This window comes from Podarcis cretensis (genome assembly GCF_951804945.1).
Source record: "Podarcis cretensis genome assembly, chromosome: 17".
Classification (NCBI taxonomy): domain Eukaryota; kingdom Metazoa; phylum Chordata; class Lepidosauria; order Squamata; family Lacertidae; genus Podarcis; species Podarcis cretensis.
The window spans coordinates 29,744,630-30,024,866 of NC_137187.1; the positions used below are offsets into that span (position 1 = coordinate 29,744,630).

Genomic DNA, 280,237 nt, shown 5'->3' on the forward strand with positions numbered 1-280,237 from the left:
TGTCACAGGTGCTGAGAGTTGTTAAGAGACCCCTGTTCCTCTCACAGAGGGGCATTTTTGTAAACTGCTTGGATGCTCCCCCTCCCCCACAATCAAACATTGTAAAAATGTTGTCAAATAAATGAATAAAGTGCTGTGAATTGTGGGGGAAACCATTTTCCCCTCACAGGTCTACATTTCCCAGAGTTCCCTGGGAAGAGGTATTGATTATTAAATCACTCTGAGAAGGGGAGCTCTGTGAGGGAAATAGGGGTCTCCCAAGCGCTCTCAGTACCACCCCTAATAAACCACAATTTCCAGGATTTGTGGAAGACCTGACTTCCTAAAGTGGTACGGTACTGCTTTGAACGTTTCATACAGATGTGATCTGCCACAGCTCCATCAATTAGAACCTTTCTTTCGGAACAATTTTATTTTCAGCCAGTTGATGGCAGTGTCTTCTAGCCCTAATTTAATAGGTTTTCTTGGGGGAAATGCCATATGAGACTAGGTCAGAACCCGTACGGTCTAGTTATATCAAAGCATAGGTCTTGTTGAATGCACTTATTTGATCCCTACTTCTATCTTTGTAAAACGTTGATCAGTTAATGCAGGGCTGGATTTAGGTTTGATGAGGCCCTCAGCTACTGAAGGTAATGGGGCCCTTTCTATGTCCAGCTGTCCTTTGTCCACAACAAATTGTCGCTGTTTTTTGTGATGAATACATGCTATATGGTAATTTATGGACCTCGTAGGTATCTCAAGCCATTTGAACATAACAAAATAGGAGCCTACACAACACAAAACACTGTTGCTGTATGTAGGTTTTATTTTATTTGTTTTTTATCTTATATTTTGGAAATGTACATCCGGTTGTTTTTTCTTTTAATTTTTTGGGCGCCCCAAGAGAGTGGGGCCCTAAGCTAGAGCTTGTTTAGCTTATATGTAAATCCGGCATTGATTTAATGCTAGTCCCTCCGGCCTCACTAGAATGGCAGGATGACTGTCAATACAGAGCCAGAATGACTCCGTTTTTGCACCTTCACAGACACCACTTTTCTTCATTTTCCGAGACCAGGCAGAGAGGAAAAAGGGAAAGTGGGACTTTCCAGGATCAAATCAGACACTGGGATAGCTGCTGTAGTTCTGGGACCGTCCCTGGAAAATCAGGACACATAGAGGGCATGCAGGGGGAGTATCTAAAATGTGTCCTGACTTGGCTCTTTCTCTCCAAACCATGTGCATTCCCACAGTGGGATAGCCTTGGTTAACTATGTTAACCACGGGTGCCTAGCGCTGACAGACTAATGACAATATATGGCAAAAAGGCATCACCGGAATGCCCTTAGAGGACGCAGCCATTTTTTCCTCCAAAGTGGAACTGTTTTAGAAACGGTTTGTGCCTCATTAGGCCGCCTCCGTCTCTGCAAACGAGAAATTTGCTTTAATGGCATTGTTTTGAATTGCTGAGGGAAGAATCTATCAACCGCAAGGTGCCCTACTGCTGAACTCAGCCAAAAGGCTGTTAATAACTCCAGCAGATGTTTCGGCATTTTAGGCCAGGAGAGTTCCTCCCTTCCCTTTTTGGAGAATCATTTGCCAGCGTGACACAAATACAGGAACTCGCGGCTGCTAAAGCAGAAAGAGGGATCAGCAGCCAATGGCTGGCAGCAGATGGCAGGACAACAACAGTTCCTAAAAAATATTGTTTGTGCTCAAGGGATTCGTGTTTTAGGTGCAAAAACAATATAAAAGGGGGGGGGGAAGCGCCAGTCTCTCAAGGTATGCTTTTCATACCTACAATGTGGTATCCTTGAACGAGAAGCATTCACGCAGAATGTCACTCCTTTAAAATCCTGCTTCTAGCCGTTTCCTAACCCTCCAACATTTTGTTACCTTCAGCACCTCTCTCAAAACGCCTCGTCTTCTACAGATGCTTCTATGCACGCAAGAATTTCCTTGGCACATGGCACTGAATGTGGCTGAGAGATGGAGAGCTGGCTGCATGTCAGCCCCACGGAAATCAATTCATTTCCGTGGGACATAAACGCACCTCCGTTTTTCAGGATTATTATCCACCCCCTTTGAAACTCGAGTTACTTGTGAGACTGGATTGCCGGGTAAGACGAACTCTCATTATCAATGTAGTTTGGCAAAGTAAAATTTGCTTTTACCAGCTGAACAAGTAGGAGGCTGATAGCAAAAATTGCTGTCCTAAAGTACTATTTTCTTTCCATTGTTCCGCAATTGGTTATTCACTCGTCTGATGCGGAATGGGCTCCGCTAGATTCCCAGTATAATGCTGCTCTTCTCTTTTATTCCTCCGTGGTTCTGAGTGACCTGACCTCCCCAGCTCTGCATATAAGAAGTTTTATAAATGTACGTTATAAATACTACGGTATGGTTGTTCTGTGCCTACAGTACCCCGGAAGCCTTGACTTTACAGCACCTGAATAGCTTTCTGCCGTCATCTTTATATTGCCATGAACTTGAAATCTTAAATTACATCAATGTATGGAGCATTTCCTAAAGAGAAGTGCATAAAAACCTATAATAAAAGTGCCCTGCCCCCTTGAAGGAGAGAGCTTAAAAGACCCTTGAATGAGCAAGAAATGCCCGGGTGTCACATTTACCGTGCCCAGAGCAGAAGCTCAGACAACAGCGAAGTTCTAATGAAGTTGAAACACTTTTAAGACTAGCAGGATGAGATCTCAGAAATCTATAAGCAACTTTCCTCTGCAGTTTCTCTTTCTGAGGCTCCTCTCTGTCTTTCTGTTCTTCTTTCAAACACATATGATTTCTAAACCCCCCCCCTCCACTCTTGCCAGAGATCTGTACAGATTACTTGCAGAGCCTTTCTGAAATTAGGCTGAACGCCTCACGTTGTCCGTCCCTAATCAATGATGCAAAGCCAGATTTTCACACACACACCCAAAACCCCCTACCTGATATGAGGGGAAAGCCAAGTAAGAGAACTGAGGCCCCATCTCCTGTGTGATGGCCTGGGATTCGGACTCGGATGCTGAGCCTGAGGGATCCCAGCCTGCACAGGATTCCCCGCCTCCAGAACCAGCTGAGCCGGGGCTGGGGCTTGAGCCTGAAGGGTCCTCACCTGTGCTGGATCCTCAGGTGCAGGCATCAGCTGAGTCTGCTCTGGCTCCTGAGGTGATGGAGGACCCATTGCCTGCAGGTTCTCCACTCTCAGCCCCGTCAGAGGAAGCTGAGGTTGCCTCTGGGTTCGGTAACCCTCCAGCCTCTCCTGAGCTGCAGAGGCTCAGGGCAGAGAGGCGGAGGGAACTAAGTTCCTGCAGGAGGAGTGCTTGCCTCCAGGCCAGGAGAGGCGAGTCACCAGAGGATTGGGGCCGCCCTATGCCTCGGGGCAGATAAAAGCCAGCCAGCCCCAGTCCCAAGTTGTGGGAGCAACATTGTTGGTTGCTAGTTCCTGCCTGAACCCTGTCCTGCTTTTCTGCCAGAGCTCCTGACCCGCCCTGGCTCCCTGCTCGCAAGCCTGTTCCTGATTTCACCTGACTCCCTGCCCTGCACCCAGCTTCAGCTACTACGGACTGCCTCCACAATGCATCTTTGACCACGGAGTGGACTTGGACCTTGCCTCTCGAGTAACCTACGGGACCAACACACCCTGCTTAATGGCCTGACTTGGAAGACCAAGTTGGTTTTACTTGTGACCTTGCTTGACATGAGCTGTAATAACATACCCTCCAAGTGTCCTGATTTTCCGGGACTGGTCCCAAAATGCAAAAGCCATCGCAGCTTCTGATTTGATCCCAGAATGTCCCTATTCCCTGCCCCAGTGCTGAAGTGGGGCAGGAGGATGGGCCAACACTTGTCCTGAGAGATGGCGGGGGCAGCGGGGGTGACCGCAAGGGGCATCCTGTGGCCTCTCCACGGCTGCTTCTGCCAGCCTCCTCCCTTGGGCAGCTCATGGTGGCTGCTGGAGAGCAGGCCAGGAGGAGAAGGGGCCACCACCACCAAGGCCCAGCCCCACAGGATGCAGTGGTTCCGAGGGGCAGGCAGAGAGCAGGGCTGCCCTGGGCAGTGAAAAAGGGGGAGCACAACAGAGTGCAAGCAGTCTGGATTCTTTTTATTAAAAAAAAATGCTTTGTGCACCTGCATCCACTCTTTCCCCTTTCTAAAATTTATTTATTGGTTTGTGCTTTCCTTTCTTGGGGAAATCTACCCAAGAATAAAATGAAATTGGGATGAAGGGGTGTTTTCGGGACACTGGAGGCGATTTGTGCTGTGTCCCATCAGAGAGGTTGTAGGAGGTGCAGTGGCAAAGAAAGGGCATGATCCTGTTTCTCCTCAAAATGGGACCCGCTGCCCTGGGGGGGTCTGTATGTGGCCTGATTTAAGTTTCTCTTATCAACATTTCGCATGAAAATGGATCGGGAATCAAAGCACAGAGACAAAAAGGGGCAGCTTTCTCTTTCCAAGAAATACGGTATTGTCTCAGAAAGCTTGCAATTGTGGCACAAGAGGTAAGGAGCCAGAGCGTGACTTCTGTTTTCACACACACACACACACAGCCCCCCACTGCCATGACTTAAGATTTTACATTCATTAGTTTTGATCACTTCAGAGAGATTGTATTTAAGAAGATAGCTTGAGCAAGATAATTAGAATAATGAAGTCTTGCTTGGTCTCCTATGGGTTGGTCCTTTCAAGCCAAGTGCAAAACGAGATATTATAGGAAGAATGAAAAACCAGGATTTGTATTTTATCAGACAGATTCATCCAGAGGACGCTACAGAATGTAACGTTCCCTTCCGTCTTTGTGCTTGCTGGTATATTTATTTTGAATGTCAAGCCCTTCTGAAAGGGGTAATTATCGATGGTTAGACCTGGAGAGCATGATGGGTCTTAATAGTGCCATCTAAATACTCTGTCTCAGCTTTCATATTATAAACAGACTCAGACTACAATTATAAAGTCGGGAGCTGAACTGTTGCTACCGCACAAAATATGACCTTGGTTCTGATAAGCTATTTTTCTTCTTAGGAACGTATAAAAGGATTCATTCCTAGAGATGCATTAGTTTCCAAAGAAATAAACAACAACGGCCTACTTCCCTCCACACGGCATCCTGTGCTTAAATAGCACAGAATTGTTTGGGTCGTATAATCGCAAGCTAATTTCTACTTAACTCTCTAAAACAGTTGCCAAGGCAAACAAAGAAGAAGGGAGCAGGAGCTACAAATTATAAGCTGAACGACCACGGTCAGTTTAGTTTTGAACATGCATCCATAAATCTCCAACATGGAGAGGGCCTGAAAACACATACAAAGTTATATATTACATATGTCCAGAACTCTATATGACACTCCGTCAAGGATGAATTCCACAGACAAAGTATTTATGCCTGCTAACAAACCAGGATACAGACACAGATGTCCTTCTGAGACCTTCAGTAAAAACTGGCCAACTTCACATTATGTAAGACATCCAAATAACAGAGTTAGAATCACAGAATCATAGAGTTGGAAGAGACCACAAGGGCCATCGAGTCCAACCCCCTGCCAAGCAGGAAACACCATCAGAGCACTCCTGACATATGGTTGTCAAGCCTCTGCTTAAAGACCTCCAAAGAAGGAGACTCCACCACACTCCTTGGCAGCAAATTCCACTGTCGAACAGCTCTTACTGTCAGGAAGTTCTTCCTAATGTTTAGGTGGAATCTTCTTTCTTGTAGTTTGGAACCATTGCTCCGTGTCCGCTTCTCTGGAGCAGCAGAAAACAACCTTTCTCCCTCCTCTATGTGACATCCTTTTATATATTTGAACATGGCTATCATATCACCCCTTAACCTCCTCTTCTCCAGGCTAAACATGCCCAGCTCCCTTAGCTGTTCCTCATAAGGCATTGTTTCCAGGCCTTTGACCATTTTGGTTGCCCTCCTCTGGACACGTTCCAGTTTGTCAGTGTCCTTCTTGAACTGTGGTGCCCAGAACTGGACACAGTACTCCAGGTGAGGTCTGACCAGAGCAGAATACAGTGGCACTATTACTTCCCTTGATCTTGATGCTATACTCCTATTGATGCAGCCCAGAATTGCATTGGCTTTTTTAGCTGCCGGGTCACACTGTTGGCTCATGTCAAGTTTGTGGTCAACCAAGACTCCTAGATCCTTTTCACAGGTACTGCTCTCAAGCCAGGTGTCACCCATCTTGCATTTGTGCCTCTCATTTTTTTTGCCCAAGTGCAATACTTTACATTTCTTCCTGTTAAAATTCATCTTGTTTGTTTTGGCCCAGTTCTCTAATCCGTCAAGGCCGTTTTGAAGTGTGATCCTGTCCTCTGGGGTGTTAGCCAGCCCTCCCAGTATGGTGTCATCTGCAAATTTGATCAGGATGCCCTTGAGTCCATCATCCAAGTCGTTGATAAAGATGTTGAATAAGACTGGGCCCAAGACAGAACCCTGTGGCACCTCACTAGTCACTCTTCTCCAGGATGAAGAGGAACCATTGATGAGCACCCTTTGGGTTCGGTCAGTCAGCCAGTTACAAATCCACTGAGTGGTAGCATAGTCAAGACCGCATTTTACCAGCTTCTTTACAAGAATATCATGGGGCACCTTGTCAAATGCCTTGCTGAAATCAAGGTAGGCTACATCCACCATTGATGAGCACCCTTTGAGTTGGATAAAAAATCCTTCTTTGAACTGCAGGCAGAACCAAGTCTCTTGATTTTACCGATCACCAAGAACTAGGGTCTCCCTGCTGTCTACTTTCCTACCTATTTAGAAATAGGTAGCATTCAGAGACATCACCTTGCCAACAAAGGTCTGTATAGTTAAAGCTATGGTTTTCCCAGTAGTGATTTATGGATGTGAGAGCTGAATCATAAAGAAGGCTGATCGCTGAAGAATTGATGCTTTTGAATTATGGAGCTGGAGGAGACTCTTGAGAGTCCCATAGACTGCAAGAAGATCAAACCTCACCATTCTGAAGGAAATCAGCCCTGAGTGCTCACTAGAAGGACAGATCGCGAAGCTGAGGCTCCAAGACTTTGGCCACCTCATGAGAAGAGAAGACTCCCTGGAAAAGACCCTGATGTTGGGAAAGATGGAGGGCACAAGGAGAAGGAGACGACAGAGGATGAGATGGTTGGACAGTGTTCTCGAAGCTACCAGCATGAGTTTGACCAAACTGCGGGAGGCAGTGGAAGACAGGAGTGCCTGGCGTGCTCTGGTCCATGGGGTCACGAAGAGTCGGACACGAGTAAACGACTAAACAACAACAAAGCATTCAGAGGCACCTATTAGACTGACAAAACTTTGTCATGGGCAAGGCTGTTGATCTGCATTGTGGTAGAAGAGCTGCTTGTCTAGTTATGAGGCTCCAAGTATCTGAGTTTCCATTTTGAACCACAGGCTCCATCTTGGAAGAGAAGTGCAACTGGGTCTTGAAGGTGGAAGGAGTGATTCTCCCTCTTCCCTGCACCTCACCCCCTGCTTGAATGCAGCATTTGTCAAACAGTGGACCTTGGGGTGTTTTCAGGTGGGTCTCCATACTGCAGCCTCTCCCACCCAGTTCCTGCTCCGTCTGCTAGCCATGCTAGAGCATTTTGGTTGGGCCAATGCAGGACCATCAACTTTTTGAGCAAACTTGTATTGGAGAGAAAGAAATTTGGTGGTAAGGTAAAAAGGTAAAGGACCCCTGGACGATTAAGTACAGTCAAAGGCGACTCTGGGGTTGTGGCGCTAATCTCGCTTTCAGGCCGAGGGAGCCGGCGTTTGTCCACAGACAGCTTTCCGGGTCATGTGGCCAGCATGACTAAACCGCTTCTAGCACAACGGAACACCATGATGGAAACCAGAGCGCACGGAAACACCATTTACCTTCCCGCCACAGCGGTACATATTTATCTACTTGCGCTGGTATACTTTCAAACTGCTGGGTTGGCAGGAGCTGGGACAGAGCAACAGGAGCTCACCCCGTCGTGGGGATTCGAACCGTTGATCAGCAAGCCCAAGAGGCTCAGCGAAGGGAAGGAAGGGAGGTGTCTACCTCTGAGGGGCTGCTGAGGGAAATCAGAAAGTGGTAGAAAAGGTTAATATTTACTAATAGCTGTGAAGCTCTGTTTATCTGAGTTAAGTTTCAATGGGCACTTCCTCTTTGACATCTGGTGGAAGGGCGTTCCAAAGGCGGGGGCTACTACCGAGAAGGCCCTCTGCCTGGTTCCCTGTAACTTGGCTTCTTGCAGCGAGGGAACCACCAGAAGGCTCTCGGAGCTGGACCTCAGTGTCCGGGCAGAACAATGGGGGTGGAGACGCTCCTTCAGTGTGGGAAGTTTTCTATCTGGTCCAGTGGCAGTTCACTTCACCTTCCCTTGGGGTTTAGCTGACCGCTGTGTGGAAGGGCCAGTGTGAGAGTTATCCGGAGTTGGCGGCTTGATGTTCATGGATTCAGCCAGGAGAAGACGATGGCAGAGGAAGAGGGTGAGGGAAGAAGGAAGATGTGAGAGGCAGGTGAAGGGGCTGGGGGGCTGCAAACTAAAAGAGACTAGGGAAGACCCTGCCTGCAGTGCTAAGGGAGGGGAGGGATATGCAGCTGGGACTGCTGGGCTGTGTCCACATTACCTGCAAGGTCATTTATTCTTTTTCTCAATTTGGATTGAAGCCGCTTTGTGGATGGGAGCTGATCAAAAGGCACAGCTTTTTGCAAGAAGGAAAGTGACTGTACAATGTACTGGAAAGTACGGGTTGATGCTTGCTTTGACACAACGTCATCTAACCTCCCCACAAACAAATCAGGACGCAGGAGTGTTAAATAGCCAACGTGGTTTAATCTCCCTGAAAACAAATCAAGACGAATGCTCCATAAACATATATTCTGGAAGCATGTGGTGCAGCTGCAATGGAGTGCAGAAAGAGTTAGGTCTAATTCACCGCTTGGAAAGGGCCCTCAGGGTTTCCTCTGTCATTTTCCTTGTGATGCTAGATTTCTTCCAAAAGGGATGGGACATGCCAGAAATACTATTGCTAAGGTTAAAGAAAGGGCCATTAAGATTTCATTTGAGAGTTGTGACACACCAGTTGTATAGTTAAATTCTGATTAGCAGTTCTGAATTTTAACATTAAAATCTCTTATTAAGGAAATTTCTGATGATCCCTGGCAGTGGAACAGAAATGCATCTTTTTCCTGTTACTTGAAGAGGTCGTGATTTCTATTGGTATTAGAATTATCTCAAGCATTCCCTTTTTAATTTGTTTATTGAAAGGCTTTCCATGACAGCTACTGCTCTGTTATGAAGTACACAATTATTCCCAGACAATGCATTGTCACTATAGATGCTTTCAAATTGAATTTGACGGTATTGTCCTATAGCTTAAATTAGTCAATATTAAAATAAAAAAAATTAAAGAAATCTTATTTTCCTGTTGGCTGTTTCCTGAAAAAGAACAATCTGAATATAATGAGAAAATGAAGCAGACACTCTGATTGGCCTTCCATGCAATCCCATTCCCAACAGTTTTTAGTTCCAAAATCCTCTGGTTATCAGAATGTGCTGTTATGTTAATTTTACCCACATCTAATCAATACCAGTCATCCTGAAAGATGAATGTTTTAAAAAATGGCAGAAAGAGATTTCAGAATTTATCGGGGGGGGGGGGGGGCAAATAGCCAAGGATAAAACATGAAATACTTACAGACGTAAAAGATAGAGGCGGGTTTGCCCTCCCAGACCTTAAATTGTATTATGAATCTGCTTGTTTGGTATGGATCAGGGACTGGATGAGATTGGATAAGCAAGAGGCATTAGAACTAGAAGGACATGACAACAGATTTGGCTGGCATGCATATCTATGGTACAGGAAAGGGAAGATTCATAGAAGTTTTTACAACCATATAATCAGGAAATCACTAATGAGAATATGGGAGAGATACAAAGACTTATTGAATCAAAAGACCCCATGGTGGCTTTCACCACATGAAGCATTACTGCTCAAACCACTTGGAAAGAAAGGAAAATGGCTCACATATGTTGATTTATTAAAGGACCATGATGGGGGGGGGGACCACCCACATCTAAGTTGATGATGCCAGCCGTGTTAAGAAAGATCTCTGTCCTGGACACTCAGTGTCAAAGAGACATACGTTATGTACCTTCAGAAGAAGATAAGAAGAGCTCTGCTAGGAGTTGTGGAGGGAGAGCAATAGAAAGAGTGCATACCCTCCAAGTGTCCCGATTTTTTGATCCCGGAATGTCCCTGCTTGTTGCCCCCTCCCCCCCCCCCCCCCCGCTGCCGAGCTCAGGGAGGAAGATGGGCCGGCTTTTGTCCTTCAACGTGCTGCCATCTGCCTTATTGCTTTTTTTATAATAATTTTTATTGATTTTAACATATAAATTATAAACTGTACCACAAAACTTATCACTTATACAATCTTTTTAGACTTCCATCAGCACCTCTGATAATCCACCGTTTTAACCACTTCTTATACATTTCTTAACTTTATATTGCCTTTAAGTCTCTTAACAAATTATCCTTCCCCTTATCTGTTTTTGCAATACTTCCAACAATACTCCTCACAGAACTTCTTGCAAACCTACAAACATTGTCTGATCTTCACAAATACTTTTCAAATAGTCTGTAAATTTACTCCAGTCTTCCGTGAATTTCTGGTCCCGCCGGTTTCGAATTCTTCCCGTTTAGTTTATCCAGTTCTGCATAGTCCATTAACTTCATCCCCCATTCTTCAATTGTCGGTAATTCTTCTTGCTTCCATTTTTGGGCCAATAATATTCTTGCTGCTGTTATTGCATATAAAAAGAGCTTACATTCTTTTCTGTTTATATCACTCCCAACCATACCCAGTAAAAATGCTTCTGGCTTCTTTATAAATGCATATTTCAACATTTTTTTCAACTCATTATATATCATCTCCCAGAAGCATTTCACCTTTTTACATTCCCACCACATGTGATAAAATGTTCCCTCTTTTTCTTTACATTTCCAACATTTATTACTGACTTTGCCTTATTGCAGGGCAGAATTGAGGGTAAATCATACGCGGAACGAGTCTGCCCCTGCAGCTTGATAGAAGTAGAAATTGTCTCTCATTATGTTGCTGTTTCTACGGGGATATAAGCTCGGTATTTATCACTCCTGTTATACAAAAATCTCCAAATGGGTCCAAACTTCAATTTCTAAAACTCCTGGTAGAGGACAAGGATCTAGAGATCACACTAAGGGTGGCCAAATTCTGTGCAACTGCCAGAAAACTTAGGGAACAAGCTGTACTACTAAAATGATTAAGGTTTTAAATGACAATTTTAGGTTATATTTTAGTGATCAAGTCCCAGAATGGACCATAAGCTTTCCTCAGGCAATTTTGCTGACCAGGATAGCTGGCAGGCTCAGAACCATTCGAAAAACATCAGCATTAAAAAATATTATGAGACTTATTACAAGTTAAAAGAAAAAAGTGGGGGTTTTATGGGGGGATGCCCATTATATTGCAGCAAATAATGCAGATCAACAGCCTTGCCCATGACAAAGTTTTGTCAGTCTAATAGGTGCCTCTGAATGCTTTGTTGTTGTTTAGTCGTTTAGTCATGTCCGACTCTTCGTGACCCCATGGACCAGAGCACGCCAGGCACTCCTGTCTTCCACTGGCTCCCACAGTTTGGTCAAACTCATGCTGGTAACTTCGAGAACACTGTCCAACCATCTCGTCCTCTGTCGTCCCCTTCTCCTTGTGCCCTCCATCTTTCCCAACATCAGGGTCTTTTCCAGGGAGTCTTCTCTTCTCATGAGGTGGCCAAAGTCTTGGAGCCTCAGCTTCAGGATCTGTCCTTTTAGTGAGCACTCAGGGCTGATTTCCTTCAGGATGGAGAGGTTTGATATTCTTGCAGTCCATGGGACTCTCAAGAGTCTCCTCCAGCACCATAATTCAAAAGCATCAATTCTTGGGGGCCACTAGGGGTGCATCAGAAGATGGCAGACAATAACATCTCTCTGACCCACACGAGGTAATTTGGAGGCTGTGATGGGAGTAATAGCCTCCCTACCCCCCCCCCGGATTGTGGGGTGGGGGGGCTGCCCTTGCCTGCTGTGCCCTATACCACCCCCGAATTTGAGGGGATGGGGGCACTAGGCAGAATGCCCTTCTGTGGATATCGGCACTCCTGGACGCTGCCTCTGATTCGCGCCTCTAGCTGCAAGAACTTCAAAAGAAACGATTAGGATGAAGCGAATGCACAGATTTCAAGGAAGGAGGGGGAGTAAAGACTGCTAACAGAAGAGATCTCTGATAAACGAAACGAGTCGGAAGAACAAGAATTAACCAGATGAAGACACACCAAGACTCGGTATGGCAAAAGGACTGGATGGGGGAGTGAAAAAAACTTTCCTTTCTTTCCTCTATGTGATTAAACAAGAATCCCCCCCCTCACAAGTCAGAAATGTCGTTTGAAGGACTTAAGCTGTGGATTTATGTCTGTGTGGAGATAAACTTTCTAACCAAAGCATGTTTTAAGAAGAGCGTGGAATGTATAAGGGCTTTGGAATGATGCAGTTAAAAATACCGTCGCCATATTGGGAAGTTCTGTCAGAGGACTTAAGTCTGGGAGGAGAAATAGAGAAATAGAACTGTTTTTATATTGTGGGTGAAACTTCTCAGAGGGACTTAAGAACGACAGTTATGTGATTAAGGATGGAAAGAGCGATGTTATCTATGAATGCGAGGATATATGGAAACCATCTCAATTTGAGGATTGGATGAACGGAAAATTCACACAGGATTATTATTGGTGTTTATCGGCTTAAGGAGATTATCAGAAGAGATGATAAAGAAAAAAGAGAAAATATACGAACAAGATGAGATGCGGAAACAGCAAGATAAGACTAGATAGAATTATGAACTTTGTTTGGACTGATTCGGACATTAACGCAGTAGCCAGAAGATGATCAGAATCCCCCTTCGGATCTTGAAATATGGGTCCCCTCAACAAAATTTAAAATTCGGCTTCGTAATTCGGAATTTATGTGATGTGATTTGATTTGATTGGTCGGTTAATAAAAATTATTTATATTAAAAAAAAACAAAAGCATCAATTCTTCGGCGATCAGCAAATAAATACCCTTCCCTATTTTTACCCCACTTCCATCACTCCATGCAGTGTCTGTACTGCTGCCACTGTTGGGACACAAAAAGTGGGACTCCATTTAACACATAAAAAATATGTTGACATCGATGTCTCACAGAAAAGGGTGAATATTGTTTGGAAAAGGACAAGAGATCATGGTAGGCATTGTGGACTAGATGTAAGCCAGGACTTCTCAACCCCAGGTAAGGCGTTTGTCTTCCTTGTGAGAGATCAGCACTAGGACGCACAAAGCAGAACTGATTAGGGAATGACCTTGCAGAATGCTTTTCCATTAGGGCTCTTTACATCGTAAAAGGTGGGCCTCTGCTACAGCAATGTGCTTCCTCTGGGTTTTGCACTTTTTTTTTTTTTTTTTTAGAAAAAGAAGAAATGCCGTTTTTGCCCTAGAAAAGAATAATTTTCCTTCGGGGGAAAAAATAAAATCTATTTTTACAACAGTTAGCTCGGAATGCATGTGTGTGTTTTAAAGAAGTCTTTTAAAGCATTAAAACAAAGACAAATATTTTATTTTTTCAAGTACTCCTTCGAGACCTTGATCTTCAGCAGAGACATAAAATGTGCATGAGCTATTCCTGCTGCAAGTTAGAAGAATGAACTTTATATTTTCAGACAACAAATTAGCTGGGGAGCTAATTTGTATTTTCTAACCAGAACAAAGCCTACTGCCTTTCGACTAGAATAGGCTTAAAGGAAAAACTGCAGTAATTAGTCACTTCGTGCCCATAATACTGCACTTAAGTAAATATCCACTATTGGGGGGAGCCTTATACAAAGTCCTCCAAGGCCAGGGGGAAGCCTGGAAGTTCTCATCATAGGAGTTTGACACGTGTGTGTGTGTGTGTGTGTGTAAGTAAAATCTGTGCACATTTGTTTGAGGGGAAAAGTCAAGTAACAGCTTTAGGTTTCTGGCACCTTAGGCAAAACATTAAAACACTCAAATGTCCTGGAAGCAGGCAAACGACCAACTAGGTGTGTCATTCTCATCCTCTGCAGGCTGCCTTATCCTCCCATCATTTCCCATGATACCTAACTTGTTGGATTTTTTGTTCATTATTTATTATTATTATTATTATTATTATTATTATTATTATTTCAATTTATACACTGCCTTTTATCAAAAGATCCCAGGGCAGGATCCAACATTAAAAACACATTACACACATCAATGATAAAAACATAATAAAAAGCATCCTGGAAGAAAGCCTAATAATGATAATAAAAGTCATCAGAATAACAGTCTGCATGGTTAAGGTTGCCTGATTCCCTCCTTATCGAAACATTTCGATGTGTTCAGGGAGCAGTTCTTAATCCCCCCTCTTGGACCACCTAAAGGGTCTCAGAAGACCACTTAATAGACATCTTCCTTCATTGCCACCACCGTTGTCAAAAACAGGGCCATGCTATGCAAATCACAGACCCCGGGCCAAATTACTGAAGAGGAAGGACCCTTTTAGGTAGGAGATGTCCAGGAAGAATTAGCAGGAGTGCACCAGCATTGCACTAGGAAAGTCATCGGCCCTTGGCTTTGTCAGCCTGTTTGAGGCAGTCCTGACCAGGGGAAGATCTATCAACTTCCACTGTCGGGGGGCAGGGTCAAAACCAGATTCTCAGTTGTTCCACCCCCTTTTTGCAAAGCAACTGAGTGGTGCTTGTGGGATACAAATGGCCCGTGTCTCATGGCTCGAGAACTTCTGTGTTAAGGCATTAGAAATCACATGGAGATGCGGTGGGGACATCCTGAAGGAGGAGCCTTTGGTACAAGCTTCAAGGCATGTGTATTAATTAAAAAAGGTACGTCGGACCCTTGTGAAGCCCAGTTTAAATTAAGCTATGGCAGACATTGTTATATTTCACTATTAATTTCTTCCATCATGGAACCCAAGGTGGCAAGCACATGACTCCCAAGACAGTCACCCATCCAGGCGTTGACCAGACTCAGACTTGCTTAAGATACAGCCTCATGTGCTCCCAGACAATACTCTTGAGATGATCTGCATATGCAGGAACCTCAGCTAAAGCATCCATGACAGATGGCCATCCAACCTCTACTTGAAGACCTCCAAGGAAGGAGATCCTACCATCTTCCATCCCAATGTTGAACAGCTCTTACTGTCAGAAAGCTCTTCCTGATGTTGAGTCAGAACCTCCTTTCTTGGAACATGAAGCCACTGGTTTGAGACCTACCCTCCAGAGCAGGAGAAGGCAAGCTTGTTCTTGCCTCCATGTGACGGTCCTTGAGCTATTTGAAGATGGCTCTCATACCTCCTTTCAGTCTCCTCTTTCCCAGGCTAAACACACCCAGCTCCTTCAACCACTCCTCCTAAGGCTTGGCTTCCAGTCCCTCGATCATCTTGGTCATCATCCTCCTCTGCACATGTTCCAGCTTCTCAACATCCTCCTTAAATCGTGGCACAGAGAACTGGGTGCCAGAAGAGCAGCCAGGCGATGCTCTTACGATGTGGGTATGTGCCTACGTATCAAAGATATCGGAGATATTATAAGCGCAGCATCTTTAGTCTTCCATTGGGAGATGATTACTTTTGCATTTTCCTCTGCAGAGTCATCAAGCCTGTAGTAGGAACATGATTAATTATGTCTCTTCTCTCATTCTTTGACGTTTCTGCTTGACGTTGTTTTCACCTTCTCGTCTGACCTGCCTCTTTTCTTCTCTTCTCCCCTCCTCAGCACTCTTTGGGCCAGATTATGATCTCAGCATCATGCTGTCACTTAGATTAGAAACTGGCGAGGTGCCTCAACTTTTCTTTCCTCCGCTTGATGATCTGCCTCTCTCTTTTTTAAAAAAACGGTCTTCATTGTCGGCTCCCCCAGTGGGAGGTAAACGTCTCAGGTATCCTTGACTACAGCTCAACCACACATTCCCCAATTGCTGGCCAGCTGGAGCCATTCCTAGGGCGATGCTACCTTGGAAATGGAAGGGGGTGGCCTCTCATTGCCATCAACAGAGGGACATGTTGGCACATCAGAGATAAACATGCTCTCTCTGGCCACTTTGGGGAGGGGGCTTCTACCAGGCCTGACGTTGCTGCAATTGGTTGAGGACACGGGTAGCATGGAGAACAGTCCAAGGATAGAATGAAAAATACAGTGAAAAACAGGGACCAGATTTATCTTCTCGGCAATGCCACTTCTGTGCCAAATGGGCTTGAGCCGATATTGCAGTCACAGCTAGCTTGGAGGTGGGCCCAGGAGAACTTCTCAATGCAAAAATGGGTACAGCGTGAGCAGTCTGCAGCAACAGCTCTGCTGTTAAAAAGGAAACGAGTCTATTGGCTTGCCTTCGAATTTGCTCTTGCACTTTAGCGTAAAAACCAACTATTGCATGTAAGCAGTCACATTTCAATATCAGCTCTGTCTGAATGCCACGAGTGCCACGAGTGTATGTTAAGTATGGAAACAATGGGTTAACGTAGGCCTTTTCAGAAATCAGACACTGCATATTTGGTGGGGATTGGCAAAGAGCTGGTGTATTTGTTCAGGAAATGCATGTGGTGGAACATTGAGGGGCACTATTCCATTTCAGATGGGCAATTATGAGCTTGAATCGATTCCCTCATCAAAGCATGTTGCATGTGGAAAGGGAACGTGGCATAGAGAAGGCTGTTTGGGCTCAACTTTGGGCCAAAGACGAGTCTGAAAAGAGTGGAGAAACTGCAGAAAATTTGACAAAAATAGTATTCCCTTTTGTTGGAGAGGTGGGCATTTCTACAACATGCCCTGAGTGTTTGGGACAGGGTGGGCTATAAAACTAAATGAGTGGGTAATGATTGGCTGTGGTCTCCCACAACTGGTGTACACACAGTAATAAAGCTATCTGTCATATCCTCACGAGTGAAGATACATACCTGGACTTATGTTAATAACCTACACATAGATGTGCAAGGATGCTGCAATGTATGGAGGAAACCATGCGTCCGAACAAGATGATCCATGCAGGTAAATGTCACATTCTCTTGGTGGATGGATGGAGAGGTGCATAAGACAACCTGGGAGGCCATGATTAGGAGAAAGGGAATAGTGGTGAAGGTGTTCTTAACTCTCCCCCAACCATTGTCAATCAAAATTGTCTCCTGAGGGAGCAGAAAAGTGTGGGAAAGTTTATATAATTTAGCAGAGTTTAAATGATCCCCCGTTTGAGTTTATGCAGCAACCAGCTCGTTTGAGTCCTTTTTAAAAAAAATTTCATATTTATTAAGATTTTTGAATACAAATGCATAAATAAAAATTACTTATATCATAACATAATTTCGTCTCTTCTTTGGACTCCCTCTCATCTCCCGCTCCCACTTACATCGTTGCAAAAGATTTTTTCCAAGCAAATTACCCACTTGTTTACAATATTTATCACCGCTCATTTAGGTAAAATCTAACAATTCTCCAAAATAAATTTATATTTTCCTTATTTCTCACTTATCATCAAAATCAAATCTAATTCAATGGTAGGCAATTATTTATGATCTAGCATCCTTCTTAGCATTCAACCAAATTGCAGTATTTCTGTAAATAAGTCTTAAATTTCCCCCAGTCCTCCTCAACCCTCTCTTCTCCCAGGTCTCGGATCCTGCCAGTCATCTCGGCCAGTTGCATATAGTCTATCAGCTGCATCTGCCACTCTTCCAGTGTGGGTAGATCTTGAGTTTTCCAATTCTTAGCGATGAGTATCCTTGCTGCCGTTGTTGCATACATAAAAAATGTTCGGTCCTTCTTTAACACCTTCTGGCCGACAATACCCAGAAGGAAGGCCTCTGGTTTCTTAGTAAAGGTATACCTAAATACCTTCTTCAGCTCATTATATATCATTTCCCAGAAGGCCTTCACTTTAGGGCAGGTCCACCAGAGGTGAAAGAATGTTCCTTCATGTTCTTTACATTTCCAACATTTATTATCAGACAAATGGTATATTTTGGCAAGTTTAACTGGGGTCATGTACCATCTATATATCATTTTCATTACATTTTCCTTCAGAGCATTACATGCAGTGAAGTTCAACCCGGTGGTCCACAACCTTTCCCAGTCCTCAAACATAATATTATACCCAATGTCCTGAGCCCACTTTATCATGACCGATTTAACCATTTCATCTTGTGTATTCCATTTTAACAGCAAGTTATACATTCTTGAGAGTACCTTAGTCTTAGGCTCTAGCAATTCTGTTTCCAACTTCGATTTCTCCACCTGGAACCCTACCTTTTTATCATTTTTAAAGACTTCTTTAATCTGAGCGTAATGTAACCAGTCTCGCACTTTATCCTTCATTTTCTCCAAACTCTGCAACTTCCAATTGTCTCCATCTTTTTCTAATATTTCCCAATATTTTGGCCATTTGGCCTCCATATTGGGTTTTTTTCGGGCCTTAGCTTCCAGAGGTGAAAGCCACCTCGGAGTTTTGTTTTCCAATAAGTCTTTGTATTTTGTCCAGACATTAAATACTGCTTTCCTGACAATATGGTTCTTGAAGACCCTATTTATCTTAACCTTGTCATACCATAAGTATGCATGCCAACCAAAAGCGTTGTTAAAACCTTCCAGATCCAGTACATCAGTGTCTTCGAGAAGTAGCCAGTCTTTTAGCCAGCAGAAAGCTGCGGCTTCATAGTACAGCTTTAAGTCTGGCAGGGCAAAGCCCCCTCTTTCTTTTGCGTCAGTTAGTATCTTAAACTTAATTCTGGGCTTTTTGCCCTGCCAGACAAATTTAGAAATATCTCTCTGCCACTTCCGGAAACACTCCGTCTTGTCCACAATCTGCAATGTTTGAAACAGAAACAACATTCTTGGCAATACATTCATCTTAACAGCGGCAATTCGGCCTAACAAGGAAAGCTTCAATTTTGTCCAGCTATCCAAGTCTCTCTTAATTTCCAACCAGCATTTTTCATAGTTATCCTTAAATAGACTCAGATTCTTTGGTGTTATATTTACCCCTAGGTACTTTACTTTTTTAACCACAGTTAATTCTGTTTCTCTCTGAAACCGTTCCGACTCTGTATCTGTCAAATTTTTCCCCAGCACCTTAGTTTTCTGTTTATTTAGCTTAAATCCCGCCACCCGACCAAAATCTTGAATCAATTGTAATACTCTTATTGTACTAGATTCTGGCTCCTGCAGGGTCAGAACCAGGTCATCTGCAAAGGCTTTTAGTTTATATTGTTTCGCTCCGACCTGGATCCCTTCCACCAACCGGTCCCCTCTAATCATATTCAGGAGCACCTCCAGAACTGATATAAATAACAAAGGGGAAATCGGGCAGCCTTGTCGTGTTCCTTTTTCAATTTTAAACTCTTCTGTGACCACATTATTTACTATCAATTTAGCCTTTTGTTCTGAATATATTGCATCAATCCCATTCTCAAAACCCCGACCCACTCCCATTTCTTTTAAATTTCCCTTCATAAATTTCCAAGAGATATTATCAAAGGCTTTCTCCGCATCTATGAAAATTAGCACTGCTTTAGTGTTTATGTCTGTTTGCAAAAGTTCCAAAATGTCAATAATGTTCCTTGTATTAGCAAACATATGTCTACCTGGGAGAAAGCCTGCCTGGTCTTTGTGAATTACTTCATTTAAAACTTTTTTAAGTCTACTTGCCAGGACATCTGCAAATATTTTGTAATCCACATTTAACAGGGAGATGGGACGGTAGTTCTTAAGTTGTGTCTTTTTAGCTTCCGATTTTGGTATCAATGTGATAAAAGCTTCTTTCCACGATTCCGGCGCCTTCTTCCCCTCCATAATTTCATTGCTGACCTCCATCAGTGGTTGTATCAAATAGTCTTTTAGTGTCTTATAATACTTGGAGGTTAGCCCATCAGGCCCTGGAGATTTGCCCAATTTCATGTTCTGAATGGCATTTTCAATCTCTTGGCGTGTTATTTTGCTGTTCAGGAGTAATCTATTTTCTTGTGACAACTTTTTCAGTCCATTTTTCTCCAAAAATTGTTTAATCTCAGCCTCATCAGCCTGAGGTTTGAGTCCTATCAATATTTATACCTTCCTGGTTGATAATCCCTTTCAGTCCCTCTTAAAGAAAACACACATGAATCTGAATCATATTAACATAAACTAATTTACTTTCAGATTCATTCAGGTTGACAGAGTTGTTCCTGAAGGCAGGCTTAGGTTACATAACAGATAAACTATATACTAGATAGTAGTGAGTCATGCAAAGACTGAATCCCAGGAGTTGCCAGTTAACACTCCTTGCAGCAACCGACCAACCTGCCTGCCACACAGAAGCAGTTAGTCCTCTCTCGTAATGTTGGACTTGACTGACAGCTTTATATCCCACAAAAAGACTATCTATGTATGCGACCACGGCTGCGTTGCTGTTATTGGCCCAGAGATGGAAAGAAGATAAAGTCCCTACCAGAAAAGAATGGCAGATTAAGTTGATAGTTTGCCAAAATGGCCAAAATGACCAGAAGAATCAGAAATCAGGAAGACCAAAATTTTAATAAGGAATGGGGGTGGTGGATTTATAACTTACCTTAAAGACCATTGTAAGCAGTTGAAATCATTAGTAGCATTGGAATATCACTTGTAGTTTAATGGTGAATTTAGTGGATATTAAAGGTAAAGGTAAAGGTACCCCTGCCCATACGGGCCAGTCTTGACAGACTCTGGGGTTGTGCGCCCATCTCACTTAAGAGGCCAAGGGCCAGCGCTGTCCGGAGACACTTCCGGGTCACGTGGCCAGCGTGACATCGCTGCATCTGGCGAGCCAGAGCCGCACACGGAAACGCCGTTTACCTTCCCGCTGGTAAGCGGTCCCTATTTATCTACTTGCACCCGGGGGTGCTTTCGAACTGCTAGGTTGGCAGGCGCTGGGACCGAGCAATGGGAGCGCACCCCGCCGCAGGGATTCGAACCACCGACCTTTCGATCGGCAAGCCCTAGGCGCTGAGGCTTTTACCCACAGCGCCACCCGTGTCCCTTTAGTGGATATTACGGAGAGATAAAAGATTTGGATTATTATAAAAGATGCAGGAGGAAATGATTAACAGTAGGACCCACAAAGGGGAGGAGGGAAGTCTTGAGAGATTTCTTGGAATCTTGTTTTAATGTTGTATGTTGGACTGTAAAATTTTAATCTGAAAAACCAAATAAATACATTTCTTTTAAAAATTGCCAAAAAAACACCACCACCAGAATTGTCTCCCACGCGCTGCTCTTCCTTCCATGGGAAGGAAAATACATTATCTTTCCTCCACTGGAAGAAAAGCTGCTGCTGGAACAGGTTTTGAATGAGAGAATCAGCCAAGGGGTTGAGGTTCAGTACCACTCCAAATACATACCAGTCTTCCCCTTCCAACCACAACCTTGTATTAAAACAAACGAAGGCTATAAACAATGGTGTTTAGCCTTTCTTTGGGCCTGCTGTGATGCTCAGAAACTGTACTAATGGGAATAGTGCATTGTGGAGCCGCTTCACTTGCAGGAAGAAGCTCAGGAGTGCAAATGCCTTTCCGAGGAGTCAGCCCTGAAGCACCATGCAACAAATACGCGGCGCTGTGGGTTTTGCCAGATCTAATCTTCCATTCCTTTACCCACCGGTGCAATTTACTTTGAAGTTGCAGAGGCCAGGCTTAAGCTCCGGTGATATCAGGAGATGACATCAACATTGTTCTTCCATGTAAATTGCGAAAGGTCCCGAAAATGCCAGAGGATTGCCTAATGCCTTACAACCTTCCTGGCAGCCAAAAGTGTCTCCGATTCCAGAAAGATAAGGAGCTGCTGGGCTAACAACTCAAGCTCTCAGATGTTCCAAGTCCAGCCTTGTGACCACACTGCCTTTTTCCAGCATCCTAACTGAGGCTTTCTGGAGGCGAAGATATGAGCTACATTGAGGGATGCTGCCTGAGATCCTGTACTTGTCCTTGCCTGGTTTCCTGCCTTGGCCCCATTGGACTGATTCCTTGTGGAATCCTTGGATTCGGGATCACACCTGGACCACGTTGCTCGGGTTAACCCCCAGGCCCAGCACACAACATGGCATTTCTCATGCTGATTTCTGATGGCTGCAACTAGCTATAAAATAAGCATAGCTGCAATGGTTTTGCTCAGGAAAAAGCAGGACTCCGTACAGCTAAGAATACAACTGAGAATGTTCATTACACTGCAATGGTTCAGAAATCACAAATTTGGTTTGGATTTGTTTGTTTGGCTTTTGCTGATAAAAACAATCTTTTCTTATAAGTCAATTTTGAGCATATATTTGTCTGCACTGTAAGTCTGAGATAAAGATATTAGTTTAAAAACCACCCGTGTCCATGCAAAGTGGGTGCAATCACTAATTTCTGGATGGATTTCTGCTGTTAGTCAAACTCCCTTTTGTAGTCAAATCACAACTTTTGATGCTGAATTAGTGCAGGGAAGCACATCAGTGGCCCATAGCAATGGGCAACATGGGTCTCATTTTGTGGGGCTTACAGGACACCCCCGGGCACAGCGCACCCCTTCTGACTTGCTGCACCAAAAAGAATAATCATAATAATAATAAAAAAATAAAAAAATAAAATTTATTTACACCCCGCCCTCCCTGGCCAGGGCAAGGCTCAGGGCAGCTAACACCAGTAAATTACAGTAAAAACATAATAGGGGGGGAAACCAACCAATTTAAAATACAGGTTAAAATGCAATTTAAAAAGCAGCCTCATTTTAAAAGTTGCCCATAAATCAAAACCGTAAGGGGAGGGAAGACATAAGGGTCAGACTGAGTCCAAACCAAAGGCCAGGCGGAACAGCTCTGTCTTGCAGGCCCTGCGGAAAGATGTCAAGACCCGCAGGGCCCTAGTCTCTTGTGACAGAGCATTCCACCAAGTCGGGGCCAGTACTGAAAAGGCCCTGGCCCTAGCTGAGACAAATCTAACCACCTTGCAATCTCCAAAGTGTTGTCATTTGTGGACCTTAAGGTCCTCTGCTGGGCATACCAGGAGAGGCGGTCCTGTAGGTATGCCAACAGTGGAGAAACAAAGCTAGCACTGTTCTTTTGCTATTGTGTTCTCCATCTCCACTGGGTACCAAGAACCAGGGCTAGGAACTCGGTTCCAGCATCTCTCAGGTGGGCCCCATTGTCATCATGAGAGAACAAGAGAAGCGTTCAGGGAGAGTCCTGGCACCTCTTTTTCTAGAAAAAATAGCACTGCCAAGGAGTGGCCCCCTTCTTGGCATCTAATTTAGAAAACGGTCCTCAAGGCTATTTGAGTTGTGTGTCTCTGCATTAGTATAGGGTATACACCAAGTATCCAATGTGGTGACAGTAATAATAATACAACAATCACCACCACCACAAACATACTAGTGGATAAACATGGAGTGGATAAATGTACAACTCTATGTTAACAAGTTACATATGCAGTAAGCGTTCATTTATCCAGTTTACTGCACATGTAACTTGTTAAGATAGAGTTGTACATTTATCCACTCCATGTTTACAGTATCTCCAGGCTTTGTCTTGCACATGGCACCTTAGTATGTTTGTTGTTTGAATGGTTACAAGTCTATCTCTATTCTATTATTCTAGTAAATTTGGTTTTATACTTATAAGCCAGTTTGTGGTGTCTCTGCATTAGTACATCCACAGAACACTTTTGGTCCACCTTGACAAAATCTGGTTGTCCCCCCCCCCCAAAGCTTCATTTAACAACATGAAGAATTCCTTCTGTTAAGTGAGTAATCTTTACATATACCATGATCAACCTGCACAGCAGTATTTTATCCCTTCAATTTTACTTTATGATTTTACATATTTAATTTATCTCTTCCGAGGGATTGTGCCTTGCCACTCTCATTTTACGGCCAGAATACTTATGGCTGACATCTATTCCTCCGCAATATTTTATGCAAGAGGAAGGTCTCTGCGCAGACACTAAACCAATGGTCCCCAACCTTTGGTCCTCACCTCTGGAGAGAATGAAACAAGCCACTTATGAGTCAAACCCAGACTCCTTCCTGTGGCTTCAGCTGAGTTTAGCGCAACCATTCAAGATCCAACAGGCCTCTAACCCTCAAACGACATCAGCTCACAGTACGATTTGTAGTAATCAGTGCTTTGACTCTCAAAGTTTTATTTTGCCCAAGAGATTAGTTTCATGTCTCCCCTTCCTGTATCCTTCTGACTGAAAGAAATGGTCATTCAGTTCAATTTCTGCTGAGTTCAAGGCCAGCCTAGGCAAGATGCTGTGGAGGGAAGATCCCCTCTTAGGTCTGTTCTGTTTACTCCCCAGCAGATATGAATGGCAGAAGGACTGCGGATTCATCTTGAATATTGGGGAAAGGGTGCAACTGGACAAAGGTGTCCAAAACAGAAACTGGAGGGGAGAAAATCTCTGCTGTTTGTGCTCCCTTTCCAGCTGTGTTCTTTTGACTCCACAGAATCCTGACCATGTTGAATCAGAAGACCTATTAGATTAAATAGGCTTACTCCCAGGTAAGCGTTGTTAGGGTTGCACCATAAATTGTGCCTGGAGATCGGGGGAAAACAAACTTCAGACAAACGTGTCCCACATTGCAGCCATAATCTCTGATCACGTTTCACCTCTGCCCTTGCTCACTTCACTTTTAACTGCCCTAGTTGTGAGTGCAATCAGGTTACTACTAGTAATAAAAATAAAACTTTATTATTTAAAAGTCTGGGGGTCAGCTTATTGAGTCTAGGAGAGAGACACACTGCAAGTTCACTGGGTCACAGTTCAGATCCTGTTCCTCTTAGGCGATTACTATAGCATGAAGCCAAACTCCAGTTTTGGTATATGTGCGCTTGCTTATATTCTTGCATGCTTTACAGAAGACCCCTTCACAACAAGATTCGGATGACCAAGTGTCAGGAGGGACAGGTGCAAAGCTGTCATGTGGCTTTTCTGCCTAGGGGACCCACATTTCCCGGGAATGCTCTGCTGTCCCCTTGCTGGACGGCCCATGGATGAGGCACAGCTATCCGTCTCCAGGGTCCATTTCTTATCTTGCATGAAAAGCTTTCTGCAATACCTGAATGTTGTCTCCAGAGATTGGCAGCATGTGCAGTATTTTCACCCTGTGGCAAAGGTCGGGAACGCTCAGACCGCCTTGCACTACTGGTGCCAAACACCCATTAAAGCATTGTCCCTTATTTTATCAAACCAAGCTTTTGCTACAACAGACATGGCTATGTCTCAGGAAATGTTTAATCATGCAATCCCTCTCTCTCCCCCCCCCCAGCATTTTCTTTCAAAAAAACAAAACAAACTCCCAACCGAAAATCTTAGAAGGCTGTGTGCCCCCTTGTCTGGGTGAAATCACCCTGCACAGTGATAGGAGGATCATTCCCATAAAGTGGTCCTGGTGTACAGATTCTAGCCAGAGAGGATTCTCTCTAAATCCTAGGCTTCTGGAAGTGATTGACAGGGATATAATTTTATGAGTGGACGAAACGCTTGTGGAAAACACCTTATTGACGCTGAACTCAGGGCAGAATTTACCGCTGAACACGATGCTAAGTTTTACAGACTTCTAATTAAAAATGGGGGTCCCCACTCTCACGTCCAAAAGGGGAGGTTTGCATCCATTAAAATAGCTCAGAGGGAAGGGAAAACTCAGCTCCCCAGCAGGAAAAAACCGATTCATGAGCACAGTCAGATCCAAAGCATCTCGTGAGTTTTAGGAAGCAGAGCTAGGAGGAAAGAAACACGGCTAATGACACCACTTACTTTCGCTAGCCCTAAGCGCCAGATTTAGTCCCAACTGCCCAGCCAGCACCGTAGCAGCCTTGTTAGCATACAGATGGCATTGCTCAGAGAGCTGCGAGGTGCCGTCTCTGCTGCCTGTTTTCTCCCGGGGAATGCTTAGTAAACAGCCGCGCTGCCGGACTTCCTCGAGGGGCACTTCAAAGTGGAAAGGGCAGCTGGATGGGGCCCTCCTCCCTCTTGTCCCCGAGGGAAGCTCCCCTTCCACAGATTGGGAAGCTCCCGCTTGAAACTGCAGCAGGCAGAACCAGGACCTGCAAAGCTCAGGTGGCGAGAGCCAAGGTTGCAGGTTCGATCCCCGTCGGGGGCAGATTGCAGGGGGTTGGACTGGATCATCCCGTGGTCCCTCCCAGCTCTGCAATTCACCCGATCTCCTGCCAAGCATGCAGACAAGGGGCCTGGGAAAAGAAGCCTTCAGCCCTAAGCCCGCTTCCTCTCGCCTTTCCTTCCGGCAAGCCCCGTCCAGGTTCCAGCACCTTCTTCCCCCGACCCTCCCGCGGCCAAATGCAGCCAGGCTCCTCTCCATCTCTGCGCCAGGAGAAGACTCTGCCAACACAGCGGTGCAAAAATGCAGAGGGGAGAAGGCGGGCGTGCATCTCTATCTATGGGCGTGCGGGTGTGAAATGAGCCCGTGCAAACATCGCGCATCGTCCCAGCTGATCCGCGCGCGCCTCGCACCCGCCCGCCCCGCCGGCCTCCCCCTCGGAGCGGGTCCCCGGCTCCGCCCGCCCCTTCCCGAGCAGCCTCGGGAGCGACTCCGCCTGCTGCTGGAGGGGGCGGGCGGGCGCCGTGAGTGGCAGCGGGGAGCCTCCAATCGGGGACCCCTCTCCGCCCTCGGGGCGGGCGCTCCGTCTCGGCGCCGTCCAGTCGGAGGCTCCCTTTGGGCGGCACGGGAGGGGGGCGCGTGGGAGGAGCCGGGGGCGGCGCGGGCGCGGAGGAAGAGGCGGGGATGGCCGCGCGCCGTGAAGTCATCGGCATAATCCGGTGGCTCGCGCTGGATCTACTCCGGGTGACTCAGAGAGAGAGAGAGAGGCAGGCAGGCAGAGGGATCTGGCGCGGCGCTCTCCCTCAGCAAGGTAAACGTCCCCCCGACGCCTCCCGGGCACATCCTCCGCCCTGCGCTGCGCCCCCTCCGCGGCTCGCCGGATCCTCCACTTCGCTCTTGACTCCCGCTTCCCCCAAATCGGAGACCCCCCCCCAAACAAGTCCCTTCCCCCTCCCCACGTAAACAAGTCTCCCCGGGGCCCCCCTCCGTAGAGTGCGGGCGACTTCTTCCCGGCGCCCTTGAAGAAGCCAAAGACCCCCAAGAAAGTTTTTTGGGGGGGTCGCGATCCCCCTTCCTTTTCCTATTCTCCCCCTCCCCGGAGGAAAGATCCTGCCGGATCGCGCCCTTGGCTCGCCGCTGACTTTGTGAGTCAGCTGCAGCTGGAGAAGGGAAGGTCGCGGGAGCGAGGAAAGGCTTCGCGGCGGCGGCCGAGAAGCCGGAGAGAGGCAGCAGCTGCTGCTGCTCGGATTGCTTTGCTTTCCAAAGCGGAGAGCGACCAAAATAGGCTGCGAGGGGCCGCCGGGTCGGGCTGCCCCGGCCCTCCAGCGCCTGATGGACAGAGCTGCGTTTGGGTGGCTATAAATAAGCAGCGGCGCGCCGAGGAAGAGGAGGATCCCCGCGCCGGATCTGCAGGAGGAATCTGTCCGGGAAAGCGAGGCAGGTGCCGGGGGCGGGGGCTGCAAGTTCGCGCGGCGTCCTGCCCCAAGGAAGGCAACGTCGGGGGGTGGGGTGGTTGCAGGGGTTCCCCGGTCCCTCCCCGGGGTGGAGCTGCCGCCGGGGGCAGGGCGATCCAAGATGGGGAGGGCGGCATTCGGCAGCCGAGCGCAGGAAGGCCACGATAATCTCCCCGCCCGACGGTCACAAACATTACGCACACAAGGCGCAGCAGTGTCTCCAGGGGCCGCTGTCTTCGCTGCCTCCTAGTTGGGCGTCTCAAAACTCAAAAGGAGATCTGGGAGGCTGCCCAGCGCCCCGTCGGGGCTCCTTTCCGCTGCTGCGAAGGTGTCGCCGTGCGCGTCCCAAAATAGCCTGGCTCCCGCCCCCCTCCCTCGGAGCAGGAAGGCGCTGTCTTCTCATCTTTAACCCCCTCCCCCCCCCCCGCAGTACATGCATTCATAATATTTCCGGCGAGGGGGCACAAATCGGCGAGCCGTTCTCCCTTTGGAGAGGGCTTTGCGCGCCCGGACGCAGTGGCGCGTTGGTGCGCCCTCCCCCGACGGGCGCCTGCCTGCTCCTCCCTCGCCCCGTTGGTGGCCTTTTCTCGGCCGGGAAGGAAGGGGCGAAAAGTTTTTTGGGGTGGGCTCTCAAGTGCGGGGAGGCGCTGGCGTCGGGGGCGTCGGGCGGAGCAGGCGGCCAGCTGGAGGCCGCGTCTCGGTGCGCCGAGCTGGCTGGCTGCGAGAGAGGAAGAGGCGAGGTCTCGGCGCGCAGGCTGGGCTGGCTTTGGCATCTCTCCTCCTCCTCCTCTGCTCTCCTTCCTTCCCTCCGTCTGCTCGGAGAACCAGGAAGTCCCCGCGGCCGACGAGGACGCGCCCTCCCGTCTGGCCCGGTGAGCGGGGCGCCGAACTAGGCCTGCCTGCGCCGGGGAAGCGCGTCCGGGGCTCGCCTTCGGGGCTCCCTTCGGAAAGGTAACGCGCCCTGCAACAGCAGCAGCAGCCGGGATCCGCCTCCCCTCCCCCCCCGACGGGGGCCGGGACCGAGTGCGCGTTCCGGGGCTGCTTTGCTCGGCTTTTCCGGCGCGCGCGCCCGCGCCCTGCAAACTGGAAGCGGAGGCCTCGGCAGCCTGCAAAAGTCCCGGAAGAGTCTCGGATCCGGAGCGAGGTGGCGCCCGCGTGGTGGGTGGGGAGGTCGGGGCGCCGCGACGGGGCGCCCCACGCGCTGAAGGCGAGGATCCCAAGTTGGGCAACTTTGCCGGGGCTCCCGGGAGAGGCCCCGAGTCTCTTATTCGTGGCCGGCGCCATAGCGCGCGCGCCCCGAGCCCGCGAGGGTTTCCTCAGCCATTTGCACGAGGCAAGAGGAGCCGAGGGACTCCTTTCTGGCGACGGGGCGGCCTTGCAGCTTCAAGGGACCGCGCCGGTTGCGTTGCAGCGCCTCGCGGAGTTGCAAAGTTTTGCAGAGCCCCGATTCGGGTTCATGTGCACCAAGAAATGGTGGAGCCGCCGCCGAACTTGGAGTTTGTTTGTTTTTTTGTGCGCCCTGGCCGTGAACGTGGCCTGTGACCCGACGGCCTTGGGGCGCCCTTGCCTCCTTCTCCGCCCTCGGCGGCTCCCTCGAGGTCCGGGCAATGAATGCAAAGGCCGCCTGGCCTTGCTGCCCTGCTATGCAGCGGCGTGTTAGGAGGTGGGGCAGCTTTTGCTGAGCGAATTGGCCCATTGTTATGCAAATTGCAGACACACTTTCTCTTTGTGGACCTAATTGCCCTGCTAGTTTCATTCTTGTCTCTCTCCTCCCTCCCTCCTCCTCCTCTCCAGTCCCTTTGTTACTGCAGGGAAGGGGGGGGGAGATATAGCTGCAGCAGGACAAAATTAGAGGCAGATTTTTTAAGTCCATCTGCAATTCATCAGATGCATAAAACAAAATTCCTTGTTGGTTGTGAGCATTTTGAAGCGCATTCAAAGTTAAGCGTATTGGGTAACAGATGTGGGTTTGACAGAGGTGAAGGCAATGCTTCATTAAGCAAGAATTTCTTCTGCGCTGTGTCTCTGCTTTAAGGACGGTGGGATTTCATGAAAAGTGTTCGCCACCAGAGCTTGTTCAAAGCAGCCTTGGATCTCGTCCTTTTGTTCATTTCTGCCGTGTCACATCTGAGGAGGGCTTTGACCAACACCTGAGGCTGCAGACTGACAAGGGAAAAAAGTCCTCCAGCTAAAAACGTTATATTGTTAGTGCTGGAATTCTATTTAATACATGCTTTTCAAAAGTTTAGCTGGAATTAATATCCACCCTGTTGCATGTGCCGACTTCTGCTTTGCTTTGAAGTGAAGATCACAAACTGCAGAGGGAGGTTTCCTCTGCAAATTTTATTTCTCTTTTAAACCGTTAAACTCCTGGTTATTATTGTTGTAACCTCCGTGATCCGGGCATGAAGACTTCTCAGCTGGCAGCAAATGGGCAGACGGACACAAATCCTTTGAAGTATTTCCAGTGTGTTCCCGTGGCCTCTGCTGTTTGGGAAGACAATTGTGTTTGAAGCTACCTGCTCCCCCAGTTTGCTCAGAGTTAACTTCAGCTGAGATTCTCTCAAGTGATTACCGGTATTACCTAAAAGCTAATCTGACATTCCTGCAAGGAAAGAAGATGATGTAGCCCTCGTTTTAACCACAGTTCTCAAACGTAATGTGGGGATAAAGTTTGCCACTGTTAGATTATGGTTCTTAGTGTGAGTTTTTGCATTTTGTAACTTTTCCCTGTGGGACAGCAGCATAGAACCCCTTGCGGCAACACCAACAGAAAGTCCTGTGGCATCTTGGAGACCTGACATATTTTCCACGGGACGGACTTTTTGAGGGTCAGTCCACAGAAGCAAATGGTATAAGACATTTGTTAGTCTTAATGGTGCCAGAAGAATCCCCAAAAGCTCTGGTATTTTGTCACGTTGCTCTGGCTTGTTAAGACATAGCTGTCAACTTTTCCCTTCTCTTGCGAGGAATCCTATTCGGAATAAGGGAATTTCCCTTTTTAAAAAAGGGAAACGTTGACAGCTATGTTGTTAAGAGCTTTGCACAGAGTGATTGATGCTACCATTTTCTCTTAAAGTTCCCAGCTAATGCCTTCTCCATTGGATGTTAGGAGACAGCGCTTGTCTTCTAAATTGGCTTGCCGGTCCCTCGTGGAGTGGAGCTGCCTGGGTCCTTTGCACGATGCAAAGCTCCTCTTCCGTGTTGCTGTTCCTTCTTGCCCACCTGTTGGCTCTTTGTTCTGCCTCTCAGGCCGTGTCTCCCTCCTGCTTCTGCAAAATACTTCCTATGCCAGCTGTACTAGGAGACTGTGGAGGGCAGGCCCCCCTCCCTCTTCCCATCCCCAGGGAGGCTTGTGGCTCATGCTTTCTGAAACCTGAGTCCCGGCTTGTTTATGAGTCTGTTCCGAGATTATTTGTCGTTCTTGGCGGTTTGTCGTTCTTCTGCTTCCTCTGGGGGCCCTGTCCTAGAGTTTGCACAATACCAGTTTTGCTCCCAAACAGTAATTATCCCCCCCCCCTTCTGTAAATTACATCGACACAACGGTTGGAGTTACGGGGGCTGTTATCTAGTCAATCTGCTTTCTAATAATGTGCAGACGATAATCCCTGACGAGCCTTGGAGGAAAACAGATAATGTCCAGCTTTTGTCTGCTTTGGACTTATCCATGTTTTGCAGGATAACTTGTGAAGAGGCTTGTTTGGCGCGAAGGAGTGACGAAATTCAAGGCTGTTCCAGTGTTTTTGCAGCTTTGAGCTGCTCTGTGAAGCTGAGCCTTTGCCAGTTTGAATCAGCTTCTTAGAATGGACTGCCCGGCGCTGTTGGAAGTTTGCCAGGCGTGTTTTGCAACTGACGGGGGTCTGCTTGCAGCCCCTTGAAGATCTCGGGGGGGGCAGGTTGGTGGGTTTGCCCGACTATCCCTTTCCAGTGAAGCCTTGGCCTCCCAGAAGCGACGGGGCTTCACGTCAGTGTCAAATCTAGATAGTCCAAAGATTGGTGACCTTCTGATCTGGCCATCCTTGATCTAGAGCCAGAGTAAGGAGGTGCTTTGTCCTTGCTCCCTATTTTGGCGCAGTGGGTGATGTTATGATTGCTTTGGGGAACGTGCCCCATGGGATTTTAAAGTTCCAGAGGAAAAATTGGGGTCCCCCCCTGCTCTGTTTGTCAGTGTGCCATCCCTGGAACGTAACTCTCATGTAAATTGCAAGTTAACCTGGACTAAGAAGGGACAGCGGTGGCTGTGTGACCTATTCTTCCTCTCTGCAAAGGTGCTGAATCTAACGCATATTTTTGCCGCTTGTCTTGCGCAGTTCGGCTTCGACCTGCACTGGTCAAGGAAGAGATGCTGGTCCCATGCTCTCAACCAGATGTCAGCAAACCTTTTCAGCAGGGGGCCGGTCCACTGTCCCTCAGACCTTGTGGGGGGCCGGACTATATTTTTTTGGGAAAATATGAATGAATTCCTATGCCCCACAAATAACCCAGAGATGCGTTTTAAATAAAAACACACATTCTACTCATGTAAAAACACACTGATTCTCGGACCATCCGCAGGCTGGATTGAGAAGGCGATTGGGCTGGATCCGGCCCCCGGGCCTCAGTTTGCCTACCCATGCTCTCAACCCTTGTGCAGGAAAAAAGAAGTCCTTATTGTAAATATGCAGGGGTGGCAATCCGACGAATGAGTTCTTGTAACTACATCGGTCTCTTCATATTTTTTCCCCATTTGTATTTGCTGTTATTGCTTAGCGAATTTATTGGTTGGAACTCGATAGTCTCTGTGAATGATGGGAGCAAACAGAAAATAAACAGGACTGTACAAGGGGGTTCTGAGATTGCATTCATACTGTGGGCTTTTGCAGCCACTGAATATACTTCCCAGTGTCTTTTCTAGCTGTTAACATATTATTTCTATAATACAGTGGTCCCTTGGTTCTCAAACGCCTTGGTATTCAGACAACGTGGAACCCAAACACTGCAAATTTGGAAGTGTTCCAGTTAGCGAACTTTTTTTGGAAGCTGAACGTGCTCTGTTTTGAGTGTTACGCTTCCATTTGGAGTGATACACTTCTGTTTTGAGTGTTACGCTGAGGTCTGTCTGTTTCTGCTATTTATTTTGCGTTTTTGTTTTGGCGGCTCTTTTGATTTTGTGACTGTATGGAACCCGGATCAGCCACGGATTGATTGATTGTGTGACTGCAATACATCGTTTGTTGCTTTTATTTTATGGATCAGTGGTCTCGTTAGATAGTAAAATTCATGTTAAATTGCTGTGTTAGGGGTTGTTTTTAGAAGTCTGGAACGGATTAATCTGTTTTGCATGACTTTCTATGGGAAAGCGCGCCTTGGCTTTGGAATGGACTTCCGGAACGTATTAGGTTTGAGAACCGAGGGACCACTGTAATGCACTCTTAATGCAAAAACCAAGAGTGCCTTTTTTTGGCTGAATAATATTTATTTGTTTTCTGTTTTGAACAGATCAATGCCAAATTACATCAAAATTAATGCAATTTTTCCAAAGAGTTGACTTCCCGCTCTTGGTCCTAGATGCATTCCTGCTTTCCCCCATTGCTGGTTAAAACGTAACGTGTGATCAGCCCCATGGGGTTGGGGTCCAGTCCCCACTCGGCCATGAAGCTGCTGCTGGGGAGCCCCTCCCTCTCAGCCTTACCTACCTCTCAAGTTTGTTGTGAGGATATAGTGGGGAGAACAACAATATACTCTACCTTGGAGGAAAGGTGAGAGAGAAACGCCCTAGGAAATAAACTTCGTGTGGAAATAGCCTCAGTCCTAAATGGTGCCATTGTCAAAGCAACCATAAATTAAGTTTCTAATACATCAGAGATGTTGCTTCTGGTACATAACTCTGGCTAAATCTTAAAGAACATGCTGCACCCATTGCAGGGGTGTGAAGATAACTATTTCTTCTTTCGCACTGGCTAGATAGCAGTTTCTGTTTAAATTTAGCCTTTCTGATAGCAGTTCTGCATTTTCAGGCAGTGCTAGGAGGCTCCACCACATTGGACTGGCAGTCCCTTGTCTCTTGCAAAACACCTTCCAAAGCCACCTTTCCCTGGAAAAAAACCCACAAGATGCAGTTTTGTGCGTTTAAAACACTTCCTTTTGTGATGGCGGTTAGTGGGGGGGGGAACGACTGATGAGCCCCCGGGGACTCTGCAGGTATGGTTTGTTTTGCACAGTCTGGCTTTGGAGGTATTTGCATGTCTCGCCCTGCAAGCAGTGGGGGTCCCCAGGTAGATGACTTTAATCCAGCCCAGTGACTCTTGTTCCAATTGCTGGTGGCTTAATCAGAGGAAGGACGAGGCGATTAAAACACAAGAAGGTAATGTTTGCACAAATATAAAAAACGCACTGGAGTAATGAAATATTGCTGAGTATTTAGCGCTGGACTATAAAAGGATGGAATTGGAAGAAAGAGGTCTTAGGCTGTGTTTGTTTTTTTAATAATTTGATTTTAAATAATATAAACAAATTAGAAGCAACAATTCCAAGTCCAAATATCGAGATTACTCTGAATCTCTGGACTCCACCCCCCCCCAACCCTTCCATTGGTCCCATTGATAATATTTACAGCTGCATATCAACTTTTATCCAAATTTTTATCCTTCTAAATCATCCATACTTTCTGTTACTTTACAAGTGTGGTGGTTAAAATCCTGCCAATGTTTTAACTTGCTTGCAGCGGTCTTGTAAGTGAATCACAAACTTTCCCCATTCTTTTTTTAAAGTTCTGGTCTTCTTGATTCCTGAGCTTCCCAGATAACTTTGCTGTTTCGGCGTAGTCCGTCAACTTGGTTTGCCGTTTGTTTCTAGGAAACCCAGCTAGATGGGTGGGATATAAATACTAAATTGTTATTATTATTAGTCAGGGTTGTTTCTTCCTTCCATCTCTGGCGTCTTAGACTGTGTTTCTAAGGCGCCCGTGTTGTTGTTTTGTAGGATGAAATGGATGATGTAGCAGCAGACGACGGGCACCTGTTTGAACCCTTTTCATACTAGGTGTGCTTGTTCCAATTCAGGGATGCTTCACACACCGTGTAACACTGTGCAATGGCCAGCGCCACTCGCCAACTGTTGTCCTTCTGTTTTCTGGTCATTTTGTTCAGCCCCTTGCGATGCAGGAATCTCAGACATGACAGATGACCACCCAACCTCTTCTTAAATACATTCGAGGAAGGAGAGTCCCATCACCTCCTGAGGGAGACAGTTCTGCTGTCGGAAAGTTCTTCCTGACGTTGGGTCGGAATCTCCTCTCTCGGAACTTGAAGCCATTGGTGTACCCAAAGTGCAAAAGCAAAGCCTTCCATGCGCTTCAAACGCTGTAGGTTCTTGGTTCCGGTGTCAAACAAGGTGGCTTCTTGCAAGAACCTCGCGTTGCCCTCTCTTCTCCCCAGGGTGCTTTCCGCAGTTGCTGAATTTCTTTTCTTTTCTTTTTTTTTTTAAGAATAATTTTTATTAACCGACCAATCACATCAAATCAAACCAAATTACATAGATTCCAAATTACAAAGCCGAATTTTAAATTTTTGTTGGGGGTACCCATATTTCAAGTTCCGAAGGGGATCCAATCATCATCTTGCTTCTTATTACTGCTTTAACGTCCACAAATCTGACCATATGATGTTCACAGTACTATTCAGTCCTTTCTTATTGTTTTTCCACATCTCTTCTTGTTATTTTCATATATTTTTTCCTTTCTCTTTGTGACCTCTGATAGTCTCCACAAGCGGGTTACAACAGTTTGTAATCCTGTGTGGATATTTTTTTTTAATCCAAGAGCCATATCCAGACGTTTTCCGTATAACATCACTTCCATAAATCAAAACAGTCTTAGCATCGTTAATCTTCACAAATCTGTCGCCTTTCTCAAGCTCTGAGGAGATTCACCAGGAATGCAGTCTGATAACAAATCCATTCCTCCTCCCGGTTATAAATCCTTCGGCAAAACCTGCCAAGATGGCGACTCTGTATTTGTTGCTGCGCCATTCCAAAAGCTCTTGTTCTTTACTCAGTCTCCATAAAGCATACTTTTGGTTAAAGTTCATTTCCACACAGTCCTTAATCATCCTGCTTGGATCAGTTAACCGACGGTTCTAATGAGGAGGGGTTCTTTGTTAATCACATAGAAGAAAAGAAAAAAAGGTTTTCCCTCCCCATCCAGTCCCGTTGCCGGCATACCCAGCCTTTGATGTATCTTCTTCGTAAAATATTCCTGTTGCTCCAACCCATCGTCTTTATTTTACAGAGGTCCCTTCTGTTAGCAGTCTTCACTCCCCTTCTTCACTTGAAATATGTGCATTTGCTTCTTTTGTAATTAATTATTCCAAATTGCTGTAGCTAGTGCGCGATCAGAGACAGCGTCTAGGAGAGCCAGAGTCCACACGGGGGCATTCTGCCTAGTGGCCTCACCCCCTTCTTTCGAATTCAGGGGTGATTTATGGGCACAGCAGGCAAGGGCAGTGTTCCCCATTCCCTTGGGGCAACAAGGGAGGCTGCCTACTCCCATAACAGCCTCTTAGTTACCCCGTGTGGTCCGGAGAGATGGTATTGTTGGCCATCTTCCAATGCGCCCCTAGTGGCCCCCCGCAGTTGCTGAATTTCTGTCTTGGGAGACCCATCCCTCTGTTTGGGGATCTGTGGGGTTTGGGACCCCAAAGGGGTCTGGCCATAGCTGTCAACCATCCCTTATTTTGCAGGAAACTCCCTTATCCCAGCGCCGTGTCCCGCTGCTATCCCTTATTGATGATGTCCCTTAAATTTCCCGGGTTTCAAAGGAAGCAGCTCCTCTCCCTCCCTCCCTGCCGGCCAGGGAGGAGGGAGGCTCCAACAGTGTTGCCTGGCTGTGTTGCTCACCCAATAAGGAGTCTAAGAACGACTGGGGGGTGGAGCTTGCATGCCTTGTGCCGATCAAATCGACCGCATTGCCTGGGGACTCGCCTTTGCTCAGCGCTTCCCAGCAGAGAGGTGACGGTGGTTTTCCTTGCTGCATCCCCTTTGCTGGGTTGTTGCAATGTGGGAGCCACCGCTTGAGGCTTTGTTTGGCTGCTGGCTGGGCTTTCTGCCTTTGGCTCGGAGGGGCTCAGAAGTTGAACATACCTGCGCCTGGAAAATCCCTTATTTTGGCTGCTGATCCCTTATTTTTGAGGCCGCTGGTCCCTTATTTTCAAATCTGTAAGTTGACAGCTATGGGTCTGGCAGGTAGTGTGAACTGAGGCAACAGAAGCCAAGATAGGCAGAAGTTGGGAAGGGAGAGCTTGGTCTGGCAAGGTGCCCTTCGAGGGGAGGCTTTGCCAACACCTGGTGGAGCTAGGTTGGTTCTTGAGCTCACCTGCGTCGATGCTGAGCCAGGTGACTGGTGCGGTCGTGTCACAGCTGAGATGGTGGTATTGATCGGTCTAACTCTGGCAGCAAACTTTGTGGTGGATGCACGGTCCAGGTGGGAAGATGCAGTGGGAAGTCCTAGTAAGACTCTTCTTTCTCTCCTCCAACATCACCCTACAACTCTCTTAGGACGATGCCCCTGTCCGCCCGCTTTAGGTGGCTGTCTTGGAGAGGAGTGGACTGTTAGGGGTCTCGGTTGAGTGGCACATGCCACTCAAGACGCAGCATGCTTGGAAGAATGCAGTAGTACCTCTAGTTATGGATTTAATTCGTTTCGGGGTACTGTGTGCATCCCCAAAAAATTGTAACTAGAGGCGCCGTTTCTGTCCATGCAATAGAGCGCTTCTGCACATGCATGAGCGGGGAAACCTGGAAGTACAGTGGTACCTCTGGTTACATACGCTTCAGGTTACATACGCTTTAGGTTACAGACTCCGCTAACCCAGAAATAGTACCTCAGGTTAAGAACTTTGCTTCAGGTACCTCAGGTTAAGAACTTTGGAGAGCCAGTGTGGTGTAGTGGTTAAGAGCGGTAGTCTCGTAATCTGGGGAACCGGGTTCGCTTCCCCGCTCCTCCACATGCAGCTGCTGGGTGACCTTGGGCCAGTCACACTTCTCTGAAGTCTCTCAGCCCCACTCACCTCACAGAGTGTTTGTTGTGGGGGAGGAAGGGAAAGGAGAATGTTAGCTGCTTTGAGACTCCTTAAAGGGAGTGAAAGGCGGGATATCAAATCCAAAAACTCTCTCGGGATGAAAACAGAAATGGTGCTCCAGTGGCGCGGCAGCAGCAGGAGGCCCCATTAGCTAAAGTGGTGCTTCAGGTTAAGTACGGTTTCAGGGTAAGAACGGACCTCTGGAACGAATTAAGTACTTAACCTGAGGTACCACTGTATACACTTCCGGGTTTGCCGCAGCCGTAACCCAAAGATTCTTCAACCTGGAGGTTAGACTACACGAGGTACCACTGTACAGCTGTACTCAGCATGGCAGCATCCTGGTTGAGGGGAGAAAGATACCCACTTTCTAGGAAACTCTGCTCTGAGTCTTGTTCTTGTCATGCAGCCTATTGGACTGCAGTGTTTGGCATGTCTGGTTGTGCAACGGGTGCCGGCTGAAATTGTGATGTGTAACGTGGCATAAAGCGCAGGCCTCCATAGGTCCTTATTTTGTCTGTCCTCCCCCATCCCTCCAAGGTCTTCACACGTGGGCCTGCGTGACTCGATATCTCTCTAGATTCAGGGTCCTGGATTCCGTAGCAGGAATTTTCTGTTTATTCCTCTGTGGCTTCATTGCAGCAATCCAAATTTGCTCAGTCCTCTGTCATCACTCTTTGACATTTGGGGAGGGGCGATTTTTGAGTTCTTGTTTTTTTATTATGTACTGTATTCTGTGCTTCTATATTGTGATTTTATGTTGCGAGAGGCCCTGAGACCTTTGGGGTGTAGGGCGATATGCAAATCCAATAAATAATAATACATTTTAATATAATGGGTTGTATCTTACAGTAGGCCCACTGAAATCCATGTGGGCAGAAAAGGGAGAGACATGCTTTGGTGCTTCTGTGAGGAAGTGTTGGCTTGATGAATTTAGGAGACGTCTCCTTCATTGGTAGCAATATAAACAGATCAGATTCTTAACCCTCGTCAAAATCGGTATCTGTATTCCAAATGCAAGCAAAGCATTCTTGTAGCAGAGAACTCTTGTCTCAGAGATACTCCCATGGCCCTAATAAACTGTTGATGACCAGAAGTCCAAGAACCTGTGTCTTTTGTTCCCATTGAAATGAATGGACATTTGCTGAGGCCCATTCACTTCCGCTAGTTTACTCTGAGTAGCGCTTGGTTGGCTCAAGCTCAGCATCCTCAGAGTTTAGATTAGTTATTCTGTACCGTCAGAATGAGTTTTCAAAGCCAGGGTTAAGGATCTGTGCTGTCCTTCACAGATAGCGTCCGGTTCCTTTCTCTGGAATGCACATTTGTCTTTTATCATTTATATCAATTTATATAAAAGGTAAAGGTACCCCTGCCCGTACCGGCCAGTCTTGACAGACTCTAGGGTTGTGCGCTCATCTCACTCTATAGGCTGGGAGCCAGCGCTGTCCGCAGACACTTCCAGGTCACGTGGCCAGCGTGACAAGCTGCATCTGGCGAGCCAGCGCAGCACACGGAACGCCGTTTACCTTCCCGCTGGTAAGCGGTCCCTATTTATCTACTTGCACCCGGGGGTGCTTTCGAACTGCTAGGTTGGCAGGCACGGACTGAGCAACAGGAGCGCACCCCGCCGCGGGGATTCGAACCGCCGACCTGACGATTGGCAAGTCCTAGGCGCTGAGGTTTTACCCACAGCGCCACCCGCGTCCCTTCAATTTATATACTCTATCCTTAAACTGTCCTGCTGTGCAAAACTCCCGATTTAAAAGAAAACGTGCGATTTTTATCTTAACAAGTCCGGTTTGTTTGAAAGTTTCTGGCTGGAAACCCTATTATTATTATTATATTTTCACGGCCCTTTAGGAAGTGAGGCAATAACTGCAATTATTTCCATAAGTTCTGTTCTAATTTATGCTTTGCATCGTTACTTGGCTGTGGACAACTGACCTTCACATTGTGTTTCTCTCCCTGCAGCCGGACCGTGGACTGAAAGCGAGGCAGAGAGCAGATGGCTACTCCGACAGATCCCGGCGCCATGCCTCATCCCGGACCTTCCCCGGGGCCAGGGCTCTCTCCTGGACCCATACTGGGTCCCAGCCCAGGACCAGGTCCCTCACCCAGTTCAGTGCACAGCATGATGGGGCCGAGTCCTGGACCTCCAAGCGTTCCACATCCCATGCCCACTATGGGACCGAACGATTACCCACCAGAAGGAATGCACCCCATGCACAAAGTAAGCATTTTCAATTTTTTCCTATGTTGTGCACGTCTTTTTTTTCCCTTCAAATTTTTTTATTAGTTTTCACAATATTATAAACAAACACATAAGACAAACAAACATAAATCATAGCCTTATTGAAAATTACACTTACTAAATTTGTTAGGTGACTTCCTCGCTTCCCCTTGGTTGAATTTCATTGCATGTCCTTTTAACGGTTTTCCAAATCCCAGTTCTTATAAAATTTAACTTAGACATTAACATCCTTAAATCTTCACCTTATGGAAGTAAACATATTAATTCATCACTTAACATAAATAAAATCCTAAGCCAATTAAATATCTGCAAGCTGTTTTCAGTTAATTTGACTTAACAAATTTAGCTAGATAATCATTAAATTTAATCCACTCTTCCTGATACTCCTCCTCCTCCTGGTCACGGACTTTTCCGGTTAGGTCGGCTAGCTCCGAAAAGTCCATCATCTTCATCTGCCATTATCGTTGGTGATTCTTGGGTTTCCCAGTTTTTAGCTAACAAAATACGGGCAGTAGTTTTTGTGCACGTCTGACATCAGTAGGGTCGCTTGCACGGCAAACATTGGTGGCTGAAATCCCCTCTTTCGCACAGCTATTAAAAGTGCCAAAGCCCCAAGAGCCCAGGACCTGATGGTCTATCAGCAAAATATTATAAGACATTGTAAGACTGGCTCATCCAACCTCTGATAGAAGTATCTAACTCAATTTTGCGAGGGGGCAAAGCATCTGAAACCTGGAAGCAAGCTTATATTACTCTGATTCCTAAACAGGGTCAAGATAGATCCAATGTTAAAAGCTACAGACCGATCTCCCTACTCAATATGGATTACAAAATTTTTGCAAATATACTGGCCAACAGGCTAAAGAAGGTTTTATCTGAGTATATTCATAAAGACCAGGCAGGATTTCTGCCTGGAACACATATGAAAGACAACATTAGAAATGTTGTGGATATTTTGGAAAAGTTAGAAGCAAGAAAGAGCTGTAAAGCAATGTTAATGTTTATTGATGCAGAGAAAGCCTTTGACAATGTATCTTGGAGATTTATGTTACATAAAATAGATAACTTTATTAAAAGTGCCAAAGCCCTGCGCTCCTTTTGCATTTAGCTGCAGACTGGACAAGGCTAAAAAGCAGTGGCTGTGCCTTTGTGTTCCAGAATAATCATAAGCTTTATATTATCTAAGTAAAAGCAGAGACATCACCTTGCCAACAAAGGTCCGTATAGTTAAAGCTATGGTTTTCCCAGTAGTGATGTATGGAAGTGAGACCTAGACCATAAAGAAGGCTGATCGCCGAAGAATTGATGCTTTTGAATTGTGGTGCTGGAGGAGACGCTTGAGAGTCCCATGGACTGCAAGAAGATCAGACCTCTCCATTCTGAAGGAAATCAGCCCTGAGTGCTCACTGGAAGGACAGATCCTGAAGCCGAGACTCCAATACTTTGGCCACCTCATGAGAAGAGAAGACTCCCTGGAAAAGACCCTGATGTTGGGAAAGATTGAGGGCACAAGAAGAAGGGGACGACAGAGGACGAGATGGTTGGACAGTGTTCTCAAAGCTACAAACATGAGTCTGACCAAACTGTGGGAGGCAGTGGAAGACAGGAGTGCCTGGCATGCTCTGGTCCATGGGGTCACGAAGAGTCGGACATGACTAAACGACTGAACAACAAAAGGGCAGATGGTGATCCTGTGATACGGAAATGCATTTGACTCCTGCAACTGAGCGGCGCTTCTGTAGCGCATGAACTGAATGCTGCAGTTATGGCAAACAGTTTTGACTTAGGTTTCTGCTATCCTATATCCATTTACTCACCAGGGCGTTTAGTAGCATTGAAGACAATGGGACTTACCTCTGAGTAGCCATGTCTAAGGTGGTGCTGCCAGTTTCCTTTTGAAGAAGGATGGCAGTTTGGAAACCAAAGCAGTATATTTTGGATGCTGTCCTGAAGCTTGAACACCACCTATTGGGAATGGCGTTTTTATTGAAATCACTGGATCTGGGTAGTAAATACAGGATCCAGGCATTAGAAATCACGCTGTGTCCTTACTCAGGCTTGTAAATGGCTACTTGATCTTGGTGCGACTCTTGTAAGGCCACATCCGTGCAATAAAAGAGGGAAGCTTACAGGTGGAATATTTTCAACGTTTTCCCAAATGGAAATGCATCACAAATGGCGGATTCTGTTAAGGGTGGGATAGCATAACTTTTGAGGTTCTTAAATTTTGTAGACTCAGCTGGCAATGTTGAGCTAGCACCTTACACCCTGATCCTGAGTGAGTTACATGGAAGCAAGTTCCCCTGAAATTGCTGGGGCTTACTTCTGTGTAAGGGACGCGGGTGGCGCTGTGGGTTAAACCACAGAGCCTAGGACTTGCCAATCAGAAGGTCGGCGGTTCGAATCCCCGCGACGGGGTGAGCTCCCGATGCTTGGTCCCAGCTCCTGCCAACCTAGCAGTTCGAAAGCACGTCAGAGTGCAAGTAGATAAATAGGTACCGCTCCAGCGGGAAGGTAAGCGGTGTTTCCGTGCGCTGCTCTGGTTCGCCAGAAGTGGTTTAGTCCTGCTTGCCACAAGACCCGGAAGCTGTACGCCGGCTCCCTTGGCCAATAAAGCGAGATGAGCGCCGCAACCCCAGAGTTGGCCACGACTGGACCTAATGGTCGGGGGTCCCTTTACCTTTACTTCTGTGTAAACACGCCTGGGCAGAGCTCCTGGGCAGCTTTACTCTCATGCAAACAAGAGTTTATTTGCCTTGGGGCTCATGAATGATGGGAGGTTAGTGGTTTTCTCTTTCTTCATGACCACGATCCAAAAGTAAAGGATTTATACTTTAGAAGTGGCTCTTTGCAAGTTTTGTTTCTGAGCTAACCTCCTTTTGGTATAGGGGTTGCTGTTGCTTGGTCATGTTATTTGGAGTGCGTGTGATACAAACTGTGTTTAATTGGACTTGTATATTTTCAAGTTCCTACTCTGATTTGTATCCCTCCATTTCTTGTGAATTTGGCACAGCCCCGGGAACAAAAAGTACCCCAAGAATAATTGGGCTGCAGTATCACCTCCTGAAGGGGAAAGATCGTATTGCACCAAAGGCCACGTAGAGATCAGTTAACTTAGTTCTTCAGGTTAAGGTTTTGAGAACTTTAAAGCCCTACACGGCTCAGGACCTCAGTGCCTCAAGGATCGCCTCTTACCATGTGAACTGACCCAGACCCTCCATTTGTCTATGTCCCCCACTCCCAGAGAGGTTTGGAGGGTGGCAACAAGAGGGCGGGGCCTTTTCTGTGGTGGCTCCCCAGTTTTGAAACACTCTCCCCAGAGAGGTTTGCCTGGCGCCATCATTACATGCCTTTAGGTGCCAGGCAAAAACATTTCCCTTTACTTTTCATCCATTAAATAATCTGTGGCCTGTAAAAGTGTGGGGGAAATGACTATTATTATTAATGATTTGTCTGTCTGTCAGTATGCTTTTGACTATGTTTTTATCATTGATGTTCTGTAATGTGTTTTTAACGTAGTACACTGCCCTGGGAGCTTTTGATAAAGGGTGGTATATAAATTGATTGAAATAATGCGAATACTAATATAATAATGATGACACCTGGTTGGTTGGCAACAAATCTGCCTTAAGCTGTGCCCTGGGAGCATTTTGCCCGGTCTTCCTCTTCCTCCCTCACCTGCTTCCTGCTTTCCCATTCTTAACGGATCTGCCAACTGCCATGGAACATTCTGGACCCATAAATGCCATAGGGAGGAAACTCCCTTCTTGGACTTCAGCCCACCTGCTCTGAAGCATCTTCTGCCCACAGCAAAAAGGCCATTTTCGGTGTGACTCCAACTGCTTTTCCACGGTCCCGTGACTTCGAAACGCCTTGATCCACCTTGGCAAACATCTCCATCGTAAGAAAGGCTGCTTGTGCCAAGGGCATCGTTTTCAGGATAGCTCTGGTCCTTTTTCAACACTAACAAACTGCCCTTCCCAAAATCGAGAATTTCTAGCGCTGTAGGTTTAATTATGTGCTATTAGGGATAGCAGTGGCTGTTGTTGTTTTACTGGGAACGCTGTGCCTTCGAGAGAAAGGAAGAAATGGAGTTCCTCCTCTCGGGCAGATTAGTTCAAAAATGCCGTTGGGTATAAAGGAAAACTTCTGGCCGTGCAAAAACCTGTTGCGTTGTCTCGCAGCTCTTCCCACCTCCCCAAATCTGGAATCATTTATTATTTCCTTTTGTAGCAGAGTTCTGATTTTCCTCCCAGCTTCTCTCACTTTCTCTTCATCGCTCTCAGCACTTGGAGGCCTGGACATGGCCTTGGCTGGGCGGAGAGCAAGAGATGGGAGCGCGGCAGCTGTGTGTGTGTTTGTGTGTGTGTGCAAGGGGACGGGGAGTGTGTGTGTGTGTGCACACACATGCGCAAGTCTGTGCGCTGCCCCTTTTTCTCCGGAAAGCAGCTGCTGACTGCTCCTTTCCCTTTAAATAACGGCTCCCCAGTGCTCTGCATTTGCAGCTGGCAAGGGAAGTAAATCTTCTATTTCCTCCTGCGCTGATGTTTTTGCTGTTCTTTTTTTTTATTAAAAAAAAAAAAACCTCCAGGCTTGCAATTTCCAGGTTTCCTTTGCATGGACTTTGCTCTGTTTTCCCTCCCGTGTGGATCTCATCATGTCCCCGCATGGCGATCTCTTTCTCCCCTGGATGAATCCAGTTGCCTTCCATGAGTTTCATTCTCATTGCTCAGATACCTCCTCCCTCTCTCTCTCTTCCTCTCTTGGCTGAGTCTGAGTCTCTTTCTTGCTTCACAAATTCAGTTTTTTGCTGGTGTTGGGTGCTGCAAGAGCTCCGTGAGGTTTTTCTGCTTCTCCTTCCTCCTGCCCCATAGGAAGGGCTGGTTCCTACCATTGAATATTCACATTTAGATGGTCTTGGGGATGTTCTGCGGCGGCAGTTGCTGCTCAGAGCGCCCCAGACAACACATCTCCTCTTCTTCTGAGCTCCTTGCGTCTGTTTCCGGGTTATGGAGAGCAGAGGGCCTTCTTGGTGGTGGCACCCGCCCTGTGGAATGCCCTCCCACCAGATGTCAAGGAAATAAACAACTACCTGACTTTTAGAAGACATCTGAAGGCAGCCCTGTTTAGGGAAGTTTTTAATGTTTGATGATTTATTGTGCTTTTAATTCTGTTGGGAGCCGCCCAGAGCAGCTGGGGAAACCCAGCCGGATGGGTGGGGTATAATAATAATAATAATAATAATAATAATAATAATAATAATAGGAGTGGTCTTTGTGGTCCCTGCCATTTGCTTGGCTGCTGCCAAAGAACAGGAGATTATCGTAGAAGCACTTTTGGCCCAACACACCACGACAGGGCTCTCAAGAAGTCTTGGAGTTCAGCGAATGGCTTTTGAAGCTGCTCTAAGTTAGGTTCGGAATGAGAAAAGTCTAACAAGCTTGAATCGTAAAGGGACAGTTTCAGAAAAGATGGGTGCTGTATTGCGTACAACTCTCACCGTGTTCATTTGATGCCATCGGAGCTCCTTGAGTCTCCAGTTTTCTTGGTCTTTTTAGCATTGTGTTTTAGATGTTGACCTAGGGTTGCAATATTTCAAACAGTGAAAAAACATGGACAGTAAAGTTGTTGAGCTTCGGGGGCAAAATCGCTTTAAAAATGCCACTTTGGAGCTATTTTTATGGGAAAACTGCACTGCTGACATGGGCTGCTCTTTAAAAATGCCGCTTTTGAGCTATTTTTATGTGAAAACTGCACTGCTGACATGGGCTGCCATATGTCCGGATTTTCCCAATTCCCACCTGGACTCTGCTGCCCACCTCTGTTCCCGGTATGTCTGGGAAAATCCAGACATATGGCAGCCCCAGTTGACCTGATTTTAATGCTATTTTGTGTGTGTACGTCTAGAGACCCATTTTTATGAAATGATGGAGCACTCCAGAAACGTATGCATGTTTTTCATCTGTTTACAGCCCATTGATGGTTTGCACGAGAAAGGAATGGTGGAAGACCTGCACAACAGCGCCATGAAGACAGCAAGCATGAGGCCCCCTCACCCTGGCATGGGGCCGCCCCAGAGCCCAAGGGATCAGCACAGCCAAGGTGGGTTTTCTATAGGGCTGGCGATATATTTGAGGTCGCTCTTAAGATCTGTGAAGCTGCTCGCTAATTTGGACAGGGTGCCTTGTGCCCTTGGTTGTCAGATTCTTGCTGGTTATTTTGGTGGTGCTTGTCTTTCTGCCTTTATTTATTTATAAAAGGCTTTTGAAGCTGTAATAAAGAGCTAAATAAACTTTCCCCCGGAGAGGCACTCCTTCCTAAAGGTTTAGGCTCAAAAAGAATTGCAAGGAAAGCAAGTTTAAGGGTACGTTCGTAACTCCAATTACGTAAACTTCGGAACATGGAAGTGTATTTCTGGGTTTTTGCCATGTGGGCAGAAGTGCTGTACCGCGCCGTGTGTGTGCGCAGAACAGGCACCTCGGATTGCGGATCTGGTCGGAGCTCCGGAACGGATCCTGTCCGCAACCAAAACTACCACTGTATTTTTTGCTTTTATTGGGTGTGTTTTCGTGTTTTGGAGGATCTGTATTTATTAGAAAATCAAGAAATAATTCACACGGTGGAACAAAACCACGTGAGCACTCTTTGTGGAATGGAAACTTAATGCAGCGAGATGAACCGTCCTGTCCATCTGTTTTTCCAAGGATATCCCTATCTCTAAATATGAAATCGCCCTTGTCACCCAGTCCAACTCTGGCTCTGTCATTCTCTGGTAGCAGAAGCTTCTCTCCAACTTTCTTGCTAACCGGCCAAGTCTCTCCCTCTTTGCCTTTGGTAAAGGGTAAAGGGACCCCTGACCATTAGGTCCAATCGTGACTGACTCTGGGGTTGCGGCGCTCATCTCGCTTTATTGGCCGAGGGAGCCGGCATACAGCTTCCAGGTCATGTGGCCAGCATGACTAAGCCACTTCTGGCGAACCAGAGCAGCGCACGGAAACACAGTTTACCTTCCTGCCAGAGTGGTACCTATCTATCTACTTGCACTTTGATGTGCTTTCGAACTGCTAGGTTGGCAGGAGCAGGGACCGAGCAACGGGAGCTCACCCCGTCGCGGGGATTTGAACCGCCGACCTTCTGATCGGCAAGTCCTAGGCTCTGTGGTTTAACCCACAGCACCACCTGTGTCCCATCTTTGCCTTTGGAGCCTGTCCCAATTGCCACAAGAGGGCCTGGTAGCACTTTTCCTTGTGATTTTTCTGGATTCACGATGCCTCTTTAGTTGCAGCCTCAGCTGTTCCAACCAAAACATAGTCAACTAATTTCCCCCCATGCCTGTCCTGCCATGGTGAGCCCTGACAGGGGCTCCTATACCTTCCGCCTTTGTTTTGGGTTTGGATAAGATCCCAGAAGGGCAAATATCTGGGCTGGAGAACGAAGGCAGAGCCCCATGTTTGCATGCAGAGAAAGCAGACAGAAAGCATGGCTTGCCTGCAGAAGGTCGCAGGTTCAAATCCCAGCATATCTGGCTAGGGTTGGGAAAGACCATGTCTCAAGTCCTGGCCAGCTGCTGCCAGCCAGTGCAGACAATACTCAGCTGTAGGTGGGCCTGTGATCTGGACTGGAAAAGGCAGCTTTCTATATAATATCAGACTGATGACCTATCCAGACCAAAGCTTTGGCTGCCAGCATTTCTAGCCCTCCGGCAATGGCTTCCTAGGAAGGAACTCTCTGTTACGTCGATTAAATTCTTGCTTAGCTCATAGAATCAGAGGCTTGTAGAGCTGGAAAGGGACCACAGTGATCATCTAGTCCAGCCCCACCGCGATGCAGGGATTTTGGGTTGGATGAGTCTGTAGCATTGGAGTATGTTTGTGTTTATTCAGAGTTCATTGGAAAGGAACTATTATTATTATTATTAGAATTTATATACTGCCCTATACCCCGGGGGTCTCAGGGCGCTTCACAGAATAAAATCAAGATATAAAACCACAAAATACCTAATAAAAATAACAACGCCATAACCCCCTCCAAAAGAGCCACATTTTAAAATGGCGTTGGATGTCAGTCAGCCCAAGGCCTGGTTAAAAAGGAATGTTGTTGCCTGGTGCCTAAAGGTGTATAATGAAGGCGCCAGGCGAACTTCCCTGGGGAGAGCATTCCACAGATGGGGAGCCACTGCAGAGAAGGCCCCGTTTTTGTGTGGGCTTCTCCTTGCATTCCCTTGGCTGACACATCCAGCCGCTTTTTTCCCGCTGCTTACGGAGGACAGGGCAGGCCTCGGAAAGGTCAAACGTTCTTGTCACGGCATATGCTGCGCAGCTAAGCTCTGAGAACAGAAGGTAAGCATAAAATACGGTTAATCTCTGGCAGTTTCTGAAAACAAATGAGCAGCGGCAGAAGCACATCGTTTGGGGGTCCCTTCCCCGAGGAATTCACGGTTGAAACCGAGCGCTTGGGATGGTTTCGGTATTTAGATAAGGCTTGCAAACACTCTGCAATTTAAATAGTTGCCTGGCATTCCAGAAGCTCAGCTGAACAGAAAGGGAGTTACTTATTTCGGAACCCTATTATGCCGCCAAACTGCAGGCTGCTTCCCCATGTCCCCTTTTGAAAACACGAACATTGCAATCAGAGGGATATTTATATATCCTCCTCCTATTGATGCTGGGCTGCCTGCTTTTTGTTCTGTTCCTATTAAAAAGGAAAATGCGGCGGGCTTTAGAAGGAGTTGCATTCATTTGAGCGCCAAGCCCAGCACCCAGCTGCCTGAGTAAACAACGTGTATTCACGCTTCGAGACGGTTACAGCGTAAAACCTCGTTCTGGCCTGACATATCGTTGCATGCTTACGTTGCAAAAGCTTTCCCCCAGGTTGTGTCCTGGGCGGGGGCTCCTGTTACTTAGGGCCTGGAATAGTATTGTGAAAGTGGAGAACAGTGTGGCGCGATAGATACATAGATAGCCAGGCTAGCCCAGTAAATTTGGGGACATCTAAACATCCCCTTACGGGACGCGGGTGGCGCTGTGGGTTAAACCACAGAGCCTAGGACTTGCCGATCAGAAGGTTGGCGGTTCGAATCCCCGCGACGGGGTGAGCTCCCGTTGCTCGGTCCCTGCTCCTGCCAACCTAGCAGTTTGAAAGCACGTCAAAGTGCAAGTAGATAAATAGGTACCGCTCTGGCGGATAGGTAAACGGCATTTCCGTGCGCTGCTCTGGTGCGCCAGAAGTGGCTTAGTCATGCTGGCCACATGACCCGGAAGCTGTACACCGGCTCCCTCGGCCAGTAAAGCGAGATGAGCACCGCAACCCCAGAGACAGTCACGACTGGACCTAATGGTCAGCGGTCCCTTTACCTTTAAACATCCCCTTACATTTGGGGCAGGGGCTAAATGTGGCCGTCCAATCTTTTTTGTCTGGCCCCCAAGACACTCCCCAAACCGCACCTCTGCCAGACCATATACTGCACTATGTTTGAGTGTTTTTGCCTGTCTCCTTTGATTCTGATGGTGCACCTTGTTTCTCTGAACTGAGCATGGGACATGCGTTTGAGCATGTCTAGACAACAGCCCCGTTCCGGAAGTCTGTTCCAAAACCAAAGCGTTCCAAAACCAAGGCACGCCTTCCCATAGGAAGTCATGCAGAATGGATTAATCCGTTCCAGACTTCTGAAAACAACCCCAAAACAGCAATTCAACATGAATTTTACTCTCTAACGAGACCATTGATCCATAAAATGAAAGCAATAATCAAGGTACTGTTCTATAAAATAAATAAGACAGTATTGTAGATGACGAGAATTAACATTAATTTATTTTCTTACTTACTCTGATGATAGTCATTGTTTGGATGGGGGGCTTTTATCCATTTTTGCAGTCACACAGTCAGTCAGCTGAACTGGGTTCCTCACAGTCACAAAAACAAATGAACCAAAAAAGCATTAAAAAAAATCAAAATAAAAAAAGATAGCAAAACCAAAAGCGCCAAATACAGTGGTCCTCGAACTTAATCCGTTCCGGAAGTCCATTTGACTTCTGAAATGCTCGAAAACCAAGGCGCAGCTTCTGATTGGTGCAGGTGCCCCGGAAGCAATTGCTGACAGCCACATCGGACATTCGGCTTCCGAAAAACGTTTGAAAACCGAAACACTTACTTCTGGGTTTTTGGCCTTTGGGAACCAAGGCATTTGAGAACCAAGGTACCACTGTACTTTAAGAATACGGAAGCAAGCATAGGAGACTCCGAGACTCCTGGGGTTTAAAACCTAGGACCTTTAGGTTGATGAGACTAAAACACTCTGCATATTACATCTTATTTGTTTTGTTTTATGTTGGTATCTGTGACTTGAATCTGTTGGAAATCAAGAACCTTCTTTGTACTGTGTGCATGCCCTGTGAACCCACAGAGCTGTGGGAAAGTGGAAACTCTGTCCTAATTGGTTTGCACACCATAATCATAAGTTTGCTCAACGACGCAGGTGCAGCTGATTTAGGTAGTATATCATAAATGTCTTACAGGCTCTTAAAATGGGAATACCCAATTGGTTTTTATTTTATATGCTTTTTGGGAAAGCTGACTTGGCAAAATACATTCATTGAAAGGTGGGCTATGAATCCTATAAATAGATGAAATATTGAAGTTAAAAAAATGCATAAGATCATGTTTACAAACAAAATAAACCCAGAGGCTCTCCTTCGTGGGATACTGGGTTCTGATATCGCAAAACGTATAAGGGAATTATTCCTATATGCGACAGCGGCTGCGAGAATTTTAATAGCATCAAATTGGAAAGGAGAAAAAATACCCTCAAAATTGGAGTGGCAACAAAAACTAATGGCGTACGCAGAACTGGCTAAGCTATCGGGAGGAATAAGAGACCACGCAGATCAAGTATTTTCAATAAACGGGGTTTATTTAAAAGTTACATGAAAGACTGCAACACTATAAAATCTGTGGCAGCCTTTGAATAGCGTCTGTTATACACCGAACAGGTTTAAGAAAGTACAATATCTTGGCTAAGCAATTATTTTAAACAGACACAAACAGTGAGCTAGATAAATAGGCATTTAAAGCTAGATGGAGTTGGCGGGAAGTCCGTGGAACTAGAAGAAGACTGTGATAAAGTGTAATGGATATTGACAATTCTTTGGTGTTTATCTGTTACGGATAATTTTGATTTTGTGGTTTTTTAAAAGTTTAATAAAGTTTTTTTTTTTTTTTTAAGAATCGTATAAATAAATAAATCCAGCTAGTTTACCAAAATGCTAGAGGGAAATACTGTGGCTGTAAGTGGCAAGTTACTCTTTGGCTTATTGTCTCTCCCCCCCCCCCCCCCGGTGATCGTTGTTTCCTAATTAAGCTGAGCCACTCTGCCGCAAGGAAAGCCTCTTAAATTTTTCAGGAAATGACTGCGCTAATTTTTCTTTCGCTTCTTCCAGGCTACATGTCTCCCCACCCATCGCCCTTGGGACCGGCCCCCGAGCATGTCTCCAGCCCCATGTCCGGAGGGGGTCCCACCCCGCCCCAAATGCCGCCAAGCCAGCCGGGACCCACGATGCCGGGAGACCCGCAAGCTATGAGCCAGCCCAGCCGGGGACCTTCGCCCTTCAGCCCGGTTCAGCTGCACCAACTCCGGGCGCAGATTCTGGCCTACAAGATGCTGGCTAGGGGTCAGCCGCTGCCCGAAAACCTCCAGCTTGCCGTCCAGGGGAAGAGGACTCTGCCCGGGATTCAGCAGCAACAGACTCTTTACAAGCCAACGGGTAAAACTGCCGGGCTCGATCGGCTTCCTCTACAGTCACCCTTGTGCAAGTCACCGTATTTTTCGCTCTATAAGATGCACTTTTCCCCTCCTAAAAGGTAAGGGGAAATGTGTGTGCGTCTTATGGAGTGAATGCAGGCTGCGCAGCTATCCCAGAAACCAGAACAGGAAGAGGGATTGCTGCTTTCACTGCGCAGCGATCCCTCTTGCTGCTCTGGCTTCTGAGATTCAGAATATTTTTTCTCTCTTCTCCTCCAAAAACTAGGTGCATCTTATGGTCCGGTGCATCTTACAGAGCGAAAAATACTGCAATTGAAACCAACAATGAATTTAACACAGTAGTTTATTGCACAAAACTCACATACATGTACGTTAGTAACGGATATTACCTCTGCTATTTTTAAGCAGCGTTTGAACACGGTTTGGCATGGAGTCTACTAGTTTCGAACAGTCCCTGTTGATTTTCAGATCCCTGTACCACACTTGAATCAGCGCTTGATTGAGCTTCTCCATAGTCATACAGTCTACAGCACGGAGGCGACTTTTGCATATAGCCTACAAATTCTCCATGGGATTGACATCTGGGGAATTCCCTGGCCAATCAAGGATCTGTATTTGCTGCTCTATCCTGAATTTCTTCCCCGCTTTCGATGTGTGACAGGGGCTAGGTCCTGCTTCAATATCTCAGGACCGTAAGGATACCTCTTTTCCAAATCTGGAATAACTCCCTTTCATAGAACCTAAAATATTGAGTACAGTGGTACCTCAGGTTAAGTACTTAATTCGTTCCGGAGGTCCGTTCTTAACCTGAAACTGTTCTGAACCTGAACCTCTTGGCCATTATGTGGCTATTTCAGACCTGCATTTTATAGTGTGCCAGAGGCCTCTGTTTTCTTTCCCTCCAGCTTAGCCATCAGGCTGACCCCACAAAATCTAACTGTGTGAGCATTTCATACATGCTCTCTACGATGGGTTTTGAGCTCTGTGTGTGCCTGTTGGGGTGTGTGACGGAATTCACTGCACCTCCTGACGGAGGTGCAAAAGCTACTGGAACCTGCTTTGGTGTGGCCCATTCTAATGGAAGGAAAATCGTCTTTTTGCAGTTTTTGCAGCACATGCCAATGCCCCCCTCCCAGCTGGACCAGGAGCTGCCTCAGGAATGCCAGCGCACACGGCTGCCATGGCCCCCAAAACCTGGCCAGAAGGTAAAAAAGAAAGAAAGATGTCGGCAGCTCTTTTATATCTAGAACATTGACATAACAGAGAAGAGAGAGTTGAGAAAAAGAATAATGTTGGGTTAGTCAGTCCTTTTCTTAAAAACTCACACAACTCCTTTGCTATACAGTGGTCCCTTGGTTCTCAAACTTAATCCGTTCCGGAAGTCCGTTCCAAAACCAAGGCGCGCTTTCCCATAGAAAGTCATGCAAAACGGATCGATCCATTCCAGACTTCTAAAAACAACCCCTAAAACAGCTATTTAAGATGAATTTTACTAACGAGACCATGGATCCATTAAATGAAAGCAATAATCAATGTACTGCAATCAACCAATCAACCAGTACCTGAACTGGGTTCCACACAACCACGAAAACAAAACACAAAAAAAGAGCCTCAAAAACAAAAGCGCAAAATAAATAGCAGAAACAGACAGACCTCAGCGTAACACTCAAAATGGAAGTGTGTCACTCAAAACAGAGCACGTTTGGCTTCCGAAAAAAGTTTGCAAACTGGAACACTTACTTCCTGGTTTGCAGTGTTTGGGTTCCAAGTTGTTTGAGTACCAAGGCATTTGAGAACCAAGGTACCAGTGTACAGCAAATTAAATATTATTGGACTGTAATGATTTTTATTGACATTGGACTGTTGGGACAATTCCATTAAGTAGTTTGAAAAGCGCGATGTTTTCCTTGGTGAACGATAGAAATGAGAATGAAGATTGGTAATGTGAGGTAACTGATAAACATGAGAAATTGCGGCGAGTTTTGTTTTGACGTTTCCTGGAAAAGGCAATCTTTTATTGATAAAAGGATGGGAACAGGGATGGAATTTCATGGAGAGTTGAGGCATTCAATTAGCTTCTCAGGCATATTAGTAAACAGCAACATCATCTGGTCTTTACCCCTGACCTTATATGTTGAGAATTACTGGTAAATGCCAACATTTTCATTTATCATAACAGACACACCTGTACTACCCCAAATGCAACCAAGTTCACTGCTTTATTGATGCATTCTGTTTTTTTGTTTAGACGTAGCTTTGGTTTCTCTCATCTCTGCATACAGGGCTGTGTGCATATTGCAGCACTGGTGTCCATGCTCCTAATAGGAATTAACGTAGGATATCACAGGACCACAAAAGCAAACCCGTCCCGGTGGGCACATAACATGGACTTTTATAATTAATGAATGCAAAATAAAGCCCACAAACTATTTTAGAACTTTCAAACTCTAGAGATTAATCCTGATTTTTTTAAAAAAGCCAAATAAGTCTTAGGGCTGGTTTAGAGATTATCACCAAACCAGGATCTGGTATGAGGCTTCCTTCTCCTCACATACTTTGATTTCCTGAGTTGGGTAGACCACGGTGTGCTGTTGCATGTTCCAAAACCAAAGTGCTGTTCCAAACCAAAGTGCTGTTCCAAAAGAAAACCGCAAGTAACGCTTTAAAGCGGTTTACCAGTTCTGGTCTGCAATCATAGTTAGCCAGTTTGGATGCGATGGGGCTGCCCAGGGGGAGAAGAGAGTGTGCCAACCCAGGCCGGCGTTGGCCTGTTACATGTGAACCATCCCTCAGGGTTATGAAAAGAGGGTTACATATCATCTGCTCACATGACTGGGCAAAATTTGCTTTATAATGGAATATTTCATGTGTCAGGAATTGGATTGTGGTACACCTAGATTCAGCCAGTTGTTAATATCCGATGTTTCCTCCCTTTATGGTCCTGATTTATGGGCTGCTACTAAAATGAAGCTGTATTTTAATTAACTGTTTGTTTGTTGATGTTGTTTTTCTATTACGTTTTATTGTAATTTATATTACAATAAATTACCCCGTGGCCGGGGAGGGCGGGATATAAATAACATTTTATTATTATTATTATTAGTAGTAGTAGTAGTAGTAATAATGCTTCTGTTGGTATACATGGAAGCGAGTGTGGAGAAGTGTCATTGTTTGACATACAGTCATACCTTGAAAGTTGAATGGAATCCACTCCGGAAGTCCGTTCGACTTCCAAAACGTTCAGAAACCAAAGCACAGCTTCTCATTGGCTGCAGGAAGCTCCTGCAGCCAATCGGAAGCCCCGTCGGACATTCGGCTTCCAAAACAAAGTTCAAAAAGTGGAACAGTCACTTCCGGGTTTCGATCGATCTGGAGCCAAGGCGTTCAAGATCCAAGGTACGCCTGTATTTCATTCCTTCTCCTTACCAGGTGTATCTGACTGCTGAAGTGTCCTTGATCCTATTGTGTTGACCTTATCCAAAAGGATAGATAACATTTTGTTTAGCTCCTTTTGGTCCAGGTTTATGAATATCTGTGCCGAATTATTTTCCAGGGCAAGGGCCAGAGATGAACGTTCCCAGCACCCCTCAGAAGCTCCCTGTCCCGTCCCCCAGTGGAAGACCTTCTCCAGCGCCCGCCCCTGCCCAGCCAGCGGCCGTCATGCCAGGCCCTTCGGTTCCTCCGCCCGCGGCCAGCCAGCCTTCGCCCATCGTCCAGCTGCAGCAGAAACAGAACCGCATCAGCCCCATCCAAAAGCCCCAAGGGCTGGACCCTGTGGAAATCCTCCAAGAGCGGGAATATAGGTAAGAACCAGGCGGAGAGGCAGGTGTTTTCAGTACGTTTTGTGATTTATTTTTTAAAAAGAAATACTTAGCAATTGCTGTATGACAGGGTTGTCTTTGTCCATGGAGTTTTCTTGGCAGGGATACTGGAGTGGCTTGCCGGTTCCTGCTCCAGGTGGATCATGTTTGGTCTAAACTCTCCACTATGACCTGTCCATCTTGGATGGCCCTGCACGGCATAGCTCATAGCTTCTCTGAGTTATTCAAGCCCCTTCGCCACGGCAAGGCAGTGATCCATGAAGGATCATAAAAAGAGACATCACCTTGCCAACAAAGGTCCGTATAGTTCAAGCTATGGTTTTCCCAGTAGCGATGTATGGAAGGGAGAGCTGGACCATAAAGAAGGCTGATCGCCGAAGAATTGATGCTTTTGAATTCTGGTGCTGGAGGAGACTCTTGAGAGTCCCATGGACTGCAATTAGATCAAACCTATTTATTCTTAAGGAAATCAGCCCTGAGTGCTCACTGGAAGGACAGATCCTGAAGCTGAGACTCCAATACTTTGGCCACCTCATGAGAAGAGAAGACTCCCTGGAAAAGACCCTGATGTTGGGAAAGATGGAGGGCACAAGGAGAAGGAGACGACAGAGGATGAGATGACTGGACAGTGTTCTCGAAGCTACCAGCATGAATTTGACCAAACTGCGGGAGGCGGTGGAAGACAGGAGTGCCTGGCGTGCTCTGGTCCATGGGGTCACGAAGAGGCGGACACAAGTAAACGACGAAACAACAACAAGTATGACAGGGACGTCCAACTCCCAATAAAAAACTGGCAGTGATCTACCCATTGTTGTTGTATGGACGAAAGTTGTTGAGCTTTTTTGGGAAAGGCAAAGTGGTTGGGCTTTTTTAAGTAAGCCACAGTTGTTTTTCCCCCCTTTTTTTGGGGGGGGGGAGGACATCACTGAGGGACCGAAGATCTAGCAGGAACACCCCGTGATCTACCAGTAGATCACGATCTACCTGTTGGACATGTCTGCTGTATGAAAACAACATCACACTCATGGTGTGTAACTTTGGGGAAGGGTGGCGACTTGTCCCGGAAATTGTGTGGTGTCGCCCAAATAGGCACCAGCTGACTTGAGGGAGAGGATGACGAGGCTTGTGCGTTTTCCGAGAGTTGTGTAGAAGGTGTTTTTTCACCTCTGCAGAGCCATTTGCCAGAATTTCTACTGCACCCAGTGGACAGAGGGAAAACTACAAAGGAACATGTGTCTCCTTCTGGAAGATTCTTTGGACATAGAGGAAGGGCACCTCCGCTCCCTTGAGGCTGGTGGTGGTTCCAGTTGATGCAAATTTCCCTCATGAACTGCACTCCTAGCCCCAGGTTTGGTTCCAATACCTCGGGATGCGAATGGGATCCATTCCAGAGCCCCATTTGCATCCTGAATAGAATGTAAGACACAATGGCGCATCTGCGTGTGCACGGGTCGCGTTTTGCTGCTTCCGCGCATGCGCGTGATGCCATTTTGAGCTGTTTGCGCATGCATGAACGGCAAAACCCGGAAGTAACGCGCTCCGTTACTTCCGTGTTGCCGCGGAGTGCAACCCAAAAGTGCTCAACCTGAAGCACATTCAACTCGAGGTATGACTGTACCTCATTTGTTTCTGTCAGAGCCCTATAATACATCACCAAACCAAACCAAGCTCACCTACCAGCTGTGTCTTGTGTTCTGCTGGCTCGGGGCAGCTCTCCTTTCCTCCAGTCCAAGACAGATAAAAAGCCAAAACTATGCGTGAGGAGATAATCCTTGTCTGTGCTGTGAACCCGACCAGAAGTAGCGTCAGAAATCGAGATGTAAAATCTAGGAGCCAAACTGCACCTTAAATCTAGGCTCTGGTCACCTCGACAATATCACAAAGCAAATGGTCAGTGGGGCGCAGCGGGGCGCCAGAAGAGGCAGGTCTTTGGGTGCCCCGCAGATCAGCTGACTGGCGCGACATCGCAGCCACGCCAAACCTGGTCATACCCAGGATTGTGTTGCTGCAACACAGGTTCCTTGGCTCCCAGTATTATTTGGGATTTCATCAATCTCTGTTAAGAATTGGGGATCTCACATCACCACCTTCTCTGAGGCTACATCATGGCCTAGGACCCTCGTACCTACGGGACCGCCTCTCCTGTTATGCCCCACGGAGGACCTTAAGGTCTATAAATAGCAACACCCAAGAGGTCCCGGGCCCTAAGGAAGTTAGATTAGCCTCAACCAGAGCCAGGGCCTTCTCAACACTGGCTCCGGCCTGGTGGAACGCTCTGCCTCATGAGACCAGGGCCCTGCGGGATCTGATTTCTTTCCGCAGGGCCTGTAAGAGAGAGTTGTTCCACCTGGCCTTTGGCTTGGAATCAGTTTGATTCCCTCCCCCTCTTTCTTTTTCCTTTCTCCTCCTATGAAGAGATTGCACCTTAATGTTTTAATGTTGTATCTTAATCTTTTAAATTGTGTTTTAATCAACTTGTTTTTATTATTGGTTGTTATCCGCCCTGAGCCCGGTCTTGGCTGGGGAGGGCGGGGTATAAGTAAAAAAATATTATTATTATTACTACTACTACTACTACTACTACTACTTAAGAGAAACCTGCGTGTTCTGAGTGAAGGCAAAAGCCAGCTCCGGAAGCTGGCTGGAGAATGTTTTGTGCTAATGCTTTAAATTGTGAACCATCCTTAGATCTGCGAATGATGAAGAAGAAGTAGGGTCAGTGAAGTGCCATTGATGGTGCCTTCTGCCCTTAAAACTGTCTCTGAAAAGTTTCAGCTCATCCTGAAAAGAGTTTTTCTGATATTCGTCATAGTATGTCTATACTTGATGTCTCTCTTGAATTCTTTCTGCATAACAAGAGATTGCTCCAAAACACGATTATACCCTCCTTTGACCAACAAAGACAATAGTGAAACTCTTGTCTTTTGAAAAATCTCTACAAAACCTTTACATTTATGTCGAGAACAGCTCAGCTTATTTTGCTGTTTGAAACTGGGCCAGCGCAATAAATTCATGCCGTAATTCTTACAAAGCTCTCTTTAACACTTAGAAGAAAAATTAAGGGCTGCTTTAATCTTAATGAATAAGTCTTGTAAAACTAATAATGCACAGTGCAGTTTAGTGTCACTCCACTATGTGCAAAGCTTCTTTCCTTCTCAGAGCTCATAAAATTTTTTACGCTCGCTATTGTCCTGAAATTACGAGCACAGTGGATTATGTCGGGTGGATTCCTTTTATCATCTGACGAAAGTATCCCTGCCAGAAAGCTCTTTGCTACCCCAGAGTCCTCAGTCCTGCTGCATGGCCCCTGGTCCAAAAAAAACCTCACCGTCCTTCACGGCGACGCTTGTGACTGTTCTCCCTCGGTTCCAGGGGCTTCTGCCCTTTTGCAAGAAGATTGCATCTCCGGCTCCAGTTCGAAATTCGCTTTCTGCATGGATGAAGACAAATAACTGCACTGTGGAGTTTAATTAAACATATTTTGGACAGGGTTAGATTAAATCCCCTGAGCGTTTTGCAAATGGCAGCTTCAAGAAACTGCTTCCGTCTTTGGCCCTTCCTTATGATTGAATGACTTAAGAGCCTTCACTGTTTCCCTCTGAGTGCAAGGGCAGCCTTTTTAATCTGTTCCCAGGATTAGGCAGGGAGCATTATTTCAGCATTTGATGCATTGATTGTAGAATATGTGGCTGCCACAAAGCCTTTAAAAGTAGAGTGTTAATTACAATTCCTTACGCAGGGCATTCCTAATAGGAATTTATATTTTAAAAAACAGCCCCAAAAAGATTTTTCCTTTTAATTTATGTGAAAGCCATTTGGCTGTTGCATTGATTGATTGATTGATTGTTCAGTTATGAGACGTTTCGTTCAGTTTTAAGCAAAGCCAAGATAGATAGACGTGTGGGTTTCAGTTGATTTTCAGGTGTTGCTTTCTTCGTTTTACCTGCCAGGTAAGGCGGCCAGTCTTTATTAAGATAAAGGGGACAAAGTCACGGTGACATTCTTCCCTAGATCAAATTCCCCTCCTGCCCAAAATCTGTTGATCAGTTTGCCGGGGATCCCGTTTGTTCAGAATTTCTGGGGCCCGTCCTGCTTCCCTCCCCAGGTCCCCCTGGCTTCTGCTGGCGCTTGGCTCTGTTCCCTGGCCTGAAAGCAGGAGGAGGGTCCTCAGCAACGTTAAGACCCACTTGGCTCTCGGAAGCGCTGCCTCTTTCAGCCTCCCTGTCTGGTGCCAGACTAACACCGCTCTTAACGTTGCGCTTAGTTAACAACTTTTCATCCCTGGGCTGCCAACTCCTCTATTAACACCATTAGCATTAATTCTTCCCTCTTTGCACTGCGATAAAGAGATTTAACGACACACAAGGGGGTGAGTTTATTGGTATTTGAATGGCATGCCGGTGAATCGCCATGATTGGCAGCTGACATTCTTCTGACAAAAAATAAATTTAAAAGGGTGTGTATTTGTGTGTCCACACTGTGGGATGCTACCCACCCCCCTTCTTTCCACGTGGACTTAAAAACCATTGCAAAAATTTTCTGTGGGTGAAATTGAGGCTGCTTTGAAATGGAGCCCAGGTTGGCTGGAATCTAAATCCTTTTCTCTCTCGTTTTGAGCCCTGCTTATGCCTCAAATGTCTTCCTCAACAGTGTGAGGAAACTCTTGGCCTTTTGGAAAATTTCAGAGGATTTTCTCTGTTCATTTCTTACCTTAAGCCTAACAGACACATAATGTGCAGTTCAAAGGCTTTTCAGATAAATGGGTAATTCTCCAGTGATTCGTAGTCTAATTATTTTAGATATAAATAACAGCGTTTGAAAGTGCTGCGTCTTTCAAGAGTGTACGTACTTGCATTTCATTAGCGGTAACAACAGTGGAGCCCCCAATCCTACACGTGTTTGCAGAGAGTAAAGTCCCGCGAGATGCGGTTGGATTTATTCGCAAGTAACGGAGGATGGGATCGCAGATCTAGCAAGGTCAAGAGAATGTGAAATGCACCTGCAATGGGCAAATTAATCTCCTTCTCTTCTAATCCCCTGTCCTGTGTCCTTCCCTGTTTAGACTTCAGGCACGGATTGCTCACAGAATTCAGGAATTGGAAAACTTGCCTGGCTCTTTGCCCCCAGACCTGCGAACTAAAGCCACGGTGGAGCTGAAGGCACTCAGGCTGCTGAATTTCCAGCGCCAGGTAACAAATTTCCCTGAAAGGAAGCTTTTTTGGTTGTACAGTCGTACCTTCGATCCCAAACGCCTTGCGACTCAAACGTTTTGGCTCCAGAATGCTGCAGACCCGGAAGTGAGTGTTCTGCTTTGCGAACGTTCTTTGGAACCCAAATGTCTGACGTGTTCCTGCAGCCAATCGGAAGCCGCACCTCAGTTTCCGAATGCTTTGGAAGTCAAACGGACTTCCGGAATGGATTCCATTCAACTTCTGTGGTACCACTGTAGTTGACAAATACAGTAGTACCTTGGTTCTCAAACTTTTATCTGTTCCAGAAGTCCGTTCCAAAACCAAGGGGCACTTTCCCAATGCAAAATGGATTAATCTGTTCCAGACTTTTAAAGACAGCCCCTAAAACAGAAATTTAACATGAATTTCACTCTCTAACGAGACCATTGATCCATAAAATGAAAGCGATAAACAATGTACTGCAGTCACACAATCAGTAGCTGAACTGGGTTCCACACAGTCGCAAACACGCAAAATATATAGCAAAAACACTCAGTGTAACACTCAAAACGGAAGTGTGATGCTCAAGTCGGAAGTGTAACACTCAAAATGGAGCACAATCGGCTTCAGAAAAAAGTTCGCAAACCGGAACACTGACTTCCAGTTGAGAAGGGGATTGAGAACTTTAAGATTCCTTTCGGATGGATTGAGAAGGACGCTTTCAGGAAGGGGACAGTTGGCGGTGGGAGGTGCCTGCAAGAAAAGGAGGGTGGGAAGAATTTCTCAGGGGGGAAATGGGGGCACCCTGGTGAGAGCAAGGGGTCTGCCTTTCTATGTGTGGATAAATGAGAAGATAGGTAAAGGGACCCCTGACCGTTAGGTCCAGTCGTGACTGACTCTGGGGTTGCGGCGCTCATCTTGCTTTACTGTCCGAGGGAGCCAGCGTACAGCTTCCGGGTCATGTGGCCAGCATGACTAAGCCGCTTCTGGCAAACCAGAGCAGTGCACGGAAATGCCGTTTACCTTCTCGCCGGAGCGGTACCTATTTATCTACTTGCACTTGACATGCTTTTGAACTGCTAGGTTGGCAGGAGCAGGGACCGAGCAACGGGAGCTCACCCCGTCATGGGGATTCGAACTGCCGACCTACCGATCGGCAATCCCTAGGCTCTGTGGTTTAACCCACAGTGCCACCCGTGTCCCTAATGAGAAGATATATACAGCACAAATGTCTTTATAGTTACTGTTTTTCTGTTCTTTTCCCCTCTTTTTCTATTCTATAGTGTTTTGCATTTTCCTACCAATGAGTTTGAATGTAGATGTTTAACACGTCAAAAAACTTTTAATAAGATTGTTATGTTAGAGAAGGTGATGGAAAAATTAATAGTAGTCTGGAGCAGCACTGGGGGTGGGGAGGGTGGTGTCGATGAGGAGATCATGCTACTAGCCTCCCTGTGAGTACATGGGAATTAAGTTTAATTTGCCCCAAGTGCATTGTTATCAGTAATAATTAACCACCGTCAAGTTGTTATTGTGCTTTCTGTAGCACTCAAGATCCCTAATCTTAATTGCTATCTGATGCCCACCCAGCCCCAACTAGGCTAGTCTTTGGATGAATGACTTTTCCATCTTTAGATCATCGAATGAGCGATAGCTGAAAAGAGATTTGAACCTAGAAATTCTGCTTCCAAAATCAATCTTCTGCCTGCTGTGCTCTGCCGACATCCTGCTAGATTCTAGATGCTAACTCTTCTTTATAAGAATCATTTCAGTTGACTTTTCCTTCTTGCAGAACAGCATGACGACAACAGCATAGCAGTGCAATAATGAAAAAGTGAGAATAAAAGTCATATGTAAAGTCTTTGAAAGCAAAGTGTTTTCGGAGTGCGTTGCTATCTCGTATATAAATCCCGGAGCGGAGTGAATGATTCCTTTTTTAAATTAATTACTAGTCTGACAATTTCTCAGATTCTAACTATATTGGTGAACTTGACCAAGAAAACAGGGATCTGGCATTTGAGGAATCCAGCCAGATTTAGACGTACTACCAAAAAAAGCTTATAGGTGAAAGGAAATATGCAGAAATGGCAAAACTTGCCAGAAGAATAAGAAATCAAGATAACAAACTTTTAATAAAATAATGGAAAGGGTTTATTGAATATTTACAGATAAACTAAACAGATAAAAATGTTGGCAGGATTATTGTAATAACCTGCGGTTTCATAAGAGTGTATATTTAAATAAGATGAATAAATGAGCAAATTAAGCTAATTTGGATATGCAGAGGATATTAAAAACAAAGTCAAGGAACCGCAGAAAGAGGGGGAAGGAAGCTAAGTTTTGAAATGTCAGAATGGTGGTGAAATCAGTGAAATGTGTGAATCTGAAAAGTATGAATAAAATTTTTTTTTAAAAAAAGGGAAGGGAAGGAGACAGTTCTTTAAAAAACGAGTTTTACTGGTGAAGATGATTTGCTGCTAAGTCTGTCCTTCTGGCTCCCAGCTCAGGCAAGAGGTGGTGGCTTGCATGCGCCGCGACACGACGCTGGAGACGGCGCTGAACTCGAAGGCCTACAAACGCAGCAAGCGCCAAACCTTGCGGGAAGCGCGGATGACGGAGAAGCTGGAGAAGCAGCAGAAGATCGAACAGGAGCGGAAACGGAGGCAGAAGCACCAGGTATCTGCATGCTCCAGGACGGTTCTGCTTGTCTGTTGCAGGAATAGCCGCCAGCGCCCCCTCCAAATATAACTGGACTCCAACTCCCATCAACAGCACAGCCAAGGTCGGGGGTTTGGAGCTGTAATGCAGTGAGCTGCTTGTCTTGCTGCGTACACACTTGTGCAAATTAATTGAAACAAGCAATTAATAATAATAATAATAATAATTTTTATTTATACTCCGCCCTTCCAAGCCAAGTCCGGGCACAGGGCGGCTAACAAGCAATAATAAAAACAAATTGAATGAATACAACTTAAAAGCAAGATTAAAATATAACATTAAAATATTGAAACATTAAAATATTAAAATGCAGCCTCATCACAGGAGGAGAAGGAAAAAGAAAGAGGGGGAGGGAATCAAATTGGCTCCAAGCCAAAGGCCAGGCGGAACAACTCTGTCTTACAGGCCCTGCGGAAAGAAATCAGATCCTGCAGGGCCCTGGTCTCATGAGGCAGAGCGTTCCACCAGGCTGGAGCCAGTGTTGAAAAGGCCCTGGCTCTGGTTGAAGCTAATCTTAACTTCTTTAGGGCCCAGGACCACTAGGGTGTTGCTATTTATGGACCTTAAGGTCCTCCGTGGGCATACCGGGAGAGTCGGTCCCGTAGGTAGAAGGGTCCTAGGCCGTGAAGGGCTTTAAAGGTCAAAACCAGCACCTTCAATCTGATCCTGTACTCTACCGGGAGCCAGTGCAGCTGGAAAAGCACTGGGTGAATATGCTCCCATGGCAGAGACCCCGTGAGGAGCCTCGCTGCTGCATTCTGCACCTGTTGGAGTTTCTGGGACAGCTTCAAGGGAAGCCCCGCGTAGAGCGAATTACAGTAGTCAAGCCTGGAGGTGACCGTCGCATGGGTCACTGTGGCCAGGTCAGGGTGGGAAAGGTAAGGGACCAACTGCTTTATTGTACAAAACTCATGTATACATGTACAAAACTCATGTATATGTACGTTAGTAACAGGTACGCCCTCCGCTGTTTTTAAGCAGCGTTTGAACACGGTTTGGCATGGAGTCTACTAGTTTCGAACGGTCCCTGTTGATTTTCGGATCCCTGTACCACACTTGAATCAGCGTCTGATTGAGCTTCTCCATAGTCTTACAGTCTACAGCATGGAGGCGACTTTTGCATATAGCCTACAAATTCTCCATGGGACTGACATCTGGGGAATTCCCTGGCCAATCAAGTACAGTGGTACCTCAGGTTAAGTACTTAATTTGTTCCGGAGGTCCGTTCTTAACCTGAAACTGTTCTTAACCTGAAGCATCACTTTCGCTAATGGGGCCTCCCGCTGCCGTCGTGCCGCCGGAGCACGATTTCTGTTCTCATCCTGAAGCAAAGTTCTTAACCTGAAGCACTATTTCTGGGTTAGCGGAGTCTGTAACTTGAAGCGTATATAACCTGAGGTACCACTGTACCTGTATTTGCTGCTCTGTCCTGAATTTCTTCCCCGCTTTCGATGTGTGACAGGGGGCTAGGTCCTGCTACAATATCCCAGCACCGTCAGGATACCTCTTTTCCAACTCTGGAATAACTCCCTTTCATAGAACCTAAAATATTGAGTACAGTGGTACCTCGGGTTAAGTACTTAATTCATTCCGGAAGTCCGTTTTTAACCTGAAACTGTTCTTAACCTGAAGCACCACTTTCGCTAATGGGGCCTCCCGCTGCCGCCGTGCCCCCGGAGCACGATTTCTGTTCTCATCCTGAAGCAAAGTTCTGAACCTGAGGTAATATTTCTGGGTTGGCGGAGTCAGTAACCTGAAGCATATATAACCCGAGGTACCACTGTACAGGATTATGAGTAAGATAGAAAACATGCTTTGTTTCAGTTAATTTGCTCAAGGGTGTACAATTAATCTGGGAATTGATGTTGCTTCCAGGTTCCTTGCACAGCAGTAGGCACTGTCAAGGAAGGAGCACAGCTCCACATTATTGCTTGCAAGGCGTCTTGAATGTCTCTTTCCCAAAAGGCCTTCCCTCCTACTCCTACTCCCTCGGACATGACCGTTGGCCTCTGGTCCTTGCTCTCTTTGGAAATTTCAGTTTTCTGCACTTCTTGTTTTTACTGGATCTTCCATTTTGGGGTGTCTTAATTGGGAGGCAGGCAGCTATCCCAGGGCCCCCTCTGTCACGATGATTCCTCTTGGATGCTCAGGCAGTGAGCAGCCGGCCAGAAGCCCCTCGGCTTCCTTGCTCCTCACCCCATCTTGTGCTTGCTCAGTGGGATGGCATATTTATGCCCCTAAGCTTTTACTGTCTGAAGGACTATTGTATTTTAATATTTTGTTGGAAGCCGCCCAGAGTGGATGGGGAAACCCAGACAGATGGGCAGGGTATAAATTATTAATCAATCAATCAATTAATTAATTAATTAAGCACAGTGGGTTGAATGGTTCCTTCACTCCGCCCTACATGCAGATGTCCAGGATTGAACCTGAGACTTTTCCCCAAAACAAATGGGGACAGAAAGAAGCTGACACAGACTTTCTGTCTCCCTAGGAATCGCTCTCAGGCTTTAAGCCTTTTGAATTAATTGCTACCTGGTCCTTTTTCAAAACGGGGGTTGCCAGGAATCGGATCTGGAACCCGCCGCATGCCAGATACAGTGGTACCTCGGGTTACATACGCTTCAGGTTAAATACGCTTCAGGTTACAGACTCCGCTAACCCAGAAATAGTACCTCGGGTTAAGAACTTTGCTTCAGGATAAGAACAGAAATTGTGCTCCTGCGGCGTGGCAGCAGTAGGAGGCCCCATTAGCTAAAGTGGTGCTTCAGGTTAAGAACAGTTTCAGCTTAAGAACGGACCTCCGGAACGAGTTAAGTACTTAACCCGAGGTACCACTGTATGTAGCAAGCATGACCACGGATCTGTGATTTGTTCCAAAGGGGATCGGCCTACGGTTGATCTGCGGAGGACCTTGTGGTTTAGGAAGAGACCGCTGCCCGCTTGCTCTCATTAATAGGACTTGCAACATGCAGATTTTCTCTCCTGCTTTTTTAGATACGTTCCATTTTTATTGATGTTTGATGTCTTCCTGCAGAACCGCTAGGAACCCCCAGAGATTATGTGCCTCTGAGCCAAATAGCACGTGATGCTCAATATTGCATTAGAGAGCATGTCGGGTTGTTGGTTTTTTAATTAGCCGTGGTGGGCTCCCCTCCCCCCCCCCCCGGCCCTCAAGATGTTAATGCTCCCTCTGGCATTACAGAAGCTTCTTTCTAAGGCCAATGGCAGTGTAGAAGGGACTTTTATTTGCATCTTGGCTGGGGAGGGAAAATTAAACCTTTCTCCCTAGTCCACAGGACGAAAATCACAGCACACACCGCTCACGTTATTAAACAACATGCTTTCTAATGACATATTTAGGACTGGCTCTAAATAGCCTCCCTTACTTTGTTTTTAGCTCCATTATTCAGCAGCAAAAGACTGAATGCAAGGAAGCACTCAGTTAGTGGTTTAAATATGCACCACTTCAGGATGATGTAACAGCCTGGCTGTTTTCAGAGAGGCAACAGCAGCAAAAACAACCCAGAGGCTGATGGCGCATTGGAGAAGCATCACGTCCGTCCACTTGTGGGAGCCAGCGCAAGGGTTCCCAAGTTGGTGCTCTTCCCCCTCGCCTGCCATGGGCCCTGTGAGGTCGGGAGAACCCCCCCCCCCCCAGATCGGCCCAGAGAGAGAAAAGTGGGCATGCAAGTCTAGAATGATACACACATGCAGGAAAAGCAATTGTAAACAAGGGTTCGGATTGCCATGGCATACAAAAAGTACAGTTTGTGACAGTTCATTTAAGGCCTGAATGCATGCAAAGTAAGACCAACGGGCGTTCACAACAACAGATGCTTACTGTACGTTTCTGAGCACAATTCAAAGTGTTGGTGCTCACCTTGAAAGCCCTAAATGGCCTCAGCCCAGTAGACCTGAAGGAGCGTCTCCACCCCCATTGTCCAACCCGGACACTGAGGTCCAGCTCCGAGGACCTTCTGGCAGCTCCCTCCCTGTAAGAAGCGAGGTTACAGGGAACCAGGCAGAGGGCCTTCTCGGTGGTGGTGTCCACCCTGTGGAACGCCCCCCCCCCCAGCAGATGTCAAGGAAATAAGGAACTACAGTGGTGCCCCGCAAGACGAACGTCTCGCAAGACGGAAAACCCGCTAGACGAAAGAGTTTTCCGTTTTGGAGGTGCTTCGCAAAACAAATTTCCCTATGGGCTTGCTTCGCAAGACGAAAATGTCTTGCGAGTTCCTGTGGGTTTTTTCCCCTTTCCCCCCCCTTTTCCTAAGCCGCTTATCAGCTGATCCACTGATAAGCTGCTTAACAGCTGATCGCTAAAAGCCGCTAAACCGCTAATAGCGCTAATCCGCTAAGCTGTCAATGGGCTTGCTTCGCAAGACGAAAAAACCGCTATACGAAGAGCCTCACGGAACGGATTAATTTCGTCTTGCGAGGCACCACTGTATCTGACTTTTAGAAGACATCTGAAGGCAGCCCTGTTTAGAGAAGTTTTTAATATAATGTTTTGTCGTGTTTTTAGTACAGTCATGCCTCAGGTTACAGACGCTTCAGGTTGCGTTTTTTTGGGTTGCGGACCGCCAAAACCCGGAAGTACCGGAACGGGTTACGTCCAGGTTTCGGCGGTTGCGCATGCGCAGAAGCGCTAGATTGCGCATGCACAGAAGTGCCGAATTGCAACCCGCGTGTGTGCAAACGTGCATCCTGCACAGATCATGTTCGCAACCCGAGCATCCACTGTATTCTGTTCGGAGCTGCCCAGAGTGGCTGGGGAAACCCATTCAGATGGGTGGGGTATAAATAATAATAATAATAATAATAATAATAATAATAATAATAATTGGCAAAGGCATAATTTACTTTGTTTATTGACAGTTGGACAGGAAAGCATTGCCCATATTCAAGCCCAAACTAATAGAAATGGTCAAAACTGGTAGGGGCCTGGCTGCTGGGTCGATCAGGAGTGGAGGACCCAAGCGTATCCCTCCTGGCTTAGTTTAAGGGCGACTCTGCAGTTACCTTTCCATCTCAAGGATGAAGGAGGGGCCACAACCTCATCTTCCCAGCTGTGAGTCATAGCACTATATCAGCCAGAGGAAATACATTTAGATCCTTGATGCAGGTTGTGCTTGGAATCTGCGACCGTTGCTAGTGGGTCAGCTCCCTGGTTGATTTCCCCCCCCCCTTTTTTTTCTTTTTCGCAGGAGTATCTCAACAGCATCTTGCAGCACGCTAAGGACTTCAAAGAGTATCACCGGTCCGTGGCTGGGAAAATCCAGAAGCTTTCCAAAGCCGTGGCCACGTGGCACGCCAACACGGAGCGTGAGCAGAAGAAGGAAACGGAGCGGATTGAGAAAGAGCGAATGCGGCGGCTGATGGTGAGGCTCAAGGAGGCCGTTTCCGCAGGTGCAGTAGGGCTTCCCAAACGTGGGTCTCTTCCTGTTCTTGGACTACAGTTCTCATCATCCCTGACCACTGGTCCTGCTAGCTTAAGGGTGATGGGAGTTGTAGGCCAAAAACATCTGGAAACCCAAGTTTGGGAAACCCTTCTGTTGAAGGAAAGGTACGGCCGATGGGGCTCATCCACCTGGGAAGGGAGGCCATCCAAGAGACGGAAAACTGTGGTCCTAAACCTCTACTGCCTTGTGGGACATCTTCAGGAGAAGAGAAGGCTCAGGAGTAAACCCCACTACCCAAATCCATAGTGGAGTCCCCAAGATGTTTGCATGGCGCCTTGTCCGCCTCCTTCCGGCAACTCCTTCAGCCAAAGCTGGTACCCAACATCTTGTTCTGCTTTCCTTTGGACCCCATCAGCTGAGAGGGGGCAGCCCAGGAACCCCAGACATGCTGCCCAGGCTTGTACCCCAGGGAGCTCACTTAAGTGCTGCTAATGCAGTGATTTGACTTCACCCCCGGAGGTGTGCTCCATTGTCTGTCTCAAGAGCCGTAAGCCAACCGAAGGTGAAAATAAGGGAGCCTTTTCTATTTGTAAACCTTTTGTTGTCTTTTATGTGCGTCTTAATGGGGCGGGTATGATATTTATGGACTCTCTTTAATATAATGAACCAAACCACTTTCACCTTACATTGTGGTTTCCAATATTTTAATTGTCCTGCCCCCATTTATAGTTTGACCCCATTACTTATGAGAAACACCAGATGTTCTCTTATATGGTGGTTAATTTTCAAGGAACTATACTTTCTCTGTAGAAGCTTCTACCGCAGCACAGTGATTTCTTCCAAACACTTGTTAACATTCACGGCATCAAGACCATATCATTTTTTCTAACTCTTCGGTTATATTTAAACCACAGTGACACATTACCTTTCAATTATTTCCTGTGGCACCCCCACCTTGAGAATGATTTCCATGTCAAAGGCAAGAGGCAAGATTTCATCAATAGTTAAGCATCCTCTGAATCGTACTGATGTCAGAGGGAGGCGTTTAAGAATGTATTTTTCTGCTAAAACCAATGGGACATAAGAGTGTTTAAATTTGGTGGGAGTGAGACCACATTTTCCAACGTTGTTCCCTGTAATCCACAAAGTCAGAAGAGGGAAAGTTGTTGAGCTATTACATTCAGCAAATGTAACTCCTTTTGTTCTCTTGGGTGTTGACCTCAGTTCATCTTGGATTTTAATGCATCACTTTAATGCAGGCATCCTCAACCTCGGCCCTCCAGGTGTTTTTGGCCTACAACTCCCATGATCCCTAGCTAGCAGGACCAGTGATCAGGAATGATGGGAATTGTAGTCTCAAAACATCATTCCATAGGGAATTGATTTGGTAGAATTGTAGCCAGGTTGTTAATTTTTCTTTAAGTTCTTCATATGGTCTGAGTTTCCACCCTTTATCTGATTTTACCAGTAGATCCTCATAAGTCCATCTTTGACCCTCCATGTTAGCTTTTTTTATTGTCAAAATATCAACCGGTGATAGCCACCAGGGGGTGTCCTTTTCTAAAAGTTTCTTATTTCTATTCCATACCTCAAGTAGCGCACCTCTAATTATATGGTTATAGAATCCTTTATGGGCCCTCTCCTTATCTTGCCATAGGTACGCGTGCCAGCCAAATCTGGCGTCAAACCCCTCCAGGTCCAGCAGATCTACGTTCTTCAGGGTAATCCAATCCTTAATCCAACACAGACACGCGGCTTCATAATATAGTCTTAGGTTGGGAACAGCAAATCCTCCCCTATCGCTGCGGTCTGTGAGTAGTTTAAATTTAATTCTTGCTCTCTTGCCCTGCCAAATAAATCTGGACAGGGTTCTCTGCCAGTCTTTAAATGATGTCGTACCCCTGATCACCGGAATGTTCTGAAATAAGAACAGCAACCTTGGGAGAACATTCATTTTGATTGCGGCCATTCTACCCGACCACGAAAGTCTTAGCCTACTCCAGGTGTCCAGGTCTTTTTTAATCTCTTTCCAGGTCCTTGTATAATTATCTTCTACTAAATTTATATTTTTCGCGGAGACCCAAATGCCCAGATATTTCACCTTTTTCACCACCTTAATTCCAGTTTTTAACTCTAACAGGCTTCTTGACTCTTCAGTTAAGTTCTTTGTCAGCATTTTAGTTTTCGCTTTATTTAATTTAAAGCCGGACAGATTTCCAAACTCCTCAAGTAGTTCTAAGACTTTAGCAATACCCACTACCGGATCTCCTAGCGATATTACCAAATCGTCAGCGTAAGCTTTTAGTTTGTATTCTTTGGTTCCTAATCTGATTCCCTTTATTTCTGAGGTTTCCCTGATCTTATTTGTAATCACTTCTAATACCAAAATAAATAAGAGGGGGGATAGAGGGCATCCCTGTCTTGTACCCTTCGAGATCTGAAATGAGTTAGTTAAGTTATTATTAATAATCAATTTAGCCCTTTGTTCTAAATATATCGCTTTTATGCCTTCCAAGAAGGGCCCTTCTATACCTACCCTCTCCAGACCTTTTAGTAGAAACCTCCATGATACGTTATCGAATGCCTTTTCGGCATCAATAAAGATCAAGGCTGCGGGGATATCAATCTTAAGTTCCAAATACTCAATAATATTTATTATATGTCTCACGTTGTCCTTTAGATACCTATTAGGTAGAAAACCTGCTTGGTCTTTATGGATAGATTTCGATAAATATTTTTTGAGCCTATTTGCCATTATTTCTGCGAAGATCTTATAGTCATTATTGAGTAGTGATATCGGTCTGTAATTTCTTATGTCCAGCTTATCAGGTTCTGATTTGGGGATTAACGTGATGTGTGCCTCTTTCCAAGAGTCGGGCACCGAGCCTCCTTGTAGAATATTATTCATTACATTACCAAGGACCGGGGCCAGATATTCTTCTAGAACTTTGTAATACTTTTGGGATAGCCCATCTGGACCTGGTGCCTTTCCTGGTTTCATCCTCTTAATTACTTCCTTGATCTCCTCAACCGTTATTTGTTTGTTTAAATAAATTTTCTCTTCATCCGTCAGTTGCTCTCCTCTGTTCTTTTCCAAGTACTTATCTATCTCTTCCGTGCCTTCATCTTCCTTTTTATACAAATTTTCGTAAAATTGAAGAAATTTTTCCTCTATTTTACCGGGGTCCTCAATTATTTGTTCTTCTACTTTAATTTTATTAATCACATTCTGTTTTTTCCTTTTTCTAAGTTGCCACGCCAGTAGCCGTCCCGTTTTGTTCGCAGATTCAAAATATTTTTGTTTCATTGATCTAATTCTCCATTCAACCTCTTGACTTATTAATATCGAATACTGCGTCTGCAGCATTTTAGAGGTTTGTTTAATCCTTTCATCTTTAGGGTTTACTATTAGTTTTTTCTCACATTCTCTTAATTGTTTAACTATTTCTTCCTTCTTTGATTCTCTTATTTTCTTTCTATAATTATTTTGCTGAATAAAAAATCCTCTTAGGACCGCCTTACTGGCGTCCCAAACTATATCAATTTTTGTTTCTTTATTCAAATTCATATCAAAATACTCTTTAAGAGTAGTCTTAGCCTTTTCAGTTATCTCCTCGTTTTCGAGTAAATATTCGTTCAGTCTCCATCTATATGGGCCAGCTGATTTGCATTTTATTTCCAACACTATTGGGTTATGGTCAGAAAGGGTTCTGGGTTGTATTTCACATTTCCTTGCTCTTGTCGATAACTCACTTGAAACCCATATCTGATCGATTCTGCCCCAACTCTGATGCGGTTCTGAAAAGTATGTAAATTGTTTCATTATTGGGTTTTTGTACCTCCAAATGTCTATTAAGTCCAAGTTTTCTTGGAGGTTGTTAAATGATTTTGGGAGTTTCCCTTGATTCGATTTCCTTTTTTTCCCATTTCTATCTAGTTCTGGTGATGGTACTCCATTCAAATCTCCAAGCAGAATTAATTTGTGATTTTCTAGTTCTAATAACATCTGCTCCAATTTTTTAAAAAACTCTGCTTTCTTTGTATTGGGTGCATAGACAGTTACCACATTAAATTTTTCCCCTTGATAGTTAATTTGAACTCCCAAGATTCTTCCTTCGGAGTCTTTGCAAATCAGTACTGGTTCCCATTTTTCTTTAATATAAATTACCAACCCTCTTTTTTTTCCTACATCCGAGTTAATAAACTCCACTCCCAACCTTTTATTTATCAATATATGTTTGTGTTTTTGGGCTACGTGTGTCTCTTGCCAGCAAATCACATCATAGTTTTTATTCCTCACGATTTTTTCTAGTTTATTCCTTTTTGATTTTTCGTTCAAGCCGTTCACATTCCAGGTCAAAAGGTTCAGAGACATTCCTAACTATTTAGACTCTTTATTCACTCAGGGTTTTTAAACTTATGTTTTGGGGCTTCCGCTCCCAATATAGTCCTCCTCTTCTGCTTCCTCACCTCCCGCTGCACCCTCTTCCTCTTCTATTTCTTCTTCTCCAATTTCTCCTTCTTCCTGTCCCCCCCTCCTATCTTTCTTTTTCTTTTTCTCGTTTCTGGATCCTTCTCTGTCTTTTATCCTCTCCTCCCCCTTCCCGAACTCCCTCTCATACCTTCTTAGAAATTTTTCCACCTCTTGGATATCTGTCAGTTTAAATTTTTTGTCTTTAAAGAAAAAGGAGATCCCCTCAGGGAACTCCCATCTATATTGTATACCATTTCTCCTCAGGGCACCAACTATCTGTCCATACCTTTCCCTTTTACGCAAAAGCCTGAGTGGGATCACTTTAAGAACAATAATTGGTTTACCACCAATTATTAATTTTTTATGATAACTGGTTTTTAGTATTAAGTTCTTCATCTCAATTGAGTTTAAAATTACTAGACAGTCCTCAAGAGGTTTCTTTAACCTGTTTTGTTGAGATCTCAGTCTTATTCTAAAAGCATTCTCCACCGTACAGGCCACCTCTTCCTCTTTCAAACCCAACCACTTAGCCAACTCCTCAATCATTTTCTCTTTTATGTTCCCTTTCATTTCCTCTCCTATTCCTCTGAATTTTAATTGAAGATGTTTCTGTCGCATTTCTGTCATCGCTAAATTATCCCATATTTGCTCCTGCATTTTATTCACTTCTCTCACCTCTTCCTTTATCTTTTCTGTCTCTTTTTTCTGCTCTCTCAGCTCTTTTTGAATTTTTTTATTAGTTTCCTCATATATTTTTGACTTGATAGACAATTCTTTAATTTTAGTGGAGAGTTCTCCTACTGCTCCTTCTATCTTTCTATCTATGAGCTCTTGCATTTCTCCTAGTTTACTTTCTATGTGGGTTTCATTCTGTTTAAACTCCTCCTTAATCTTTAGCCAAAGGACGTCTAGGTCTTTAATTTCCTCCTGTCGGGATAACTTTCTTTCATTTGGGGTTGCCCCCCCTTTTTTTCCATCTTTTCCCCACATTGTATCCCAGTTTTCCGCGTTCTGTAACTTATAACCAAACTCTCCCTTAAAGGGCTCACAATCTTTGAACGTGTCCAAATAGTATAAATACTAGGGGCTTCAACTCCTTACAGAGTATTTAGCCAAAAATGGGCTATCCCTTAGGGTATTTTACCAATATTATTTAATCAGTCCAACTTCACTCTGTGTTCTTCAGCCACTTGGAGGCCTAATCCAACCCCGAGAGGTAAGCCTTGCAGTCTGCAAAGAGGGCTTTTTCAGAATTTTTCAGAGTTTCAGAGTTTCAAAATTTTAGAGTTTCAAAGTTTTAAAATTCAAAATTCGAAATTATTGTAGAGTTGCAGAGTTGACCAGCACAATTATTAACAATAAGCAGTAAGGGAGGAGAGGGGAGGGAGAGGGGGAGGGGAGGGAGGAGGGGGGAGGAAAAGATCGCTCTTAGTTATTAGAGGCACAAATCATAATGATAAGTCCGGTGTTCAAGTTTGCCTCAGACTTTTCCCCTCATTAACAACCCCTCATTGAAGAGGTTGCAGCATTCATCAAAATTCCCCAAAACAGTTATTAACAAATCATATAGCTTAATAGGATAATAGAGGGGAGGAGGGGGAAGTGGGGCCTCAAGAGGGAGATAAAGAAGAGAAGAGAAAAAAAAAAAGAAAAAAGAAAAACTTGCAGTGTCTTGCAACTTTCACAGTTTCCTAGTCCCTTATATTTTGCTTCTCAAGACGTCTGCAGTTGTAAGTCCACCTCCGTATGCCTCCGTCTGTTACCTTCTCTTTTGTCTTTTCACTCTATCTGCGTCACTCTTCTTCTCAGGCTTTCCCCATTTGCAGTCACTTTCACTACCCTCCCCGATTGCAGAGTTCCGATTGAAGTTTGTAACTGTATCTCTCCCCGGGGAGGTAAAGTACGCAGCAAGGAAATAAAGTAAAAGTAAAATTCAAGCAGGCAACCTCCTCGTTACTTTGTAGTTAATGGTTAGTTGCAGGTTTACTCAGGCAGAAGAGCCTTGGTGGTCCGTACTCACTCAGTCAGGCAATGATCCGGAAGACTGAATCCGTGCTTCCTTCTTTGTACGCCTGAGATTCCGTGACCCGCGCCATTTTTCTACTCTTAGCCGGATGAATTCCTCAGCGTAATCTTTATACATCCACGGCTCTCCTCGCTTAAATTCCAAATTTTGTTATCAATCTGACACCCCACACGTAGAAGAATCCGTTCTTATCTTGTGGAGGTTCGTCGCTTTCTCCTCGGCTGAAGCTAGAGGCATCTCAGCACGGAGTCGGTGTTTTCCCTTTCTTGCGCTCGCAGCCCCGTCCCGAGTCTCTTCCGAGAAAAAGGCTCGAAGACCACAAGCTGCTCCCACGCTGCCGGGAAACCTATCCCCCAGGGTCTCCCCCCAGGGATTTGGGGGGGGTGCAGTGCCCTTGCAACACCCCCAAGCCTCCGCGATGATCAGAAAGCCCTTAGAGTGACTTTCTGCGCTTCTTCACCGATCGCGACCCAAACCGGAAGTCCGGTGGTGGTTAATTTTCAAGGAACTATACTTTCTCTGTAGAAGCTTCTACCGCAGCACAGTGATTTCTTCCAAACACTTGTTAACATTCACGGCATCAAGACCATATCATTTTTTCTAACTCTTCGGTTATATTTAAACCACAGTGACACATTACCTTTCAATTATTTCCTGTGGCACCCCCACCTTGAGAATGATTTCCATGTCAAAGGCAAGAGGCAAGATTTCATCAATAGTTAAGCATCCTCTGAATCGTACTGATGTCAGAGGGAGGCGTTTAAGAATGTATTTTTCTGCTAAAACCAATGGGACATAAGAGTGTTTAAATTTGGTGGGAGTGAGACCACATTTTCCAACGTTGTTCCCTGTAATCCACAGTCAGAAGAGGGAAAGTTGTTGAGCTATTACATTCAGCAAATGTAACTCCTTTTGTTCTCTTGGGTGTTGACCTCAGTTCATCTTGGATTTTAATGCATCACTTTAATGCAGGCATCCTCAACCTCGGCCCTCCAGGTGTTTTTGGCCTACAACTCCCATGATCCCTAGCTAGCAGGACCAGTGATCAGGAATGATGGGAATTGTAGTCTCAAAACATCTGGCGGGCCGAGGTTGAGGAAGCCTGCTTTAATGTTTCTCCAAAGTTTCCCCTGATATTTAATTACTGTTTAAGGAATAATAGGGTATAGGTCCCCCTATTATTGCGGCTGGTGCTTTCAGTATCTAGAAATCAGGACTTCAACTCACAGTGGAAAACATCTGGGTGCAAAAGGTGTCGAGATTTTTCTGCAGAATCTCAAAATAATAATAATTTTTTTAAAAAATTCTCCAAAAAAATCAACATTCCTGATATTGGCTGCCATATACCCAGGTTCCTCCGGACATTTTAGCCAATTTTTGGAAATTCCGCCTGGACACCACTTTCGACGGAGGCATCCTGGACGTATGGCAGCTCTACCATTAGACTCTATTTTTTAAAACGGTGAACAAAATAGAGGCCCTTTTTTTTTGGGTACTTTAACATATTTGAGGTTTTGACTCAACATCATTTGGGAAGCGGTACGTAGCTAGGCTCACTGATACGGCGCAGTTGACAAATCATTGTCTCCCCAGCCCTGAAATGACCCCTGGAGCTTTGGAAGTGATGGAACTTGACCCCTGCGCCCGGATCCTGTGCGGAAAGTGTCCCCTTTTTCTTTGGGTCTGCTTGGCGACAGAGTCCCTTAATTTGCCTTTCCTTGCGCTGCCAGGCTGAAGATGAGGAAGGCTACCGCAAGCTGATTGATCAGAAGAAGGACCGGCGTCTGGCGTACCTGCTGCAGCAAACGGACGAATATGTGGCCAACCTGACGAATCTGGTTTGGGAGCACAAGCAAGCGCAGGCAGCCAAGGAGAAGAAGAGGAGGAGGAGGAGAAAGAAGGTAAGTACCTCTTTCAGCTGCCACTAACAGAGTTTTCTTTTCTTTTCTTTATTTGTTTGTTTGTTTGAAATTGTTTTCACTTGATTTTGCAAATACGAATTCATAACATTCCAAATGCATATTCATACACAGAGTTTTCTCTGAATCTCGAGACTTTCCCCATTCCCTCCCTGGATCCTATTGTCAACATCTACAACTCCATATTATTCCATATTTTATATCAATCCATATTGTCCAGAGTATTATAATAATAATAATTTATTATTTATACCCCGCCCATCTGGCTGGATTTCCCCAGCCACTCTGGGCAGCTTCCAACCGAATATGAAAAACACAATACATCATCAAAAGTTAAAAAACTTCCCTATTGCATTACAAGTGAGCTTCAAATCCTGCTCATGTTTCCATCTGCTTACAGTGGTCTCCTAAATAAGTTATAATTTCCCCCCATTCTTTTTTAAAGTTTTTGTCCTCTCGGTTCCTGAGTTTTCCATCCAGCTTTGCCCTTTCAGCGTAGTTTAACTTGCCATTCCTCTCTGGTAGGGGCTTCTTTCCATCTCTGGGCCAGTAGCATCCGAGCGGCTGTTGTCCTTACATTAAAAAGTCTTTGGAACTGGGTACTAGCACTAACAGAGTTTTCGATATCTCCCTCCCTCCATCCTTTCCTTTCCTCCCGCAGCAGAGGAAAGCAGCCCTCTTTGCGAAAGTGCCTCTCAGATCTTAAAAAAGTCTCAGACTCGTAACGTCTGACTTTGCTGGGTGTTGGCAAAGGGGGCAGCCGCTCCCCCCCCCCTCAATGCCACTGTGGGTGGGAAATGCTCCCTAGAGCGAGGGACCGCCAACCAGCTGGCTGGAGGGTGCGCAGTTTCCCCATGCCGCTGCAGAAACGCTCCCTAGAGCATGCACCTCCCGCAGCAGCATGGGGGGGGGGAATTGCGCGCCCCCCAACCAGCTGGCTGGACGTGCGCAGCTCCCCTCCCCATGCCACTGTCCGTGTATAGGACGACCCCAGTTTTTTTGACATGATTTTTGAGTCAAGAAACCTTGTCGAATACACGGAAAAATATGGTCATTCCCCAAATGTACACAAGCCTTGCCAGTTCACTCCCATCGCTACCACTTGGCGCTTGTCTTATCCATCCATTGTGCTGGCCCCGGGGGTAACCTGAGAAACACAGTCCAGAAGCAGTCCAGAATCTGAAGGTTCCGCTAGGAGTCAGTCCGACGGCCAAGGCAGGAACCAGGCAAGGACAGGCACAGGATCTCAGGCAGGATCTAGCACACAGCAATGTTGCTCCCACAACCTGAGGCGGGGTCCGGCAGCCTTTTATCTTTGTCGGGGTAACGGCCGGTCCTGATCCCCCGGCAACTCACCTCCCTGTTTCGCCCGGAGGCATGCACTCCTCCTGCGAGTACTCAGGTCTTTCCTTTTCTCAGACCTTAGTCTCTGTAGCTCGGGAGACGTCAGTGGGTTACTAGACCCAGAGGCCGCCTCAACCTCCCCTGACCCAACCGGTAGTGGAGCAGCTGTAAGTGATGGACCAGCTGAAGGCAATGAAAGTGCAATTAATCCAGAATGTGGCAGTTAGACTGGCCGCTGAGACCATATAACACCGCTCTTGAAAGACCTACATTGGCTCCCACTTTGAGCACAGTTCAAAGTGTTGGTGCTGACCTTGAAAGCCCTAAATGGCCTCGGTCCAGTAGACCTGAAGGAGTGTCTTCACCCCCATTGTCCAACCTGGGCACTGAGGTCCAGCGCCGAGGGCCTTCTGGCGGTTCCCTCACTACGAGAAGCCCAGTTACAGGGAACCAGGCAGAGGGCCTTCTCGGTGCTGGCGCCTGCCCTGTGGAACACCCTCCTACCATATGTCAAAGAGATAAACAACTACAGTGGTACCTCGGGTTACATACGCTTCAGGTTACATACACTTCAGGTTACAGACCCCGCTAACCCAGAAATAGTACCTCAGGTTAAGAACTTTGCTTCAGGATGAGAACAGAAATGTGCTCTGGCGGCACAGCGGCAGCGGGAGGCCCCATTAGCTAAAGTGGTGCTTCAGGTTAAGAACAGTTTCAGGTTAAGAGCGGACCTCCGGAACGAATTAAGTACTTAACCCGAGGTACCACTGTACCAGACTTTTAGAAGGCAAATGAAGACAGCCCTGTTTAGGGAAGCTTTTAATGTTTGTTGCATTACTGTATTTTAATATTTTGTTGATAGCTGCCCAGAGTGGCTGCGGAAGCCCAACCAGATGGGCGGGGTATGTATGTATGTATGTATGTATGTATGTATAAATAAATAAATAAATAAATAAATATTTTCTAAGGTGGGGTGAGCACTTTGAGTTGGGGTCAGAAGGTTGCAGGAGGAGGGATCTGTGAGGCCATGTGCTGCCAAGCAGACTTCTCAGAATAGTACCAAACTGAGGGTTAAGTCTTGAGATGGCGAATCATGAATCATGATTTCTTGCTTCCATTCAGAGACCATATTCTTAGTCTTAAGAGTGATATTTCACACTGTTTTGGAACGATCCTTCTTAACAGCATTCAACCTTGAGCCAGGCGAATGCAATGTGTTGAATTTTTGTTTGTGTTTCTGATCTTGGAGAAAAGACATTTAAATGGAAATGAAATATCCGGTGCCCTTCCGTTTATAGTCTTCCTCTTCGTTGGAAGTCTGGCCATGGCTCATTTCACAAGTGTCCTAGTTTTGAGCGTGCCGTTTGAAAGAGCATCCTCACGTCTGGCCATTTTTGGGTCCTTTTATTTGGGAGAAGGTGGCCCTTTTTGTATCACAAACCTGGATTTTTCAGCTCCCCGCAGAGGTTTCTGTGTCCTGTATTTAACATCATTTTGCCCTATGTGTTCTGGGTCCGTTTTGATTTGCTCAGCTCGGGGGCGAAAGAGACTCAGGCCCCTTGCCTTACAATAGAAAGGCAAAATACCTTTTTTTATGTGAGGTTCTGTCTTAACTTGCAGTTCTCACTGTACAGTGGTACCTCGGGTTAAGTACTTAATTCGTTCCGGAGGTCTGTTCTTAACCTGAAACTGTTCTTAACCTGAAGCACCACTTTAGCTAATCGGGCCTCCTGCTGCCGCCGCGCCGCAGGAGCACAATTTCTGTTCTCATCCTGAAGCAAAGTTCTTAACCCGAAGTACTATTTCTGGGTTAGCAGAGTCTGTAACCTGAAGCGTATTTAACCTGAAGCGTATGTAACCTGAGGTACCACTGTATGTGTGTGTCAGCGAGAGAGAGGAAAAAAATGTTCGTTTCCCCATGGGACGCAGTTTTTGTTGTTGCCTTATTCTGATCTACTGTCTTTACAAACAATAAATTCAAACTGCTTTTTGGTAATGGATTATATAATTACTTGTCGCTAAGCAGAGCGAGAGGAAGTGAAAGTGGGAAACGAGGGGAAACGAGAGGTGCTTCCCTTTGCATCTTATTTTATACCTGGCAGTTAAGAAGAGCCCATCTCTTTTAAAATGGCTTTGTTTCCATTCCTAAGGTGAGTCAGAGAGACCACCCCCTTCTGCTTTAGGGAAAGGGCCACATACAGACAGAATTCAGTTTGGAGGCTACAGATTTTCGCAATAATTCAATTGGAAGTTTGGGATTTATGAGGCATCTCTTTTCCCTGAAGGCTTTCCTCACTCCCCGTGGAATAGTGAAATGCATGCGATATTATTTTAGCCCATTTTCACAGAGTGTGGCCTGCAACCGTATCCCGGTTTTCTTAGCTGAAACGTAACTTCTTGCCGGTGTTCTTTGGTTTCAGAAAGCAGAAGACAGTACAGAAGGCATGGGATCTGGACTTGGTCCTGATGGAGAGGTAAGGAGTCCAGAAGGCGTTTCAATATATTGCCCTCCGTTCGTGATAAGCAAAATGCCACAGTTGCTTGCCCAATGTGCCAAGGGACTTCAGAGAGCAGGGCCAAGACACAGAGGTGGGGTTCTTTCACTTAGTATGGTTTGCCCATGAAAACCACGTCAGTCTGACCTATAACAACATTGCAAATAAACAAGGATTTTAGGCTTTTAAACAAGAGCAGCAAGGTGACTTTTACAGGTTATTTATTATTGCTTTTATTACTAGTATTATCAATTAATTAAAATTTGTATACCGTCCTATACCAGCAGGTCTTAGGGCGGTTCACAGGATAAAACCACAATATAAAGCACAAAATGCATAATAAAAACAAAAGCATGAGCCCCTCAACCCCACCCACCCCCCCATTTTAAAGGGGCATTGGATGTCAGGCAGCCCAAGGCCTGGTTAAAGAGGAACGTTTTCGCCTGGCACCTGAAGGTGTACAATGAAGGTACCCGCCGGACCTCCCTGGGGAGAGCAATTTCACAAGTGGGGGGCCACTACAGAAAAGGCCCTGTTGTGTTGCCACTTTCCAGACCTCTTGTGGCTTGGATTCCAAGTTGCCCTTTGATCAAAAGGAAACTCCTGCTGACAGAAATGGGTGGGTGTGATCCTTACGCTGTTCCAAAAGATCTCCCCATACTTTTATTTGGGGGGGGGGGGTTGCTGGGGGGGGCGCAAACCACCGCCTCCCTATCATCTGCAAGGATGCTCTGCAATCAGAGTTCTGTTCTCAGGATCTATTTATGTTTTTAAATCAGCTTTGTCCATAAGCCCACAAAAGTTACTCGCACAGACATTATTATTTTTAATTTAAAAAAACTCGCTTTTGAGGGTTTGTTAAGTGAGGAGGAAATTCAGAGTGTGGCTTTCCTCGCCTGCCAGCCGGCTCACTCGCCAGCGTGCCAGGCTATTCATTTGCCTGTGTGCCATTTAAATTGTATCCCTCCAGCACCACTGGTCCCATGGAAAATGGCTTGAACATAAAGGATTAGAACATAAATGATGCAGAGGCTGGTGATGAATTAAAACTATCTCCTGCTGCGTGAAATATCTCCATAATTTGCCACAACAACACGTTGATTGTAAACGACTGGTTTCCATGTCAGACTACCATCTCACATAGAACTAGTAAGAAATAAAATATTTCACATTGCTTTTTTGGAATTAAGTAATTTGAAGGCGCCCATTCTATAGCTGGGAAACATGTTTCATATGAACTTCCATGTGGTTGGCATTGCTTAAACAATGCACTCTAGAGTCAGTTGTACAATATTTTTGTTTTGTTATGGGAATTTATTTTAGCTTATACCCCCTTAAGTACCCTAGCTAATCAAGCAAACGGGCATCAGTGGTTTTAAAGTTTGCTGTGTTTTCTGGCATGCAGAAAAATGTGTAGCAAATTGGTTTAATGGAAGACACTGCCCAACACTTCTAATTGAAGTTTTTAATGAGTGCCCTTGCCGTTAATGAGCTATCTCACTAATGAGCATGCTGCAGTGCCCTATAAATGACTTCCGGAAGCTTCTGTCTGCGTGTCTGTTAGTATCTTTTACTGGAGACGTGACAGATATTATTATTTTTTGTTAGTGTAAAAGAAATAGGGGAGGCATAAGGCATGAGATTTCTAATCTAAAACCTCGTATCCTATCATTAAGAAAGGATAATACTGACAGTGCAATCATATAATATCTACTCGGAGGAAGTCCCTCTGATCTGTAAGATTGCAGCCTTAAAATCCATCATATTTATAATAATTTTCTTTATAAATAGTAAGAAGGCAGCAGAAATTAAAATGATCCGTTTGGAGAAGCTGATGAATTCTTGTGGCTTCACACCATATTTCCTCTAATGTCTTTAATGGTGCTTATATTCATAATCTGCATGTGAATAGTTTGGTTCGATGCTAACTGTCAAGCATATTCAAGTAATAATTTGCACTGAGAGTAAACTTTGTAGGTAGGTTTTTTTATTTTTTGGTAAAAGAAATCTCTTTCTGTGTTCTTGTTTGCACATCACATTAAACCATACCTAGGTTCAAACAAACCATGGTTTACTGGGAAAGAGTGGGTGACAAAGCTCAGAGACAGTTTTCGTGGCGGTCCTCTCCTCCCAGCCGCTGTGCTGCAGACGTAACAATCCAGAGGCTTGTAGTTTGTTTCCTCCCAATAAGCCATGAGTTGCAACCAAGGTTTATTCCGATCACACTTTGGAGGAAACAAAACGAGCAAGATACTAGCTTGTTTTATTCGTGCTGTGGCAGAAGTGGACGGAGATTGTTGCTATATTTTTTGAGCGACATGCTCCAGAACACAGTTCATACTAAACTATACACGGTTTAAAAAACTGATTTAATGTGACGTGAACTTGGCCAGTGTGTGGCTTAGCATTGCAGAACGATGCGCTCTGTGCTGCCTATTTTCTCTCAGCTGCAGTCTCGTTGTGACCCAAATTGTGGGAGTTGGGTGGAAGAGCCAGGCTTTGGGTAGGGAGAACTGCGCCCAAAGTCTCTTCCAACTATAGTCGTACCTTGGAAGTCGAACGGAATCCGTTCTGGAAGTCCGTTTGACTTCCAAAACATTCGGAAACGAAAGCGCGGCTTCTGATTGGCTGCAGGAAGCTCCTGCAGCCAATCAGAAGCCCTGTCGGGCATTTGGCTTCCAAAAATAGTTCGCAAACCGGAACACTAACTTCCGGGTTTGTGGCATTCGGCAGCCAAAACGTCCGAGAACTAAGCTGTTTGAAGACCAAGGTATGACTGTATATGACTCTGATGGGACCAGGGCCGGATTTAGGTTTGATGAGGCCCTCAGCTCCTGAAGGTAACAGGGCCCTTTCTATGTCCAGCTGTCCTTTGTCAACAACAAATGGTCACTGATTTTTGTGTTGAATATATGCTATAATGGTAATTTATGGACCTCATAGGTATCTCAAGCCATTTGCCTATGTTGCCATGCAACCAGTCCATGCAAAATGTAGGTACCCTATATATAGAAAGGAGCAAACCAGGGATATTTTAGGGAGCAGGCTAGCAGGTGGGGCCCACGACTTTCATCATAGGAGCCTACATAACACAAAACACTGTTGCTGGATGTAGGTTTTATTTTATTTGTTTTTTATCTTATATTTTGGAAATGTACATCGGGGGTTTTTTCCTTTAAATTTTTTGGGGGGCCCTCAAGATTAGTACGTTCTAGGCAATAGTAATCAAACAGTGCCTTACCCTTTTTCTGTGGGCACCCTATATATAGAAAGGAGCAAACCAGGGATATTTGAGGGAGCAGGCTAGCAGGCGGGGCCCATGACTTACATCATAGGAGCCTACACAACACAAAACACAGTTGCTGTATGTAGGTTTCATTTGTTTTTTATCTTATATTTTGGAAATGTACATCCAGTCTTTTTTTCCTTTAATTTTTTTTGGGGGGCCCCCCAAGAGAGTTTGGCCCTAAGCTAGAGCTTGTTTAGCTTATACGTAAACCCGACTCTCGCTTTATTGGCCGAGGGAGCTGGCGTACAACTTCCGGGTCAGGTGGCCAGCATGACTAAGCCGCTTCTGGCGAACCAGAGCAGCGCACAGAAACGCCGTTTACCTTCCCGCCAGAGCAGTACCTATTTATCTACTTGCACTTTGGCGTGCTTTCGAACTGCTAGGTTGGCAGGAGCAGGGACCGAGCAACGGGAGCTCACTCCATCGCGGGGATTCGAACCGCCGACCTTCTGATCGGCAAGTCCTAGGCTCTGTGGTTTAACCGACAGCGCCACCTGGTCAGGGGTCCCTTTACCTTTTTAAATCCGGCACCGGGTTGGAGCACCTAGTTGGCTTGGATTTCTGTTCAAGTGACGGCCATGTAGCTTGCAACTTTGGACTTGCCGTGACTAAGATTGCCGTTCCTCTCGCAAAGAGAGAAGCTTCCTTCCCCGCCTTAAACTTGACATTTGTCCTTCAATTCCAGCCCATTGATGAGAGCAGTCAGATGAGTGATCTCCCAGTCAAAGTAACTCACACTGAAACAGGCAAAGTTCTCCTTGGACCCGAGGCTCCTAAAGCAAGTCAGTTGGATGCTTGGTTAGAAATGAACCCTGGGTAAGTAATTCTGCGTACCCCCAAACCCGCCTTGCCTTGCCTTTAATTGTACCGCATTGCACTGCACTGCATAACCTTGATTGATTTTGTGCTGCCTTTCCGGGGGGAAACTTGCCCCGAAGCGGATTGCATCAAAATCATAGTATATCCTCTGCCTTTGAAATATTTTCAGATCCATATTCTGTAAAGCTTTCTGATACACACATTTATTATTTACTCCTCTGCCTGTTTCTTCCCCGCAGGTATGAAGTTGCACCCAGGTCAGACAGCGAAGAAAGTGGTTCTGAGTTTGAGGAAGATGTAAGTGACTGCTTCCTCTTCATACATGTATTTATCCAAAATATTATTTAATGCAGGGGTTCCCAAATTTTTATCAAAGAGGGCCAGATTTGATGAAGTGAACATGCGTGAGGGCTGACCAAAGCTTTATTTAGGATTGAAGTTGTTGATTGAAGTTGTTGATTGAAGTTGAGCTTTTTTTACAATTCTACCCCAAAGTTGTTGAGCTTTTTCTAGGATTTTACTCCAGGACATATACTGTCACGGGGGCCAGATTAAATCGACCGGCGGGCCAGATTAGGCCCTCGAAACAGACTTTGGACATGCCTGATTTAATGTAATTTCCATTCTAGGGACCAGAGAGTCAGATTAATCATATAGGAAGCTCACTATTACCATTAAAATACCGTATTTTTCGCTCTATAAGACGCACCAGACCACAAGACGCACCTAGTTTTTGGAGGAGGAAAACAAGAAAAAAAATATTATGAATCTCAGAAGCCAGAACAGCAACAGGGATCGCTGCGCAGTGAAAGCAGCAATCCCTCTTGCTGTTTTGGCTTCTGGGATAGCTGCGCAGCCTGCATTTGCTCCATAAGACGCACACACATTTCCCCTTACTTTTTAGGAGGGAAAAAGTGTGTCTTATAGAGCAAAAAATACTGTAATTATTGCTATAACGCTGCCAGATAAATAAGGGGAAAGTAACCTCCTTAGAATACATTTCAATGCTTTTTAGACCCTCCTCTTCTCTCGGCTTGCACTGTTAACTGGTAATGAGCTATTTGTGTGGCTTTTCTTGTCTAAACAAGAAGCTTCAATATGATGGGAGGGAAATTGCAATGCTATAATCCAATTAATTAACAGAGAAGATAGATGAGATGATATACCTCTTTAGGCCATGAAGGAATGCAGATTTCATTTTGATTTCCAGTGACTGTAAACAGTGGGCTTTGTTTTTCGTGAAATTGCTCTCCAAGAAAGCAGATATAGGTTGTTAGACCTTAGCATAGTTATAGTATCCCGTCTGCTTGCATCAACGTTACCTGCATACAAGACAACTTCTATTTCTCTGGAAAGTGTGATCTTTTTAATCAGACCCTCATTAAAATACAGTAATGCACCAGAGAGTGGGGAGAGAGAAATCTGAAATGCAGCTGTTGGTGTATTTTGCCACTTTAGCAATCAAGCGGGGATTCAGTAATATGCAAAATGGTGTTTAAAAGCATTGTAAGTAGAGATTTGGAAAATGTGCGCAGTTGAAGAACAGCAGGAAAAACTGAATATGCTTTGATTTCTCTCTAGCCTTTAGAATGCGGCACTTTTAGGTAGGAAAAAGTAAAAGGGAGTCTCTTAAATAAATAGGGCCTGTTCTGCCAAGGTTGCCTCTTCCTTCTTTGGCTTGGCACCCAGAGATCACCTAAGGGGTCCCTATCTGGTTCCTGCTGATTCCGGGAGCAGAGGTCCAGCCACCCAGCTTTGGAAATACAGTGGTATCTTGGTTGTCAAACTTAGTCCGTTCCTTCCAAAAGCAAAGCGTTCCAAAACCAAGGTGCGCTTTCCCATAGAAAGTAATGCAAAGTGGATTAATCCGTTCCAGACTTTAAAAACAACCCCTAAAACAGCAATTAAACATGATTTTTTTCTATCTCATGAGACCATTGATCCATAAAACGAAAGCAATAATCAAGGTAAGGGACCCCTGACCATTAGGTCCAGTCGTGACTGACTCTGGGGTTGCGGCGCTCATCTAGCTTTATTGGCCGAGGGAGCCAGCGTACAGCTTCCGGGTCATGTGGCCAGCATGACTAAGCCGCTTCTGGCGAACCAGAGCAGCACACGGAAATGCCGTTTACCTTCCCACCGGAGCGGTACCTATTTATCTACTTGCATTCTGACGTGCTTTCGAACTGCTAGGTTGGGAGGAGCAGGGACTGAGCAATGGGAGCTCACCCTGTCGCGGGGATTTGAACAGCCGACCTTCTGATCGGCAAGCCCTAGGCTCTGTGGTTTAACCCACAGCGCCACCCACGTCCCAATAATCAAGGTACTGTACTATAAAATAAATAAGACAGTATTGTAGATGATAAAAATTACTAGTTTTTTCTTACCTGCCCTGTTGATAGTCATTGTTTGGATGGGGGTCTTTTATCCATTTCCACAGTCGCACAATCAGTCAGTCAGTAGCTGAACTGGGTTCCTCACAGTCACAAAAACCAATGAACCGAAAAAGCCTCAAAAACAAAAATGCAAAATAAATAGCAAAAACTAAAGCGCCAAACTTAATCCATTCCAGAAGTCCGTTTGACTTCTGAAATGTTCAAAAACTGAGGCGCAGCTTCTGATTGGTGCAGGAGCCCCGGAAACAGTCGCTGACAGGCACAATGGACATTTGGCTTCCTAAAAACGTTTGAAAACCGGAACACTTCTGGGTTTTCAGCGTTTGGGACCCAAGGTACCACTGTATTTGCATCAGGATGCTCTAAGGCAGCCTTTTGCCTTGACCACATATCTGCTTATGGTCAAAACTGAACCATGATAACCGTTGGGCAGCTAAATTGCTTACCGATGAATTACTTGCAGGGAAGGTACAGTAAAAAGGCAGAAATCAGATGAACAGTCCTTAGTATCTGAACACGCTGAGAGGTGCCCTTTTTTTAAAACAGTGGAAAACGTTGCCTTGTGGAACAAAGTATTCTGAATAATTTCTGATTTTGAAAATACTAAGCAGCGGTTCATATAAGAAGACCCAGCGACATTTAAAGCTTCACTTCTTCTTCTTCTTAAATGATGGCCATCCTGCTATCACCATGAGGTGGAACTCTGAAACGGAGTTTGGGTATTGTAAAGGCAGGAAGAGTGGGGTGGGGGGAGCAACGACGACTGTAAATCTGGAAATACTTTACAAAATTGTAAAGCAAAATATCTATCAAAACCACGCTAAAACCTTATTCCTGTGACGGTGGGTAAACGTTAGCTGGGCTTTCTGTTGGGAAGGAGCCTTTGCGTTCAGTAAAACAAAAGCCAAGAGATGTGAAAATGGGGGAACTTTGCACTTAGAAGGTTCCGAGTGGCGGCAGAGTTTTTGCGCAAGTTTGACAGCTGGGCTGCCTGTTTTCTACAGGAAGATGATGAGGATTCAAGTAGGCAAGAAACAGACGAAAAGAGACACCTGGATCCAAACAGCGAAGACGTTCCAGAAAGAGACGCTAAGAAGATAATTGAGTGAGTCATTTGGGAAGCAAACCCTTTTGGGCACGGCTAGTTCTTCTTTCTTTCTTTTAAAATATTTTTTATTGAATTTTTATTGAATTTTATAATTTTATGTTCTACACAGTCATCACTATTGCAACCAACATGTATAAATCCCAACTCCCTCCCCTGATTTCCCTCAACTTCCCCTTCTGGTTCTTTAAATATTTGTTTCTCCTGCCTGTTTTATTCTATCTTAACTTTGCAATCTTTTACCTAAATGTCATTGCGTTAATTTTCCAGTTATCTTTGCTGAAGTGGCGAAGATAACTGAAAAATGAAGAGGCAAGGACAATAGAGACCTTAAAAAGGATGAGGGAACCGTTTATGTTGTATTTACAGAAGTATTGTAAAGGAGTGGACTCACTAGGAGGGTTTGAGTAAACCCTTCCAATTAATTAAATGAACATAAAAGATGACAACAACTGGGAAAATAATAAAATGCAAGATATGATTTGGGGGAAATGGTACAAAAATGATAAGAGTGCAATAACATTTGGGCACGGCTAGTTCTGTGTCCTTGTGCAAGAGCTAAAAAATCATGAAGGAATTGTGCAGCGTAAATAAAGTTCTTCCCTTTATCTCTTCACTTTGCAGGACGGCCAAACAAGATGTGGACGATGAGTATAGCATGCACGAATACAGCGCAGGAGAGTCCCAGTCGTACTACACTGTGGCGCACGCGATAGCCGAGAGGGTGGAGAAGCAGTCTTCCCTCCTGATTAATGGCACATTGAAACATTACCAGGTATGCACCCCTGGGGGAGATGATGATGATGATAAATTATTATTTATACCCCTCCCATCTGGCTGGGTTTCCCCAGCCACTCTGGACGGCTTCCAACAAAATATTAAAAACACGATAAAGCATTAAAAACTTCCCTAAACAGGGCTGCCTTCAGATGTCTTCTAAAAGTCAGGTAGTAGTTTATTTCCTTGACATCTGATGGAAGGGCGTTCCACAGGGCAGGTGCCACCACCGAGAAGGCCCTCTGCCTGGTTCCCTGTAACTTGGCTTCTTGCAGTGAGGGAACCACCAGAAGGCCATCGGAGCTGGACCTCAGTGTCCGGGCAGAACGATGGGAGTGGAGACGGCTCCTTCAGGTATACTGGGCCGAGGCCATTTAGGGCTTTAAAGGTCAGCACCAACACTTTGAATTATGCTCGGAAACATCCTGGGAGCCAATGTAGGTCTTTCAAGACCGGTGTTATGTGGTCCCGGCGGCCACTCCCCAGCTACTCTGTGCAACAAAAGAAAACACAATACGATCCTAAAAAGATCCCTGTACAGAACTACCTTCGAATGTCTTTTATAAGTCTATTTCCTTGACATCTGATCGGAGGGTCTTCTACAGGGTGTGCATGACTACCCTGCATGAATACTCCTTCCTTTTTCAGCATTAACTGTGGTTTTAATATTGCATCAGCACTCCTATGAATCATGGCTAATGCTAATCGGTTTCCCTCTTAACTATGGTTTGTAGGCCCTCTTCACTTCCGGTTTCGAACTTGGTTTACATAGGCACCCTGGTTAGCACAATCCATGGTTAACAATCTAACCATGCTAACCTTCAAACCATGGTTTTGTGGGCAACATTAGCTACAGCTGGCCAATTGGACACCACAGAAGACTGTGGTTGCATCAGCCTGGCAGTGGAGGACAGTGTGTGCAAGTTTCCAGTCCTACAAACCATGGTTTGAAGTATCATTTGAATTGAGTCTAAAACATGGGAAGGAGCACACGTGTCCAAGACTGGCTTCCACTTTGCAAACCATGGCTACATCTTCACTGGACTTTACTTTTTTAATCTCCTCAGTTTCTCCTAAAGGTAAAGGTAAAGGGACCCCTCACCATTAGGTTCAGTCGTGACCGACTCTGGGGTTGCGTCGCTCATCTTGCTTTACTGGCCGAGGGAGGCGGCGTACAGCTTCCGGGTCTTGTGGCCAGCATGACTAAGCCGCTTCTGGCGAGCCAGAGCAACACACGGAAACGCTGTTTACCTTCCTGCCGGAGCAGTACCTATTTATCTACTTGCACTTTGACGTGCTTTCGAACTGCTAGGTGGGCAGGAGCAGGGACCGAGCAACAGGAGCTCACCCCGTCGCGGGGATTCAAACCGCCGACCTTCTGATCGGCAAGTCCTAGGCTCTGTGGTTTATCCCACAGCGCCACCTGCGTCCCTTGATTAAACTCCTGATTAAAACTTAGCAGCTTTAGGAGGTGGGTTTTTTTTCATCATAATGCACCAATATTGAATTGATTCTGCACTCTTTATAATTTATTCCAAAAGATGAGTCAGGGTTGTTGGTTGTCACCTGCAAGTTGGAGAACAGAGATTGTTCTAAAAGTAAATCAAGAATGTGTGACCCTGGAAATAGACATTCAAGACACATGGGGACAGTTAAGAGCCTGCAGTGTGTTGCAGTGTGAGCGGCTTTCATCTCTAGCACTGTGCCCAAAGCATCTGTCAATAAAGGCTGTGGCATTCAGAGCTGCAGGGCATCATGCCCAGGTTGTAATATCTGCGGCTTATTTTTCATGAAAGCCGAGGCACGAGATCAAAACTTTGCTGTGCTCAGACTCCGGTTAATTGAGGCGATTCTCCTGCATTTCAGATCCAGGGCCTGGAATGGATGGTTTCTCTGTACAATAACAATCTGAATGGGATTTTGGCTGACGAAATGGGCCTCGGGAAGACCATACAGACCATTGCCCTCATCACTTACCTGATGGACCACAAACGGCTCAATGGCCCCTATCTCATCATCGTTCCCCTCTCGTAAGTAGATGAACTCCTCCTAATGATATTTTTCTACGCCGTGCAGATTGGCTCATTAACAACATGGAATATATATATATATATATATATATATGCACGCGCTTAGCAGTTAGACTAAGCATGCAGGAGGCTGTGCTGAGGGGGGTCTCTGGGCTCCCTCTCTGATTGTCTTCCCTTCTTCTCACATGTCATTGGGGACCAGATGGCTGATAAAAAGCATTTAGCATTATTGTGCTTTTTAGTCATTACAGCTTCTCCCTCCTGTGAGTCACAAGGGGGGAGCGAGAGAAATGCATGTGTTTCCTATTTTATGCGACATCCTTTTCCCTTCGTTTTTAAAGAATTTTATCACAGCTGCTAGATCTTTAAAGGGGGTGCTCTCAACTGGCACCCTTTGCGGCATTGCAGCACCCTTGGTTCATAATACAGTGGTACCTCGGGTTAAGTACTTAATTCGTTCCGCAGGTCCATTCTTAACCTGAAACTGTTCTTAACCTGAAGCACCACTTTAGCTAATGGGGCCTCCTGCTGCTACCGCTCTGCCAGAGCTTGATTTCTGTTCTTATCCTGAAGCAAAGTTGTTAACCTGAAGCACTATTTCTGGGTTAGCGGAGTCTGTAACCTGAAGCGTATGTAACCTGAAGCGTATGTAACCCAAGGCACCACTGTAGTCTTCCTTTTCCTCCTTTTGGTGTCGGTACCTACTAGCTGTGAATATTTTCACTCGGTGACTCACCAGCCACCTTTGCAGCCGCCCCAGGCTCTGTGTAACATTAGATTTGAAACAAACACAAAATTAACATCTCAGGGCCCAGATCCCCAGGAGGGAATTCTATTTTTGGAAACATTGAACTTTGGGGGTGGAAAAACACCCATATTGCTCTTACTAAGGTAGTGGTTTTAGTGAAAGCCAGTCGGCTGCATTATAAAGCGATCACGCCACCGAGTCAGACCTACCTTTGCGCAGGTGTGTCTGGCCTTGAGGAGCATCTGATTACCTTTCTCCAAGGATGTCTGGGGGCTCTTCCTTCCCACCCTTCAAAATCAAAAGTCTGTAATTGAAATAAATGACACCGTTGTCTTTGGTCCGGTTCCCTCGCTGCTTTAAGCCGCAGTTATGCAAAGCAGCGGTTGAAAGGTGAGCTCACGGCATCTGCTCCTCTTCTGCCGCCACGCTGCCAGGTGGATGTCAGGTGACGTTGGATGCCAAGCTCTCTCCACAAAAGGGGTGCCTGAACTTTTTTCAAAGAGGGCCGGATTTGATGAAGTGAACATGCGACCAGCATTATTGACCTTTTTTAAAGCTTTTCTTTACGATTTTACCCAAAGTTTATCGAGCTTTTGAAGTTGTTGAGCTTGTTTTAGGAATGATGTTGTTGAGCTGGTTTTACAATTTTACCCCAAAGTTGTTGGGCTTTTTTTAGGATTGAAGTTGTTGGGCTTTTTATTGACATTTTACCCCAGGAAATAAACTGCCGCAGGGGCTGGATTAAACCGACCGGCGGGTCGTATTAGGCCCCTGAAATGGACTTTGGACATATCTGCTTCAATCGTACGATGATGAGCTGTAATGCCAGCTGCTTCTTGGAATACAGTGGTACCTCGGGTTAAGTACTTAATTCGTTCCGGAGGTCCGTACTTAATTGAAACTGTTCTTAACCTGAAGCACCACTTTAGCTAATGGGGCCTCCTGCTGCTGTTGCGCCACCGGAGCATGATTTCTGTTCTCATCTTGAAGCAAAGTTCTTAACCTGAAGCACTATTTCTGGGTTAGCGGAGTCTGTAACCTGAAGTGTATGTAACCTGAAGCATATGTAACCTGAGGTGCCACTGTATACCCCCTGCGCTTTTTTGGAGAGAGCAAACGATGAGGCTTGGTTTGGGCAGGACACTAAGCCAAGCTTTGCTCCCAACAGCTCACCAGGAGCAAAGCAGACGCCGTTTTAGCTCCAGGGACTAGTAGGCTGAGCATTCATTCACGTTTAAACCATAGTTAAGCTTCACAGCGGTTTGCAGCCCAGTCAGCAACCTCATTGCAGCAGCAGCATCTGAACTTTTGAAAAAATTCACCATTTCAGCATATTCCATCAGTTTTCCTTGCCCTTCTTCATCACTTTTCCATCCTTGGGCCAGCAAAATCCTAGCCGCAGTTGTAGCGTACATGAAGAGTTTATTCATCTCTTTTGGCAAGTCTTGACCTGAGCACAGTGGTAGAATTCTCGCCTGCCACAGTCCCCTATTAACGTTTCCCCAAATTTTCACTTGCAAACTGAGAGGTTGGAAACCTGCTTGAAGGAAAACGAAACGAGCATCTGCCCAAATGTGCATTTGACCCTTTTCGTTGTACCTTCAGATCAGTTAGCGAGGAGCAATAAACGCACAACAGGATTTCCATTTTCAGGGGAAATCTTGTGTCTTCAGAAGAGGACTGGGAAGCAAAGACCTCTAAGTGCAAAAAAATAAATCACAGGGTTTGTAATTACAAGACTGCTGCACTGTCTTTCTGCAAACAGGTGCAGATTCTGCAAATCCCCTCCTCTTCAGCAAAGCACTAAAATATATTCAGGCAATACATTGGGCTCAAATTGGGCAAGTGTCTGCATGCATGTGAGAAAGGAGTCCCGAGCTGCAACCCAGGCAGCTTTTCCTCTTCTCTTGGGTGGTGTTTTTTTGTAACACTGTTTTTATTCTTTCTTATCTTTAAACTGCTGAATTGAGATATCTGTTTGTTTACATATGGCCAGCGACAATTACATATGGTAAAATTAAAAATAAATCAACAATAAAAACACTCGGGTAAACGTTTTTGAATGCATTAACAAAGTTGTGCCAAAGTGTGTATGCCAAAAATTATTACACTTATTCCACGTATGAAATGATGTATTTCATGTTTTGCTTAGATTGGGGACCAAAAGTAAAAGGTATTTTGTATCCATAGCAATTAGAATTTTTAGGAATTTTTGAGGAAAGAAAGAGGGAGGGAAGGTTAAAAAATTATGATACGTACTTCATGCACGCCAGATGGCTGTAAACTGTGACTACTGTTCTACCATATTATTCATGTAATCAATAGGGCCTTGTTTCTTTTGGCCTCTTTAAATTTTGTGTCCTTCTTCCCCAATAATGCTGTTGGACAGATTGCATTATACCATGGGGAGGCAAACTAAAGTCTGAGGCCTGGATCCGCCCCAATCGCCTTCTCAATCTGGCCTGCGGACGGTCCGGGAATCAGCGTGTTTTTACATGAGTAGAATGTGCCCTTTTATTTAAAATGAATCTCTGGGTTCTTTGTGGGGCATAGGAATTCGTTCACCCCCCCCCCCAAAAAAAATAAAGTCCAGCCCCCCACAAGGTCTGAGGGACAGTGGACCGGCCCTCTGCTGAAAAAGTTTGCTGACCCTTGCATTATACCATTGGTCCACAGTTAATAATTGTAATGATTTCCATGTCCTGGCAATAGTTGTCTTTGCGGCGGTTAATAGGTGTGTTAGGAGTTACCTGTTTCCAATTTTCAGCGTATCATGACTATGCTGTCAGGAGCCGCCCTACTCTCGAGTAGGTAAGCAGGGTCCGTTCTGGGGACTGCCTGCTCCTGGGAGCCTTTTCTGAGATGACGAGAAAAGCTTCTGCTCTCCTTTGGTCTCACACCTTGAAAATCAAAAACCAGACTTCATTATATCTTTTATTGTAAGACTGCAGAGTTCTAAGTCAATTTGTAGAACCATCGGTTTTGAGATGCTTTGTGTTCTTAATCTTTTACACAGGACTTTATCCAACTGGACTTACGAGTTTGACAAATGGGCTCCTTCTGTCGTGAAAATCTCCTACAAGGTTTGGATGTCCTTTATATCCAAATATAAAGTGGGCAGTATAAACACATAACCCCCCCCCCCAACTATTTAGTTGTGTGGTTTTTCCGTGCACTGAAAACAGCTCACTGTATTTTACCGTGCATTAGACACCCCCTATTTTGGGGGACTAAATTTAAAGAAAATGAGGGGAAATGGCCCAAAGTTGTTGAGCTTTCTAAAGGCGGGAAACACTCCCTAGAGCATGGACCGCCAACCAACTTCCCCCTATGCTGCTGCGAGAAACACTCCCTAGAGCGCGCATCTCCCGCAGCAGCATGGGGGGGAGTTGCGTGCCCCCCCCAACCAGCTGGCTGACTGTGCACAGCTCCCCCCCCCAAAAAAAAGCCACTATCCGTGTATAGGACGACCCCAGTTTTTTCACATGATTTTTGAGCCAAAAAACCCCTCGTCTAATACACAGGAAAGTACAGTAATCTGTACACTGGATCGAGGCTTGTTGCCATCAGCTGCCGGCCCCCTTAGGCACACGATGGCGCAGGGCATGCGCAGGGAGCCGAACCGCTTCCTGAGATCCCAGAAGGCGTTTCTCATTGGCTGCTGAAGCGCCGCGGTGATCCCAGCAGGCGGGGGAGGGGCTCAGCCTCGAACTTCACCTCTCTGGGTCACGCATGACCGGCAGTGGCCTCCCCTCCCCAGTTTGGAGCCCATTGTGCTTCTGCAAAGTCCCTCCCCAAATATACTCCTGCTATGGATACATTTAGTTCAGTGCCAGATTTACGTATGAACTAAACAAACTATAGCTTGGGGCCCCACTCTCTTGGGGGCCCCCAAAAAATGTAGAGGGGAAAAACTCTGGATACTTCTTCTTAATTGTATTTCAGTTTAACAATCACTTTGATAAAATACATATTTTGCTATGTGCAAATGGCTTGAGATACCTATGAGGTCCATAAATGAACATATAGCATACAGTGGTGCCTCGCAAGATGAAAAGAATCCGTTCCCCGAGTCTCTTCGTCTTGCGGTTTTTTCGTCTTGCGAAGCAAGCCCATTAGCGGATTAGCGCTATTAGCGGCTTAGGGGCTTAGCGGATCAGCTGATAAGCGGCTTAGCAGATCAGCTGTTAAGCGGCTTAGCGGATCAGCTGTTTAGCGGATCAGCTGATAAGCGGCTTAGCAGATCAGCTGTTAAGCGCTTAGCGGATCAGCTGATAAGCGGCTTGGCGGCTTAGAAAAAGGGGGGGGGAGGAAAAAAAACCCGCAGGAACTCGCAAGACATTTTCGTCTTGCGAAGCAAGCCCATAGGAAATTCGTTTTGTGAAGCGCCTCCAAAACGGAAAACCCTTTCGTCTAGCGGGTTTTCCGTCTTGCGAGGCATTCGTCTTGCGGGGCACCACTGTATATTCAACACAAAAAAACAGTGATCTTTTGTTGTTGACCAAGGACAGCTGGACATAGAAAGGGCCCCATTACCTTCAGGAGCTGAGAGCCTCATCAAACTTCAATCCGGCCCTGGTTCAGTTGCTGGTTAAAAGGGTCCCGAAATTATTTTGGGCTCTGCATAGTGGGCCTCCTTGTGTTGAGGTTTTGCCTTCCTCGTGGCATCAAGTCTTGGCTCAGTTCTTGTTGTCATCATAACTTTGGTCAAAGGTCAGCACCAATAACCATCTGTAGAGTTTTGGGTGGGGCTGCCCCAAAGGCCGTGGCCCCTGCTTGGGGGGTGGTGGTGCTGAGTCTGACCATCATCCCCCCTGGGGCTGGACCTTCTCGGGGGGGGGGGTCCCTACCCTGGGGTGGATCTCTGGTGCTTTGTGACGCCCTTGCGGCTCACCTGGCTGCAGGATGGCGGCAGGAGAATAAGCCTGCCTTGACCTGTGATCCTCGCCCCGTGTCGCGCCATCTCCTCTCATGGCCGTGACCAAGAGACCATTAAGTTGTTCCCAATCTATCTCTGGTATGCTATTGGCTCCTGGACACTCCCCTCATACTCATTCAGTGCAATTTATAACAAGTCACAGTTACTTTTGGATATTGAAATGCAGCAGGAAATCGTTAATGATCGTAAGCGTTTTGGCTGGAGCAAGACAGAGGATAAATTCTGTATGGTTGTACGTTCTGAAATATTTGTTGTAAATCATAGAATTGTAGAGTTGAGGGGGCCCTGAGGATCATCTCGCCCAGCCCCCAACGCAGGAATACGCAGCTGCCTCATACGGGGGTCGAACCTGCAGCCTTGACCTTGTCAGCACCACGCTCTAACCAACTGAGCTATCCAGGAGTATAATACAGTAGAACCTCAGCTTACGTTACCCTCAAGTAACATAAACTTCGGGTTCCGAAAGCAGCAAACCCAGAAGTATTTTTCCGGGTTTTGCCGCATGTGCAGAAGCGCTCTATCGCCCCATGCGCAGAACAGGCATCTCTGGCTGCGGAAACCTCGGGATCCGATCGGAGCTCCGGAATAGAAGCCGTCCGCAACCAGAGCTTACCACTGTATGTGAGCGTTCATGTCATGGCTTTTATTGGAGATTTCAGGTGGTTTACCAATACTGAATTAGTTCACTGATGGACTAATTCAGCCCCTGATATTCTTAGGAAGGCGCTTGTAAACAATACGGACCTTCAGCCTAACTTGCAACAGCAATAAGACCTATTATCTGAGTGGAGTTTTCTGTCCGGGAGCCATTGTCAGTGGCAAAGTAATTACAATTTACTTTTTCTCCAGTTTGTTCTGGAGAATTTGCTCATTGCAACAGGACCCTTGCAATTTGTTTTGCATTTCTGTACCCTCGTTTCAGGGGAAGCTTTTCTTTTCTCTTTCCAGGGCACACCTGCGATGCGCCGATCCCTTGTCCCTCAACTCCGTAGCGGGAAATTTAATGTTCTTTTGACGACTTACGAGTACATAATAAAGGACAAGCACATTCTTGCTAAGGTAAGGCTGCGTTTCTGGCTCCTCTTGGGGACGTGGTCTCTTGCCCTCGCCCCAAACAGCCAGGATTGCACCCGGCAAAGAGACTCCTGGCTCTGCACCCGCCATCGCTGTTGTCTTTAAAAGGCAGTTCTGCGTTTCTCTGCCTGAATGGAGGTGTTGGGCTTTTCTTCCAGCCCCTTCACCGTCTCCTCTCCTGCTGCGCCACTTTCAGGGCTGGGGACGAGAGAATGGCTTTGCTGCCTGTGGATCTCGTCAATGCCTCCCCGCCATCGCTCCTCGCAGGAGCATCGCCATCCTCCCAGCGACATTTATTGTGGGGTCCTGCTATTCCATTTTGATCCACTGTTCTTCTCTCGCTCTTTGTTTTCCAAGCAGAGACAAACACGGCCAGCAAAAGGACTCTGGCTGTGTAGCCGCTTTCTGGATGTGGGGAGATAATAAGGGGCCAGAATGAAACCTGCTATCTTCATTTTCATTTGTGCATTTAGACCCGATAGCTCAAAATCACCGCTTTTGATCTGAGTGTCTCCTGAATAGTTAATAGACTCTGAAAAGTGGGAGCTAATCTTTGGGAACCATGGTTTCTTCGGAAGTGGAGGCATTTAAGTAACGGAGCCCCAATTGTCATACATCAGAGCCTCTGAATTTCTTAATGAGCTTTCATGTGCTTGCCATAGTCACCTTTTCAACGGTAGTTTTCTGACCATCTCCCCCCTGGCCTAATATTCAACTGAGAACAAGCATTCCTGGGCACAAACACCTTCTTAAAGGCTTTTTGAGGATAGCTTATTTAATCTTTGCAAAGATTTCCATCCTTTTCATTTTTTTAAAAGCATACCTTAAACTTCTTTTTTGTGGTTTGAATCCAGCTTTCGCCCAATTCCTCCCTCTCCTTTCAAATCCCCCCCCATGGCTCTTTGAAGCATCTCCTGACGGGGACATAATTTTGGTTGCAAAGTGGCCCTCCTAAAACCAGAATTTGGAGCGCTTGGTTTCATTATTGCCTCGGAGAAACTGCCGACAGGCTCTGCACCAAGCGCACAGCCCCAGATTCACGGCTGGCCAGTTAGAATTTCTTTTTGGGCCACAGAACCAGCATGCGTTTGTAATTGCCTGTGGGGTGACAAGCCCATTCTCTTTATCAGCTTGGCTATCAGGCTCATATGGTGGCCGGTGACTTGGCGCAGCTGCAGTTGGGCAGATCGGGGTCTCATCTTACTTGGAAACTCTCTCTGACTATAGCGAGAGGTTTTCCTAGAATGGTAGAGTTGGAAGAGGGACCCCAAGGATCATCTAGTCCAACCCCTTGCAACGCAGGAATCTCAGCTCAATAGAAAACAGCGCTCCCATCCTTAGACGGCAAACCTGCACCCTCTTGCTTCAGAGCAATCCCCGTTAAATTCTCTGGGGCTTTCTTCCGAATGGACGAGTGTAGGAGACAACTTTTCTTAGTTAAGAGGAGAAAGTTTTGTCTCCCAAGTTAGATTAAAAAGAATTGGACAGGATAAATATTTCCGCCCCCCCCTACAAAATGTGAGAGGTATCAGGACATAATAGAATGGGGGGGGGGGGACATTTTCTCAGTTCAAAGAAGAAAAGGCAGATATGGTATGCTTGCAGGAGGCACGCTAAAGAGGGCGGAATAATTTACTTAAAACTTGAATACAGTCACACCTTGGATCTCGGGACACCTTGGCTCCTGAACGATTGAAACTCGGAAGTGACTGTTCTGGTTTCCGAAGGTTTTTTGGGAAGCCGAATGTCCGACGGGGCTTCCGATTGGCTGCAGGACCTTCCTGCAGCCAATTGGAAGCCACGCTTTGGTTTCTGAACCTTTTGGAAGTCGAACGGACTTCTGGAATGGATTCTGTTCAACATCCAATCTATATAACTGTACAGTGGTACCTCGGGTTACAGACACTTCAGGTTACAGACTCCACTAACCCAGAAATAGTACCTCTGGTTAAGAACTTTGCTTCAGGATGAGAACAGAAATCGGGCTCCGGTGCTTCAGGTTAAGAACAGTTTCAGGTTAAGAACAGACCTCCGGAACGAATTAAGTACTTAACCCAAGGTACCACTGTACTTTGAATAGAGCAGGGGGGGACAGAGCTGCCTTAAGCATATGTGGCACCAGGGTGCAAAGATCCACCTGGCGCCCCCCCTCCCCAGGTTGCCTAGTCCCAGGCGTGCAGGAGGGCAGAGCCAGCCGGCCACCTCAGCGTCTCGCTGGCTCAGTCTCCCCCGAACTTGCAGTGCAGAGCTGCCCGCTGCGGCACTCCGACCAATGGGCTTCCCTGGACTCTGGCCCTGGCGTCCCTGAGAGCCCGGCGCCCAGGTGCCCTGCGCCCCTAGCGCCTATGGGTAAGATGGCCCTGAGGGGGGGAGCAAGCTTGGCCCACAGGCCCCACGAAGCCCCTCCACTGCCAGGCCATTTTGGGGGAGCCACGCCGACCCTGCACCTGACATGGTTGCATTTTGGGTGTTCTGGTCCTGCTGAATCTTTTGGTTTTTTTATTTTTAAGCTGAAGGCCCGCAACTGTTTTAGGATTTGCACGCGTAGAACTAGGGGAAGAAAGTTTTGTCGTCTTGTCTTTTCATAGATTCGGTGGAAGTATATGATTGTCGACGAAGGCCATCGCATGAAGAACCACCACTGCAAGCTCACTCAGGTGCTGAACACGCACTACGTTGCCCCCAGAAGAATCCTCCTGACTGGGACACCCTTGCAGAACAAACTGCCAGAGCTTTGGGCTCTGCTGAATTTCCTCCTTCCCACCATTTTCAAGAGTTGCAGCACCTTTGAGCAGTGGTTCAATGCCCCTTTTGCCATGACCGGAGAAAGGGTATGATGATGATGATAATTATAATTATAATTACAATAATAATTTATTTTTATTCCCCGCCCACCTGGCTGGGTTTCCCCAGCCACTCTGGGCGGCTCCCAACAGAGTATTAAAAACACGATAAAAGATCAAACATTAAAAACTTCCCTAAACGGGGCTGCTTATGGGATTTTGCTTGCTTGTTTGTATCATGCTGTGGGATGCGGGTGGCGCTGTGGTCTAAACCACAGAGTCTAGGACTTGCTGATCAGAAGGTTGGTGGTTCATATCCCCGTAACAGGGTGAGCTCCCGTTGTTCGGTCCCTGCTCCTGCCAACCTAGCAGTTTGAAAGCACGTCAACGTGCAAGTAGATAAATAGGGCGGGAAGGTAAACAGCATCATTTTCTGTGCGCTGCTCTGGTTCGCCAGAAGCAGCTTAGTCATGCTGGCCACATGACCCGGAAGCTGTACGCCGGCTCCCTCGGCCAGTAAAGCGAGATGAGCACCGCAACCCCACCCCAGAGTTGGCCACGACTGGACCTTATGGTCAGGGGTGCCTTTACCTTTACCTTATACTTTTCAAGGGGCAAAGATAGCTCAGTTGGTTAGAGTGTGGTGCTGATAATGCCAGGGTTGCAGGTTTGATCCCTGTATGGCCTGGCTGCATATTCAGGTTGGATTAGATGAACCTAAGAGTCCCTTCCGATTCTATGATTTGCGGGACGCAGGTGGCGCTGTGGGTTAAAGCCTCAGCGCCTAGGGCTTGCCGATCGAAAGGTCGGCGGTTCGAATCCCTGCGGCGTGGTGCGCTCCCGCTGCTCGGTCCCAGCGCCTGCCAACCTAGCAGTTCGAAAGCACCTCCGGGTGCAAGTAGATAAATAGGGACCGCTTACCAGCGGGAAGGTAAACGGCATTTCCGTGTGCGGCTCTGGCTCTGGCTCTGGCCAGAGCAGCGATGTCACGCTGGCCACGTGACCCGGAAGTGTCTCCGGACAGCGCTGGCCCCTGGCCTCTTAAGTGAGATGGGCGCACAACCCCAGAGTCTGTCAAGACTGGCCCGTACGGGCAGGGGTACCTTTACATTTACCTTATACTTTTCAAGCATACTTTCCATGTTAGCATAATGATTCTAGCCTCTTTAAATTATGATTTTTTTAAAAAAACACCTCTAAATAATTTTTTCGGATTCTCAGTTTGCTAAACCATAAAGATGCGTGCTACAGATCAAGCAGTGCAATTTTGGTTCTTTTTTTTTTTTTTTAAACCCATACATGTTATTTTTTCATTGTGTTCTTTCCTGCAGGTGGATTTAAATGAGGAAGAGACTATTCTGATCATCCGGCGCCTCCACAAAGTTCTCCGCCCTTTCTTGTTACGGAGGCTGAAGAAAGAGGTCGAATCTCAGCTGCCAGAAAAGGTTTGCGGAAGAAGGAAGACCTTCTGAAGTTTTCTAATGTTCTGTATTAAATCCAAAATTCACAAAATGAGCAGCAAAAACATACCGTATTTTTCGGATGCACCGGACCATAGGACGCACCTTGTTTTAGCGGGGGATAACAAGAAAAAAAAAATTCTCCCCCTCTCTGCTCAGCGCCCCTTCAGCAAAGCGGCAGGAGAAACGGAGCCCCTTCCATTTCTCCTCCCGCTTGGCTGAAGGGGCGCTGCGCAGCTCTCCCTCTCTGCTGAAGCCAGGAGAGTCTTGCTCTCCAGGCTTCAGCGAAAGGAACCCGAAGCCGGCGGAGCGCAGCGGGAACCCGCACTGCCCTCCTAAGGCTTCAGGCGGCTATCCCTGAAGCCTGGAGAGCGAAAGCAACGCGAAGCCTCCATAGCGCGGAGGGAGCTCTCCCTCTGTGCTTCGGAGGCCTCACGTTGCTATCGCTGAAGCCAGGGAGCCTGCATTCGCTCCATAGGATGCACACACATTTCCCCTTAATTTTTGGAGGGGAAAATGCGTCTTATAGAGCGAAAAATACACTATCTCTGAAGACAAAGACTAATTGAGCTTGGTTGACTCTGAATCTTGCCTTGTTTCCCCCTTCTGTGTTGTGAGCACAGAGAACATTCGGGGCAGAAAAATGAGACTTTAGACACAATAAGTTCTGCATCGCCCAGTGTTCAGTAGTCATGGAATCTGTATCTACAGAATCACCTTTTCCTAAAATCACAATAATTTCTATTGGTTTCCATTGCTGTCTTTTGCTGTGTGCTCCCTTTGCACGTTTGCCTATTCTGTAACTCGCTTCATTAATAATGTAGAATAAGCCTACTTTTCACAGATTGCACCCAAGGCAAAACAACCTTCTGATCTCCCTAGGGCATCATCTAATGCTTTCACAACTCAGATTTCCCCCCAATGTCAAGACTTGTGAGATCGGCAGTGAAGAGGCTTCAGGCTTGTGGAATCTGCTGTGACCCTGACTTTAAACAACTGGAAATAGGTTCAAAAGAAATGCATCTGGAACTTTAGAATTCTTAAGTCAGGAGCCCACAGTCCCACAGAAAAACCCATTCCCAGTTGCCTCCTCTCTGCAGACTTCCTTTATTTCAGTGGTATGATTTAAGGGGGAAGACATTTGGTTGTTGGCGTTGTTATGGGATTAGGAGTCCTTGCTGATCTCCTGCAAATCACCCAGAAAATCTATATTTTGCCCACCCCTGCCTTAAAGCAGATCTGGGCAGAAGAATGCAAAAATGGATCTGCCGTTCAGTCGCTTGGTGATTTGCAGTGTACCTGCAAGGATTTCTGATGATGTAGTTGTTTAACGAGAGCAGCAACAAAACGGCTCCACCCTAAGCTAAATGACCGTATTTTTTGCTCTATAAGATTCACTTTTTCCCTCCTAAAAAGTAAGGGGAAATGTGTGTGTGTCTTATGGAGCGAATGCAGGCAGCTATCCCAGAAGCCAGAACAGCAAGAGGGATTGCTGCTTTCACTGTGTAGCGATCCCTCTTGCTGTTCTGGCTTCTGAGATTCAGAATTTTTTTTTTCTTGTTTTCCTCTTCCAAAAACTAGGTGCGTCTTGTGGTCTGGTGCGTCTTATAGAGCGAAAAATACGGTATGCTGCTAAAGTGAAAAAATCTCCAAGTAACCAAATTTGTCTGGTCAGTTCTGGTTCTCCTCTGCGCTGGGCTTTGGCAGATGAATCTTGGGTTTCTACTAGATCAAGTAGATCCCATAAGCTTGAAGTCTTTCCAACTCTGCTTTAGAAAATGTCTTGTGGCTTACGGTGCCATTGTAGTCAGACATTTAGAGATAGCGTGAGATTCTCGCCAGGGCATGAGGCGTTTCCATTACTCTGAATTTTTGAGAGTGACACATTATTTGCTCCTCTCAGGTGGAATATGTGATCAAGTGCGACATGTCGGCTCTCCAGAAGATCTTGTACCGCCACATGCAAGCCAAAGGGATCCTCCTCACAGACGGCTCTGAGAAGGACAAGAAGGTGAGCAGATTACAAGACGGATCCACTCTCTTTCCCAGAGCAGCCCTATCCTGATCAGCTGTGTGACCCGAAGAAGTCAATGAGAAGCCTTTGGGGGTTCTCCCCACCCCTGGCCAGTCAGGGCTTGGGAGAGGGGGTGGGAGAGTGATTTGTACATTTTCCTGCATCGTGATCTTTGCATAGCACGCGCACACACACACGCATCACAATTTGTGATATATTGCCAGGTCAAGAATTACAAATCCGACACAGTGGAGCCTCGGTTGTCTGATGTAATCGAACGGAAGACCGTTCGACTTCCAAAAAGTTCAGCAACCCGCCGGCAAATTCCTTTTTGAAAAATGGAGAAACGCACCGCAGAAGCCGTTCGACTTCCGAGACACATTCAAAAACGGAAGCATTCCCTTCCGGGTTGTCAGCGTTCGGGTTCCAAATTGTTTGGCTTCCGAAGCGTTCGACAGCCGAGGTTCCACTCTATCACAGTATGGACTTCAGACTGGTTTTGGATCATATATCAAGATATCGCCCAGCCCTAGCCAGTAGAAAGCCCCGAAATGCAGGACATGGCAGAATGGGATGCTGGGAAATTTGGATCCAGTAGATCTGATGCGTGGAGCCCTTAGCCAGCCAGCCTGGGGCTAATGTAGCTTTCTTTTTTAAAAATGCTTTCCTATCCTGGCTGAGGCAAGCCAGCAGGACTCACTATGTCCCACGTAGGATCAGTCTGGATAGCTGGCCTTGGTGAAGATTTGACATTTTCATCCCCAAAAAGTTTTTGATTTTGAGTTTTACTGAAATGAGGCTGCATTTTAATGTTGTATTTTAGTCTTGTTTTAAGTTTTATTTTGGTCAATTGTTTTTATACCTGGTGTTAGCTGCCCTGAGCCCGGTCTTGGGTGGGTGGGGTATAAATAAATTATTATTATTATTATTATTATTATTATTATTATTATTATTATTATTTATTAATATTATGATGTTCCTGTGCCTCAGTGCCTCCTAGTCACAGTTTGGACTTCTCCTGGCAGATTTCATTACACAGTGGTGCCTCGCAAGATGAAATTAATCCGTTCCGTGAGGCTCTTCGTATAGCGGTTTTTTCGTCTTGCGAAGCAAGCCCATTGACAGCTTAGCGGATTAGCGCTATTAGCGGTTTAGCGGCTTTTAGCGGATCAGCTGATAAGCGGCTTAGGGCTTAGGAAAAGGGGGAAAAAAGGGGAAAACCCCTGCAGGAACTCGCAAGACATTTTCGTCTTGCGAAGCAAGCCCATAGGGAAATTCGTTTTGCGAAGCGCCTCCAAAACGGAAAACCCTTTCGTCTAGCGGGTTTCCCGTCTTGCGAGGCGTTCGTCTTGTGGGGCACCACTGTATCCCAGGAGCAGGTTCTCATGAATAGCTGGAACATTGGAGTGCTTTGAAATCCCTCCAGCTCATGTTAACTAATATGAAATAGGAGTCTGGGATATTTAGGAGTAAGGTGTATTACTAGAGGCCTAAAGTGCGTCTCCTGTGTTGTATGGTCTGCCAAGTTTTGTGGGATCTTCCCCCATTTCCACTGGACTTTGTGACGTCTCATCTGTTCCTTCCTCAGGGAAAAGGAGGCGCCAAGACTCTAATGAACACCATCATGCAATTAAGAAAGATCTGCAATCACCCCTATATGTTTCAGCACATTGAGGTGAGTCAACGTTGCTTCTTTGTTATCTCAGGGGTTAATGGGATAGAGGAGATGTGGACTTTGTTCTTTCTGGTCTTAAATTATTCTGTGTAGGGCAGAGCCAAAGGGGGAAGCCCTTCCCAGGGTGTGCAAAAACAGCCTCTTTAGGGAACTTTAGGGGGGTGGGAAGAAATCTGTTTTTAAAAAACCAAAATGCCAGCAATAAAAGGAGGTGTTTGTCCCTCATATGAGGAGGAATTTTTCAGGCCCAGACACTGATCTTATGTTTTCTCACAGAGTAGTATTTCTCCCATTGGAATGTAATCCCCCCCCCCAACAGGGGTTGGCAAGGTTTACCTCACCTGGGCCGGATTACTCTGGTGGAGATTCCTCCGTAGGCCGGATCGCATGCATGCCCCCGCAATTTCTAGCACCCGCGTCTGCACAGACACGATTTCTGACCCCTGCGCCTGCGCAGATGCGATTTCCAGAGCCACGGAAGCAAGTCCCTGCGCTGCGCTGCACCGGTTTAGCGCAGCATGCGGGGACTCGCTGAGCGGGCAGCTCGGTTTGTGGATGGCTTGTGGGCCGGTTAAACTACCCCGTGGGCCGCTTTTGGCCCATGGGCCTTAGGTTGCTGACCCCCTGCTCTACAACCTTGCAGCGAGGTCTACTCAGAACAAGTCTCACTGATGATCCAACATGCATTGGAACCATGAAACAATGCGCAAAGCTTGTTTTTGAGGATTATCTAAGGAATCTGTTACCTGTAACTGCATTTGTGGATCTTTCCCATAACCTAGAGTCATGTGCCACCCTGAATGATACAAAATATATTTCATCTCCTTCTAGCTTTATTGTTTTTAAAAGGTTCATTTTTATACACCATTTGGAAAGGAATATTTAGGCAAGATTTAATCTTATTAGCGTGCTATTCTTTTATGTAAGGCATATACGTATTGGTACATACTGAAATTTTTCATACTTTATTAAGATGACATGCTGTGTGACAATGTAAGCTTTTTATTGGCTTTTATTTACCAATCCATCCATTTCAATAAGTTGCAAGTAGCTTGCCAGTTGATTGACATCAGAGAAGTATGTTTATTACAATGTGGTCTATGCACTAATAAGAGAATTACCATTTTAAAAATCGGTTATTTTAACTAGCACCACCAACCTAGGTTTATGAGTTTAGAAAGAGTTATGTTGGGTGTAGTTTAATCTAGTCGTATTAAGTAATTTGCTGTTCTCCGTTTGCAGGAATCCTTTGCTGAACATTTGGGCTATTCAAATGGTGTCATCAATGGGTAACTATTATTTTTTACTTCCTAGAACTTGTCATCACAGAATCTTTCAGAGTTTAAGTGTTTAGATAGTTGCTTGGCTTTAGGTTGGAGCTTTTCTCTTTCTGGGGTTTTTGTAGGTTTTGGGGAAGTAATCCCTGTGCACCCTAATATCTGAGAAGAAACCACACATAGTTTGTTTTCTGCAGTCCATACCAAACATTCTGCTTAACAGCCTATAGGCAAGAAGTAGGATGTGCATAGAAATCGATATGCCATCAGTGCTGCTAATTGCATGTGCAAATGTCGCCTTGTTAATATTTATTATCCAGCCTTTTCTCTTCACAGAGCTGAGCTTTATCGGGCTTCGGGGAAGTTTGAGCTGCTCGATCGAATTCTGCCAAAGCTGCGAGCCACCAACCACCGCGTCCTCCTCTTCTGTCAAATGACGTCCCTCATGACCATCATGGAAGACTATTTTGCTTTTCGGAATTTTGCTTACCTGCGACTTGACGGTAATGTTCCAAAGGGAAAGGAGCTCGGGAAATAAATGAGGGGCGTCTTGTGATCTTGGAGCCAGGGGCTCCCGCTCTCAAACCCCTGTTTCTCCCCACCTCCAGGGCATTGAGAAGGTGTTCCCTTCCTTCACATCCGTAGCAGTGCCAGCTGCCGGCCAGAAAGTTCCTTGTTTATATCTCGCCTCAGCCACAGTGTGGTTAAGACAAGCCGCTCTTGCAGCTCCCTTGCCTATAGGATGGGGAGAACTTCCCTGACTTACTTGAAATGCAACTCGGAGTCAAGGCATTTTCAAGCCCTTCCAGTACTGACTCCAGTCCTTTGCAGTCTTTGTCCAAGGTGGACAAAGCTCTCACCTTCAACTTTTTAGCTCTCCTCTTGGACCTTTTCCTCTTTTGTGCAGTGGTACCTCTAGTTACAAACTTAATTCATTCCGGAGGTCTGTTCTTAACCTGAAACTGTTGCGTTCTTTCACTAATGGGGCCTCTTGCTGCCACTGCACCGCCGGCACACGATTTCCATTCTCATCCTGGGGCAAAGTTCTCAACTCGAGGTAACTCTTCCAGGTTAGCGGAGTTTGTGACCTGAGGCGTTTGTAACTCGAGGTACCACTGTATTTGCTCTGTTTTTTCTTTATTGTTTTACGTTAAGATCGTACACAGTTTTCATCAAAATTGATTTATTTGTCTTGGCTGCTTCCCATCTTTACTTTTGAGAAGGTCTAATTTTGCAGCAAGTGCTGGTGCAGTTCTAGGTGACAGACCAGTCTGTAGTCCAAACCCAGTTTGAAGTCTATATCGATATATCAGTTTCATAATTTTTTGGCCTGGCAGTATATCACGAATCATGGTGTGTGTGTGTGATGCAAAAATCACGATGTGGGGAAAACTATGGAGCCAGCCAATGCCTCTGCATAGCTCCATCCTTATTTCAGACATTGTGATGTGATGTATCAGTACAGTGGTACCTTGGTTTATGAACTTAATCCATTCCGGAAGTCTGTTCTTAAACCAAAGCGTTCTTAAACCAAGGCGTGCTTTCCCATAGCAGTGGGGGACTCAATTTACAAATAGAACACACTCAACAGAAGTGAAACATGTTCTGCTTCCAAGGCAAAGTTCACAAACCAAATAAAAAAATTCCTCCCAGTAGCACCTTAGAGACCAACTAAGTTTGTTATTGGTATGAGCTTTCGTGTGCATGCATACTGTGTATCTGAAGACGTATTTGAAGAAGTGTGCATGCACACGAAAGCTCATATCAATAACAAGTTTAGTTGGTCTCTGTGATGGGACAATGAGCTACTTGTGCGTAAAAGGGTTAGTCCCTCGGAGTTTGCTTAACGTAGCAAAGCTCTGCCTTGAGCGGAGCCCTTGGACATGGCTCCGTCAGTCACTGGTAGAATCCGACAGTGGGCGCTTGCGGAAACGCTTCCAGCATAAAAGTTGCTTAACGGAAACGCGTCTCCTAGATTCCCTGCGTGACAGCTTCCGGCGAGGGGTGGGGGTCGCTAAAGGGGGCCTTGATACCTCCTCACTGTTCTCGCTGGAAGTGTCCCAGAGCCTCCCCTCCGACTTCCTGTCCCTTGAAGCTCCTGCTCCCCCCCTACTGGTTCCCTCTTCTGCTGCTGAGTCTCTTCTATCCAACTGGAGCCCTTCCACCACCTGTTCTTCCGATGGCAGTTTCCCGACAGTCTCTAAGGTGCTACTGGAAGGAATTTTTTTATTTGGTTTCGACTACGGTAGACATAACACCAGTCCTGAGAGATCTCCATTGGCTCCCAGTACGTTTTCGAGCACAATTCAAAGTGTTGGTGCTGACCTTTAAAGCCCTAAATGGCCTTGGTCCTGTATACCTGAAGGAGCGTCTCCACCCCCATCGTTCAGCCCGGACACTGAGATCCAGCGCCGAGGGCCTTCTGGCGGTTCCCTCATTGTGAGAAGTGAGGTTACAGGGAACCAGACAGAGGGCCTTCTCCTTCAGATGTGAAGGAAATAAGCAGCTATCTTCTTTTTAAAAGACATCTGAAGGCAGTCCTGTTTAGGGAAGTTTTTAATATTTAATGCTGTATTGTTTTTAACACTTGATTGGAAGCTGCCCAGAGTGGCTGGGGAAACTCAGCCAGATGGGCGGGGCATAAATAATAAATAATTATTATTATTATAACGTGGGATTCGAACCCATGACCCAGAGTTGAAGAGTCTCACGCTCTACCAGCTGAGCTGTCCCAGCGACGTTTAAGAAGCCATAGTTCTTAACACTAACCTCCCCTGAGATTTTTTTTTTAATTTGAAGTTAACTCGGAAGTTGGAGTAATTTGCTTCCAAAATCTATTTTAGCATTATTTTTACCTAAAATAATGGGAGAAGTAGAGCTCGTAAATGAATTCTTCTGCGGAAATGTGATACGTTAATGTGATTTTTAAAATTAATTGCACTCCAAATCGCATGCACGCTTGTTTTTCTCTTGGGATGAGTTACTTCACTAAAGAGACTTTTTTTACCCCCTAAGTATGCAGATATATAAATATTATCAGTGAATTTCAGAGCATTCTCCCTTTACCTTTAGCAGCAATCGCCTCTGTCTGTGACTGAAATTGAAATGTTCAGTCTTTATATATTATTAGAAGAACATAATTAGCAAAACAAAATACTTCTAGATAAGCAGCAGTTTGAACCTTCTAATTAAAAGGTAATCCAAGGCTTCAGTAATATTAAATGCTTTGATCCCAAATGTTTTTGCTTAGCAGTCAGCCTCATTTTTTCAGTAACATCACTTCAAAGTAAATGGCTCAGGATCACAGTCAAAGCTGGGTGGCTTTTTTTAAATAAAAAAATAGAATAGCAGATGATAGTTCATCAGTACTCTGCATTGACAAAATGCAGAATTCTGCAAAAGCACAAATTCTGCAACTAGAACAAAGTAAATAATTACACAAGCATTTATACATTATGTTTTCCTATCCCACCATTTGGCTTTATGAATTGAAAGACCCACAGCGGATCAGATCTCATATAACATAAAGGTAAAAAGGTAAAGGTACCCCTGCCCGTACGGGCCAGTCTTGACAGACTCTGGGGTTGTGCGCCCATCTCACTTAAGAGGCCAGGGGCCAGCGCTGTCCGGAGACACTTCCGGGTCACGTGGCCAGCGTGACATCGCTGCTCTGGCGAGCCAGAGCCGCACACGGAAACGCCGTTTACCTTCCCTCTGGTAAGCGGTCCCTATTTATCTACTTGCACCCGGAGGTGCTTTCGAACTGCTAGGATGGCAGGCGCTGGGACCGAGCAGCGGGAGCGCACCCTGCCGCAGGGATTCGAACCACCGACCTTTCGATCGGCAAGCCCTAGGCGCTGAGGCTTTAACCCACAGCGCCACCTGCTTCCCTCTCATATAACATACACACCATTAAATGGTCCTGAAGTTTTCCTTTTCTCAGAGCCTTATAGAAGTCAGTGTCTTTGCTCCTTCCAGTTCCCCTAAAATCAGCACCCTGATAACGCTGGAAATACAGTGGTGCCTCGCAAGACGAAAATAATCCGTTCTGCGAATCTCTTCGTCTAGCGGTTTTTTCGTCTTGCGAAGCATCCCTATTAGCGGATTAGCGCTATTAGCGGCTAAGCGGCTTAGCGGCTTAGAAAAAGGGAAAAGACTCGCAAGACGTTTTCGTCTTGCGAAGCAAGCCCATAGGGAAATTTGTCTTGCGAAGCGCCTCGAAAAACGGAAAACCCTTTCGTCTAGCTGGTTTTTCGTCTTGCGAGGCATTCGTCTTGCGGGGCACCACTGTAACAATAAACACCATCATTAAAGATTTAGGAGAATTAAAGAGGACATCATCACTTGGAGATGCTTTGCAATGACATGTGCTTTTTTGCCTGCTCCTCTTTTCAGGAACAACGAAATCGGAGGACCGGGCAGCCCTGCTGAAAAAGTTCAATGAACCCAATTCCCAGTATTTCATCTTTCTGTTGAGCACGAGGGCTGGAGGGCTGGGCTTGAACCTCCAGGCAGCGGATACCGTCATTATTTTTGACAGCGACTGGAATCCCCACCAGGTTATTTACAGACCACGATTTTGTATTAATTTAATGTATTAATTTTTATTTGTTCTTACACATATCTGTTATTTATTAGTTCTACACATATAAGGGACGTGGGTGGCGCTGTGGTCTAAACCACTGAGCCTCTTGGGCTTGCCGATCGGAAAGTCGGCGGTTCGAATCCCTGCAACGGGGTGAGCTCCCGTCGTTCGGTCCCAGCTCCTGCCCACCTAGCAGTTCGAAAGCACATCAGAGTGCAAGTAGATAAATAGGTACCACTCTGGCGGGAAGATAAACGGGGTTTCCGTGCGCTGCTCTGGTGCGCCAGAAGCAGCTTAGTCATGCTGGCCACATGACCCGGAAGCTGTACGCCGGCTCCCTCAGCCAGTAAAGCGAGATGAGCGGCACAACCCTAGAGTCATCCGCGACTGGACTTAACGGCCAGGGGTCCCTTTACCTTTACTTATATTTTCCAGCATAACATCCTTTTAAACATCATTTCAAAATTTTGGGCTATCACAGCCTAAGACAGGGGTCAGCAAACTTTTTCAGCAGGGGGCCAGTTCACTGTCCCTCAGACCATGTGGGGGGCCAGACTATATTCTGAAACAAAAATAAAAAATGAACGAATTCCTATGCCCCACTAATAACCCAGAGATGCATTTTAAATAAAAGCACACATTCTACTCATGTAAAAACACTGATTCCCGGACCATCCGTGGGCTGGATTTAGAAGGCGATGGGGCTGCATCCGTCCCCCAGGCCTTAGTTTGCCTACCCATGGCCTAAGATTTCCTTCAACCTCGAGTGATGGTTTTCTAAAGTCTTTTTAATTATGCATCTTGTTACTATAATTATTGCTATAAACCTAAATTTCCAATATATCTATTCTTAATTCTTTTCACAATAATTTATAAATTACTCCTTACAAAACTTCTTGTAACCCTACAAGTGATGTTAATTGGTTACAATTGCTTTCCAAATACATCGAAACTTCTTCCATTCCTTTAGGAAAGTCTGGTCCTGCTGGTTCTGAATTTTCCCTGTTAGTCTCGCCATCTCAGCATAGTTCATCAGTTTCTCTTGCCACTCTTCTTTAGCTTGTATTTCTTCTTGTTTCCATCTTTGGGCCTTCATTTGTTACACAAAGAAACCGTTCCCTTTGCCATTAAAATTATCACAGCCACTGTTGCATATAAGAACAATTCCCTTGCACAAATCCCTTTTTTGGATATCGGAGACCAGTATCCCAAGAAGGAAGGCCTCTGGTTGTTTTGTTTTTTTGTAAACAGGATCTTACGCATATTTTTTTTTTAGTTCCCTATATATTTCATCCCACAATTCCTTAACTTTTCTGCAAGTCCACCACATGTGCAGCATCAAATTGGAAAGGAGAAAAAGTGTCCTCAAAATTGAAGTGGCAACAAAAACTAATGGCGTACGCAGAACCGGCTAAGCTATCAGCAAGAATAAGAGACCATGCAAATCAAGTATTTTTCAGTAAATGGGGTTTATTTAAAAGTTACATAAAAGATTGCAACAATTTAAAATCTGTGGCAGCCTTTGAATAGCTTCTGTTATACACTGAACAGGTTAAAGAAAGTACAGTATCTTGGCTAAGCAATTATTTTAAACAGACACAAACAGTGAGCTAAATAAATACACATTTAAAGCTAGATGGAGCTGGCGGGAAGTCAATGGAACTAGAAGAAGACTGTAATAAAGTGTAATAGATAATGACAATTCTTTGATGTTTATCTGTTATGGATAAGTCTGAATTTGTGTTATTATTTTTAAGTTCAATAAAGTAACTTAAAAGCTAAAGAAAAAGAAACCATTCCCTTTGCCAATTGCATCTGTTAGTGAAGGGTTGTCTCTCATCTCTGACCTGTTAAGGGAAGTTTTTAATGACAGATGTTTTAATGTATTTTTAATCTTTTGTTGGAAGCCATCCAGAGTGGCTGGGGAAACCCAGCCAGATGGGCAGGGTAATTCATTATTATTATTATTATTATTATTATTATTATTATTATTATCTACTTTGAGATAGGATGCTCCTGCCTTTGGCCAACAGGGAGGTCTTGGGGGGTGAAAAGTTCCTGGGAATCCCTCCAAGCTGCTCCTGCAATCTCTTCTGCCAGAGGAAGATTTTTTGGCTCCCCTTTGAAAATGTCGCTGCCAACCTCTAGATAAGGAGGGTTTGGTATTAGCGCTGACAGTTGCCCAGAGTACAGTGCTGAAACGGATTGGCAGATGAGACAGGTGGGTCACTGTTGCTCCTGGGAGCAGGAAGGGCAGGGTAATGGGGACTTCAGTGGGGCGCAAATGCCCCCAGGAGCGTTGCCCTATTGGGACGTCAAAAAAACCCCAGAGCAGATGGGGGGGGCACAGGGAGAAGAGAAGAAGCCCTACTGCACACTGCCAGGTCGACTTCCGTGGATACAACCCCTGGTCTCGAAGTAAGTCATAATCAAAGGGCAAACTGGATATTTCTTACAAGAGCAAGAGCTCAAATGATTAATAATAACAATAATAATAAATTTGTATTTATGCCCCGCCCTCCCCAGCCAAGACCAGGCTCAGGGCGGCTAACAACCAATAATAATAAAGTTGATTAAAATACAATTTAAAAGATTAAGATACAACTTTAAAACATTAGGGTGCAGTCTCTTCATAGGAGGAGAAAGGAAAAAGAAAGAGGGGGAGGGAATCAAACTGATTCCAAGCCAAAGGCCAGGTGGAACAACTCTGTCTTACAGGCCCTGCGGAAAGAAATCAGATCCCAAAGGGCCCTGGTCTCATGAGGCAGAGCATTCCACCAGGCTGGAGCCAGTGTTGAGAAGGCCCTGGCTCTGGTTGAGGCTAATCTAACTTCCTTAGGGCCTGGGACCTCTAGGGTGTTGCTATATATGGACCTTAAGGTCCTCCGTGGGGCATACCAGGAGAGGCGGTCCCATAGGTACGAGGGTCCTAGGCCGTGAAGGGCTTTAAAGGTCAAAACCAGCACCTTAAATCTGACCCTGTACTCCACTGGGAGCCAGTGCAGCTGGAAAAGCACTGGGTGAATATGCTCCCATGGCAGAAACCCTGTGAGGAGCCTCACTGCAGCATTCTGCACCTGCTGGAGTTTCTGGGACAGCTTCAAGGGCAGCCCCATGTACAGCGAATTACAGTAGTCAAGCCTGAAGGTGACCATTGCATGGATCACTGTGGCCAGGTCAGGGCGGGAAAGATAAGGGACCAGAATTGGATTATTTGTTCACCCATCTTCGGAGAGGGCAGGTGCTGGCACCACACAGCCAGTGAAATGAACTCTTATCCCAAATGCACATTTCACTTAAATGCCAAAACTCATGAATTTCATGAAATATATTTTATTTGGGAGCCGCCCAGAGTGGCTGGGGAAACCCAACCAGATGGGCGGGGTATCAATAATAAATATTATAAATTATTATTGTATTTATTATTGTATTTATTTTGTTAAATAAGCCATGCTTCTCTCATATAATCCTGTGCACCGAAAGCTTAGAGTTTAAGCAGTTTCTGAATTTGGCACTGTGGCTTGTTATCTTTAGCCTTTGATCTTTATAGGTTTATGTATATGTAAAACTGTGGCTTCATTTTGCTCCAGCCAGCCCCCTCTCCCGGGACTAATCCGTTCCATGTAATGTGTTTTCCGCAGGACTTGCAGGCACAAGACAGAGCCCACCGCATTGGGCAGCAGAACGAAGTCCGGGTCCTGCGACTCTGCACCGTCAACAGCGTGGAAGAGAAGATCCTTGCCGCTGCCAAGTACAAGTTGAATGTGGATCAGAAGGTTATTCAAGCCGGCATGTTCGACCAGAAGTCCTCCAGCCACGAACGGAGGGCTTTTCTCCAGGCCATATTGGAGCACGAAGAAGAAAACGAGGTAGTATGCAAGCTTGTTTTAAGCCTTGAAAATTGCATTCCCCACTACCCCAACCTCCAGGATCGAATGCTCATGGTGTTATTGGCTATGTCTACTCTAAAACCAGGATGCGGGTGGTGCTGTGGGTTAAACCACAGAGCCTAGGACTTGCTGATCAGAAGGTTGGCGGTTCAAATCCCCGCGACGGGGTGAGCTCCCGTTGCTCGGGCCATCTCCTGCCAATCTAACAGTTCAAAAGCACGTCAAAGTGCAAGTAGATAAATAGGTACCGCTCCAACGGGAAGGTAAACGGCATTTCCGTGTGCTGCTCTGGTTCGCCAGAAGCGGCATAGTCATGCTGGCCACATGACCCGGAAGCTGTACGCCGGCTCCCTTGGCCAATAAAGCGAGATGAGCGTCGCAACCCCAGAGTCGGCCATGACTGGACCTAATGGTCAGGCGTCCCTTTACCTTTACCTTACTCTAAAACCATGTGCCCAGGCAGTATGAACTCTGTGGCCAGCATTAATTACCCAAGCCAAGCGAAATTGCATAGTTTGTCCTACTTTGCATATTTGGGCATGTTTGCTCTTTTGTATAATTGATGCCGGTCATAGGAAGGGAAAGGAGATACGCGTTGGAAATGACAGCTATCCCTCTGCCTTCTGAAATAGCAGCAGCAGGCATTGACCATGTGCTTTTGTGGCTACGTTTGCAGCTATAAATGCTACTAACTTGATGAAGATGTCATTTTGGGAGAAGGGAGGTGATGCTAGCAAAGATTCCTTGCATGGAAGCTGAATTCTGCACTGAATATGCATTCATATATAGATAAGACAGACAAATTAATTCTAGAGGCAAAATACATTTTTTCCCTTTCAGTAAGGTACCTGAGGGCTGAAATAAGCATGTTGCTTCCTAGCAGCTGATCAGATTATTTCTATATAAAATGAAATATTGTAAATTTGAATGTGTCTCCAAAATTGTTCAGATCCTCATATTTATAGAATCTTAAAATAGAAACCAAAAAAAACAGGCATACATATATGATTCAGAATCATGAGTTTACAAATGATAAGAACCAGGAATTGCTGGAAAACCCGGCTAAGTATTTTTAAAAACCTTGTTTTGAATCCAGTGGCTGCTCATGGGAACATTTTATGGAACCACTTACGTTGTTGAATTGTTGACTCTGAACTAAAGCCTGGCTTTCACATTGCAGAAATCCCTCTCTCTCCATTTTTCCCTTTCCCAAAGCATCCCCGTCTGATCACGAGTAGATTCCTTCTCTGTATCTCTTTCGTTTTTGTCATCCTACTGGCCCGATCCCCATGTGGTGCTTTTATAAGGTCCAGAAAGGGAGAGGCAATAATGGGAATTTCTGATAGGCTGTTGCGATGGGCATACGCATCATCCCTCAGGGGGTCTCCCTGGTCTTATTATGCCAGCCTTCGCCAACGAGGCGCCCTCCAGATGGGGTGAACAGCTGTTCCGAATGGGGCTGGTGGGAAACAGATGGGAGGCATCACACTGGCGGACGCTAATTGTGTTATCGGTGGGGGGGAGTGTTTTCTCCTTTTTAGCATCATCTCACTTTTTAAAAATATTACATTATTTAAATAATAAAATTTGGCTTCAGTTGAGATTCCGGCATTGCAGGGGTTGGACTACATGGCCCTTAGGAGTCCCTTTGTGTTTCAATCAGCTGATGAGCAGAAATGGAAGCCCTTTCCCTTCTCCTGGGAGTGGCCTTGGGCGGGGGGGGGGATAGAGATGGGAAACTCTTCCAGCCTCCCCTGCCAGCGCTGCCACCCACTCAGCTTAAAAGGCAGGGGGAGGCTGTTTTGAATGGCGTTTGGCTGCCTTAAAGCCCTTGGCTCCCTCCCTTCCCCGTGACGATCTTGGCGAGACTGAGAACTTGGAAGCAAGGAGGGAGACTCACAACGGCTTCCGTGAGCCTTTCTCACTTTCCTTTTAAGTCCCTGAGATTGGGAGCTTAAAAAGAATGGGGGGAGGGGGGCTTCCAGAAGCCTTTGGAAGTCTCCCCTCCCTCCTCCATCAACATGGGGGGGTTGACGGGGGGGAGGGTGGCCTTGTCCGCCTCTCAGATTGGGCCTGCCAGGCAGATACTAATAAGCAGAGACGCGGGTGGCGCTGTGGTCTAAACCACTGAGCTTCTTGGGCTTGCCGATCGGAAGGTCGGCAATTCGAATCCCTGCAACGGAGTGAGCTCCCGTTACTCTGTCCCAGCTCCTGCCAACCTAGCAGATAGAAAGCACACCAGCGCAAGTAGATAAATAGGTACCACTCCGGCAGGAAGGTAAACAGCATTTCTGTGCGCTGCGCTGGTTTCCATCAACGGTGTCCCATTGCGCCAGAAGCGGTTTAGTCCTGCTGGCCACATGACCCGGAAAGCTTTTTGCGGACAAACGCCAGCTCCCTCGGCCTGAAAGGAAGATGAGCGCCGTAACCCCATAGTCACCTTTGACCGGACTTAACCATCCAGGGGTCCTTTTCCTCCCCCCTTTTTTTCCTTTCTTTCTTTTTACTAATAAGCACTGGCTAATGGAGCCAGAAAGAATTCCCTTCCCTTGGCCTGCCGGGTTCTGCGGTTCTTTGGGTCCAAGCCAAAGGGGCTGCAATGAAGACTAATCCGCCCACATTTTTTTGCATGGCTTTGCCCCTTCCCCAAGCCCTCTCCTGTCCTTGCCGTTTTTTGCCGGATAGCCATTCCATGAGCGACAGTGCAGTCTTCCTGCTACACAGAAGTCTGTGCACTTGCTCGGGAGCAGTGGCGTTGTGCGTCTCGGAGCAGAGTTGTGGCGATGACCTCCTGGCCAGGGCATAGCAGCTGCCCAGGGGCAGGGTGGGTGTGCAATTGAAGGCAGGCAGGTGCACCTGCAGGAAGGCCACTGGCTCACCTGAATGGCTGCTGCCTCACCCTCCTTTTCCACCCAGGTAAGCAGCAGTGAGGGGTGGGCATCTCTGCCCCCCAACACATGCCACTGCTGCTTGGGAATAACTCCAGTTGAACTTGAACTTCCTTCTGAACAAACATGCAGGTTTTCAATATACTTCCTATGGAAGACCAGAAATGGTATTAAATTACCAATAAATAAATAAATATATCATTGTAAAATTCAGAACAATTTTCTTTCTACAGGCTTCCATTATTTCTTGCATATGGTTTGCGGTTGTTCAGACTGGGCAAATCAACAGAAGTTTTTCACACATGTTTCATTAATGTCTATGCATCTTGATGTGGGTGCATGCCTGTAAATTCTGTGATTTTGTCTCTTCACCTGCAGGAAGAGGATGAAGTTCCTGATGATGAGACTCTGAATCAGATGATTGCGCGGCGCGAAGAGGAATTCGATCTTTTCATGGTAATGATACCATACAATCCTACTTTAAATCTTCCTTCCTTTGATTCCCTTTACAGCTCACTCCCTAGCCTAGTGGTGGAGTTATGTTTCAGTACTTTTTGAAATTCTGAAGATGAGGAATGCTAGCAGTGTCCGGGCCAAAGACCTTTTGTCCTTTCTGGGGCTTCCTCTTCCATAAATGCGCCCTCCTCAATAATGGCCTTTTCAGGGGCCCGTGAAGATTTGCACAGTCCCCCTTGGTTCCCTTGAAATCATCATCATCATCATCATCATCATCATCATCATCATCATCATAATTTATTATTTATACTCCACCCATCTGGCTGGATTTCCCCAGCCACTCTGGGCAGCTTCCCAGCAAAATATTAAAATACAACAATGCATCAAATATTCAAAAGTTCCCTAAACAGGTCTGTCTTCAGCTGTCTTCTAAAAGTCAGATAGTTGTTTCTCTCTTTGACATCTGACGGGAGGGCATTCCACAGGGCAGGCGCCACCACCGAGAAGGCCCTCTGCCTGGTTCCCTGTAACCTTACTTCTCGCAATGAGGGAACCACCAGAAGGCCCTCGAAGCTGGACCTCAGTGTCCGGGCAGAACGATGGGGGTAGAGACGCTCCTTCAGGTATACTGGGCTGAGGCCATTTAGGGCTTTCAAGGTCAGCACCAACACTTTGAATTGAGCTTGGAAACATGGGAGCCAATGTAGTTCTTTCAAGACCCGTGTTATATGGTCTCGGTGGCCACTCCCAGTCCCCAGTCTAGCTGCCGCATTCTGGATTAGTTGTAGTTTCCAGGTCACCTTCAAAGGTAGCCCCACGTAGAGCACATGGCAGTAGTCCAAGCGGGAGATAATGGTGCAGCCATGGTTGAAAATACATCACATGAACTAGTAAAGTTGTAGATTCTGGTAGGTAGCAGTGTTGGTCTGACACAGTAGGCAGAAAGAAAGAAAGAAAGAAAGAAAGAAAGAAAGAAAGAAAGAAAGAAAAGAAAGATTGTCCAGTAGCACCTTAGAGACCAACTGTTTCTTCTTGGTATAAGCTTTTGTGTGCAACTGAAGAAGTGTGCATGCACACGAAAGCTTATACCAAGAACGAACTTAGTTGGTCTCTAAGGTGCTACCAACTTAGTTGGTCTCTAGGGACGCAGGTGGCGCTGTGGGTTAAAGCCTCAGCGCCTAGGGCTTGCCGATCGAAAGGTCGGCGGTTCGAATCCCTGTGGCGGGGTGCGCTCCCGCTGCTCGGTCCCAGCGCCTGCCAACCTAGCAGTTCGAAAGCACCTCCGGGTGCAAGTAGATAAATAGGGACCGCTTACCGGCGGGAAGGTAAACGGCGTTTCCGTGTGCGGCTCTGGCTCGCCAGAGCAGCGATGTCACGCTGGCCACGTGACCCGGAAGTGTCTCCGGACAGCGCTGGCCCCTGGCCTCTTAAGTGAGATGGGCGCACAACCCCAGAGTCTGTCAAGACTGGCCCGTACGGGCAGGGGTACCTTTACCTTTACCTTTTAAGGTGCTACTGGACAAATTTTTTTAGTAAAGTTCTGTTCCTGTTCTGAGAATTCAGCCCCTGTGTTGCCCAGTATGGAGGGAAATGAATGGATCTGAATCTGCCGCGATCTCCAAATTCTTTGCTGATGAACCAGATGAGTTGTTCTTTGTTCCTTCCTACAAAACCAGTATGAAACATGCTCAGTGGACTGACGGAAAGTCTTGGAGGGGCTGCCTTTTTCCTGATGTGCCACAAGAGGCTGCTGTTGCGCCTGCTCGGCCGATAATCCCAACTGGTCGCTCCTCTTCGCCTTTCCTGCCCCTGCCCTTTTCAATTGTTTCCCCGCCACGGATCTGGGAAAATGAAAGCAAGCAGCTGCTGCTGCGTCCAGAAAGAGTGTTTCGCTCCAAGAACAGCTATCGGTGGCTGTTAGTTTGCCGCCCTTATCTGGCAGCAGTCAAGGCAGCGTACAAATTAAGCTGCACAACAAAAATCACTAAATCAGAACAGTGGACACAGGACATTTTTAAAAGCCACCTTTTTCAGACAGCAAAAATGAAGGAAGGCTTTTGGGTTGTATCATTGTGCAGAACATTAGGAGGGGCTAAGAGAGGTGGATTTATGACAATGGATAAGAAACGGGGAATTGGCCATATTCACGAACCAAGGAAGGGAAGGGGTTGGGAGGCCAGTCAAAGAGCAGGAGCGCAAATCATTACAGTGGTACCTCAGGTTAAGTACTTAATTCGTTCTGGAGGTCCGTTCTTAACCTGAAACTGTTCTTAACCTGAAGCACCACTTTAGCTAATGGGGCCTCCTGCTGCCGCTGCACCGCTGGAGCACGATTTCTGTTCTCATCCTGAAGCAAAGTTCTTAACCTGAAGCACTATTTCTGGGTTAGCAGAGTCTGTAACCTGAAGCGTATGTAACCCGAGGTACCACTGTACAGTCAATCTCACAGCATGGGCATCTTAAAAGCGATATCTGGCACTTTGGGTACCTGCAAGCTCCCCATACCCTTGAGTGTAGCATCTCAAATTGCCTAACCTCTGTAGGGGCATCACTGTGCTCTTGGGGCTGAGGCAAATAAAATGGTCTTTCTCCCCAAAAACCATTGCAGGTACCACTTCTTTCCTGCCTCCCTTCCGTGAAACGAGCCTGCAAGCTCCTTTTAAAACAAAACAAAGCTAGCTCCCTCTGCCTTCCTTTTGAAGGGCCAACATTATGGTGACATTAAGCAGAGTTGTTGTTGTTTAATTGTGTCCGACTCTTCGTGACCCCATGGACCAGAGCATGCCAGGCACTCCTGTCTTCCACTGCCTCCTGCAGTTTGGTCAAACTCATGCTGGTAGCTTTGAAAACACTATCCAACCATCTTGTCCTCTGTCGTCCCCTTCTCCTTGTGCCCTCCATCTTTCCCAGCATCAGGGTCTTTTCCAGGGAGTCTTCTCTTCTCATGAGGTGGGCAAAGGATTGGAGCCTCAGCTTCAGGATCTGTCCTTCCAGTGAGCACTCAGGGCTGATTTCCTTCGGAATGGATAGGTTTGATCTTCTTGCAATCCATGGGACTCTCAAGAGTCTCCTCCAGCACCACAATTCAAAAGCATCAATTCTTCGGGGTTCAGCCTTCTTTATGGTCCAGCTCTCACTTTCATACATCACTACTGGGAAAAACATAGCTTGAACTATACGGGCCTTTGTCGGCAAGGTGATGTCTCTGCTTTTTAAGATGCTGTAAGCAGAGTTACAGGGCAGTAATACAGACCCACTGACATAAAAACATAGGTAATTAGAAGTACCCATGTTTAAAATCATAGAGATACCCAGCACCCACACATGTTTTGTGTGCCTCACCTTTCTCATGGGCTAAACTCATATTACCATAGCAGAGAACATGAGCCAAGAGCATCTTGCAAAAATAATTTTTACGCTGACCAGGATGCTTTCCCTTCTTCATTTGGATAAGTTAATGAAAGCTTCCAGGCTCTTGTTGATCAATTTGTGGGAGTTTGGTGACTCTCGTTGCCCTCAAATGCCCCTTCAGGAATGCACATAATTAAAAATATTTCAAAGTGCGTCTTCAACTCACGCCTTCCAAATGAATTAGGCCTCCTCTGGAAGAAGAATATTCTGCTTATTATTCATCTTACAGCACAGCCATTATCAGTGGTGTGCATTGCAAAATGGCTTGGGCTCTGTGTCGGCCTTTCTTTGGTGCGCAAGACCATAATTATTTCAAAGCTGCAAGGCATGATAGTTTCGAGACTATATGTCATGTCATGTCCAGTCCTATAGACATACAAGAGCTCAGGATGTTTCCCAAAGCTGCCCGATAAATGAGAATCCCTTCTCAAGCTTCATTCATCTTGGTATGGAAGTAGTTGGCTAGTTGGCTTATTAAACTGGAATAATCCATTGGAAAACACATCCACAATCCAAGTTTGTCTCTTGAGCTTGAAAAGTAGACTCACACCTTGGCATTTCTTGCACACCGTCACAGTTCCGCTGTTTTATTTTTATTTTTTTCAAATTATTTTTATTGAGATTTAAGAACACCAACACCAACCAACAAAAATATCAAGTCTTATTACATATATCCTACTTTATGCTCCATAGAGCCATTGACTTCCATCCTTCCCTTCCACAAGTTTTCCTATTCCAATCTATAATTCACAGTTTCATTAATTAAACATTACCCCGTGACATAAGATTTACTTTAATCTTGCCAACGTTTTCATATTTGTACAGTTCTCACTTATGGAGGTAGAAACCTTATCCAACCTTCCATTTTTTTTGCAGTGTGGCGTCTTTTTGGTCAGGTTGTTGACTCTCCGTGTGCCTTTTCCAAGAGCCTCCATTTCATTCCTCCTCCGCCATTCCCTTTGGCTTTCTGGTTTTCCTCAGCCAGCAATCCATGCCTCTGGAACCCTCTTAATCCTCACTGGGCTCTTTCTGCCCCCTTCCCAAGTGTTTCCCCCTTACTTTTTCTTACATGTGTTTTTCGTAGTCTGACGCAGCTTGAGGTTTCCCCGAACCTGTTGCCACCTCCTTTTTGTACGTAGATTGTTCTGTTTTGGCTACATAAGGATCCGCACACAGAGAATAAATTCACTGTTAGTATATAGGAGGAAACATTTCTTATTCTTAGACCCTAGTGTCAACCATGTTTATCCTTGGAATTTTTTTTTTTGCCTGCTCATATATTTGGAGCTGACCTTTCCCTATGCCTTGGGCAAATCACATTAGAAGTATTTTTGTCTCCTCCTATCACATTAGTTTGGGGAAAGGGGTGTTTAAAAATACTTCTTTGCCTGCACAAAAATTTCATTGTATGCTGTCTCCTCAAAGGAGGTGTCCTATTCAGAGTTCAAGCCAGCCGTTTCTTCCAAGGAGAGCATCCCATTCTTCCCCCAGCAGCCATGATCAAGTTGTTCTTTTCTGATTTTCCCTCTATTATCTGTGGCTTCTCAGAATTGTTAAATGTTTTTTGTACTTTTGCAAGACTCAAGGTTCCCCGCAAGTATGCAGATAACACCCTCTTGTTTGGGCTATGTCTCTGTTCGTGTTCACTATCTGAGTTGACATGCATACCAGCTACCATTGTCGTAAATTTCAGAGGTGCTGTTTGCTGTACTTTTCTTACGTTCCTGTTGTGTGGGGACAGTCGGCAGGAAAGCAAGGATTGAATAGCACGCATCCGGTGAAGTGAATTCTTCTCCACCGTAATAAAATTCGTTAGTCTTTGTTTCTGCTGCAAAAGACTAAAATAGCTACCCCTCTGAAACAGAACGGATTTCTGAGGTTTTGTAAGTTTGGAAGTGCTTGCTGGTTTATTTATCTGTTTTAAGTACCGTTTATCATCACCTCTGGAATTTATTTACTTGTTGGAAAAGCCATCCACATGTCTGAATATGTATCCGAGTGATGTTTACAGAAAATTTATTCAAATATAGTAAGGACTTTAAGGTCTTCGTACTGCTGTGTAATAGATGGCTGATATTTATCCTTCTAGGACTAGAGTGTAAGTCTCTGTAGTGACCATTAGGGTATGTAAAATTAATTTTCCATTACAAGTACTGCAAATGTTGGCATTTGCTGAGCATTAATGCACAGGCAAAACAGCCCCAACAAAATATGTTCTAGTTTGCGGAACCCTTGAAAGTGCCCCTTCCTCCTTTTTTCTTTCTTTCTTTTTTTCTCTTGGTAATTAAAAAAAAAAGAACCCACCCAATTTTCAGAAATTACCTGTCACGGTAATTTGCATTGTGTTGAGATTTATTCGAATAAATGTTAAGTCATTTGATAAAAAATAAATTGAAGGGAACTTTGTTGAGAGAAAAGAAATGGCCGAAAATTCTGCAAACGTCCAGCTAGTTCCAGCGTGCTAGAAATGTCTCAAGGGCGGCCTGTGTTGTCCCCGCAGCGAATGGACCTGGACCGGCGCAGAGAAGATGCTCGGAACCCGAAGCGGAAGCCACGCTTGATGGAGGAAGACGAGCTGCCGTCCTGGATAATCAAGGACGATGCCGAAGTGGAAAGGCTCACCTGCGAAGAGGAGGAGGAGAAGATATTTGGGAGAGGGTCCCGCCAGCGCAGGGATGTGGACTACAGTGATGCTCTGACGGAGAAACAGTGGCTGAGGGTATGTACCATCTTTTCCTTCCTTGGCGAGATTTCTTTGTCTATTGATGGGGCGTTAGAGCGATTTGGACGGCAAAATGGAACCACGCAGGGCAGGGGGCAGGCTGTGAAGGAACAACTGTGAAATCCCTTCTCTGTCCCAGTGTATGAAATGCAGAACCGTGGTTGCTGAGGCCAGGAGAGCATGGTCTTGCTTTTCCAGCTCTGGACCTGATGGGTGCGCCCATGGAGGGATACGGTTATCTTTCCCCTCCCACAGGGTACAGGGCAGTTTTTTGTGGGGGAGCGGGAAATATCGGAGTCCGGGGATGCGTGTGTCTCGGCGCACATCTGCAACCCCAAATTTCACCCTAATTAATCTGTCTGGGACTCTGCCCCATTAGCAACTAAAAATGTCATTGCAGGCGGGATGAATCAGGACTGGAGGATACAGTGGTACCTTTGTTCTCAAACTTAATCTGTTCTGGATGTTCCAAAACCAAAGTGTTCCAAAACCAAGGTGCGCGTTCCCATAGAAAGTAATGCAAATCGGATTACAGTAATCTGTTCCAGACTTTTAAAAACAACCCCTAAAGCAGCAATTTAACATGAATTTTACTATCTAAATCATTGATCCATAAAATGAAAGCAATAATGTACTGTACCATAAAATAAAACAATATTGTAGATGACAAAACAAGCACCGAATATAAGCTCCAAATATCACCTTAGAACACTGCTATCGGAAATGGAAGGTTTGAATTACAGTGGGGGGGCACAAATTAGCAGCGCAACAGGAAACATGGGGACTCAAAACGGAGCATGTTCGGGTTCCGAAGAAAGTTGGAAAACCAGAACACCTACTTCCGGTTTTGCAGCATTCGGGTTCCAAGTTGTTCGTGAACCAAGCTGTTCGAAAACCGAGGTACCACTGTACTGTTTTAGTTTCAAAGTGGTCAGAGCTCTTAAAAGCTTTTCTGACATCCTGGATAGCCAGGATTAGGGCTCCTGCCTTGCAAGTGCATCTCCTGATTCTGCCTCCCATCCTCGTTCAGGATACGGTAAGGGGCTTGATGAAGGCAGGGAAAGTTCCAGCTTTTGGCCCCCCTCCCTGCCTCCCTGTTTTCATGCCTAGGAGTCCCCTTAGTACACAGAATCCAAAACCCTTCTCTTGTCCATGGATGGTCCCATTTTGCTGCCCTGTTGATAGGCACGGCATCAATAAGTTTGCTATTAAAAGGAAATATTAGGCTGACAGAGAATAAAACTTGGTCCAACAAGATTTCCTACTCCAGTTAAAGGTCAACCTAATCTTTTCGTATTGCTCAGACGCCGTCTGCACTGCAAATGTCTCTCTGCCTGGCTCTTTCTCCATGTCACTCATATAATTGTAAGCACTTCTTAATTGGATGCAGGCAGTTTCTTGCCGTTTAGTAAATCGCTAATTACTATGTGTCACATGTCTGGTTGGGGAAATGATTAAAATCTTCCTTAGAAGTTTACAAAGGCATTCATTCTTTCTGTCTTCGTGGCCTTCTGCCTGCTAGACAAGGCTGAGATCCAAAAGCCTGCCTCAGAATGAGAAACGGAATAGGCCATTTAAGATTTAAATTCTTATCTGTCCAGATGTTTTGATTCTTCAGAGGATCCTCATTACAATATCCCCAAATGCTCTAGCCTGTCCGTTGCTTATGTTGATGAAACATCTGGCTCTTGCTTGCTTGGGACAGAGGGGCCACTCCAGAAAATTCAAATGCAGTTGCATCCCTGTCTAGAAAGGAAAATAAATTTCCATGCTGCAATTTCTGCATTGGGGGGATTAACAAGTAAATGGCAGCTATGAAAACCTTTAGTGCAGATGTGCAGAAGTGATACTGCCGTGGGTTTCCATTGGCCACTGAGGCAGAGGTGATCTACACGGCTCCTTTCCAGAAATAGGGGTTAGGCTTCAAAGACTTGTAAGTGGGAGATGCAGTTCTGGGCTGCATCAATAGGAGTATAGCATCTAGATCAAGGGAAGTAATAGTGCCACTGTATTCTGCTCTGGTCAGACCTCACCTGGAGTACTGTGTCCAGTTCTGGGCACCAAAGTTCAAGAAGAACACTGACAAACTGGAACGTGTCCAGAGGAGGGCAACCAAAATGGTCAAAGGCCTGGAAACGATGCCTTATGAGGAACAGCTAAGGGAGCTGGGCATGTTTAGCCTGGAGAAGAGGAGGTTAAGGGGTGATATGATAGCCATGTTCAAATATATAAAAGGATGTCATATAGAGGAGGGAGAAAGGTTGTTTTCTGCTGCTCCAGAGAAGCGGACACGGAGCAATGGTTCCAAACTACAAGAAAGAAGATTCCACCTAAACATTAGGAAGAACTTCCTGACAATAAGAGCTGTTCAACAGTGCAATTTGCTGCCAAGGAGTGTGGTGGAGTCTCCTTCTTTGGAGGTCTTTAAGCAGAGGCTTGACAACCATATGTCAGGAGTGCTCTGATGGTGTTTCCTGCTTGGCAGGGGGTTGGACTCGATGGCCCTTGTGGTCTCTTCCAACTCTATGATTCTATGATTCTAAGAAATTATTATTATTATTATTACTACTACTACTACTACTACTACTATTATTATTATTATTATTATTATTATTACATACAGTGGTGCCTCGCAAGACGAAAAGAACCCGTTCCGTGATTCTCTTCGTCTAGCGGTTTTTTTGTCTTGTGAAGCAAGCCCATTGACGGCTTAGTGGATTAGCTCTATTAGCGGTTTAGCGGCTTTTAGCGGCTTATCAGCTTAGCGGATAAGCGGCTTAGCGGCTTAGAAAAAGGGGGGGAAGGGGGGAAAAGTCGGAAAAACTCGCAAGACATTTCGTCTTGCGAAGCAAGCCCATAGGGAAATTCGTTTTGCGAAGCGCCTCCAAAACCCTTTCATCTAGCGGGTTTTTCGTCCTGCGAGGCATTCGTCTTGCGGGGCACCACTGTATATACATACATAAACCGCCCATCTGGCTGGGTTTCCCCAGCCACTCTGGGCAGCTTCCAACAAGAGATTAAAAATCCATTAAAACATCAGTCATTAAAAACTTCCCTATACAGGGCTGCCTTCAGATGTCTTCTAAATATCAGATAGTTGTTTATTTCTTTGACATCTGATGGGAGGGCGTTCCACAGGGCGGGCGCCACCACCAAGAAGGCCCTCTGCCTGGTTCCCTGCAAGCTCACTTCTCGCAGGGAGGGGAAATAGAGAGAGAGAGAAATAGTTGCTGGCACTGATCTGTTAATGTTTGTCCAAGATCTCAAACTTGGCCTCCTAGCCAGCTAGCAACTGTACCCTCCATACGGCACCAGCTGCAGCTGCCCCACGGGACGCCATCGCAAACTGCCCTGCTGCCAAATCAGACCATGGGTCTATCTACTCCAATATGGTCACTTCTGATTGACAGCTGTACTCCAGGTGTTCAGGCATGAGTCTTCCCAGTCCTTCCTGGGGATCCTCTGGATTGAAGTGCGCATCCTTTGCATGCAAGGCATCAATTGCACCACTGAGCTATGGCACATTCCCTTGCTAGCCTCTACCCCTGCTTTGTGCCTTTAAGTGAGGACATTGAGTTCCCAGCAGTGGTCCCCTTTTGGCTGTTACTTCCTAGTGCTCAACATCACCGGCGCACAATATGCGCCTTCTTACCAGGGGCTGCTCAGAAAACAGCCGCCACAAAATCCTTCCTAGTCCATTTCCCCTTCTGTAATTGGCCAGGAGTGACTGTTCTTAGGAAACATCAGCAGAATGCAGCAGGAGACAGAATCAGAATTCAAAATGACCTTACACATTGGAGACCAGGGCACAAGCTAACGAAACTAATTTCAATAGGGACAAACGTCAGGTTCTGCGCTTAGGCAGGAAGAACCAGGTGCACGAATATAGGATGGGGGACACCTGGCTTTCCAGTAGTACATTTGAAAAGGATCTAGGGGTCTTGGTAGACCACAAGCTGAAGATGATGCAGCTATTCTAGGCTGCATCAACAGAAGTCTAGGGCCCAGACCAAGGGAAGTCATAGTTCTGCCTTGGTCAGACCACACCTGGAATACTATGTCCAGTTCTGGGTGCCGCAATTTAAGAAGCATATTGACAAGCTGGAATGTGTGCAGAGGAGGGCGACCAAGATAATCAAGGGTTTGGAAACCAAGCCTTATAAGGAATGGTTGAAGGAGCTGGGCATGTTTATTCTGGAAAAGATACAGTGGTGCCTCGCAAGATGAAATTAATCCGTTCCGCGATTCTCTTCGTCTAGCGGTTTTTTCGTCTTGCGAAGCACGGCTATTAGCGGCTTAGCGGATTAGCGCTATTAGCGGCTTTTAGCGGCTTTGCAGATAAGTGGCTTAGCGGCTTAGAAAAAGGGGGGGAAAGGGAAAAAAACCCGCAGGAACTCGCAAGACATTCTCGTCTTGCGAAGCAAGCCCATAGGAAATTCGTTTTGCGAAGGACCTCCAAAACGGAAAACTCTTTCGTCTAGTGAGTTTTCCACCTTGCGAGGCATTCGTCTTGCGGGGCACCACTGTATGAGGAGAAATGAGTCATCTCAAGGGCTGTCACATGGAAGATGGAGCAATCTTGTTTTCTCCTCTGGAGGGTAGGACTTGAACCCATGACTTCACATTACAAGAAAGGAGATTCCGACTCAAGATTCGAAAGAACTTTCTGACAGCCAGAGCTGTTTGACGGTGAAATGATCTCCCATGGGAGGTTGTGGGCTCTCCTTTCATGGAGGTTTTGAAGCAGAGGTTGAATGGCCCTTGGTCAGGGATGCTTGAGCTGAGATTTCTGCATTGCAGGGGGTTGGACTAGATGACTGTTGGGTCCCTTCCAGCTCTCAGATTCTCTTGGCAGCCTGAAGGCATTGAGTAGAGATGGGAACAGGCGGCATTGTCCCACCGTTAAGCAATTTGTGAATATTGTACATGCAACAGGGTGGGGGCTGAGTGGCGCATACGATCCGTCTGTTGTGTTGCGTGCGCATCGTTTGAATTGCAATCCATGGATGTGGAAAATGACATTGCACACAGACTAAAACAAATTTACGCGCCTGCCTCTCAATTTTTTCCTTCATGCACCGTACTCCTTTGTGTGGTTGTCGTTCTTTTGAGATCAATAAGTTAGTTTCTGGTTTCTTTTAGAGTGTTGCCTTTGCCTAGGAAAAAGTGAGATTTCCAAGTATTTTATGCTCTTTGTAGAGCAAGGCTGGAGAATCTTCTTTCTCTGGTGAGTCACATTCCCTCAGAGATAGCAGTCGACCGAAAGTGTGCAGAGCTGGAGCCAAATATGGGGGGGGCACCCCTTCTCTCCCCCCCCTCTTTACCACTCCTTGTTTTCTCTCCCTCTTGCCTTGCAACTTTTTCCCTCCCAACCCCCCTTTTTTAACTTTCTGTCCACCCACATGGACTTAGGTGAAGGGCTGCACAAAATTACACCAAGGGACAGATCTCTTTTTGGAACGAAAGGCAGTTATAAATCTGTTTGATGATGGTGATGATGAAGAAGATGATGATGATGCTCTCCACTGCTGTAATTGCAGATCTAATTGTGAACCTGTCTCCCTTTCCCCTTCACCACTTTTTTCTTTCAAAACAACATTACCAAGCAAGGAAAAGCACTGCTTCATAAATACCCCTTCTGTCTCAAAACATCATAATCTTACAAGGCCAGTTTTATTTTACTTGGCCACTAAGCTGTCAGTCAGTTGAAAATTCAATAATGATTTACTGCTTGGGAGGTGAGTTACGGCCGCAAGTTGATATTTTCTCAATGGTGGAGTCTGTTTGCTCCTGTTCATAGGAGGGTACGAAAGAAGGCAAAGGCAGTTCTTCGTTGGTGACATTTTGAACACCCAGGCTGCTGTTTTAGAACAATTTCAGCTGGAATAAATTTTATTTGGAGTAACTTTTAAAAGGAAGAATGCTTCTGGTATTAACTAGTATGTTTCAGTAAAATTTAAAATTAAGACCAACAGTATGGCCTTATAAAAATTAGGAGCAAAAAATTATTGCAAGAATCCAGCAATCTGCCAGCATCTGTTAGGTTTGTTTTAGCCCTGGGTCAGCACACTGTATGGTCACATTAAAGGTAAAGGGACCCCTGACCATTAGGTCTAGTTGTGGCCAACTCTGGGGTTGCGGTGCTCATCTCGCTTTATTGGCTGAGGGAGCCGGCGTACAGCTTCCGGGTCATGTGGCCAGCATGACTAAGCCACTTCCGGCTAACCAGAGCAGCACACGGAAACACCGTTTACCTTCCCGCTGGAGCGGTACCTATTTATCTACTTGTACTTTGACATGCTTTCAAACTGCTAGGTTGGCAGGAGCAGGGACCGAGCAACGGGAGCTCACCCTGTCGCGGAGACTGAACCGCCAACCTTCTGATCGACAAGTCCTAAATTCTGTGGTTTAACCCACAGCACCACCTGCATCCCTTAACCATGGTTATCCCTTTGCAAAAAGGGCAGGGGGCAATTTCTGCTTGGCAGATGGGGGGGGGGCAAGGGATGCGATCCCGTAGGGAACCAGGAGTGTTATGGCCCTTTGAAAACTCCAATTGTTTCCATAACTATGTTCAAAGAACTATAATTTCTTATCTTTCCCTACTTTTTGACTTGCAAGCAGAATATGGCTGCTTTTACTTTTTCAGAAAACTCCGTTCTAAGAAGCTTATTTATCTAGTAGAAACATGCATATCCTATTTGGGCTTCTGCTATAGATTAAATACAAGCCGGTGAATAATTGCTACACCAGTCCTTTAAAAGTGCCCAAGACAGAATGCTAACTGGGGTGAGTTTTATTTTGAGAGCGTAATTTTAGGTATGCACTGAGGTGGCTTTCCATGCATTGCACTTCATACTCTCTTTGTGCCTTTTAGGAACCTCTGTGGGCAAACCCAAACTCCCCACGTCCCAGGCAATGACTCCTTGCTCCTGTCCGGTGATGAGTCTCTAGGCCAGGGCCAGCCCAATGCATTTTGCCACTTGGTGCAAACCACAGAATAGTGCCAACCCTAACCCTAACCCTGCTAGGGAATAAGCAGGGAGTGAATATCTGCATCAGAAACAGGGGGGAGGGGAGAAGGCCAGCAGCCCCTCCCGTTCACCAAGAGGCCGCTGCAGAGGCAGCGTGGCGAAGGGGTACCACTGAGGACGTGGCAGATCAGCCGCCAAGGAGAGTTCGGCAGATTTTGCTGCAGTGGCAGCAGTAGCAAGCAATGCATTCCTTGGAGGCCAGATCTGCTGCCCCTGTGGATCCTGCCACCTGAAGCAGTTGCCTCCCTTTGCCTCAGGTGTGTATTGCTAACCCTGGCTCAGTTGCCAGACAACCTCGGCTTAAGCTCACGGACGGAAGCCATTGCAATTTCTGCAACCGGTTGCAGTTACCCTGGTACAGCTGCACAACTGTGTTAGAGGTTGATGAAATAACACCCCAGAAAGGCTGAAAAGTTTATTTTATTTGTTGAATTTATATATCGCCCTATATCTGGAGGTTTCAGGGCGCTTCACAATTCCCTGCTGTCTGGCTTTTTCTATAATGTGGGAATGAGATGTGAAATCGCCCCGGCTTTCCATTGGTTGATTCTTTGCTGTTGGGATCTTCCCTTTGTTTCCTCCCGTCCATACAGATAACATGAAGGAGAACTCCCTGGACTTTTTCACGGTGCAGAGGTTGTCCTGGTCAGGACCACTGCTTTGGACGTGCCCGGGGAGAGATGTTCCTCCGAGGTGGGCAGCCTTTGGAAAATACTGCAAGAAGTAGTTCTTCTTCCTAGCACAGTGGTGGCGAACCTATGGCACGCGTGCCAATTTGAACTGTATTCGTTTCCCCCCGGTGCTGATTTTCTTGAGTCAAAATGAGAGTACCCTGGAAAAAAAAAAAGAATAAAAGCACTGGTTTATACCATAAAATTACTGTATTTTTTGCCCTATAGGACGCACCGTCCCATAAGGCGCACCTAGTTTTTTGGGGGGGAAATAAAGGGGAAAAAATTATTTCCCCCCAGGCGCGGGGCTGGGGCGGGGGAAGCCTGAGCTTCCCCCGACCCCAGTCCCCAAACAGACAGCTCTCTGCAAGCTGTGGGAGCCCAGCGCTGGCTCCCGCTGCTTGCTGAGAGGTACGCGAAGCCTGGACGCGCTGAGCTCAGCGCGCGCAGGCTTCGGCATGCAGGCAACTCTCCGCAAGCAGCGGGAGCGCTCCCGCTGCTTGCGGAGAGGTCCGCGAAGCCTGGAGAGCGAGAGGGGTCAGTGCGCACCGACCCCTCTCGCTCTCCAGGCTTCAGCGAAAGCCTGCATTCGTCCCATAGGACGCACACACATTTCCCCTTCATTTTTGGAGGGGAAAAAGTGCGTCCTATAGGGCGAAAAATACGGTATATATCAGTGGAAAAATAATTTAATGAAGAATATAATGTAATAACATTTATGAAGGATTATTTATTACAACAGCAGTCATAAAGAAGAAATGTGAAACACACAGAAAAAATGAGATATACAGGTTAAATTGCCGTGTTGGCACTTTGCGATAAATTCCGTATTTTTCTCTCCATAAGGCGCACCTGGCCATAAGGCGCACCTCCTTTTTTGGGGGGGGGGGGAGGAATTTCAAGAAAAAAATACGCGGCTCCTGGGGGCTTTTGCGGGAGGTGGGGGAAGTGAGAGAGCCTCGCTCTGTCCCTTCCCCCATCTCCTGCAAAAGCCAGGGATAGCTGCGCGAAGCCTCCGCAGGGCAGTGGGATGAAGGCTCCCTGCTGCCCTGCGGAGGCTTCGCGGGCTACCCCAGAGCTGCTCAGGAGCTTGTGGGGCTGGCGGTGGGGGGAAGCCCGGCTTTCCCCCAACGCCAGCCCCAAAAAGCAGGTCGGGGAGCAGCGGAAAGGCGTTGCGCAGCCTTCCCGTTGCTCCCAGAGCTTGTGGGGCTGACGGTGGGGGATGCCCGGGTTCCCTCCCCCCAGCCCTAGGGACCACACATTCGCTCCATAAGACGCACAGACATTTCCCCTTAGATTTTAAGAAGGGGAAAGTGCGTCTTATGGAGCGAAAAATACAGTAAGTGGGTTTGGGCTTGCAGTTTGGGCACGCGGTCTCTAAAAGGTTCGCCATCACTGTCCTAGAGCTCGAAACGTCCTTGGTCATCTTCCAAACACACTTGCCTTTACCCCCATCCTTTTAAATTCCACGACCTCCTTGGGTTAATTCTGGGCAAAATGTTCAGCTGGTAAGGAAATGCGGCTTAAGACGAGTGTCTTCGGAAGCTGAGATGAAAGCAAGCCTTTTGCTTCTCCCGCGGAAGCTCAAGTAGACCATTTAGCCCCAAACTAGGAAATTACTGTATTTTTTGCTCTATAAGACTCACTTTTCCCCTCCTAAAAAGTAAGGAGAAATGTGTGTGCATCTTATGGAGCGAATGCAGGCTGCGCAGCTATCCCAGAAACCAGAACAGCAAGAGGGATTGCTGCTTTCACTGCGCAGCGATCCCTCTTGCTGTTCTGGCTTCTGAGATTCAGAATTCCCCCCCCCTTGTTTTCCTCCTCCAAAAACTAGGTGCGTCTTGTGGTCTGGTGCATCTTATAGAGCAAAAAATATGGTATGCTTTTTCAGGATATTAAACCAACCTCAGAACCGTGTTTTAATGCTGTGGCTTGTTCCAAAGTTGGTTTCCCCAGTTTCCCATTTCAGACAACACAGAAAACAATGGCAAATTGGAGAATTCCCAGTTTGCTTGCATTTGTGGACTAAGGACCTGTTCATATCTTGTCCCCAAACTTCATCCCAACCCCCTTTTGCAACCAAATTTGTGCTGCTGGTATAAAATCTCCTCTTTTTTCCTTTTTTATTGTGGAGTAATAGTTGCTAAGTTGATTATTATAGGGTCGTATGAGCATTAAACTAGGCAATTTCAGTGTTTTCGGGTGTGGAAGTTATTGGTGGTTTTGAGTACTCAGACTGTGTTTTGTGTGGGTGTTTGTAAATAAAGATGTGTTTAAATTTGTTTGTGGACCAAAGCCAAGGTTTGTAGGGAATCAAAGCTAATCATGTTTTTGTATCCACCGTCTTTTGTGACCAGAGACACTCCCCCCCCCCCAGATGTTTCAGAGGCCAAAAATCAAAATGACCCTGAGGAATAAAATTAGACAAAGTTCTCGGGAGCCCTACTTGTTGAATAATCATTCTCTAAGCAACATAATATATGAAATTACCACGTGACTAAGAACGGTAATGCTCGGTTGTATTTTGGCTTTTTTAAAAAGTGAACTTCTGTAAGAAATATGCCATTAATAAATTCAAGTTAGGCTTGACCTGCTATAACTGGATTGTGTATCTGGTACTGAAAATCTTTGCTGATTAAAATAGTGTTAATTTCCATGGATTGTTAATAGAATGCAGAATACCAGCTTCTGGGATTAAGAGGTTAAATTTAAATTATTGGGAAGTCGTCACAAAAGAATGGTCAGTATCCATATGCTACCCACAAATTTATAGAACTCATAAATTCTAATATGCATATATCTGCTGGGTGAAAATGATATAATCTGCTGCAATATCATTTTTATTCAGATCCTTTTTGAAATCTTGCTAGCCATCAGCAAATCCAAGCAGCCTTTTAGGTGTGGCACCTGAGAGCATGAGAGGGTGGCAGTGGGATTTGGGTATGTTGTATTTTGCGGGATGTACATGCTAAAAACAGAAATATTTTGTTCCTTACGCTTTTGTCTCGAAGGCATGTTAAATCAGGAAGGTTTTCAAAGTGCTGCTGTTTTTAGCAATCCCTGCACCTCCAAATTTAAGAGAACAATGAAGCATCTTTGTGTGTGTGGTGCAGCTTTAAAACGCACGCCTCGCTGTTTTGCTTTTTTTTAAAAAAGCGTGTGTTTATATCTCTTGGATTTTTAAAAATATTAATGTACTGTAATTAAAAAGCTTCCGGGAAACTGCCCTCCCCCCCTCCAAATAAAATAATAATAATAATTCCTGATTTGAGTTTAATAAGGGGGAAATATGATAAGTACTTGTCAATATTAAATCAGGCTGGAGGAAGGAGGCTGCAGGCCTTGTGGAAGGTAGAATGAAACAGCAGAATTCAGCCCCTACAACCCTCTCAGGATTGCATTTTCCGTAAAATAAAATTACTTGTGTATGAAAACATAGCCTTTCCTGGGCTCTCTTTTCCCCCCTGATCAGCTGATGAAGAGACTAGCAGCTCGCTGCTTTGCTGGCTTGTTAATTTTATCCCCACTAACTGTGATTTCCGATAGCCGGCCTGCTGCTGATAGTGGTAAGGTAAATATCCTTTTTCCTTGCTGTCGTGGAGATTCAGTCGAGCGGCATCCCGGGCATGCCTAGGTGTGCGCCGCATCCCAGGCCGGTGTGTGTTGCTGCTGCGTTTTCCGTGCACAAACGAGGGATTAAGGGGAGCAATGGCATTAACTGTTGACAGCCTTGCATGCTGCATTTACGATGAGCCTCCGAGATTTGCAGAACAGTTTCCTTTGCTTAAATCTCCGCTAGCTGCTGGTATGTTTGCACCGGGGTGTCCTGCTTGAGCCAAATGAATATTCATGAATTTGTGTGCAGATAATTCTTTTTTTCCCTTCTTCTTCCTCTTCTTTTTCTGCTCCTTCCTTCCTTCTTCCTTCCTCCTCCTCCTCCTCCTCCTAACTCATCCGATCTCCAGCTCCTTCTCCGAACGCAGTGGAAGCAGGATGGAAATTGTCTTTTGATGATTCAGGCCTGGCTTCCAGGCACTCCCTCTGGATTGTGTGTGCATTCATGTTCGTCTGTGGATTTCCACATTGCAGGATGAATAGGAAGCAGGTTGTTTGGCGTCTCTCACATGCCCGCCTGCTTTGTGTGGTGCACCAGGTTTTGTGCACAAAACGTTTGGCGAGAGAGACGTTGCGCCCAAGTGAAAGAAATTGTGCCTGGGCTGCAATCACTCTTTGTGTATTGATTGTTGCACTCACATGTTCATAAATATTAGCCATGTTTGGTGCTGTGGAAAAATGAAGGTAATTGCCTGATGATTAGAGCTCTTTCAGCTCTGAGAAAAAGGATTGATTATCATGTGCATGTATTGCAGGGAGCACAGGAAAGCAACAGGGACAATGTCAACATTGGTGTTTTGAGAAAGCCTTCAGCACAAAAACGGAGGTGATTTATTTTTAAAAATCAGGATTTTTTTCCTTTCTTTCTTCCCTCTAATACCTTTGTCATTTTCATGTCCTGGAAGACTAAACCGTCCCACATCTCTGGGCTTTTTCTTCTGTTTTCTTAAACCAAAGAAAGTTCAGCTTCTGTGATTGTCACACATGGATTTCTTAGACAGTGTGGACAGATTTCCTTTAAAACAGGTTTGTTTTTGTAGCAATTTCCACCCTCTCACTGCATAGTGCTGCTGCCTGAGGTTCACAGCACACATTTGCAGGTAAATTTTGAACTAGTGAATGTTGTTTGATTTGTGTTTGCGTGGTGTCATTTTCCTCACCCCACAGTGCCAATATTCTTTGCTGCACAACAATGTGTTGTCCAACACTTCTGCATTGTCAGTGGTCAAGACCTTAGCTGAATATTGCATTCGTGGCGTTTTAGGTGTGTAATTTGAACTGATTTGAAAATTCTGTTTGAAAATTTCTAATTGAAAGAATCTGGTTTGTTACTTCTTTGTTCAGAAAGGGGAATTCATATAATGTATGCGGGTGAATGTGTTTTGAAGAGAATTCCCCGCCCTTTTTAATGATTGCTTTGTCTATAAATATGTATTGAAAATGATGTATGAATGGACATATTAAAATATATTGATCATTCATTGAGTGTGCATGGAGACAGTTGGAGCTTCAATGGCCTTTTTTGGGGTGTGGCCTTAACGCTCTACAGTTGAATGGATTACTCCGACAAAATTGTTACTGTGGTTTTACGTTTAGCGCCGCTGATTTCCCCTAATATTTATATTTGGACTTCTACTTCTGGATTGATTCATTTTATCCTTCAGAATTGTCTGCACCTTGCAGAGGTTATAATATATAGCATCCATTGGCGTCTTCGATTTTGCAAATAATTTTTTCTACTTTCCTAATTAAGGCAATCGAAGACGGCAACTTGGAGGAAATGGAAGAAGAAGTTCGGCTTAAGAAACGGAAAAGAAGGAGAAATGTAGACAAAGATTCGGGCAAAGAGGATGGAGAGAAGGCGAAAAAAAGGAGAGGAAGGCCGCCGGCGGAGAAATTGTCACCTAACCCTCCTAAGCTGACAAAGCAGATGAATGCCATCATTGATACTGTTATCAATTACAAAGACAGGTGAGCTCATATTTACCTACGTCAGTTCCTTGTTTTCTTTGTAAAGACTTACTTGCTCGAAAATAGGTGTATTTTATATGCACACATGTATTATTCTTATGTGTCAGTATTAAATGCATCATTTATGGAACTATTTCATGCTACTTTTCAGGGCAGAAAAGCTCTCCCATGGCAGCGAACCAAGAAAACCGCCATGTTTTAAAAGTAGGATATAAATGTAAAACGATAACATAAAAAAACACAATTCTTCCACACATCTATTCAGCGCTTTCACAGCATCCCAGGGACTAGGAGAGGAAATGAACAGCCTGTCATCTGATTCCACCTTGCCCAAACCTTCAAATTCTTTCTCAACAGCTTCATGTAGTTATTAAAAAGCACTGGGGCCAAGATGGAACCCAGAAGCCATGGAGCAGAACCGTTGTTCAAAACTTGCCTTCTTTCAGTCGCATTTTGCGGTGGAGAATTTCATTCAAAGTGAGCAGTTTCTGAGCTCTGGGCGCAATCCTGCACCTAAGATTTCAGATTAAAACTGCAAAGTGGAAGGAAAAGAGGAGCTTTTTCTGCCTCCCCACTTCCAGCTACTCTTTGAAGACTGGAGAAGAGACCCTCTTAAGAATATTACGGAGGTGGGCAGGGGAAGGACCAGACCGTGTGAAAAATGAACATGATATTTTAGCTGCAGTCCATTCATTTTCAGCTTTGTATTCTTGTTATAAAAAGTGTGCCTGGACATTTCGTTGTTGCACCCATAACCTGGTTTAAGGTGCCCTTGAGCTCCTAGGTTTCCTATCTCAGTTTCTAGCCCTGAGCTGTACAGGGGTGTCCCAGCATCGCCTTCTGGCTCCATCCCTCCCAAGAGGATGGCAGAATTAATATTATGTTTTCAGTAGAAACTAGGAGCAATATGGAATACTCTCCTTTCTTCTTGCACAGAGTGATTATTGATTGATTGATTGATTGACTGAATGAATGAATGAATGAATGAATGAATTTATATACCGCCCTATACCTGGAGGTCTCGGGGCGGTTCACTGAACAAAATCAAAATATAAAACCACAAAATATATACCGTGTTTTTCGCTCTATAAGACGCACCAGACCATAGGACGCACCTAGTTTTTGGAGGAGGAAAACAAGAAAAAAAACATTCCGAATCCCAGAAGCCAGAACAGCAAGAGGGATCTGGCTTCTGGGATAGCCGCGTGAAGCCTCTTCAGGGCAGCGGGATGAAGGCTCCCCCAAGAGCCGCGCTCCTTTTTATGAGCTCTTGGGGGCTTTTCCCTGAGGAGGGAGCCTCCCACCTGCATTTGCTCCATAAGACGCACACTCATTTCTCCTTACCTTTTAGGAGGGGAAAAGTGTGTCTTATAGAGCGAAAAATACGGTAATCAAAATAAAAACAACAACCCAATACCCACCCTCCCCCCCAAAACCCACATTTTAAAAGCGCATAGGATGTCAATCAAATCAACCAAAGGCCTGGTTAAAAAGGAACGTTTTTGCCTGGCGCCTAAAGGTTTATAATGAAGGCGCAAGGCGAACTTCCCTGGGGAGAGCATTCCACAGATAGGGAGCCACCACAGAGAAGGCCCTGTTCTGGTGTTGCCACCCTCCGCACCTCTCAAGGAGGAGGCACACAAAGGAGAGCCTCAGAAGATGATCTCAGGGTCCGGGTAGGTTCAGATGGAAAGAGGTGGTCCTTAAGGTATTGCGGTCCTGAGCCGTCATGGGAAAATGCATTAGGTAGTAAGGATAGGAGTTGGGTTTGACAGTTAGGGGTGCCATTCACAACATCTACAAGGGTCTTCAGTATCTTGGGGAAAGCTCCCATTCATTTGACAAACCATGTTATCTACTCCAGCAAAATATTTGAGTAGTGCATTTCAGAAAGACTTTTAAAAAGAGATATTGGCAGCGCTGAAGATGGCATCTCCAGTTTCTGTTATTCTGACATTACAATCCAATGCACGTTTAGCCAGAGTGGTTTATATCCAGGGAAGCGGATCTGATAAGTGCCACTTACAGGACAAAGGTTCCTCACAGCTTTGTTTGCAAAAGTATCAGTTTCTGGCTAAAATACATTCCTGGAGCATAACTATTCTTTAGTTCTCTGGGGCGGAGAGCAGTGTGACATTCAGTATCCGTTGCATCTAGTAAAAAGAAAGTGTTTTGAATATCCTTAAACGTGTTTGAGGTATTTAGTATTTATATTTAAAAAGTAAGTCATTGCTTTATCTACTTCTACCACTTCCAAAATACTTCTTCCTAGGAGTCTACACACTTCCTGTTCCTCTTCCTTTTCCTTATGCAGTGCAAATGACAAGGATAATGCCTTTTAAAGACATGAAGTTGTCTCTCTTCGACGTTAGTATCAAGGCAGAATTCGCTTCTGCATGGTGGCTGAAACTTACCAAATTTCATGAGGCTCACACACAGTTTAACGTTTCTAAAGATTGCCAATACTAAAACTAGGACCTTTTAAAAGCAGAAACCCAGCTTTCTCTTGTGTAGGACAATAATAATAATAATAATAATAATAATAATAATAATAATAATAATAATAATAATTTTTATTTATACCCCACCCTCCCCAGCCAAGGCCGGTCTCAGGGCGGCTAACAAGCAATAATAAAAGCAAGTTGAATGAATACAACTTAAAAACAAGATTAAAATACAACAATTAAAATATTGAAACATTAAAATATTAAAATGCAGCCTCATCACAGGAGGAGAAAGGAAAAAGGAAAAAGAAAGAGGGGGAGGGAATCAAATTGTCTCCAAGCCAAAGGCCAGGCGGAACAACTCTGTCTTACAGGTCCTGCAGAAAGAAATCAGATTCTGCAGGGCCCTGGTCTCAAGAGACAGAGCGTTCCACCAGGCTGGAGCCAGTGTTGAAAAGGCCCTGGCTCTGGTTGAAGCTAATCTAACTTCCTTAGGGCCCGGGACCACTAGGGTATTGCTATTTATGGACCTTGAGGCTCTCTGTGGGGCATACCGGGAGAGGCGGTCCCGTAGGTAGAAGGGTCCTAGGCCGTGAAGGGCTTTAAAGGTCAAAAGCAGCACCTTAAATCTGACCCTGTACTCCACCGGGAGCCAGTGCAGCTGGAAAAGCACTGGGTGAATATGCTCCCATGGCAGAGACCCCGTGAGGAGCCTCGCTGCAGCATTCTGCACCTGCTGGAGTTTCTGGGACAGCTTCAAGGGCAGCCCCGTGTAGAGCGAATTACAGTAGTCAAGCCTGGAGGTGACCGTCGCATGGATCACTGTGGCCAGGTTGGGGTGTGTTCCAGATTTGGTGTCCAGATCTTGGCTACATGGAGACGCCATGCTAAACTTCCCACAGGCTCAGCCATGGTGGCTGTGAGGCAGAGATGGGATGGTTTCAATGAATCGCAGCAGAGCTGGCCCAATACACTTTGTGGCTTGAGTCAAAACAAAAAATGGCGCTTCTCCAGCATCTCTCCATCGCCTGAGGGGACTGGGAACAGCTGAGGGAAGCCCTGGCACACTGAAGGGGGCAGTGGCAGCCCCACTCTTCCCAGGTAGCGGGGGGCAAGCATTCCGAGCTCCTGCGGGGGCTGGATCTGCTCCCCTCCCAGCCGTCGCCCAACTGCCTCCCCAAGCAAGATGGGCAGACGAGCCCTGGACCACTGTGTCAGGTGCTGTCCAAACCTTAAACTGTGGTTTATCTTTACTACAGCTTGTTGAAATGTTTAAGGTAGGCATGTCCAAAGTCCGTTTCGGGGGCCTAATCTGGCCCGCCGGTCAGTTTAATCCAGTCCCTATGGCAGTTTATTTCCTGGGGTAAAATCCTAAACTTCAATCCTTAAAAAAACCGCAAGAACTTCAGTCCTAAAAAAAAGGTTAATCACTTTGGTTGGCCGTTCGGTCGGCCCTCGCGGCCCTTCAGTTCATCAAATCTGACCCTCTTTGAAAAAGGTTTGGACACCACTGGTTTAAGGAAAATTGTACTGAAGAACAGCTCAGCTTTTTGGATTCAGATGGCATGTCAAGTTGTGGCTAATCAAAAATAGAAGCAAAGGCTTATCAGCTCTTTCTCATGGCCACAGCGCAGAGAAGAAGAGTTTGGATTTGATATCCCGCTTTATCACTACCCGAAGGAGTCTCAAAGCGACTAACAATCCCTTTTTCCCTTCCAACCCCACCACAAACACTCTGTGAGGTGAGCGAGGCTGAGAGACTTCAGAGAACTGTGACTAGCACAAGGTCACCCAGCAGCTGCATGTGGAGGAACAGGGAATCGAACCCGGGTCACCAGATTACACTGCTCTTAACCACTACACCACACTGACTCCCTGGGATGAGGCTAGGCTCATTTTCATCACGTTGGTTTATCGCAGGGTTTCCCAAACTTGGGTCTTCCCCTGTTTTGGGACTACAACTCCCATCATCCCTGACCGCTGGTCCTGCTAGCTAGGGATGGTGGGAGCTGTAGTTCAAAAACAGCTGGAGACCCAAGTTTGGGAAACCCTGGTTTACTGAGCCCACATACTGGTTCGGTGACATCTTGGAAGAACAGTTTGTTGCTTAAATATTTTCTTAAGCCTGCCTAGATAGCACATTTCTTTATATGGATGATATGGACTAGGTGTGTCTTGTGGTCTGGTGCGTCTTATAGAGCGAAAAATATGGTAAATCAGTTCAATTTAAATTACGATTTAAATCACTAGTCAGTAAGACTTGATTTAAATATTTTTTTTTAAGAGAAAGACTCATTCTTGCTTAATATTTACAATATCTTAATCTTTAATATCCTTAATATTTACAACCAGATGAAGGTTTCATTTTGGAATAATAAGTTTTCAGAGTAGATTTTAAAAAGGTACATAAAAAATTACTGATTTGGTTATACTATTAGAAATACATGGAGCGATAATTATGAAATCGTTGTGAGGTTTAATAAGTTAACTGTGTTTATATTTGGACACCTTTTCTGTTGTGCTTTATTGGAAGGAGGAAAATAATTATTTCCTTAATGACAATTTAAACAATTTACTTAACTAAAACAATAACGGTATAGCATATGTATCCATGTTTGTTAACTGATGTGACTAAACGATTTTTGAAATAAAAAACTTAGACTGAGTTTTAATACACATGAAAAACTTTTAAAAATTCTTATTAGAGCCTTTGGACTCTAATGTAACTTAAATAGAAAACTATCTTTAGAAAGATTATTCCCCCAAAAGCATTTTATTTTAAAAATCCAATTTAAATAAAAGAAATCTGATTTAAATTTCAAAAATCCATTAAAAAAATAATCATTGATTTTTATCCATCCTGTGGGTTAGGAAGCAAAGATTCTGACTTTGTCCATTTACGTGGCCCCTTCTCACAACCAGGGAGCCCCTAAGGCACTGTGGCTCCCCAGTTTGGATGACACAGAAAGCTGCTATCATTTAGAGCTTTTTCTAAATGACACATTTATTTTCCTAAATAATCACAGCGGTTTGGTGGGAAGGCCAACGGTTCCGTTCATGTCTGGACTGACTAAATGGAGATGGGCTTGTTCACCGTGACCAGCTTAGATTGCACAACGGACACATGAGTTTGCTATCTGTTTGCAAAACTCAAGTGAGCTCAGAAGTAGTCTTATTGCATTGATTCAGCGTTTGTAAAATTAAAAACACGGGCACTTCCTTCTCTTTTTATAGCAGCAGGTGTTTTCCTGAATGTCCTCCTTCCCGTTTGGCCCTTGGGAGTTGGGGACCCCACCCCCGGCCACATGTGCAGAGTGCTTTTGCCTGGCGGAAATGTTTCCTTGATCTTTTCTGCTGCCCCTTGCTCACCAATGGGGAAGGTGGAGAGGTCTGGGGGTGGAGAAATCTAGGGTTTCTGCATGGCTGGAACACAACCTGCCATGCAAGGGAAAGTGTCCCCACCACCAACACTTTTGCCCTTTGGACATCTGCCCCCCACCACTGTCACGAAGCCTCAGGAAGGTTGCCCAAGGAGGAATAAAGCCATGGAGCCAAAAGAGGTTCCCCAACCCATCCTGAGAGCTGAAGAGTTTTTTGTTTAGCTAGAAGTGGATTTTAAAAAGTAGGTGAGAGATTACTGACATGAGTCCAAAATGTGGCTTTGTAATTCTGCAGAAGCCTATTTTGCCCATTATAATGAAAACAAAATTAATGATGACTCAGGACAGGGACAAAACATGAAATGCCATCATCCTGAACCTGCCCTTTGAGGTGTGCTTCTGGATGTTGTATGAAACAGTCAGTGGTAAACTAATGTCAGTGTACTGGAAGAAGCAAAGATCACCAGTGTTGATTCTTCAGCCTCAACTTTGTTGGACTGGTCATGTTGTGCGGATGCCTGATTATCGTCCTCCAAAGCAACTCCTCTACTCCGAAATTATAAATGGAAAGTGTAATGCTGGTGGTCAACAAAAGAGCTTTGTCTCAAGGCAACTCTAAAAAATGTAGTATAAACACCAACAATTGGGAAACACTTGCCTGCGAGCGCTCCAATTGGAGAACAGCCTTTACCAAAAGTGTCATGGGCTTTGAAGACACTCGAACTCAGGACGCAAGGGAGAAACGTGCTAAGAGGAAGGCACGCTTGGCAAATCCACACTGTGATCAACTCCCGCCTGGAAACCTATTTCTCCACTGTGGAAGGACGTGTGGATCCAGAAGTGGCCTCCACAGTCACTTACGGACTCATTGTTAAAACTGTTTATGGAAGACAAACTTACTCAGCTACGAGGGATCGCCAAAGAAGAAGTCAGTAAGTTACTTTGCTTTGTTAAAAGCAAAAAGAGAGCAGGACCCCACGCTGGTTCTCCGTTTTCTCAACCTGATTGGTTCTAAATAAGGAGTACAGCGCACTAGCACCCTCATTCTTCCGGTTGTGTGCCCAGTGGCTGCACAAAGGGGCCCTGAGCATCTTGAGCATCTCTACCTTTGAGGGGATCCAGATCGGCCTGGGTTCTCCTGTCACTTGGGGGCCTTCAGTGCAGACAGCATGGTTTGAGGCCAGGGGTGTAGGGCTGGCCTCCCCGGCCAGCAATCCTGTAATTTGGGGGGGGGGGAATATCTCACGCCACATTTATTGGAGCTCAGTCTCTCCCTCCAATCTTTGGAAGACTGAAAGAAGCGAAAATGGGTGGAGATTGATTCACTTGTTGCTTTCCCCCCCCCCACAGTCAAGGGGGGTGGGGGTGGCGCACACTATTTTTTGTTCATTGAACGTGAGCTAATCCTTTTAGGAGACCCCCGAAGCAATGTTTTCATCTTCCGCGTCTCACTTCTGTTTCCCTACAAAGGCAAATGCTCTCACTAAGAAAACCGCCTTACTTAACTGAGGCCAGGATGGATTTTATTTCCTTCGTTCCTCAGGCCACTTTTGGTCACTTCCAACTAATTCTCTTCACTGGAGCTGGAGCCTGGATCATTTAAGTGGTGCGATGAATCAACGGGAGTGGCAAGGAGCGCTTTAAAGAGTTTGTTGGCCGTCGTTAGCCTCATGGCAACAAGTCCGTTATCCTCTGGGACGCAGCGCTTCCTGGTACCAGGCCGCTTGGTCATCCATGTTTCCTTTAATGCAAAGTCCCTTAGAACTGACCAGACCTGGGATGTTTTCAGGCTCGGATTTGGGCGTCCCTGTGAGATTTTCCTCCGCTTCCCAGCCAGGGCAGGAGCCTTTGGGGGCACTGCTTCTTAAGCGGGGGGGGGGGGGCAGTTTCCTCAGAGCAGACAGGCGACATTCTCAGTCTTCCCTGAGCATCTCCGGCCAGCTCCTGCCCAAGCAATGGAAAAATCACTTCCTTTCATAGCACCGAGCCATTCCCCCCCCTCCCCAAGCACCCAGCTTGTTTTTCCTCCCCACGTGGAATAAACTGCTGTTTCAGCCTTGGCCAGCTGAGATTAGGTCTGCCGCAGGATGGCTCCTCGATGGCAGAAGTTTGAGAATTTGCAGGTCCCGCTGGAACTCGAGCAAGAGCCTCGCTAGGGAAGCAGCTGTTGCTCAACACCCCCACCCCACCCCTCAATTTCTCTTTTCTGTCTGGGTCTCCAACTATCTTCGCCTCTTTTTTTTTAGGGGAGGGGGCTAGTAACCAGCATTAGCGGCTGCCCATGTCTTCCATAGCTCTTCCAAGGAAAATCTGCCCCAGGTGGGACATGAGGGGAGAAAACGGAAGCTTCTAAGTCTCAGTCTTGGAGCTGTAACAGAGTGGGTGGGGTGAAGAAAAGCTATTTATTAGGGTCCGGTTTCTTGGGACAGTGGTTTAAAAAAAGCCCAGGAAAAGAAAGAACCCCTTTCTGGGTTGAGTCTCCCTTTCAGCATGGTCTACCTCAGCTTCCCCTTGGAAACCTCCACTTTGGGGTCCCGTAGGCGGAGCTGGCGACACTCCTGACCTGATTCCCAAGGCTGCCTGGTGGGGCACCTGATTCCATTAAGACATTTCAGACCTGATCCAAGCAGCCCTTTCCACATCGTAGAATTGTAGAGTTGAAAGGGACCCCCGAAGGTCATCCATTCCAGCCCTCTGCAATGCAGGAGTCTCAGCTCAGGCACCCATGACAGATGACCACCCAACCTCTGCTTAAAACCCTCCAAGGAAGGAGAGTCCACCACCTCCCGAGAGAGACCGTTCCTCCCTCGAACAGCTCTTCCTGTCAGAAAGTTCTTCCTGATGTTGAATCTCCTTCTTGAAGCCACGGGTTCGAGTCTCCAGAGCAGGAGAAAACAAGCTTGCCAAGCGCTGCATTTCTTCAGTGTCAAAAAGTCCCTTCCAGAGATCCTTAAACAAGTCAAGGAAGAATGAACTAATGGTTAATGCATTTTGCCCTTTTTACTCCAGAAACAGTGGAAGGATTCCAGGTTCTCAAGCCCTTTGCAAACAGGTGCTCGGCACAAACACTCCCAGTTCTCAGCTTGTGTCTTGGTTTTCCAAGCTTCTGCATCAACTTAGCTTGAACCCATTGCTGGGATATTCCGTTCCACCTTAAGGAACAGGCATGGCTCTTGTGTGTCACATGCCTGTTTACACTCCTGCACAGCTTGCTGGGAACTTCCGTTTGTGAATTGCTTTTGCTTTTGCTGTCTTGCTTTGGACACAAAAGGGATCAGACATGTTTCCTTTTGTCCTGCTGTATACTGAATAAGGGACGTGGGTGGCACTGTGGGTTAAACCACAGAGGGTTATATCCACTGTGGGTTAAACCACAGAGCCTAGGACTTGCCGATCAGAAGGTCGGCAGTTCAAATCCCCTCGACAGGGTGAGCTCCCGTTGCTTTCTCCCAGCTCCTGCCCACCTAGCAGTTCGAAGCACATCAGAGTGCAAGTAGATAAATAGGTACCGCTCCGGCGGGAAGGTAAACGGCATTTCCGTGCACTGCTCTGGTTCGCCAGAAGCGGCTTAGTCATGCTGGCCACATGACCCTTGGCCAATAAAGCGAGATGAGCGCCGCAACCCCAGAGTCGGTCACGATTGGACCTAATGGTCAGGGGTACCTTTACCTTTATGCTGAATAAACTGCTTGTAAATATGCTCACACAACTTCTCCTGCCGCTTCTGTTGTGTAGCGTTTACTCTGTTGAGTTGTGTGCCCCAGCTTCTGAAGCTCGGGTCACTGAGGCTGCACGAAGGACTGGAGATCACCCGGCACACCGACCAGTGGGCAGGAGCCAGCTGGGGGCCTGCCAATTGCCCCCGTTTCCTTGGTTGCTTGCCAACACCCGTGTCTGTCTGCCATGGCACCCCAGCCTTGGTTCATGCTGTGGCATGAAGCCTCTGTTCATGGGGGTCACTGCACAGTCCAGCGCAAGCACTACTTCCTGGGGAAGATTGGTCATAAATCGGCCGGCTGTCTTTTGGGGAATCCTATGCATCATTGCTGATCTCGCCGCTGACGATACTTTTTCTGCAAACACACGCAAGGCTCTCAATCCGGCGTTACGCTGCAAATGCATATACAGAGCATCCTCGTGAGTAATGATTTGCAAGAGTGAAGCGACTTGAAGGATGCTCAGAATAGCTCATTCAGGATTCTCAGAAATCCCCCTTGTGGAGGTGCTATCATGCTAAAAATATACAACAGCATTTGAGGAGCTCTCTGTTCATGCTCTCTGCCATTTTTTGTTGCACCCTCTTGCAAATCATCTTCTAAAGGCTAATGCCTGCTGAGCTGTGTGGGGGTCCGGAGAAATTAGTTGTGAGTGAAATGACCCATTCCGTTGTGCTGACCGATCAATAGTAAGTAGCAAAGTCTCTGCTGATTTATGCCGGTTTCCATGAGAACAGAATTTTGCTCGCCGTGTCTCTTTAACTCTTGCATACCTGCTGCAAATCAGGGCGATGCCACAAATGGCAGCCTTGCACAGAAACGTCCGGTGATACTGAGCCTTGTGCGAGCCCGGCAGAATTACTTGCTGAAATGTGAACAGCGGCTGATGACATGATCTACGATTGCTGAATTAAAAATATTACACAGTGATGAGTTGAGCTCTAATTTTCATAGGCTAGAGGAGAGACCCAAGGGCTCTGAGTGAAATTTAACAATCCTAAACATTGTATGGAGTCGGGCTGGCTGATAATCTGGTTTTCAGCATCGCAATCTATCACCAGCTAAACATCACAATATACCGATACATCACAGTGTCTGAAATAAGGATGGCACTACTTGAGAGCCATTGGGTGAATTCCCTTTTTTTTTTTTTTTTGCATCATACACACACGATTCACAATACCATCCTGTACTACGTGTAAGACAAGGAATTGTCACTAAAATTTATGTTAAAAATTGGGGTTCATCTTAAATGGTGACGTGGGATTGGTTGCTGCCAGGAGCCAGAGTGTCAGTGGCTATTTTTTGTGTTATTGGTGGCTGCGTCAAGGGTGATTATCGATTGGCTGTTGGAGCGGCAATAGGGTGGGCGATTGGCAGTCCCTCCCCCCCAAAAAAGCTCAACAACTCTGGGAAATCTTCCCCCCATTTTCTTAATTCTGAGCCCCCCAAAATAGGGGGTGTCTTATACACAGGGGCATCTTATACACAGAAAAATGCAATATATTTCCAGGCCCGAAATGATGAGACCAATATCACAATATGGACTTTGGACTGGTTTGGGATGATATTTCAAGATATCGCCCAGCCGTAGTAGGGAGCGAGAGTCACAGAACTTGCCAGAACTTGCATGCGGTTAATAATGCTACGGATTGTGTTTCCTGTCAGCTGCATCCCTTGCTGTTGTCCCTGGATCCCCATCCTCTCATCACTTGCAGGGAGGCACCTGCAATAGACGATGTCGCCAGGAGAGAAGTGCCGTTTCTGAGCAGTTCCCTTTGCTTTTCCTACACTGCTTTGCCAACAGCAGCGGTTACAGAGTTCCTTGCATTTACAAAAATCAAAATAAAGGGGGGGAAATACCCCTGGCTACGATTTTAAATTTTAATTAGCTTCTTGATGACATTGCTTGCCCTTGACGAGAAGCACTTGAAGCTGCAGGTTCATGTTACAGATGAGTTGCCTTGCAATGAGGTTTGCAAAGGATGCTGGGAATTTTGTTTGGTTCGACTTAGTTTAAATGCTGAGTAAGTGCTAGTCTCATTAATTGTTTTGGAGGGTGGGGGCTCACTTTGGCAAAACGCTTCCAAGATCCAAGGAGGTAGGTTGTCTAGTAGATAAACAGAAATGGATTCCTTTAGGAAGAGAGCATTGATCAGGGGGGAAATAATAATACTTGTTTTCATTTCTGTGCTTTGCCTGACCTCTTTAATTAGGACTGTAGAACTGAAAGTCTTCTGGTTTGTACCAAATTAAATACACCTGCCAACCTTAAGCAAACAGGGGATCTGATAACTTTACATGCCTGATATGGAAGTTACTGCAGAAATGTAACATTATGGTCTGGGGCTCCAAACCAGTGGTGTCAATGTAGTGAATTAAGAAAATATTTCTGCGTGAATTGCCGGACAAACATGTTTTTATGATAGATGATACAGACAGCATTTTAGAAACGCAAGACGCTATTCTAGTTTAGTAGGTTATGTCTTTGACATAAAAATTGGTGGAGGTGATCAGCATTCTAGTCTTTCGCAAGACATCTCTGCAACCGCACTGTGTCAACAGGTATTGAAAACTGCGGCCGTCTCTTTCCTACCCTTTGGTCACGTGGATCGCACTTTCCATAATCCCAACTGTCCTTTTTCCATATGGCGGATGCACTGCAGTTTCCTCTGTGTACCTTCCAGTTTACGCTGGAGAAAATAAAAATGTGCAAATGAATGCCTAGGTGAAGTAGCCCTTTCCCAAGTCCCGTGTGTGTCAGTTCCTGGCAAATGTGGAACAGGGACAGGAGAGAAAGTCATTTTCTCCTGATGGCATCCACTTCCACCTAGCAAGGAAAATAACTCCCATGCCTCTACCTTGCTGTGTGAATATTTTCTGTGACTGAATTGTTGCAGAACAAAGAGTTTTGTGAAATGATGAAATCAGGATTGTGATTTGGATACCCAAAAAAACCCAATTTATGTGTTGTCCGTTGAGTGGGGATTTCAGATGACTGCGAGAACTCGAGGCATTTGCTGGTCATACTATTATACGTGGATGTTTTGTGTAACTTGTGTTTCAGTAATTGTTCAGGTGCAATAGTTATGTCCTACAGAAAATTTCATGGCCACTGGTCGCATCACCTCCTGGCAAATAGAAGGGGAAGAAATGGAGGCAGTGAATTGATGCTTTTGAATTATGGTGCTGGAGGAGACTCTTGAGAGTCCCATGGACTGCAAGAAGATCAAACCTATCCTGAGTTCTGAAGGAACTCAGCCCTGAGTGCTCACTGGAAGGACAGATCCTGAAGCTGAGACTCCAGTACTTTGGCCACCTCATGAGAAGAGAAGACTCCCTGGAAAAGACCCTGATGTTGGGAAAGATGGAGGGCACAAGGAGAAGGGGATGACAGAGGACGAGATGGTGGGACAGTGTTCTCGAAGCTACCAACATGAGTTTGACCAAACTGCGGGAGGCTGTGGAAGACAGGAGTGCCTGGCGTGCTCTGGTCCATGGGGTCATGAAGAGTCGGACACGACTAAACGACTAAACAACAACAATGATAATCGAATATGAAAAGAAACTGTTCCAACTAAAACTGAAACAAATTCCACACTGCTTTGAACAGAAACACCAGCTCAGTATTTTAATTCTTTTGACCATTTCTATTCTGATGTTTGCAGTTTAGCAGCGGCCCAAAACAAACCACTTCTTGAGTTTACGTTCCCTTGGGGATTGATGCTCTCAGACTCCCAAATAGCTGCCCCTCTTTGCGTGGCGGGTAGGAAGGTGGGTCAGGCTCCAGATGCTAAGCGTTCCTTTCCACCCTGGCACGTCTGCCGGAATTAACAGCACTTTCACACTCGGCTGCATTTGCTGCTTTGTTAAGCATGCATGAAGAACAAGGACCCGATCCAGCAAGGGGGCACTTTAGAAGTCACCTGTTGGAGAAAAGAGCGAGTTTCTGCCTAATCTGGCTTTCCCCTTCAGACGGAGCTCCAGACTTCGTCCTTGAGAACAATAACAGGGCGCTTGGCACAATTTCCAGAGGAGGAGGAGAAATGTTGACCTGTTGCAACAAAGAGCCCAGGGGCGTCTTGAAAGACAGCCATATTTATTAGGGTACCGGGCAGTCTGTCCCGGCTTGCATTGCCTAGCAACCCATCCATGAGTCCTCAACAACCCAGCGCACTCCTAAACCTCATGAAATGTATGCTGACCCATTAGACCAGGAGTGGAAAAGCCTTTTGGCTCCTGCCTCATGGGCCAACCTTGACCAGGTGAGCAGGACCAGGGCTGGATTTAGGTTTGATGAGGCCCTCAGCTCCTGAAGGTAACAGGGCCCTTGATATGTCCAGCTGTCCTTTGTCAACACTGTTTTTTGTGTTGAATATATGCTACATGATCATTTATGGACCTCATAGGTATCTCAAGCCATTTGCACACATTGCCCTGCAACCAGTCCATGTAGAATGTCGGCACCCTATATATAGAAAGAGGCAAACCAGTGATATTTTAGGGAGCAGGCAGGGCCCATGACTTATATCCTAGGAGCCTACACAACACAAAACACTGTTGCTGTATGTGGGTTTTATTTTATTTGTGTTTTATATTTTGGAAATGTACATCCAGGGTTTTTTTCCCTTTAAGTTTTTTTGGGGGCCCCAAGAGAGTGGGGCCCTAAGCTAGAGCTTGTTTAGCTTATACGTAAATCTGGCACTGAGCAGGATGGGACCCCCTGTCAAATCAGTAGGTGGGTTCCCTTACCCATCTGTCCAAATCCCAGCATCAGGGGTGGAAAGGGGGCATGGGAAGGGCATCAAAACATAGCCCATGCTGGTCCTTTCCGCCTTCTGCAATGCCCCACCTGCTTTCCCTTTCACCTCCCTCTTGCCCAAGCCCCCAATGCCGCCTACTCCTCATCGAGTCTCCCACCTCGCGAGGAGGAGGCAGCCGCCCAGCCCCAGAGGTGTTGCAGAGAAACACACCCCACAGGCCAGGGCCCTCTCTGTCCTCCTCTCCTGGCACCTCCATCCTCCTCCTCTCGCTCACAGAGCACTGAGGGTCTGCAGACGACAGTTTGGGAAGCCCTGATGTAGATAATCCTACTCAGATCTCAGAGGCACCAAATCCCTCCAAACAAAACGTACACTCTGCATGTGTGAAATGAGTGTGAAATTTGGGGGTTTCAATTGATAGCGGGGTTGAATTGCTCCAGTGATACTGCCCAGAGGGCTCACCTTGTAAAATGAATCTGCAGCTTGTTGTAGGAATTTATGTATAGGTTGGGGGTGGGGTTTGCCCCTCCAGCAAATATCATGCACATGCAGCCCACTACCAAAATCAGCACAATCACTTTTGTGATTTGTCCCCACAAAACACTTCATCACAGTTTCTTCCTATCTATTCAAATGGCCTCTGCTGCACGATACCAAATGTATGAATTGACTGATAAATGTATCTATGTACTGGCTCACTGGGAGAACTTCAGAAATTCATAGAGACATGTGAGCTCAGCTACTCAGCAGCCCCTCTGCCTGAGCGATAATCCCTGGCATCCTGATATATGAGTGCCAGACAGGTAGCCATTCCAGAAATAACAAACCCAGATGAAGGCAAAAGGGTGTGATTAACTTGGCTGGGAAACAGGGAAATGTAAATATCTCTTTTGTTACACTTGATTGGTGTTTGGTGGAGGGCAAGGAGAACCATGGGGCAGGGTCCAGGATGCTCAGATTACTGCCACCAGACCTCCCCTTTCATGATGTAACCTTGATGTATTAGTGATGTAGTTTGGGGGGTGTAACATGGGGATTAGCAGCTAATAAAAGTTTGGGAGCTCTTTTGTTTGGGGCTTCCATCTTGTTCCACCTTGAGGCAGGTGGGAGTCCTGTCGCAACAGTCCTCAGTACAGACCAAGCCTACTGGCTGCTGTTTTGCTCCGGTATTCCAGGCTGGTGTCCTTGTTTTTTGTCCAAGGGAGCCCTCAGATTTCTCCGTTAACAAGCTTACCATATTTTTCTGCGTATAAGACGAGGGTTTTTTTAAAAAAAAAAAAATGTAAAAAATTGGGGGTCGTCTTATACACGGGTCGTGCTTGGAGGGGGAGACAGGCGATTGTTGGCAGCCGTGAGTCTGAGATATACAGTGATGGGTGCATGCCGCAAGGACTGGTTGGGCTTGGCTGTTTATGTTGTGGGCGATTTGTGGCTTCTGGATGCGATTGGGGTGAGAATTGGTGGCTTCTGCGAGGCGTGCGCTTGTCACGCCCCCCCCCCCAAAATAAAGCTTAACAACTCTGGGGAATCTCCCCCCACTTTCTTAATTTGGAGTCCCCAAAAATAGGGGTTGTGTTATACACCGGGGGGGGGGGGTTATACACAGAGAAATACGGTACCTTAAAATTCACCGCCTGTTAATGCCGCTATATGCAGTGACAAACGATGCTTTTTCCCACCAGTCTGGAAGAATGTTGTGCAGCACACAAAACAGATTTAAAACAACACCATTATCTGTGTTTATTTGCTGAGATGCCTTGTTGGGGGGGGGCAGACAATGTGACCCAGTAGAGTCAGACTACAGAGATGCCACTCATCTTTCTGAAGATTTTCTTAATTTATGCAGGTCCTACTGCTCTTCAGCGTATAGCCTGGCGGTTGCTAGGCAACCGGAAAAGAAATAGTGTGCATGCTTTCTATGATTGTTAGATCTCTTATTTCTTTATTTATGTTCAAAAGGTGCATACAGAACTGGAAATTGAGATTGAAAACCAGGATAGCATATTCACAAGTAATCGTTTGCTTTTTTTAGCATAACCTCAGTTGCAACCGGTGGAAGCTTTCTGTTAGCAAATAAATGCTTTTTGGCTTTGGGTTTTGGTTGTTGTTTTAAGCCATATTCACTGACAAACACGCAAAGGGGACTAAGAAATCAAATCCTTCTGTGAAAAAGTAGCCAGGTATTTGGGTTTTAAAAGAAAAGAAGAAGAAGGTGAAATTCAGTACTGTGCTGCTGTTCTAGGAATGTGTGCAACGTAGTCTGTTCTGCAATTTGCGTATATTTCCAGAATATCCCTCGCTGGTGCATCTTTTATATTATTCTACATGGCTGCCCTTGTACTTTGATTCCTCACAGCACAGGATTTTATTAATGCTCCATTTCTTGAACTGGAACAAATTCTTAGGTGAAAAGCAAAACCATCTTCCTTTTTTCCTTCTCAAACATACTGGTCACTGCCATTTCTTGTCACAGCTAAGTAATAACGTTTTCTATTATTTTTGTCCTTTTTAACAGCTCGGGACGACAGTTAAGTGAAGTCTTCATTCAACTGCCTTCCAGAAAAGAATACCCAGAATACTATGAATTAATCAGAAAGCCAGTGGATTTCAAAAAAATTAAGGTGAGCCTGATTTCTGCTAAACGCAAATGCAGCTTCTTTTCTTTTTTACATATATTTTTAATTAATTTTTTCCAAATTAATTCTTTTTCACGGTAACCTTCAAATCAAAGACATTGTTTCAGGAGTTGACTCCCTCACCTCGGCAGTGTTTTTGACTCAAACCCTTTCTACTGCATTATACCTATCACAAAAAAATTCTCTATTCCAGATATTTTGTCATTTTTTCTTCCACTGCTTTTACCTAAAATCCTTCCCACCATTTCGTTTGACCTCGAATACAGCTTTCCAGCATCAGGCCAAGTTATCATGACTTGGCTTTTGCACTCGCGCACAAATAGCAGAAATTAAATACTGCTTGTTGTTATTCTTCCATGTCTGTGATGTACCTGTGGAATTGCTTCCTGTTCTCACAGTCGCCAGCCAGATTATTATTAATATTATTAGTAGTAGTAGTACCGCACCCATCTGGCTGGGTTTCCCCAGCCACTCTGGGCAGCTTCCAGCACGTATAAAAACAGAAAAGGTAAAGGTACCCCTGCCCGTACGGGCCAGTCTTGACAGACTCTGGGGTTGTGCGCCCATCTCACTTAAGAGGCCAGGGGCCAGCGCTGTCCGGAGACACTTCCGGGTCACGTGGCCAGCGTGACATCGCTGCTCTGGCGAGCCAGAGCCGCACACGGAAACGCCGTTTACCTTCCCGCTGGTAAGCGGTCCCTATTTATCTACTTGCACCCGGAGGTGCTTTCGAACTGCTAGGTTGGCAGGCGCTGGGACCGAGCAGCGGGAGCGCACCCCGCCGCAGGGATTCGAACCGCCGACCTTTCGATCGGCAAGTCCTAGGCGCTGAGGCTTTAACCCACAGCGCCACCTGCGTCCCTAGACGCCACTCTGGGCAGCTTCCAGCACGTATAAAAACATAGTAAACCATTAAACATTGAAAACTTCCTGATACAGAACTGCCTTCCGATGTCTTCCAGAAGTTGTGTAGTTCTTCATCCCCTTGGCATCTGAACAGAGGGGGGCCTGTGGGAAAGCTGAGCGCCAGTCCCCTCTCCAGTGCCTGGTGTGCAGAAGCATTGCAGTCTCTGCGCATGGAGGCAGAGCATAACATCCGCCATGTCTAGCAGCCATTGATAAACCAGCAGGGCCCATCCCATCTCCAGGTAACCGGCGTGAAACCAAGTTAGGCTGGTCAAACTCCCTTCTGGAGCAGGGCTGCTAAACCCAGCAGAGGGGAAACTAGCTTTTGTTTTTACAGTCATACCTCGGGTTGAAGAAGCTGCGGCGACGCGGAAGGAACGGAGCGTGTTACTTCCGGGTTTCGCCACTTGCGCATGCACAGACGGTCAAAATGACATCACACACATGCGCAGAAACGGCGAATCGCGACCTGCAGACGCGGGTTGTGGGTTCTGGACACAAACGGGGCTGTGTTTACAGAGGTACCACTGTATTATTATTTTTTAGATTTTTATTAAGTTTTGCACATATAACAGACTGATTTATAAAACGAAAAGAAAAGAAAAAACAATATCCCAGACTCCCTGTGACGCCCCACAACTTCCGCCTTTGGTTCCTTAAACATTTGCTATTTCTGCTTGATCTTTATTGCTTTTATACTCTTTTGCTTAACTCCTTTTGTACTCTTATCATTTTCAAATCAGACTGTGTTTCTTTCAAAATACATCTTATAATTGTAAGTGTTCATTCAAACCCTGCTAGTGAATCTATTTCATTACAATATTTCTGTAGATACAACATGAAGGGTTCCCAATCTTTTTTAAAATCTCTATTGTCCTTGTCTCTGAGTCTTCCTGTAAGTTTGGCCATTTCTGTGTATTCCGTGCGTTTAACTTGCCATTCTTCTTTCGTCGGTATCTTCTTGTCTTTCCATTTTTGGGCCGTGGGAAACTAGCTTTTATAGAGGGTTAGAGTCACATGGCCCTTTTTTACCAACTTAACCTGGTTTCCCCAGGTCACATGACTAAGCTGAGCAAGCTTAAGATCCCGTCTAAGCCCCTTCTCCAGTCCCCTCCCTGGAACACCCCCTTTCAGGGCTTAGCAAAGCTGGTGTAACAAATGAAATCCCCTGAGTTGCAAAAACAGGCAGACTTTAAACAATGGCAGGCAACACGTGGCTAATAATGTTCTAGCAAAATATGTGTAACATGTATTATTTTGCAATTCTTGAACAGAAAATATATGCTGGAGATGCAAATGCTAAAATAAATCAATGTTGCATGAACAAAATTAGAGGGGGTCGTCAGTCAGTATCACAGAGGCAATCAAGCCTTTCAGTAGTCCCGATCCTGTAATCATGCGATCATAGAAGCTCCCCGCATAGCAATTCTCAAACAGAAAATATGAAATAGAATCACAGAAAATAAAAGTCGGTCACTGTTGCGTGAACAAAATTAGACAATGTAGTCCATTGGTATTGAAAGAGGCAAACAAGCCTTTCAACAGTCGCAATCCTGTAACGGTGCGATAATGGATGATCCAAAACATCGAACAGTGACAACTGTTTCAAAAGTAACTCTTCATCAGCATATGAATAGTCCTAACAGATTATTATTATTATTATTATTATTATTATTATTATTTATTATTTTTTATTATTATTATTTATACCCCGCCCATCTGGCTGAGTTTCCCCAGCCGCTCTGGGCGGCTCCCAATCAAGTGGTTAAAAACAGTACAGCATTACATATTAAAAAACTTCCCTGAACAGGGCTGCCTTCAGATGTCTTCTGAATGTCAGGTAGTTGTTTATCTCTTTGACATCTGATGGGAGGGCGTTCCACAGGGTGGGCGCCACTACTGAGAAGGCCCTCTGTCTGGTTCCCTGTAGCCTCACTTCTTGCAATGAGGGAACCACCAGAAGGCCCTCGGCGCTGGATCTCAGTGTCCGGGCAGAACGATGGGGGTGGAGACGCTCCTTCAGGTATATAGGACCGAGGCCGTTTAGGGCTTTCAAGGTCAGCACCAACACTTTGAATGGTGCTCGGAAACGTACTGGGAGCCAATGCAGATCTCTCAGAACCGGTGTTATGTGGTCCCGGCGGCCACTCCCAGTCACATCAAGGACCATTCATAAGCTGATGAAGAGTTACTTTTGAAACAGTTTGTCATCCGGGAAAACTGTACGCCGTTTTGGATCATCCATTATTGCACGGTTATTGTTTAAAGTCGGGCTCCTATCTGAGCCAGGATGGGGCGGATCCTGTATGCCAGCAGATCTCTGGCAGCCGCAAGTTACACTGATGTAGCCTGGCTACGCATGGACCCTCCCAGCTTAGCCAGAGATCCACAGGATCCTAACCCTGCTCTTGCCATAGGATTGCTCCCTTATTCTGCATGAATTTGTCCAATTCCCTTTTAAAGCCGCCTAAGTTATTGGCTATCTTCAGTGATGTACCCAAGGGAACCTCCAGGTCAAATTGCAGAGAGACAAGAGAGTTTTGTTTGTCTCCCAGTTTCTTCTCCCCCGCGAGGCAAGTCAGTGCTGAAATCCCTATCATTTCAGCACCAGTTGAGACCTTCCTCTTCTCCCAGGCATTTGTACATGCTTGCAACATGGGTTGTTGTTTTTTTGCACATGTTTGCAATTTTCTTATAAGGCTCCAAGAAGACACCCTGCGTCACAGAAGGCATCTCATAATTTAGCCAGAAGTTTGAGGTGTAGGCAATGATCTATTGTAGCAGTGGGCGGGTGTAAGTTTTATCCGAGTTGGATGTAGAGGCTCATCTTGGAGTATGCATTGAAACTTACCGTATTTTTTGCACCATACCACTCACTTTTTTCCTCCTAGAAAGTAAGGGGAAATGTCTGTGCGTGTTATGGAGCGAATGCCTACGGATGGCGGGGGGATCTGCTGCAGTCGTGAGCAGAGGATCCATGGTTCCCCTTCCTTCCCTCCGTGGCTCGCTTTGAAACAGCAAAGCGGGAGAAGAGCCGCTGAGTGGGGAGGAGAGAGGGACAGAGAGCCTGCTTGCTTTAAAGGAGCAAAGCGGGAGAGGAGAGGAGCCGCTTACACGAGTGTAAGCGGCTCCTGTCTGGTTGGCTCCTTTAAAGCAAGCAGGCTCTCTCTCCCTCTCTCCTCCCCACTCAGCTGGCTAAATAGCAGCAAAGTTTTTCAGCGAGCCGGGGAGGAGGGAGAGAAGCAGAGCCTGCTTGCTTCTCCTCTTATACCCCTCTTCTGCATTATTAACAGCATTCTTCTCCACCCACCCCACGCGTGTTCCTTGTCCCTTGAGTGCTTTTCCTTCCCTCCACTTAAAACGTGGTTACAAAGCACAGATCCACATGGATCCTCAGGATTTTTGCACTGGGTCACCCCAAATTCACCATCAGATCACATAGCATGTCCATGGCTACAGCTTGCACCAAAAAAATCATGCACCCACTGTTGCCTGGGGCCGCAATGGTGCAAAAACGTGGTTACAAAGCATGGATCCACATGGATCTTCAGGATTTTTGCATTGGGCTACCTCAAACTCACCGTCAGATCACATGTCTATGGCCACAGCATGAACCACAAAAATCATATATCCACTGTTTCGTTTACCATATTTTTTTCTTGTTTTCCTCCTCTAAAAACTATGTGTGTGTTATAGTCGGGTGCGTGTTATAGAGCGAAAAATACGGTATATCCCTTGAACGCCGGCCTCTCAGCGTTATGCACTCAGCCTATAGAGAACTTTTATTCGGCTTACGACTTCTGTCTGAAAACGCTTGCTTTGTTTGTGCTATCCGATTAATCTACACCAGAAGGATAACAACACTGAACATGTTGCGTACATGAATCTGTTGTGTTCATGAGTGCAGCAGGCTTGTTTAACCAGCTATCCTGTTCTTTCTCTCCCCCTTTCAATCTCTTTTGATTGGGTTTTTAGGAAAGAATTCGTAACCATAAATATCGGAGTGTTAGCGACCTGGAGAAGGACGTCATGTTGTTGTGTCACAACGCTCAGACCTTCAACTTGGAAGGATCACAGGTCGGGTTCAGATTATTTGCTTAGCAGAACTGCAATGTTGGTGTGCACATTTGCATTTGTGAACGTGTTACGTTGGTCAGTAAGAAGCCTGGGGGCTATCTTAACTTGGGGCGGCGTCAACGTTTTCCCAGTTGTATAAAACAACCTTCAGGCCCGTATTTTCTGTTTCAGCTTGCTTTTAGTCTTCAGAGTTTGTTCTATAGCAGGAAGTTCTTCTCCTGCAGCTACAGTATACTTGAAACATCTTGGTTGGAGAAATAAGTTTACATTTACCACCCTTGGTATCAACTAGTTGGTAGTTCTCTGTGGTGATGGTGGTGTTATTTTAAAAATATCTTGTTGGCTAAGAGGTGCAGTCTTGATCATGGCTAATACCAGGCATAGGCAAACTCTGCCCTCCAGATGTTTTGGACTACAACTCCCATCATCCCTAGCTACCAAGACCAGTGGCCAGGGGTGATGGGAGTTTTAGTCCCAAAACATCTGGAGGGCCAAGTTTGCCTATGCCTGGCTAATACGAACTAAGGGTCCCTGTGAAAAACTCCATCATGCAGGAACCTAGTTGGCGTTAACCATAGCTAAGATTATTGAAGCCATGACCCTTAACTGCAGTTTAAGCTGTTGGGGAAAGGGCAGAGAGAATTTGCAAGAGGAGATGAGATGGGAAGGATGGCTGAAATCTCACAGCCTGTTCATAATCTGTGAACCATGGATAAAGATTGCTAGAACCTTCACTGTAACAGGTCTTATATCTACCCCAGAATTCTATTATTAGCTAACACGAACTTTTTTGTTCTTACTGCTGATAATTAGCATCGGAAGAGTGCATTTGTTTTAACCTGGATATATTGTTAGACTATAATCTAAATCTTAATTAGAGCCTTCCATTGAAGACTCTTGAGATCATTAGTAATAAAACATTAAATAATTCAAACATAAGCAACTAAGTTTGTTCTGGGTATAAGCTTCCGTGTGCATGCCCACTTCTTCAGATTTAGATTCTAGTCTAACATCACGAAAGCCTATACCCAGAACAAACTTAGTTGGTCTCTAAGGTGCTACTGGACAATTTTTTATATATATTTCGACTGCGTCAGACCAACACAGCTACCTACCTGCCTTCAAACATAAGAGTAGGTGGTGCTTAGAAATGTGAAAATATAATATGGAGCTTCATTTTGTTTCAGGCTGCCACCAAAAGGCTTTTTTTTAACCCTCATTTAGTGCATGAAAAATTAACATTGGCATTTCCTGTAAAATTCATGCAACAAGGCTTGTGACTTGTAATGGGGGAGAGAAGCCTTGCTCTCTCTGGGTTTGCATAGGAAATAGCACTCCACGCTGTGAATCTTTGATGAAGCACAGCTTGCCGGCCTGACGCAGCCCTGCTTTCCTGCCACAGATCTATGAGGACTCCATTGTTCTGCAGTCGGTGTTCAAAAGTGCGCGGCAGAAGATTGCCAAAGAAGAGGAGAGCGAGGACGAAAGCAACGAGGAAGAAGAAGACGAGGAAGACGAGTCGGAATCTGAATGTGAGCCTCTCACTTCATTGCTTTTTTTTTTCTTAAAAAATGTTTAGGGGTACTCTCATTTTGACTTGAGAAAACCACCATTTTAGAGTTCAAATCAGGGGAAATGAATACAGTAAATGGACAAAAGTACAAACAACATGCGTGGCCCATATTGAAATAGTGCCCCTCCATGAGACCAAGCTTTCAGCAGTGAAACACCACACATCCACATTCCACACTGCTTCACATATTAAACGCTCGCTTCTGTCTGAGACACGGGAAACACTGGGAAAGGAAAGCAAGCTGCCATCAGGGGTAGCAATGGAACCGACGGTTCACCCTGCTAGAGAAGAAACTAACAATTTTTTAAAAAAAAATTTCTTCTTCTGGTAGATTCACAAAATGTTTAGGGATATGTGTACCCCTGCATCCCACCCCCGCCCCCCCCCCCCGGGAAAAAGCACTGTTTTAAAATAGGAAATTTCCTTATATGAAATTTACATTCGATTATTTCTTTGCAACACTTACGTTGTAGAATCAGGAATGCTTTTCAGGATGGTGTGTGTGTGTATGAGAGAATGAGTGATTTGTGTGAGTTTGTTTGTTTGTTTTATATATGCTTTAAATTTATAGTCGACTGTTCCTTCCAGAGGAACCCAGGGGAGTCAGTGGCTGAGAAGCCTTAAACACTGGGCTTGACCCACATTTAGTCACACTTGAGACTAGATTCATTCACACCCATAGTGTGTAGGGCTGCGAAGACGGACGTAAGTCCCGTCGATGTCTCCGGCTCTGCTGTAAGCAGGACTAAATCTGTGTCCGGTCTGTTAATTTTGGCCGCTAAGTTTCTTCCGTGGGCTTTTTGCAGCCAAATCTGTGAAAGTAAAAATCAAACTAAACAAAAAGGAGGATAAAAACAGGGAGAAAGGAAAAGGCAAAAAGCGGCAAAGTCGAGTCAAAGCCAAACCGGTTGTGAGCGATGACGACAGCGATGAGGATCAAGATGAAAATGTGAGTGTTGCTTGCAAGAGCAGTAAATGCATTCTCCCCCCCCCCCCCATCCCTGTATCTGCAATCGTCACAACTCAGATTCACCTTTGGAGGTTGAACAGTCCAGCAGAGCGTTTTCCAGCAGGGGGCGCTGCAGGTATTTGGGGCTCCCCTGTCCCTGAGCAGGAGCCCTGATGGGAGCTGTCATCCAAACCAGTCGGGGGGCCAAGGGGGCCGATTTTGGGGGGTTCGGGGTGCATGGAAGGTTTGAGAGCGTTGCATAGTATCCCACTTCCTCTCCATTAAGATGCTCAGCACTTGGACTCAATGCCCAGGATCGAAGGAGCTGGGAAGCTTCTGAGCTCCAGGGAAGAGATTTGCATCAAGAAATAGGTGGCAAATTTCAGGGAGATGCTCCTAAAAGGGGGAAAAGGGGGCCTTGAGCATCCCTGAAGTAGTTCTTTTTGAGCTCAGCCAGCCAAGTTAAAATTAAGTACTAGAATGGCAAACCAAGTTGATGGACTCTACTGAAATGGCCAAATTAACTGGGAAGCTCAGAAATCAAGAAGAGGAGAACTTGAAAAAAGAATGGGGAAAGTTTATAATTTAATTACACGACCATTGTAAGCAGGCTAAAACATTAGCAGGATTTCAACCACACTTGTAAAATAACGGGAAGTATGGCTAATTTCGAAGGATAAATCTTGGATTGTATTGATATGCAGTTGTGAATATTATTACTAGGGCCCGTGGAAGGAATGGGGGGAAGTCAGGAGATTCAGAGTAATCTTGATATGTCAGTCTTGAATTGTTTTTTGCTGTATGTTTGTATTTTTTAAAAAATTAAGTACTAAGGCTTAACTCAGGCATAGGCAAACTCGGCCCTCCAGATGTTTGGAGACTACAAGTCCCATCATCCCTGACCACTGGTCCTGTTAGCTAGGGATGATGGGAATTGTAGTCCCAAAAACATCTGGAGGGCCGAGTTTGCCTATGCCTGGCTTTACTCTTGTATGGATAGCTGGAAAGACCCCTCTGTTGTGTGAAATATCCTGTGGTTTCTTGAAGAGCAGGGTCCCTTAATGGCAAATGGGCTTTTGCCAGGGGAGTTCTACTGGCCGTTTGCAATATGCATGGGCTCCTGCACTTCAGAGGGAAAAGAAAGAAATTCTGCAGGTGCACAAAGGTTGCCCTTTGTTAATTTTGTTTTAAGGTAGCCTATAAAGGCTGGCTGTAGGGACGCTGGTGGCGCTGTGGGTTAAACCACAGAGCCTAGGACTTGCCGATCAGAAGGTCGGCGGTTCAAATCCCCGCGACAGGGTGAGCTCCCGTTGCTCGGTCCCTGCTCCTGCCAACCTAGCAGTTTGAAAGCAAGTCAAAGTGCAAGTAGATAAATAGGTACCGCTCCAGTGGGAAGGTAAACGACGTTTCCGTGCGTTGCTCTGGTTCGCCAGAAGCGGCTTAGTCATGCTGGCCACATGACCCGGAAGCTGTATGCCAGCTCCCTCGGCCAATAAAGCGAGATGAGCGCCGCAACCCCAGAGTCGGTCACGACTGGACCTAATGGTCAGGGCCCCCTTTACCTTTACCTATAAAGGCCAGCTAAGGCTGCGTAAGCCCCGCTAAACTCCCTAGGATTTGGTTCTGAATGAGCATACTGTACATGCCGTCAGTCTTTTGGTATATTTATTTGGAAGTAAATCGTTGCGAAAGCCGTGAGACTTGCGAGATGCACACAGCACAGCTGTGCGTGATATCTCATAAACCTATTACAGAACATCTTGCGACAAATCCAGAGGCATGACTAAATTAACTGGATTGCCCTGCTATCTCTTGGTTGCACCTTGCTTCTTTATTATGGCCCAAACAGGGGTGTCAAAGTAATATTGTCTTCTTTGCAATGCTTTCAACAAACAAAACCTCTAACCTTTCCCCCCCACCCCTCTGCCTCTTCCATCCAGGACCAGTCGGAAGCCAGCGGAAGTGACGACGAGTGATTCACACGGTCCGATGTTCATAAAGGAGAACCGTTCTTCTCTTCCCTCATTTTGCACCCAGCGAATTCACTCTGCCAGATCGGCATCGGGGCGTTTCTGTATTTACATCATCTATAACTAGCTTTAGGATATTGCCAGACAAACGTTATGGATCATGGTGTAAAAAAGAAAAGAAAAAGAAAAACATGTAACATACTGTGACCAAACAGGCCTCAAAGATTTAAAAAAAAAAGCTTTTGATGGGGAAAAAAAACATGGGTTGATAGTATATTTCTATGGGTTGGGTTTAACTTACTAATGGTTTGACATTCCTGGTTTCAATATTTGATTAGATGCTATCACCTGGCATCAGAAAGATTTGAAAACAATGTCTTTTGTAGCATTGCTAACCAGGAGAAGCCATTAAAAGCAACTGGTGATTTTATTTTTCATCAGGCAGTTTTCAAGGTTTTATTAGTTCTGTATTTGTTTCTTCACTGTGGTGCATATATACAATTTTCTTAAATGTACAGTAGCTAGCCTCTACCCAGTCCTGCCGCATTCATTGCTTCATTTGATTCTCTCTTGAAAAAGAAATGCTTTTCGAACTGTATACATGAAATTTATGTGTACTGTAAACTTTCCTTTTCCTTTTATTTCTTCTCTTTTTTTTCTTGATTACAAAAAAGTTGGATTTAAAATGCTATTGAATATTGCAATCTATATAGTATAATGAATGGCTTCTTTCATCAGATTACCTTTTGTGTTACCAATGTGGTTTGCCACCTTTCCCCCAAGTGTACTTAATCTTTGCTTTCTTTGCACAATGTCTTTGGTTGCAAGTCATAAGCCTGAGGCAAATAAAATTCCAGTAATTTTGAAGGGTCTGTGCCATCCGTGTTTTCCAAGCGGAATGACATTGCGGCGTTGAGCTTCATTCTCACTTCCTTTCCGTGTTCAAAATTCACCAGGTGCCAGGCGCATTTTGCACCCGACTCTCAGCCACTTGCGACCAAGTGAAGATGCCCGGGAGCCAGGATGGCACCTGAAATCTCTGCCACCTGGAGGTCCATGCCTGGGGATCCTTGGATCTGGGCTGTTTCCACACACCAAGACAGCATCCTATAGAACTCTCTCCGTTCATATTTTAGCTACACAATCCAAATGAATTTCAGGAGCCAAAATGCCTTTTCTGTGCAGCCTGAGCAGGAACAGCAAACAACGTTATATTGAATTGTTGTCTCTTGTCTTCACTTCCCCCACCCCAATGCCCTGCTCACAGTTGTGAATAATATTCCTATGTTATGAATGGTCCGTGTCACCGTTAAGAAAAAGAGGCAGGGACAGGCCAATAGATACTTGGACAGTTCCTGGATCAAGACTTTTCTTTTTTAAAGGTCTCAAAGCTCTTAAGCCAGCTCGAGGTTGTCCCCTGAACTAGCCAGATGTTTAATTGAGACTCAGTCACATTTGGGGTCAAGAGGGAGCGAAAAGAGAATCGTGTATGATTTTCTTTTCCTCTTCTTCTTTGGCGATCCCTCACAGTCAAGTAAGATTGTCTTCCATAAACACGGTTTTAACACTGAGTCCGTAAGTGACTGTGGAGGCCACTTCTGGATCCACACGTCCTTCCACAGTGGGGACATTGGTTTCTGGGCGGGAGTTGATCACGGTGTGGATTTGCCAAGCATGCCTTCCTCTTTGCCTGTTTCTCCCTTGCGTCCTGAGTTCAAGTGTCTTCAAAGCCCATGACACCTTTGGGAAAGGCTCTTCTCCAACTGGAGCGCTCGCAGGCCAGTGTTTCCCAATTGTTGGTGTTTATACTACATTTTTTTAGAATAGCCTTGAGAGAGTCTTTAAACCTCTCTTGTTAACTGCCAGCATTATGCTTTCCATTTTTAAGTTCAGAACAGAGTACAGTGGTACCACAGGTTAAGAACCTAATTCGTTCTGGAGGTCTGTTCTTAACCTGAAACTGTTCTTAACCTGAAGCACCACTTTAGCTAATGGGGCCTCCTGCGCCGCTGCTGCACAATTTCTGTTCTCATCCTGAAGCAAAGTTCTTAACTTGAGGTACTATTTCTGGGTTAGCGGAGTCTGTAACCTGAAGCGTATGTAACCCGTGGTACCACTGTAGTTGCTTCGGAAGACAAGCAACTTTTAGGGCCCTCTTGACCCCAAATGGTAACTAGATATTTGGACGACCATAATGAGCCATTTGGCGCCTAGCTTGTATATCCAAGTTTCTCATAGTGCTTCCTTTTGCTCTCACTAGGGGGTCTTCCTGGAGTAAAAAGCTCCTGCCACCCTGTTCTGGTGTAACTAAGGAGGCCTTAAGGGAGGGGTGGGAAGGCAGGTCAGGTGAGCAACTTGCCCCAAGAAAGGCACCTCTTCAGCCTCTTCCTGCCATCTGCCTCTCCTCAGTGAGGACGGCAGTCTTAGGGGGCCATCCCCCTGGTGCGTGGACAGGTGCTTCTGCACCCTCGGGTCTCCTGCCCGCTGCTCTCTGCCTGCCTGGAGAAGTGAGGTAGACTGAGAGGCACTTGGCTCCTTGGGCCCAGGGAAGGCTGGGCGGATCCTGGTGCCGTGGCATTTGGGCCAGAGTGTTCTGCCCACCAGCATCAGATTTATTGTCCCCCTGGTCACAAGCATCAGGCTCCAGAGTTCAGTAGCCAAAAGGGTACCAAAGAGGTTGATTCTGCCGCCCCTGACTGCGCCTTGATCACGGCTGGGTGCTACAATCAGGATAGGTACCAAGATTACGTCATTCTATGACGCTGTGGCATTCTGTGTGATCTCCAGAGCCTTGTCTATATCCCTCCCTTCTTGCAAAGGAACGTGAGGCAGCAAACGACTGTAATTTAAAAACACAATTAAAAGCTCCAAGGGCGATGGAATCCCTTGAACTTGGCCCAGTAGCCATTGCAAATCTTGGAGCACGTAGGAAAAGGTAAAAGGTAAAGGACCCCTGGATGGTTAAGCCCAGTCAAAGGCGACTGTGGGGTTGATGCTCATCTCACTTTAAGGTCGAGGGAGCCGGCGTTTGTCCACAGAGTTTTCTGGGTCATGTGGCCAGCAGGACTAAACTTCTGGCACAACAGGACACCTTGACGGAAACCAGAGTGCACGGAAACACCATTTACCTTCCCGCTGCAGCTGTACCTATTCATCTACTTGCACTGGCATGCTTTCGAACTGCTAGGTTGGCAGGAGCTGGGACAGAGCAACGGGAGCTCACTCCATTGCATATTCGAACCATCCACCTTCTGATCAAGCCCACGAGGCTCCGTGGTTTAGACCCCAGCACCACCCGCGTATATAATATGTTGACAGACTCCCACTTCTGTTGGTCCTCCTGCTACATTGGCTGCCTTTTGTTTCCTCGGTGCAAGGGATGCCGCTCATGCAATGCCTTGAAGTAATCCAGTCTTGGAAGTTCCCAGTGCCTGAAGCACCGTGGACCAGCTATCCCAGTCCAGGATTGCTTGCAACAGTCTTAGCAGCCTGTGATGGGCGATCCTTGTCCCCTGGGCCTCCAGTGTCCATGCTGAACATTACTGCTAATAAAGCACTTTCAGTCTTTGCTCCAGCAGAATTGGTCTCCCATCGTCCTTGACCATTGGCCACACTGGCAGAGGCTGAGGGAATCATAATAATAATTTATTATTTATACCCCGCCCTTCTGGCTGAGTTTCCCCAGCCACTCTGGGCGGCTTCCAATCAAGTGTTAAAAACAATACAGCATTAAATACTAAAACTTCCCTAAACAGGGCTGCCTTCAAATGTATTTTAAAGAGAAGATAGCTGCTTATTTCCTTGACATCTGATGGGAGGGCGTTCCACAGGGCGGGCGCCACTACCAAGAAGGCCCTCTGTCTGGTTCCCTGTAACCTCACTTCTCGCAATGAGGGAACCGCCAGAGGGAAGCTGTCGTCAACATCTGAAGGACACAAGGTTGGGAAAGGCTGAGCCAGGATCTTACCGATGCCAACCCAAGCCTTGCGCACATCTTTCTCTAATGATTTCCATGCTCAGATGCGCACATGAGGCAGGAATGTGTGCCAGTGAGATAGTGTATTTTGTTGTTGTTTAGTCATGTCCAACTCTTCATGACCCCCTGGACCAGAGCACGCCAGGCACTACTGTCTTCCACTGCCTCTCGCAGTTTGGTCAAACTCATGCTGGTAGCTTTGAGAACACTATCCAACCATCTCATCCTCTGCCGTCCCCTTCTCCTTGTGCCCTCCATCTTTCCCAGCATCAGGGTCTTTTCCAGGGAGTCCTTTCTTCACATGAGGTGGCCAAAGTCTTGGAGCCTCAGCTTCAGGATCTGTCCTTCCAGTGAGCACTCAGGGCTGATTTCCTTCAGAATGGATCGGTTTGATCTTCTTGCAGTCCATGGGACTCTCAAGAGTCTCCTCCAGCACCAGAATTCAAAAGCATCAATTCTTTGTCGATCAGCCTTCTTTATGGTCCAGCTCTCACTTCCATACATCACTACTGAGAAAACCATAGCTTTAACTATACGGACCTTTGTTGGCAAAGTGATGTCTCTGCTTTTTAAGATGCTGTCTACGCAAGAACAAAATGTGCACGGGTCCAATTGGCATATTTCTCTATAGATGCATAGGAATTAAGTATTACATTTGCAAATATTCATTTCCAGCAGAAATGGGGGTGGCGTGAAGATGAGGCGCATAACCCAAAACTTCCCGTTGGCTTCCGCGCCAGCTTTACAGAAACTTTGCTATGGCTGTGCAGCTGTTTTATTTGGTTATTTCTTTAAAATTTCATACATGTGGTTCCTCGGCGGTCACCCATTCCGGCCCCGATCCAGCCCAGACCTGCTTGGCTTCCACAAGGTGGGAGCCTCTTCGGCCTTCAAGAGCGCACACCCCTTTCTCGTGCAGGGTCTCCACAGGGCACACGCAAAGCATTAAGATTCTTTCGAAGGCTATGAAATACTGTTTGAAAATTCTGCTTTGGTAAATCACAGGGGAGGATTCGCATAGACGCCTCGTCGGTGCGAAGTGGCACGTAAAACGACACTTGAAACCAAGCAACTTGGCCTTGACGATAAGGGAGATAAGCAAAGACTGTTGGGAGATTTGCTTGATGTTTCCGTTCTTGAGAAAGACACAAGGCTGCACTTGGATCAGATGAACAATCCTTTTAAAAAAATAATATGTAAACACATTAGCCTCCCTACCACCCATGCAGATGCTCTTCAAACTGATGCAAATCCATTTGCTTCTACTAAAATGTGACAAGCAGCTGAAACAGAGGTCTCTGTGTCATGAACTGTGTTGCACCGATGTATGGCACCGCAGCTATTTATATATGTGTGCGTGTGGTTTAATTGAAATCTGCTTGAATGCTAAACCTCCTGTTAGTCTCTCCTTTCTTCCCTTTTTATTATTACCCTTCATTAAATTTATATTCCGCCCTTCCTCAAAAGAACCCAGCGCAGTTCGCAGAACAAAAGACAAGATAATACACAAGTTTCTTTAAGGTAATGTGAGAGGTGAAAAGTGAAAGGAAAGAGACTTCTAATGACTGGCCTCCTAAAATGGAAATCACTTCTGGGAATTGTGAACTGATGATCCTCTTGCCATCTCCACCTGGCCACCATTCATGGTTCCTGGCCCACCGAAAGCCTTAGCATTTTCTCTCTTACTTCTGCAGCCACGGTTCCTGGGTGCGTGTTTCCTGCTATGGGATAATCCCAAGTCCTGCGTTGCCAAGGATGATAGAGATGGCACTTGGCTCCCTCCCCAGTCTTGGTTTCTGATTTTGAAGCGCATCCTCCTTGCCCTGGAACATGCCCTACATGCTCCTTCTCAGAGGGAAATGGGAAATCTCCATTTTGTCTGTCGTTCTGGCTGGCTTTGCTTTTCCCTGCGTTCTATATTGAATTCCAAGAAACCAATTCCCTATCCTCTTACTGTCTGGTCAGCCGAAAGTGTCATTCCCGCAACATGTAAATAATAATAATAATAATAATAATAATAATAATAATAATTTATTATTTGTACGCCCCCTATCTGACTGAGTTGCCCCAACCACTCTGGGTGGCTTCCCACAAATATCATTAAGCACAGTAAAACATCAAACGTTAAAAACTTGCCAATATAGGGTTGCCTTCAGATACCTTCTAAAAGGTTTATTTCCTTGACATCTGACGGTAGGGCGTTCCACAGGGAGGGTGCCACCACCGATGAGGCCTTGCCTGGTTCCCTGCTTCCCTGGTTTGCCAGTTTACATTTTAAACATACATCAAAAAGAATCCTGGAGAGCTTTTTATTTTTAAATTTACTTTAATCTAAGCACCAAAGGAGCAGAGAAGACAAGGGAGATCAATACAGTGGTACCTTGGTTCCCAAACGCCTTGGTTCCCAAACACCAAAAACCTGGAAGTAAGAGTTCCGTTTTCCGGAAGCCGGACGTCTGATGCGACTGTCGGCGATTGTTTCCAGGGCGCCTGCACCAATCAGAAGCTACATTTTGGTTTTAGAACATTTCAGAAGTCAAACAGACTTCTGGAATGGATTAAGTTTTGCTCTTTTGTTTTTGCTATTTATTTTGCATTTTTGTTTTTGAGGCTTTTTCAGTTTATTTGTTTTTGTGACCATGTGGAACCCAGTTCAGCTACTGATTGATTGTGTGACTGCGGAAATGGATAAAAGCCCCTCATCCCCCTATCATCAGTGCAGGGAAGATTTTTTTTGAAAAAAATATCATCTACAATACTGTGTTATTTATTTTATAGTGCAGTACATTGTTTATTGCTTTCATTTTATGGATCAGTGGTCTTGTTAGATAGTAGAATTCATGTAAAACTGCTGTTTAAGGGGTTGTTTTTGAAAGTCTGGAACTGATTAATCCGTTTTTCATTCCTTTCTATGGGAAAGTGCACCTTGGTTTTGGAACACTTTGGTTTTGGAATGGACTTCCCAAACGGATTAAGTTTGAGAACCAAGGTACCCAATACTAACCTGTTCCTAACTTCACCCTAAGCCATGGAAGCGCAAGGGAGTTTCCTGTGACCTTCCAATATTGTGCAGCAAAGATCCGCACAAAGAAAACAGAAAAGGCCGCTGCCAACCAGCTCCTTGCTCACTTAATCTGCATTGCAATGCACCAGTGGCATCTGAGAGATGGCTGATAAGCCTTCTATTAAAGAGAATCGACTAACTTTCCTTGACAGCTTTTGTCATCATATTTCCATTAGGTGGAGTCAGATCCCTTTCTGGTCTCTCCTGTGTTAGGATCCTGGGAGTTGCTACTTGAAAAAGATCTGTTTCCTTCCCTTTAGCTTGCAGTCATATGCACACAAACCTGGACTTCATTCAACAAAACGAGACCCACTTTGTGCATAGGCTGGCGCTGTTAAACAATTTCCTTCCTTTTCTCTCTGTTCAGTATTTTTTTTTTATCTTTTTCATCATCTGAATGAATGAGCCAAGTTACAATTCTTATGGCCGTAAAGATAGAAAATAATCTCAAACACAGAATCTGGGATGGGAGAAAATGAGCTTTTTCACTGGTCAATAGAAAACAAGGCGCAGAGTGTCGCACTCCTCCCAATTATTCGCAGACTCCAATTACATTATAAACATAAGAAATGTGTGCAAACTGGCTTAATTTTCATAATCTAAACAGACTGCAAAATCCCGCTTTCCCTGCTGCAGAACTTTGTGCAGGCGTTTGAAATCTTCATTTAACAAACGAAAAGTGCCAAGTGTGTACAATGTGGGCCACCCCCTGCAGGCATCAGGCGTGCATTTCACAGTCGGTCTTATTAGTCATTCTGTCCTGATAGCACACCGTACACAATCTGGCGCCATTAAAATCCGTGGGAGCCATCGCATGGCTGGGAGGTATCCGACAAAAGTACTTTGGGCTGCATAATGGAATCCCCCCTACCTTCTCCCTGGGCTCCCCACCTCCTCACCCCATCTGCTCCAGAGAGTTGTGGGACCCCACAGAACAAATGGAGAGCCTGTGAGGGGAAAGGAGAGGGAGATGGTCCGTAGCTCAGCCAGAAGTCCTTACACGGAAAGAGGAATTTCATTGTATATCTCCCTATGCCAGGGGTCAGCAAACTTTTTCAGCATGGGGCCAGTCCACTGTCCCTCAAATCTTGTGGGGGGCTGGACTATATTGGGGGGGGATGAACGAATTCCTATGCCCCACAAATAACCCAGAGATTCATTTTAAATAAAAGGACACATTCTACACATGTAAAAACACCAGACAGGCCCCACAAATAACCCAGAGAGGTATTTTAAATAAAAGGAAACATTCTACTGATGTAAAAACACGCTGATTCCCGGACCGTCCGCAGGCCGGATTGTGAAGACGATTGGGCCACATCCAGCCCCCGGGCCTTAGTTTGCCTACCCATGCCCTATGCCAGCGGTTCTCAAACCTGTGGGTCCCCAGGTGTTGTTGGACTACAACTCCCATCATCCCCAAGCTCTGGCCTTGCTAGCTAGGGGTGATGGGAGTTGTAGTCCAACAACATCTGGGGACCCACAGGTTGAGAACCTCTGCCCTATGCCTTTCCCTCGATGCTGTGAAGCGGGGTCACTACCATGTTGGAAGACAGGCGAACCAATGCCAGTGTACTGGAAGAAGCAAAGATCACTAGTGCTGAAGCAATGATTCTTCAATATCAACTTCACTGGACTGGTCATGTTGTGCAGATGCCTGATGATCGTCTTCCAAAGCAACTACTCTATTCCAAACTTAAAAAAGGACAGCGTAATGCTGGTGCTCCACAAAAGAGGTTTAAAGACTGTCTTAAGGCATATTTTTTTACCGGGACGCAGGTGGCGCTGTGGGTTAAAGCCTCAGCGCCTAGGGCTTGCCGATCGAAAGGTCGGCGGTTCGAATCCCTGCGGCGGGGTGCGCTCCCGCTGCTCGGTCCCAGCGCCTGCCAACCTAGCAGTTCGAAAGCACCTCCGGGTGCAAGTAGATAAATAGGGACCGCTTACCAGCGGGAAGGTAAACGGCGTTTCCGTGTGCGGCTCTGGCTCTGGCTCTGGCTCTGGCCAGAGCAGCGATGTCACGCTGGCCACGTGACCCGGAAGTGTCTCCGGACAGCGCTGGCCCCTGGCCTCTTAAGTGAGATGGGCGCACAACCCCAGAGTCTGTCAAGACTGGCCCGTACGGGCAGGGGTACCTTTACCTTTACCTTTTAAGGCATATTTTTAAAAACGTAGTATAAACACCAAAAATTGGGAAACACTGGCCTGCGAGCGCTCCAGTTGGGAGTACAGCCTTTACCAAAGGTGTCATGGGCTTTGAAGACACTCGAACTCAGGACGCAAGGGAGAAACGTGCTAAGAGGAAGGCACGCTTGGCAAATCCACACCGTGATCAACTCCCACCCGGAAACCAATGTTCCCACTGTGGAAGGACGTGTGGATTCAGAAGTGGCCTCCACAGTCAAGTACGGACTCATTGTTAAAACCGTGTTTATGGAAGACAATCTTACTGGGCTATGAGTAATCACCAAAGAAGAAGGGACCACCATGCAAGGGCAGGGATGGCTTAACTCTCCGCCTCCCTCTGCCACAATCCTGACACATGGCCCGGCCCCCTCCAGCCTCTTCTCACCAGCCTCGGCCCCCGGGAACCCCGCCCCACTGGGACTTGTGGGAGCCTCAGGCCCTTCCGCCACCATCCTCCTCGCGGCCACCAAACTGAGCGTCTCTGCCTTGGGCCTCCCCTCTGCCCATCACCGCCGCTCCCGCTTCCCCTAGGCCGTACTGCGGCTGCACCGCCGAAGGACCCGAATGAGATGGGCAGCCTGGCATAGTCTATGAATTGATGAGGAGCCTTGAGAGGAGAGCGAGGGCAACCATAGAGAAAGCAGTTCAGAGAGAGGAGGAAGAGGAGGAGGCGGAGGCGCAGGCAGGTGTTTCAAGGGCTACAAGGGAAGGACCGCAAGCGCTTCTCCCATAGATTTGTAGTGGTAGACTAGCATAGATGGTCTGATGTGCGGGTTTACTTTGGGCGCTATCCCCCCCCCTTCCTCCCGCCCCACCTGATGGAACTGAGAGCTGCAGATGGAGCACGAGAGAAAAGATACAGAACTGCAGCATCATCTTCCTGGCTTGGACTTCGTTTTGCGCGAAAAGTGGTTGCTGCTTGTAGTTATTTAATTGCAGTGTTTCATCGGCTAGTGTCTTGAGCAGCAACCTCTGGAAACAAAGGGCTAAAAACCAGCGCTGCTCTCCAAAATTATCTAGTCCCTTTTAACTGGTTGACAAAAATTCCTTATTTTGGCTGCTGGTCCCTTATTTTCAAATCTGTAAGTTGACAGCTATGGTCAAGGGCAGGGAGGAGGCACAGAGATGGCCAGGAACCTGAGGGGGGAGGGGCTCCTCCTGAGATGCAGGTGCTGTGAAATCTCTCTCCACTGAAGACTTCTGGTGTAAAGATGTGTAAATGAACCCCATTTGAAAGACTGCCAAAGGAAAACAGACCCTGGTTGCGTGTCAAGACCCCTTGGGGGTCTCCTGCCCCCCTCGGCAGAGATTGGAGTGGGTGGCAATAGGAACACAGATCTGGAGAAGAAGGAGGTTTATGTTAAACTGGAAACCAGCAGGCCGTGAATGAACAGACACGAAATAATTGAAGAGAAAAAAGAAGTTAGAATAGCAATCTGTTTTCATGATGGATAATTCCTCTTAGGAATCTTTGTTGACGTATTTCTCAATATCCCATGGGGGTATAGCTTTATTTCAAAGAGATAAAGGGTTCAGGAGTTCTCTCTTGATAATTCTGTTTGGGTCCCTAATTCTATTTTATTTATTTCACAATGTTCATATACCATTTGATGGTAATAAAACCACAAAGCGATCTCAATAAAACCTGACTAAATGACATCTTTCGCTGCAATCCCTGACAGCTTCTCTCTCTAGTAAGGTATATTATCCCAGCAGAATAAAAGAAAGAAAAATCTGTTTCTCCAGAGTGGGATGTGACGCAGCGTACAATATATTTTCAGCCCAGGGAATTCTGATACATAAAATATACGCAGGCATCAAATGCTTCACTCAGTTGGTGCTGGGTTTAATTGAGAAGCCCATTTCTGTTTTTATGTACGATATCAATTTTCATTTATTCAAAATTTCTACAGGCTAAAGCACCTGTTCTAATTTCATTCAGTGCTGTTCCTAAGCAAACTTTGTCCCTTGGCCATAGCAGGACACCCGCTCTTGTAAGCAGGTTTAGGATTGCAACTTTTCTTATTAATAACTCCTGTTGACATTCATTGATGATCACATCCCTAAAGGCCAAAACAGAAAAGATGTCGGAGATCCACGACACAGGAACCAGTATGTTTTCTTCTGTGGGGCTAGTAACAGCTTTCGATTGGGGAAACAGTTAATGTCCCCTCTCAGTATCACCTCATTGATCTAGCCTGGAAGGAGGACTGCAGCTATTTTGAACCTAAAATACTATTTCCAACCACCTCAAACTCTGCCAAGTGGTGCATGAGATTCCTGGGGTTTTGGTTTGTGTTTTCTTTGGAAAATTCAGGCACGGTGGTTTATTTACCTTGGTTTACGAACTTAATCCATTCCTGAAGTTTGTTCTTAAACCAAAGCATTCTTAAACCAAGGCGTGCTTTCCCATAGCAGTGGGGGACTCCAGAGGAGGGCAACCAAAATGGTCAAAGGCCTGGAAACGATGCCTTATGAGGAACGGCTAAGGGAGCTGGGCATGTTTAGCCTGGAGAAGAGGAGGTTAAGGGGTGATATGATAGCCATGTTCAAATATATAAAAGGATGTCACATAGAGGAGGGAGAAAGGTTGTTTTCTGCTGCTCCAGAGAAGCGGACACGGAGCAATGGTTCCAAACTACAAGAAAGAAGATTCCACCTAAACATTAGGAAGAACTTCCTGACAGTAAGAGCTGTTCGACAGTGGAATTTGCTGCCAAGGAGTGTGGTGGAGTCTCCTTCTTTGGAGGTCTTTAAGCAGAGGCTTGACAACCATATGTCAGGAGTGCTCTGATGGTGTTTCCTGCTTGGCAGGGGGTTGGACTCGATGGCCCTTGTGGTCTCTTCCAACTCTATGATTCTATGATTCTATGACTCCATTTACAAATGGAACACACTCAACAGAAGTGGAACATGCTCTGCTTCCAAGGCAAAGTTCACAAACCGAAACACCTACTTCCGGGTTTGCAGTGTTCTTAATCCAAGTTGTTCATAAACTAAGCTGTTCTTAAATCAAGGTACCACAGTATTTACAGCCTGACACTGAAAGTGGAGGGCATGAAGAACATTACACCTCGAAAGCATCTCTTGTTGCTTCTCCCATAACTTATTTGGTCCAGAGCAGAAGCCAGCCTTGCTTCCTGGTCTCTCGGTGCAGCCGATCCCAGCCAGGGGGCATGGTTGCTTCCCGCTTCATCTGTGGGAAGAGCCTGAGATTCTGACTCTCTGAGTTGTGAGTTCAAGCCCCACATTGGGCAAAAGATTCCTGCATTGCCGGGAGTTCGACTAAATGACCCTCAAGTTTCCTTCCAATTCTACAATTCTTTGATTCTGTGACCCCTTGCCAAATGCAACCCAAGCCTCATGCGAAAAAGACACCCCCCCTCCATGGAGACATTACACCCCTGTGACCCTCCCCCTTTCAACTCTGATATTGTCCTCTGCTCACTAACCCATAGCTGGGGGGGGGGGGGCTCCATCCCCTTCTTGACTGAGACTGAATTGTTTTTGTTCTCTGATGGCACCTCTCTCAACTCCTGAGGAAGCTGGCAGGACTTATTTTTCAGGCCTTGCTAAATCCGTCGGTCAAACCTCACACTTTCAGAAATTATGGGGAGAACTTGGTGCCCGAGAATTTTGAGGCCTCCCTGTCCCCTGCGAACCCACAGCAACACCAGTGCTAGGAGAGGTGCAGTATAATTTGACGCCTACGCAAAACTCAATGTGATGGGACTTACCGCCAGGTAAGAAGTACAGATAAAATTGCAGCTCTGAATCTGTCCATCTCTCATCTTAATCTGGGATTGTGAACCACCTGGACCTCCTTTACTTTCCCCTCACCCCTGCAGCATCCTCCTGCTAGCCCACATTTTCTCCTCCCTAGGCCAGTGGTTCTCAACCTGTGGGTCCCCAGATGTTGTGGGACTACAACTCTCATCATCCCTGAGCTCTGGCCTTGCTAGCTAGGGGTGATGGGAGTTGTAGTTCAACAACATCTGGGGACCCACAGGTTGAGAAAGGCTGCCCTAGGCTCTCAAAATCCCAATCGGAGAGCTCCACTGACTGCATAGGGAATCTCTGGCTGTATGGAGGTCCCCTTGCAAGGCTTGTCTGCTTGGCATCAATGCCGTCTTACCCATAGGCGCTAGGGGTGCGGGGCACCTGGGTGCCAGGCTCTCAGGGGTGCCAGGCCAAGAGTCCGGAGCCTGAGAGTTGAGTCCGGGGAAGAGCCCGCCCATCTGTTGGAGTGCCGCGGTGTGCTTTTGCTGCAAGGAGCTTTACGCCATGAGTTTGGGGGCGACAAAGCCAGCGAGACGCTGAGGTGGCTAGCCAGCTCCACCCTCCTGCGCACCTGGGATTGGGCAACATGGGGGGGGGGGGGCTCCAGGCAGATCTTTGCACCCCGGCGCTGCATTTGCTTAAGACAGCCCTGCTTGGCATATTAGTGACCACACACAGTGCGGTCAGGATGCCTTGGCTATTAAGCATGCCGGTCTCCCCCCTATCTTTAATTTTGTCCCAAATGTTTTCCGCACTCTTGCAAGGCTCTAATATGGATGGTAAAAAGGGATGCGGGTGGCGCTGTGGGTTAAACCACAGAGCCTAGGACTTGGCGATCAGAAGGTCGGCGGTTCGAATCCCCACGATGGGGTGAGCTCCCATTGCTCTGTCCCTGCTCCTGCCAACCTAGCAGTTCAAAAGCACATCAAAGTGCAAGTAGATAAATAGGTACCGCTCCGGCGGGAAGGTAAACGGCAAGTAGAAGCTAAACGGCGTTTCCGTGCGCTGCTCTGGTTCGCCAGAAGCGGCTTAGTCATGCTGGCCACATGACCCGGAAGCTGTACACCGGCTCCCTCGGCCAATAAAGCGAGATGAGCGCCGCAACCCCAGAGTCGTCAATGACTGGACCTAATGGTCAGGGGTCCCTTTACCTTTTAATATGGATAGTAGAGTTTTGGCTACACATGGGTCCACCATCAGATAGCATGACTGGTATATCGGATGCAGTGCAATCATTCTGTTCCATTCTGGCCCTTTGCCCTTCTCTTGGTTCCCTTCTCATGTCTGTTCCTTCTTGATGTTTCGGCTTCTTTCCCAGCCTCCCCTCCCCTCCTTAGGCAACGCGGTCCTTTTCTCTGTCCTCCTGACTCAACACAAAGTGTTCGTGGGCAACGAGGCCACAGTTCAAGAGGGCAGGTGAGCCCACAGACTTCGGGAAATCCTTTGCCGCTCTGGAGCTCAGCTGAGCCTGACCCCAAGGTCAACAGCAGACCTACAAGAAATGAAATGAAGAGACCGATAATGAAATGAAACAAAAATCTGGAGGCTATGGGAAATGACTGGGGCGGGCAGGCAAGGAGGGAGGCTGGAGAGCAGGACCACATCAGAAGTGCTAGGAGCTAAAAGGGAGAGCAGCAAAATAACCCCTTCACAAGTGCTTTTGGGAAGGATTATTATTGTTTTTATTATTAAAAATGTCCTTGCAATCAGACTCTGCAGACCCTCCAAGTGTCCCTATTTCCCAGGGACAGTCCCAGATTTACATAAGCCGTCCTGGTTTCTGATTTGATCCTGGAATGTCTCGCTTCTCCTTAGGACGTCCCTATTTTTATCAGAGAAATGTTGGAGGGTATGGCGTTATGCGACCCCCAAGCCAAGGAGATAAGTAACTATACAACCTTCAGAAGACATATTGAAGACAGAGAAGTTTTTTATTTTTTATTTTTTATTTTTAATGGTTTAATAGGTTTTTATATATGTTGGAAGCCACCCAGAGTACTTGGGCAACCCAATTAGATGGGTAGGATATTATTATTATTATTATTATTATTATTATTATTATTATTATTAACTAGGACACCCAATTTTCCTTGGAGAAATGTTGGAGGGTATGGACTTTGTATTCCCAGCAAGAAATGCATGCTTGTGAGATCTGAGACCTAACCACATATAAAGGGACCCCTGTCCATTAGGTCCAGTCGTGACCGACTCTGGGGTTGAGGCACTCATCTCACTTTATTAACCAAGGGAGCCGGCGTACAGCTTCCGGGTCATGTGGCCAGCATGACTAAGTCGCTTCTGGCAAGCCAGAGCAGCGCACGGAAACACCATTTACCTTCCCACTGGAGCGGTACCTATTTATCTACTTGCACTTTGATGTGCTTTTGAACTGCTAGGTTGGCAGGAGCTGGGACTGAGGAACGGTCCCCGTCGTGAGGATTCAAACCGCTGACCTTCTGATCAGCAAGCCCTAGGCTCTGTGGTTTAACCCACAGCTCCACCCAAGTCCCTTTAACCACATATACATGCCATTTAAACTCTTGGGGGATTTCTACCATGTCTCTTTAGAACAGGGATAAGGAACCTTTTGCAATTCAGATGTTGCTGGGCTGCAGCTTTCATCCACTGACTGGAGCTGATGTGAACTGGAGTCCAGTAACGTTCAGAGAGCCACAGGTTTCCTATCCCTGCTCTCAAATTCAAACCTCTTCCTAAGTCTCTCTTGAAATGCCTAGACTATTTGAGCGCTGGCACTGAAATACCCACCATACCTGCTGGCAGAGAACCAGTGGCGTTTGCAACACACCTTTGAATCTACTTGCATTTTATGTCTCTTTATGTCTCTATGGAATGCGTATTTGTGAGAGATACTGCCAAGCTGTTAGCTTAAGCCTGTACCAAAAGAGGCAGCTAGAAGGACAGGGATGTTGGCCTCTCGTGCGGGGAGGGAAGCCAGAGACTGCCTTAGGACGGCTTCTTCCATTGCTCAAAGTGAACCGATTGCCCTTTCTTGTTTCCATGAATCAGAACAGGGATTATCACCTTCCAGAAATCGTTTTTAAATAGAACATAGCAAAGCCACTCTCTGAAAACTCTGTGGCTGCAAAGCATTGCTGCTGGCCTGAAAACAAACAGCTTGCTTTCTCCTCCACAGGCAGCATGGGACTGTTATTTTGCAATAACTGCCTATGGTATTAACAGTATCTTCTAATTACATCAATTAACCATAAGAGCAGCACAGTGAAGTGAAACAGCAATTTAGCTTGTTTTGTTTCACAGCAATGAAGTATTGAAATTCAGCTGCTTTTTCCATTTGGAGACTGTAAGACCTTTGCTACTTCATTTTGTTTTTTAAATACCAGTTTTTACCAATGACTGATTTAAGCTTATTAATTGCTTTTTCACTATTAAATGAATAACAAACCTTCTCCGTCCCTGCCAGGGCACTCTCCCATTGCTTTGCCCTGTATTATTCGGATCCCTCTGCTATCCCTCTACTGTGACCTGGAACAGGGCTGTTGAGGTAGTGGCCCCCACATTTCAAAATGGCCTCCCTGGAAGCCTGCCAAGTTTTCCCCCTACAGAATCTTAGACAGTTAGAAACTAGTTCTTCTTCCACAATGAACATATTTATTCCACCAGTTAAAGCAAAGGCTTGTTTTACCATTATTATTTTTTCATGCTTGTTGATTTCTATTTGGCAGCAAGTGATTGGTTTTAATAATTTTAAAGTCAGGGTTAGAGAATGGTTCGACCTGCTGATATTATTATCCTGTTACATGGCATTATGCTATACCTGGCCTGGCAGTAAGATGGGCCACGACTCTGGATTTGAGATCTTGAAGTTAATTATTTTGCTCACTTGGTTTAAAGTACCATAACAGACGCTGCTGCGATTGAGCAGAAGATGCGCACAATGAATGGACAAAGACAATGTTGCAAAGTATGTAGGGAACAATCCGTCTCTCGGTTCCACCATATAACTAGCGATGCTTTTGGATTCTTGTAGCTGCTTCTCTGCTTTGTGTTTCCTGCGCGACTTAATTTCCTCCCAAGGGAATCGAAAGCTTTGAGGCTCCTTCGCTGGCTATGCAGTTTGCCACCTTAAAAGGGACAGCAGAGTGCATTATGCGCAGACATTTTGCGTTGCCGTGAGCGCAGTTTTTGTTTCAGCTAATTATCTGTTTGCTATAAGGGGCACTTGTAACAAAAAGGAAATTGTCTGCAGTCCTCTGAGAGCTCCTCTTGGTGACTGGTCCTCTGTAGTCTCCAAAGCAGCATGACCATTGTCAGAAGAGAAATTGATGTAATTCTGAACAAAGAATTATAGCAATATATTTGGTCCCTGTCACATTTTATGGATTTCTCTGCCTTGCACCCTTCACCCGTCCCCCAATGGAGGCTTTGCATGCTGCCTCGAGGCATTTGAAAGAAAGGAACGTACTTTCAATGGGCAAGCTTCCTTAATATTTTATCATGTTAGTTTGCAAAATAAATGAGGAAGAACTGTTGTATGTAAAGTGGGAAAAGCCATGGTCCTACCATGAAATATTTGTTTTGTTTGGATTTATGCTACTAGGATTTTATTTTTTATTTCTCATTTTGTTTTATTTTGCTCCCCCCCTCCCGCCTCACCCTTTCCACCATTGTAAGGTGGCCATCAGAAGGGTTAGCCACAGTTGAAACATGTTCCTTGTCCCAGAGCAATACAATTTGTATAATTTGCATATCATTCTATTGAAAATCCAAGCTACCTTTTAAGCACCATTTTATGTTATTTTGTGTTTACAAATCCTGTCCGTGTTTCTATAAATCCCATTGACTTCAGTGGGTTATTTGCTCTCCTTTTCTCTTTCCTCTCTTTCCCGCCTTTTGGATTCTATTTGTTCTAGATACTATTTTATTGTATTGTGAAAACTTTAATAAAAAACTTTGGGAGGGGGAGAAGAAAGTGGAGGAAATATAATATTCACTACAGTAAAGATACCCAAGGTAAAACTGATTTTTTAAAAATGCAATATTAGCACAGCCATATGAAATATTCAAGCACTAATTTTGAAGACATGCATTCTCATTTAATTAGTTCCAAATCCAACTATATCAAGAAGAGTAGAGCTTATCATGACATTTACAAATATTCCCCAGTGTCTGTCCCATATGCCAAGCGTCAGTGCACTATCACCCTGTTTAGGGAAGTTTTTAATGTTTGATGTTTTATCATGTTTTTAATACAGTGGTACCTTGGTTTATGAACTTTATCCGTTCTGGAAGTCCGTTCTTAAACAAAACATTCTTAAACCAAGGCTCACTTTCCTATAGAAAGTAATGAAAAATGGATTAATCCATTCCAGACTTTTAAAAACAACCCCTAAATCAGCAATTTAACATGAATTTTACTATTTAACAAGACCACTGATCCATAAATTGAAATCAATAATCAATGTACTGTACTATAAGATAAAGAAGGCAGTATTGTAGATGATAAAAATAAAACTTCATTTTTTCCCCTTACCTGCACTGATGACAGTCATTGTTTGGATGGGGGGCTTTTACCCATTTCCACAGTCACACAATCAATCAGTAGCTGAACTGGGTTCCGCACAGTCACAAAAACAAATTAATTGAAAAAGACTCAAAAACAAAAAGGCAAAATAAATAGCAGAAACAAAAGTGCCATACGTAATCCATTCTTAAACAAAGCGTTCTTAAACCAAGGCACACTTTCCCATAGAAAGTAATGCAAAACGGATTAATCTGTTCCAGACTTTTAAAAACAACCCCTAAATCAGCAATTTAACATGAATTTTACTATCTAACAAGACCATTGATCCATAAAACAAAAGCAATAATCAGTGTACTGCACTATAAAATAAATAAAAATTTTAAAATTGATAAAAATTAAAATTAAAAAAAATTCTTACCTGCACTGATGATAGTCATTGTTTGGATGGGGGGCTTTTATCCATTTCCGCAGTCACACAACCAACCAACCAATCAATCAATCAATAGCTGAACTGGGATCCACACAGATCCCGCCACCCACACTGCTGTGGGAAATGCTCCCTAGAGTGTGCACCTCCCGCAGTGGCGGGGGGGGGGAGATGACTGGCGGGTGCCCAGCTTCCCTCCCTCGCAGCTGCGGGAAATGCTGAGACGGCCCCCTTCTCTGCTGCCGGAAAACAGAAGTGTGGCACTCAAAACGGAAGTACACCCCCAAATGGAGTACGTTTGTATACAAAAAACAAAACAAAACCACGCAACCCGGAACGCTCATTTCTGGGTTTGAAGTGTTCATAATCCAAAAAGTTAGTTAACTAGGCAGTTTGTAACCCGAGGCACCACTGTATTCTGTTTGGAACTGCCCAGAGTGTCCATAAACTCATATGGCTCCTCGCCATTCTTTCTCACAAAGTGGGCTTCTCTTGGAGGAGCAGGCTGGCGTTTTAGTTCAAACCAAATTGCCCTTTCCCTTCCTTCTTTTTTTCTTTCTTTCATTTTCTTTCACACGCTGCCTCTGCTCTTTGAGTGCTTAATACGCTCAATTCGCACATGAACTCTCTTGGTCAGAATCTTGCCCTTATACAGTAACTTTCTTGTTCACAATAATTCCCACAGCATGCTGGGTAATGCTGTATACCAGTGTTTCTCAACCTTGGGTCCCCAGATGTTGTTGGACTACAATTCCCATCATCCCTGACCACTGGTCCTGCTAGCTAGGGATCATGGGAGTTGTAGGCCGAAAACATCTGGGGACCCAAGGTTGAGAAAGGCTGCTGTATACCCTTCCCTGCTTGCCATGGTAACATTTGTGGCACATGTTGTTGTTGTTGTTGTTGTTTAGTCGTTTAGTCGTGTCCTACTCTTTGTGACCCCATGGACCAGAGCACGCCAGGCACTCCTGTCTTCCACTGCCTCCCGCAGTTTGGTCAAACTCATGTTGGTAGCTTTGAGAACACTGTCCAACCATCTCATCCTCTGTCGTCCCCTTCTCCTTGTACCCTCCATCTTTCCCAACATCAGGGTCTTTTCCAGGGAGTCTTCTCTTCACATGAGGTGGCCAAAGTCTTGGAGCCTCAGCTTCAGGATCTGTCCTTCCAGTGAGCACTCAGGGCTGATTTCCTTCAGAATGGAGAGGTTTGATCTTCTTGCAGTCCATGGGACTCTCAAGAGTCTCCTCCAGCACCAGAATTCAAACGCATCAATTCTTCGGCGATCAGCCTTTATGGTCCAGTTCTCACTTCCATACATCACTACTGGGAAAACCATAGCTTTAACTATACGGACCTTTGTTGGCAAGGTGATGTCTCTGCTTTTTAAGATGCTGTCTAGGTTTGTCATTGCTTTTCTCCCAAGAAGCAGGCGTCTTTTAATTTTGTGGCTGCTGTCACCATCTGCAGTGATCATGGAGCCCAAGAAAGTAAAATCTCTCACTGCCTCCATTTCTTCCCCTTCTATTTGTGGGGCAGGCCTTTCTGAATGGTGCCCATGCCCTTTATGTCAACAATTTCACCCTTCTGATAGATGCACATGTAGGGAGTGAGAGGGACCACACCATGTTTGCAAAAGGGTCTTGAGAACATGTAACATGTCCCCCTCCCTTTCCCCTTGGTGTTGGTCACCTTGATGGAATACTTACTGTAAGATGGCGTCCAAGGCCGGAGGGGCAGGGAAAGTGAATCATAGCATTGTTGATCATCTAGTTTAAGCCTCTGCAATGCAGGAATAGGCAGCTGTCCCAGACGGGAATTCGAACCTGAAACCTTGGTGTTCATAGCACCCCACTCTCCCCAACTGAGCCACCTGAAGCCCCTCTTTTTGTTCAGCTCCTGGGCACCTGTCTCCTTAGCCGCGTGGGACGCTCTTCTTTCCTCCCACCCGAGAGCAACACATGTGGATTAATCTTATTAAATACAGAGCTTGACCCACCCTGAGCTCTCAGGCTGGGCAATAATAGATGCGATTCAAGGTTAGAAATATGACTGTACACAATTTAAAAAGACCGTTTATCTGAAGGAAACAGAACACAAAATGACATTTTAATCCGGTCAAGGCTGTTCCCTTGCTGTCCGTCCCTCACTGTCTGGCCCCCAACAGCCGCTTCTAAGGCCAGGGAAAGGTTGCTTCCAGGTGGTAATGGAATCCTAATTAAAATGATAAACAGTCTTTAGCTAAGGAAGAATTCACCTGTGTGAACCATCTTCCGTCGAAAAGGAAAACCCAAAGAAGCTGAATTTGGGGTCTACTGCTTTGAGAACAAAATGGATGGGAGAAGGATTAGAATAATTATAACATGCAGCAGCAATTGATAACTTGAGGAAAGCACAGGGGGAAGGGAAGTCGACCATCGAGGGATTAGTTTGTGAACTGTTAGATTAATTGTATTGTATTCTCTCTGGGAAATGTATAAATATTTTTTTGAAGGAATTTGGGGTCTACTGTTCCTCTTCTTCTGTGCCATTGTTATTCAGAAGACAGACCAACACGGGAGGCACAGAGCCACTCTACTGCAGAGCTGGGAGAAAATGTCTCAGATGTCTAATAGCTAACCCTGAAACCAGAAATTATTTTGCAGGCGCCGGTGCTGTTGCCATGGTTTCCAGGAGGCAGGAACTCCAAGGTCATTCCCTGGAAATCCTTGACGCCTGATGCCAGCCCAGAGATCTCCTCAGCCTTCTCCATGTCCTCTTCCAATCTCCAGCAATGGAGGCTGTCGTACAGCTCAGCTGCTGTTGCTGCCACCTGAGCAAAAGGCCTAGAGAGAAACACCTTGCATTATTTACGCAGTCAAACAAATCACAATATTAGGCAGAAACGGGCTGTCTCTGGAGTTTTTCCCAGCAGCCTGCCATGTCTGGCCACGTCTGCAGATGCTTTGGGAAAGCCAGAATCAAGTCGGGTTTTCCTGGTGGCCCTGTCTGGGTAATTGTTATTAAATATACCAAGAAAAGAGCACACCAAGAACTCTGGCCAATATAAATTTCAGTAGTGGGAGTGGTCCCTACTCGCAAATCAATAGTCAATTGTAACAAAGACAGGGCCCTGTTTCGATGTATTCACCTTCATCAGCTAATTTTTAAGGGGTCGTGTAAGTTTGAAGAATTCGTATAAATATATCCTGTTATTTTCTACGTTTCTCAGAGATAACAACTACGTGTGGGTAGATCGATGTGTATCTGGAGCAGAGAAAAAAACGCACAGAAAAGCTCAAGATACATGTCGATCTACCCAGCAGATCACAATACATAAAATACCACAAATCATCCAAAACAAGCTTGATTTTTTCCCCAGCACTGTGAAGACACTTTTAATGGCCCAGATCTTCCCGTGTGCTTTATCTGTATCTTCTTAGAATCATGGAATTGTAGAGTCAGAAGGGTCCCTGAGGATCATCTAGTCCAACCCCCTCCAATGCAGAAATATGAAGCTGTCCCATATGGGAACCGAACCTGCAACCTTGGCGTTATCAGCACCATGCTCTAACCAACTGAGCTTTGAGATGAAGAATTTCTTCCATCACTCTGTCTGTTTTTACTACTTTTAATAAATTGATTATCATATAAATGTGCTATGAAAAATGCCCTGGAAGGGCTTGGCTTGAATAGAGCTATAGAAATTATAAAAATACATGCATTGGCACACATAGCCCAGTGAATTCAGGACTCTCTGAAGGGAAAGCAACGAGGAATCAACCAACCATTCCATTTATTGATCTAGTCAACAGACCTCACCATAGTGCATTCATAACATTAAAAACTAAGCTGCAAAATTATTGAATATCTCTGCAAAATGGGAAAACATGTTTAGATTCATTAGGTAAGATTTTTACTTGTATCTTCATTGATCTGAGCAAATGTTTAGCTGCACAATTATTCTTTCTTATCTGAAAGGAGACAAAGAGCTTAATGTTCCGGGGACTGTCTTCAAGGATACAAACTGGTTACTGGATCAATCAAATGCTTTCTGGAGATCTCAACAAAAGTTCCAAAATAGTAAAGAAGAGGGGATCTAGTTGAAATGTGCGAAGAGGAAGGGAATGCATTGTGAAACACTTAAGCTCTGCAGGTATTTGGTCTCAGAAGTAAGGGAAATGCTTTGTGTGGCTCTTAAAGAGCACCTCCCTGGGATGCTCGCCCTGCCCCCCTGGGACGCTTGCTCTGCCCCTGCAGGCAGCTAGGACAGGGTGCCGGCAGGAACAGGTTACCAGCAATGTTGCTCCCGCAACCTGGGACTGGGCTGGCTGGCTTTTATCTCCTCTGAGGCATAGGGCGGCCCGGGTCCACAGGTGCCTCGCCTCTGCTGGCCTGGAGGCAAGCACTCCTCCTGCAAGAACTTAGTTCCCTCCACCTCTCTGCCCTGAGCCTCTGCAGCTCAGGAGAGGCTGGAGGGTTACTGGACCCAGAGGCAACCTCAGCTTCCCCTGATGGGGCTGAGAGTGGAGCACCTGCAGGCAATGGGTCCTCAATCACCTCCGGAGCCAGAGCAAATTCAGCTGGTGTCTGCTCCTGAGGATCCAGCACAGGTGAGGGCCCTTCAGGCTCAAGCCCCAGCCCTGGCTCAGCCAGTCTTGGAGGCAGGGACTCCTGTGCAGGCTTGGTTTCATCAGGTTCAGCCTCTGAATCTGATTCCCAGGCCATCACACCCCGCCTCTGACTGGGGCCACCAAGATTATCCTTAAGAAACTTGATTGAAAGTTTTCAACACTTGAATTGAAACTCAACATCCAAATTTGAACACAATATAAAAGCCAAACAGCCAAACAGCAGCTTGCACTCCTGAGGGGCAACAGTCTCCTTCCGTGTAGCTGAGTAGCGATTCTGCTATAATGTGAATTTTAAATAACAAAATTCCTAGGAAATTCCCAAGGCAGGAAAATTTCATAGGAACCTGTTAAGCATTTCTGGGAATTTTAACTCTTTGATGGGTAAACTGCACTGCCCATAATCTTTGAGTGTGTTTGAATGTGTTTGAATGTGCTTTCAAGTGTGCATGCAGTCTCAGATAACAAGTCCCATTAAGTTAAATTATATAGGTGTACAGGATTGCACAATCTTTTGTGCTATTATTTCGTTTATTTGCATTTCTAATATGAGCTATCCATTAGACACGGACACGGGGAAAAACTACTTTCATAATATGCTAAGAATACAGATCTGGGCATATGGTTCAAATATACTGCAAACTTGGAAAAGATCAGTACTTATTGACTTTTATTTGCAGGAAAATAAACCCACCTTTCGGGAACAGATAAGAAAGAGCAATTCCTTGGTTAAGTCAATAGGTGATTTGTTATGTTGGTGCTCTCCAATGATGTCTGTCTGGGGACTGAGGATGCATGCGGTATATGGTCTTCCTAACAGAGACTGTTTATCCTGCCGTGAGGCCGGCGATAGCTGGGATGGGCAGAAAGGCGGCCTCAGACATCTCTGTCCACAATGTGTTCCTATCAGTCACCGATGGCATAAAATCAATGGCCACAAAGGTCTTGTTAATTTCAGTCTCTGTCAATATGAGAGATGTATGAAGGATTGAATGTGACCCGGGCAGCACTTGCGCTAAAGCAACAGTCGTAACCCTCTGCATTAGGCCACCGGTTGAAATCCAGAGCATGTTTAGAGACATGCTTTTGAAGGCTGACAGCACATTAAGTTCATAACTCAGCAGCTATATGGCATCTTGGATGGAGATGGAGAAGGACTCTTAACCATTGGCCTGTGAATTGCTGCCAAGCAAATACAGTGGTACCTCAGGTTACATATGCTTCAGGTTACATACGCTTCAGGTTTTAGACTCCGCTAACCCAGAAATAGTGCTTCAGGTTAAGAACTTTTCTTCAGGATGAGAACAGAAATCGTGTAGCAGTGGCGTGGCGGCAGCAGGAGGCCCCATTAGCTAAAGTGGTGCTTCAGGTTAAGAACACTTTCAGGTTAAGAACGGACCTCCGGAACAAATTAAGTACTTAACCCGAGGTACCACTGTAGCCTGAATTTTCGTAAAAGGGAAACATGAGCGTTTGTACACCAAATTCAGCACCGATTAAACAGGTCCTGGGACAGGGTGTGTGGCTAACCACTTGCTCATGTGCTCGAGCAAAGAGGGGGTTAACTGGCCCTGTGGATGTAGACGAATATAGCTGAGCCTTCCCCCAGGAGGTTGGAAATGGCAGCGCTTCAGTTGGACAAAGCACGGAAGGTGTATTGCAACTCTGCCTGGAAGTGACATGTGCCAGGAAGAGCTCTTAGAGAAGTCACGGGCATTCGTAGACCTAAGTGGAAGAAAAATCTGGCCTGTTCCCTTCCCTGGGTCTGTTCAGCGAAGTGACTTCCTTGTGACAGCGCATGAATGCTTCTGTAATGAACTAGAACTTCCTCTCTCTCCATCTGACTGGAGACGAGTGCCCCAGAACATGCAAGGGGAAAAAAAAACTAGCCTAGTTTTATTACAGTATTTAAAGTTTTTAAATCCTGGGATTTGCCCATTCCTGAAGTTCATTTAAAAAAACAAAACACCAACTACCCCACTTTAATAAATCTTTTGAGCTTGAAACTCAGCACATACCAGATATTCTCGAAAAAAGGATAACTGGTCAGGAAGTCTTTGCAGAGCTGGAGGGACCTGAATCATCACCACCATCATAATTTTATTACTTACAGGCCATCCATCTGACTTGAGAGGCCCCAGTCGCCTCAACTCTCTCTGCCGGTGTGAGAGGCAGACAATCAGGGCAGCTACATTCAGCGGTCTATCACTTGTTTTATTTATTTATGTATTTATTTATTTATTTAAGATTTTCTTGATTTACAAAAGTGTGTGCAATGTCTCTCTCTCATATTTTCCCCCCCGTGTAACATTTTTACAAATCAGTTTCATTTGTTGAGACATTAGGAAGAAAAGGAGGAGAGGGGTGGAGGGGGAAAAGATGGGTGAGGTTGGGTGGCGATGTTTCTATTTTACTTACTATATTTGGCGTTTGCAGTGCAAAAGGTGGGGGGGGGGGGAGAACGGACTCTGAGCTGTTCAACTAGTCCAGCTGGTGCCTACACTGTAGATTTGGTTATCTGGCACTGACTTCACATGGGGAACAGGTCAGAAGGTCTAGAAAATGCATCTTTCCTGAGCTTAGGTTGGGACAAGACTCTGTTACACAAAGGTAAGTCCATGATATGATCTCAGATTAGTGCAGGCATCCCCAACCTGCGGCCCTCCAGATGTTTTTGCCTACAACTCCCATGATTCCTAGCTAACAGGACCAGTAGTCAGGGATGATGGGAATTGTAGTTCAAAACATCTGGAGAGCTGAAGGTTGGGGATGCCTGGATTAGTGGCGCTGGATAGGCAGGTGTGTTGTACAATTCTTAATATGGTGTGAGTTTCTGTGTTTTTATATCACGAACCGCCCTGTGATCCTTGGGTGAAGGAGGGGTATAGAAAGGGGTGACTGGGAGCGGCCGCCGAGACCATATAACACCCGTCTTGAAAGACTTACATTGGCTCCCAGTACATTTTCGAGCACAATTCAAAGTGTTGGTGCTGACCTTTAAAGCCCTAAACGGCCTCGGTCCTGTATACCTGAAGGAGCGTCTCCACCTCCATCGTTCTACCCAGACACTGAGGTCCAGTGCCGAGGGCCTTCTGGCGGTTCCCTCACTGCGAGAATCCAAGTTACAGGGAACCAGGCAGAGGGCCTTCTCAGTAGTGGCGCCCTCCCTGTGGAACGCCCTCCCACCAGATGTCAAAGAGAAAAACAACTACCAGACTTTTAGAAGACATCTGAAGGCAGCCCTGTTTAGGGAAGCTTTTAATGTTTGATGTATTACAGTATTTTAATATTTTTTTTTGGAAGCCGCCCAGAGTGGCTGGTATAAATAATAAATAATAAATTATTATTATTATTATTATTATTATTATTATTATTATTAAATAAATAAGATGCTTATTATTAATAAAGCCCTGGAACTGGGATCACATCCTGCTGGTTGCTAACTATAAAGTCACAAAAGGTTTCTGTTTAAAATCAAGCAAATTCCAATCTTTTCCTGGACATGGAACGATGAGATCGACTGGTGCTTTCATAGTAGTATTTGGGTGCAGAAATCTTTTTCAGGTTATATTCTTAGAGCTTTGGAAAATTACTTAGTAAGCACATTTTCATGTATATGAAAACATTGTTGGGGTGATTGGCTAATCTCCAATTTCTCCCCCTTCCCAGCTCATACTATGCAAAGCAGCTTTAGTCACTAATGAGACATCTAGGGACTCCCGCTGCATTTCTTTCACTCCAGTGTTTAGGCATGATATTTACATACTTGCAGCAGGGACAAGATTGGAACATGTTTTCAATCAGCATCAGAATTCATTTTAAGCTTAGCCTTGCCATGTATATCACATCTATGGAATGGCATTATGCTTTTTTCCTAATATGTTCCTTCCACTCTGTTGGTCTGGCTATTATTGGCCACTCAGTGCAGACATGTTAAAAACACACCCATCCAGGACTTTAGGAAAGGGGCTTATAAAAAGAGAATCAATTGCAAGGTGTCAACCTTGAATGTACAGTGGTACCTCGAGTTAAGTACTTAATTCGTTCTGGAGGTCCGTTCTTAACCTGAAACTGTTCTTAACCTGAAGCACCACTTTAGCTAATGGGGCCTCCAGCTGACGCTGCACCACCGGAGCACGATTTCTGTTCTCATCCTATTTTTTTAAAAAATAATTTTTATTAACCGGCCAATCAAATTAAATTAAATCACATCACATTAATTCCGAATTACAAAGCCGAATTTTAAATTTTGTTGGGGGGACCCATATTTCAAAATCCAAAGGGGGATTCTTTAAAAAGAGAGCCAGTATGGTGTAGTGGTTAAGAGCGGTAGTTTCGTAATCTGGGGAACCGGGTTCGTATCTCCGCTCCTCCACATGCAGCTGCTGGGTGACCTTGGGCTAGTCACACTTCTCTGAAGTCTCTCAGCCCCACTCACCTCACAGAGTGTTTGTTGTGGGGGAGGAAGGGAAAGGAGAGTGTTAGCCGCTTTGAGACTTCTTTGGGCAGTGATAAAGCGGGATATCAAATCCAAACTCTTCTTCTTCTTAACCCGAGGTACTATTTCTGGGTTAGCAGAGTCTGTAACCTGAAGCGTATGTAACCCGAGGTACCACTTTATTGGCTTCTTTCCATTCAAGTCTCTCTCATCCTGACCTAGATTGTGTCCATTATCTGGATGCAAACTCCCACCAAACTGAGGCTTGCTTCCAAGGAATGTGTCCAGGACACTAATTGTCCTAATAGGAAACAGAAGCCGTCTTAAATCAAATAACTAGGTTTAAAAACATTTGGAAATCAAATGGGAAAAGTAATTATATGCATGGAAATAGAAAGGATTTTTTTTTTTTTTTAACGGGCAGGGGGGTTTAGGGGGAAGTCAAAGAAATGAATATGGTGTTATTATGAATGGAAAATAGTTGCTATATTGTAAAATTTTAAAATACAATTTGTAAATCAGATCTGCAACCTTGGCTGCAGTCTTCAAGATAACCTTGTAAAGGTGTGTGGCTGTCATTCTATCAGAAGACTGTTATCAGAAGCGTGAGGAAATTTGCTTTTTCTCAGGGCTGTTAGAAAACAAAGAACCCCTAACAGTGTGCTTTATTACTTTCCCTGTATCATAATTGCTGTGGTGCTCTGATCATACTGGGCTTCCGTCTCGTACCCGGATGATTATTTTTAACTGCCATTCAAAATACATTAACCATCCAGAGAGGATTTCTAGCGCTGCGTCATTTTGAGTGGAATTATAGGAGCACCGTGAGCTGAAAGCAAAAGGCAGGCAGCAAATCCCGAGAGACGCCAGCAGAGGGCTGCATGCCGAACTCCTTGTCCTTCTCTATAAAGAGGAGCAATTCAGTCACTTCTGCTGGAAAAAAACCAACAGCAACATGCAGCAGGGTCATGCGCCAGTTCAAAGGGTTCTTGCTTCCTGTAAGACATTTGTCCTCGCAATGTGCATCATAATTTCCAGGCCCGAAAGGTTAGAATTTGCAGGCTGGTGGCATAGAGATCACGCAGTCGTAAAACGCCCGGCTCCTTTATTCTCCCATCCATCTGTGTGGAAGAGATGTTGAGATAAATAGAGGGAACTCATATGCATATTGGGAGATGTTACTTGATTAATTAAACATTAGAATCTGCAGGCGATATTTTTTTTAAAGACGTGCCATTATTTGGAGCTGCCTTCCTGACCTGGTGCTGGCAGATATTACTCCAAAATATCTGGAGAGCAGCAGATTGGGGAAGACTGCTTTGGAGCATAACTTAATTGTATTATTATATATTTGTTTAGTGGGAAGTGTTGTCTCCTGTTGTTTCTGCCAGTCTATGCACCCCACTGTAGTCTGTCCTTGGCATGTTTTGAAATGTACCATAAAAATACCAGAGCCCATCTGCTATAAATGCTTAAGGATGAAGAGTTCTGAGACGTTGCCCCCCTGTTTGCATGGATCCTTAAGAACAAGGATGTAAACATTAACATTTCTTTATTTCACTTTTTATCTCCTCCTCTTGCCAAAGAAGTCCAGGATCTTAGAATCCAGAATGATGAAAACTAGGACAGAGAGCCCTCCTCTTTTGGAAGGGTCATCTGGTCTAGGCCAAGTTTAAAGATAAATAAGGGGGGGGTTAGGAGCCTTGAAGCTGCCCAGAAACACTTTGGCCCTTGGTAGCTGAGAGCTCACCTGGTCAGGGTCTTCCCCATTAAGGTGAAATATATTCTGTTCCTTTTAAAATTACTTCTCAATTTGCACCTACACGTATACATTCACACCTGAGATTTTTATGCAAATCTGCATCCTCTTTCTTGGTGTAAAGGTAAAGGGACCACTGACCATTAGGTCCAGTCGTGGCCGACTCTGGGGTTGTGGTGCTCATCTCGCTTTATTGGCCGAGGGAGCCGGCGTACAGCTTCCGGGTCATGTGGCCAGCATGACAAAGCCGCTTCTGGTGAACCAGAGCAGTGCACGGAAATGCCGTTTACCTTCCCACCAGAGCGGTACCTATTTATCTACTTGCACTTTGACATGCTTTCGAACTGCTAGGCTGGCAGGAGCAGGGACCGAGCAACGGGAGCTCACCCCGTTGCTGGGATTCGAACCGCTGATCATCTGATCAGCAAGTCCTAGGCTCTGTGGTTTAACCCACAGCACCACCTGCGTCCCTTTCTTGGTGACCCCCCCCCCCCATATTAACAACTGTTCCAATGTGTGGGTGGCTGTGGTGCATTTTCCATGAACTTCCTTGCCTCACGACGGTTCCTTCTCTTTATTTATAGCACCTGAAGCCCAGAGGAAGGTCCGTGTGAAAACATCTCCTCATACACTCCAGTGCTTATTAATTACTTTAATGATTTTTGGATTAAGATGTTTCGAGCCAAAAAAAAAATGTCAGGGAAAACTGGCAAGCAGCCATATGAGTGTACACAAGTGAATTGGTGCATGAATAAAAACTGCTTAAATTCCCTCAAAATCCTTTTGCAGGGTGGTGGGGGTGGGAATAATAATAATAATAATTGAAAATAAAAATCTGTTGTGCAATAAATCCATTCCCCATGTGTAGGCTAATGGCAGCAAAAGAAAACGGCCGTGTGCTTATCAGTTTCCCTCTAAATATGCGATCCATTTAATTTAGTGCTTTCCAGTGGCCTAATCTTTTGGGGGAGGCAGCATTTGGTTCTGCTTTATTACTAGTCATGAAATATTAGTGTGTCTCTGTGAGAGGAAAGGAAGGGCGGCGAATGGGAGACGGGAGACAGAGTTGCCATGAGACTCGAATGAGAGACCAGGCCTTGGGTAGGGGGCTCTGCAAATGGACCTGTCTCTTCTCTGGGGCAAAAAGCTTCTCAAAAGGGGGTTGCTGGGAGACTAATCCTGCTTTTGGTGTGTGTGTGTGTGTGTGTGTGTGTGCATGGCGGGAGGGGGGCTAGAATCTTGCAGGCCATTTAGTGTAAATCCTTAAAACTACTGAATGAATATTTCTCAGGATTCAGGCGACCTTGCAATGTCTCTACGAGGAAGACCAGTCTGGCCTCATCGTCTCTATGCCACAGACAAGAAGACATTGCATCATGAACTGATTCAGTCACATTCCTCTTGATAAGTTTGCAGCAGCTCCTTGATGATGTGGGCAGGGGCAGCAGCGAACGTCGGTAATATGGTGCCCTGAGCAGGAGAAAATGTGGTGTGCCCCCTAAATATTTCTCATCTTCACAATAATTTCTTGTGAAGAAGAAGAACTAGCCCCGCTGTACATCGGGGAGGGCTGTGTGGAGAGTCTCTTCTTTTAAATTCCTAGGAGTTTATCTCAGTGAAGACCTTAATTGGAAAATAAATACAACCCAGGTGGTTAAGAAAGCCCAACAGAGACTCCATCTTCTCAGAGTATTGCGGAAGAACGATGTCTATCAACATTTGATGATCTCCTTCTACCGGTCCACAATAGAAAGTGTCCTTTCATACTGCATCACGGTGTGGTATGTTGGTTTGACATCAACTGATAGGAAGTGCCTACAGAGGGTGGTGAATACAGCACAAGATATTATGGGCTGTCCCGGGAAGCATGTTGCCTCAGGAGAGTGAGGAAAATTCTCAGGGATGATTCACACCCTGGCTGGCACTTTCTTGATCTCCTGCCCTCAGGCAGAAGATATAGAAGCATGATTAGTCGCACCAACAGGGTAAATAACAGCTTCTATCCGTGGGCTGTTAGGCTGCTGAATGAAAAGATAACAACAGGGCAACTGACTTTCGGGTTTGGTGGGTGTGCATCGGTAAATGAGGGGAATTAAGACTAAGAGAGCTGGGGGGGTGCTCCTGTAATCTCACTGTATACAAGTTGTACAAGTGACAATAATGTATTTCATTTTTTGTTTACTTATGCGTTTGTGGTACCTTGGCTTGGCTCAGTGTGAGAGGCAACGGCCCACACTGCCCTAAATTCGGCACTGATGTGGAGTCTGGTCCTGGGGGCCTGGAAGGCGGTTGTTCTTGCCTTGGGCTTGGGCTAAACAAAGTGCCTTGGGGGTATCTGACTTCTCAAATGCATTTTATCTTAGTGAGGTTTGACAAGTAAAGGACTCACTTCCCTGGGAAGCAAACCTTCCCTGGTGTTTTAAAGGACAGAAATGCATTGAAGGAGTCTTCACTGAAGGTGCCAATTTAGTTTCCGCCTGAATCAGAGGGTTTGCTGTCCCTCTGTGGGTGTTATTTTATCATTGCGAAACTCGAGAGGTTGTGTTGTCACCGGTAACATCTGTTGCTGTGCTAAGCCATTGTTTTGTTTTGTTTTAAAATACGTATTTCCAAATGCATATTTTAAAACTAATCTTCTCTCAAAGCAAAGATTTAAAAATGTGTTTTGATTCGTTTTTGAGCCAAGGACTCAGCAGAGCATTTGAGAAGCGCAAAGGCTCACCTCTGGGTGGCTAAGCTCTGACCTTCACACATTAGTCAGGGAGGTGCGGATCAGATCAGTTGGAATGGGATTGTGCAGAGAGCAAATCCCTCAAGTGCTCCTAATCTTATCTGGACACAGAGTGGGGCCAGAGGTACAATCAGAGGCACAAGAGGTACTTGTAAATTCAACTGCCTAGAGACGGATGTGGTGAAAATCCCTTGAAGCCCCTCTGGAGAGGCATCTCATGAATGCTCCATGTGGCAAGCTGTTCCCCATGTGCTTGTGCGATGAAACAGCTTCCCTGCTGTTGCCAGGGGAGATGAAGGCGTTCAAGGATGCCCCAAGAGGGACTGCCTCTTCCTCTTTTTTGGCAAGCTGTGCCACATGGACCTGGCTTCTCACCAGAGGAGCTTCCATGGCAAGACCTAAGCAAGGAGCCAGAGGAGTCTCAGTCCGCACCAGATCCTTTGCCTCAGGCAGCAGCCAAACCTAGTCTGGGGCCTGATTCTGAAGAGTCCCAGTCTGCACATGTTCCCCTGCAACAAGCACCAGCTGGGCCGAGTCAGGGGCCTGAGCCTGCCCTGGCTCCAGATGCGGGGATTACCTCGTTGCCTTCAGCTGGGCCATCACTTACAGCTGCTCCAATACCGGTTGGGTCAGGAGAGGCTGAGGCGGCCTCTGGGTCTAGTAACTCACTGACATCTCCCAAGCTGCAGAGCCTAAAGTCTGAGAGAAGGAGAGACCTGAGTAATTGCAGGAGGAGCGCTTGCCTTCGGGCAAGACAGGGAGGTGAGTCGCCAGGGGATCAGGACCAGCCGCTACCCCAACAAAGATAAAAGGCTGTCTGATCCTGCCCCAGGTTGCGGGAGCAACATTGCTGTTTGTCAGAACCTGCCTGAGACCCTGTGTCTGACCTTGCCTGTTTTCCTGCCTGACATTGCCGGACATTATTTTGATGCTAAATCATCACAAATCAGACACCGGAAGGTTTCTTGCTAGAGTCCTGAAATTAATTGCATTTGGGACCTTTGCGGCTTTGTATTTGGCATGTCAAACCAGAAGAAACATTTGTCAATAGGAGTATGAAGCACACAAAGGTTGCCCCATAGCATATCTTTGAGGAATCGCCATGCTTCAAGAAAATTGTTAATTTCAGGGCTCTTCACCCAAGCTGGAGAGAGGGTTGCTAGTTAAATCCTGACCAAAAATTCTATCAGAAGAGACAGCCATACTATTTTATACCTTTGAGCTAAGAGATAGGGCAGTAGCACTGAATTTTTTAAATCTCTCCTCAATATACATTTTCTTTTTCTTTTTTCTTTTAAAAAAACCTCTGGGGTTCAGGCCCACTTGAGGGAGCGAGATAGTCAGGCCCCACATCTAAAGGGAGCAGCAAAGTTGTGACAAGATGGAAGAGGACTGGAAGAAATTTAAGGACTATCTACAAAAACATTGTAAATTGTATGAGTGTTAAGAAGGATGAGAGATTTGAAATTAACAGGGCCCATAAAGTTAGTTGATAAGATTACGAGAATGAGTGAACTTTATGAGAAAAATAAGTTTTTGAATAAACATTCTGTTAAAACTAGATATTTAAGACCTAGATAAAAATATTCAAAGTTAGGGACAAAACATTGGAAATGTGTATAATAAGAATTGAAACAAGGTGATAAGTTGCTGGCTAAAGTATTATAAATTTGGAACGCAGGAGCGAGAGATGTGAGGAAGTCCAAAAGATGAAGAAAAGATGGGTATTACAAGAGGTTAAATTTTATGTTTGTTCTTTTTTATGTCTTTTTTCTGTTTATTCTGTCTTTTCTCTATTGTGTTAACAAAAATTTTAATATTTTTTTTTTAAAAAAAAAAAACAAAGTTGTGACAAGGGCCTATATAGAATTGCTACATGTGTCCATTAGCTAACTAGTGCCAAGATGTTTGCGCTGATACATTTTTTTGAGAATGGTCACTGTCACTACCAGGACGTTTTGCATTTCATTCCTCTCTGACTCACTGCTTACAAAGCTCTCCCCCAATGTGTATTTATACCAACTCAGGATAACACTTCGTGCACCTGATAAACTGGACATTAATCCACAACCAAATTTCTTTTCTTGCTTCATAGTTGAAAATTTCCTTTTGGAAGTATCTGTAGGAGGAAGAGAAGGCAAAGGGAACACACAAACCATAACCTTGTTTGGGCAGGGATACTACTCACTTCAGGGAACAGTGGTGCGTTTATTAAATATACAGTTATCATCTGAGTTGAGATAGGAAACCAGTGATTAAGAGTTGAAAACAAGACAATAATTGATTGGCAGTCCTAATTATTTCCTTGACTGTTGCCGTTTGCCTTCTTCTGGCTTCACCCCAAAAATATGTCATTGGAATACTGAGCCACCTGCTGAAAGTTGTAGGAGCTGCTGCCGGACCACAGATAGGGCCAGATTTTGTTTGTGTGTTTACATCATTCTGTGTAGCTTCCATTCTCTGAATGGGAGGCATATTATGTGACACACACTCAGCCTGAGACCCAGCAGTAGCAAACAGTGACATGATATGACAAGCCTTTTGCCCGTGCATGTAAATAAGCCCTCTGTATTTTCTGGAGTTGTCAGGGTTGCGCATTTCAGTACATTGTAGGTATGGCACTGTGGCTCATAAAATGCCCATAGCTGCAAGAACTAAGCAAATCTGTCATTGCTGTACTGGCAATTGAGGAAAAGAGAGTCTTACAAAGACATCTCCAACCAAGTCATAAGCAGCCTGTGGAGGGTTTGGGTTTTTTTGCACTGGAAGTTAAAAAACAGTGTTTCCCATTCAGAAGACAGACTAAAAATCTACAGATTGGCAAGACGTGGGAATGGAGTCACCAACTTCCTTTTACCTGGGAGGACTCTGCACCTTTGCAAGTGTATGATAAACAGAAGCTTAGCCAGTAAAGTTCCTCCCAGATTAGAGATGTTGTTGTTGTTTAGTTAGTCGTTTAGTCATGTCTGACACTTCGTGACCCCATGGACCAGAGCACGCCATGCACTCCTGTCTTCTACTGCCTCCCGCAGTTTGGTCAAACTCATGTTGGTAGCTTCGAGAACACTGTCCAACCATCTCATCTTCTGTCGTCCCCTTCTCCTTGTGCCCTCCATCTTTTCCAACATCAGGGTCTTTTCCAGGGAGTCTTCTCTTCTCATGAGGTGGCCAAAGTATTGGAGCATCAGCTTCAGGATCTGTCCTTCCAGTGAGCACTCAGGGCTGATTTCCTTCAGAATGGATGCGTTTGATCTTCTTGCAGTCCATGGGACTCTCAAGAGTCTCCTCCAGCACCATAATTCAAAAGCATCAATTCTTCGGCGATCAGCCTTCTTTTAAAGATGCTAGACATTAAAAGCACAAGAGCCCTGCTAGTAGAGAAAGCGGCAACCTTGTACAAGAAAAAGGCCTGTATCTTGATACCACTGCTTCGGCCAAACACAGAGAAGTCTTGTTCTATGCCTTTTGCCCATGCCTTGTAGTTATAATTCTGTGGCCCCTCTTATCATGCAGAAGCCAAGTTCACATTCTCTCTCCTCCTCCAGCTTCTCGAAGGCGAATAATTGTTAGGTGCCTCTGCCCGATTTGGGACAATTGCCTCGTTTTGTTGCAAACCCAGCTACCCTCTGCACCACAGCCCACACATTTCCAGGGGTCCCCCACCAGCTCTTTAGAGATGCTTTTGGGGCCTCCAAAGGGCTGCAGGGGGAAGAGAGGATGGGCAAGATTTTTGTGCCAGTGGCGTTCTGCTCACACCTTTGGGATTCAGCCAATGGAGCCACCGCTGTCACATCTAGTTTTGCCATTCAAAGACATCCAAGGCAGCCCTGTGCCTGCACATCTTGGTGGTCAAGTTGACTTTCAGTTCAGCTAGTCCACTCCCTGTTCCTAATCTTCTCATTGAGAATAACAGAGTCATAGAATTGTGGAGTTGAAAGGGACCCTGAGGGTCACCTAGTGTCAGGGACTGGACTGAGGGGGACGAAGCTGAGGAGGAATGTGGAGACCACTGCCCCCTGAACTTCCCAGAGGAGAAGAAGGCAGTATTGAATTACAGTAGGGGCTTGAGGAAGGTCACAGCTCAGAGACAGGTGAACAGAAGAGTTGGGAGGTGTTGGGAGAAGAGAAGGGGGAGACAGAGACAGAGCAGACAGCTGACATGTTATCACTGGAGAGCATTTTGGACCCCACCCCCTTCATCCAGAACTCAGCGTATGTTGAAAGTTGAAGAGTGAAGGACTTCAAGACAATTAGCCCCTGTCAACCAACATAAGGGGAAGTACTGTTGCTAGGAAGGGAGGCAGGAAGAGCTCAGTTGGAGCAACATCATTTTTTGGAAGGTTGCATTCCTTCGTCGTTCTCTGAATTATTGAATAAATAGCTTGGTAAGAACTCTTATCATTTCTCTTATTCTGGGCTGGCCCGTGGGAGGGAGTTGATTTCCTGACACCTTGTTCCACTCCCTGCACTGCAGGAATCTTGACTAAAGCATCCATGACAGATGGCCAGCCAGCCTCTACTTAAAAACCTCCAAGGAAGGAGAGTCCACCACCTGTTATAGCTCAACCCGCAATGGGAGCACACACACACACACACACACCCCGCCCATGTGGATGTTCATTATTTCAGAAGCATGGGCAAAGGACAAGACAACTCGCTTGTCTTCTGTTACAGCTTCACTGTAAACCCAGCCACCTTCCAGATCTTTGGACTTGTTAAAATCTCTGCAAATGTAGTCCAAAAAGATGCACAATTGCATTGATGTTTCACCGAAAGCATTGAGGCACACAGCTGCAGCTCTTCATGTACCGTATGAGCCTGCCGACTACTCAGGGGCTCATTTTCCAGTGTGCAGAGGTGAGGAAACAAGACAAAACAACAGAGCTTGTTATTGAAAGTTTGATTTTGTGGGTGGGGTCATTTTTCCTCCCTCCAGCTGGACCTGGGACTTGATCTGGCTGCCGACATGGATGCCCTAGGAAAGGATGAATTGGCTATGCTGCTGTGAAGGGCAGGAAGGCGGACAAAGACTGTTGCTGCCATTTTCAGCAACAAACAGCTCTTCAGTTCTTCAGAAACGGTTCAGTTCAAAACACAGCAACAGTATAATTTTGTGCTAAGCATTAGACACAGCTCTTAAGTTCTACAAATAGCAAGCTAAGCCCTGGAGCCTTCATACAGGCATTCCTCTGCCACAAAAGGAACTATTGTCAGAACAGACTTGCATTTGGTTTAACAGGTAGGAATTATTGTGAAGTCATTCAGGATATGAACCCATGGGCTGTAATGGACAGGGTATTATACTTGGACCAGGGAGATCTGGCTTTAAATCCCTGCTGGCCATGAAAGTCACTTTGAGTCCATTATTATTTTAGTCCATCGCTGGAGCATTGCGAAGATAAAATGGGGGGAGGTCCCACATGTCATGCAGCACTCTGAATTCCCCAGAAAACATGATGCGCCAAGCAAATTGGAACTTGTTGTTGTTGTTTAGTTGTTTAGTCGTGTCCAACTATTCATGACCCCCTGGACCAGAGCACGCCAGGCACTCCTGTCTTCCACTGCCTCCCGCAGTTTGGTCAAACCTATGCTGGTAGCTTCGAGAACACTGTCCAACCATCTCATCCTCTGTCATCCCCTTCTCCTTCTGCCCTCCATCTTTCCCAACATCAGGGTCTTTTCCAGTGAGACTTCTCTTCTCATGAGGTGGCCAAAGTATTAGAGCCTCAGCTTCAGGATCTGTCCTTCCAGTGAGCACTCAGGGCTGATTTCCTTAAGAATGGATTGATTTGATCTTCTTTCAGTCCATGGGACTCTCAAGAGTCTCCTCCAGCACCAGAATTCAAAAGCATCAATTCTTCGGTGATCAGCCTTCTTTATGGTCCAGCTCTCACTTCCATACATCACTACTGGGAAAACCATAGCTTGAACTATATGGACCTTTGTTGGCAAGGTGGTGTCTCTGCTTTTTAAGATGCTGTCTAGGTTTGTCATTGCTTTTCTCCCATTGGAGACTCCCAAATTGGAACTAGGGTTGCCATATGTCTGGAACTCCCCAAATATAGCTGTGATTCTGCCGTTGCAAATAGAGTCCAGGCTGAATTCCTTGAAATGTCTGGGAAAATCCAGACGTATGGCAACCCATGTTGGAAGTGCAGATTTTGGCAAATTTCCTTAGAAAAAGCTAAAGATTTTTAAAATAAATTTTAAAGAGATTTTGCCATGAAAAAGCTCAACAAAAGTCTGGATTTTCACTTTTTGAAACATGGCAACCCTAGTTGGAACCATCTTAACATATTAAAGTGTACATTTCTGATGAGGCATCATTGGAATCCTGTGTGATGGACAAATGATAGTCTTCCCACACCAGCACAGGGTGGGGGAAGAGTGTCAGTAAACTGCTTATGAACGTTAGTCTATCGCTCCAACTTCTTTGAAGTTACAAAATTGGCTAATTTTATAAGGTTCCCCCCATGCAGTGCTTGTGGACTAGAAACTCCATTTAAAATCAAATTTAAAAACCCAAATTCTCCAAACTCCCTAGGATATACCAAACGCAGTCCTAATAGCATTTCCATATTTTCTCAATATGATCACAGTTAATACGGTTCCAACTTGGGGAATTTATTAACAGAGGGAAGGTAGATGTTATTCTTGTCATATCAGCACCATACATTGAAGGCCGATTTATAACAGCACCCCACCCCAAGGAATTCTGGGAACTGTAGTTTACCCCTCACAGAGCTACAGAGCCTTTGGGTGAAGTCATGTACCTCACAGGTATGGTGTGAATGTGGGAAACCTCCCTAGAAGAGAAAAGAAATAACTATTTCAAGAGGAAATGTTTGGAAGGACTGGGAAATGGCGCTTCCTTAGAAGGTGATGTCTATGTGCAATGATGAATAACACTAAGCCTACATTTAAAGATTGATGACTGAAAACAAGTTTTGGACCAGTTGCTCTGCTTCAAATGCTTAAAAGAGATTAAGGACAAGTTGAAATTATTTATTACACTGACTTTTGAATTAGAAAGGGAAGCTCTACGTGGCAATCAAAATTGGCAGGGGGAAAATGAGGCTCGGAAATATCTGGCCTGCTGAGAGAAGTGCATTGTCTCCTTATCAATGACAAATTATCCACTCTAATCCCAAGGAAAGGGGCTCAGATGACTAGGCAGTTGCTATTCCAGCTGATGAAATAAACAGCAGATGGGAGGAGTGGAGCAGCCTCAGAGGTGGCGGGTATTTCTGCCTTACGGACCTTCCTTAGGGAAGCTGGGAAATAATTATTGGATCCCAGTCAAATGAGGAGGAGTTCTCAAAACGGCAGTGTGCTTTCATGCAATTGCAGGGGCGAGCAAGCTAGGGGGTTAGTGAGGCGCACGTTTTGGTAACGTGAAATTTATATAATTATTATAAATATCACCGGTGCCAAGCTCCAAGCAGCTGCAGTTAGCAGCTGCATCTGTTGACACAGAGAGAGAGAGGGGGGGGGAGGGAGAGAGAGAGGAAGAGTGTGCTGGTCCCATGGGTTAACCACGAGGCGAGGTCCAAGTCCAGTCCGAGGTCGAGGGTGCAGTATGGAGGCAGTCCGTCAAAGCTGAAGCTGGGTCCAAGGCAGGGAGTCGGGCAAGGTCAGGAGCTCCTGCAGGCAGGAACTGGCTACCAACAATGTTGCTCCTGTAACTTGGGACTGGCGCTGGCTGGCTTTTATCTGGCCTGAGGCATAGGGCGGCCCCGGTCCACAGGTGACTCACCTCTCCTGGCCTGGAGGCAAGCACTCCTCCTGCGGGAACTTAGTTCCCTCCACCTCTCTGCCCTGAGCCTCTGCAGCTCAGCAGAGGCTGGAGGGTTACCAGACCCAGAGGCAACCTCAGCTTCCTCTGACGGGGCTGAGAGTGGAGCACCTGCAGGCAATGGGTCCTTCATCACCTCAGGAGCCAGAGCAGACTCAGCTGGTGCCTGCACCTGAGGATCCAGCACAGGTGAGGACCCTTCGGGCTCAGGCCCCAGCCCCGGCTCAGCTGGTTCAGGAGGCGAGGAAACCTGTGCAGGCTGGGATTCCTTAGGTTCAGCCTCCGAGTCCGAATCCCAGGCCATCACAGAGAGGGAGAGGGAGAGATGGGGAGGAAGTTACAAGAGCAAAGGGGTGCCCATTTCAACCCTGCCATGAGTTTGATTGGATTCATGCAGGGGTAATGAGAACATATATTTTTTGGCCAGGCATCTCCCCCTCCAACTAGCTTCCCATCAATGGCTTTGCATTTTTTTTAGTGAGTGAGAAAGTCACTCTATGCTCATGTGTTGGAGAAAATATTTTCATAAAATTGCATTTTGATGACTCCATTTTCTTATGCGTCTATGGCCTAGCTAAACTGAAAAGGCCTGTACCTGCCTGTACATAGGGAATGTCTGCTCCAGAACACTGAAAAGCATAAACTGTTAGAATCTACAGTGGTCATTATATGCCTGAAAAGAGAATCAACTAGGCATTGCAACTGTGATTAATAGTGAATTGTTTTGTAGCCAGATGAAAGAGGACATTGGAAGACGTTTAATGAACTGGAAAATTAGTCAAAGCCTTAATAAAGAAAAATACTGGAAAAAGGTTATATGCAATCACGTGATATTATGATGAGGTCTGATTTGAAGAGCCAAATGATTTTGATTGGTTCAGGATGACATTGGGTTGCAACTATTAAGATTGCTGTGATGCTTTGATTGGTGAACAGAAATGACGTGCATAATTTGGAAATGTATAAATAGCATTGCTTTAGACATGGTTATTTGCAGCCTCCTTACTTTTGAGGCAGTCCCTATGCACATTTGTATTTAATAAAGGCCTACCTTTTCACTTGGAAACTGCATCCTTTTGGGGGGGCTTTCTGGGAGGGATCACTCTAGTCTAGGGACCTCTTTTTAAATTCCTCCAACACATAATGTCGGGACGTGGGTGGCGCTGTGAGTTAAACCACAGAGCCTAGGACTTGCTGATCAGAAGGTCGCGGTTCGAATGCCCGCGACGGGGTGAGCTCGGTCCCAGCTCCTGCCCACCTAGCAGTTCAAAAGCACGTCAAAGTGCACGTAGATAAATAGGTACCGCTCTGGCGGGAAGGTAAATGGCGTTTCCGTGCGCTGCTCTGGTTCGCCAGAAGCGGCTTAGTCATGCTGGTCACATGACCCGGAAGCTGTATGCCGGCTCCCTTGGCCAATAAAGTGAGATGAGCGCCGCAACCCCAGAGTCAGCCACGACTGGACCTAATGGTCAGTGGTCCCTTTATCTTTAACATGTAACGTCATGTTCTGGTTTGATGATGGATCCCACAGAGAAAGCAGAGCAGCTGGTAAGATGTTTCAGGACCATGGAGAGCTCTGAGTGAGCCACTTGCTGCAACAAAGGTTGGGAGCAGGCGGAGGTCTTTCAAGCCTCTGTCTCCTGACCCCATGCTCTTTGTTGTGTTAGGGTTGCTCTCTTGGATTCTGCTGATCTTATCAATCAATCAATCAATCAATCAATCAATCAATCAATCAAATGTACACACCCTTTATACAAGGTGCATGATAAAGCGAGTTTCTTGGGCTCAGGGATTATACTGAAGCTGAAATGGGGCATATTTTTGTGGCTTGTGCCTGGATGCCAGGAGGAGGGAGAGGAAATTGCCTCTCTTATTCCTAAAGTGGCCCTACAGGTGGGATTCTATCCTGAAAAATGCTGACGTGTGACAGTGCTATAGGTTGTATAGGTTGTTTTACCCACTGAAATGAATGCCCATGACTAACCTAGATCCATTAATTTCAGTGGGTCTACTCTGAGTAAAAGCTAGTTGAATATAACTCTAAAGCCATAACATTCTCATACTGCAGGCTTGCAGCTCCTGTAGGATTCCCTCTTTCTGGTTGGTGCGCCTTGGACTCCACCCCCCCCACTTCCACGAGGCTTCTGTGCCTAGGAATCTGTCAACTCCTTAAACCTCAGGTACACAAAGCCTTTTAGACAGCAATTATAGCACTGCCGATATACTAGCAGTGCATTAATTCCTGTCAGGAGTCTTTGAGTTCAAGCACCAGAGCAATAATAAGATTATCTGTGAAGAATTGGGCTGTGACCAGGCAGCACGTTCCCACACTATCAGTTCTTGTGCTCATCCAGAAACAAACAAAGCAATTACCTTAGAGACAAAAACCTTAGCAACCTTAGCTCTGACACATACGTTTGCTGGCTTACTATGGAACTCCTGCAACAACTCCTGACAGCCTTCTTAAGTTCATGGAGGTAATTGGAGAGGCATTGATTTAAGAAACTACCTGAGAGGCTAATGCAGGTCACAGGGCAAAGCTTGAACCTTAGAAGATGCTGCAGAAAACCAGGACAACTAGAATTAAGGTGTGTTATTACATGGCCTGTAGCTGCAAATGGTGCTCAGCGATTCTTTTTCCGTGGGTTGTATTTAGCAATGTGTACATGCAGGAATGTGGGTGGCGCTGTGGGTTAAACCACAGAGCCTAGGACTTGCCGATCAGAAGGTTGGCGGTTCGAATCCCTGCAATGGGGTGAGCTCCCGTTGCTCTGTCTTTGCTACTGCCAACCTAGCAGTTTGAAAGCACGTCAAAGTGCAAGTAGATAAATAGGTATCGCTCCAGCGGGAAGGTAAGCGGCGTTTCCGTGCGCTGCTCTGGTTCTCCAGAAGCGGCTTAGTCATGCTGGCCACATGACCCGGAAGCTGTACACCGGCTCCCTCGGCCAATAAAGTGAGGTGAGCACCACAAACCCAGAGTCAGCCATGACTGGACCTAATAGTCAGGGGTCCCTTTACCTTTACCTTATGTGCAGGGACATTGCTAGTTACTCCAACAGCCCAGGGCACAGGCCCATGGCACAAATTTGCAAAATTATTTCCCTAGGTTAATTTCTATGCAAAGAGATACAAATTGTGGCCAACTTTCAGAGGGGGAAAGCAAACCTGTTTTTGGCCTCAGAGCTTACTCTGAGCTATGAGGGACTAACACAATTTATCTGGACCCAGGGCACTAGACATGGATCAGGCCCTCTGCCCCGTTTGCTGAAATCCACTGGCAAGAACTGTGGCAGATGTGCATGCAAATAAACTAAAATAAATGCTGCTCAACATCTAACGTGGTTTCCCTCTCCCTCTTTCTCACCCACATGCCTTCTTCTGCACCTTCTTTTGAATGTGTCTCTGGGCAAATTGAGACAGTGTTTGCATCTCGTCAACACCATGTCTTGAAGCGTGCCCAGCCACAGTGTAAGCAGAGGTTTCTTATTTTAAAATATAGTTGAATCATTGAAAAAGATTCACAAAAGACCCAGCACAAAAGACCAGGGCCTCTCGTTGCCTCTGTGTGTGATTGAAGGAAGGTCTTGCAAAAGGAAGATGCCCTCTGCAATTATCTTCCTGCCAAAACCCAGGCAGTTTTCTTAAATCCAGGTGTTATTTTGGGATGATGGCAGGCTGTGACAATATGTAGTCAGAAGGCTCATTTGTAATGATTCTCCCAGCTGCTTCTGTCATCAGGACACCCAGATCCTAAGTTTGGGGAATCTCTTCCTCTCTCTTGGGTCAGAAGTCACTCTTCTCAAATTAACTGTGGCAGGATAGGAAAAGATCTTCTTTGATATTTTATAGCAGCTTGTCAGTTTCTTTCAAATCAGGGCTCCTGTCCCTTGGCTGAAAATGGACAAAAGAAGAAGAATTCAGCCAATGCCTGTAGACTCATGATGGAGAAGGAATTCCTTTGCAGGGAACAACACAGCACACAGATCATTAAGGAAGCCTATGCAATGTAGATTCCTAGGAAGATATATCGTCTCCCCCCCTTTTTGTTCCAGATAACTTTAACCAAGGCTGGTTGGTTTCCTTCTTCATTTAAGAAAGCCACATTCTCAAATGTGCTTCTAAAAAGTCCCACCACACAATGTTCATGCTGTTTTGTTTCCAACTGCAAATATTTTAAAAATGGCTCAAATAGCCAAAAGTAAGATCATGTACAAAACACATTTTACTGGCATAATGTAAAATATTGCACTTATAGCTGAAAGCTTGTAAGGTGAAAATCATGCAAAACATAGTTAGGTTTTGGATTATATCTGCTTCACAAATCCACACAGAAAAATATTGTAGTAAAGGAATGGTGATATTCCATCTCTGAGGTCCAGCTCTGAGGGTCTTCTGGTGGTTCCCTCCCTGCAAGAAGCAAGGTTACGGGGAACCAGGCAGAAGGCCTTCTGGGTGGTGGCACCTGCCTTGTGGAACGCCCTCCCATCAGATGTCAAGGAAATAAACAAGCAGCTGACTTTTAGAAAACATCTGAAGGTAGCTCTGTTTATGGAAGTTTTTTATGTTTGATGTTTTATTCTGTTTTTAATCTGTTATGAGCCACCCAGAGTGGCTTGGGAAACCCAGCCGGATGGGCGGGGTATAAATCATCATCATCATCATCATCATCATCATCATCATCATCATCATCATCATATCTCTCTCTCACTCTCTCTCACTCTCTCTCTCACACACACCTGCTTTTTGAAAATAGAGATTTCCTCTTAGATCCTCCTTACTACATTATACCAAAATTACTCACACTGCACAATACTGGTGCAAATTCTATAGGTATAAGTGACGAGGCAGCAGTTAGGGGGACATGGTGAAAACACACTGGCAGAGCCAATTGGGCACTTCTCCTGGCGCACTTGCCCTGTGCTGACCTCATCACGGAGGTTGTTGTGTGGACACTGCAAAAAAAAAAAAATTTGATGCCAGAGAAGGATTCTGGAAGCACAATGACCTCTTTTGGTAGAATGGAGCCTTTTAGAGCATCCAGAGCACTTGTCGCTGGGATCAGATTATCCTTTTGTTGAACTGGTATGCCGTTTCACCGTGGAAAAAGCACTGCCATGCTCAGGGATGAATAAATCTCACATTCGTTCTCCACATATAGAAGAGAGCAACTATGAGCCAAACAATAAATGATGAGCAGACCTGAGCTTTGGCGTAAAACAAGTGTTTTCGCTCTATAGGATGCACCGGACCATAGGACGTACCTTGTTTTAGAGGGGGAGAACAAGAAAAGGGGGAGAACAAGAAGTGGCAGGAGGCACTGTGCAGAGAGGGGGAGAATTTTTTTCCCTTGTTCTCCCCCTCTAAAACAAGGTGCCATTCAAGGTGCGTTCAGTCGCCTTCAGGCAGCTACCTTGGAAGCCTGGAGAGCGAGAGGAGTCGGTGCGCACCGACCCCTCTCACTCTCCAGGCTTCAGGTTCCTTTCGACCTGCTCTTTGGGGCTGGTGGGGGGAAGCCCACTGCCAGCCCCAAAAAGCAGGTCGGGGAGCAGCAGAAAGGCGCGAAGCCTTCCCGCTGCTCTGCGAGCTTCTCAGGACTGCCGGGGAAGCCCAGGGCTATGGCTTCTTTAGCCCCGCGACCCTCTCCTAGCTGGAGAGGTGGTGTGCGGCTAAAGAGGCTGCTGCCATAGCTTCACCAGAGGCTTCTAATAGTTCTTTTGCCCCTTAGATTTCTTTCCAGCCACTTTAGCCCCTTAGCAGAAAAAGTCCCAATTGGAAAGGACTTCTCAATTAATGCACATCTCATTAGGTTTATCTGGAGAATGCTTGGCACAAGTCATAAATTACTAATAAATATTACTTGGTTTAGCACCACATCTTTCTGTGAGCGTCATTTTAGCATTGCTGGGATCTCCTGATCCCTCAAAGCACTCTCTAGTACAGCCAACTAGTCAGCATGTAATCATTATGCATTAATTTAAGACGGATTCGTTCAAGCCTGGCAGAGAAACAAATTATGTATGGAGGGGGCTTTTAATAATAGGGTTGTCAACCAACCAGGAAAAAATAATGGCCTGGCTTGGTTTACTTTCTTTGCTTTCATGCCAACGAGTAGAAAATCAAGGGGTCCGGCCATCTGAAGCAGGTGAGTGCAACTCCTCTCTAGCCCCAGTGAAATATTGGAGGGGACTGGGGTTCCACAAAGTTGATGAGTATCGCCATTCAAATGGTTTAATATTCTTACGCTGCCCTCCATTAGTTAGCAGTTATCTAACTAACTGCTAGCTAACTAGCTAACTAACTAACTAACTAACTAGGGACGCGGGTGGTGCTGTGGGTTAAACCACAGAGCCTAGGACTTGCCGATCAGAAGGTCGGCGGTTCGAATCCCTGCAACGGGGTGAGCTCTCGTTGCTCGGTCCCTGCTCCTGCCAAACTAGCAGTTCGAAGGCACGTCAAAGTGCAAGTAGATAAATAGGTACCACTCTGGCGGGAAGCTAAACGGCGTTTCCGTGTGCTGCTCTGGTTTGCCAGAAGCAGCTTAGTCATGCTGGCCACATGACCTGGAAGCTGTACGCCGGCTCCCTTGGCCAATAAAGCGAGATGAGCACAGCAACCCCAGAGTCGGCCACGACTGGACCTAATGGTCAGGGGTCCCTTTACCTTTACCTTTACACATCCATTCTTATTTCAATCAATAAACATTTTTTTACTAAATACGCCATTTCATCCACATTGTGTCTGCCATTCTCTGAAAGCAAGACAGCAATACAGTAGGACTCTTTTCCTCATTTTGTATGTCATATTTCCATATTTCCTTTTTATTGCCATTGTTGTTTTCTACTAAAAATTATATATGGGGATTTGGGGTTTTCTCAGGAAAATGGTACCTTTATACAGGAAATCAAGCTAGTCCTTTCTCTTTTCCCCCAGCTTGCAAAACACAGTAGCACCACATGAAACACACAACCCTGTCAAGTTGATGCTGCCACATCAAAATGAAGCCCATGTTCATTGTGTTATTGCATCCACTTGCCCTGTGATGGGAAAACCTTGCCTGGAAGTGTTAAGAATATAGCGCTCCCTTTTTAAGAATGCATTGCGCTTTTTGCTATAAACTTGCAGTTTCAGCAATCGGCCCTTCCAACAAGTTCCTCCACCATAATACTGGTGGAAGGCACTTGGAAAGACTGCAAATCACATTCTGCGTAGGTTTTTTTTTAATAAAGAAAATTGCACAGTTGTACAAATGCTTCTTCAACACTTGCACAGTGCAGAACGGCACTGAATCTGATGCATTGTTAGTGAGTTAAATTATCTATGTCTCTGCCGAGCGCAGCCTTTCCCATCACCTTAGGGAATAGGATGAGAATGTGAAAGCGCATCTCTTGTCATGAGAGATGTGTGCATATGTTTTGCAATCTGTCTTGGAAGGAGGAACATGATGAGGCAGCACAAACTGCTGCCCCAAACTTCCCGAAAGCCACATGGGAGCGTTTCTTGTGACTCCAATGACTTTGGAAGCAGGTTCAAAATCATTACATTGGAATTTGAAATAAGGTGGAAACAAAGTCAACCTTATTCCAGTAAGGTTGCAAGAGACGGTTTAAAAATAGACAGCTTTCTTCGTATCATCTACAGATTACCATTTGTGCGATATTTCTCAAATCTGGTCTTTTCTCTCCATCAATACGCCATCAATTCTCTCCCTTATTTAACGCCTGAACAGTTTCAATGTTCTCTTCACTGACTTACGTTTTTCTCATCTCCAACCTCTCATTTTTGTTTTCATTTTGTCACTCAGGCTGGTTTCCCTACCTCCTCACCTTGAAACGCTTCCAACATCTCTCATCTCTTTCTGCATCCTATTTATGGGTTCTAAGTCACTTTGGGTCGCCTGGGACATGATAAAGCAACTAACAAATCTACTAAATAAAAATAATATTGGCTCCTTATTCTTCTTCACTATAAACATCTCATCCTTTCTTTAGAAGCCTCTATCCCTCTCTCTTTTTGCCTTCTTACATTCCTTCTTCTTACATACTCTCAAATATGAGCAAGAAATCATCCTTGACTTTCTGCAGCCATTGGGGTAGATTACGCACTTCTGTGGCTATGCAGAAGGAATCAGTCTATTCCTCCACTGATCACCCAATTTCGTTTTCATCTTTGACTCAGGCTCCATCCAGGCACTCACCAGTGCTGAGAGCCTCTTTGTGTGATGGGAGAGCAGGTATGGCCCTGTTCTCTCCACCATTCGAATAATGTCACAGCTCATGGGTGACATGGTGTGGCGTTTGCCCTCCTAGGTATGTGACATCATACTGGTTCATAAGGAAAGGGTTGTTGTTGTTCTTGTTGTTTAGTCGTTTAGTCGTGTCCGACTCTTCGTGCCCCCATGGACCAGAGCACGCCAGGCACTCCTGTCTTCCACTGCCTCCCGCAGTTTCGTCAAACTCATGCTGGTAGCTTCGAGAACACTATCCAACCATCTAGTCCTCTGTCGTCCCCTTCTCCTTGTGCCCTCCATCTTTCCCAAAATCAGGGTCCTTTCCAGGGAGTCTTCTCTTCACATGAGGTGGCCAAAGTATTGGAGTCTCAGCTTCAGGATCAGGAAAGGGTTAACTAATTGTAAAATGACTAACCAATGGGAACCCAAGGGGCAGAGTTAACTGTGTATAAGGTTTAAGCACAGAGGGGTTTTTTGGAGAGAGTTAGAGTTAGAGTGGTTGAGAAGACAGTCTGGAGTTAGAAGAGACAGAGAAGATAAGTCTGTGGCTTGGGCTAGTCGGGTGTGAGAGAGGGAGAGAATTGGTTAAGAGGAGTTAGTCAAACAGGTGAGATAATCAGTCAGAAGGTATTAAGAAGGTATAGGCCGGTAAAGAAACTAAAATTAAGATATTGACCGGAATATTATCTGAGAAACTATAAACTTGTTAATGTTTGTAAAATCAACTTGTTTTTTTGGTTCGCTTTTAACAACTGTCTGGACTCGGTGTTTTACCAGAGAGTAATGGGTTGGTGGCAGTGGGGAAGCGAGCACAGTGGTGGCACAGGGATCAATAGACCGTTAAACGTCTGGGGACCCTGTGTGATCACCACACACAGCTATTCAGTCAGGCAGTTAGCCAAGTTGTGTGTTTCTTCCCCTTTAAAAGGGAGGGAGCAGAAAGATGGTACAACGCAGGGCTTTGCATCGACCGGCCTCTGGGCGAAGCATGTTGCATGTCACAGCAGACCACACTGTGTGCCTGATGGGATGTGCACCCAGTCCTCTATCACGAGATCGTTGCTGCTTAGGAAAGAAACAGAGCCAGGTTGTAATTAATGTTCTTAGAGCTGAGTTGTCTAAAGAAAAGCCTTATCTGAATTTTGCATACAGGAGGACTGAAGAGTTCATGACAGTGGGTTTCTCCATATGATTTCCTGAATTCTGTTCCCCCTGCCTCCCAAACGAACATAGAAATAGTCAGTGCGCCACGTCGCTCTTTGGAATATTAGGAAAGCGACCATTTCACCGCCTCTGAAAGATCAAAAAATTATTTACAAAATGTTTGTTTAGCTACCGTTTGCTTTTGATTTAGCAGCTGCTCGAAAGGTTTGCTTTCAAAACAGCAGCAACATCAGAAAATGGGAAGCAAAACATTAAAAAGAGGGGGGAATATCTATTGAAACCTAATACTCTTCCTGACAGTCGCCTTTTATGTCTATGCTTTCCTTTTTGTCAATTATTCATAGATGACGTGAGGGGGCAATTTATAAACAATGAAATATATATGAATCGCTGTAAAGGTAGATCTCCGAGAAAGACAAAGAACTCAGCGTTTCATCGGGTCTTCTTTGAAATACAGTATTAGTTCAAGGCAGAGAACTGATCGAGTCAACAGCTTGATCTGCAAACCAGAGAGATGGCTTGACTATGGGCCAGGCAAAAGCTACAGTCAGGCAAAGAATCATAGACACCGAGAGACAACAGGACTGCGCAAGGTGCCCCGACCATAAAATTGGAGAAATCGAGAGACAGATAGCCGCACCGGCAGCATATCTCTTCTTTCTCGTATCTAAAAATGCAAGAAGGGCCTTTACACTCGCAAGAAGCTCGGCTCTGCCCTCGCCGGTCCTGGAAGGAGCCTTGAAAAAAAGTCCCATATGCTCAGAGACTTTGTGCCTGTTCATTGGGAGAGATAGGAAGCCCAGAACACTTGTTCTTTAGATGTCCCTTTTATGAAGAGGCACGTAGTAAGACCATTGATCCCCTATTGGTGAGGCTCGCTGACCTCCCGCAAAAGCAAAAATTCGACCTTTTCCTGTTTGGTAAAATAATAATAATAAATTTTATTTATATCCCACCCTCCCCAGCCGAAGCTGGGCTCAGGGCGGCTAACAACAATCAAAATAATCCAACATTCTAAAAACATTCATTATAAAATTAATTAAGATCAAATTGATGGCAACCATTAAGCAAAATTCTGTGCAGATTGCCAGAGGAGGGGGTCAGGCTGCGCCCTGACCAAAGGCCTGGTGGAACAGCTCTGTCTTGCAGGCCCTGCAGAAAGATGTCAGGTCCCGCAGGGCCCTAGTCTCTTGTGACAGAGTGTTCCACCAGATTGGAGCCGCAGCCGAGAAAGCCCTGGCTCTAGTTGAGGCCAGCCTAACCTCTCTGTGGCCTGGGACCTTCAGGATGTTTTTATTTGCAGACCGTAAATTTCTCTGTGGGACATACCAGGAGAGGCGGTCCCGTAGGTACGAGGGTCCTAGGCCGTATAGGGCTTTAAAGAAGACGACCTGGATGGTCGCCAGATTCTGTGTACAGATCTGTAGGCGCAGACCATCTCCCAACTCAAACCAGTTCGTTATGAAAATCCCCAAACTCGGTTCCATGGGTTTATTGTTGTACATTGTTTTTAAATTTATTGTTGTACATTGTTTTAATTGTCTGTTTTTCTTCTGTGACTGTACCCCCAAGTGTGTTTTATAAACTGGTCTCCGACTGTAATAAATTATCTATCTTGAACTGAGATGGCTTGACTTTGAGAGCTACTCTCCGGTAAGTGTGACTGGAATTGCAGCCTTAGACTGTGTACACATGACATTTTATTCTAGAATCAATGGACACCCAGTACTTGTTTTTTTCTGCACGCCATCTAGATCTGTTGCATCTCCTTTTGCCCTGGAAGAGCTCTTCTTTGTTTCCAATTAATTTTTATTAATTTTCCAAATTTTAAACAAATTCGCAACAAACCAATTCAAATCTAACACCAATTTAACAATTAATTTTCTGCTTCCTGCCCCCCACCAAGAGAGCTCATCTGGTTTCATTATGAAAATGAAAGCACATTTGCAGTTTGATTCTGAGTTACCCCAGAACATGTCCATTTGAAAACAGATGAAAACAGATGCAGATGATCCTGGAAATGGTGTGTGTTTGTGTGTGTTATCCACACTTGCCCACCAACATTGTGGGTCAGATTCATTTGAAACTACAAACCTGCCTCCAGACGGGGTGCCCAGTCAGGCAGACAAAGACCCCCCAGGAAAAAGAAGGAAGAAAAGGTCCCACGAGAGACAATTTCCTGGCAGACACACAGAGTAGCATCTAATTGAGAGCACCCAGAGCATCCCAGGTTCCCTTCCTTCCCAACACCCACCAGGCGCCGAAACACAACAAGTCTCCCCTGAGCAGTGATAGGAGATCTGCGACACCTCGAGCAGAAAGGCTGACAGCCCAGCTAGATCAAGGCCCAGGAATCAGGCAACTGAATTAATTTAGACAAAGTGGGGCAGCTTCCCTCCCCTCTCTGAACAAAGGAGCTGCAATGTTTGAGATCTCGAAAGAAGCGTTTGGACTGACAAGGCCATGGGTAGGTAAATGTAAGGTCCGGGGGCCGGATCTGGCCCAATCACCTTCTAAATCTGGCCTGCAGACTATCCGGGAATCAGCGTGTTTTTACATGAGTAGAATGTGTCCTTTTATTTAAAATGCATCTCTGGGTTATTTGTGGGGCCTGCCTGGTGTTTTTACATCAAATAATAATATAATAATATTAACAATTTTTTATTTATACCCCACCCATCAGGCTGGGTTTCCCCAGCTGCTCTGGGCGGCTTCCAACAAAGTATTAAAATACAGTGGTCTGTTAAACATTAAAAGCTTCCCTAAACAGGGCTGCCTTCAGATGTCTTCTAAAAGTCTGGTAGTTGTTTTTCTCTTTGACATCTGGTGGGAGGGCGTTCCACAGGGCGGGTGCCACTACCGAGAAGGCCCTCTGCCTGGTTCCCTGTAACTTGGCTTCTCGCAGTGAGGAAACTGCCAGAAGGCCCTCGGCACTGGACTTCAGTGTTTGGGCTGAACGATGGGGATGGAGACGCTCCTTCAGGTATACTGGACTGAGGCCGTTTAGGGCTTTAAAGGTTAGCACGAACACTTTGAATTGTGCTTGGAAATGTACTGGGAGCCAGTGTGGGTCTTTCAAGACGGGTGTTATGTGGTCCCGGCAGCCAGTCCCAGTCACCAGTCTAGCTGCCGCGTTCTGGATTAGTTGTAGTTTCTGGGTCACCTTCAAAGGTAGCCCCACATAGAGCGCATTGCAGTAGTCCAAGCGGGAGATAACTAGAGCATGAGTAGAATGTGTGCTTTTATTTAAAATGCATCTCTGGGTTATTTGTGGGGCATAGGAATTTGTTCATATATTTTTTTCCCAAAATATAGTCCGGCCCCCACAAGGTCTGAGGGACAGTGGACCGGCCCCCTGCTGAAAAAGTTTGCTGACCCCTGGACAAGGCTCTCCGGCCTGGATACTGGAAAGCATGCTGGTTTGGAGAGCAGCTGTATGGAGCTTGGAGACGTCAGCCCTCTCACATTAGGAAGTTGGACCTGCAAAAAGGTATCCTCTTATTTCATTTAACCTTCCCAGGGGAGCCCAATGGAGATGATGCCAATGATGTCGATGATAAATAAATAAATAAATAATAACAGAAAAGAACTTTATCAAATGCCTACAACTGCTGCAAGCGAGTGCAAAGGATTCTGCACTGTGAGACTGTACACAACACAAGTGGAAAGGCTGTGTGGCAGCTAAAGAAATTTTAAAATGTGAAATGGAGCATCTTGTGAAAGAAGGGAGGATAGTAATAAGACATCAAGGGAAGCCTGGTATATTTAGAACAGGTGTGAAAAAATGCAATACATACAGCAGTGTCCATACATACAGAAACAACAACAACAACAACAACAAATCTTTATCATAGACCAGCTTAAGGAGGGAGGGGTACAATAATTTAAAATCTAAAAACGTTTAAAACAAAAAGGAGTTAAAACAGAAAGTATATATAAAAGTCTATAAGAATCCAAAAAAAGCTAAGAAGGTCTAAAACAGACATCCCCAAACTCGGCCCTCCAGATGTTTTGGGACTACAATTCCCATCATCCCTGACCACTGGCCCTGTTAGTTAGGGATGACGGACTTCTGGAACGAATTAAGTACTTAAGCCGAGGTACCACTGTACATGCAAACTTCCCATGGGATAATAAGCGATTAAGAGCGTCACTTCTCAGAAAATAGCAAGGTGTTATCTAGCAGTGTCAAGAGCAGTGCTGAGGTCCCTCAGCAGCCTCAGTGAGCGACTCAAGTTCTTTTGTTTTTAATTATGCTGACAAAAAGGGACAAGCTCTTTTGGGCAACAGCAAGCGGTGGCACTGAGAGTGGGAAGCTCTCTGTTGATCCTGCCAGCTGGACGAAGGAAGACTGGCATAAGTCGTCCGTCATAAGCCTCTCACACTTCCCATCCGACACAAAGCAAACAGTGTGGAAGAGAAAAGAGCGGCCTTTGTGCCTGATGAAAATATTTGTGTAACGATGGGCCCTGCCATGTTGTTGTTAGCTATACCGAAACGCTTGTTCCCTGCTGAATGCTTAAAATGGTCGCTTTGTCGTCTGCTGTAATGGATGACAGGGAAACACAGAGAATTATGTTGTACCCTGCTAGCGCTGAATTTTTGGAATGTGTCTCTCTTTCTTCTTGTACATTAAGAGAGCTTGAATTCACCATCTCATTTGACAACCCACACAATTGCCTGAAAAAATACACGGTCTCAGGATTGTGCCATACTGGGAGAATTAAATTTCCCTGGCCTTTTGTCTCTCTCCCATGTAAGAAATGCGGGAAAAGCTTGAGGAACATTTTATAATTTAATATATATATATAAGAGCACAGAATACTTGCCATTTCCCTTGGCAATTGTCTGTGTTGTTATTCTGGACCCAACAAAGCATGACTGCAGCAGATCCATATGTTTAAATCCTGAGCTGCCCCAAGCCCCTATATAGGTCCTGCGCCCCCTTGGTCTCTGGCTGCCCTCTGTGACAAGGGGATGCTGGAGTAGATGGACTTGTGGCCTGAGACAAGGAGTGAGAGTCTGTTTTAATGACCAGGGGGCAGTGGGTTAAAGCATTGCCTGCCAGCAGCAGCAGATCTCCCCACAATCTGAAGCCAAGGGACTTTTCTCTCCTGCAGATACAAGAATGGGTGCGGAGTAGAGAAGTTGAGGAGAGAAGGATGCTGGGGACATAAGGACATATGGGGAGAGCTCTGCTAGGTCAGGGCAATGAGCCATCTAGTCCAGGATCCTGTTCTCACAATGGCCAACCAGATGCCTATGGGAAGCTCTGTAGCAGAGCATGAGTACAGGAGCATTCATCCCACTTACGATTCCTAGGAACTGGTATTCAGAGGAATACTGCCTCCAACAGTGGAATGAGAACACAGGTGGTACACACACACACACACACACACACACACACACACACACGTACATGTACATATACATATACAAAGGTAAAGGGACCCCTGACCAATAGGTCCAGTCGTGGCCGACTCTGGGGTTGCGGCGCTCATCTCGCTTTATTGGCTGAGGGAGCCGGTGTACAGCTTCCAGGTCATGTGGCCAGCATGACTAAGCCGCTTCTGGCGAACCAGAGCAGCGCATGGAAACGCCGTTTACCTTCCCGGCAGAGCAGTACCTATTTATCTACTTGCACTTTGATGTGCTTTCAAACTGCTAGGTTGGCAGGAGCAGGGACAGAGCAACGGGAGCTCACCCCGTCGCGGGGATTCGAACCGCCGACCTTCTGATTGGCAAGCCCAAGAGGCTCTGTGGTTTAACCCACAGTGCCACCCATGTCCCTATACATATACATATATATGCACACACTAAGGTTGCCCAACTCAGGAGATTACAACGAACAACAGGTCTCCAATGTTTGATACTTGTCAGTGGTATAATTCCAGATTTGGAATTCCAAATCCACCTTACTTAATTTGTAATTGCATTTTCTACAATGAAATTCTCAGTACAGAATACGAAACCTTGAGGCCTCTAGGTCGGGACCTCCAGGAGCTTCCTGCCCATAAGCTAGACCCCACGGAGGAATCAGAGTTCCTGCCCTCAAGGATGTGCAGCCAGGCTCTGGCCAAAGGGTTGTTCCTGCCAGCCTCTCCATTCTCCGCCAAGGGAGAAGAGTTGTGGAAGGCAGTCTTGCCCAGCTTGGTTTAGACTACAACTCCCATCATGCCCAGCAATCACAAGGGGTTGTGGGAATTGTAGGCCAAATCATCTGGAGGGCAGCTGCTTGGAGAAGGTGGATAAGGACTGATAAAGACTGGCTGCCGTCTCGTGAAGGCATCACAAGCGTTCTGAGATGCTGCCAGAGCCCTTACACCGCTTTCCCAAAACCCAGTAAGTGAGGAAACCTGCTGGGGGGAGAGAAGTGAAGTCTGGGTGGGTTTTTCCACTCTCCATTTATTTATTTATCCCCCCTCCCGTCCTGGCAAAGCCGTAATCGTGTAAAAGCAGGGCAAGTTGTGGGTTCACTGCACTCTGTCTCCAGGACCTGTCCAGGGTCCTGAAGGATCTGTCTCTGCACACTCTTGCCTTTGGGATCTTGTCCTTTGTTCCACTCCCTGATGGTCATTCTCCCTGCTCTGGCTATCTACCCCCCTGGGCTCCTTCTTGTTCCTCTAGATCATGGGTAAGCAACCTAAGGCCTGGGGGCCGGATCTGGCCCTTCTAAATCTGGCCCGCAGACGGTCCGGGAATCAGTGTGTTTTTACATGAGTATAATGTGTCCTTTTATTTAAAATGCATCTCTGGGTTATTTGCGGGGCATAGGAATTCATTCATTTTTTTTTTATTTTTTCAAAATATAGTCCGGCCCTCCACAAGTTCTGAGGGACAGTGGACCAGCACCCTGCTGAAAATGTTTGCTGACCCCAGCAAGTCTAGATCTCACCAGGGACTCATCCCTCACACAAAGCTACTAGGCATCAGCACAGATAGTGGTGTGTGACCAAGGAAGCAACTCTTTGCATAATCCTATTCCTCTGTTCTAGGATGCAGGTGGCGCTGTGGATTAAACCTAGGACTTGCTGATCAGAAGGTCGGCGGTTCGAATCCCCGCAATGGGGTGAGCTCCCGTTGCTCAGTCCCTGCTCCTGCCAACCTAGCAGTTCATAAGCATGTCAAAGTGCAAGTAGATAAATAGGTACCACTCCGGCGGGAAGGTAAATGGCGTCTCCGTGTGCTGCTCTGGCTCGCCAGAAGCGGCTTAGTCATGCTGGCCACATGACCCGGAAGCTGTACGCCGGCTCCCTTGGCCAATAAAGTGAGATGAGCTCCGCAACCCCAGAGTCGGCCACGACTGGACCTAATGGTCAGGGGTCCCTTGAGCTTTACCTTTATTCCTCTGCTCTGGTTCTGGGTACTGTGGATTTTCAGTGTGTAATAGTTGTATATAAGTATAGTGTCTGAAATGCCGTATTGGCCCCAAAATAAACCTCACCCGAATATAAGCTGCAGCTTTAAAATTGGAGGGCAGGGGGGAGGAATAAAGACTGATCATGGACTTAGGGGACTCAGTCCCTTGGGGAGTTGGGCAGCAAAAGCCAATCCCCCCTATAGAGAATTGCATGTGCCACAACAATTGAAATATGCCCAGGAAGATGCAGTAAGACATTACACAAAGTCCCTTCAAAGGGCAGTTATAACAGCAAGCTAATGGCAGTGAGCAGCAGGAAAATGAGAGGTCTGCGCAGTTGCTGAGAAACACCTGAAAAGGTAAGCAAACAAAAGTGAAGAGAGGAACACAAGAAGAGATGCTGCGAGATTTGGAGATAAAATGAAAAGGATTTCCACCACAAATTTCCACCGAGCCCTTACTCTCCCGCCGATTTTCTGCACAAACAACTGCTCATGCAAAAATATCAATTATGGAATTCAGAAAATGGCAAATGGTTAGTTTAAAACAAGGGAAGACATTTCGTTTTGGACATCTGTGCATTAAACTGCAGCGCTGCTTTTTCCACTTCAATTTGAGGCTTTGTTCATGCTTGGAAAATACCAGTGGAAAAAGAAATACATTCGGCTTGAAATGAAGAGCAGTGATGTGGCTTTGCATTCTGAATTAGGTTTCGGGACTTCAAAGGGTTCCAGAAAAGATACTCAGTGGCAGCTAATCAAAAATGACTGATAAATTTGCAACCTAATTGGAACACATCAAAAGTTCGGCAGCACCATGTCTTTTCCCCACATGCTCTACAGTTCTGCCCTCGCTTAGTGGAAGCAGCAGGGTCAACAATGGGAAAATGCTGTGAAGGAAAGCAATTTGTAATGATGAAACTTGTTTCCTGGGCCACAGGAATTCATCAGCTTCCATTCCATGATTCATTCCCATTCTGACCTAACTTTCACCTTTACAATGAAAAACATTCAAACTTGAACCTGAAAGGGCTTTCTCAATTGTTGATTGGCACAAAACTGGGAGTGTGCTAGTCAGGTAAGCCCTGGAACTACCTGCCTCATGATATTAGGAAGACACCTAATTCATTCAGTTCTTTTAGATGCCTACTGAAAAAGTGTTCCCCCCCCCCAGTGGGTGTGTTCAGACACCTGACCGGTTACATGTTTTATTATGTTTCATTGTTTTTAAACATTTTAAATAATAAATATGTTTTTTTCTTTTATTTTTTAATTGTATCTTTATTTATGGGGGGGGGGGGGGGTAAAAAAAAATGATGACTAAACAGATAATGGGGAGATTGCAACTTGTCCAGTGCAGGGTTGTGAACTGGTAGATGCTTTGGGGTTGCCCCATTTGTGCTAACTCCATTAGGCTGCAGGCTGCAATTTGGCCTAGCAGCATGTGCCCAGGGAACAGGGCTCTTGGACCACGTTCACACCATACATTGAAAGCACTACGATGCCGCTTTAAAATGTCATGGTTTCCTGCAAAGGATTCTGGGAGCTGTAGTTTGTTAAGGGTGCTGAGAGTTGTTAGAAGACCCATAACCCTCTCCCAGAACTACAATTTCCAGAGAAAAGGGATTGATCATTATATCACCCTTGGAATTGTAGCGCTGGGGAGGGAACAGGGGTTTGTTAGTGGTATTTGACAAGAGTCGGGGAGAATAGACAGTGAAAAAACATGCTGCTGTTGGAAAAAACAGCCCTGTTTGGATGATTATGACTTGGCTTTCTAAGCTGAGATGTGTCTGTATGTGTCACTCCTTTGCTCCCTCTGTGGTTTGTTCTATTAAGTCTCTAGTTAGCCATAGTTTCCCATTTCCAGAATAAGGAGGGATCTTAAACCACAGTTTATATAATAATTTAATAATAATTTATTATTTGTACCTCACCCATCTGGCTGGGTTTCCCCAGCCACTCTGGGCAGCTTCCACAAATACCAAAAATACACTAATATGTCACAGATTAAAAACTTCCCTGAACAGGACTGCCTTAAGAGGTCTTCTGAATGTCAGGTAGTTGTTTATCGCTTTGACATCTGATGGGAGGGCGTTCCACAGGGCGGGCGCCACTACCGAGAAGGCCCTCTGCCTGGTTCCCTGTAGCTTTGCTTCTCACAATGAGGGAACCGCCAGAAGGCCCTCGGCGCTGGACCTCAGCGTCCGGGCAGAACAATGGGGGTGGAGACGCTCCTTCAGGAGTTTGAAGCTGCTTCATTATCATGGCTTCCTCCAAACCTGCTAACTATCATTTCTTGGTTTAATGAAATGGGAAACTATGGCTAATGAGAAGCCTTCTGGTTTACTTGCGATTTGCATGAAGGAATGAGCAAAGGAAGACTCAGGTATAACTTGGCTTACAATAATCCAAACAGGCTCACTACGCCTGACAAACCTTTCTCAGCCAAATGAATTGAAGCAGATAATTCTGTGCATCCAAAAGAAGTGGGTTAAAAAATCAGCATGAAAAGGCAGAGAAAACATTCAGAAAGGAAAGGCCATTATTAGCAGTCGATGTACTATAGAAGATTGTGTTGCCCTTATATTCTGGCCCTTGTGCCTTTAGGACAGTTTCCTCAACATCATTTTAGCACTAACAAGTCATCTATCATCCCTATTCATCAGAGGAGGCCAGAAATAAAACGAGGTCACCCGGTTTCTAAAAGGCGGTTATCCCCCGAAGTACTTGAGGCTGCCAAGAGCGCGGCTGGCAGACCTTCTTACTAGAAATACTTCTATCACCATTACATAGTGCAGCCTGGAGGCCTCTGCTAAAGCCCCTCTCCCCGTCCACAGTTGCAGTTTTATAAAAAGTGAATTGCTCCTGCTATACTTTACATTGCTGTCGGTTGATTTGTAATGTTCAGACTTAGACGCAGGGGCAAAAGCGGTGGGGGAACAGCATGTGAGGAAATAAGTAACGTTGCCTCAAGCCAGAAATAAGAAGAGCATTTAAAGAGCTGCTTCAGCTGAGCAGGCCGTTTTGCATTTAGATGTCTAAATAAATAAGTAATTTTGAAAGTAGCAAAAGGTACCAATACTCTTTTGTGGCCTCTTTGAAAGTGATGGCACTGTGTCAGATCTTTCTAGTATTCTGACTGAGTAGCCCCAAGAGCTGCTGGACAACGAAAACAAGAAAACGGTTATTGTTGCCGTAGACAATAAAGTAATTATATTTAGCAGGGTAAACTACAGATATCGTCTGGCTTCCAAGGAAGCTCTGACCTTTGGGGCATCAACTGCATCCCATAACACACAACCACTTTTGCACAAACAAGAATATAAGCTGCCTCATCCGCCACCATCTTCAGCACCAAGCAAAAACATGTTGTATCGGCAGATCTCCTGCTGTCAAGCACACATTCTGTCCTCTCCAAAGCCAGCTCCAATAATTAAAGGTTTCTCCTTCTGAAGGCAGGGGATTAAAAGAAAGGAAAAGCAAAACTTCGGTCTCTCAAGGACAGTATTTTTGAAGGTGAAAGGCAAAACATTCCATTCGGTGCCTTCTGTTATGGATAAATGTTTGTTTTTCAGGTAGATTCAAGAGGGTACATGCTAAAGAAAGTGGAAGCAACAAAGCTTCTTGTCTGATGCCTGAATTAGCTTCCACATCTACTTTATGAAATGAGGATATACAGTTCAGTGTTTTGAAGAATCTCCACTAGAAAGATGACGATAATGATAATGTGAATTTTATTTATTAAATTATTTAGTAACTTTATTCAAAAAAAGGTCTCAAAGCAACTTAACAAGAAATAATATGGAATCGTAGACTCATAGAATTGTAGAGTTGGAAGGGGCCCCCAAGGATTTTCTAGTCCCACCCCCTGCAATGCTGGAAACTCAACAAAAGCGTCCATGACAAAGGGCCATCCAACCTCTGCTTAAAAATCTCCAAGGAAGGAGAGTCCGCCACCTCTTGTAGGATATTGTTCCACTGTCTAACAGCTCTTACTGTCAGAAAGTTATTCCGTATGTTTAGTTGGAATCTCCTTTCTTGTAACTTGAAGCCATAGCTTCATGTCCTGCCCTCCAGAGCAGGAGAAAAACAAGTTTCCATGTGACAACTCTTGAGATATTTGAAGATAGCTATCATATCTCCTCTCACAGTTTCCTCTTTTCCAGACTAAACAGACCCAGCTCCTTCAACCGTTCCTCATCAGGCTTGGTTTCCAGACCCTTGATCTTCTTGGTCGCCCTCCTCTGCACACCTTCCAGATTGTCAACATCCAGCTTAAGTTGTGGTGCCCAGAACTGGACACAGTATTCCAGGTGTGGCCTGACAAGGGCAGAACAGAGTGGGACTATGACTTCCCTTGATTGGGACGCTATAGCGCTCTTGATGCAGCCTAGAAAAGCAGTAAGAGTTTAAATCAGGAACTTTAAAACAATGTACAATACAAAATACCTGAAATTCTCATCCAATAACGTAATAATAAAGTCAAGTCCAACCACCCAGGGCAGCATACAGGGATGCAACACCCCTACTCAGGGTCCAGGCTGATTCATATGGGGAGAGGCAGCCTTTGAGAAAGTGATCATCATATCAAATATTTAAGTAATGCATTTGGCCCAGTGAACTTCATAGCCAAGTGGAGATTCAAACCGTGGTTTTCAAGGTCCCAGCCCAGCACTCTCGCCACTACTCTAAAGGGATTCTCACGTAGGTGTCCTTTTTTACAATAGCAGTTGTAATAGCTACAATAATTGTCAATATTAATGACTCAATCCCTATGAGAAGGCAGAAAAAGTTCCAAATAGGTAGGCCTCAAAGCTGGGCAAAGCAGAAAGTTGAGGCCAAGAATTCTCTTTCACTGTGTGTTCCCAACTTTGTGTCTTCCACTTAGCTGAAATAAAAAATAATAATAATACTTCACTGTCATCTTTACCTCTCTTTTTTTAGTGATATGGAAACAACATTGTTTCTGAGATTGAGCCCTTACATAAAACTGATGCCATGACTTGATTTGGAAATGACAGTGTTTATCATTAGGGTTTCTTTTTAATATATATATGAGGGGTGTGGGTGGCGCTGTGGGTTAGACCACAGAGACTAGGACTTGCCAATCAGAAGGTTGGCGGTTCAAATCCCCACGACGGGGTGCGTTCCCATTGCTTGGTCCCTGCTCCTGCCAACCTAGCACATCAAAGTGCAAGTAGATAAATAGGTACCACTCCAGTGGGAAGGTAAACAGCGTTTCCATGCGCTGCTCTGGTTCGCCAGAAGCGGCTTAGTCATGCTGGTCATATGACCCGGAAGATGTACATCGGCTCCCTCGGCCAGTAAAGCGAGATGAGCGCCGCAACCCCAGAGTTGGTCACAACTGGACCTAAGGGTCAGGGGTCCCTTTACAAATACACACACACACACACACACACACACACACATTGTTGGGCTTATGAAGGGTATTGCATTCAGACAGCAGGAAGATGAACTTACACAACAAATAAGCAACACAAAGCGAAGGTAAGCCTCCATCCATTTGCCCTGCTAGCACAGGACCCCCTAGTCATTCTTTAACCTTGGTCATCAAGACGGTATTCTCTCAAAGGAGCTTTCGTACACCAGCAAATGGGCTGAAGCTACCAGAGGTCAGTGAGCAGACATGTGGCCTTAAGAACTCAGAGCTGTTGACATAGGTTGGTTTTGACCTCTGGAGGGGAAGGCTCCATTAATCATCCAATTTACTCCAGTCAGTCAGGGCTATTAAGTGGGAAATGTTGAATGAAGCTTCTGCGGCCCGCTTGCTAAAGACTTGAGATGACACTGGGCATGAACCTATTGTGTCTATGGATTTTGATGTGTGTGACGCTCCCCACCACATATAAAATTTGTAATTAATTAATTTTGTATACTGCCCTTTACCCGTGGACCTCAGGGCAGTTCACAACATAAATTTACAAAATACTGACTTGAAGAACCCTTTTTCTAGAACCAAAGATTGTGGATTAAAAAAATAACATTTGGCATCCGGTAATCCAGACTCAATGCTCGGAACAGCTGACTGTTGCAACATACAATATAATAATGCAAATTGAACAGATTTGCATAACTTCTACTATGTTGAATTAATTAGTCTGCATTTCTAAAAGCTATTATTTAGCCTGATTTTGATCATTGTAGGGAGAGGCTAGGGACTAAAGAGAGTGCTGAGGTTCTGCCCCGACCATGGGAAATCTTGCTCAGAGCTCATCCACAATTCCGCTTGTCGCACAGATCCAAGTGGTTTTCTGTTTGCCCCACCTCTTTCCCCAGGAAAACCCGCTCTTTAGTGCTGAATCAGCACAAACATCAACCAGTGGAAAACCCAACTGGCTTGTGCTTCGATTTAGTGGGCAAGTTGGGGTTTTACCAGGGAAAAGTTACCTTTCTAGCTTCCATAAATTCACCAGATAAGTTATGCGATAGGAATTTTGAGGTCTGCTTACAACAGTTCCAAACATAAGGTAGCGATCGTAAGAGTTAGAAGCTTGCTGGGAAAGAATAAAGCAGGCATTTTCCGAGATATCAATTCTGCACCTAAAATGCTTCTTTCTTGTTCCATGGTGCCATGGAATTGTGACATACATACATAGATATCTTCTTCTTCTTTGGCGATCCCTCGTAGCCGAGTAAGGTTGTCTTCCATAAACACGGTTTTAACAATGAGTTCATAAGTAACTGTGGAGGCTAATTTGGGATCCACAGGTCCTTCCACATTGGGGACATTGGTTTTTGGGCAGGAATTGATCATGGTGTGGATTTGCCAAGGGTGCCTTCCTCTTAGGACGTTTCTCCCTTGCGTCCCGAGTTCGAGTGTCTTCAAAGCCCATGACACCTTTGGTCAAGGCTGTTCTCCAACTGGAGCCCCTTGCAGGCCACTGTTTCCCAGTTGTCAGTGTTTACCTCACCAGCAGCATATCTAAAGATGACAGGCTTCCTTTACACCTCATGCTTCCCATTACCACTTCAGGTAATATGATTGACAGTGCAATCCTATCCATCCCTACTCAGATCATATCCTTCTGATCACTGAGGCTTCCTGCCTGGTGAATGGATCTGGACTTGAAACCTGAAGTCCCAAGTTCTCTTTATGAGAATAAATGAGATCTGTGAACATGGACCCCAAATGTACACTAGCAGCTCAGCACTATGGATTCCAGGCAATGTCCTGTTGGTCTTTCTTTCAGTATTTATCACTTTCTCCTCCTGGCAGAGTTGTGTTCAATGAACCTGGTTTTTCAGCTCTTTAGAAAACTTTCTCTAAACATTAGCCATACTTGGCTCCATGCGCAATATGATAAAACTGACTATAGGTCCCCTCCCCCTCCCCAACCAGCCCAGTTAAATAGCCATACAGATTGCCTCTTTTCCTGTTCTGTGAATCCTGAGCTGTCTTCTGCATTTATTGGGAGAAAGAGACTGTTAAGTAAATTCCCCTTCTCCAGTCTCACAGTTGCTATGTGATCTCTGTCTGCTTCCAATCCACTTGACAAACAGTCTCCTTGAGAGTTTGGACTGCATTTGCATGAGCAAACAGACTTAACAAAAGTACTAATGAGCTGTGAATGTATTGTGTCAGGGACTTCTCATGATTTGCCAATGCCCCTTCCTCTGAAAGGAACCTCTCGGTGTGTGCCTACATGCCTACAAGCACGCACACACGCAGGGCAAATTGTTTGCATACAATTTTCCAGAGTAAATAAAGGCCACAGAGAACTCCCCCTGGCCAATCCCCTTTTATATCATTGGAGAGATTCCATGTAAGCCTTCTCGGGGATGAATGGTGGATTCTGCAAATGCTGCTGTGCTTCCTGGATATCACCCTACATGGGCGGATGTCAGCAGGGACAAAATGCCCAAAATGCAGTTGTGTGTTTTCCGATTGTTTTGTATAATCCATCTGTTGATGAAACCGGCCTGTCATTTATCAAGGCCTTTTTGTGTGTGCCTGTTTCCAAACAGCTGCATGCATGGCTGTGATTTCCTTGTTTATTATTTCCTCCAGCTGATGGAGTGGGATCAGATAACAACGGCCAAACTGTAATGTTTCTCTCCAGCACTGCATATGCCCATGTTTGCAAGACTGTTTCACAGAATTGCTGGCCAACTCGTTTTGTTTGTTAATTAGTGGCAACCCCAGCATTCTGGCTAAATTTCCTCCAAGGGTGCATGGCAGACAGCTGAGTGAAAAATCTCCCTTCTGCTTGGTTTGGATGAAATTTGGCACAGATGTATTTCATTTTTTATGAAAGCATGTTTCAGGCTGTGAGATCCAACAGCAGTCCCAGTTCTGCATCAAAAAAACACTACTAGATCCTGCAGTCAGGAAATGTTACACAAGCTAGGCCCCACTCCCCAAATTGGCTCTGGGCATGAGCTGGGGTTGCTGCTCATGTGCAATCAGTTTCCATAGTGCCGAACAGCTGTTTGGAGAACAGACGAAAAGAGTCACTCTGGATTTGGAACGGGTATGTACACCAATGAAATCCCCATTGCAGTCCCACACGCTGTGACTCCTCCCCAGGGAGCAAGGCCTAATCTAAGAAGATGAACAACCTGGACAAGACAGGTGTGGGGATTTAAAGTGAGTACCTCAGGTTAAGAACTGAATTCGTTCTGGAGGTCCGTTCTTAACCTGAAACTCTTCTTCACCTGAAGCGCCACTTTAGCTAATGGGACCTTCTGCTGCTGCTGTGCCGCCGCTGCACGATTTCTGTTCTCATCCTGAAGCAAAGTTCTTAACCCAAGGTACTATTTCTGGGTTAGCGGAGTCTGTAACCTGAAGTGTATGTAACCTGAAGCGTATGTTATCTGAGGTACCACTGTACTCAGACTGTCTTGCTCTAGTAAGCAGCTGAATAAATACATTTTCTTGCCTCTGCTGTTTCTATTTGTGAACTAAATGTCATCTACTGTACTGTTCACACTGGGAACAGTGTCCTCTGCGCGCGCCCCCTCTGCTAAGATCTGACTAAGCTCCTTTCTGCGGTTGTTGAGGGCGAGCGAACAGATGGATAGCGTAGAACGGCACACGCTGAACACAAGCGGCTATTTTTTGCATCCCTTGTCTGTTGCCTTTTCAGCCTGCCTGTCTCCAAGGGGACCCAGCTTCATTCCAGTCTAGAACAATGATGCAAAAATGATGGTGAGACAAGGGGAACTTCTCTGTATGGGAAGAAAGGATCGTTTTGATGAACTAATCCCAGCAATTTTCTTCCCACGCTTCTGAGATATGGCAGCATAAAAACACGACTCACATTGTCTTCAACACGCCTGCAGAGAGGCTGATTCGTCTTACAGATGATAGTCTGTCCTTAAAAAATAAATAAATAAATAAAAAGCATTTTAAATGGCAGGCATCCATCTCTCTCTCAATATGATTGTGGGCTTGTGTGAGACGGCGGATCTCTTGCTCCTGCTAAACAAATTGAATCGAAACAAAAACTCCATCCAGATTAGTGAGCAGCATTTTACCCTTAGACAACTTCCTGCCTCAGGGCCAAACATCTTTAGAGAAGATCCATGATCAGAGCTCCTATTACTTTCGTTGTTTGTCAAAAGCAGTCACAGGGAGGGTTTTGTTTTGTTTTTAAATGCCTCTCCTGTTTTTAACACTTGATTGGAAGCCGCCCAGAGTGGCTGGGGAAACTCAGCCAGATGGGCGGGGTATAAACAATAAATTATTATTTTTATTTTTATCTCCAGTTCAGCATCCTTTTCTCCCACTGGTCAGCCCAGATGCTGATGGGAAGCCCCCCTTGGAGGCAGAAACAGAACAGCCCTCTTCCACTCAAGAGGGCCTGTAGAAGTTCTTCAGAGGGGTACTGCCATGGATTTTTCTTCAATTTTTTTTTATTAATTTTCACAAAATTATAAACAAATAAAGCACACAAACAAACAAACATAAATCATAACCTTATTAAAATTACACTTATTAGCATTGTTAAGTGACTTCCTCACTTCCCCTTGGTTGAATTTCCATGCGTATCCGTATAATGGCTTTCAAAATTATACATGTTAAACATCACTTAACTTATATAAATTCCTAAGCCAATCTGTCACCTGCAAGCTATTTCCAATTAGTTTAACTTAACAAATTTAGCTAAATAATTGTTAAATTTTGTCCATTCTTCCTGATACTCCTCCTTCTTCTGGTCTCGAACTCTTCCGGTAAGGTCGGCTAGCTCCGAAAACTCCATCATCTTCATCTGCCATTCCTCCACCATTGGTAATTCTTGGGTTTTCCACTTTTTAGTTAGTAAAATACGAGCAGCAGTTGTGGCATACACAAATAATTTAAAATCTTTCTTGCCATGGATACTGGAGCATCAAAGCAGTAGTCCATAATAAGTAGTAGGCACCGGTAAAGGTAACGTAAAAGACTCATGGGTGGTTAAATCCAGCCAAAGGTGACTATGGGGTTGTGGCGCTCATCTCGCTTTCAGGCCAAGGGAGCCAGCATTTTTTCTCAGACAGATTTCCGGGTTGTGTGGCCAGCAGGACTGAACTGCTTCTGGCGCAATGGGACACCATGACAGAAACCAGAGCGCAAGGAAACGTCGTTTACCTTCTTGTTGCAGCAGTACCTATTTATCTACTTGCACTGGTGTGCTTTCAAACTGCTAGGCTGGCAGGAGCTGGGATAGAGCAACGGGAGCTCACCCCATCACGGGAATTTGAACCGCCAATCTTTCGATCAGAAGTCCTAAAGGCTCTGTGGTTTAGACCACAGTGCTACCTGCTCCCCTAGGGCACTGGTACCCTTCATAGGCAAGATAAATATGGGCAATATGATAAATGTGGACATAGACACTTTAGCTTCAGTTACGGTGGGAGCAAGAAGGTTCACTATATTGGGGCAATGCAGCGTAGATAAGGTCCCATAATACCTTATTGACCTGAATATAAGGCTTATATTCATGACCTTATGCTGCCTGCAAAGGGGCGCAGCGCCCCCCAGGAAGCAGCCCAGGTATTGTCTTTGTTTTCTTTTCCCTCCTTCAATTTTAAAGGTGCAGCTTATTTGCGGGTGCGGCTTATATTTGGGCCAATACGGTAATAGTTACCATGCATTCCAACTACTTGCACCCATGTGATCTTCTTGCTATACAAGAGGAGCACTGATCCAAGATACGATGCTGTGAGTCTTATCACTTGAGAAATGAAACAGGGCCTTGAACTGATAGAACCTGTCACCTTCTTTCTCCATGTTTTGAATCTGTGTGTGAATGCAGAGCTAATCTATAAAAATTAACAACTAGGCATATTTGATGCCTTTTCCGTGATGCAATGGGTTGCATTCAGCACTGCAGTTTTGCAGGTGTAGCAGATGTCCATGTGTACCACAGAACTTCTTTTACCTCTCCTGCCTCCTTTAGCCCCACCATATATCCTCACCATTGGCTCCAGAGGGTTGGGAGATGGTTCAGAGCAGGGGTGCCAACTGGAATAAAATATTCAAGGAAGCCCCACCCTTCATGATCAATCACATGATGTGGTGCACAGACACCATTCGAATGGCAATGCCCATTAACTGGGGGGGGGGTCAAATATTTCATGGGGGGGCAAATACCCCTCCACTCCCAGGAGTTGGCTCCTATGGTTGAGAGCAGATTTGGGGTTGTGCAGAGAGAGGAGAGAAGTCCTGTGTTGTGAGTGGAGCTCAGTTGACAAAGTGTTGGAGGCAAGCCACTACAGTGGTACCTCGGGTTACATACGCTTCAGGTTACAGACTCCTCTAACCCAGAAATATTACCTCGGGTTAAGAAGTTTGTTTTAGTGATGTATGGAAGTGAGAGCTGGACCATAAAGAAGGCTGATCGCCGAAGAATTGATGCTTTTGAATTATGGTGCTGGAGGAGACTCTTGAGAGTCCCATGGACTGCAAGAAGATCAAACCTATCCATTCTTAAGGAAATCAGGCCTGAGTGCTCACTGGAAGGACAGATCGTGAAGTTGAGGCTCCAATACTTTGGCCACCTCGTGAGAAGAGAAGACTCCCTGGAAAAGACCCTGATGTTGGGAAAGATGGAGGGCACAAGGAGAAGGGGACGACAGAGGACGAGATGGTTGGACAGTGTTCTCGAAGCTACAAACATGAGCCTGACCAAACTGTGGGAAGCAGTGGAAGACAGGAGTGCCTGGTGTGCTCTGGTCCATGGGGTCACAAGGAGTCGGACACGACTAAGCGACTAAACAACAAACAAGAAGTTTGTTTCAGGATGAGAACAGAAATCGTGCTCCGGCGGCGCGGCAGCAGTGGGAGGCCCCATTAGTTAAAGTGGTGCTTCAGGTTAAGAACAGTTTCAGGTTAAGAACGGACCTCCAGAACGAATTAAGTACATAACCTGAGGTACCACTGTATTTCCTTCTACTTCATGACAGAAAAGTAGACCACTCAGCTTGTTCTTAAAATACCAACCTGGTCAAAAGTGGGTTACCTTAATTGCCAAAATGCAACATTCGCCAAAATTGGTCTTCATAAACCCCAAGTCCAACAATCTCATGCTGAATGCTATATTTCTTTTAACTTCAGAAGTATTTACCGACCGCTGTGAAGTTCCAACATCTGCTGAAGTTCTCCATCGACTGTTCTCTGCTCTCCCCAGAATTCAGCCTCCGAACCTATTTTGTTGTTGAGATCCACCTGCCAAATGGCCTAGTTCTCCTTTAATGTGCATCTAAATTTGTTTATCCTTCTCCTCAGCATCTCATTTGAGTTTGCCACGTCAGGTATGAAAGAATATTCTCTCGAGATCATCCGCCATCGCAGCTAATTAACCACCCCATCCTCTGCCGGCTGTTTCTGAGATGGATTTTCAACAACCATCACAAATCTAACTTCCAATCTGATGATCTTACGTTGGAAGCGACAAAGCTTTCCCGCATCCTCTCTCATTAATTAATTCAAATTGGCTTGGAAATTAGCACTTCGGAAAGGTTTACAAGCTGGCTGAAGGGCCGTAAAACTTACCAGTGATAAACGAGAGTTTTCTGTGAGGACCCATCCAGTCCAATTTAACAGAAATTATGTTAGGTCCTATTGCCTTGATTAACATGTGCATAATAAGACGAAATGGGGAGTGCAGTGCAGTGGGGAAGAGATGCGCTGTCTAATTATGCAGAGGTCAGTAAACACATGGAAACAAAACAGTGGCACCAAGCAAAAAGACCTGTCTGTGAGGGCTGCAGTGCAAAACTTCAAGAGAGCTCAAGGTTGGCAAACACTGATGCAAGTACCGTATTTTTTGCTCTATAAGACTCACTTTTTCCCTCCTAAAAAGTAAGGGAAAATGTGTGTGTGCATCTTATGGAGCAAATGCAGGCTGCGCAGCTATCCCAGAAGCCAGAACAACAAGAGGGATCGCTGCTTTCACTGAGCAGCGATCCCTCTTGCTGTTCTGGCTTCTGAGATTCAGAATATTTTTTTCCTTCTTTTCCTCCTCCCAAAACTAGGTGCGTCTTATAGAGCGAAAAATACGGTAATTGACTGCAATAGGACAAAAGTAATCAATAGCAATGGGACACGGGTGGTGCTGTGGGTTAAACCACAGAGCCTCTTGGGCTTGCCGATCGGAAGGTCGGCGGTTCGAATCTCTTTTTTTTTTTTTTTTTTTTTTTTACAGTTCCTCATTCCAGGATTCTCAGGCCCATCAGCCTTAATCCTGCCTCTTTATTTTTTTTTTTTTATAATAATTTTTATTAATTTTCCACACATAAAATAAAGAACAATGTAACACATTATAACTTCATACTCATCGGTTCATAGCCTTTTTTCTTTGACTTCCCCATACCTCCCCATCTCTGCATCCTTGTTTGATAATTCTTTAGCAACCCTTAAGTCCATTGTCTTAGTTCCTTTTCATAAATATTTCTTAAGTTTTTTTTTTGTTTACTGCTGCAATTCTTTACTTCTTATCCCCTGACATCTTAACATTCCTCAATTTTACAATTATTTTTAAGATATATTTTGAAATTCTTCCAGTCCTCTTCCACTGTCTCTTTCCCCTGGTCCCGGATTCTGCCCGTCATCTCAGCCAGTCCCATAAAGTCAATCACCTTTGTTTGCCATTCTTCCAGAGTAGGTAGTTCTTGCGTCTTCCAATACTTTGCCAGTAGAATTCTTGCTGCTGTAGTGGCATACATAAAGAAAGTCCTATCCTTCCTTAACACCACTTGGCCCACCATACCCAAGAGGAAAGCCTCTGGTTTCTTAGGAAAAGTCCACTTAAGGACCTTCTTAATTTCATTATAGATCATTTCCCAGAAAGCTTTAACCTTTGGGCAGGTCCACCAAAGGTGGTAGAAAGTGCCTTCAGTCTCATTACATTTCCAACACTTATTATTAGGCAAATGATAAATTTTTGCTAGCTTGACTGGGGTCATGTACCACCGGTAGATCATTTTCATAATATTTTCTTTTAAAGCATTACATGCAGTAAATTTGATACCGGTGGTCCATAACTGTTCCCAGTCAGCAAACATAATATCATGACCTATATCTTGTGCCCATTTAATCATAGCTGATTTCACCGTTTCATCCTGTGTATTCCATTTTAACAGCAAGTTATACATTCTTGATAAATTCTTAGTATTGGGTTCCAACAATTCTGTTTCTAATTTTGACTTCTCTTTCTGAAATCCTATTTTCCTGTCCTGTTTAAACGTCTCATTTATCTGATGGTAATGCAACCAATCTCGAACCTTAGGTTTTAGTTTCTCATAACTCTGAAGTTTCACCCTTTCACCATCGTAATCTATGATCTCATGATATTTTGGCCATTTAGAATCCATATTAAGCTTTTTTACTTCCCTAGCTTCCATTGGTGACACCCACCTAGGGGTTTTACTTTCCAACAAATCTTTGTATCTAATCCAAACGTTGTACAATGCTTTCCTTACAATATGGTTTTTAAAACTTTTATACACCTTTACCTTGTCATACCATAAATATGCATGCCAACCAAAACTATTGTCATACCCTTCCAGATCCAAAATGTCAGTATTCTCAAGAAGTAGCCAGTGTTTCAACCAGCAGAAAGCTGCTGATTCATAATAAAGTCTTAAGTCCGGCAGGGCAAACCCCCCTCTATCCTTTGCATCAGTTAAAATCTTAAATTTAATTCTGGGCTTTTTGCCCTGCCAGACAAATTTTGATATGTCTTTCTGCCACTTCTTGAAACAGTCCATCTTGTCCACAATCTGCAACGTTTGGAATAAAAACAACATTCTAGGCAATACATTCATCTTAATAGTAGCGATTCGGCCTAACAAGGAAAGTTTCAGCCTTGACCATATTTCCAGATCCTTTTTAACTTCTGACCAACATTTTTCATAATTATCCTTAAATAAGTTCACATTCTTGGATGTTAAGTTTACCCCCAGGTATTTTACCCTTTTTGTAATTTCCAAACCTGTTTCATTCTGAAAACTCTCTCTTTCTTCCATTGTTAAATTTTTTTCCAACACTTTCGTTTTTTGTCTATTCAATTTAAAACCTGCTACTCGACCAAATGTTTCAATTAGTTCTAAAACTCTTTTAGTACTAGTGTCTGGCTGTTGCAAAGTCAATACTAGGTCATCTGCAAATGCTCTTAATTTATAATGTCTAACTCCGACCTGAACTCCTTTAACCAACTGGTCCTTTCTAATCATGTTTAACAAAACCTCCAGGACCGATATAAAAAGCAAAGGGGATATTGGGCAGCCCTGTCGTGTACCTTTTTCTATAGGTATTTCTTCTGCTACCACGTTATTTACAATTAATTTGGCCTTTTGTTGAGAGTATATTGCACCTATACCGTTTTCAAAACCTTGTCCTACCCCCATCCCTTGGAGATTCTTTTTCATAAAAGTCCAACAAATGTTGTCAAAGGCTTTCTCCGCGTCCACAAAAATCAGAACTGCTTTCCTATTAATGTCAACGTCCAGCAGCTCCAAAATGTCTATAATGTTCCTCACATTGTCTGACATATGTCTACCTGGGAGAAAGCCTGTTTGGTCCTTATGAATCTCATCTGCCAACACTCTTTTCAATCTTTTTGCCAAAATGTCTGCAAAAATTTTGTAATCCACATTGAGTAAAGATATAGGGCGGTAGTTTTTAACTTGGTTCTTCTCAGTCTCTGTTTTCGGTATAAGTGAGATGAAAGCCTCTTTCCACGATTCAGGTGCCTTTTTCCCCTTCGAAATTTCATTGCAAACTTCCTTCAATGGTTGTATCAGCCATTCTTTCAGCATTTTGTAGTATTTGGCCGTCAGGCCATCTGGTCCTGGTGATTTTCCCAATTTCATATTTTGAATGGCACCCTCTATTTCTTGTTCTGTTATTTCCTCGTTTAAGATCCTTGTACTTTGTTCTGAGATTTTTGGTAAACCGTATTTTCTGATGAATTCTTCTATTTCTTGCTCGTTGGTTGGCCCTTGTGCATACAATTTCTTAAAAAAGCTTTGAAAACAATTGTTGATCTCGTTGGGTTTGTGGATAATCTTTGTGGATAATCTCTGCAACAGGGTGAGCTCCCGTTGCTCGGTCCCTGCTCCTGCCAACCTAGCAGTTCGAAAGCACATCAAAGTGCAAGTAGATAAATAGGCATCACTCTGGCGGGAAGGTAAACGGCATTTCCGTGCACTGCTTTGGTTCGCCAGAAGCGGCTTAGTCATGCTGGCCACATGACCCGGAAGCTGTACACCACCTCCCTCGGCCAATAAAGCGAGATGAGCGCCACAACCCCAGAGTCGTCCGCGACTGGACCAATGGTCAAGGGTCCCTTTACCTTTTAATCAGTAGCAACCATGTGTATTAAATGGGATGCACATGAGTAAGAGGAAGCAAAAGCAGTTGCTGGGGAAGATGATCTAGCCCTCCATAGATATGGGGCAGAAAGAGACAAAGGAGCATGAAACACGGGAACTTCTCAGTGGTGGCACTGCAGCTTCTGGAAGAGTTTCTGTTTTGCCATTTGGATGGCTCCTTCGTGACAATCTTTTAGACAGGAATCAAAAGTTTCATCTCAATGGCCTTTAGTGTGTCAATTCTTGTGATGCTTTTAACGTTGTTTCATGTTGCCTGCTGATTTTCTTCATTGGGCCTTGTTTTATAATTTTGCAGTTCTGATGGTTACATTATATATGTTTCCTGGGGATACAATACATGTGTTGGGGGTTCAATACTGGTGTTCAGGAACTCAGGGGTGCTAATGGTCCACAGGTGAGGGGGCACATTACTTGGCTTGCCCCGGGCACTGGCAACTCACGCTATGCCACTGTAGGTGGGCAACGATACTGCCTGCACAGCATAACAAGTCAGAAAATCTTCCTGTCTGGACATTCCCTCTTTTGCCCCTTCATCCAGAGTGAGTTCAACAGGGTGTCTTCATTTACCCTCAGTGATCATAGAATCATAGGACTGTAAATTTGGAAGGGACCCCAGGGGTCATCTAGTACAACCTCCTGAGATGCTGGAATCACAGTTAAAGAATCCCTGGCAGATGGACATTGAGCCTCTGTTCAAAAACCTCACAACATGAGCCAGCAGAATTAAAATACCCCTGAAAATCTGCTTTAGTTCAGTTTTTGAAAGGCATGCATCTGTGAACTTGCCTGGTTGCACAATTATTTTCCTGAAAAGCAGAATGGAAACTCCAGATGTGGCTATACATCTGAATATATTATTTAAATATTTCTGCATTTAAATGTTTAAATATTAATGAATATTAATAGCATCACCACATTTTTTAAAAAATATTTATTTATACAACAAGGAAAAAACACACAAAAAAACACAAATACCAAATTACAAAAATAACCATAGACACATAATTTTCTTGGCAAACAATAAAACATCTATTGGTCTTAACACTAAAGACCCAACTTCCCATCTATTCCATATTCCAAATTCATATTACTTATTGCCAATACACATTTTTTTCATAATTAAACTTATTCTCAATAAATCTAATTTCTTCTATCTACCTAGCAACTATTACTGAAGTTCCTCGAATGCTGCAACAGAATTTAAACTACTATATTTATTTTTCAGATATTCTTTGAAAACCTCCCATTTAGAAACAAATTCCTGTTTTGATTTATTCTTTATTTTTTCTGATAAACCATCTAATTCGGCATATTCTGTCAGCTTTTGGATCCAATCTTGTATAGAGGGGATTTCATTACTCTTCCATTTTGCTGCGATCAAAACTCTTGCTGCCGCCATCGCATATAAAAAGATACCCTTCCTCTTTTGTGGAATATCCAAATCTGTTATTCCCAGGAGGTAGGCCTCTGGTTTTTTATTGAAAGAGATCTTTAGCATTTTTTGCAGTTCTGCATGTATACTCTCCCAGAATACCTGTATTTTCCTACATATCCACCACATATGGTAGAATGTTCCTGAGTCTCCGCGTCTCCAACAATTACTTGACACATTTTTATACATTTTTGAAAGTTTCCATGGTGTTAGATACCATCGATGTTGCATTTTTTGAAAGTTCTCTCTAATCGTGTAACAGTTTGTGAATTTCCAATTGATCTTCCATAAATTTTCCCATTGGGCCATGGTTATTGAATGGCCAAAATCCTGGGACCACCTCACCATTGCCACTGTTACCTCCTCCTCCTTGACTGTCCAGTCAAGGAGGAGTCGGTAAGTTTTGGAAAGAGTTTTTCTTTTAGAATTTACAAGATCAGATTCGAATCGGGAAATTTCTGCTGAGAACCCCTTTTGTTTGTCAGATTTAAATTTTTTGAATAACTGATGGTATTGGAACCAGTCTGAAATGTGTTCTCTTATTTCCTCACAAATTTTTTTAATTTTATTTGGCTATCCTCATTTTTTAGAAATATTTTATATGTTGGCCAGCTTTCCTGAGTATTTTTCCGTTTTACTGCTATGGCTTCTACTGGAGAAGTCCACCACGGGACTTTAGGCTCCATCAGGTCTTTATATTTTATTATAATGTGGTGATATATTACTAATATACATACAGATGCATTAATTATTACAAATGTAGCAATTAAGCATTAACACGATAAGCACAAACATCGCCTCTCTCTCAATCCTCTTGAAATCTCAATTCCACCTGGGATAGCGCAACATGGAATGTGGGGAGGGGGGAGACCCAGCTGGTCAAAAATTGGTCATGGAAACAAGTGGGTTAGCTCAATTAAAGCCCAATATTCGTCAGCCTCATTTGTGGCAGCTATTTTTGTTCAGCCCCGCTGGGAGATGTGAACATCACAGCACCGGAGAGTAGAAAATGTATTCAGCTGCCTGTTCTTGGCCAGCTATGCTAATGCAATCTGCAGCAATAGCTCAGTAACAATGAGCACTAATTAAAGATATTTAAATAAGTAAACAGCCTTTTTATCAAATGAAGCAATGTTAGAGGAGATCCTGAAAAGATTAGAGTGCCTGGGGGATTAATGAAGGGCTGTGCAATCCATTGTCACTGCCTCTGCAGTCAAAACTTCCCAGCTAGTGAGAGAATTTTGGGGGTTCCCCAATTGGGAGGAGATCCCTAGTGGTTAGAGTCATAGGGTTGAAGGGCTATTTGGGGCCATTTGGTTCAACCCCCCTGCTTGAAAATGCAGGAAACCAGAGCTGGAACATCTCCAACAGAGCTGGAACATCTCCAGCCATTTATTATATTCTTATTTTTGCTCACGGCTTCTGGAATGCAAAATTGCACATTGAATGGGACCACCAAAAATGCTGGCATAAATTAAGCACTTCTTAATACATGTTAGGGAACCTGTATTTTAATCTAGCTTCTGATCCCTTTAATAAGGAATGGTGCCAACTCCATTCCCTCCAGACTTAGCTGGTTTTAATTAGGAGTCTCTGTTGAGAAAAACCTGCCTCAAAAATGGACAATTAATTGTGCAGGCCAGTGTTTTGTGCACCGTGTTAGCAGCTGCAGCAACGAGAGCCGAGCGAGGGGCATATCCTTTTAAGAATAACTGTTTCAGCAGTGAGTAGAGCCTACCTCCATAGTTGTTTCTGAAATGCACAAGGGCTGGGATACGCAAGACTGAATTATTTTGGAAGCGCTTTTAACGAGTTGCTTTCCAGATCATGCCTCAGTAGGATGGTTCCTCCTTTATTGTCCCTGTTGCTCAGATTGCGCAGAAACATTTTGAGGGCATCAGGATGGGAAAGGCTAGGGCAGATGAGATAGAACTCACTCTGGTCCAGCAATTACCTTCAGTTGAAGCCCTGCATGGAAGCCACTGTGCAAACCTGTGCAGGATACCATTTAATTTGGTGAAAGGGGTGGAACCGGAAATCCACCTTCCACCTTTCATGGTCATATCGCTTGCAACAGAAAGGCAAGGAGGATCACTCAATCCAGCTGCAATGGTTTGGATCTATCACAAGGCACATGCTACCCAACCCACTATAGCCTTATTGGAGTTCACCGATTGGGTCTGTGTTGCTCCCAGACGGGAGGAAGGAAGTCAAATTACACCGAAGTTGGTTCAAAGAAAGAGTTTATTCTGCTCTCCAGATAGCAGAAGGCACTTGTGTGGTCAATTCACAGCAAGTCCAAAGAAATGAGAAATTTCATGCAGTATATATATCCTCCAGGCACCCTCTCCCTCCTTCCCTAGGAATCCAACTACGTAAGCCTATGTACGCAGGTTGACATCACATATGTTCCTGCTCTGGTATTCTTAACCATAAAAGGGGTATTCCTTCCGGTACTTCTGACCATAAAAGGATCTTCCTGTTCCTACTCTTAGCTTGGAGCAAGAGGTCACCATCTCTGAGAACACATTCTGGCGCTGTTCCCAGACTAGTTCTGTGCGTCTTTGTGGTCAGGACGTAAGATAAGGCACAGACGTGTCTTCTCTGTTCTACTGGTACAGTCAAGGCTATCCTTGCCGTCACAAACTGATAAAGGAGAGGGCTCTGAGCACTTGTTTATAAAGCTGGGTTTTGGCTCAAAAACTCAAGTTTATGCATTTTAGAAATGCTAAGAAGAAAAGAGGGGGGGTTGAGTCAGTTTTAAACTGACTGCACAGAAACCCATTCCTTCACCATGCTCTGCTCCGTACCTTGCAGAGTGTTGGTGAAGATGTATGCCCACCTACTTTATATCTCTTACCGCTGCCACAAATATTACCTGTTTTGGACTTGCATACTGCTTCTATTTTTTTTTATTTTCTTTTTATTGAGTTTCTCTTCAAAAAAAAAAAAAAGAAAAGAAAAGAAAAAAAACAAATCAACAAATTCAAAAGAAATATCCATACATAGCACAAAAATAACATCCAATACAATTCTTTGTCTTCTTCCTTGAATCTTTATATCTTTAGATATTTAAACCTTTCCTCTACGCACCTATTGACCTCCTTCCCTCCCGATTTCGGGCTTCTTAATAAAGATTCTTTCTTTTTTCTGCAGCTATTAATTGTTAATGGTTTACATGTCTTAAGACTTATATCAGACCTGCTATAGTTTTTAGGTCTCTATAGTTCCCTTCAATGTATACCATAAATTTATTCCAGTCACTAATAAACTTTGTATTTTTTTGGTTTCTGATTTTTTGTGTCATTTTTGCTAAATCAACATATTCAAATAATTTTGTTTGCCAGTCTCTGATCGTTGGGGCATTTGGACTTTTCCAGTTTTGTGCAATTAATATTCTAGCTGCGGCTGTGGCATATTGGAATAATGTCTTACCTTCTTTTTTGATTTCATCCCCAATTATTCCTAGTAAGAAGGCCTCTGGTCTTTTAGGGAAGGTATATTTAAATATTTTTTTTAACTCATTATAAATAAGTTCCCAATACTTCTTCATTTCTTCGCAAGTCCACCACATATGGTAGAAATTGCCTTCTTTGATTTTACACTTCCAGCAAGCCTTATTTCCTGTTTTGTACATTTTCCCTAGTTTTGCCCGTGTGATGTAACACCTATACATCATTCTTTTCAAATTTTCTCTGAGTAAGACACATGCCGTGAATTTCATTCCACTATGGACTTGCATACTGCTTCTAGACATGCAAATGCATTTGTAAGGCAAGCTACTGCCAATGTTTAGCTCTCAAGGATAAATGACTTGGGTGTTGCAATCCCGCTCCCCCCAATTACTTTGCAAACTAAGAAACGAATACAGTGGAGGAAGAATGGACAAAATTTAACGATTATTTAGCTAAATTTGTTAAGTTAAACTAATTGGAAATAGCTTGCAGGTGACAGATTGGCTTAGGAATTTATATAAGTTACCGTAAGTGATGCTTAACATGTACAATTTTGAATTGAAAAGATATAAGGATGTTAATGAACTAAGTTAGGTTTATAAGAATTAGGATTTGGAAAGCCATTATAAGGATATGCATGGAAATTCAACCAAGGGGAAGTGAGGAAGTCACTTAACAATGTTAATAAGTGTAATTTTAATAAGGTTATGATTTATGTTTGTTTGTGTGCTTTATTTGTTTATAATTTTGTGAAAATCAATTTTAAAAATTGAAAAAAGAAGAAGAAACAAATACAGTGGTACCTCAGGTTAAGAACTTAATTCGTTCTGGAGGTCCGTTCTTAACCTGAAACTGTTCTTAACTTGAGGTACCACTTTAGCTAATGGGGCCTCCCACTGCCGTACGATTTCTGTTCTCATCCTGGAGCAAAGTTCTTAACCCGAGGTACTATTTCTGGGTTGGCAGAGTCTGTAACCTGAAGCGTCCATAACCTGAAGCATCTGTAACCTGAGGTACCACTGTATCTAGCACACATTCCTACCCTACCTATGTTATGCAAATGGGAGCAATTTTTGAGACCTAGCAACGGTTTTTTTATGGGCAGTGCATTCACCTAAGCATATAGGAGATGTTTTTGCTGACTTCCAGCAATGCATTGCATGAAGCAGCTGCATCGCAGAAGAGCCAGAACGTCTCAAAATGCACAAAATTACAGAGTCTTGTGTGCAGGAACTGCTGGGATCAATAAGCTGTGCTGAAATCAGCAAATGCATTTCATGTATTCAGCTGATTGGTTACAGCTGAAGGCATGAGTGAATCCCACTTCCCCATTAAGTAAGAAAGATAGACAGAGCTTCACTAAGGCACATTGATTGCATGTTTTAAGGCTTTGTTAAATGTTTCAGAAAGAAGTTTATGCATTTCATTAACAGGCATCCTTGTCCTCTGTGGCATGTTTGCTGAATGAATCTTTTGTGACATGGAAGCTTTTCTTAAACAATCCAATTTTATTAGGGGAACAATTCATTCATTTTGCTGTCTTTATAGATTTTTTGTGCAACGTGTTTGTTTTCTGAAGGTGAAAATCAATTCCCTTTTGCCCAGAATCCAGACAAGGTCTATGACAATGAATTGGTTATCACCTGAAAACATTTCTTGGGGGAAATCGGCCACATCCCCCTAGCACTGGTTTTGCTACAGGAATACAAATAGGCTATAATGGAACAGCATCTCTCTCCCTTCCAATAGATACACAACCAATCCAGAAAAGATTAAATGCAAACCAAGCAGAAAATAGCAGAAGGCACAGCATATTATAAATAATAATCACATAACGTCAATAATCTAAACTGTATACTAGACTCCATAACATAGCAGCATACCCGTCAGTCCACTTTCCTGGCCCCAAGCAGAACTGTAACCAGACATGCCCTTTTCTGTTAATATTATAAGCACAAATGAATTGATGGCATGGTATGATTGCGCTTTTAGCATCTTGCCTTGCCCGTCCCTTGGTGGGTTTGACTGAAAGGTTTCCTCCAGTAAATGGAAGCGTGGTTTTCCATGAGAGGGAATTCCTTCCCTTCATGGAGAGAGAGTTCTGATCACAAAAGGACTTCCTGCACTTCATGGAACCTTTGGATCCAACCCGATATCAAAGGCCACTCTGCCCAGAGACAGTCAAGTAACCTCAGGAGTCAAAAAGGCTATTTTCTAATAGGACAACATGGAATTCAGGAAGCAAGTTATACGACATACCTTCATGGAGAGGAACGAACAGGGCCTGTGGCATTTTTTTGAATTTTATCAGAGATCTGTCAATGAGAAGGTTCATAGATAAAAAATTAAAGGTCAAGGACCCCTGGACAGTTAAGTCCAATCTAAGGCGACTATTGGGTTGCGGTGCTCATCTCGCTTTCAGGATGAGCGAGCTGGCATTTGTCCACAGACAGCTTTCCAGGTCATGTGGCCAGCAGGACTAAACCACTTCTGGCACAATGGGACACCGTGATGGAAACCAGAACGCACGGGAACACCGTTTACCTTTCCGCCACAGTGATACCCATTTATCTACTTGCACTGGTGTGCTTTCGAACTGCTAGGTTGGCAGGAGCTGGGACAGAACAATGGGAGCTCACTCCATCATGGGGATTCGAATCGCCGACCTTCCAATCGGCAAGCCCAAGAGGCTCAGTGGTTTAGACCCCAGCACCACCCTGAAATACAGTACATTCAGGTCTGGGCACAAAACTCTGCCCACACCTGAATGTATTTGACACCTGCTAGTACTTTTTATGTTTTTATATCTCTCTTTTTAAAAACTGAGTGAGTGGGGTGTGAAACCTTGTGAGCCAACGTACAAGACTGGTAAATGAAAAACTGAATTTTCTTCAAAGACAAAAATAGCACTAAATTGTCTTGATCTCATGGGAAATCAAAGGAACTTAGACAGCTGTATTATCATTGCCTCCCTTATGAAAAAGAAACAGAAGCCGTAGTTTCTCTATAAAATATATATAAAGATAGATGAGCCTTGACCCTGTTCACATGTACAGCTGTTTTTAACACACTTGCATGCAGTTACCGTACATAAGATTTGTCATCAGGCAAAACCCACAATTCTTCTGGAGCTTATAATTGCTTAAAGTGCATTTTCCTCAGAATTATACCCAGCTCCAAAGTGCTGCTGAGGGCCATTTGACTTCCAATATCCCTTAAGGTAACATGGGGCCTTCCTTAGACCATTCTCTTCCAGACACTAGGAGTGCAATAACTTCCATTTGTCTCCAGGCTGCATCCTATATCAAATTGCCTTCTTATAAAAAGAAAGTGGTCAACATGTATGGAGTTGATTATGTTCATTTATAGATTATAAAGGTAAAGGGACCCCTGACCATTAGGTCCAGTCAAGGCCAACTCTGGGGTTGCGGCGCTCATCTCACTTTATTGGCCGAGGGAGCCGGCGTACAGCTTCCGGGTCATGTGGCCAGCATGACTAAGCCGCTTCTGGCGAACCAGAGCAGTGCACGGAAGTGCCATTTACCTTCCCGCCAGAGTGGTACCTATTTATCTACTTGCCCTTTGATGTGCTTTTGAACTGCTAGGTTGGCAGGAGCTGGGACTGAGCAACGGGAGCTCACCCCGTCACGGGGATTCGAACCGCCGACCTTCTGATCGGCAAGTCCTAGGCTTCTGTGGTTTAACCCACAGCACCACCCGCGCTTCTTATGAGCATCTTATGAAGGAGAACTAGGCATTAAACAGATGCTTCAGATTTACCAAATCAATCTATTAAAGTGTTGCTTGTTGTAGTAGAACAACTGGTCAATGTCAAATCCTAATCTTAGGAGACACTTTTTCAGCAGTTTGAAATATTGTGCTGGATCTTCTCATTTTGATGTGGCAGATACTCTGCATTACCTCACCGGGACTTTTCTTCTTTTTTCTTTCACTTCTGCACTTTGCCAGACAAAGAAGAAGAAGTTGGGGGTCAAACTGCATGCAACTGAACAAACTCCCCATGACTCAGTCTCAGGAAGTCTGGCCTTCAGACTGTGGAACTTGCCTATGAAAGCTGGGAAGATATGAGTCAGCAGGGCAGATATCAAAGGATGGGGAAAATATCTGAACCCTGAGGAAACTGTGTGAAGCCCTGAATGAGAAGTTCTCCTGGGATGAGACAACCTCACCTAAGCATCTCTGAAAATTACACCAGTACTGATCAGCCAAGACCAGACCTTGCAGTGTCTGTTTTCCAAGGACAGTTCAAGATTTACAGAAGCTGTCCCAGTTTCTGATTTGTTCCTGTCCCACTTTTCCTTAGGCCATCCCTATTTTCATTGGAGAAATCTTGGAGGGTATGGAGTTATGTGATGACCAAGCCAAGGAGATAAGTATCTATACAACCTTTAGAAGACATCTGAAAGCAGTCCTGTACAGGGAAGGTTTTTTTTAATGCTTTTATGTATGTTGGAAGCTGCCCAAAGTGCCTGGGGCAGCCCAGTCAGATGGGTGGGATATAAATAAAATAATAATAATAATAATAATAATAATAATAATAATAATAATAGTTCTTCTTGTTGTTGTTGAATAGGACCTCTCTGTTTTCACTGGAGAATGTTGGAGGGTATGCAAGACTACTGTTGAAGGTACTCATAGTAAGAATGAGTGTGAGCATTCTAGAAATTTTGGGGAATACCAAAAACAACAGTGAAAACATGGCAGGAAACTCATTATAGATGGTAAGAGTTTTAATTGCAGAGTGTGTGACCTACAGAGTACTTCCAATTTCCCTTAGCATCTCAGGTGTGATTGTTCTAGAAAGGCATAACTGAAGAGAGAGAGAGAGAGAGAGAGAGACTAATTGGAACAATTAATTGAAACAACAATTAATTTCAGTGATGACAACCTTGACTGTGTTGCTGTCTCTCGATATTAAGAGTGGAGACGGCATTGTCACTCACAGATTTAGACACAGAGAGATTTAGACATGCAAGAAATAAATGGGAACAACCCAACGATCGTCTGTTTTGTCTCAGGAGATCCACCATCAGGTGTATCTCAAAGGACGAGTTGCAACGTGCGATTTTATTGTTGCTGCGAGGGATACTTTATACACTGAAAAACTGTGCTGAGGAATCTTCATCTGTGGCAGCATCACAGAGCCCATGGCACACAACAATCCTGCAAAGCAGTGACCTACCACTCAGGAATCTCACCTGCAATGGGTTTTTCCCCAACACCCCTGGCTGGTGGGAAGCTCACAGGTTTTAGGAATATTAACTTGGGGATTTGTCCATGGAGTTTTCTTGGCAGGGATAAAGCATCAGTTCTTCGGCGATCAGCCTTCTTTATGGTCCAGCTCTCACTTCCATACATTACTACTGGGAAAACCATAGCTTTAACTATACGGACCATCACCTTGCCAACAAAGGACCATATAGTTAAAGCTATGGTTTTCCCAGTAGTGATGTATGGAAGTGAGAGATGAACCATAAAGAAGGCCGATTGCCGAAGAATTGATGCTTTTGAATTATGATGTTGAAGGTGACTCTTGAGAGTCCCATGGACTGCAAGAAGATCAAACCTATCCATTCTTAAGGAAATCAGGCCTGAGCGCTCACTGGAAGGACAGATCCTGAAGCTGAGGCTCCAATACTTTGGCCACCTCATGAGAAGAGAAGACTCCCTGGAAAAGATCCTGATGTTGGGAAAGATGGAGGGCACAAGGAGAAGGGGACGGCAGAGGACGAGATGGTTGGATAGTGTTCTCGAAGCTCCCAGCATGAGTTTGACCAAACTGCGGGAGGCAGTGGAAGACAGGAGTGCCTGGCATGCTTTGGTCCATGGGATCACGAAGAGTCAGACACAACTAAACGACTAAACAACAACAACTTGGGGATTGGGAAACTGCCAACTCTCCACACGAGGGCTGGGTAAGAACTGGTTTTCAGCGTTGTGATATATCATCAGCTAAATATTGTGATATACTGATATATCATGATGTCTGAAATAAGGATGGAGCTATGTAAATACCAGCCGATGATTTTGGAAGGCTTGTTTAGCAGGTGCAAAAAACCAGGAGAGAAGGCACCTGTTGGATATACAATGGGAAAGATGTGCCGAGAGTAGCTGTCCTCACACTAGAGACAGACGACATGATGATACCCTTGAAAAAAGGGTTGGCTGATGAGACTCCTGCTCCTCTCTCTGTCTCCCAAGGCACCAATCATATGTCTCTCTCTGAGCCATGAGTTGTGCTCCCCAAAGCTGCCCTCCTTACACTGATGGCACTGATGACGCTTACAGCTTCCAGTCTCCCTTAGAAAGCAAACAAAGTGCTGGAAAAGCAGCTAATTGGGAAATTCATGCAACAAAAGCCAAGAAAACCAGATGTTGTTTATGCCCTTCCAAAACTGGTGTGCATACATTTAGTTCAGTATTTCTGCTGTGTTTCCTGGCCTGGATGTGCTTTTTCTTTTTCTTTTTTTTTAAAAAAAAACAGGCAAAATGTGACTGAACCACAGGTGGTCCATTCAAAACCTCTTTTGATTAGGATTTCTTGCATATCAGCAATTAAAATCTTTTGCAGAATCAACTTGTCCTTAACCTTCTCTTTGAAGCTTCAGGCGAGCTTTTTAGCTTCGCTATGTTTGCTCAAGTCTTGTCCCCTCATTTCCACACTGATTTGCTTTAGTCTGCTCTTGGTTTTTAGCATATGAAATTGATTTTAGTAATTTGAACTGTTTTGCATTGTAACTTAAACCATTTAACTGTGCTTTGTTTAGTTTGTGAGGCCTTTGTGAGCTGCTTTGAGTTTATTTGTAGAGAAAGGTGAGATCTATGCCAGGCATAGGCAAACTCAGCCCTCCAGATGTTTTGGGACTACAACTCCCATGATCCCTATCTAACAGGACCAGTGGTCAGGGATGATGGGAATTGTAGTCCCAAAACATCTGGAGGGCCGAGTTTGCCTGTGCCTGATCTATGCTTTTAAATAAATAACCTATGAAACAAAAAATAATTTAAAAGCAAAATAAAACATTGAAGTCAAATATTTCCTGATTTAGGAGGGGAAGAGGCGTGGAACAAAAGGGTTCATTAAGATCATGCTTGCACAGGAATATGCTGGTTTTATTTCAGTTTTTAAAAGACATCGTCCTGTATTTACAGTTATATTAGTTATCTAAGTCATCTTAAGTACCACTTTCCGCATTAGTGGAATGCTGGGCATTCGTGAATGGAACATGGTACATTCATGGAGCATTGTTTATTCGGTGCACCAGTGGAAATATTTGTCTGAGAACTGAACAGGACTCACATCTTTTTGGGACAGCCCTCAGAGTGAGAGCACGAGACTCTCAATCTCAGGGTCCTGGGTTTGAGCCCCACATTGGTCAAAAGATTCCTGCAGGACAGAGGACACTTTTCTCCACCCAAAAAGACGACAATCACATTTTTCTAGGGATGGGTGGCAACCCTAGTTGGGAAGGTGCCACTGGTGGTAGCCTGCAGAAAAGCCCTGAAGGAGGGCATGTTAGGGCAGGATGGGAACACGGACTGCTTTGGAAACACTGGATCCAACGCCCTGGGAATCCCCCAAGGAGACTCTGGATCCTTGGGCCCCTCTGATGTGCCAATCTGGAGGGAGTGGTGTTAGGTCCTGAAAGAACTACATTGGCTCCCAGTACGTTTCCGGGCACAATTCACAGTGTTGGTGCTGACCTCTAAAGCCCTAAATGGCCTCGGCCCATTATACCTGAAGGAGCACCTCCACCCCCATCATTCAGCCCAGACACTGAAGTCCAGCTCTGAGGGCCTTCTCACAGTTCCCTCATTGCAAGAAGCGAAGTTACAGGGAACCAGGCAGAGGGCCTTCTTGGTGGTGGCGCCCGCCCTGTGGAACGCCCTCCCACCAGATGTCAAGGACATAAAGAACTATATGACTTTTAGAAGACATCTAAAGGCAGCCCTGTTGAGGGAAGCTTTTAATATTTGATGAATTACTGTATTTTAATATTTTGCTGGAAGCTGCCCAGAGTGGCTGGGGAAACTCAGCCAGATGGGCGGGGTATGTATGTATGTAATTATGTATGTGTGAATGAATATATAAGTAAATAAATATTAGATGTGCTGCTCCATTGCTTTCCCAGCGGGGTTTTGATTTTAACAGATTTAATTCAGATCCGTGCAGATGCAAGCTGCCTTGGTTCCAATCTCAAGAGCCCCACTACACACAAACACACACCCTTGTGGTGTCATTATTATTTAGAAGCAGCAGCAGCAGCAGAGACCATTTAATGGAGCCCCATCTTTTAACGGAAAGTTTGGAATTCCACTGCATGTTTGCCATACACATTTCTAGTTCAGAGCACCTTTGATTTCCTTTCAGAAAAGCCTTATGCACCTGGCCAGGCATGATAATTGCTGACGTTCCCATTTTAAAGTAATTCCCCGTTACAGATGCCAGAATACAGTAATGCGACACAATGAGTGAGGAATCCTGACTCCATCACTGAAGAATTTCCTTGTCAGTCTTTGACTTGATTCATTGGCCTCAAACAATGGAAACTGCTTGGGAAGATTAGTCGGCGTGTCTTTTTCATTGTACATTGTTCCATCTGCCAAGATTAGGGTGCCTTGAGAAAGTTTTGACAAACTCAACACAGAGAGAGAGAGAGAGAACGGTGTGTTTGCTAGTGACCTGACAGTGCTGAAATAAAACTGCATAATTTTAAAGACCCATATCGGTCAGATTATCTGGATTGTTCCGAGCCTCTCTTCATGTGGGGTGGAAAATGAGGGGGCAGCTGCTGGAGAAGGAGGAACCACCCAAAATTAGGGGCTGTGTGCAGCTTCAGGGGGAGGAGGAGATGGAAAACATGTCTTTCCTTAAGCATAGGATGAAGCCTATATATATAATGATCCCTAATCCCAATTCACCAACATTGTAGTAAGTCCATTAAAATATTTATTGCAGGTGATGTTGTTGCTTCTGCTGGTTTTCCCTCAATGTGGCTCCATGTGTAGACAAACGTCACCACCCATGAAAGATGTGTTGTGGTGCATGATGCTTTGCTGTATAAACCAGGAATATAAGAAACCAGGAAGATCAAAATTTCAATAAAGAATGGGAGAAATTTATAGTGTATCTGGGAAACCACTGTAAACAATTGACTGTAATAGCACTTGTAATGTAACAAGGATTATGGAGACTTTAGAAAAGGAAAAACTGGAGAGACTTAAAATATGCAGCGGAAAAGGACTAGCAACGGAACCCATGGAGGCGTGGAGGGATGTTCAAAGATTATGGCAAATCTTTGTGTATTTGTTTATATTTTTGATTTTGAATGGAAATAATAATTTGTAAAATCGAATAAAATATATATTTTTAAAAAAGAATAGCAAAAGAACATCTCAGAGCTACTATTGCTGAGAATGATTTAACCACCAACCCCTTTTCACAGAGAACTCTGGGAATTGTAGTTCTGGAAGGGGAATGGCATCTTCTAACAACTCTCATCACCCTTAACAATTCTTTGGGGAAGCCATGCCTATGGCATCAAAGTGTACTGGAAGAAGCAAAGATCACCCATGTTGAAGCAACGGTTCTTCAACATCAACTTCGTTGGACTGGTCATGTTGTGCGGATGCCTGTTGATTGTCTTCCAAAACAACTACTCTATTCCGAACTTAGAAATGCAAAGTGTAATGCTGGTGGTCAACAAAAGAGGTTTAAAGACTCTCTCAAGGCAAATCTAAAAAATGTAGTATAAACACCGACAACTGGGAAACGCCTGCAAGTGCTCCAGTTGGAGAACAGCCTTTACCAAAGGTGTCATGGCTTTGAAGACACTCAAATTCAGGATGCAATGGAGAAACGTGCTAAGAGGAAGGCACACTTGGCAAATCCACACCGTGATCAACTCCCGCCCGGAAACCTATGTCCCCACTGTGGAAGGACATGTGGATCCAGAATTGGCCTGCACAGTCACTTACGGACTCATAGTTAAAACCGCGTTTATGGAAGACAATCTTACTCGGCTATGAGGGATTGGCAAAGGAAGAAGAAGAAGAAGAAGAGGAGGAGGAGGAGGAGGAGGAGGAGGAGGAGGAGTGCTTTCAATGTATGGTGTGAACGTAGCCAGAAAGTGTTACTGCAGGTCTATTCTCACTTACCTGGGAGCAAGCCTCACTGACGTCAATGGCACATACTTCACTGTGGATGTGTCTAGGATGGCATCAGATGTCCCTCAGTCAGCAGCCTCTTTTTTAGAGATTAAGCATGGGCTTGCTGACAGTATAAGACACATTAGGGCAGAGAGAAACTCAAATGTAAGCATGGACAAATACATCCCCACCATCCCCATATTTCTAACATTATTTCACTGAGCTCAGTATCTGGGACATTTCTTCTAACCCTAGCGGGCATAATTCTATTCTCTGTAAGTTAATGCACAGACCTTGTGACCTATTTGGTTCCCACTGAAGGCAATGAAAAGTCTTAAGAGCTCCCCCCCCCCCATATTTCTCATTAATGGATGTGCTATTTATAGAAGACTGTATCACTAAAGATGAGTTTAAAAGCTAGTTTTCACTGAACATTCACCCTGAAATAAAGACTGTGTGTGGATCTGGCACTCACCAAATTTGCACCCTTCCTGGCATAACAATAAACTTGTAAACAGACATTTTGAAAACTCTGTGGGTTTTACCGTTTTGAAGTACCGTATTTGCTTCTTTTTGGGACTGATATTTTATTGCAAGATGTTTCTTTATAAAGAAATAAAGAAAAGGAAGAAAGGAAAAGGGTGGAGAAAGGAAAAGAGAAAGGGAGAAAAGGTGCAAAAATGCAATGTAGTACATTGTTGTTGTTTAGTCGTTTAGTCGTGTCCGACTCTTCGTGACCCCATAGACCAGAGCACGCCAGGCACTCTTGTCTTCCACTGCCTGCTGCAGTTTGGTCAAACTCATGCTGGTAGCTTCGAGAACACTGTCCAACCATCTCGTCCTCTGTTGTCCCCTTCTCCTTGTGCCCTCCATCTTTTCCAACATCAGGGTCTTTTCCAGGGAGTCTTCTTTTCTCATGAGGTGGCCAAAGTATTGGCACCTCAGCTTCAGGATCTGTCCTTTCAGTGAGCGCTCAGGGCTGATTTCCTTAAGAATAGATAGGTTTGATCTTCTTGCAGTCCATGGGACTCTCAAGAGTCTCTTCCAGCACCATAATTCAAAAGCATCAATTCTTCGGCAATCGGCCTTCTTTATGGTCCATCTCTCACTTCCATACATCACTACTGGGAAAATCATAGCTTTAACTATACGGTCCTTTGTTGGCAAGGTGATGGTCCGTATAGTTAAAGCTATGGTTTTCCCAGTAGTAATGTATGGAAGTGAGAGCTGGACCATAAAGAAGGCTGATCGCCGAAGAACTGATGCTTTATCCTTGCCAAGAAAACTCCATGGACATCACTACTGGGAAAACCATAGCTGGAACTATACGGACCTTTGTTGGCAAGGTGATGTCTCTGCTTTTTAAGATGCTATCTAGGTTTGTCACTGCTTTTCTCCCAAGAAGCAGGCGTCTTTTAATTTCGTGACTGCTGTCACCATCTGCAGTGATCATGGAGCCTAAGAAAGTAAAATCTCTCACTGCCTCCATTTCTTCCCCTTCTATTTGCCAGGAGATGATGGGCCCAGTGGCCATGATCTTGGTTTTTTTGATGTTGAGCTTCAGACCATATTTTGCGCTCTCCTCTTTCACCCTCATTAAGTAAAGTTAATTTCATTGCTATAGATTATTATACAGATAAAAGGCATAATATCTGGTTAATAATAACCCACTGTGTTCCAAATATCAATATATTTATCCAAACAAAGTTTACATCTGTTGGTCATCCATCCATATGTTGCAAGTGTCCTTGTGTTGTCAATCTCTTGATTAAATGGAATTGGATCTTTTTTTTCCTTCCAGTTCATCAGGATCAGTTTCTTAGCAATCATTAGGGTGCATATTGTCAACTTCCATATAATAAGTATATAATTCAGAAGAATATTCTCCTCTATAAGTTTTAACTTTTTCCATACATTCATATTTACACAGTCCAGCGCTTTCTCCTAATATGTAATACACTGTAAAAAGGTGTGTTTCAAAGAGGCATTGTCCTGATTATATCTATTTTTATAGAAATCTAAAGGAGTCCAATAAATTCTGAATATTATTTTCTGCTGTATGTCTTCATTTAAGATCCATCGATACCTTTGGTACCAATGCATTTTCCCATTGTGGGTAATATTTAAAGTTCCAGTGCTTGGCTCCAATCATTTCTTAAAGTCTGCATACCAAGCTTGTTTATTGATAATAAATATGTACAAAAAGCAATCACTGGCTTTTTAGTTCCAAACGAACTATTCAATTGCTGCAATATCTCAGGTGTCTCAGAAGCAGAAAAGGCTGCTGGCCCAAATAAACTCGTTAAAAGATGTCGTAGCTGGAGAAAGATGACACTTTTCTCTGAGAACATTGAAACAACTGCTTCTTAGAAAGTCTGTGGCATGATTCCCTCTAATGGCCAGACTTCAAGAGTTTTCACACATGACACTTAAAAGAGTTTTTGAATCACTTTCCCTGCTATTTGGGCACATGTGAGTGTTGTCAACGCAGGAAAGAAAGCGAAACCCAGCCAATTTAAAACCAAAAGTTTATTCTAGCCACTGTAGGCATTATTACATTCACATTACAAAGAAAATGGGGGTGGGGAAGATTTAGGCCTCATATGTGAAAAAGCACCTTATAATCATGCTTTCTCTTCCACAGAAATTGGTACAGTCCAAAAAAGTTCATTCCTGATTTTCTACTCACAGGAAATCTCTGGGAACTATTTTTCAGTATCATTGGAAACACATTTGTGTGCCATCTGAGCTACAAATTATTATTTCTGCCTACTTTTTCCAAACGTGATTTTTAAACTGAAAATAGCATCTCGGTCAGCCTTCCTCAAATTGCTGCTCTCTCCTTTTTAAAAAAACAACCCCCATCACTCCAGGCTGTTGGCTGTTTACCATGCTGGTTGAGGCTGGTGGTAGCTAGAGTGCCAAATAGCTAAACTTTGCCAGATCAGGAAGAAGAAGAAGAAGAAGAAGAAGAAGAAGAAGAAGAAGAAGAAGAGTAGTTTGGATTTGATATCCCGCCTTTCACTCCCTTTTAAGGAGTCTCAAAGTGGCTAACATTCTCCTTTCCCTTCCTCCCCCACAACAAACACTCTGTGAGGTGAGTGCGGCTGAGAGACTTCAAAGAACTGTGACTAGCCCAAGGTCACCCAGCAGTTGCATGTGGAGGAGCAGAGACTCGAACCCGGTTCCCCAGATTACGAGACTACTGCTCTTAACCACTATACCACACTGGCTCTCGGGATCAACACACACAGCGACGGAGCTCAGGTGACATGTTGGACTGTCCTTCTCTATAGCAACTTCCTTGTTCTCCACTGGCTTCTTCAGTCATTCAGATGAACATGCTTGACAAGCCCACCAACCTGAAAGAGAAATTGGTTTGACCAGTTCAGCAATTCCTTCTACAGCAAACTTCCACCTTGTTCTATGCTAAGTCCCAGGTTGGGATCCAAAGGCATCATCCGAACCACCCCACCCCAACCCTTTTTTTTAAAAATAACTTTTTTATTTAAAATTAAAACAAAACATATTATCCAGAAACATGTCATCCTTATTCCCCCCCATTTTTCCTCCCTCCTCCCACAGAACCCACCCCCCCACCCCCCGACTTCCCTCAGTTCCAGTCTTTGGTTTCTCTAAAAGGTCGGAGTTAGACATTCCAGTCTTTGGTTTCTCTTCAGGTCGGAGTTAGACATTACAAATTAAGAGCATTTGCAGACGATCTGGTATTGACTTTGCAACAGCCAGACACTAGTACTAAAAGAGTATTAGAACTAATTGATATATTTGGTCGAGTAGCAGGTTTTAAATTGAATAGACAAAAAACGAAAGTGTTGGAAAAAAATTTAACAATGGAAGAAAGAGAGAGTTTTCAGAATGAAACAGGCTTAGAAATAACAAAAAGGGTAAAATACCTGGGGGTAAATTTAACATCCAAGAATGTGAACTTATTTAAGGATAATTATGAAAAATGTTGGTCAGAAGTTAAAAAGGATCTGGAAATATGGTCAAGGTTGAAACTTTCCTTGTTAGGCCGAATTGCTACTATTAAGATGAATGTATTGCCTAGAATGCTGTTCTTATTCCAGACGTTGCAGATTGTGGACAAGATGGACTGTTTCAAGAAGTGGCAGAAAGACATATCAAAATTTGTCTGGCAGGGCAAAAAGCCCAGAATTAAATTTAAGATCTTAACTGATGCAAAGGATAGAGGGGGGTTTGCCCTGCCGGACTTAAGACTTTATTATGAATCAGCAGCTTTCTGCTGGTTGAAACACTGGCTACTTCTTGAGAACACTGACATTTTGGATCTGGAAGGGTACGACAATAGTTTTGGTTGGCATGCATACTTATGGTACGACAAGGTAAAGGTGTACAAAAGCTTTAAAAACCATATTGTAAGGAAAGCATTGTATAACGTTTGGATTAGATACAAAGATTTGTTGGAAAGTAAAACCCCTAGGTGGGTGTCACCAATGGAAGCTAGGGAAGTAAAAAAACTTAATATGGATTCTAAATGGCCAAAATATCATGAGATTTTAGAATACGATGGCGAAAGGGTGAAACTTCAGAGTTATGAGAAACTAAAGCCTAAGGTTCGAGACTGGTTGCATTACCATCAGATAAATGAGACGTTTAAACAGGACAGGAAAATAGGATTTCAGAAAGAGAAGTCAAAACTAGAAACAGAATTGTTGGAACCCAATACTAAGAACTTATCAAAAATGTATAACTTGCTGTTAAAATGGAATACACAGGATGAAATGGTGAAATCAGCTATGATTAAATGGGCACAAGATATCGGTCATGATATTATGTTTGCTGACTGGGAACAGTTATGGACCACCGGTATTAAATTTACTGCATGTAATGCCTTAAAAGAGAATATTATGAAAATGATCTACCGGTGGTACATGACCCCAGTCAAGCTTGCAAAAATATATCATTTGCCTAATAATAAGTGTTGGAAATGTAATGAGACTGAAGGCACTTTCTACCACCTTTGGTGGACCTGCCCAAAGGTTAAAGCTTTCTGGGAAATGATCTATAATGAAATTAAGAAGGTCCTTAAGTGGACTTTTTCTAAGAAACCAGAGGCTTTCCTCTTGGGCATGGTGGGCCAAATGGTGCCAAGGAAGGATAGGATTTTCTTTATGTATGCCACTACAGCAGCAAGAATTCTACTGGCAAAGTATTGGAAGACGCAAGAACTACCTACTCTGGAAGAATGGCAAACAAAGGTGATCGACTTTATGGGACTGGCCGAGATGACGGGCAGAATCCGGGACCAGGGGAAAGAGACAATGGAAGAGGACTGGAAGAAATTCAAAATATATCTTAAAAATAATTGTAAAATTGAGGAATGTTAAGATGTCAGGGGGTAAGAAGTAAAGAATTGCAGCAGTAAATAAAAAACTTAAGAAATTTTTGATGAAAGGGAATTAAGACAATGGACCTAAGGGTTGCTAAAGAATTATTAAATAAGGATGCAGGGTTGGGGAGGTATGGGGAAGTCAAAGAAAAAAGGGCATGAACCGATGAGCTTGAAGTTATACTGTTTTATATTGTTCTTTATTATTTGTGTGGAAAATTAATAAAAATTATTATAAAAAAAAAAAAGAGAAATTGGTTTGACCAGTTCAGCAATTCCTTCTACAGCAAACTTCCACCTTGTTCTATGCTAAGTCCCAGGTTGGGATCCAAAGGCATCATCCGAACCACCCCACCCCAACCCTTTTTTTAAAAATAACTTTTTTATTTAAAATTAAAACAAAACATATTATCCAGAAACATGTCATCCTTATTCCCCCCCATTTTTCCTCCCTCCTCCCACAGAACCCACCCCCCCACCCCCCGACTTCCCTCAGTTCCAGTCTTTGGTTTCTCTAAAAATGCTGTTTTCTGCATGTTACACAGTTGTATAGATCCTCAAACTATTTAGCTGATTATTATCAATAAAAGGCTTGTGAAAGTTAATCAAAACCAGCCAAGGAGTCCAGTTCGCTTTGTTGCGTCTTCAAATATTTTGTAAAGGGTTCCCATTCATCCTTAAAGTCACAGTTATCCTTGTCCCATAGCTTGTATGTCAGTTTTGCCAGTTCTGCATAGTCCATCAATTTTTCTTGCCATGATTCTTTAGTTGGGGTTTCTTCAGTCTTCCATCCTTGTGCTATTAAAACTCTCGCAGCCGTTGTCGCATACATGAAGATGTTTTTCAGCTTTTTTGGTAGATCTTTCCTTACAATCCCTAATAAAAATGCTTCAGGTTTTTAAACAAATGTTAAATGGAACATTTTCTTCAATTCATTGTATATAATTTCCCATAAAAATTCAATTACCTTACAATCCCACCACATATGATAAACCCCAATCCTTTAACACTGTTACGTTACTCAGGCTTCCTCAACCTCGGCCCTCCAGATGTTTTGAGACTACAATTCCCATCATCCCTGACACTTGTCCTGCTAGCTAGGGATCATGGGAGTTGTAGGCCAAAACATCTGGAGGGCTGTGGTTGAGGAAGCCTGACATTACCTGATGGCATTCCTTGACTCACATTTGCAGCCAAGGTCTGAGAGTCACATAGGTCTGCTAATATTGAAACTGCTGCCTGCCGCCTGTTTTTATTACAAAACTGCAGGGGATGGCTAACACCCTGGCACAAATCCTGCCGCCCCAGCACCACTGAAGGAGGAGCCCCAGCTCTGCTCCAGCTCATTTCACAGGGTTCCTCCTGGCAACCGAAGCTCAATCTTCTAGCTGCTGCAGCTGTGAATCCATTTGAAGGTAGAGTCCATGACTGCTGGTGATAAAGGGCAAGATCTGTAGAAATCGTAATGCAAGAACGTTTGACACTAGCCCAGCCAAGTCTATGAGCAGAATGTTAATGAAGGAACCCATTAGTTCTGCAGAGCATCACCGCTTGCACTTATAGCCCAGGCGACACTTGCGACAAGGGCACAAAGCAGGGGACCTGGGCTATTTCGATGGAAGGTGGATAGCAGCTGGTATTTCACTTTTGCACCTTTCTGGTTACGTTTTTGTTTATCAGACGATTTGGTCCTTCCTGCACTATGTGGTTCTTGCCTTAAACACAACTCACGCCTTTGAAGTACGTTAGGCTGAAAGGTGGTAACATGCCCCAAGTCTCTCAGGTTGTTTTTTAAATAAATAAATAAATAAATAAATAAATAAATAAATAAATAAATAAAGGAAAAGGGGGGGGGGGGAGAGAGACCAAAGATTTATATGACATTATATCTATCAAATTTTTTAAAAATTGCAAAAAACTTCCAATCTTTCTTGTTATACTTTTTCTGTTGTCATGGTATTATCACACAGTTTTGTTTTATATCCTTTTTCTTACATTCCACTATAATGTTTATTTCAGTTATCTATTATTCCCAAGTATCATTCCAATTCTGCTAAGGTGGTATCATTTTTGCAATATCTCTTTTGCAAGTCTCTCAGGTTTAATCCTATAGACCTTTGTCTGGAATCAAGTCTCATTGAAAATGGGACTAATTTCTGAGTGGGCATACATAAGATCCTAAGGTAAAAGGTATATTGCCTATAAGATTGTATTGTCCAATCTCCCCACACTGGTTCTTGCAACTGGCGTCCTGCAAAGAGCACCTGGGTCTGCTCTGCCTCCAGTTTCCTTTCCCCTGCCTGCCAGTGGCGTAGCGTGGGGGGTGCAGGAGGAGGCGGCCGCACCGGGCGCAACATCTGGGGGTTAGGGTTAGGGGGCGCAAATCCACGGGTTAGGGGGCGCAAATTACTTGCCTTGCCCCGGGTGCTGACAACCCACGCTACGCCACTGCTGCCTGCTCTACCCTTGATCTTCCCACTTTGAGGTGGAAAGTCTGAAGGGAGTTTGGATGTGCTTTTGGCACAAGACCAACAGTTAGGGGTGCAGCAGGAAACACGTGGGCATTGGGAGCGGGGCTGGCACTTTACCAAATGTGGGAAGTTTCAGGACAGGCAAAAAGAAATACTTTCCACACAACACGTCGAGTCTGCTCCCAACCAACTTGGAGCGCTTCAAAAGAGGGTTAGATAAATTCATGGAAGATAAGGCTATCAACCGTTACCAGGCACAAAGTCTATGTTCCCCCTCTGAATCACAGAATTGTAGAGCTGTAGAGATGGAAAAGATCACGAGGGCCATCTAGGCGAACCCCCTGCCCAACATGGGGGCTTGAACCCACAACCCTGCAAAGGAGAGTCCCCTGCTCTACCAACTGCATTATTATTATTATTATTATTATTATTATTATTAATACCCCGCCCTCCCCAGCCAAGGTTGGGCTCAGGGTGGTTAACAAGCAATAATAAAAACAAGTTGAATGAATACGACAAGATTAAAATACAACATTAAAATATTGAAACATTAAAATATTAAAATGCAGCCTCATCACAGGAGGAGAAAGGAAAAAGAAAGTGGGGGAGGGAATCAAATTGGTTCCAAGCCAAAGGCCAGGCACAACAACTCTGTCTTACAGGCCCTGCGGAAAGAAATCAGAGAGACAGAGCGTTCCACCAGGCTGGAGCCAGTGTTGAAAAGGTCCTGGCTCTGGTTGAAGCTAATCTAACTTCCTTAGGGCCCGGGACCACTAGGGTGTTGCTATTTATGGACCTTAAGATCCTCCTCGGGGCATACAGGGAGAGGTGGTCCCATAGGTACGAGGGTCCTAGGCAGTGATATAATAATAATAATAATAATAATAATAATAATAATAATAATATTTATACCCCGCTCATCTGGCCGGGTTTCCCCAGCCACTCTGAGCAGCTTCCAACCGAATATTAAAAACAATACAATGTCAGACATTAAAAACTTCCCTAAACAGTTGTCTTTTATAGGAATTGTAAGTGAGGAGAGTGCCGGTGTGTTCAGGTCCTGCTTCCAGCCTTCCTCTCCACACTTCAGGACTTAAGTGGACTTTCCTGTGAACACATTCAAGGTAGAAACCAAGGGGCATTGCTCTTGCAGCCCCTAAACCAGAAGCAGTAATCTGACACTTGACCACCTCGGGGAACCGAGAGTAGGGCGATATATCACAGGCCACAGGAAAGACACAAGGGCTCCATCTGGACTGTCCAAAAAAGTCTCACAGGCATCCCATGGAACATCTGGACAGAGAGAGCTTAATGCCTCGGATCCGTACCATTACTGGTTTTAAAAATCTACCTCTGCAACAAACTGTAACAAGACAAACTACCGGTCCATTGGTGGACTTTGTTGTGTGAAACAGATCATTTCAAATGCATTAGGAACTGAGCTCCACCAAGCACATATTGATACGAACTTACTTATTTTTATACATGTCTGCACTAATGGTATGACTTTAAAGAGCTGGGGAAACTCAAATGTATTTAAGGATGGAAACAGAAACAATGAAATTAGGAGCTCTTCAATTGATTTAACTAAGCATTTCCAGCTAATGAGTGGATGTGTTTTGCCTGCACTGTGCAAGACAGTTCAGTTACCTCGGATTCAGCAGAGGAAGAGAAGGAGAAATAATCAATAGCTTTCAAATCAATGTTTGCCAACAGTGGAAGTTACATTATAGCTAACAACATTACCTGTTGACATTCAGCTGAAAATCTATTGCAAGGGGAACTGACCTGGGCACTCTCTGACAGTTCTAGAACATGGGTAGGCAAACTAAGGCCTGGGGGCGGATCCAGTCCAATTGCCTTCTAAATCCGGCCTGTGGACGCTCCTGGAATCAGCGTGTTTTTACATGAGTAGAATGTGTGCTTTTATTTAAAATGCACCTCTGGGTTATTTGTGGGGCATAGGAATTCGTTCATTCCCCCCCAAAAAAAATATAGTCCGCCCCCCCACAAGGTCTGAGGGACAGTGGACTGGCCCCCTGCTGAAAAAGTTTGCTGACCCCTGGACTAGAACCTCCCGTCGCAGCCGTAGTCAGCACGTCCAATGGTCAGGGATGCTGCTGAGGTCCCAACAACATCTGGTAGGCACAACACTGACCAAGCCCTAGTGAACTGACTTCATAGAGAGGAATTCTTCAGTGGGGAAGAGCGCTTGGTTTCCATTTTGAATGTGTTCACTGCAAAGTCCAGCTAATTGCTCACAAAAATAAAGGAACCGACCTAAGCAAGTGAAGTCACATTAGGTGCATGCACACTGCACATTTAAATCACAGTTATAATGACAGAATTATAGAGTTAGAGGGGACCCTCGGAAATCATCTGCTCGAACCCCCTGCAATGCAGGGATGTGCAGCTGTTCCATACAGGGACTGAACCTGCAACCTGGGTGTTATCCATATAAGGCTCTAAGCAATGGAGCTATCCAAAGCACCTTTTGTTGGTGCTTAAACGCCAACAAACATTGGAGTTAAGACTGAATTCCTGCTGGAGGAGCTTCCTTTGCCCTGGATGTCATCAGACTGATATTCTTCAGTCTAACAAAATCAGAAAGCTTTGTTTATTGTCGGAAATACAGGCGTAGTTAAGATCCCAATTCTAACTAACTAAGCAGGAGATACAATGAGCCATGCTTCCATTTTGCATCTTGGATGACGAAACCTGCAAAACAGGGGTCTCCTCTCACAAAGAAGTAGGGAGCAGGAAATGATGTCCGCAGCCGCAGGAGTGTCAGTCTAGTAGTCTGAAGGGAGGTTAAAGGTAAAGGGACCCCTGTCCATTAGGTCCAGTCATGACTGACTCTGGGGTTGCAGCACTCATCTCGATTTATTGGCCAAGGGAGCCGGCGTTTGTCCACAGACAGCTTCTGGGTCATGTGGCCAGCATGACTAAGCCGCTTCTGGTGAACCAGAGCAGCGCACGGAAACACCGCTTACCTTCCCGCCAGAGCAGTACCTATTTATCTACTTGCACTATAAAGTGCTTTCGAACTGCTAGGCTGGCAGGAGCAGGGACCGAGCAACGGGAGCTCACCCCATTGCGGGGATTCGAACCGCCGACCTTCTGATCAGCAAGTCCTAGGCTCTGTGGTTTAACCCACAGCGCCACCTGCGTCCCTGAAGGGAGATTAGGGCAGCTTAAAGGACAGTCCAGGTGAATGATTTGTTAAAAGAGGATAAGAAGAAGTTGGGTTTTGATGATAAAAAATCAAAATTTAACATAGAAGTAGTAGAAGGCAAAAACAAAACCCTATCCAGAATTTATGATATACTATTAGAGTGGTATAGGGACGCAGGTGGCGCTGTGGGTTAAAGCCTCAGCGCCTAGGGCTTGCCGATCGAAAGGTCGGCTGTTCGAATCCCTGCGGCGGGGTGCGCTCCCGCTGCTCGGTCCCAGCGCCTGCCAACCTAGCAGTTCGAAAGCACCTCCGGGTGCAAGTAGATATATAGGGACCGCTTACCAGCGGGAAGGTAAACGGCGTTTCCGTGTGCGACTCTGGCTCGCCAGAGCAGCGATGTCACGCTTGCCACGTGACCCGGAAGTGTCTCCGGACAGCGCTAGCCCCTGGCCTCTTAAGTGAGATGGGCGCACAACCCCAGAGTCTGTCAAGACTAGCCCATACGGGCAGGGGTACCTTTACCTTTACCTATTAGAGTGGTATACAAAGGACGAGGAGGTGAAGGAGGCAATGATTAAATGGGCAATTGACTTTGGTTATAACATCGATTTCGAAAGGTGGTCGGAAGTGTGGAATTGTAACATAAAGTTTATAGCATGTATGGCACTGAGAGAAAATGTTTGGAAGATGTTATATAGGTGGTACCACACCCCTGTGAAATTGGCCAAAATGTATAGATTAAAGGATAAGAAATGCTGGAAGTGTGGTGAGGTGGAGGGTGATCTATATCATTTATGGTGGACATGTAAAAAGGTGAAAGGCTTTTGGGAATCACTTTATAATGAGCTTAAAAAAATATTTAAGTACACTTTTCCCAAAAGACCTGAAGCCTTTTTGCTGGGAATGACGGGCAAAGAAATCAAAAAGGAAGACAAGACGATATTCCTCTATGCCACCACAGCAGCGAGAATTATGTTGGCACAATACTGGAAAGTGGAAACCATCCCCAGCATAAATGACTGGCAGATTAAAATGGTAAATTATGCTGAGCTTGATAAATTAACAGGTAAAATAAGAGATCAAGATGAACAGAAATATCTGAAAAATTGGAGTAAATACTGGAACTATATTGGAATAAATGTCTAATGTGAACTGGCGGGGTTAGAACAATACTACCAGCGAGTGAATTTAGGATTATAGATTAAAAATCAAATACATAATGGAAGTAGATATTCGATACTTACCAAAAGGGTGGAAGGGAGTCTAGGGTGTTTTTCTTTTCTTTTCTTTTCTTTTCTTTTCTTTTCTTTTCTTTTCTTTCTTTTTTTTTTTTTGCACGATGTAGCTAAATTATTTTCTTTGTATAGTTGGAAAAAGGAAAAAGTTGGCTTATATATCTCTGTTGTAGTGACCCCTTTTTTGTAATCTTTTCTGTATATATATATATATATTTCTTTTTTATATGTCTGTTTTGTGTATAACTTTAATAAAAATGTATTCGGAAAAAAAAAATAAAGGACAGTCCAGGCCAGGGGGCGGCAAGGCTTACTGGGCATGGACCGGATCACTCTTGCAGAGATCCTCCGTGGGCTGGGCTGGCGCAGTGAGATGCCAGAAATCTTTTCTGTGCATGTCCATGGTACTGGAAATCACTTCTGCACATGCCCAGATGCCAAAAATGGCACCTGCACAGAAGCAGTTTTTGGCATCTGGGCATGTGCAGAAGCGATTTCTGGTGCCGCAGACATGCGCAGATGTGATTTCCGGTGTCTGAGCATGCACAGAAGCAATTTCTGGAGCCATGGAAGAGAGTCCCCACACTGTGCTGTGCTGGTTTAGCACAGCACGTAGGGATTTGCCGAGAGGGCAGCTTGCTTCAGGGGCAGCTTGTTGGCCGGTTAAATGGCCTCCGGCCCATGGGCTTTAGGTTGCCTACCCCTGGTCTACGCAGAAGGCCTTCTCGGTGATGGTGCCTGTCCTGTGGAACGCCCTCCCACCAGATGTCAAGGAATTAAACAACTATCTGACTTTTAGAAGACATCTGAAGGCAGCCCTGTTTAGGGAAGTTTTTAATGTTTGATGTTTTATTGTGTTTTTAATACCCTGTTGGAAGCCACCCAGAGTGGCTGGGGAGGCCCGGCCAGATGGGCAGGGTATAAGTAAATAATAATAATAATAATAATAATAATAATAACGAGCTCCAGCTCCTCCTTTCCCATGCAGACACATCAGCCTTCAGTGCAAGTGGAGATGCTTCCTGACACATCCAACAAATTCCCCCCCTAAAGAAAGTTTACCCCCGGAATGACTACAATTCCCAGCACCCATAAAAAGTTACAGTTCCCAGGACCTTTGCAGCCAGCCACAACATGGAATACACTTAGCAGCAGTTTCAGAGCTATTTTCAGGCACTGAAAGAAGTTCTGCAATCAACAGATCTAACTCAGATACGGAATAAAACAGGTTACAATGTTTCTAGGGGCTGGCACAAAAAATGAGGTAGAGTCATTGCAAATGAAACTCTTTAATTGTATCAGCATAATGAAGCTATTCACTGATAAGAAAAGCCTATACTTATGCAACTTAGATCCAAATTAATTTTTGTTCTTCCTGTTTAAAATTATAGGTTATACATTGCCGTTTGCTGCCACTACTGACACTAATTCGGTTCTGTTTCTGTGCTAGATTGACAGTGAATTCCTCTCTCCAACTTACACCCACTTGATATGGGGGGTGGGGGAAGGGAGAGAGAAATGGTTCCCAAATTCCTGCAGAACGACGCCCTTGTACCATTTCCCCTCGGAGGTTGTATCTAGAAATGCCCCAAACTGGACTTTTGGGGGGAAATCTAAAATGGCAGCCACCCTACCAGCACAGAAAAGTGTTGAATAGTTCTAATAAATTTTGCCAGCCCCATGGCTGCCCCTAAAGAAAGCATACTCACAAAACATGAAAGGAAGAAAGTGTTTTTGTCTTTTCATTGGCTCCTCTCCAAAAACTGGGTTGAACATTTGGCCTTTCAGATGTTTGGTAGAGGGTGGGGGGAGAGGGGTAACAGTATTTACCAGGGAAGGTAAAGGTAAAGGGACCCCTGACCATTAGGTCCAGTCATGACTGACTCTGGGGTTGCGGTGCTCATCTTGCTTTATTGGCTGAGGGAGCTGGCGTACAGCTTCCAGGTCATGTGGTCAGCATGACTAAGCCGCTTCTGGCGAACCAGAGCAGCGCACGGAAACGCTGTTTACCTTCCTGCTGCAGTGGTACCTATTTATCTACTTGCACTGGTGTGCTTTCAAACTTCTAGGTTGGCAGGAGCAGGGACCGAGCAACGGGAGCTCACCCTGTCACAGGGATTCGAACCGCCGACCTTCTAATCGGCAATCCCAAGAGGCTCTGTGGTTTAACCCACAGTGCCACCCACGTCCCATTTACCAGGGAAAGGAAACAGCAAATGAAGAATTTTCCTGCTAAATATAGACAGGGAGCCCATTTGATAAGAGCACTTTCTGATAGGTGCTTGACATAGTAATTTATCTCCCCAGATCCCAGCAAAACACACAAGCTCTGTGCTTATTTACATTAAGTAAAGGGACCCCGATCATTAGGTCCAGTCGTGGCTGACTCTGAGGTTGCTGCGCTCATCTCGCTCTATAGGCCGAGGGAGCCGGCGTTTGTCCGCAGACAGCTTCCGGGTCATGTGGCCAGCATGACTAAGCCACTTCTGGCGAACCAGAGCAGTGCCGTTTACCTTCCTGCCAGAGCGGTAGTTATTTATCTACTTGCACTTTGACGTGCTTTCGAACTGCTAGGCGGGCAGGAGCTGGGACCGAGCAACAGGAGCTCACCCCGTCGCGGGGATTCAAACCGCCAACCTTCTGATCGGCAAGTCCTAGGCTCTGTGGTTTAACCCACAGCACCACCCACGTCCCGCTTATTTACATTAGTACAGTCCAAACACTTGACTGGCTCCAGGCTGCCAACATGCCATTATTCCTCTTTTCTCTTGCGCTTCTGCATCACACCATCAGTGATCTAGGAAGGTGGCGTGTGGATTCAGCGGGTCTCTGAGTCCTGCCTCTAGCACATCTTCTTCTCTTCCTCACCCCAACAGAAAGCCAGCCTCTTCTAGTCAAACCCTCGTGGGAACCATCTCTTGCGCTGTCCTCCGTCATCATTGTCCCCGGCAGTTTTGTGAAGAGCTCCAAAGGCTGCCGTGAGCCAAGAATGGGATTGAAGAGCAGAAGCTCAGAGCTCATTCTGCCCACGGCGAAACTCTTAAGTGGATTAGCAGCAAAATGTCCTTGGATGGTTAAATGTCGCCGTGTACATGAAAATGGAAAGACGCTTTCCCCATTATTTCCGTACACATTGATGAACAATATTACCCCTCTTCAGACCCTTGGCCTCATCCCAAGAAGTCAGGTGTGTGTAGGGGGCTGGGCACAGGCTAGGCTGCCCACCCTCCAAAATCCCCTGCATATCAGGCATGCCTCCTCCTCCCGCTGACCTTTGCATGTTTAGGCATCTCTATTTTTTTCCCCAAAAATTTTATTGGTTTTCACAATATTATAAACAAACAAACAAACAAACACACAAGACAAACAAACATAAATCATAGCCTTATTGAAAATTACACTTATTAACTTTGTTAAGTGACTTCCTCGCTTCCCCTTGGTCGAATTTCATTGCATGTCCTTTTAACGGTTTTCCAAATCCCAATTCTTATGAAATTTAACTTAAACATTAACATCCTTAAATCTTCGCCTTATGGAATTAAACATATTAATTCATCACTTAACATAAATAAAATCCTAAGCCAATTAAGTATCTGCAAGCTATTTTCAATTAATTTAACTTAACAAATTTAACTAGATAATCATTAAATTTATTCCACTCTTCCTGATACTCCTCCTCCTCTGGTCGCAGACTCTTCCGGTTAGGTCAGCTAGCTCCGAAAAATCCATCATCTTCATCTGCCATTCTTCTATTGTTGGTAGTGCGTTTCCCACTTTTAAGCTAACAAAATACGAGCAGCAATTGTGGCATACAAAAATAATTTTACATCTTTCTTGGGCAATTCCAAACCTGTTATTCCAAGAAGAAAGGCCTCTGATTTCTTTATAAATATATTTCAACATTTTTTTCAATTCAATATAAATCTTTTCCCAGAAGTCCTTCACCTTGGGACAGGTCCACCACATATGATAAAAGGTTCCTTCCTTTTCTTTAAATTTCCAACATATATTGTCACAATTATGATATATCTTTGCTAATTTTACAGGAGTAGGCATCTCTAGGTAGAGTTGCTCCTTCATGGATCACTGCCTTGTCGTGGCAAAGGGGCTTGAATAACTTGGAGAAGCTATGAGCTACGCCGTGCAGGGCCACCCAAGATGGACAGGTCATAGTGGAGAGTTTTCACCAAACGTGATCCACCTGCAGCAGGAACTGGCAAGCCACTCCAGTATTCCTGCCAAGAAAACTCCATGGACAAAGACAACAGGCATATAAAAGTTATGCCGCTGGAAGATGAACACCTCAGGTCGGAAGGTGTCCAACATGCTACTGAGGAAGAGCGGAGGACAAGTACAAGTAGATTCAGAGCTGATGAAGCAGCTGGGCCAAAGCCGAAAGGTCGCTCAGTTGCGGATATGCCTGGAAGCGAAAGGAAAGTCCAATGCTGTAAAGAAAAATATTGCATAGGAACCTGGAATGTAAGATGAGCGTGACCAAACTGCGGGAGGTAGTGGAAGACAGGAGTACCTGGCGTGCTCTGGTCCATGGGGTCACGAAGAGTCAGACATGACTAAACGACAATACATCTTTATATTGGCCAGCCCTACAGATTCCACCAGCCTGTGGGCTTCATAAAGGTAAAGGGACCCCTGACCATTAGGTCCAATCATGACCGACTCTGGGGTTGCAGCACTCATCTCGCTTTATTGGCCGAGGGAGCCGGCGTACAGCTTCCGGGTCATGTGGCCAGCATGACTAAGCCACTTCTGGCGAACCAGAGCAGCGCACAGAAACGCTGTTTATCTTCCCGGTGGAGCGGTACCTATTTATCTACTTGCACTTTGACGTGCTTTCAAACTGCTAGGTTGGCAGGAGCTGGGACCGAGCAACGGGAGCTCACCCCGTCACGGGGATTCGAACCGCCAACCTTCTGATCGGCAAGTCCTAGGCTCTGTGGTTTAACCCATAGCGCCACCCGCATCCCATCCATCCCATACAGAGGGTGCTACTAATAAAATTGCACGTAGCATGAAGCAAGTTTTTTTAAAAAAAAATCAAGGAAGGCAACAGGGAGATAAATGGACAAGTTAGAAGAGGGAATAAAACTGTAAGCTCACAGGAGGTTATGCTACAAACTGCCTCATGGGTCAGTGAGTGTGGATGATGCGCTGGGAAGCAGAATATGGGGGCTGAGCCCCACCTGGGAAGATGCACATGGAGCCTCCCCATATGGTCCAGCTAACCTCGGGGATCCTGCTGACCACCATCATTGCATATTGCATCATTGCAACGGGAGCTCACCCTGTCTCAGGGATTCGAACCGCCGACCTTCTGATTGGCAAGCCCTAGGCTCAGTGGTTTAACCCACAGCGCCACCCGTGTCCCTGGGCTTCATACGGGCTCTTAAATTGATCCGTATTTTGTCCTTGGGACCTTTGTTCCCAGCACCACCTCCTCCGCAGTGCTATTGCCCTCACACAGCACACACAAGACACCGCGTTAATTCTTCATTGTTGCATATAGTGCGTTTGCGTCAAAATCCTCTTAAATCTCTACAGCGACCTTGTTAAATTAGGAATTTCTTTCTGCACGAGGCTAAATGCTGCCTGTAAGCAGGCCTAGGCTCTGAAAGTCACGTATGTCACATAAGGATGTGGTATCCTAGGTCTCACTATTAGTAGATAAAGCCCTTAACAGCTGGCAAGCTGTTTACTTAAACTGGATCGTCTTACCCCATCGATGGCCACTCAGCCAGTTCAATCTGCAGAAATAAGGTTCCTACAGGATCCGCCTGTTGCCGTAACAGCATCTACACTTTGGGACTCCCCGCCCCTTGATATTAGGCAGATGGCTCACTGTACGTAAAGTTGACACGTCTTTTAATATGAAGCTTTTTTAGAGCATGCATTTTAAACTGCTGGTCCTATTTGTATTTTGGTATTTTTAGGTCAACTTGTTCTTAACGTCTGACCTTCATCGGTAATTTTAATGTGCATTTGATATAAAGCACTTACAAGTTTTCACAGCCATATAAAATACCATATATCTCGCTCTATAAGATGCACCGGACCACAAGACGCACCTAGTTTTTGGAGGAACAAAACAAGAAAAAAAATATTCTGAATCTCAGAAGCCAGAACAGCAAGAGGGATAGCTGTGCAGTGAAAGCAGCAATCCCTCTTGCTGTCCTGGCTTCTGGGATAGCTGGCTTCTAGGATAGCTGCATTCACTCCATAAGACACACACACATTTCCCCTTACTTTTTAGGAGGGAAAAAGGGAGTCTTATAGAGCAAAAAATACGGTAAATGCTTTTCAGACAGCCTTATTGCAACGACTTTCAAGGGTTGTTTGTTGCAGCTTTACCCCTGTTTGTGCAAATGCCTGTGTTTTACCCCACCTCACTTCTCCACTTTCACTTACTGCACAGATTGCCTCCTTTTTTCCCCACTTCCTGAATGGCCCCTATCCCTTGATGCTGGGAATTCAATACTGATAAAACTGTAGTTTGATTCTTAACATTGGCTATCAATAACATTTTGACGCTACTGAATATGTTTGCCACCCCCAAATACTTGCCAACAAAAAAAGATGAGAGACTCCAAAATATGTTGTGAGTCCTAGAAGATTCACAAGCAGTAACAGCTGCTATTATTAAGTCAGTTCTCATTAGGAATCCACTAATTAACCTTCTGAAAATAGAAACATTTCAGCGCAGTGGGGGGAATATGAGTCCCCAGTCATTCTAACAACAGAGAATTCCACTCCTGGGAACAAGACTGACTTAATTTTTAAAAAACTCAAGCCATCCTTGACTGAGAAAACCAATCACTCAGGACTTTGAATTATTTTCTTTTTAAAGGGATAAATGTTCAGTGCATAACCTTTAAGCTTTGTGTATAGATATTTACATTAGTATAACTTTAAAAAGTCACTTGTAATAAGATGAAGAAGGTTTATAATTGGATTATTAAGATTCTAAGGTTTTATGGACGTGCGTGAACAAGTACTAAACAATGGAACCAAGAGGGGGAGTGGAGTCAAGCAAAATTATGGTTCAAAAATTTGTTTATGATGTTTGCATTTTCTTTTTCTTTATGTATTGTTGTGATTGTTTTTATTTATTTAATTATTTATTTATTTATTTATTTATTTATTTATTTATTTATTGTTGTTGTTGTTGGAAAATTAATATAATGTTATCAAAGAGAGAGAGAGAGAGAGAGAGAGAGAGAGAGAGAGAGAGAGAACACCAATCACTCAGGTCTGCAAGATTGAGCAGAAGCCCAAACACAGTAGAGCAGGTCACACCATTGTGTGACAAACAGATGCAGTGGCAAGAGTCCCCTGGCAGAGCCATTCCACATGGGAAGATCTCCTGCCCAAATTGCTAAAGTTATGGGTGGGATATAGATGGCCGAGGGGACGGCAACCCTTAGGTCCAACCCACAAATTGTCCAATCTGTGGCTATACCCTCATAACCAGTGAAACTCAACTTTTTCCCTCCTAAAAAGTAAGGGGAAATGTGTGTGCATCTTATGGAGCGAATGCAGGCTGCGCAGCTATCCCAGAAGCCAGAACAGCAAGAGGGATTGCTGCTTTCACTGCACAGCGATCCCTCTTGTTGTTCTGGCTTCTGAGATTCAGATTTTTTTCTTCTTGTTTTCCTCCTCCAAAAACTTGTGGTCTGGTGCATCTTATAGAGCAAAAAATATGGTAATTCACCCCCCCCCCTCCTATCTAGGAGCAAGGAACTGGAGGGATAAGTGAAAGTGGGCTGACTGAAAAATCAGTTAAAGGTAAAGGGACCCCTGACCATTAGGTCCAGTCATGACCAACTCTGGAGTTGCAGCACTCATCTCGCTCAACTCGCTTTATTGGCCAAGGGAGCCGGCATACAGCTTCCGGGTCATGTGGCCAGCATGACTAAGCCGCTTCTGGTGAACCAGAGCAGCGCACGGAAACGCCGTTTACCTTCCCGTCGGAGTGGTACCTATTTATCCCACAGCACCACCCACGTCCCGAAAAATCAGTTGCTACAGCTTTAAAATCAGTTGCTACAGCTTTAAAATCAGTTGCTACAGCTTTTGTAAACCCAGGAGAAGGTGGGAACAGCCCAGGACAGGAGGGCAGTTTGCTCTGTCTCCTGCAAAGTTGGCAATTCAAATAAGCATCCACTTAAACACATGAAAGAGCTTTGCAGTTTGTTTGTTTGTTTGTTTGTTTGTGTTTGTTTGTTTACTTATGCAAACAGTGCCATGATGGAGTCTCTTTGGCATTTCAAAAGGCTTCAGGGGAGTAGCAAAGGGGAATGCCAAAATCTCAAGAGTGGAGGTTTTCAGTCGCAAACCTTGCAACAGGAAATCTGCACTTGGTCTCAAGGGGGCGCTCCTGAGTGGGAAAAGGCGCCTGGCTAGTTCAAACACTGCCTTCTCCCACACACCTGTTGGTACCCAAATGCAACATCTTTCTCTGTTTTGTGCTGAACAAATAGTGAGAATTATTCATCCAGAAATTCTTTTTTGAGGATTCACAGGTCAGTCTCAATAATCCATCCCAGAATTTCTCCAAGTACTGATAATTGGATGAAAACTCTTTTTGAACCAAAATCACCAACAACTCAAGTAGTGGCTTTGGGGCACTGCTTGCAGTCCAGAAGGTGATCCTGAGTTGACGCCTTGGTTTTCCTTAAGGCTTCAAATTGCACACCAAATCTTCTATCACAGAGAATAGCATATCCACAAGAGGCCTTGCAATTTTTGTCTCTTTAGGGCAAGGAAACTGGCAGTCATAATTAAAATTCTGTTAAGCATCTTTCCGTAGATGGATGTTCATGACAGATCCAGAAAGTTATTGATGATGCAATATTAGTCAGCTTCCAGAACATTGCCTCTGACCAGCTGATTCATCTTAGTGCTTGGCAATTTCCACATCTTCCACTGCCTGCAATATCATTTCCACTGTAAACACCCAAAAGGAAACATCAATCATTCACAATGCAAAAATATGTTCTGAAAGAAGAATTTCTGTTTCTATAGACTACATGGATATTTAGCCACAAGCAAACCATACAGTGGTTTTCTCCCGTTCTGAGAAGTCCTGACTGCATACAGTGGCGTAATGTGGGGGGTGCAGGGGGGGCGGCCACACCGGGCGCAACATCTGGGGGGGGCGCGCTCGCCACCTCCGGAGTTGCCGAAGAGCCTCGGGCGCAGGCTGTATCAGAGCCCCATGTCTCGTGGAACCGACAAGCTGTGCGCGCGTCTGGGCTGAAAGCGTCCGGCAGGCAGCGGTTCTCAGCGCTCGCCGCGGTCCCCGTGCATCAGGGCTGTGGAGGGCGCGCCAGGCAGCCCCTCCTCACAGCCCCGCCGCTGGGCCATGTTGCATTTTCCTCGCCTCTCTGCCCTCCTCCTCCTCTGGGCAAGCGGCGTCGTTTGGGCGGCAGCGCCAGCAGCAACTCGCCTCAGATCACCTGACACGGACCCGCCGCCGTGGCTACCTTACCATAAATACCCCAGCCCAGGCAGCAGCAAGAAGCAGCTGGCAGCGACGGCAGGTTAGGGGTTAGGGGCGCAAATTAATTGCCTTGCCCCGGGTTAGGGGGCGCAAATTATTTGCCTTGCCCCGGGTGCTGACAACCCACGCCACGCCGCTGACTGCATATCCACAAAATGATTACAGAGAAAATCATTGGACTAATAGACTTCGCTCCCAGCATTATTCCATAAATTCCAGCCTCTGTCTTCTCTCCAGAGAAGTAAGTTGATTCCTTCCTAACCTGGAACAAGGAGACTCTTTTCTGGCTAGAGCCCAGAAGAGTCTCAAGATGACACAGAAGAATAAGTATTTCTCTCTCTCATCACGTACAAGTGCATAGGAGAAGTGCCACAGAGAGCAAGGCTGGCAGAAAAACACCTCTTTTCCTGGCAAGAGAGACTTAAGTAATGCTGGTGAGATTTCTATGCACTCCCTGCCACACACACAAAACATTCTTCTGGTGTTTATGAAGGAACCTCCCAGAGTATTTCTGAATGACCTGAAAGGAGCAAAAAAGAAAGTGAGTGTGTACAGTGGCGTAGCGTGGGGGGTGCAGGGGGGGCCGGCCGCACCGGGCACAACATCTGGGGGTTAGGGTTAGGGGGCACAAATCCACGGGTTAGGGGGTGCAAATCCACGGGTTAGGGGGCACAAATTACTTGCCTTGCCCCGGGTGCTGACAACCCACGCTACGCCACTGAGTGTGTAGACAGACCGGGAGCAATCCTACTCCTGCAACTCCATCTTTAATATGCAATGATGGTGGTCAGCAGGATCCCCGAGGTTAGCTGGACCATATGGAGGCTCCATGTGCATCTTCCCAGGTGGGGCTCAGTCCCCCATCTTCTGCTTCCCAGCGCATCATCCACACTCACTGACCCACAAGGCAGTTTGTAGCATTACCTCCTGTGATCTTACAGCTTTATTCCCTCTTCTAACTTGTCTGTTTATCTCCCTGTTGCCTTCCTTGAATTGCTTGCTTCATGCTACATGCAATTTTATTAGCAGCATCCTCTGTATGGGATCCTTGCTCAGCTTCGCCCACCATGGAGCCTGCTCTTAGTGAGGAAGACCTACAAGTGCAGCCGCTGCAACTTCCAGGAAGGTGAAGGACCCTCGGCATCATTGCCCTCCGCAGCGTTTCCCTTGTGCTTCTGTAAGTCTCCTCTGGGGGAGAGATGTGGGAGCCAGCTGCAAGTAATCTAGCCTGGAGGGAAGGCCCCTCCTGCTCTGAGCTGTGTCTCAGCCCCACTCCTAGGGGGCCTGCAAGTGTCAGAAGGTCTGAACCAACAGCCAGCTGCCCTCGCGTTCTTTCTTGTGGCTTTGCACTTATGTATTTAAGTCTCCCCCCCCCCAATTTTTTTATTGGTTTTCACAAAATTATAAACAAACACATAAAACAAACAAACATAATTCATAACCTTATTAAAAAATTATACTTATTAACATTGTTAAGTGACTTCCTCGCTTCCCCTTGGTTGAATTTCATTGCATGTCCTTTTAACAGTTTTCCAAATCACAGTTCTTATAAAGTTTAAGTTGAACATTAACATCCTTAGATCTTTTCCTTTTGAAATTAAACATATTAATTCATCACTTAACTTAAGTAAAATCCTAAGCCAATTAAATATCTACAAGCTATTTCCAATTAATTAAACTTAACATAGTTAACTAAATAATCATTAAATTTAATCCAATCTTCCTGATACAGCAATTGTAGCATACAAAAATAATTTAACATCTAACTTGGTATGTATTTAAGTCTAGATTATTTCTTTTGCAATACAGTATTGATTTATTTGATGATGCTTCATAAATAGTTGATTTTTGTCTTATTTGTATTTATTGATTGATGGTATATTTTGTAAACTGCTTTCTATCCCAAACTCCCCACTACAATGTTTTGTCATTTGAAAAGTGTGCATGACTTTAGTTACACCTTATTGTGGAAAAGTGAAAAAACAGGAAACTAATTTTATTTATTTATTTTTTTGGTGATATGACACATCACTGAAGGAAGAGCTATGGAATCCTTTTTCATTCAAAATATTTACACCCCCAGTAGTTTTGCAAGCACTTCTCAGTAAACGTGTATTTGCAAACTTTCACTTAGCAACATTTCATCCTGTTGCTAGAGGTGAGAGGAAAAACATCACTAGCTGCATTCCTTATCCTCTTTCAGTTCACCTTACATCAAAACAGGTTTGGGTATAAATGATAGAAATACGCAAGCTTACTGCAGTATTGGATAGAAAAACCAAGTACAGTACTTACTCAATCTGAATCTGCTTGCAATGAATAACTCCCACTGAAGACAATGACACAAGAATTTTCCATTTGTTTCAGGATTGCTGATTTACCAGTTCTAAAAAAAATATACCATGAACATAGCAAATTGTGGGGTTTCTCAGCCTGCTTTATTCTACTTCCTTCCTGTTGCCTGGCTGGTAACCTTTGCCAGGCCTATGAAGAATAGCAGTCACCTCTATTTTGAAAAGTGGAATGGGAAAAAAAAATCTATGGTAAATTTTAAATCGGATACAGTGGTATCTCGGGTTAAGTACTTAATTCGTTCCGGAGGTCTGTTCTTAAGCTGAAACTGTTCTTAACCTGAAGCACCACTTTAGCTAATGGGGCCTCCTGCTGCTGCCATGCCGCCAGAGCCCGATTTCTGTTCTCATCCTGAAGCAAAGTTCTTAACCCAAGGTACTATTTCTGGGTTAACGGAGTCTGTAACCTGAAGCATCTGTAACCCGAGGTACCACTGTATTGGAGAATAGTGTAAATGTTTTACATACTCTGACTTCTCCTTAGTTTTTCTAAGACTACTGGCAAAGGGAGAAACTATAAATTTTATAAGTAAAACAAATAGTGCTGTTTGTACCATAATCCTAATATATTGGCCAAAATGCAAAGAATTACCGGTACTTTCTGTGTGCTTATGAGCTTCCGCCTCCCCGCACCATGGAACTTTTTCATTATTTGAACAACAGACCCCTAAAGTTCCCTTAATTTCAGACATTGTTTGATCTGAGGACTCAGGAATGTTGCTGAAGTTGAGCAGGTCTGGGCCTGGTTAACATCTGGATGGGAGACCACTTTGGAAGCCCACTTTGAATTCTACGGTGGAAGAAAGGCAGAATAAAAGTGCAGGGAATAAATAAAATTAATCCATTTGTGGCTCACAAGCCCCCCCCCCAACTCCAAGACTGTGCCGTACTAATAGCTGTGGAGTTATGTGGTAGTAAAAGGTGCCTCAGGCATCATGTTGGGAGCAGTTGCCCTGCTGTTGCAGTGATGCTTCTGGTAATAAAGAGGTAACCTGCCAGGAGAGCTAGGCATCCATTAACAGGCATATTGGGGAACAGCAGCCAATCAGCTTCCTCAATTCTTTAAGGAAGTACATAATCTGCCTTCCATTTAGCCAATATGCATTTATTGCATGAAAAAGACACTCCAATGCCAGCGTAGCTCTAAGCAAAGACTGCTGTGTAAAATGCCCATCAGTCTCATGCCGCAGAAGTTAGTGGGGCTTCTTTCCACATTACATGTTTGAGGATAAGCTGTTTATTGCAACATCTGTGCATCAAAATAAGTGCAACCCTTTATTAAGGTCACTATCAGATCCTCGGGGGACGCAGGTGGCGCTGTGGGTTAAACCACAGAGCCTAGGACTTGCTGATCAGAAGGTTGGCGGTTCAAATCCCCGCAACAGGGTGAGTTCCTGTTGCTCGGTCCCTGCTCCTGACAACCTAGCAGTTCGAAAGCATGTCAAAGCGCAAGTAGATAAATAGGTGCTGCTCCGGCGGGAAGGTAAACGGCGTTTCCGTGCGCTGCTCTGGTTCGCCAGAAGCGGCTTAGTCATGCTGGCCACATGACCTGGATGCTGTACGCCGGTTCCGTTGGCCAATAAAGCGAGATGAGCGCCGCAACCCCAGAGTCGGTCACGACTGGACCTAATGGTCAGGCATACCTTTACCTTTACCTTATCAGATCCTGCATTTCCATGCATTGTAAAGATGGCTGGGCTATCATTCACTTTGCATTCAGAAGGTTGACAGCTGCATGTTGGGCAAAAATTCAATGAGCGCTGCATTTGAATGCATGGATGTGCAGTGTAATGCAAAGAGCTGCACCTGTTATATTCCTGCCTGCTCTGCAGCAGTTAAAAGACGCAAGAGAAAGCCTGCCAAGGGAGGGGAGAGATGATTTGCAACCCTCTGTCATATGAGAGCAGCCACTTGGAGCCTGACTGAACTCTGGTTGTTCATGGGAGCTGAGTGCTTTAAATAATAGAGATTGGAATCATCAATAAGTGACACTTCCAAATATTACTTCTGGATACACTCCGACTGCTCAAAGCAAAGCAGAGCGATCCTATACATATCTACTCCTAAATAAATCCCACTGAATTCAGTGCAACTTCTTCCCAGTAAAGTGAGCATTGGAGCTTTAAGAGTCTCATTCGAAGGCTGCAATCCTACAGGCACT

The 280,237-nt window shown here is 45.2% G+C and overlaps 1 protein-coding gene and 1 long non-coding RNA gene across 7 annotated transcripts; both read left to right on the forward strand.

Annotated features, from left to right (window-relative positions):
• Positions 1-15,113: 15,113 nt before the first annotated feature.
• Positions 15,114-22,572, forward strand: LOC307206641. Its single transcript, XR_013834448.1, has 3 exons — positions 15,114-17,285; positions 20,091-20,697; positions 21,080-22,572. It is a non-coding gene; the product is annotated as an uncharacterized lncRNA (long non-coding RNA).
• Positions 22,573-26,776: 4,204 nt separating this feature from the next.
• SMARCA2 (SWI/SNF related BAF chromatin remodeling complex subunit ATPase 2) lies at positions 26,777-165,910 on the forward strand. Of its 6 annotated transcripts, XM_079959122.1 has the most exons (34): positions 26,777-26,920; positions 39,590-39,848; positions 45,842-45,971; positions 51,305-51,628; positions 52,731-52,832; positions 55,181-55,430; positions 60,511-60,637; positions 63,122-63,295; positions 68,548-68,721; positions 76,973-77,143; positions 80,926-80,979; positions 84,975-85,105; positions 85,348-85,405; positions 88,509-88,609; positions 89,234-89,384; positions 91,253-91,416; positions 95,181-95,247; positions 98,052-98,162; positions 100,766-101,008; positions 102,292-102,405; positions 104,324-104,431; positions 106,023-106,109; positions 107,352-107,398; positions 107,723-107,889; positions 111,782-111,945; positions 115,613-115,840; positions 119,128-119,205; positions 125,117-125,335; positions 138,412-138,629; positions 155,448-155,553; positions 160,450-160,551; positions 161,954-162,083; positions 162,931-163,073; positions 165,014-165,910. In XM_079959122.1, the coding sequence occupies exons 2-34, from the start codon at positions 39,624-39,626 to the stop codon at positions 165,047-165,049; spliced, it is 4,704 nt and encodes a 1,567-aa protein (XP_079815248.1). In that variant the 5' UTR covers positions 26,777-26,920; positions 39,590-39,623; the 3' UTR covers positions 165,050-165,910. The 6 variants fall into 6 exon arrangements, with proteins under 6 accessions (XP_079815248.1, XP_079815249.1, XP_079815251.1 ...); XM_079959125.1 differs by lacking the exons at positions 26,777-26,920; positions 39,590-39,848 and adding an exon at positions 43,603-43,696; XM_079959124.1 differs by lacking the exons at positions 26,777-26,920; positions 39,590-39,848 and adding an exon at positions 43,649-43,770.
• The last annotated feature ends 114,327 nt before the right edge of the window (positions 165,911-280,237 follow it).

Excerpts from the sequence above, each read along its gene's own strand:
- SMARCA2 (XM_079959122.1), top strand. The coding sequence starts at position 39,624 with ATGGCTACTCCGACAGATCCCGGCGCCATGCCTCATCCCGGACCTTCC. Across the intron at positions 45,972-51,304 it reads AAGGGATCAGCACAGCCAAG|GCTACATGTCTCCCCACCCA; the intron begins GTGGGTTTTCTA and ends CGCTTCTTCCAG. Across the intron at positions 160,552-161,953 it reads TCAACTTGGAAGGATCACAG|ATCTATGAGGACTCCATTGT; the intron begins GTCGGGTTCAGA and ends TTCCTGCCACAG.